Source organism: Nycticebus coucang, chromosome 8 (genome assembly GCF_027406575.1).
Source record: "Nycticebus coucang isolate mNycCou1 chromosome 8, mNycCou1.pri, whole genome shotgun sequence".
NCBI lineage: Eukaryota > Metazoa > Chordata > Mammalia > Primates > Lorisidae > Nycticebus > Nycticebus coucang.
The window spans coordinates 120,900,325-121,139,347 of record NC_069787.1 but is presented as its reverse complement, the minus strand read 5'-3'; the positions used below and the strand labels follow the sequence as shown (position 1 = coordinate 121,139,347).

Below are 239,023 nucleotides of genomic sequence, written 5' to 3'. Positions count from 1 at the left end.
TTTTCATGACTAATTTTAAATTTGGAGAAAAAATTATGAATTCAAAAATTTTTTCCTACCACTTTTTCACAATATTTTTTCTTAATATGACTGCACACTTAAATTGAGTTAGGAAAATCTACCAATTTAATAAGATTTTGAGAAAAATACGTTATAGAAGATATGGAAGACTCTCAAGAAGGTCTTTAATATGGATCCTGAAACTATGACTTTACTAAGCAACTTTTTTCCTTCCTTTTCAGGAAACAGATGGAACTACAGAAATGGTAATTGGTCATACAAATATCTGGTTCACCAGGCATGGTCCCATTATATAATTTTTTTTCCAGCATAATTAATAGAGTCCTCTTTCACTGTAAAAGGTGTCCCAGTTTGTGCAATAAATTATATTGTCACCCTACCTATAGGTATAAATTAAGCAAGTTATACTAAATCTATGTGATCTTTCCCCCCAAAACACAGGACCCTACTGTAACTGAAAAGGGGACTATGTAATATCTGCAAAGTTCCTAACAAAAGTCACTCATTTGTTTTCAATGATATATTAGAGAATAAACTAAAATTTCAATTGCAGCTTTTTGAGTGAAATAAGAAAATTGTGATTAGATAGCTTTAAGAAGGTAGTAAGAAAAAAGACCAGCCTCTCAGTCTTCAGAAACTTGGCCTAAAGGTGAGAAAACCCCCACTCCGAGTGGTTACCTAAAAAAGTAACCTGAATCACCAAGAAAGCAATGCTATCCAGAAACACTGACTGGTTGGACATTAGATTCAAACAGGAGGCTAGAAGCAGATAATATCTGATTTGATAAGGAATAAAGAAGCAGTGAAAATTTCTGATTGATCTCTTAGATCAACTCTTAGAGGCATGATATTTGCAACTCATGGCAACCAAGAGCCTCCAAGTATGTGGATATGTTAACATTTCTCCTCCAGATCCACCTACTCTTCTCCACCTCATCTTTAGCTCCAAGAGGCTGAACTGCACCAACTACATCAATACACCTCACATGCCCTCTGCTTCTCTTTGGGTTTGGAGTCCCAGCAAGAGATGAGAAAGCAGCAGAGTGAAGTCAAGGTACTTTTTTCTCTAACTCTTTGCAAGATCATGTTGGGTTTATCTGCACATTTACCAAAGGTCACTGCTCCTGCAGGCAGCCGACTCTATTCAGCTTTCTTTCAGGATGCAGGCATCTGCTCCTTCACCTCCTTCCACTGTGCCTAGAGATGGTGGCATCCCTGTTGCTACTAAATCGAGTTTGTGAAAATGTCTCATGGGCTCTTTACACTTGCACCTGAGTATGTAGTTTTCATATGCATATATGTAAACCTTTGAATTATCTTCACGTGAATTAACTACAAGCTGTATTCTTTCCTGGCAAAAAGAATGTCTATAGATCTGTCTCTGGTGTATAGTGAAAAGAGAACTGGATGTCAGAAAGACTGGGAATGAGGTGGTTTATTATTTTCATTACCTTTAAAATCCTCATGGCTATAGTTTTATATACAGAATTCTAAAATACAAAATGAAATTTATGGATCTTCAGCTTTTCCTGTGTTATACAGAAACCATACTACGATAATGACATAATGCTCTCCTTAGTCAAGAACAACACATTTTACGGAATTGGGTAGAGCAAAGATTTGGTATTTTTGGTTGAAAAGACCTCAGTGGCACCAATTTTAGGATGAATACCAGGAGAAACTCCTGATTCTTCTAAAAGATTCCCCCAGATAAGTTAAGCAAAAAAGCTAGTGGTAGTAACAGATAAAATTGGCAAAAGGCAGACAGATTAATTTAAAATAATGAAAAGGTAAAGTCTCCTAGAATTCTAGGGGAATGCAAGGATTCAGTCAGTAATTGTTTTCTTTAGCAGAATCACTGGATATACTAAAATCCATAACCAGAGATATGTAAAAAATATATTTCAAAACATGGGCTGCTTTCAGAGCTTTACACAGGAGATGTGGCAAAAGCTGAGGTGGGGAAAGGAGTCATAATCCAACTACATCCCCCTTTCCTCTGCCCCATCCTCACTACCTTCACACCATCTCCTGTAATAAGACTTTCCTGTTCTACTTCCTAAGTGCCAGGGATTTCCATTTCTTCACATCATCTTTTCCAAGGCAGACTTCACTACCCTCCTTCTTTGTAGTTATAATTGTGAAATGTCTACTTAGAAATAAGACTTATAAGGGAGAGGAAAATATGGAAAATATGTCCATTTAGGATTTTAAAAATATCTCTGATTAAAAAAAAGTTTTTGATAATTGAAAATGGTAGATTTATAAATGAAGGAGGCAAAAAGAACATTTATAGATGCTGAGGTTTCTTGTTTTTTTTAAGTTTTCTTAAGATTGCATGAACTGTACCAGCAATAGTGGTATTCTTGCCTAAGAGAAGGTTCATTCTTTTTAGTTCTACCATTTCTTGAGATTTTGGCCTAAGTCTAGTAAAATAGAGACAAAATAGTGCCCATTCACATTGTGCCTAGCACAAAATAAGCACTTAATAAATTCTACTTATGGTATTACTGTCACTTTTCCTAATTCTAATTATTGCATGGACAGCAGTTGAAGTATCTGGATATGAAAGTAAAACTGTTAAAATAGTGGTGTAATATGGTTTTGGAGCCATGGGCCTAAGTTAGCATTTATGCAGATAACACCTTCAAAGAAGAGCACAATGCTTCTTATCCCACATGCTCTTTTTATAATGTGACTTTGGGTCTATCACCATAACACGGTAAGGCTCTAACTGCCCTTAAACCTGAATGGGCATCTGTAACATTCAACTAGTAAAATACAGTAGAAGTGATGCTATGTGATATCTGAGGCTAGTTACTAAAACAGTCAAGTGTTAACCTGATTCCAAAGAGAAACGATGGATTTAACCACATGAGGGAGCTCACGGAAGAATGAGACTCAGAGAGGCAGTTAGAGTTTGAGGCTCTAATAGGTGTACCATCTTAACAGGGGAAGAGAGAGGAAGAAGAGCACTTATGGGAAAACAAACAACTTTTAGGAAAGGTAAATGTGACCTTAAAACAGATGTGAGATAGGGTAGTTTGAGGCAATTTCTGTTCAGGTGTGTTGGAGACTTAGTGTCTTCAGTGATAAGTCCGTCTTTCCTACCCCTTCCAGGGAGAGATTTAGGACCCTTGAGCAATTCTGAGTTCTTTCAGGTGGCTCTGCTTCAGGTAGGTAAGAGATTTCAGAAATTCAAATGTCTTCTGCTCAAAATAATTTTCATGTCACAGTGGTGTAAACTGGATCCTTTCACAGCACACAGTATCAGCGCACAGTGATGGCCTTTATTTTTCCCTCAACACTAAGCAAATGAAAGCTCATGCCATACTTGGTTCAACGAGTATTCCCCAGCACCTTTAAATAAGTAAATGAAGTAGATAGTTCTTGGTGAACATCCAAGACAGTGTGGCCCTATCTACTTTATTATACAAGCAATAGCCTGCATAAAACACTCAGTGGTCTCGTTAATAAACAGTATGTGGCTTCACATGAACACGTGAATCTTCACTTGCTGTTTACATGGCCTAAGTGTTCTGCACTGAATTTGGGTTAGACGTGCTTACGTCATGCTATTGGATAAAAGCGGTAAATAATGACAGCCCTTTAAAGGCAGTTGAGGTACTTTTATACTTCTATACCGTCATCATTTGAAAGGTATCAGGCTGTTTCTAAGACGTCTGAGGAACTCATTTCTTTAGAAACTTCCAGAAGACAGTGCATCGATCCCAGGTTTTTTTGTTTCAATCAACTTTTACTATCCAGGACGTAATGGGAAGCACATTCCGGATGCTTTCACTCGGTAAACCACGAGAAATACGAAAGAAAAACCCAAAAGTCGTTTCCCCGCTTGCTAGGCCCAGTTAAAGAAAACTTCCGAACCTTTCGCTCGCCCTCCCTCCAGACGTACAAAGGCAGACACTCCAACAGCGTTCCCACGGACCTTAAACCCGGCAACTCCGCAGGCCCCGCCGGCGGCGGCCTGTGACGTCAACAGAAGCGTCCGCCTGTGATGGCGACGGCCCCGCCTCTTGCGCCGGGCGCCGGAAGCAAAGCGTATGCGGACGTGCGCTCGCTTCCGGGCCCGGACGCCATTTCTAGCGGTTGTGGTTTCTCGCGGATTGTATTCCGCCAGGACAATGAGCGATGATCACCATCGGATCTGGGGCCGCGATGGGGACCCCCGCAGCTCCAGTGAGGACTATGAACGCGGCCCTGGAGGGAGCCGAGGCTCCGGAGGCGGCGGCGGCGGAGGTGGTCGAGGCGGCAGGGGCCGGCATCCCGGGCACCTGAAAGGCCGCGAAATCGGCTTGTGGTACGCGAAAAAGCAGGGACAGAAGAATAAGGAAGCGGAGAGAAAGGAGGTAATTGGAGAGTCCACAGTGGAAAGGATGAGGCGTGACAGAGTTTCTTTTCCTTCCCGCGTCTCTCAACGTTTTCCCTGCTTTTGTTTGTGGACCGAGACACGTGCTTTGTGAAGTGCGAATGAGGCGCAGCAGCGTTCTGCTGGAGCTGCCCGCGGCGCCTGGCACCGCTCGGCGTCAGCCCTGCGCGTCCCTCCCGAAACACTTACGGTTTATGCAGGCGGGACGTATAAAGGGCTGTGGACGAAACAAGTACTAAATTAAGGTTCCAACCGAAATTAACTTTATGAGGGCTGTCATTCTGGCCGTCTTTTCTGTTAGGGTAATTGTCATTTTCCATTTACGTTCTTTGCTTTAAGTTGAACATAGCTGCCTTCTGCATTAGAGATAAGTGTGCGCGGAGCAGAAGCAGGCAAACACTATTTTGAAGGTAGATAGTTCAGAAAAGTAGTCCAGCTTTTATTATTGGTGTTAAAATTACAAGCCGACAACCTAAGTGTTTTGTTTTATGTTGGGATGGGGTAATTCCTGTTGATCAGCTGGTTCTGTTTGAGAAGGAAACTTAGCTTCAGTTTGCAGTTTGATTTGCAATGGCCCAGTCTACCCTGTTTCCCCGAAAATAAGACAGTGTCTTATTTTAAGGTGTGCTCCCAAAGATGTGCTAGGTCTTATTTTCAGGGGACGTTTTATCTTTCTTGTAAGTAGGTCTTATTTTCGGAGGATGTCTTATTTTCGGGGAAACAGGGTAGTAATTCTTTAAACAGAAGCTTCTTAATACAGGCCTTAGAATACCTTTTTGGTGACTTCATTAAAAGCACTTTGATATTACAGAGTGTACTTAAATCATCATTTTGGCTGTTTTTAAACTATTAAACGTTTTGTTCTTTTTCTTTTAACCGTGTTATTTTCATTAAAGTGTTGTGGGGCTTTATCATTTCTCTTCATAACTTATCACATTCTTTTTAAAAGACAAACTCGTTTTTTTTACAGTCCAAAATTGTTCATTGAGCAAACTGGATTTTGAAAATCTAGGTAAGCATATTTAAGACATCTTGAAATTAGAAGAATAATTGAGTCATTGGTATAAAAAGATGTACACAATTAAATTTTTCAACTTTATTCTCCTTTCAAACAAGCTTTTATACATGTTATTACAGGTATCTGAAGAAATGTGATATTCAGGGACCTTAGAGTCTAGCAGGGAAAATAACATCTAAACAAATGAAAAGTTAAATAAATCAGGAAACATTGTTATCTCCACGTGAAGGGTGTATAGCCAGTTGTGAAGAGGACTATGAGTGGAATTCTTCCATCCCCACCCTAATACTTCCATTTTCATAAATACCACTACCATTTATTCATTTGTCAAGACCAAGTGGAGTTTAACTCTGATTCTTTCCTTTTATTTCAGCAAATCGGTGTGCTCTACCTTGTTAATATATCTCAACTCCAACCACTTACCTCCACAGCAGTTACCATAGAGGAAGCTATGGTTTTGTTTACTGTTCATAGCCTCTTAACTAGTCTTCTGGCTTCTGCTCCTCATGAAGTTTGTCCTTAGCAGAGCCACCTACCCATGGTGATCTTTCAGAAGGATCATTTAGTTCCTGAACTCACATCTTGAGAGTGGAAGTCATGTCGTTTCTATGGCATCTAATACATCTAATACATTTCAGTGGCATCTCAACGTGTTTTATGGGAATCTTAGCAGTCTTGCTTTAACATGTCAGGTTTTCCTATATCTACTCTCTGAGCCCACGTTTCCAGTGTGATGTGATGCTAGCCATTGTAAACATGCTTTATTTTTTGCTTTTATTATGGTATCATACCATTCTCTTCTCCATATTCTTTAAATATATAAATTTTTCATTTGGTACCTCTGACTCTTCCTTAAGCCTGATATGTTTGCATCCCAGTCAGAATTTCTATAGCTTTTACTTTTAAAGTAATCCTTGTATTTACAAATGAATGCATTCTAATGATGCATTCTTACTGTTCTTTTAAACAAATATCTATTGAGGGCAGTTTTTGAGACAGTATTTTAGGCATTTTGTTAATAAGATAGATATAGTCCCTACTTTACAAAGTGGGGTGTGTTGGAGGTTGTAGACACAGTACAATGAAAGTATCATGGTAAGGAGACTATAGCTATCACTTGACTCAGATCAAGGTACTTTTAAAAGATTTTTGAGGAGTAGTAACCTTAAGCTCAAACTTGAAAGATACGTGTGTGTGTGTGTGTGTGTGTTTGGGATTTGGGGGTTTGGAAAAGATCTTTAGGCAGAGGCAGATATGCCACAACTGGAAATTAGGCAGAACACATTCAAGAAACTGAAAAGTAAGAACACGGATGTGGTGTGTGGTGAGATGAGACCAGTGGATGAGACCACTTCACACAAAAAGGACCACATTTTAATTTACAACCTGCTGTACATATATGTATAACTAGGCAGAAGTTTTTTTAAATGATACTTAATTACATGTTGCTCTGGGTTTTGTTGTTTTGAACTTCTTTTTGCACTCTTTTTTATTAATTCTGGTCATGAACCAAATGTAATCTCATCAATGGCAGTTTGGAAAGTTCTGAGTTAGAAAAATAAGGAGGGCCTTGAGATTCATTGGCTTTTCCTTAAGAACTGTAGCAAGCCATTAAAGCATTTTAAACAAAGAATGAACTGACTGAATTTTAAATGTTTAAATTCACTTTAACAGCAGTATAGGGAATGATTGAAGAGAGACAGTTCTGGGGCAAGGAGATCAGTTAAGTAGCTGTTTTAGTAATTAAGGTGAGAAATAACAGCTTGAATTAGGACATTCAAATGGAGATGGAGTGAAGTGGAGACTTTAAAGTGATTTAGGAGGTAAACTTAATGTGATTTGTAATTTATCTGGAGGGATGGGGACAGCAAGTGTTAGTGGATAACACTTTCATGCCTATGTAAGGATCAGGTTTGTTGGAGGCTCAGCTAAGGACACTGTGTTTGCTATTGTCATCGGGCTTACAAATGAGCATTTCCAGGAGGTAGAGGGCTGTGTGGATCTGCCACCTAGAGAAATCTAGACTGAAAGTGAGCATTCATAAGCCACTGGATGGTGGTTGGAGTGTGCGAGTGAACAGTGAGAAGAAGAGTGGGCCCATGCCTGAATATAGAGACCATTGCTTTCTAAATTGAATGTGCATAGCAGTCACCTGACATGTTAAAATATAGGACTGCGGTGGGACACATGGCTTCCAGATGATGCCATTGCTGCTGGTCTGTAGAATAATCAGGGTGTAAAACGTACAACATGAAAATTTTAAGGGCCAGGCTGAGGAAGAGGAGGTTGCAAAGAATCTAGGAAGGAGCATCTAGAGAAGAGAAAAATGAAGAGGTGAGTGTTGTTTTGGAATCCAAGAATAGTGTTTAAGGGAGAAAGTGTATGTAAACAAAGGAAGTAATCGGTAGTGGCAAGCATGTACAGATGTACTGAAGTAAGGACTGAGAATGTCTGTTGGATTTATCTATGAGGTTATCAAGGTCACCTTGAGGAGAACCCTTTCTGTGGTATTGAAGTAAACACCAGGTTGTGGTAGGTGGCAAATGAAGGAGAGATGAAGAAATAGAGCATCTTCTAGCTGTTCTACTGTGAGAAAGAGGAAGAAAACTAGAGCAGTAGCTAGTAGGGATAAGCAATTTAAAGACAGGGCTTTTTGTTCTTAGTGTTTTAAAGATAAAGAGATTTGACTATATTCATGTACTAATGAGAAGGAGACAATAGAGAGAATCAGATTAGGCAAAACTATGCTGCAATAATAATCAAGCCTCACATGTTAATGGCTTATAACAAAACAAAGATTTGTTTCTCAACTCACATTACTTGACAATTGTCATTCAATTGACACTTCTTCATCTTGCTCATTATGAGACTTAAGCTCGTAGAACCTCCCCCTGATCTGGAGTTTCTGGGTTTGGTGGTAGCAGAGAGAGAATACCGTAAATTGCTTCTGACTCTCAGGGATTCCTGTTCGCATATCATTGCCCAGTAACTCACTTGCCACGTTCAAGTCAGGGTTGGGAAAACTCCAACCAGTCATTTGCCTAGTGACTATTAGAGATGTTAGAAATTTAGGAAAGGAAAATAAATCTCAATAAAGGCAGTGACCCAGAGGACATGAAAGGAATTGGACTGCAGAGCTCAGGGGAAGGGGTTAGCTTTACACAGGAAAACCTCTTTAAGTTGGAAGGAAAAGAGCTAAGGATAGAGTCTGATATAGGTAGTTTAGGTTTGGTGGTAACCAAAGGAGGACTTTCCCTTCTATGAGCTTTTTTGAAACACTGTATGAAATGCAGGGGACAGACAGGAAGGTGGTATTAGTGTGTTGCAGAGAAGGAATAAAGTTTGCAATAGTTGCAGATAATTAGATAGCTGATACAATAGATACAGATAATTTGATAGACGACATTAAGGATCTCTTTTGCTAGGAACGTAAAACTAGAATCAGAATATTTGAGGATGTCCAAACAAGGGGGAGATAGTCAAAAGTCAAAATAAAATAGTCACAAAACTTAAAATGTGTATCTGAGATTCTCCAGGCAGAAGGTAAGGTGAAGTGAAGAATGATGGAACTGGAAGAAAGTTATTGGTTGGGAGGGAGATAACCTACAGAGAAAGGTAAGATCCAGGTTCGAATTTAGGTATGTTCTGCCTTGCCTCCAACCACTGAAGCCTCATTATAGGGAATACCTCATTAAAAATACAAATTGTATTTTTATTTAAGAAGTGTAAATTGTTTTGGGAGGCTAATCATACATGCTCGTAGTAAAACATTTAACCACACGTTTTTTTCGATTGAAAGACTTCCCTGGAGCTTCTGCTATGTGCCAGAATTATATCTGGCAGAGATGCTGCAAAAAGTGTAGAATGTATATTTTTAAACTAATAGCAATAAAAACAAACATTTTATTTAAAATAATAGTAATAAAAACACTACACAACTGGCTTTTCTCATTTAATACTTGGACCATCTTTCCCATATGTACACTTGTAGAAAGTTCTACCATTCTTTACCACCTTAGTGTACTCTAGTTCAACTAATTCCTTGTTAATTAGCAGATGCTTACTTGGTCCACTGCCCCTTGTTAGGAGCCAGGCGCAGAGCTGCACCGCCCATTGTCCTGAAACTTAGGAATTTAGGCCGCACAGCAGGAGGTGAGGGAGCTGCAGGCAAGGGATCCTGTGAAGCAGCTTCATCTTTGCTTCTTCACCCATGATACCCCCCACCCCATTTGTGGAAAAATTAAAAATTATCTTCCATGAAACTGGTCTTTAGTGCCAAGAAGGTTGGGGACTGCTGTCTTAAGACTACCAGTTGATTTGTAAGATACCTTATAAAGTATCTGAAAATTAAGACTACCATTTTACCAATGGATGTTGACTTTTCAAGAAAACTGATTTGTTATGATGGTCTGAACTGAAAGTCTGAACCACACATGGTTCTCTATTTTCTGTAGAATGTTACATTATCCAGTAATTTATCTTTCCCAGGAGACCCGAAATCTTTTCTTTTTTTTTTTTTTTTTTGAGACAGAGTCTCACTGTGTCGCCTTGGGTAAAGTGTGGTGGCATCATAGCTCACAGGAACCTCAAATTCTTGGGCTTAAGTGATTCTCTTGCCTCAGCCTCCCGAGTAGCTGGGATGACAGGCACCTGCCACAACGCCTGGCTATTTGTTGTTGTTGTGGTTGTCTTTTCTGTTTAACAGGCCTGGGCCGGGTTGGAACCCGCCAGCCCTGCTGTATGTGGCTGGCGCCATAACCACTGAGCATGGGTGCTGAGCCTGAGACCCGAAATCTTATAAAATTAAAATAAACTTTTGTGCTTTTATGGGGGAGGTGTGAAATGGCAGTCTAAGAAATTGTTTACTAAACAAAATACATAGTAATGAGCTAAACATGAAAAAATGAGAACTTTAGGAATAACAGATGTAGGTTATCTTCTAATTAAACAGACTGATAGATGAAGAAGTCTTAAGAGGAAAAAAATGTTAGGAGGGAGGGTTGCAGAGCCAGCTGCAGTGGCTCCTACCTGTAATCACAGCTGCTTGAGAGACTGAGGCAGAAGGATTGCTTGAGGCAGGAGTTGAGGCCGCAGAGAGCTATGATCTCACGACTGCTGCATTCTACCCTGTTTCCCCTGTCTTTGGGGAAACTGTCTTATTTTAAGGTGTGCTCCCAAAGATGCACTAGGTCTTATTTTCAGGGGACGTCTTATCTTTCCTGTAAGTAGGTCTTATTTTCGGAGGATGTCTTATTTTCGGGGAAACGGGGTAGCCTGGAATGCAGAGGGAGACCCTCTTTAGGAAAAAAAAAACAAAAAACAACTTTAAGAGGATTGTAAAGTGAGACCATTACATCCTGACTATTGAAATCAGCCTCTTTTCTCTTCAAAGATGGAGGTAGGCCACGGATGGGTAAATAGTTAATTTGCCTTGTTTCTTCAAGTTCATTACTTTGTCTAATTTGTTGCTTTTATTAAATATTGTCTTCCATAAAATATAAACTACTTATATGAACTTCTTATTTGAGCTTTCACAAACTATGTAATACTGATTAGAATTAAATGCCTTATAAAGCCTTGTGTCTCCTCTCTGAGAGGATATAAACTTATATCCTAGGATGTAGGATGTATATTTTTAAACTAATAGTAATAAAAACAAGGTCCCCTCTCTGAGAGGATATAAGTTTATATCCTCTTATATAAACTTATTGGAGATTTCACAAAGTATGTAATACTGATCAGAATTAAAATGTCTTATAAAGCCCTGTGTCTCCTATCTGAGACATGCTCAGGTCTTGCTCTGGTGGGACATAGCCCCCTGCCAGCCTCCCTGCCCAGTTTTCAGACTTTAGGTTGAACTTTGTTATGATTACCTATTGTTTTGGTGTTTGGGATAGAGTAGATGGAGTATATGGAAGAAAATATGAGTTAAACTGTACACAGTGAGAGAAAGTATTTTGTGAAATTATAGGAATCATTATGTGTTTACTGGGTCATGGGTTTTACTTTGGGTTGCTGTAACAGAAGAAAAATTCACTTCCAAAGAAGTGTTAGTTGGATGACACTTTCATGTCTATATAAGGCATGAGTTTCCTATTGATCCTGTCAAACCGGTGGTCATTTTACCCATTGCTGTTTACTTACGTCAGTGTCCTGGCTCCAGCTCCTTCTTCCTCCGTTCCCTCCCAAAACAAAAACTCCTTGAAGGTCATTCCTAACTACCTAGTTGCTGGATACAATAGTATTTTTTCAGTTCTCAGCCTTGGTTTTGTCTCAGTGCAATTTTATACTTCTAACTCCATTTTTAAAACTTTCCTTCACGTGAAAGTGAGGTGGCTTGTCACTCTGTTCCTGGTCTCTTGCTCACACTCTTGACTATTCCTCTGACTTGTTTTCCTGCTTTGACCTCTTGAACACCAGGCTTTGTCAAAGTTCTGTTCTCATCTCTTTGCAGGTGGTATTTTTCTTGAACTTAAGACAATTCTTATATCTCTGATTTCAACTCCTGTTCTTTGAAGAACACTCCAAAATTGCCTATTATATTTCTAAAATTGTAAAATATTTCCAGAAATCTAGTTCCATATTTTCATCTGCCTAATAATTATTGCAGTTCAGGAAATTATTTAGCATCCTACTTTGACTTCACCACCACATGTTCACAGAATACGCGTACGCACACTGCCACTCAGCAGCCTTTTCCTAATGGTTGATATTATTGCTTTTCTCTCAGAACTCATTCTTGAATTTGAAACAGTTGTCTTTTTTGTTAGTTTTTTGAAACAGTTGTCTTTCATTCTTTTCTTTCCACTTGCCTGTCTCCCACCCCTGTTAAATACTCATTAAGTCCTAAGGTTTTTTAATTCTAATTTTTAACTACTTTATTTTTTCATTCCTACTTTCACCTTCCTCTTTCCTCAGTTCTTAAACCTTACTCATCATTCTTTACATGTTTCCAGTTTCGTGTGGATTCATACATACATTCCTAAGTGTGGATCTTAAAGAAACCGAGGTTTGTAGCCAGGGACTGTGAAAATGTTTGTTTTTCAACTTGTTATATCTAAAAAACAGATGTCTCCACAGAATTAGGTTTAGTTGTTTATTTTTTTTCCAACTTGGCCTGTAATTAATTCATAGATATGTATATAAAATTTTTAAAATTTTTCATATCTCACCAGGGATCTTATGTCTAATCTATTGTGTTTTTTATTCTCATTCTCTGAAGCAACTTCTTCATTTGCTACATGAGCTCACATCTCCATAAGCACTTATCAATTTTATTTATTCCTTTTGAGCCCAACCTTCTTCCCAGTTTATTCTTTTTATTATAATAACTTTTAAGTACTCATTCCAACCAAAATATTATTTCCAGTTTTCAACTTTTTTTAAACATGCCATTTGTGCTTTAATAGTTTTGAAAATCTAAAATAGGGAAAAATTCGTAACAATTAATATATGAGGGTTGGGAGTTAGGGGAACCAGAGTTAGAGGAAGAGACATAAATATGTTTTAACAATAATATTGGTTAATTTTATGGACGCATGATGGGGAAAGGTCTTCAGAGATATATATAAACATTTTAATGTTAATTAGGTCTAGGAGGTAGGATTGGGGGGCTGGAAGGCAAGTGTGAGCAGCTGTCTTTTATATGTGTCCATTGAACATTATTACTTTGCTTTTAATTCTCAGTTTTTCACATGCTTTCTTAAGTTGAAAAAGATACTTTTTCCTTTGCACAAAATAGAGAGCTGTAGTACACATGGATCAACGACGAGAAGAACAGATTGTGCAGCTGCTGAATTCTGTCCAAGCTAAGAATGATAAAGATTCAGAAGCACAGATATCTTGGTTTGCTCCCGAGGATCATGGGTAAGACAAAAAGATGTTCTTTTAAAAGACAGGCAACGAGTAACCTTTCGTAGTGTTGGCTAAAAAAGATGATAAAATACATTTTAGACTTTCCAGTAGGTGAAATTTAGTCCTGAAGTAATTTTTTTCTTATGGAGATCACATAGATTTATAGAATGTTTTAAAACAAATTAGATGGCATTTTCACAGGAAAGCAAAATGGTATGAATATTAAGGTAATGGATATGAGAGGAATCATCTTTGTATTTCGGAAATTCTCCTCTTGGGAAGGTCTGTCAAAAGTTACATTGCTCCTGTTTTAGGAAGGTTGCAAGAACTGAAGGAAAATTAGATGAAGGAAAATAATTTGACTCTAAATGATTTCTAAAGGGCATTTAGAATCATTTGAAGGAAAATTAGATGAAGCGTTTCAGTGACTACATGAGGGTAGTGTCTTATTTATAGCTCAGAAAGGGTGGCAGAAAGAAAATGAAGACATTGTGAAATAAAACAAGTCCCAGAAAAGCAGGATAAAACATTGCAGGAGGCTTGGTGCCCGTAGCTCAGCAGTCCCACATACACCAAGGCAGGCAGGTTCAAACTCAACCCAGGCCTGCTAAACAACAATAACAGCTGCAACAAAAAATAGCCAGGTGTTGTGGCACGTATAGTCCCAGGTACTTGGGAGGCTGAGGCAAAGAGAATCCCTTAAGCCCAAGAGTTAGAGGTTGCTGTGAGCTGTGACACCATGGCAATCTACCGATGGCGACATAGTAAGACTCTGTCTCAAACAACAAAAAACACTGCAGTGGATGAATGACTGTTGTGGATTTTCAAAATAATTTTATCTACCAAACGGAATAAGTTACCTGGCAAAATCCACTTAAGTAGAGGAGAGAGATTTGAATTCATCGTAAGCTATTTCATAGTGGCTCTACTGAGAGAAAAGAGTAAATATTTGGGAGGAATTTTGAAATATTTAAACAGCATATTGTTTTGTTTCGTCACTTGAATGATTCTTTATCTGACCTTTCTTCATTTTTATTTTGTCAAATAGATATGGTAGTGAAGTTTCTGCTAAAAACAAACCAAGCTCAGAGAAGAAACATGATAACCAGGATAAGAAATTGGTAGACCAAGAAAAAAGGACATTTAGAATTCGTAACAAATCATATATTGACCGAGATTCTGAGTATCTCTTGCAAGAAAATGAACCAGATGTAACCTTAGACCAACAATTACTGGAAGATTTACAAAAGAAGAAAAGTGACCCTCGGTATATTGAGATGCAGGTAAAACAAAGCAACATATGGAAAAAACTCTTACTTGTGATTCGTTTCTCACTCTTAATAAAAATGTATGTTATCATTATAGGCAGCTGCATGGTGTAGATCAGTGAGATTGATTTCTCAACAACATATCCTCTGTGGGAATTTTTTTCTTTTTGAATAGGAGAGAAAATAAAATGGGAATGGTAATACACGTAACAGTATCCTATCTCATTCACTGAAGTCTATGTAGTAAGAAGAAATGTTTCAGAAATGCAGGGCCAATCTCTTTTTTTTTTTTTTTTGAGGTATACCGTGTTCATTTATTTGTTCATTCTGAGACAGAGTCTCACTCTGTCCCCTGGACTAGGTGCAGTGGCGTCAGCGGGCTCAAGTGATCCTCCTGCCTCAGCTTCCTGAGTAGCTGGGACTACAGGAGCCTGCTGGGCTTTTCTAAATTTTTTTTTTTCCTTTTTTTTTTTTTTTTATTGTTGGGGATTCATTGAGGGTACAATAAGCGAGGTTACACTGATTGCAATTGTTAGGTAAAGTCCCTCTTGCAATCATGTCTTGCCCCCATAAAGTGTGACACACACCAAGGCCCCACCCCCCTCCCTCCTTCCCTCTTTCTGTCCCCCCCCCCATAACCATAATTGTCATTAATTGTCCTCATATCAAAATTGAGTACATAGGATTCATGCTTCTCCATTCTTGGGATGCTTTACTAAGAATAATGTCTCCACGTCCATCCAGGTTAATACGAAGGATGTAAAGTCTCCATTTTTTTTAATGGCTGAATAGTATTCCATGGTATACATATACCACAGCTTGTTAATCCATTCCTGGGTTGGTGGGCATTTAGGCTGTTTTCACATTTTGGCGATTGTAAATTGAGCTGCAATAAACAGTCTAGTACAAGTGTCCTTATGATAAAAGGATTTTTTTCCTTCTGGGTAGATGCCCAGTAATGGGATTGCAGGAACAAATGGGAGGTCTAGGTTGAGTGCTTTGAGGTTTCTCCATACTTCCTTCCAAAAAGGTTGTACTAGTTTGCAGTCCCACCAGCAGTGTAAAAGTGTTCCCTTCTCTCCACATCCACGCCAGCATCTGCAGTTTTGAGATTTTGTGATGTGGGCCATTCTCACTGGGGTTAGATGATATCTCAGGGTTGTTATGATTTGCATTTCTCTAATATATAGAGATGATGAACATTTTTTCATGTGTTTGTTAGCCATTCGTCTGTCATCTTTAGAGAAAGTTGTATTCATGTCTCTTGCCCATTGATATATGGGATTGTTGGCTTTTTTCATGTGGATTAATTTGAGTTCTCTATAGATCCTAGTTATCAAGCTTTTGTCTGATTGAAAATATGCAAATATCCTTTCCCATTGTGTAGGTTGTCTCTTTGCTTTGGTTATTGTGTCCTTAGCTGTACAGAAGCTTTTCAGTTTAATGATGTCCCATTTGTTTATTTTTGTTGTTGTTGCAATTGCCATGGCAGTCTTCTTCATGAAGTCTTTCCCCCGGCCAATATCTTCCAGTGTTTTTCCTATGCTTTCTTGGAGGATTTTTATTGTTTCATGCCTTAAATTTAAGTCCTTTATCCATCTTGAATCAATTTTTGTGAGTGGGGAAAGGTGTGGGTCCAGTTTCAGTCTTTTACATGTAGACGTCCAGTTCTCCCAACACCATTTATTGAATAGGGAGTCTTTCCCCCAAGGTATGTTCTTGTTTGGTTTATCAAAGATTAGGTGGTTGTAAAATGTTAGTTTCATTTCTTGGTTTTCAATTCGATTCCAAGTGTCTATGTCTCTGTTTTTGTGCCAGTACCATGCTGTCTTGAGCACTATGGCTTTGTAGTACAGACAAAAATCTGGTATGCTGATGCCCCCAGCTTTATTTTTGTTACAGAGAACTGCCTTAGCTATACGGGGTTTTTTCCGGTTCCATACAAAACACAGAATCATTTTTTCCAAATCTTGAAAGTACGATGTTGGTATTTTGATAGGAATGGCATTGAATAGGTAGATTGCTTTGGGAAGTATAGACATTTTAACAATGTTGATTCTTCCCATCCATGAGCATGGTATGTTCTTCCATTTGTTAATATCCTCTGCTATTTCCTTTCTGAGGATTTCATAGTTTTCTTTATAGAGGTCCTTCACCTCCTTCATTAGGTGTATTCCTAGGTATTTCATTTTCTTTGAAACTATGGTGAAGGGAGTTGTGTCCTTAATTAGCTTCTCATCTTGACTGTTATTGGTGTACACAAAAGCTACTGACTTGTGGACATTGATTTTATATCCTGAAACATTACTGTATTTTTTGATGACTTCTAGGAGTCTTGTGGTTGAGTCTTTGGGGTTCTCTAAGTATAAGATCATGTCGTCAGCAAAGAGGGAGAGTTTGACCTCCTCTGCTCCCATTTGGATTCCCTTTATTTCCTTCTCTTGCCTAATGGTATTGGCTAGAACTTCCAGCACTAAGTTGAATAGTAAAGGTGACAGAGCACAACCTTGTCTGGTTCCAGTTCTAAGAAGAAAAGCTTTGAGTTTTACTCCATTCAGTAAAATATTGGCTGTGGGTTTGTCATAGATAGCTTCAATCAGTTTTAGAAATGTGCCACCTATGCCTATATTCTTCAGTGTTCTAATTAGAAAAGGATGCTGGATTTTATCAAATGCTTTTTCTGCACCTATTGAGAGGATCATGTGATCTTTATTTTTGCCTCTGTTAATATGGTGGATAACGTTTATAGACTTGCGTATGTTAAACCAGCCTTGCATCCCTGGGATGAAGCCTACTTGATCATGATGAATGACCTTTTTGATGATAAGCTGTAATCTATTGGCTAGGATTTTGTTGAGAATTTTTGCATCTATATTCATGAGTGAGATTGGTCTGAAATTCTCCTTTTTGTTTGGGTCTTTTCTTGGTTTTGGTATCAGGGTGATGTTTGCTTCATAGAATGTGTTGGGGAAGATTCCTTCTTCCTCAATTTTTTGGAATAATTTCTGCAGTACAGGAATAAGCTCTTCCTTGAAGGTTTGATAGAATTCTGGAGTGAAGCCATCTGGACCAGGGCATTTTTTGTTTGGAAGATTTTTTATTGTTTCTTTGATCTCAGTGCTTGAAATTGGTCTGTTCAGGAGCTCTATTTCTTCCTGGCTGAGTCTAGGGAGAGGGTGTGATTCCAAATACTGATCCATTTCTTTCACATTGTCAAATTTCTGGGCATAGAGTTTCTGTTAGTACTCAGAGATGATCTCTTGTATCTCTGTGGGATCAGTTGTTATTTCCCCTTTATCATTTCTGATTGAGGTTACTAGAGATTTTACTTTTCTATTCCTCGTTAGTCTGGCCAATGGTTTATCTATTTTATTTATTTTTTCAAAAAACCAACTCCTTGTTTCATTAATTTTCTGAATGATTTTTTTGTTTTTATTTTCATTGATCTCTGATTTGATTTTGGATATTTCTTTTCTTCTACTGAGTTTAGTCTTCAATTGTTCTTCTTTTTCCAATTCCATAAGATCTCTTGTGAGATTGTTGATGTGCTCTCTTTCTGTTTTTCGAATGTAGGCATCTAAAGTGATGAATTTTCCTCTCAAAACTGCTTTTGCAGTATCCCACAGGTTTTGGTAGCTTGTGTCTTCATTGTTGTTATGCTCAAGGAAGTTAATGATTTCCTGTTTTATTTCTTCCATCACCCATCTGTTATTCAACAGAAGATTGTTTAATTTCCATGCCTTTGGGTGGGGTCGAGCATTTTTGTTAGAGTTGAGTTCCACCTTTACTGCCTTATGGTCTGAGAAGATACAAGGTAAAATTTCAATTCTTTTGATTCTGTTGATATTTGTTTTGTGTCCCAGGATATGATCGATTTTGGAGAATGTTCCATGGGGTGATGAGAAGAATATATATTCTTTATCTTTGGGATGGAGTGTTCTATATGCATCTATCAAGCACAGTTGTTCTAGGGTCTCATTTAAATCTCTTATATCCTTGTTTAATTTCTGTTTAGAGGATCTGTCCAGCTCTGTAAGAGGAGTGTTAAGGTCCCCTGTTATTATGGTATTATCAGATATCATATTGCTCAGACTGAGTAAGGTCTGTTTCAAGAATCTAGGAGCATTTAAATTGGGTGCATAAATATTTGGAATTGAAACGTCTTGTTGTTGTATTTTTCCCTTGACCAATATAAAGTGACCATCTTTGTCTTTTTTGACTTTAGTTGCTTTAAATCCACATGTATCTGAAAATAAGATTGCAACTCCTCTTTTCTTCTGAATTCCATTTGCCTGAAAAATTGTCTTCCAACCCTTGACTCGGAGCTTTAATTTATCTTTTGAAGCCAGGTGTGTTTCTTGCAGACAGCCAATGGATGGCTTGTGTTTTTTAATCCAGTCAACCAATCTATGTCTCTTCAGTGGGGAATTCAAGCCATTAACATTTATTGAGATAATCGATAAGTGTGGTAGTATTCTATTTGTCTTATTTTGTGAGAGTCCATTGCTTAGTTTTATCTTTTGCATCAGTGTGGAGGTTAGGTTCTGTCCTTTAATTTCTGAGTTCTTTCTTTGCTGCTGATCCATTGTGGTGGTCAGTGTGCAGAACAGGTTGAAGTATTTCTTGTAGAGCTGGTCTTGTTGTGGTGAATTTCCACAATGTTTGTATATCCGTAAATGATTTGATTTCTCCGTCAATTTTGAAGCTTAGCTTAGCAGGGTACAGAATTCTGGACTGGAAATTGTTTTGTTTAAGTAGATTAAAGTTAGATGACCATTGTCTTCTTGCTTGGAAAGTTTCATTAGAGAAGTCTGCGGTCACTGATGGATTTGCCCCTGTCGGTCAACTGGCGCTTACTCCTGGCAGCTTGCAGAATCTTTTCTTTTGTCTTGACTTTGGACAGGTTCATCACAATGTGTCTTGGAGAAGCTCGGTTAGAGTTGAGGCGACCTGGGGTCCGATAGCCCTCTGAAAGCAGTGTGTCAGAATCTTTGGTGATATTTGGGAAATTTTCTTTTATAATATTCTCTAGTATGGCTTCCATTCCTCTGGGGCATTCTTCTTCCCCTTCTGGAATTCCTATAACTCGTATGTTGGAACGCTTCATAAAGTCCCATAATTCTGACGGTGAACGTTCTGCTTTCTCTCTTCTTTTCTGCCTCTTTTACTTTCTTGAGTTATCTCAAAAACTTTGTCTTCTACCTCTGAAATTCTTTGTTCTGCATGGTCTAACCTGTTGCTGATACTTTCTATTGCATCTTTAAGTTCCCTAATTGACTGTTTCATTTCCTTCAGCTCTGCTATATCCTTTTTATATTGTTCATATGGTTCATCTCTTATTTGGTTCTGTTTTTGGATTTCCTTTTGGTTATTTTCCACTTTATTAGCAGTTTCCTTCATTGTTTCCATCATTTCTTTCATTGTTTTAACATGTGTGTTCTGAATTCCCTTTCTGTCATTCCTAACATTTCTTTATAGGTGGAGTCCTCTGCAGTAGCTACCTCATGGTCCCTTGGCGGAGTTGTTCTGGACTGGTTCTTCATGTTGCCTGGAGTTTTCTGCTGATTCTTCCTCATGAATGATTTCTTTTATCTGTTTCTTTGCCCTAATTTTCCTTTCACTTCCTCTTGCTCTTTAAGTTCTTGTGCCTGGGGACTAAGGTTACAGGAGGAGAAGGGTGAGAAGGTTGAAGAGCAAAAAAGGGATGAAAGAAATGAGGATCGAGTGATAAGAAAAAAAAAAAGAAAAATAGAGAAAGGAGAGGGGGTGGGTAAAAGGAATATTGACAAAAACAAGAGAGGCACAGAAAGAGGGAGACGGAGCAATATAGGTGTACAGTAGGGTACTTTGATTCAACCTTAAAAATAAAAAACCATCTTCTGGGGGTGCCCAGTTGGATGGTTCCCTTGTGGTCAGCAGCTCTTTGCTAACCTGATCAGACACAGTACCCCACCTCCACCAAGTAGAGAGGAAAGACAAAAATGGTATAAATCAAACCAAAACAAGCAAACAGAAAACTTCTTGGGGTAAAATTGGCTGGAAAACTAAATAATAGCGGTAGAAACACTAACAAAAATGAAGTTCTAATTATTGAAATAGGCAGCAATGGGAAATTATAATTAAACTAGAAAAATTGAGAAAGAAAACGGATCTGTATGGAAAAGGTTGAACTTAAAAAGCAAAACAACAATCAACATCATCAAAATAAACAAAAAAAAGAACCAAACCAAAAAAAAAAAAACACAACCAAAAACAAAGCAGTATGTATATGTTATTGAATATTGTCTGGGCAACACGTGCTCTTCTGGGGTATGAGATGTTAATCACAGTTCTGATACGACTGGAGGCTGCTAGTTTCTCAAACCCCAGCAGGTAGACACCCTAAATCTCTCTTCAGCCCACTTAAAAGGCACTTTGAACTGGTTCACTTGCTGAGCAGAAGCTTTCCCAGGGACGTGCTTGTCGCTGGAATCACTGCTGAAGTGGCTATCCACTTACCCTGTGTGCCAAAACTGGTCTCCCTCTGCCCCTGAGGGTTAGGACTGCAAGGCGGTTCAGACCCCGCTCTTTGGCTACTTGGTCGCTGCATTACCAGCTCCCACCCAATTCTAGCTCTGCGACCCAGAGGGCGGAGCTTGCCGGGGCAGATCGCTCACAATGTCTGCCTGTGACCCAGAGCCAAACACTATTAGCTCCGTCTGGCTCAGCGGCTCAGACTGGGGCCCCAGACAAAGGCCAAAGTTCTCCGCACTCCCGCTCAGGCTCTCCCCAAGGCAGTTCAGCTGAGTGCCAAGTCCGGAGACACCAAAACAGTTCACAGGTAAGGTGTTTCTGATTTGCAGTCTCGCTGCTACTGAACTTACAGTTGCGGGCAGGTTTAGACGGATTGAACACACGCGACCACTTGCCGGTTTTCCACTGTTTTAGTCTTCCTCTTGGGGTCCAGAAGTCTCTCGCTGACTCCCTGTATCCTCGCAGGGGTGATGATAGGCAGATCCCACCAGCCAGAGATGCCTGGAGTCCTATCTCCCCAGACTCATGGTGCCCAGATGCAAGGAAGCTGTTACTCGGCTGCCATCTTGCCCCGCCTCCCAGTGCCAATCTCTTAACTTTTCTAGGTCAACTTGAGGTACCATAACAGTCAAGGTGATTAGATTTGTCAAGTTTTTTCGAGACCATTTAATACATCTCCTCTACAGATGATAAAACTAAGTCTTTCAAAAGTTATATCATGTGCTTTGTTCATCAACATTTTAAATATAGGACTGTGACGAGAACTGAAATTTTCCAAAATTATTCCAGTATTTTCTTTCCATGCTAGGAAAGGTATTTTAAGGTTCCTTTCATTGAAAACATAAAATTGTGACTGGGCATAGTTGCTCACACCTACAATGCTAGCTAGCCCTTTGGGAGGCTGAGGTGGGAGAATTGCCAGGAGTTTGAGAACAGCCTGAGCAACACGGTAAGAACCTGCCTCTACAAAAAAAAAGGAAAAGAAAAATTAGTCAGGCATTACGGTGCCTGCTTGTAGTTCTAGCTTATGGGGACACTAAGGCAGGAGGATCCCTTGAACTCAGGAGTTTCAGGTTGCTGGGGGCTATGAAGACACCACTATACTCTAGTCCAGGCCACAGAATGAGATTCTGCCCCCCTCCAAAAAAACCCAAACAAAATAACATAAAATTGTATGCTTTGTGGGTGTTCTAGTGATACAATAAAATATTCACATGTATATGGATATTTTTAAGAGAAAACACTGAGAATTCCGAGGGCCGTGTGTTTAATATGCACATACATGCCGTTATTTTTGAGAAAGATGGATGTCTCATCTAGTAGGCAGGAAAGGATCCATTGACTGTTACTGATGAAAGTTGAATTTCCTGATTGGAAGAGATGAACTGAAGTTGTCCAGGGACAAGTTGTATAGGTCTTTGATGCCTGTCGAGTACAAGTAAGATGTGAGAATGGAGATTTCAAAGTGAATTAATTTGGAAAGTTGTGTTAAGAGAAGAGCTGTTTTTATAGTCTTTAAGAGACCATACATGTCTTTCGCAGATTAGGAAAGAGTCTTAATCTTGTTTAAGTGATGTGCTTGAGGATATGCAGTTCATAACAGAACCAGTTCTAAAATCAGTTATGTTTAAGAACTCAACTTTTTAATCCTCCTCAGCAATTTGCAGTTACTTTTCTTTGTTATAATTTATTTATTTAACATTAATTTTATACTTGCTAGATGCCAGTTTATTGTGCTGTATTTTCTGAAGAGTAATAATTAATTTCCTGTCCTCAGTCTATAATCATGCTCTCTTATTTTGGTTATAATCAGAGTTTAGGAAATAGGTTGGACTGCCGTAGAAGTGAATATTGAGCTGTAATTTGTTTTCTGGCAACATTTACATATATAAAAAGCAAAGCAAATACGAGGAATGCGAATTCATAATGCAGCAGGGCAGCTTGTATATACTTATATATTAAGATGGTTACATTTGATTACATGAAGTATTAATATTTTTAAATGTCATTAAGACCTCAATTTAAAAATTACTAGAAAATAGTAAAATATGATTGCTTTTATTATTTTAAAGCACTAGAATTCATTTAATTAATCACACTGACTGTCATTGTTATGGTATTAGCATGGCAGTAATAGATTATTTAGAATAGTTCTAACTTTATTTTATTTTTATATTTACTATAATTTTATTAAAATTCTTAAAAACTATTAATAATAATAAGCTATAACAAGTATGGCAGTAATAGACTATTTAGAACAGTTCTAAGTTTATTTTTATTGATTTTTTTATATTTACTATAATTTTATTTAAATTCTTTATTATGGGTATGTAACATTTGTATATCTTTATAGGGTACATGAGATGTTTTGATATAGGGGCATTAGAATATCTCACCTCAGGCATTTATCATTTCTTTGTGTTAGGAACATTTCAATTCCATTCTTTTAGTTCTTTTAAAGTATACCCTAATTTGTTGTTAATCATAGTCACTTTGTTGTGCTGTCAAATATTATTTATTCTATGTTTTTGTACCCATTAACCACCCCTATTTTATCCCCCTCTTCCCACTACCCTTTCCCACCTCTGGGGGCCATCATTCTACTTTCTGTCTCCAGGAGATCAATTGTTTTTAATATTTAGCTCCCACAGATGCATTAGAACATGCAAGATTTGTCTTTCTATGCCTAGCTTATTTCACTTAACCTAACATTCTCCAGTTCCATCCATGTTATTGTAAACAGTTGGCTTTTTTATGGTTATGTAATACTGAATTGTGAATATGTACAATTTCTTTATTCATTCATCTGTTGATAGACTCTTGGGTTGATTTGAAGTCTTCACAATAAACAAGAAAGTGCAGATAGTTTTTTGATATACTGCGTTGCTGTCCTTTGGAAACATATCCAGAACCCAGCAGACGGATTGCTGGGTTATATGATGGTTCTATTTGTAGTTTTTTGAGGAACCTCCATAGCCTTCTTTGTAGTACTTGCACTAATTTACATTCCCACCATCAGTGCATGAGGGTTCTGCTTTCTTCATATTCTTGCCAGCATTCCTTATTACTTGTCTTTTTGATAAAAACCATTTTAACTGGAGTGAAATGATACATCATTATAGTTTTGATTTGCATTTCTCTGCCTAGTGATGTTGAGCATTTTTTCATATACCTGTTGGTCATTCGTGTATCCTTGAGAAATGTCTCTATTCATATTCTTTGCCCATTTTTGAATCAGAGCATTTGATTTTTTCCTGTTGAATAATTGGAGCTCCATATAATTGTAGTTATTAATCACTTGCCAGAAGGGGAGGCTGCTGATACTGTCTCCCACTCTTGGGTTTTCTTTTGATTTTGTTGACTGTTCCTTCACCGAGCTGCTCTTTAGCTTGATGTGATCCCATTTGTCCAATTTTGCTTTGGTTGCCTGTGCTTTGGGGGTATTATTCAGGAAGTGCTTGCCCATACCAATGTCCTGAAGTGTTTGCCTACTTTTACTAGTTTCATATTTTCGTATTTTATTTTGTGTATTTATTTTTATTTTTGGGGGGGACAGTCTCACTTTATTGCCCTCAGTAGAGTGCCTTGGCATCACAGCAACCTCAAACCCGTGGGCTTAGGCCCAGAGGTCCTCAAACTTTTTAAACAGGGGGCCAGTTCACTGTCCCTCAGACCGTTGGAGGGCCAGACTATAGTTTAAAAAAAAAAAAAACAAACTATGAACAAATTCCTGTGCACACTGCACATATCTTATTTTGAAGTAAAAAAACAAAACGGGAGCAAATACAATCACACCACCTCATGTGGCCCGTGCGCCATAGTTGGAGGACTCCTGGCTTAAGCAATTCTCTTGCCTTAGCCTCCTAAGTAGCCGGGGCTACAGGTGCCTGCCAGAATGCCCAGCTATTTTTTTTTTTTTTTTTTTTTTTTAAGAGCAGATCTCTCTCTCTCTCTCGCTCAGGCTGATCTTGAACTCCTGAGCTCAGGCAGTCTACCCACCTCGTCCTCCCAGAGTGCTAGGATTATAGGCATGAGATTCCAGGCACCCGGCCCAGATTTTAGATTTAAGTCTCCAATCCATTTTGTTTTGATTTTTCTAAGGTGAGAGGTAAGGGTATCATTCTTCTTCATACGGATTTCTCAGTACCTTTTATTGAAGAACTGTTCTTTCCCCCACTGTATGTTGGTAACTTAGTCAGAGATGAGTTCACCATAGATGTGTTTGTTTATTTCTGGGTTCTTTATTCTATTCTGTTTGTTTATGTGTCTGTTTTTATGCCAATACCATGCTATTTTGGTTACTGCAGCTCTGTAGTATAATTTGAAGTCAGGTAATGTGATTTTTCTAGTTTGGGTCTTTTGGCTCAGGATGGCTTTGACCATTTTGGTTTTTTTATGGTTCCGTATAAAGTTTTGAATTTTTTTCTATTTCTGTGATGAATGCCATTGGTACATTGATGGGGATTTCATTGAATATGTAGATTGATTTGGGTAGTATAGAATTTTAATAATATTGATTCTTCCATCCAATCCAGGAATACGGAATATCTTTCCTTTTTTGTTTATACGCAGCTTTCACTTTTTTGGTTAAGTTTATTCCTATGTATTTTATTTTATTTGTAACTTATATAAATGGTATATATTTCTTGATTTCTTTTTCAGGTTGTTTATTATATGGAAATGCAACTGACTTTTATGTGTTGACTTTTGTATCCTGCAACTTTACTGAATTTGTGTTTATCAGTTCTGATAGTTTTTTTGTTGAATCTTTAGCTTTCTCTAGATATAAGATCATACTGTTTGCAGAAAGACTTTTTTCTTTCCAGTATGGATGCCCTTTTTTCTTTCTCTTGTCTGATTGCTATAGATAGAACTTCAGGTACTATGGTGAGTAACAGTGGTGAAAGTGGGCATCCTTGTCTTAGAGGAAAGTCTTTTAGTTTTTCCCATTCAGTATAATACTAGCTGTGGATCTGTCGTAGATAACTTTTATTGTATCAATGTAAGTTTCTTTTATACCCAGATTTTTAAGGTTTTTTTTTTTATAATTAAGGGATGTTGAATTTTATAAATGCTTTTCAGCATCAATTGAAATGATCATATGGTTTTTGTCCTTTGTTGATATGATATATCATGTTGATTGATTTGTATATATTGATCTATCTTTGCATCCCTGGAATGAATCCTACTTGGTCATGATAAATAATCCTTTCAATGCATTTTTTAATTAGTTTGCAAGCATTTTGTTGAGGATTTTTGCATCTGCATTCCTCAGCCATACTGCCCTATAGTTTAATTTTTTGTTATGTTTTTGTCTGGTTTTGGTATCAGGGTACTACAGGCCTCATAGAATGAATTTGGGAGTTTGGGAGTGTCTCCTCCTTGACTTTTTGGAGTAATATAAGAAGGATGGTATTAGTTTGTTGAATACTTAATAGAATTCAGCAATGGAGCCATGGGGTCCTGGGCCTTTTTTTGATGGGAGACTTTTTATTACTGCTTCTAGGTCATTACTTGTTACTAGTTTATTCAGGTTTTGGATTTCCTCCTGGCGCAATCTTGGTAGGTTGTATGTGTCCAGGGATTTATCCATTTCTTCTGGGTTTTTTAATTCTTCTGGGTTTGGTAGTTAGTAGTCCTCTAATGATCCCTTGGATTTCTTCAGTATCAGTATTTCTAATTCAATTTTTTCTGTTTTGATTTTTATTATTTCTTTTGCTAATTTGGATTTGATTTGTTTTTTCTAGTTCTTCGAGGTTCATTGTTGTTTATTTGAAGCTTTTCTACTTTTTTTGATGTAGATGCTTAATTGCTATAAACTTTCCTTTTATTACTGCTTTTGCTATATCCCTTAGGTTTTCATTTTTATTTTGAGAAATTTTTAAATTTCCTTTCAATCTCTGCATTGACCCACTAGTCATTCAGGAGTATATTGTTTAATTTCCATGTGTTTGGATAATTTTCCCTTTTTGCTTTCTAGTTTATCCCATTGTGGTCAGAGGAAGTAATTGGTATGATTTCAGGGTTTTTAAAAATCTTTTTGGACTTATTTTGTAAACTAACATATTGTCTATCCTTGAAAATAAACCATGAGCTAAAGAGAAAAACATGTATTCTAGCTGTTGGAAGAAACGTTCTATAAATACCTGTTAGGTCCACTTGGTTTGTATGGTGCGGATTAGGTCTAATGTTTCTTTGTCGACTTTCTGTCTGGATGATCTGTCCAGTGCTGAATATGGAACAATGAGGTCTCCAAAGATGGCTGTATTGGCGTCTCTCTATCTCTGATTATGTTTGCTTTGTACATCTGGGAGCTTCAGTGTTGGATGCATATGTTTTTAGAATTTGTTAGAGCCTCTTGGTGCCAATTGACCCCTTTATTATATAGTGACTTTCTTTGTCTCTTTTTACAGTTTTTGTCTTAAAATCTATTTTATCTGGTAGAAGGATAGCAAGTCTCTACTCTTGGGGTTTTCATTTGCATAAATTATCTTTTCTGTTTCTTTGTCAGTCCATGTGTGTATTTATAGGTGAAGTGTGTTTCTTACAGACAACATAGTCTTTTTTTATCCATTCAGCCACTCTTGGTCTTTGGGAGAGTTCAGTGCATTCACATTCAGTGGTGTTACTGATAGGTAAGGATTTACTACTGCCATGTTGTTTGATTTCTGGTTGTGCTCTTCACCTCCTTTTTCCTGTCTTCCTGTGTTAAAAGTGATTTTCTCTGATAGTATTTTAATTTCTTGCTTTTCTATGTTTTGTGTGTCTGTAGTAGGTTTTTTGAGACTCGGAAAAAATTTTAAACACAAAATCTGTACTTAGCAATTCAGAGAAATCTAACAAAAATTCTCTTTGACTCCGTCTCCCCCTTTTTAACTTTTTGTTATTTTCATTCATATCTTTATACATTATGTATCTCTCAAAAAGTTGCTGTAGTTATTTTTTGATGGGTTTGTCTTTTAGTCTTCCTGTTCAAGGTAGGTAGTTTATACACCACAATTGCAGTAATATTCTGTATTTGTGTCCTTACTGTTATCAGTATAATTTATACCTTCATATAATTTCTTATTTTTCATTAACATTCTGGTTCTTTCATATTGAAGAACTGGTATTATCATTTCTTATAAGACAGGTGTAATGTCCTTCAGCTTTTATTCGGGAAAGTATTTCTTCATGTTTGAAGGATATTTTTGCAGGATGTAATAATCTCGGGTTACAATACTTTTCTTTAGCACTTTGAACATGCCGTGCCACTCTGGCCTGGCCTGTAAGGTCTGTCGCCAATGAGAGGTCTGTGGCCAATTGTATTGGATGGAGCTTGTTGCCAATGAGAGGTCTGTGGCTAGTTGTTTTGGATGGAGCTCCTTTGTATGTTATTTTTTCTTTCTACCTGTTTCCCTTAGAATGTTTTCTTTGATCATTGACCATTGGTAGCTTGATTATTAAATGCCTTGAGGTTGTCTCATTTGAATTAAATTTGCTTGGTATTCTGTGACTTTTTTATACTCAAATATTGATATCTCAAATATAACAAAGTTCTTTGTTATTGTGTCTTCGAATAAATTTTCTACTGCAATCTCTCTCTTTACCTCCTCTTTTAAAGCCAGTAACTTTTAGATTTGCCCTTTTGATGCTACAAGTGATACCTTGGAATCCGAACTTAATCTATTCCAGAACCCCCTTCAAGTTCCAAATCATTCAAGTTCCAAGACAAATTTTCCTCTTTAAAATAATAGAAACTGGATTAATATGTTCCTAAGTCAACAAACTCAAATTTCAAAATGATTTTAATGGTACATACACTGTATTTTAAGGTAAAATATTAACAAATAATATTTGAATAATCATGTAAATTAATAAAATTAAAAATATAAAGGCCTGTTTCATCACAGTTGAACACTTGGTTCGAAACATCCCCCTCATTGTTCACAAACTCCTTAAACTCTTTTACAAACTTTGCTGCTGCTTCCAAATTAGAACTGGCAGCCTCTCCATGCATATCAACACTATGGATCTAAGTCCTTTTCTTGGACCACCCTATTGGCTTTAAGCCTCCTTTTGAGCCCTAGTATCAGGCATGCCTTTCATTAGATCATCGTAGAGGACCTTGGCTTTCTCACAAAGTATCATCTCAGAAATCACATCACCAGCCAGCTGTTTTTCATTAATCCAAACTAAGAAGAGTTTTTCCATCTCTTCCATACTTTTCAATCTCCTAGAGGTCGGCGTTATTATAACCCCTTCTGTCACATCAACTGCTTTTATAGCTTCTTTATTTAAACAGCTTTATTTAAACAGCTTCTTTATATAAACAGTCGATTTAGGCATCCTGAACATAGTAGTGAGATCAGCCACACAAGTACCACTATCATGCTTAGCGATAAGACCTTTCATAACTTGAATTGTAGCTCTAACTGCTTTGCTCTTACTCTTACTTTCCTCACTACACTTTGTAGGACCCATGGCGAATACAATTAGTTGTTATTATATATTTTTTTTAAAGGCACAAAAGCATAAAAGTGGCAGCGAAAATCATGAGAATCTTTCACTACAGCTTCCGACAATTAACTGAACGACAAAGCGTACCGGTGGCCTGAGTGCTCAGGAAACATACACCCCAAACACGCGGACAGCATGCTGGGCGTTCGGATTCCAGAACAGTGTTTGGATTTCAGCCAAAATTTGCTCGAATTTTTCATTAGGATTCCAAGTTACTCGAGTTCTGGGATGTTCTGATTCTGGGGGCAGTACTGTATTTCCTAGATCTTGTAGGTGTGCTTTATTTTTATTCTATTTCGTTTGTGTCTCATTGTATTTTCCAATACCCTCTCTTCATGCTCACTAATTATTTTGCTTGATCAATTCTGCTGTTGAGAGACTGGTAACATTTCTCAGCTTGTCAATTACATTCTTTTTTTTTTTTTTTTTTTTTTGGCTGGGGCTAGGTTTGAACCCACCACCTCCAGCATATGGGGCCAGCGCCCTACCCCGTTGAGCCACAGGCACTGCCGTCAATTAAATTCTTAAGCTCCAGAATTTCTGCTTGATTTTTGTTTATGATTTTAGTCTTTAAAGTTCTCTGATAGGCTATTAATTCCATCTCTGTGTTGTCTTGAAAGTCATTGAGCTTGTTTAGGACAGCTGTTTTAAATTCTTACCTGTCTCCATCACTCCAGGATTGATCACTGCTGCCTTATTTATTTCATTTGGTGAGGTCAAGTTTTTTTTATGTTCTTAATACTGTCGATGTTTGTTAATGTCTGGGCATTGAAAAATTAGGTGATTGTTTTGAAATACTGTATGCCCAACAGGAAGCCCTCCTAACACATTCTAAGGCCCTAGGATTTAGTGATCTGCAGTCTGGGCTTGTTTGAACCCATCCTTCTTGAGAAGGCTTTCCAGATACTCAAAGGGAATTAATTATGTGCTATGATCAAAGTCTTTGGTCACTGCAGCCTTATCAGCACTGGGGGGTCCAAAGCCTAGTGATGCTATGACTCTGGCAGATCCTGGGGGTACTGCCTTGGTGGACTTGGGTAAGATATGAGAGAATTCCCTGGATTCTAGGCAGAGTCTCCCATTCCCTTCCCATTCTGCGCTGGGCTGCTGGAGTTGGGAGGGGAGTGGCATGGGCACTGCCTATGGCCTGCAACTGCTAAGTCATACCCGAAGCCAGCCCAGTCTCACCTGTAGCCTATGGTGACTGTTAGTTGGCTACTTCTGTTTATTCAAACTCCAAGGGCCATTTAGTCAGCAGGCTGTGACTCCTGTCAAGGGCAGCATGTTTCCTTTCCTAGGAACTAAGGCTTGGACTCAGGGGCCTCAGGAGTCTGCTTGGTACTTTATTTTACTTTAGCTGAACTGGTACCCGGGTTACACAACAGAGTCTTCTGAACTCTTCCCTTTCTGTTCCCCAAGTAGAAAAGACTGCCTGAGCTGCACTGCCTAGTTTGGGCGAGGGGTGAAACAGGTGCTAATTTGGCCACTGCTGCTGGTGTCTCACCGGGTCACGAGTACTCATAGTCCACTGGCTCTGAGCCAGCTCTACTGCAGAAATTGCCCAATGACTGCAGCCTTTGTGGCCAAGCTGCCTTACAATTTTAGTTCAGGCCTCTGGCTGCTTTTTTGTAAGCCAGTTTGGGAACAAGGAATTCCTCTGGTGAAAGTGGTCTAAAGTCTCCTTTCGTAGACACCAGCAGAATTCTGTCCTGTGCTGTGTTCCTCTGTGCCAAGGCATCCCTGAGTTGCAATGCAAAGTTACACAATCACTTCACTTTCCTCCCCAGGGCACACAGATTTTCTTCTCCACTCAGGGTGCTGGCACTGGCTCTGCGAAGGGCCAAGGGTGGGGTTGGATGGGGGATAGGCAATTCAAGATGGTCTTTTCTGTTCTCTGTGGTGCCTCTTTCCTTGATACAATGTTAAAACTAGGTAGTATGATTGCTCACCTGATTTTTGCTTCTTCTGAAGGTGCTTTTTGCATGGAAAGTTGTTGAAATTTGGTGTTTGTGTGGAAGAACAATTGCTGGGAATTCTAATCAGCCATCTTACTCTGCCCCCTCTCCTAAATTCTGTTGTTGATCATCAATTTAGGAAATCACTCAGGCCATTCATCATTTATTATTTATCATTTATCAAAATAACACCTGTTAAACATGCTGTGATGCAGGCAATTTCTTCTTTAACCTAGAGTTACTTTCCATTTCTTAGGACTTTGTGGCCTTTGCCAAAATGTCATTATCTAATTTTATTTTTTTAATTAATTTTTCTCCTTTTCAGTAAAGGGGGTTTATTAAAACTGGCTTCATTTTTATGCCACAGAATATTTTTTCATGTTTATTCAAACTCCAAGGGCTCTTTAGTCAGCAGGCTGTGACTCCTGTTAAGATTAGGTCCTTCCTCCCTAGTTTAATGTTAACCATAGTACCACTTCTTAGTTTTTAAGTAATAATAAGGTTCCATAAAAGTTTTTAAAATTAGAAATTGTCACATAAATAAATATAGAAAAGATTCACTCCTTTTTAAGTATTTCAGTCATAATTCAATATTGAATAGCTTAAATATGTTAGAAACTGATACTTTTTATATAAAAATTTTCATTCAGTCTTCCAACAATCCTAGGAGATGAACCTTGTGAGGCATTCATGCTCCAAGTTTGACTTAACTGAGATTACAGTCATAAAATGCCAGTACTAGATTTTTTGACTCCAGGTATTACTTGTTTTGGGTTATCTCTTAACTCAAAAGAACATACCCTGAAATAATCTTTTTTTTTCCATTTTATTTTTTATTAAATCATAGCTATGTACATTGATCTGATCATGGGGCATCATACACTAGCTTTATAGACCGTTTGACACATTTTCATCACACTGGTTAACATAGCCATTACTAATTTAGGGCTTTCACATGAAAGCTATAACCCAGTTACAACCTAAGAATAGGGGGAAGGGGGAAAGGGAGGGGAGGGAGGGGGATTAGTGGGATTACACCTGTGGTGCATTTTACAAGGGTATATGTGAAACTTAGAAATAATCTTTGAATCTGCTCCAGTGTCTGATGTATTAGTAAATGGTGAACTTATATAGGTGGGGAAAAGAATGTGACATAGAAATCAAATCTAAGTTGAATATATAAAACAGAAATGTGTAGGAAAATGGTAAAAATAATGTAGGCTTGTTAGAATGCTAATAGATGATAGTTTTCTTTTTTGTTTTTTTTTTAATGCCACTGACTTTAAAGAATTACCTTCATTCTGTTGAAGGTAAAATTCCTTTTCATTAAAAATTTTGAAGTGTTGAAATTTCGTACAAGCCATAGTACAAATACTTGTGGACGTATTTACCTATTGTATATCCTGATTGCCATGATAATTTAATTATATTTCTCTTGTGAAAATTTAAATTTTTTTTAAATTTCAGCATTTCAGAGAAAAGCTGCCTTCATACAGAATGCAAAAGGTAAAATGCTTTTCGCTGTTTAACTTCATTTGTAAAGTAGTTAATATTTAAGAGCTCTGTGTCAAGAAAAATATAAATTAATGAATCTCTCCCATAGGATATTATTAGAACTTAATTCATTCTTTTGAATTATTGGAAATTCAAAAAAAAAGGGTCATAAAACAATTTTCCTGATGTTTTTCATATTTTGTACATAATTCTGTAGAGTTTAAAAAATAGAATTTTTTGTATGAGTTACTTTGGATAAATAGCTTAATTCAAGACTAAAGAGGCACTACTGAAAATATAGTACTTTAGGGCGGCTCCTGTGGCTCAGTCAGTAAGGCGACGGCCCCATATACCGAGGGTGGCGGGTTCAAACCCGGCCCCGGCTGAATTGCAACCAAAAAAATAGCTGGGCGTTGTGGCGGGCGCCTGTAGTCCCAGCTACTCGGGAAGCTGAGGCAAGAGAATCGCTCAAGCCCAGGAGTTGGAGGTTGCTGTGAGCTGTGTGATGCCACGGCACTCTACCGAGGGCCATAAAGTGAGACTCTGTCTCCACAAAAAAAAAAAAAAATACAGTACTTTATAATTATTTATTATACATTATAGCACAGTCACCTCATATAGTCCCTCATTTTTTTCTGTTCTCCCAACAGTATTTTATGTATTTATTTATTTATTTACTTATTTACCTACCTTTCATAGCGTTTGTTACCACCTGACATCTGTGTATGGTAGACATTTCCTTGATAGGCCAATGTTCTTGAAAACAGGGTTTGTTTTGTTTATTCTGTATCTCTTGATTCAGTGCTGTGCCTGGCATTTTATAGACATCCAGTAAATAATTGTTGAATAACTTAATTGTATTCCACTTCTCCGTATTCACCAGCTTTAAGTTTTCAAACTTTTAAAACTATTTTGATATGTAAAGTATGTTAGAATAGATGGCGAATTTTTAAAAGTTAGATTTTCACATTAAATTGTTTTATAGATGAAAATAACCCATAACACCCTCTTGAAATAATTTTGTTGATGCAGTGAATATTATTATTAAAAATATATGTTTAAAAATGTTAAAAGAATATCTTCCCCAAATGTGAGGTTTTCTTTATACCCATAGTTTACCAATTTGAGTTAGGTATTTAAAAACTTTATTTTAATTATTCAAAAGGAAATAATCATAAAATATAGCATATTCTTATTCCTAAAACAATATGTAAAACTTATTCTTTGGACAAAGCCATATTTGAAGTATGCTTTATATTCCTGATGGCTCTCCATAGTTATTTAGGCCAGGATTTTGGTTTGTACTTGATAGCCCCATGTGTCAACATTCTTTTAATTTAATGTTAATTCTTATACACAGAACTCATGAGCACTCATTTTTGTCATTATGTTTTTCTTTAGCAGTGTCTTGGCTCTGTTCGTTATAATTTGGTGCTACTTATCTCTTGAAAATGGGTAGATGCAGATATCTAACCTATGGCAGAGTTTAGAAAGCATTAATTTACTGTTTGTTAAATTTTGATCATCCTTTCAGACTTGGTCAATATATGACATATTTCATTTACTTTTTGAAATAGGAATTGGTAAATTTAATTGATAACCATCAGGTAACGGTAATAAGTGGTGAAACTGGTTGTGGAAAAACCACTCAAGTTACTCAGTTCATTTTGGATAGCTACATTGAAAGAGGAAAAGGATCTGCTTGCAGGATAGTTTGTACTCAGCCAAGAAGAATTAGTGCCATTTCAGTAAGTAATCTCTCACTTTTTTTTTTTCTGTAATCTTCCTAGAGCCTACTGATTTTGAAGGTTTAGAATTATTCTGATTTAGGTTTTGTATTTATTTCTATGAAAGCAAATATTTGATTGAGAAATATTTGGTAGTAATGGCAAAAAGATTGACCTCTGTCTTATAGGTAATGTTTATGAATTCAAGGTAAATTATAAATCTAGACAAATTTCCTTATAAATCCAAAACAATGAAAAACCGATAAAATGTTTATAGAATTGATTGTAAGCTTCAATTAATCTCCATCATTAGACACTTTAATTTTTACCACTTGGTTTATATAATACTATTTTCGATTTTCATTTTTTTTTTTTTTTAGTGGACAGATACATCAAATGATGATGAAAGTGGAAAACCTTGCCTTTATTTTAAGCGGCATTTCTATAGTTGGTGATTTTTGAATGTATCTACTCAAAAAGAAGAAGTTATCATGAGGAAAAAAATAAGGCTTATTTCAGGTTTATATTGTTTGCCAAAATGATCTGTCTTGGCTATCTAATCTTGCTAAGTCCAGCAGTTTGAGAAGGCAAGCTCAAATAACAGTTCTAAGTACATAATATTATAGGTTGAGTATCTAAAATCTGAAATGCTCCAAAATCTGAACTTTTTGAGCAGCACCAGCAAATGCTCATTGGAGCATTTCAAATTTTGGCTTATCAGATTTGGGATGCTTAACTGGGGTTAAGTACAATGCATATATTCCAAAGCATTTCATATAAGGGCTACTTAACTTACACGAATAATATTGTTTTTTTTTGGTAATTTTTTATCTAAAATTTAGATTTAAAAAAGTTAACTAAAAGTTAGATAATGTAGTCCAGTATTTGAGTTATGTGTTCTTTAAGCATGTTTGGAACTTCTAACAACATTCAGCATGTATAGTGAATTTATTTCTGTAGTATATAATTCTACATGTAAATTTAAATTGTGTAGTTTTATGGTTGTCTTTGGTTTTATGATAATAGTATTAGTCATGACTAAGTCTTTCAATACGAATCTGTAGTTAGGAACTACATTGCCAATGATTGCAGTATTTGGTGGTTAATACAATAAGTATAATATTTATGTTTAGCTATAGATTCTAAGAAATACTGTTAAAAAAAAGAATACCTTTTTAATGGAGACAATATTCCTGGAAATTACATAAGATCACAGAATGTTTCAGAGTAAGCCACTTTGTTATAGCATAGTTATGTCACTAGAAATAATCATGTTCTCTACTATGTCAGTTACCTTATATACTGACAATAGGAAAAAAATGCTAACTAGGTTTTTTTTTATTATTTGTTCCAAGAGCCATTGAAATGGGGCGATTACATCAGCATGATACTGGATGTACTAATTGGAAAGTTTTACATCTGAAGTATTTCTTTAAATTCATGGCATTTGCTATTTCTAACCTCATTATTACTGTTCTGTCCCAAGATAACTGTTGGTTACTTTTAGTTGCACAAATCAGTATTAAATTATAACATTTCACCTATCCAGAGGTTATCTTTGGCAGCTGTAACTTCCAAAGCACAACCAAGAACTAGAAATTGAGCAACACCAGTTCCTACCACAAACAAAAAAATAAGAAAAAAAGTATCAACATGTTCTTTAACATTTTTACTAGTTTAGACCATGGTTTCCAATTCTTTTAGAAAAGACAAAAGGAATAGTAGACATTAATGAGAGGATGTTAGAGAAATACACTTTTAAAAAATTGATGAGAGAGAATTTGACCTTGAAGGACTTTGTAAGAGGGAATGAAATGTAAACATTAAGCAAGTAGTCTAGAGCTCTTAGGAAAGGCACACATTGTGTTGGAGTTCTCAGATTTTAATAAATACCTACTTTTTAAACACATCTGAAAATCTGAGGAACAAATTTTTTAAATTTCAGTTGATGAATTGTATCAACAATTTCAGCAGTCTCAGATTTTCATGGATGTTCAGGATGTTTGTTCTAAAGGAAATTATATTTTAACTTTGTAACTGTATTTTATTTGAATTTAAGGTTGCAGAGAGAGTGGCTGCAGAAAGGGCAGAATCTTGTGGCAATGGTAATAGTACTGGATACCAAATTCGTCTCCAGAGGTAAGGAACATTGATGTCTTGTATACAGGTCAATTGTGGCGAAACTTTTTTTTTTTTTTTTTTTTTTGAGACAAAGTCTCACTTTATTGCCCTCGGTAGGGTGCTGTGGCGTCACAGCTCACAGCAACCTCCAACTCCTGAGCTTAGGCAATTCTCTTTCCTCAGCCTCCCAAGTAGCTGGGACTACAGGTGCCCGCCACAACGCCCGGCTATTTTTTGTTGCAGTTTGGCCAGGGCTGGGTTCAAACCTGCCACCCTTGGTATATGGGGCCAGTACCCTACCCATGGAGCCACAGGCGCCACCCAATTGTGGCGAAACTTTAAAGCTGGAGATTCAAAGGGCAATTCCTATTTTTATTATTATTACTATTAGATGTAACATTTAAAGCAGCTGGAACATAGGTGGCTGCTGCTACAAACTCCTCTTTAACCCCAAATGAGTTTTATATTATCTTTATTAAATGTGTTTTTTGTATTTTGTAATGATTAGAAAAATACTCTTTTTCTTGGACATATGTTAGTAGACCATCAGTGCTCCTGAAAGGATGGTGTCCTGAACCTTTTGGTACTACCTACCCACCTCTACTGACTTCATTGACCTTGGTTATCTTTAGTCCTCTATCTAACTCCATTACGTGGTACTTCGTTAGTCTTATTTTGCAGCCCAGGATTCCATTTACTGCTTTAAATGAGCAGACTTCTAATTACTGAGCCAGAAATTTAGGCCTCAAAAGTAATTAAGTCATTTTCAAATGTTCATGGTTATCTCCTTGAAATCATTATCATCAACTCAGTGACAACAAAGGTAATACATAATGAACTTGAATGTAGAATTTTCCATTTCTCTATTATACTAGGTGTTCTTATAGTTTAAAAAAAATATATGAAGTTATGAACTGAAAGCATTTCTGAAATTCAAGATTTTTTTGAAACTTTTGTGGTACTTAGGAAATTGTTAAAAAAGAAAGCCAGTAATTATGAATTTGTCTTTCATTTATAGCCGGTTGCCAAGGCAACAGGGTTCTATCTTATACTGTACAACAGGAATTATCCTTCAATGGCTCCAATCAGACCCGTGAGTATGTTTCAATAAAGGAAAGTAAATATTATCAAAACTTGTAATTATTAAATTGGCTTTACCTAGTTAAAAACAATTGTTTCTAAATTTTGTACTGAATTATGTATTTCACACTTCTGCTTTAGACATTTGTCCAGTGTCAGTCATATTGTACTTGATGAGATTCATGAAAGGAATCTACAGTCAGATGTTCTAATGACTGTTATGAAAGATCTTCTCAACTTTCGATCTGACCTCAAAGTAATATTGATGAGTGCAACGTTGAATGCTGAGAAATTTTCAGAATATTTTGGTGAGTAAAATTTGATTATTGTGTTAGAAAATGTATCAGAAAAGCACTGAACTTAATTCTTTTTAAAAAATGATACAGTATGGGGTAGTCAAAACAAATGTTTAGCAGTTCATTTTATTCAATTTTATTTTACTCCCTGTATCATAGATTGGAGAATTGGGTCTGTTTTTTAAATGGTGGCATCACCTCCATTCTCATGGTGAAGACATGTAGATTCCTACTGCCACAATTTAGGTGGTATCGCGGCAATCAGATCCACAGGTGTGAATAATTTTATGAGCTTTTTTGTGATTCTTCTGTGGCTTTTATGTACTTTTGTAGACCAGGATGGCAGTTTGTTAATATATGTAATGTGTTATACCACTGCTAGTAACCCGTTATGGAACACTTTTCATGTGCCAGGTGGTGAATTTAGCTTTTTGTTTTTATTAATCCTCATAATACCTTGTGAGGTAGGTACTATTATTATCCCCATGTTTACAGATGAGAAAGTACCATTAAGTAGCTTACCCAAGTTAGCATAATTAGCAGAAAGATGAGAGGATCTTAAACTAAGTTTGACCTGCTATAAAGTTTATTCTTTTATAATTATGCCTGTCTTTTCTGCTTGTAATTACAGAGAGGGTTGGTACAGGGGAATTGAAGTATAATATGGCTAATAAATGTTCTTGCTTTTCACTTTTTTTAAGTAATAAAAAATATACCCCAGTTGATTCTGAAAGCCTTGTAAGTTCGGGCAGTTATTATTATTAATAGTATTTTTTTTTTTTTTTAATGAAACACCCAGAACCAAGATTGAGTACCTTGCTCAAATTCATGCAAGTCAGACCAGTGATACCAGCTAAGACATTTTGACCTCTGAGATGATGTTGGCCTTTGTTTAGAGTATGTGCCGTTTGTTATGAAATACAAATAGTATTTAAATAACAGCAATGAGATAAATTTTTTATTAGTGATTCTGAAATAGTAAATAACAATTTTAAACAATTTTAGTCTTTTTGGCTACTGTTTCCCCCTAAATCTAGGTGCCACAGGAGTAATATTTCTTACTTAGATTTTAGTAAAGGATTAGCTTGGATTCTGATATGGCACTATCTTGGTTAACGATGAAATAAAATAGACTCTAATTAATAAGTTTTGAATGAACTCAAAATACTCTATTCTTTGATATTCAGTGTTCTTTTATAGAACTATGAGATGTCTGAAAAGGTTGGTAGCAGTAAAATAGTATTGAGTGAAGACTGCGCTGCTACTTTTTATTCAGTTAGATACAGGGAAAATAGAACTGTAAAAGATGCAGAACGGTTTTCTAAAGTTATGAATAGTAAAGAAGTTATAATCTTATTTACAGCATTTTTTTTAACATTTGAGTACAAATTCATGTTGATGTTTTGTCTTTCATAACAGGTAACTGTCCAATGATACACATACCTGGTTTTACTTTTCCAGTTGTAGAGTATCTTTTGGAAGATATAATTGAAAAAGTAAAGTAAGTAAATATTAGAAAATAAAAGTACTGATATGTCACCTTTCTCATTTTCACACTGTAGTCTCAGAAACTACCACTGACTACTCCTTTCTAAAACATTATTTTTCTGCAAATTGGGGATTCACAAACTTGGCTGCACATTAAAATTACCTGGAGCTTTTTAAAATCCACATATTCAATTCATACTTTGCACCTTTGTTACATTGCAGTGTCTGTGGTGGTAGGCAGGCATCCGTATTTTTTTTGAAGGTTTGTGGGCAGCAGAGTCTGGAAACCCCTGTCTTTGATATTTGAACCTCTCTGGTTCTCCAGTTTTTCATTCTCCTTTTTTGGGTTCCATTATCCACCCTTTTCAATAGGATTTCACCTAGGGATCTCAAATTTTTGTATTTTCACTGTGCTGTCCTTTTTCCATGGCCATATACTATATTGTCATGGCTCTCAGAATTAACAACTTCAGGGGTAAAGTACTTCCTAAATTCTAAACTTGTTTTCTATTTAGCATGTGTCCTTTGAGGCAATGTGTGTTTCCTACAGGCAGCATATGGATGGCTTCTGCTTTTTTATCCAGTCTGCCAGCCTGTGCCTCTTCAGTGGAGAATCAAATCATTTACATTTATTGAGAGAATTGACGAGTGTGGTGGAGCTTTATTTTGTGAAAGTCCATTGCTTAGTTTTATCCTTTCCACCACTGTGGAAACTGGATTTTGTCCTTTAGTTTCTGAGTATTTAGTTGGCTGGTGGTCCATTGTGATGGTCAGTGTGGAGAATAGGTCTAAGTATTTCCTGTAGAGCTGGTCTTGTGGCAAACTTCCTCAGTGTTTCCCTATCAGTAAAAGAAATGATTTCTCCATTGATACTGAATCTTACTCTCGCAGAATACAGAATTCTGGGCTGAAATTGTTTTGTTTAAGCAGTTAAAAATAGATGACCATTCTCTTTTGGCTTGAAAACTTATTTGAGAAATCTGTTGTCACCTTGATGGATTTGCTCCTGTAGGTCAATTGGCACTTACTCCTGGCAGCTTGCATTATGCTTTACTTTTAGCACATTTTTAGAAATTCTCATGCCAAAACTGTTACAAGGATATTAATATCTCAAATAAGAAAACTAACAGATAGTTTGGTAGAGAACCAATGGCCTTCTAGGTCATCGAGTGTGAACTTCTGACTGAATTCAAATTTCACAGAACAAAGCTTTTAATAAAGGACAATTCTGTCTCTAAGGCCTGTACTCCACCTTCTTATCCCCCCACCTCATTCCATCTGGAGGCTAGCCTCTAAGTCAGCGGTTCTCAACCTGTGGCTCGCGACCCACAGGAACAGTATTAAAGGGCCACAGCATTAGGAAGGTTGAGAGACTTTGGGATTAAGGTGTAGGTTTATTTTTCTTTGACCGCCACCTCCCATGCCTCACAGAACGCACAGTGGTAGGTATAATTTTTTGGACAGATGTGCCCTGTGTGTTTTTAGCAGTCTGTGGCATGGGGAAGTCACAGTATAGCACTAGATGATGCACAGGACACTTGAATGCTGATCCTTGATCTTCTGTTAGCTATAACTATGTGAGCAGAATTAAATAGTTCTCCAGCACGAGTCTGTGTGTCTGTAGATACACCATCTAAATCTCTTGGGGGCGTTAATTAGAATTCTTAGATTAACAGACCTGGTGGGGAGGGGACCTACTGAATCCAAGTCACACAGGGTAGGATTTAGGAATATGGGGTTTTCAGTCTCTCCGGGAGATTCTTATGTGTAGTCAAGTTCGAAGAACTTTTTAAAAATCTGAATCTTTCTTCTCGACAGTCATTAACTGTCACTTTGGACTTACATAGGATTAATGTTAACTTTTGTTTTAGAACAGACTTAAAATTGAAGGTAAAAGGTACTCTTTTTTTTTTTTTTGAGGACTAAATATCTACAGGTTTATATACTTTAATGGAGAAGAATGATTTTTATTTGAAATACCAAGTTTTATATCTTGATGAACACTAGAACTGTAAACTGATATTTTAACTATCATTAACTTGAAAATATAGTGAACATGTTCTTTAGAATCTTTTTTAAAATCATAAATGTAAAAAGTCCCAGATACTAGCTAAATTCAGTTTTTCAAAAATGAAGCTATTTAAAATGTTTTTATTTTAGGTATGTTCCAGAACAAAAAGAACAGCGATCCCAGTCTAAGAGGGGTTTCATGCAGGGGCACGTAAAGAGGCAAGATAAAGAAGAAAAAGAAGCAATCTACAAAGAACGCTGGCCAGATTACATAAGAGAACTACGGACTAAGTGAGAACACAGGGGCTAAATGACTAAAACAAAAGGCAGGTGGGAGGAGGGTTGTCTTTTTGAATTTGCAAATACTTAAAGAGTCTTGTGACTCTCATATTCCAGCTGAATAAGGTGCTGATTTGACAGTTAAGCACTATTATTCCAGTAATTCTCTCTCTGTAGATTACTTTCCTCCATTTGCAGATTGAGTTAATTTTAAGCTTTTATAACAAGGTGAGCGTTAAGAAACTTCATCAGGTATTTATCACTTCTGTTTAACTTTGTAGGTATTCTGCAAGTACAGTAGATGTTATAAAAACAATGGATGATGATAAAGTTGATCTGAATTTGATTGCTGCTCTTATCCGATACATTGTTTTGGAAGAAGAGGTTAGTTTTTTTTTTTCTTCAAGTAATATAATTTTAATTTTATTTACATATCAAGGCCATGCAAAAATATTTTTTCTAATTACTTTTAAAAATAGATCATGGGGTGGCACCTGTGGCTCAGTAGGTAGGGCGCAGGCCACATACACACAGGCTGGCGGGTTCAAATCTGGCCCAGGCCAGCTACAAAACAATGACAACTGCAACAAAAAATAACCAGGCATTGTGGTGGGCGCCTGTAATCCTAGTTACTTGGGAGACTGAGGCAAGGGAATTGCTTAAGCCCAAGAATTGAAGCTTGCTGTGAGTTGTGACGCCACGGCACTCTACCCAGGGCAACATAGTGAGACTCTGTCTCAAAAAAAAAAAAAACACCTCATGGAAGAAATTATTTGTGACTAGATTAAGAATCTCAAAGTAGTAAAATATTTAGGTGTTTGACATGTTTGAAGACTAAACAAAATATCTGGATTATAATTTTTTTTTTTTTGGGCCAGGGCTGGGTTTGAACCTGCCACCTCTGGCATACGGGGCCGGCGCCCTACTCCTTTGAGCCACAGGCGCCGCCCTATAATTTTATTTTTTAAGAAGCTTGTGTTCTTTCATTAAACTGAGCTAGTATAATTTTAATGAGCACTTAAGTGTTTAAACAGTTTCACTGTATTTTGTTGATGTGATCCTTCGTAATGGTCATTTCTTCTTTATGTAGGATGGTGCAATATTGGTCTTTCTACCAGGTTGGGACAATATCAGCACTTTACATGATCTTTTGATGTCACAAGTGATGTTTAAATCAGGTATTATATAAATAATACTTTTTTGCCATTCCACACATGTGTCAGCATTTGAATTCACTATCCCATATATGTTTGGTGAAGTTTTTCTGCAACTCTTCATCTTAAAGCTTAATTTTCTTTTTAATTTTCAGATAAGTTTCTAATTATACCTTTACATTCACTGATGCCTACTGTTAATCAGACACAGGTATGTTGTTAAATGTATTCCTTGTCTTTCACATGGAGGCAAACTACAAGGACTGTTTATTATTTATTTTCTTTAATTTTTTTAAGGAAGCATTTTCAAATAGTAATCTATATAAAAATATATTTCCTTAAGAACCTTTGCAAATAAGTCTTCAGGAGATGATTGCACAAAAACTTGAATAACAGGGTAATCCACAAATCAAATTAGTTTCTTCAAGATTAAGGGAAAAGTTTAAAGAATTGGTTTCACCAGAAACTTGTTTGGGTTTCCTAAAGAAAAGGTATGTTGAGTACCACTAAAAATAACTCAACCTAGAAATTAATTACCTGTGACAGCTAAATGTTTGAGATTTTGTTTTAACAAAATTAGTATTTTTGCAGATATGACATTTCCTGTTGAATTAATAGTGTATTATGCATGTTTTAGTTCCGTCAGAAAGAGGTATTTCCCTAATTAAAATGAACTGCATTCTCAGAGGCCAGATAATTTGAGAACCACAGTGTTTGCAGGCTGTGGCAGAATGAAATTGATGAGGACCTCTGCCTCTCTCCCCTTCTAGTTTCTCTCCTCTTTTTGTGAGAAAATATCAAGGTATTTTTTATTGGGATCCTTTTAATATCCTTTTTGTTGGCACCTGGGTAAGACTCAGCCAGCTGAATTAGGTACAGAGGATACATACCTGGGGGAAGAAGGAACTCTTGATTCCAAGGAGCATCTGATGTAGAGGTACTTCCATCTTTGACACCATACATAACCTGGTTAATTGCATGTTCCTTTGCTAATAAGTGACTGGCCTGGGAAATATTTTCTCTGTTGATTACCATTTTTATAAATGAAGAGTTAAGTTGATACATTATTTTTTGCATTGTATCCAGTAGTATTTGACTACCTGTCTTTCTCCTATCTCAATGGCATTGGTGGGGAGTGCTGGGACAACAGTATTGTTGGTAGGATTCAGCATTTGTAGAGGATTTTTTCTTTAACCGTTTGAGGAGTGCTTGAAAATAAAATGTGCCAATTGAGATGTGCAGCCATTGCAACAATAGTTATGATGCACGGAGCACTCCTGGGTGTTCTTTGGTTTCTTACTAATCAAAATAATTCACCAAAGTTGGTTTCAGTTTCAATATTTTATAATTTACATTTAGAAAAAAGTAATATGCAAACAAAAAAATTAATATGAAATGATAAAGCTTTACCATATCAATAAAAATTTAGTAAGCCTTTTTTGTATGGTACAGCTCAAAACATGGTTCGATGCATAATCCAACACTAGGTTGCATTGTGTTTCACTTCACCTTTTATGATTTGTGCAAACAACAGAGCTCCAGAGGGTGTTTTGCCATATTCCTATTGGATCGCTTTACTTTGATGAAAAAATGCCTATCTGTGAGAGGAAATGGATTGTTGTCAGAAACAATTCTTCCTCCAGAGTTAGTCAGTCATCTTGTCAACTGGATATTTTTCCAGAATTTCTCTAATTAGGTAGACACAAAATCGTATGAATTTTTTATTGGTTGCAGTTTATAAAGTACATGTTACAAATTGATAAATCAAGCCTGTGGGAAAAAATATATGTTTTCTGTGTAGTATTTATAGAATTTAAATTTGAAATAGGCTCTGCACTTTTGTTTTCCAACTCAGATTCTGAGGTACTTGACTACTTACGTTTTTTTGTGAGAAGTATTTTTAAATTACCTCTGTGTCCAGTTCTCCAACATCAAGTCTTCTGAACTTGATGACTCCTTGAATTTATCATATTCTGTATTTATATATACTCCCACAAGAATCCACTATTTGTACAAATTATTTCAGGCACAAGTATGACAAATACTGAGAAGGAAGCATGTCATGCTTACAGACTAGAGGGGGGTAACAGAACAGTAACATGTGTCCTCAAGTTTTTGTTTGCAAGATGAATGCCTATGGGCATTTGCACCACAGGAATGTCTTGTACTGAAGTAACTCCTAAAGGCCTCGTTCCTATCAAACATCGTGTTTGAACATCTATAGACATTGTTAGTAGCCAAAAAGTTAACTCCTCTGATGTCAAGCTAGTATGCAGTGGTACAAGCCAGCAGTATCTTATTGGTCAGTGTTGCTACCCATGTAGGTTTGGCCTAATTCTTATCCTTAAAGTGACCTTTTCTCCCTCCTCCTTACACCCTCCAGCTTTTATTAAAAGACATGCTATAAATCAAAATCATATTTCATTTGAAATTTTATTTGTGATAAGATTGTGACGTCTGTAGGAGATCCAGTTTGGTTTACCCAAAGGGAATTTTTGTAGTATTGAAGATGGTGTGTACTTTGTAAGTGTATGTATCAGTATTATATGTATATGTCATTGAATGAACACAGAATGCTAAAAATGAACAGTATATGAAGTAATTCCTCTAATTACAAAAATAATCTATCAAGAGATTAGTGTACTTTTGCAATTTTGATGTATTTATTCTTACAGGTGTTTAAAAAAACCCCTCCTGGCGTTCGGAAAATAGTAATTGCTACCAACATTGCTGAGACTAGGTAAAAAATAATTTTAAGTATCAATTACTGATGATTACATAAGTTTTGAGCACCATAAAATATTAACATGGTGTGATCTTTTTTCTGACAAGATACTTTGTAATTTCTTAAAAATAGGCTTTTTTAAGAAGCTAGTTATAGCAGTAAGTATGGTTTATGTTTTTTTAAAAACTTTCACAGTTTTAGCCTTCTTCAAATAATAGCCTTCTGAATGGATTTTTTTTCAGAGCTTTCCTAAAAAAGCATGGGAGCTGAGGTTCATTTTCTCCCTTTTGCCTGTTTCTGGCTAGGGGTGATATTCTTTGAAGTTAGTTGTATCTATCCTTTAATAATTCTTATATTTCCTTAGAGGTACTAATACACACTTTGTCACTAAAGCAGATTGTTTTAATGAAAGCTGATATTCAGCCGTGTGTTGGGGGATCCACAGAGCTAGGCATCAGGTGGGCTGTGAAGTTCGGCTATGGGCAAGTAAGAATTCAGCAAGTGATCCGTATCATTGGCACTGTGCTATCACTGTAGCTTCTGGTGCTGCCTATAATGTCGGTAATTGTGGAAAGGGTGGTGAAATTCCTGAACGGCTAAAATCCATTTGGTATGATAGAACGTGCTCTGAAATCACTAACTGTAGGCCTGTTATAGGTTAACAGTGCTTTTGATGTTTTTTTTTTTTTTTTTTTTACAATTTGGATATCTTGTTTTCCAAACAGCATTACCATAGATGATGTAGTTTATGTGATAGATGGAGGAAAAATAAAAGAGACACACTTTGACACTCAGAACAACATCAGTACAATGTCTGCTGAGTGGGTTAGTAAAGCTAATGCCAAACAGAGGAAAGGTCGAGCTGGAAGGTAAGTGCGAACTTTTTCCAGAGTCTTTAGAACACCCCCAAATTTCATGTTAGCAAAGTATTTTGCTTGCATTTAAAGATACTTAATAGGAGATATTATTTTGAACTTCATGCAGGATCTTTTTAAATAAGAAAGTTGTTCTAATGATAGTTTATTTAGAAAAGTGTCTGTCGAGTTTTCTATTTTATGAATTTTTTACAGCCATTTCTTTAGTCTGGTTAATTAAAATTAATACTTAAAACTTGTTTTGTTACTTGTAATTTTGTATCCCATTTCCCTTTTTAAAAGCATATATTACCTAATAATAAACAGTTAATACTATTGAGTGTGAGATCATGTCCTCAACACTAATATTAACTTGCTTAATCCTCACCATGATGCTATGGGATAGGTTATTTATCTGCATTTGAGGGGTAAGGAAATTAAGATATAAAGAAATTAAATGATTTGTCCAAAGTTAGACAGCTTTGTAAAAAGCACAGCCAGGATTTTAATCCAGGCAGAGTCCAGCTCTTTAACTGGGCTTATGCTAATTTTTTACCATTAGTTACCAAAGAAAACACAAAGTTTTTTTATTTTCCATTAATGTGATAGTAGCATAAGAAATATGCCAGTTTTAACAGTAAGAAAAATGATTTGTTTTGAATTTTTACAAATAATTCCAGTTATGGCTATCTTTTAATGCACACATAACAGTATTTTTATACTCGTATTACTCATATTTGTATGAGTGATAGAATCATGTCTGGAGTTACAGAAGATAGTTATTCTTTTGCCTTTTATACATAGAGTAAGAGGTTCCTATTAAACTTTGCGTATGGACTTATTTAAGTGAGAAAAGGAGAATTGAAAGAAAACATTACAGACCATTTTGTTAACCCTTTGAAGTTTGTACAGTATCTATAATCTCTCACTTGCTGTAGTCTTTGCAGGTTATCATAGTAACTTAATATCCAGGAATCTTATTAGATTTTGCAGGAGATGTTTTTGAATGAAAATCATGGTTTAGTAAAAAAAAGTTTGTTTTTGTTTTTTAAGAGACAGAGTCTTATTTTGTCGCCCTCGGTAGAGTGCTGTGGTGTCACACCTCACAGCAACCTCCAGCTCTTGGACTTAGGCTATTCTCTTGCCTCACTTTTTTTTTTTTTTTTTGAGACTGAGTCTCAAGCTATTGCCCTGGGTAGAGTGTCGTGGCATCATTGCTCATAGCAACCTCAAACTCTTGGGCTTAAGTGATCCTCTTGCCTCAGCCTCGCAAGTAGCTGGGACTATAGGCACTCGCCACAACACCCACCTATTTTTGGGTTATAGTTGTCATTGTTGTTTGGTGGGCCCGGGCTGGATTTGAACCCGCCGGCTCCAGTGTATGTGGCTGGCGCTTTAGCTGCTTGAGCTACAGGTGCCGAGCCAAAAAAAGTATACTCTTAATTGATTATCAGGGGTAACTTCCTAGGGGGACCCAGCAAGACTGGGATTTGCCTGTGCAGATCCATCACTACTGAGTACTGATTCAGAAATATATTCACTGTAGTGAATAGGTTTGGCATACCTTTATATATACAGATGGTAAACACACTAGGTCTTAGATTTGATCCATAAAGCAACTGGAGAAAATATGAATAGAGTTGTTACCTTTTAATGACTCTTTCATCCCCACTACTATGGTGGAATTTAACTGTAGAATTAGGCAGTTCAGCAAAGCCTAATTAGATTGACAATGGTTATTTGTGAGGCCAGAAATAGCTATACTATCTGGTTCTCAATGGATGTACTCCTGTTTTAGGTTTTGCTGAAGAGATGTTCAGTCATGTTATATAATAAATAGATGATCAGTCTTTGTAGTCTCCTGGCAGAAATAGCCAAGATGTTTAAAATTTGTATTCCTATAGCAGCAAGAGCCCATAGAAATATTTATTCTGCTTGAAAATATGTTGAATGTAGTTACCTCTTCACATCTATACTTATCATTGTCCAAAAAACATTATTCATGTCATTAGTTGCGAGCATAAAACAGAAAATTTTAATATACCTCCTAGAGCTCACACTACAACATACAATATTTAAAATGATTTTTGGTATTGTTGACAGGGTAACATAATACTAGGATGTGTTATGTAATATGATCACAGGTATATTTGAGGTTACAACTTTTAGCTTTAACCTAAGTAGGCTGTTGCTGAACATAATAATCTGACATCTGTTAGAAACAGGGAATCAAATTATTGGCAGAGGAACTGGTGTATTTCTTTCTCAAAACTGAGACACGAGATAGAAGGTTTAAGTTTTTACCAAGCAGATGGGGAGAAGGAATATATGATTTCATAAAGATATAATAATTAGTTATAATGTGGCTTTCTCTGGAGGTCTCAAAAGTCATTGATAACTCCCTTCCACCTTTTTCTTAAGAGTTCAACCTGGTCATTGCTATCATCTCTATAATGGTCTTAGAGCGAGTCTTCTAGATGACTATCAACTGCCAGAAATTTTGAGAACACCTTTGGAAGAGCTTTGTTTACAGATAAAGGTAAATTGGGTGGGAGAATTAAGAAACTAAATGGGAAAAAAAAGAAACTTAAATAGGGGTGATTTAATTTTCAGCATCTTTTATAGAAGAAAATCCTGTATCTTCAAGAAAGAATTATTACCATGCATTTGTTTTGCTTCTATGTTAGTAAATTGTGTATTTAAACTTTTTTCAAATGTGTTGTATTAAGTAGTTTTAAATTGTGTAGTGCTCTGGAGAAGCCAGGCTGGCTATATGTGAATCCTACCCTCCCTGAAAAGCTAGTTCTTTTTACTTTGTGCAAATTACTTAAATTTCATAAAATTCTTAAACAGTGCCTGGCACATGGTAAGTGCTTAGTAAATGTTAAGTACTTTTACTACATCTTAAAATGTTATTCCTCATTTTAAACTATTTAGCATCTTTATAATTTTTGGTATCTTATGTTGAAGAAATTAGTATGCAACTTGCTTGTTGATTTTAACCAGCTACTTTTCTTATGAGAAATTTAATAGTTTCTGGTAGAAAGTAGTCTATAGGCCTTTAAACATGTTTTAATAGAATACAAGTATAATTTTAATTCATTTTGGTAAAATAACTTGAAAATCAACATATAAGTTTGATGCTTTATTTGAGTGATCAGTACAAGTGGAACTAAATTTTTATGTCAATAATGACGTATGTTTAATTTGTCTCTCTATCTTGCCCCACTTTCAGATTTTAAAGCTTGGTGGAATTGCTTATTTTCTGAGTAGGTTAATGGATCCACCATCAAGTGAGGCAGTGCTGCTCTCCATAAGACACCTGGTGGAACTGGTAAATTTGATTTTTTTTAATTCTTTTTTAAATTTAGAGTTTCAGAACATGTGAGCCAGTTAATTGTAAACTTTATTCTCATTACTGCAAAGGAGTCTGATTTACAGTACCAAATTTGATTCATCATTTGGCTCTCAACATAGTATGGGAGATTTGCTGTAGGTTGTAAATTAATATCTTTGTGATGTTCTTACAAGTCTGGGCCCTTTCTGCCCAGTTTTATTTCATTGCAGGTATAATTTGAAATTACATAAAATTTTAAAATATTAAAATTACTGGTCTTTATATGTCTTCTTAAAATGAGCTTGATTGGTTTATTCTACTCTTTTCTAATTACCATGATTTCTTTTAGAGCTTTCGTCCAATTCAAGTAACTTAATAACAGTATGGTCATTAAGTAATCATTTGAAGGAATACTGACAGGTGTCCTTTCTCCAAAATAATACACTATGCTCCTTGTCATTTTAGTATTATAACTTGCTTTCTTAGGACAAGGTTTTCTGATTTGATTAGTTCCTTTTTATGAAGTCAATGTTTTTAAGAAACTAGTTCTGGTGTCTTAAGCAACCACTTACTTGTTAGCCACTTCTGCACAAGCCCATATTGAGAGAGGCAAAGGACTAGATGCTGCTTATTGCTTAAAGTGGGGATAGGTACAGGGGGTTAGAGCTGTGTTGTCTAATACACATGCCACCAGAGCTATATGTGGCATTTGAAATTTTGAATTAAATTGGAAATTCACTATCTCTTGCCCTCACAGATTTCACTAGTTGCCACTATATGGGGCAGTGCAAAAGAAGGACATTTCCATCATTGCTAGGAGTTCTGTCGGGTAGTGCTGGGTTAGAGGGTAGCAAAGACACATTTTACATATTTCACAGGTTTTTTTGGGCCATCCATGCAGATAATCTTTGAGAATTTGGTTATATTGGACTATTATAATAGCTTTTATCATAACTATTTAAATGAAAAATTGTTATACATTATCTCACCATCTCTATGGGACCTTGTATTAGATTTAATAAGGTTCCTGGTGTTTTAGGAAGTGGTGAAGTTTTACTGTTGACCTCTCTTCCCCTCTAGGCTTTTATCTCATAGAATATAATTGTGGACAGCTAGGTAGTGGTCAGAAAATCAGTGGTAGTGATGAATAACCAGAGGACTCAGCTGGATTCAGAAGCCACTCACAGTGGGATGACTTCCTCTCTTTCAACTGAATAAAAAAGCCAGTCTTAGCAATTTGTAGGCAACACAGTCATGAAAAGGTCAGCAAACTCTTGCCAACGGTGGGGTCTAAGGCCCATATTTAAAAATATATTTTTTATTGTGAAATATAGCATGCACGTCTAGAAAAAGCAAGCAAAACAAAGATGTGCAGCTTAATGATTTATCACAAAGTAGACACCATGTAGTAAATACTTATGTCAGGAAGTGAGACTATTCCCAGTTATGCTAAAAGTCCTCCTCATACCATACCTTGCTTCAAGTACTCCACTGTTCCCTTATTCCCAAAGATAACTTTGATCATGACTTTAATGCTGGTTAGTCTCTTGCTTATTTTTATTGATGATTTTACCATAAACGTGCACATCTCTACGGAATTGAGTTTAATTTTGCCTGTTCGGGGAACTTTACATGAACTCATGCAGAATGAGGGGCAGAGCTCTGGATTTTTTTTCACTTAATGTGAGATTCATCTGCATTGTTGCTTTCAGCTGTAATTCACTTCTTTGTTTTTGTTTTTTTTCTTACCATATTATGTTTTGTGACTACTGAAAGACATTTTTCTTACTTCCATTTTGGGGCTATTACATATAATGCTGGTGAGACCATTCTTCTTCAATAGTTGGTGTTTCCTGGTTCACTGAAACATAAGCTATATAAGTACAATCAAGTTTGGTAGATAATGTCCAACAGTTTTCCAAAGATGCTGAACCACTTACACAGCTATACCAGTGATAGGTAAAAGTTCCATTGCTCTGTAGTTTCACCAACCCTTGGTATTATCAGTCTTTTATTCTAGCAATGCTGTTAGGTATCTTGTAGTTTTAATTTATGGTTTTAATTTGTGTTTTCATAACTGTCATGAATTTGTAAGCACCTTTCTATATTTTTTTCCCATTTAAATAGACACGTTTATAAATTTTCAGTGCCTGTTTTTCTGTTAGGTTGTAGATCATGATACATTTTAAAGAAATATTTATTCTTAAACCTAACTTGGCAGAATTCAGTTTGCCATTATTTTGTTTTGTGTTTTTCATACTTAGTTTTTTTTCTTCTGATGTCACTGTCAAATTTAGATATTGAGATAACAATATCTCAGAAAACAAGTTGGGAATATTACAATGTTTTTCTTTTAGGAGAGTTTTTTTTAAGATTGAAGGCATTTTTCTTTATAAATATTTAGTAGAAATCTATCTGATGGGATGTTTATGGTTTCTGTTTTTTATTACTTCTTGTTTCTATCTTCTTGTATGCCTAGGTATTTTAATTGTGTATTGGAAATTCTATTTAAAAAATTCTTTGTAGATAAAAATTTGATAACTGAGATGAGGAAATCTTTCTCCAGCAAGGAATTATGTTGCTTCTACCAGGAAAAAAGGGCCTCTAGGCTCACCTCTCTGGACCTGTGTCCTTACCTTAATCCTAGACTTGTAATTCCTATAGTTCTTTTGTTAATTCCTGGTGTCTACGTGTCACTTTTCTAGCTCTCCACAGTGGGATGGTTGGACCAGATTACCTAGGGAATCAAGAGTACAACTCAGTCCTATTTCCCATAGATCTAGGTTATGCCTTTTATCTTTTGCCTTCTTGTTTCATCCCACCTAAACTACTAGAATCTGGGGACAGTACATTACATACTCTAGAAATACAACACTGTCTCTTGTTTGTTGGTTTGTTTTGTTTAGTTTTTTCCTACAACTCTTGTACTTTTGCTACATGCTTTTTTTATTTTTTATTTTTTGTAGAGCTAGAGTCTCACTTTATTGCCCTTGGTAGAGTGCCATGGCGTCACACAGCTCACAGCAACCTCTAACTCCTGATCTTAGGTGATTCTCTTGCCTCAGCCTCTTGAGTATCTGGGACTACAGGCACCTGCCACAATGCCTGGCTATCTTTTTTTTGTTGCAGTTTGACCGGGGCTGGGTTTGAACCCACTACTCTCGGCATATGGGGCTGGCGCCCCACCAACAGCCACAGGTGCCACCTTTGATTTTCTTTATTTACTAAAAGTTTGCTAGTTTGTTGTCTATTATTTCTCTCCTAATACTGACAGAAAAACCAAATTGTGAATTAATTTTGTTTTTGTTGAAAGAAGTGTTTAACCTTTTTGACCTCAAAATTTGTTTTGATGAAGAAAACTAAAACTGAATGATATTAGGGTATTTAGGCTTATTGAAAGTGAGTATTGACCAATTGTTTTTTTCTTTTTCTTCTTTTTTTGGCCAATTTTTTTTTTAAAGCAAATTAAAATAGCTTTAAATGTAATGTTTTACAATGTCTATTAAATAAACTCTTCCTTTGCAGAACGCTTTAGATAAACAGGAAGAGTTGACACCTCTTGGAGTCCACTTAGCACGATTACCAGTTGAGCCACATATTGGAAAAATGATTCTTTTTGGAGCTCTGTTCTGTTGCTTAGACCCAGTACTCACTATCGCTGCTAGCCTCAGCTTCAAAGATCCCTTCGTCATTCCATTGGTAAGAAAGATTGATTATAGGCGTTTTTAGATACACAAAGTGATTGTTTAGATATGCTTTTTCTCAACTTTTTATTAGAATGCCATTTTCTGTCATCAGAACAATGTTTTTTATCTGTTATTTTTTGAGGGAAAAGAAAAGATTGCAGATGCAAGAAGAAAAGAATTGGCAAAGGATACTAGAAGTGACCACCTGACAGTTGTGAATGCATTTGAGGTAAGAAAAAGAAAAGATCTTGTTCTGTATTGCTATACATTATTCAAGTGAAAAGCTAATAATAGGATATGAGCACATTTAACCTTTTAAAATCCGTATTATCATAATTGTCAGGAATACATTGATGAGAATGTTTAAAATTAGGTGAACATTTGAAAAAAATTGTAATTGATTTTCAATTTTGTTATAGCTCATTACATTTACTCCTTTGCTAATAATAGGACAAATGAACAATTTATTTCAAAATGATACATTTGAGGCTTAGTGCCCATAGCACAGTGGTTACAGTGCCAGCCACATACACCAAAGCTGGGAGGTTTGAACCCAGCCAGGGCCAGCTAAACAACAATGACAACTACAACCAAAAAAAATAGTCAGGAGTTGTGGCGGGCACCTAAAGTCCCAGCTACTTGGGAGGCTGAGGCAAGAGAATCGCTTAAACCCAAGAGTTTGAGGTTGCTGTGAGCTATGACGCACTCTACCGAGGGCGACATAATGAGACTCTGTCTCAAAAAAAAAAAAAAAAAATTACATTTGATGTTATTTCTTGGTATCCTTGTCTGACTGACATTTATATTAGTCTGTTTATTAGTAAACTATCCCCATATTGTATTCAGATGTAACATTTTAATACAGTATCATCATCATGTATGTAATTCAGATAAGAGAGACATTTTCTCCTCTCAGAAGCTAGGCTTGCCCTGGGATAAATATTTATCACCCATCTGTGTACAATTTAAATGTAATTTTGTCTTTAGAAGCAGTACCTTTTTTTCTGTAGCTATACATTCAGTTGTTTACTGAAAATGGGAAAATTTGTGGTCGTCTTCCTCTTTGACTTTATTCAGTTATCTTTCCTTTCTCCCCATTTCCTTCTTTCTCTAACTAAAAAAAGTCTGTGGATTAGAAAATATATTAATAGCATGGAAATTTAACATTGTGCTCTTTTTATTTATATTATGTACAATTACAATGGCATTTTGTATAAAACACGCCATTAATGTATTGTGCTTAATTATATCAGGGTCTGAAACTTCAGTGATCATGGGAAGTTTGCCTTTTTAGTTTGTAAATTATAAAATTTTTTGAATTTTTTACAAAGAAAATTAAATATCTGTAGAAGATTAGCCTATCACTAAAATGAAGGTGCAAACCAGCTTTGCTTTAGGGAACAGTATAAATTGATTTCTTTATTTCTTTGAAGGGCTGGGAAGGAGCTAGGCGTCGTGGATTCAGATACGAAAAAGACTATTGCTGGGAATATTTTTTGTCTTCAAACACACTGCAGGTAATGCTTAATGTTTTGCAGTAATTACCTGCTAGATTAAATATATAGAAATTGTGTATGTATTTGTGTTATATACAAAATTAAAGGCAGAATCTTTATTAAATGAACTGTACCAAGCAAATAAACATGCATAATAATATAAAACAGAAAACTAATGGCTAAGAAAAGAAACAAGGTTCCAGAGTATAATAACAAAGTACTGCAAGGCTCAATTTCTGTTTTTCTCTACCTTCTAGTTGATGTTTTGATGATTCAAGCTGTAAATTTTTACTGATAGTCTGAAAGTCTATTGAAAAATATCAAATAGAGTGAGTTCTTTAACTTTTCTAACTTAATATAGTAAAATTAGTGCATTGCAGGTGTTTGTAAAACAGAAGAAGGTAACCAGTAGGTAGGACTTATGTACATCAGACTTCAGACTCTACACTGAACTGAGAATCTCAAGCCAGTAGGAATAGGAATATCTTTACCTTCTCTCCTTACAAATACACAACAGCTATGTGCTGGTACTAGATACTAACAAGCTCACAGAGTGGTCAACAAAGTCATGCAGCGTATCAATTAGAAGTGCCCAATCATGAACAAAATGAAAAAATGGGTCTTCGACACCTGTGAAAGATAACTATAGCCAAAGGCAAAAAAGGAATGGAACACAGTATGTTTCAACTGAAAAATACCTTACAATTGTCTCATTTATATGGAATAGCTTAATAAGAATATAAATTCAGCAAAACAAAGATAAGAAACCAATAGAGTGAATGAAAAGACTCCTGAGCTAAGAAAACAAATCTTAGGCCAAAAGAAAATCACAAGGAACAAAATGGACACCCTTTAAAAACATTGTCATAGAAGAAAAGTTTGAAATAATCAAACGTATATGTGTACCTAAAAAAGACAAAAAGTAAATAAATCTTATGGACAGGAGTGATCTATCATGAGGACAGTAGGTGTCTCTGTATAAGCATGTGTAATTGAATGTGAGACATATATAAGCACATTTCTTTGAAATGGAAAAAATGAAGTGAACCACAGTATGAAAAAGTGACTGAATTCAAGTATTATTTGAGAATATCATGTCCAGTCAAAATATAAATGAAGTATAAAGAGCTCTTCTTGAAAAACTCATGATTTCAGGAATGGAGGGTGCATGCTAAATCAGCTCACATGCATTTAAATTATTTAAAGGTAAAACTAATGCAAAATAGTGTTAAGAATTGTGCATGCAGAATATAATGTAAAATTATTATCCTGAACAGTATGAAATAGTAATAAAAACCAAGAGGTGGCTATGAAAATTACTTGCAAGTGGGGAAGCTGAAGTCAACAGCTTTCATAAAAGGGATGTATACGTAAATGTGATCAAGTTTATGTTTTATAAGCTTTTTTTAAACTTAAAGGAATTCTTTTAAAAAAATTTCATTTGATGAAAATGAAAAATATCATCAGATATTACATTCATTTTCCTATTTAATTTTTCACTTTCATTTTCATTTTCCTATTTTCACTTTCATTTTCCTATTTAATTTTTTCACTTTCATTTTCCTATTTCACTTTCATTTCCTATTTAATTTTTTCAGTTGAACCAAAGTTAATTGCTAGTTTTATAAAAACTTCCTATACTGTGATCTCATCATTAGGATATATTTATATCTAATTCTTTTGTCAGCGTATATGCATGAGTATTTGCAATTTGGCTATGGAGTTAATGATTATTTCTAAAGAGTATTGAGGCAGGAGAAGTTTTTTCATTGGTACTATTCCATATTAACTGAATGCTTCATAATAAGTCATGCATCATTTTTATTTAAATCATAATTTTTCTTTAAAAAAAAAAGCCTTAAGCCTATGTTCCAAAATGTTACTAGTAGTTAATTCTTGGTTATAGAAATATGGACGCTGTTTTTTTCCTTATGCTTTTCTACTCTTTTTAAATGGGAGGAAAGCAGTTTTAAAAATTGAGTCTTTTGCAAAATGGAGTAATACTTAGACATTAGTGTTTATTCCTTACAAGATGCAAGCTTTTTCTGTAGACAGTCAGATAATATTTTAGGGTTATAGCCCATCTGGTCTCTGTTAAAACTTCTCACCTTTGCCATTAATTATAGAAGCAACCATAGACAGTAATGTGGATGAATGGGTATGGCCGTGTTCCAAAAAATCTTCTTGACAAAAAGACGGGTTTTGTATAAGTTTGCTGACTCTTGCTTACATGTTTTTGCAAAAATGTTTTCATAGAGCAGAGGAAGTTTACAGTTAAATTTATTTATGAATGTGCTACCCAGCCCCAACATGTGAGGGTGTTCTAATTCTCCTTGTTACTGTTGCTCCCTAGATGCTGCATAACATGAAAGGACAGTTTGCTGAGCATCTTCTGGGAGCTGGATTTGTGACCAATAGAAATCCAAAAGATCCAGAGTCTAATATAAATTCAGGTAAGGCAGAAAACTGTGTGTGTGTAACTTCCTAGTGTTGTCTGTTTATCACTATTTACTTTTTTTTCCTCTACCTTCCCATCCCCAATAGATAATGAGAAGATAATTAAAGCTGTCATCTGTGCTGGTTTATATCCCAAAGTTGCTAAAATACGACTAAATTTGGGTAAAAAAAGAAAAATGTAAGCATTGAAGATTATTATGAATTACTTGTAACTGTCTTCATAATCTTTTGAATTCTAATGTAACAGGGCTTATATTGTAAATGTGTTCTTATTCATATTTGGGCCATATTCTTGTTCTTTACTTTTGGTGCTTTAGAAAAAGACACACTGTGTAACATAAACATTGCTTCCCTTCACACTACATCCTGGAATCACCTCTCCAATCACCCATTCTCAAAGAAGGCAAAAACACGATGCTAGTGTAAATAGTAGAAAAGTCAGGCAGCTGTTAAAAACCAATACCTGGGTAGAAATTGCTTGGAGTAGATTTTGTTTCAGGAACTTTTTTTCCTCTCTTATTAAAATGGATAATTTTGTAACTTAGCTCTTAAAGTAAAATTGTGGTATTCTGACTGTTTTTAGAACTAAAGTATAATGTATGTATAAATAGCCTGAGACAATAGCAAGGCATGTTTTTGCCTAATAAATGAGCTCATCTGTAAGGATAAAGAAACTAAGACTCACAAGGGCCTCGTGTTATCATTGCCACCTTTTTGGAAGGCACTCTAGCCTAAAATCATGTATCAAGTATCATTTATAATAGTCCTTGACTCAGTGCATTGATAAGTATTTTACTTGAGGAATATATCCTAAGGAAGAAATTCTAAATGTTTTTTAACAGCTGTATTACAAACAACCTAGATGTCTAGTAACAATGGAGAAATTATGGTTTTATAATACCACATTAGTTGACATGCCAGTAGCTGGGCAGATAAACAGTCATTGGGTATTAATATGTAAAAATATTTGAACTAATGTTAAATAGAAAAGTCAGTACCCTGTGATTATAAACATGATAAAATATAGACTTTAAAAGTAGACCAAAGTGTAAACGTTCCTGGGCTGTGGTTCTCAACTAGGGTGACTTTTGCCCCTCAGGGAAGATTTGATAAGTGTCCGGAGACCCTTGTCATTGTCATAACTAGGGAGTACTACTAATGTCTACTAGGTAGGGGCCAGAAATGCTTTTAAACATCCTATAATCCACAGGATGCCCCCCCCCCCCAAATAAAGAATTACGTAGTTCAATGTGTCAGTAGTGCTGAGGTTAGAGAAACCCTGTTCTAAGGCAAGAGATTATGGGTAACAGAATTTTAATAATTGTGGTTAAATGATCCAAGTACTTTTTGACATCAGTACTTGCCAAATTCTTTTCTGTACTGATACCTAACTTTAAAGGTGGCTTAACAGAAATTCTCTGAAATATACTTCATCACCTCCCTCTGTCATTCCGGCTTTATGAAAAAATGTAGTTCTTTTTTGGATTGGTGCTTTGTCAGAAAGTTGTGGCCTGTGGGCTTGTATTTTGAACATTTTTATATGCCCATTTGTGTATGTTTTCCTGCTAGGCTAGCAGATTTAAGTGGCTATGACAGATTAAAGAGCCCCACAATGTAGAGCACGAAACATTTAATCCGTGGTTCTGTCCAGCAAATTGCCAATGCCTGCTGCTCTAGTCACACAAGGTTGCAAGGTAGCATTGGTTAGATTGACTTTGGAGTGAGAAAACATAATTTCTGGTTTTATTATAAATGTGCATCATGACTATGATTCATGATTTTGGTACCTCAACAAAATACTCTTAAAGACAAACATGAAGGATTAATGGATTAGGTTTTATATTGTCTAATACAGGTATTACCATTAACTATTTAAAAAGCAGCCATCAAATGTCTCCTTGTTGATGGTTAATTGATTAATATTAAAGACTTATAAAATGTATATGTCATATGACTGTCAAAGAAAAGACCCTAGGAATTGAGAGACTGAACTAGAACTGTGTCAATGTTTATTTAATCACAATTCGTCATTTTTTATTTCATATTCATCTGGGTACATACCCTATAAAATTTTTAAATGAATCATTTTACAAAGTCGAGGACTATTTATCAGTATCACAGTTGTGATAGTAAAATGTCTACACTATCCTCTTGATCTAACTCACTTAATTATTTTTCATCTTTATTTTGGTGTTTGTCCTTCAGTGGTATATGTTAACAAAATGAAGGAAAGAAATATTGTTACTTCTCAAATACATTGAATAATTATATGTACAATAAGAGGAATAGTTAGATGATTTAAAGTATTCTTACTTAGCTAGTATTTTTCCATGCATTATTTTTAAAATTGTTCTTTCCTCAAATATAACTTCTAAATTTACTTTTTACAAAAATAAATTCAACTGTCGAAGTTTTAAGATTCTAGGGTTTGTTGGGTTTTACTAAGCCTTTCTATGAGTTTTTGAAGTAGTTTAATTAAAAAAAAAGAGAGAGACTTCTAGGAGGAGGACTCTTTTTAACAGACTGCATTTTAAATTTTTTTAAAGGGTGAAAGTTTACACAAAAACGGATGGCGTAGTTGCTATTCATCCTAAATCTGTTAATGTGGAGCAAACAGACTTTCACTACAACTGGCTTATCTATCACCTGAAGATGAGAACAAGTAGTGTAAGTAAACATTTTAAATAATCAATGATCTGAATATCTGATATGTTTGTAATTGTATAGTTTTCACATTTTTTTGTTTGTTTGTTTGTTTGTTTTTTAAAGACAGATTCTTACTATGTCACCCTTGGCAGAGTGATGTGGAGTCATAGCTCACAGCAGCCTCAAACTCTTGGCTTAAGCAATTCTTTTGCCTCAGCCTTCCAAGTAGCTGGGACTACATGCAGTGGCCACAACACCCAGCTATTTTTGCTGTTGTTGCAATTGTCGTTGTTGTTTAGCTGGCTCAGGCTGGGTTTGAACCTAGCAGCCTGGATGTATGTGGCTGGCGCTGTAACCACTGTACTAACAGGCGCCAAGCCTAGTTTTCACAATTACAAAATTTTTTGTGCTTTTTCTTCTGACATGAATTATAATTGTTTTCCTTAAGCAAATAACCTATACTTTTAGAGCTTTATTATGATGGGTCTTTGTATTTTAATTAATCAGGGTAATTATTTGCATAATTTTCTTCTAATGCCTGCTTTTGAGAAATAACTGGCATATTTTATGGTGTATAGGAATTTACACTGTGTAAAGAATTATGTTGGCATGCCACTGTAGCTTATAAATGTTAGAATATTAAGTGGGATTCTATTTATTTTTATTTTTCTCTTTGAAAAAATAATTTTAAATGATTTTTAAAATACTGGATATATAGTTAAAAATAATTTCACCTACATTAGTGTTTTGGTTTTTTTTTTTTTTTTTTTTTTTTTTTTTGTAGAGACAGAGTCTCACTTTATGGCCCTCGGTAGAGTGCCGTGGCCTCACACAGCTCACAGCAACCTCCAGCTCCTGGGCTTAAGCGATTCTCTTGCCTCAGCCTCCCGAGTAGCTGGGACTACAGGCGCCTGCCACAACGCCCGGCTATTTTTTGGTTGCAGTTTGGCCGGGGCCGGGTTTGAACCCGCCACCCTCGGTATATGGGGCCGGCGCCTTACCGACTGAGCCACAGGCGCCACCCTAGTGTTTTGGTTTTGTTACTCAGAAAATACTTTGTTTGCAGAAGGGTGCTATAGTTTAAATTAAAACAAAAGTATAAAACACCTGTGTTCCTAGCTCATGAAGAACGGTTCATTTCTTCAAATTAATCTCTATTTACACTAGCAAGTTAATCCATATTTTGGAAGGAAGGTACTAATTGATACTGGTAATATTATTGAATTAATGTAGTAATAACCGTTTCAAACTCCTGAATGTATTGATTCACTATAATTTTAATTACAGATATACTTATATGACTGCACAGAGGTTTCGCCATACTGTCTGTTGTTCTTTGGAGGTGATATTTCCATCCAGAAGGATAATGATCAGGAAACCATTGCTGTAGATGAATGGATTGTCTTTCAGTCTCCAGAAAGAATCGCCCACCTTGTGAAGGTGACTGACTTCGCCTGATTGTCTTTACATGTCTATGTATGTCAGTGTGTGATTCTGTGGTTTTGTTCCAAAAGCTACACATATATTAGCACTTCTTGCTCTATTTCAGCAGAGCAAATAATGTTGAGAAATTGATTCAGAGTTTTTCCAAATTATCTTTGGAGGTGGTATCAGACTTATAAATGGCTTGATGTGCTTGAAGTTTGAATTCACCCTTCAGCTGCTTGCTCACTAAATATTTCAGTCTTCTGTGCAGTTGCTTGTACCTACTTGCATCAATCAGCTAAAATCACTTTTGTTTATTAGATTGTTTTACATTAACATCTGCCTTGGTTGAACATATATAATTTTTTCAACCTTAGGAATTAAGAAAGGAACTAGATACTCTTCTGCAAGAGAAGATTGAAAGTCCTCATCCTGTAAATTGGAAGGATACTAAATCCAGAGACTGTGCAGTACTGTCAGCCATTATAGACTTGATCAAAACTCAGGAAAAGGCAACTCCCAGGAACTTTCCACCATGACTCCAGGATGGAGATTGCAGCTGACAACTTGACAACTTTTCTGTGGTGGCCTAAAAAGCCGGTTTGACAGCCATCCCCATCATAGTTTTAAAATGTTTGGCAAGATGTCAAACCCTGGGACATGACTAATTTTCCTTTGTAAGGTAGAAATCTTCAGTAGGTAGTAAAGACTTAATGTGCATGACTTAATGATACCTGTAACTATTATAAATATAAAAAGCAGTATGTTCTCTGGTCATATACTCTGTTGTGGTATATTGGCAGTATATTCCCCTTATATAAATTGAGTATTGTACCACTTGAGAAATTTCTTTGTTCTATTATACAAAATTAGTCTTTCTACCCATAATGATTGAGTATGGATCCAGTAAAAATAGAATGGTTAAAAAGCAGTGTCAAGTAAGCATTTGAATATAACCATATTTTTTAAATGAAACTTCTATCAGAAGTATATTAAGTTGTTATAATAAAGTTCATTATTTAATAAAATGTACAATGTGTAAATCTCAGCTAACTTCTTGGGTTTGTTTCTACATGTACACTTAACTCTTGGCTTATCTGATACTTTTACTCTTTTTAAAATATGTATGTACCCCTCTTCATGGCCCTCTGTAGCATAATGTAGCAATTCAGAACTTGGGTCTGGATCCTGACTACTTCAGTTCCAGTCTCAGCTTTGTCACTTGATGTCTTGGACAAGTTAGTTGGCTTCTTTTTGTTTCCTTTTCATTATCTGTAAAATACAGTTGGCCCATCTTATCTGTGAGTTTCACATCCATGGATCCAACCAACCATGAATTGAAAGTATTCAGGAGAAAAAATAGATGGTTGTGTGTACTAAACATTGTACAGACTTTTCTTCTTTGTCATTATTCCCTAAATACAGTATAGTAACTATTTGTGTAGCATTTACCTTGTGTTAGGTAGTATAAGTGATCTAGAGATGATTTAAAGTATTCAGGAGGATGAGTCTAGGTTATATGCAAATACTGTGCCTTCTATATAAGGGACCTGAGCATCTGGGGATTTTAGTATCCACAGGGGTCCTGGAACCAACTATGCAGGTAACACTTTAGAGGATGAAATACGATAGTATGTGTCAAGCACATAAGCTAGTGTCTGGCACATGGGGTGTTCTCTCTGAATCTTAATTATTATCCATCCCTGAAACACTGCAGTATCTAACCACCCATTATAATACACTTTTTTCCATTGCTGCTTTACCTTCTTAGCCATGGAAGCTAGTGTGGCACATGTGCTGCGCATTTCCGGCCCTGTCAGACCGTGTGCTATTGCTGGTTCAGCCATTTTGTCCCTTCCTCTTGCTTGCTTGTTCATGTGGTTCCCCCTGCTGCTCAGCTTTGTGCCAGGTATGTTGGACCCTCTTTCCAAGAGCAAATCAGGTTGTTCTGAGCCAGTCCCATGTGGTCTTACTCCGTTGTAAGTAATTGGTGAGGTTTGTGTATGTGACCCTCTCCTGGCCAGTGGCAACCGAGAAGTAATCTTCAAGGGGGTGTTTGAGAAAGATTTTTTTCACTGGTGGATTCAGAGGAGGAAATAACTGCCGTTTCTTTAGACATTGTCTTGTCTGAATCTGATGCTGCAGCCAACCTAGATCACAAGCGAACACAACCATAACTCAAGTTGGCTCAGGGGAAAGATAGAACTCACTGAAGTTCTTGATGATGCTGGTGAGCTGCAGAATTCATCAACTCTGGAACTGCTCTACACATGAACTTAATTTTAATAAAATAAAAACCCGTCATCACTTAAACTTCTAGTAAGGTATATTTAATCACACAAAAAGTATATTAACTAAAACTTACACTGTCCATCATTGAGTATTAACTTGCTGAGACCTCTATCTCTACTATTTATTTTCTGATGTAACAGTTTTGACCCATGTCTGGCAAAAGTGCTGGACATACTGCAAAAAAACAGAAACAGCATCTTTTGTGCCCTAAATGATACAAATTGTATTGTGCCTTCTGATAAATGCAAGAAAACCAAAGGAATAAGTATCATACAATTGCTGGGATGTATCGATAATGCCACAGTGATCTGGTAACAGCACTGGTTCAGGTGCTGTTCCCGTTTCTAGGAATGTAGGCCACTTGACATTGCCTACCATGGGTGTCAGTGTGTCCTAAGTCTGTTTTCTGGGCTTTCTTTCTCCCCAGAGTGATCTCTCTCACTGTAATGTTGTATTACAGCATACTAATTTTGCCCCTAAAGTCAAGGTGACCATCTGTTCTGGTCTTGCTCTATAAGAATATGTTTATCTTTGTGCTTTTTTTTCTTTGCTTTTATTATACAGTTTGAATTCACAAAGTCACTTGGCCAAAATAGACTCTGAAGAAAGCATTTAAAGATTCTGCTGTCTTGAATTAGGGAATTAAAGGGGGACAGAAATTGTATAAAGAGTCTCTAGAAAAGATTATTAGTTGGTTCAATGTTTACAAACCAATACTTAATCTCCCTATAAATGGGGAAAATGTTGCTAAATAATTACTTATTCACAGATTAAAGTGTAATTACTTTTGCCTCCAATTTGTTTTCTCTATAGCTGATCAGGATGGAACTTCTAATTCAAGGTGCTATTTTCTGTTTGTTTTTTTTTTGTTGTTTACAAAATAGGAAAATGCATTTTTTGTTGTTTACTGAGCGGAAAATGCATTTAAGGACTATTGGTTCTGTAGTTTTAAAAAATAAGACATTAAGAAGGAAAATCTATGTTTCACCATTCTTAGCAATATAGAGGATAATTTATTTTTTTATTTTGATCTTTCAGGATTTTATTTTTTTATTTCAGATTAATATAAGGGTACAAATGATTAGGTTTTTGCATTTGTTAGGTAACAGTCGGCAATGTAGTTGTATCCCACACTCAGCATAGGATAACTCTTGAAAAAAAATATAACCCTGAAACAGAAACTTGCCTGGAAAAAACTTAAGAAATAAAACACAATAATCTCTAAAAATGTATCTTTAAAAGTGAGTACATGTGATACCTTCCTAAACTAATTTAAGCAAAAACTAAATAAACTTATACCACTTATTACAAAGTCATTCTCTGTTCTTACTGAATTTTTAAAGTCCACTCTAAAAGTTATGAATTTTAGAAAAATTTTAGGAGAAATTTATCCTCACCCAGAATAAAGAGTGGTAAATGTTCTTCTATTTTTAGCTCTGAGTTTGTATTTACTTATAAGTCATTGTGTAGCACTCTGGGAGGCCAAGGCAGGTGGATTGCCTGAGCTCACAGGTTTGAGACCACCCTGAGCCATAGTGAGACCTCATCTCTAAAAATAGTGGGGTGTTGTGGCGGTTGCCTATAGTACCAGCTACTTAGGAGGCTGAGGAAAGAGAATCACTTCAGCCCAAGAGTTTGAGATTGCTATGAGCTATGATGCTAAGGCACTCTCAGGGGTCTTCAAACTATGGCCCGCAGGCTATATGCGGTGATGTGATTATATTTGTTCCCGTTTTGTTTTTTTACTTCAAAATAAGATATGTGCAGTGCATAGGAATTTGTTCATAGTTTTTTTTTTAACTATAGTCCGGCCCGCCAATGGTCTGAGGGATAGTGAACTGGCCCCCTGTTTAAAAAGTTTGAGGACCCCTGCAAGGGTGACAAAGTGAAACTGTCTCAAAAAAAAAAAAAAAAGACCAACCTGAATATGAGTGAAACCCTTCTCTTACATAATTTTTTTAAGTCTTTATGATTACGTTGTATGTCATATGTTTGTAATATACTAATTGTTTCTAAATGGTATGTTTATTCTAATTTTAAAATAATACATCTGGGGCAGTTCCTGTGGCTCAAAGGGGTAGGGTGCCGGCCCCATGTGCTGGAGGTAGTGGGTTCAAATCTGACCCTGGCCAAAAACTGCAAAAAAAAATACATCTGTACTGAAGGATATTTGGACAAAGTAAATCATCTTACCATTTGTACATTTAGTTATATTTCCATACTTTCTGTTAAACTTTAAGGTATTATTTCATATGTAATACAATAACCAACTTAACAAAATTCGCTAAAATACCCACTTAAGTATATAAAGTTGCATAATTACTACCCCCCAGTCTTAGTAGAGAGCGCACCATCACCTAAAAATTGCCTGTTTTCCTTTGTAGTCAGTGTCTTGCTCCGGCTTCTCTCCAGCTACCGTTAATCCGTTGTAAGTCACTACTGCAGTTTTGCCTTTTCTAGAGTTCACATAAATTTTGTGTTCAGCTTCTTTCACGTCACATGATGCTTTGGAGTTACTTATGTCATTGCCTGTGTCAGTAGTTAGTCCCTTTTTATTGTTTAGCAGTATTGCATTGTATGGTTACACTGCAGTGTTATATTCATTTACCAGGTGATGGACGTGTGAGCTATTTTTGATGTTTTGCTATTATAAATAAAGCTGCTGTGAACACGTATATACAAGTCTTTGTGTGGTTATATGTTTTCATTTCTCATGAGGAAATACCTAGGATTGACATTGCCATATCATGTAAGGTAAGTGTGTTTAACTTTGTAGGAAACTGCCAAACTGTTTTCAGAATTTTCTATTCCATTTTACTTTCCCAGCAGCAATGTCTTCCCAGCCAGTACTTTGTATTTTTAGCTATTGTTTTAATTTTAGCCTTTAATGAACATGGAGTCCTACGTCATTTTGGTTTTAACTTGGGTATTTCTTTGATAAGTGATGAGCATCTTTTCATGTGCTGTTTTCCTTAGTTCTCTTCAATATGGTTTTTAATTTTCTATCTTATATGGTAAATGATAAGGGTTTAAGGATATATCTGACTAGGGAGAAGGAGGATTAAAGAGAAGCAGAAGTTTATTATTTACATGTACATTGTCTGATGTTGACAGTGGCTAGATGTGCTCCTCTTAGCTGGTGCAGTGTAAAGAGGTTAGCCGTTGCTACCAAGTGCCGGAAGAGAATAGCACCAGTTTCAGGTAGTCATGATGGCAAGAGCTTGTGTATTTACCATGAAGTGCAGAATAGAGCATGAGAAAAAGTATTTCCTGGTGTTGGGAAAGGCAAGGGAGCCAAGGAAAACAGCTAATACAGAAGCACTGCATAGCCAGTCTTCGCTGTGTAGGAAGGATCCAGCCAATTAGGAAACTTATTTTAAACTGTTAACTACCCTTTTTCTAGTTCTTAAATTCGATACATGTCTTAATGATCTAGTGTAAATTTTCAAGAAGACAATGAGTGGTATATTTTTGAGACCTTGTCTGGTAGATTATCTTTACACAATGAAGATAACTTGATCAGGAATAAAATTCATTTCAGCAAAACTTTAATGGAATAGTGATTCCTTAGTGGTTTTCTAGGCCTTGTGGCTGCAAATTTATTTTAAGTATTATAATCTTTTAAGTACCTCTCCTCATTTTCTCCTAATGGCTGTTTCTCTTGTTAAATTAGATAGTTTGGTTAATTTTAGTTGTTCCTGGAAGCCGTTTTTTTTTTTGTTGATTTTCATGCAAAAATGGAATAGACCTATCTCGAATGTTTTTATGGTGTCTAAAATAAGAATATAAATGGAAGCCAACATATTAGATCTCTAAATTTTAAATCAGTTTAATACAGTTTAACCAAATGTCCTATCTTGACAAATACATTCATATTGACAGAAAATGGTATTTATAAAACAAAATATCAGAGATGAATTTTAGCCCTAGTTTACTCTGCCTTTTTCTTTCTTGCACATGCTTATATAAACATGAGTTTTGTGGGGTTTTTTAATATGGTAGATTGCTGCCTCAATCACTTTTTGGTGCTATGTTAATATCATAAACAGTAATTTATAAAGAAAAGAAATTTATTTCTTAGCATTGTGAAGTCTAAGAGCATGCTGCTGGCACCTGGTGAGGACCTTGCTGTGTGCTGACGTGGCAGAGGGCAGGAGTGTGCATGTCAGCCCACATCTTTCTCTTCCGCTGATAAAGCTTCCAGTCCTGTCATGGGGACCCCACCCTGATTACCTTATCTAATATCTAGGTTTTATGACTTCCCAAAGGCCCCATTTTGAATCAATGTATTTTTGAGGATTAAATTACCAATGTGTGAAATTTTGGAGACACATTTAAAACAGCAATTATATATATATATTTTTTTTTTTCCAAATACTTGGCAAGCATAGCAGTCCCATAATAAATCCCACTTGGTCTCAACCTGTAATTTTTTTTATATTTTCTAAATCCTTTTATATTTTATAAATTATTTTATATTGTTGAATCAGATTTGGCAATATTTTGTATCTCTTCATAAGGGTTACCAATTTGTAGTTGTCTTTTTGTAAGGTAATGTTGGCCTCACAAAATGAGTTGGGAACTAGTGTCTTCCTCATCTGTTTTCTGGAATGTTGAGTCGATGTTATTTCTTCTTTAAATGTTTAGTAAAATCTCCAGTGAAACCCATTTTCACCTGGAGAATTCTTTTTTAGAAATTTTAAAATTAGGAATTTAGTAATTACAGAACAATTCAGTGTTTGAATACTTTGTGAGTTTTAATCAGTCTTTTTTTGTTTTAATATTTTATATTTTCATGTTATTCAAGTAAATGTATTTTTTATTTTCCTTTGTGTAGATTTGATCTTTGATTGCTTAGGAGTATGCTGATTTGTTTCAGGTATTTGGAGATGAAACTTTCAAATGTCATCCTGGTGTATTGACCCTTGTTTTTATATGGTGTTGCCGTCTGTCCCTGTTAATTTCCTTTGATCTGAAGCTTGATAATAGTATAATATAGTCACTTCAGCTTTTTTTCTTTGTGGTTGCTATATCCTTGAAATGTTTTTCCCCCGTTCATTTATTCTAAACATACCTTTGTAAGTAATTATATTTAAAATGTTTCAAGTAGACAGCCCTTAGATCATTTTAAAAATCTGTCACTATGTTGTTTAATGAATTCAAACACTTAAATTTTATATATTCATTGATATAAAATGGCAGCGTTAAGTCTTCCATTTTAATTTTTTCTTTTTATCTTTTTTTTTCCTGTCTCTTTGTTTTTCTGCCTTCCTATGGGTTACATGAATTTTTTTTTTTCTTTTGCGGTTTTTGTCCGGGGCTGGGTTTGAACCCGCCACCTCCGGCATATGGGGCCAGCACCCTACTCCTTCGAGCCACAGGCGCCGCCCGGTTACATGAATTTTTTTAGTGTTCCATTTTGCTTTTTTTTGGTATATTTCTTTGTATATTTTTTTTTTTTGGTTGCTTTATGGATTACAGTAAGTAATGAACATAATAAGATATGTAACTTATCACAGTCAACTAGTACAAACTCTTCAAGTGAAATGTAAAAACTTTACTACTCCTGAGGTACGTTTATCCTCTCTGATTTACAACCGTTTTCTTAAATATTTATTTCTCATACATTGAGAAACATGTCAGATGATATAATTTTGCTTTGGGGCATCTAACATAATTTAAAACTCAAGGATAGTCTAATAAATATATATCTCCAAATACCAACTCTGTCCTTCATTCCTGATGTTCCAAGTTTCCTTCCGTTATTTTCTTTTTGTGGAAAAACTAAAGGGAATTTTTTGTTTTTTGGAATTCAGCAATTCTTTTTTTAATCAATACTTTGTTTTTTACAGCACATTCAGGTTCACAGGAAAACTGAGCAAAATTTGACATAAGAAAAGTTGAGCAAGAGTTCCCATATACCCTTTCACCCCCCTCCTACCAGTCGTCCCCATTATAAACATCTTGCACTATGGACTATGTGTGTTACAATCCGTAAGTGAATGCTGATACTTTATTAATTAAAGCTCCTACATTAAGGTTCACTATCTGTGTTGTGCATTTTGGCAAATGTATAATGACTTGACTCCACTGTTACCATATGTGGAGAACACTTTCACTGCCCTAAAACATCCTTTGTGCTCCAGCCATTCCTCCCTCCCGCCTTCCCCTCCTCCTTGGATCTCTTGGCAACCACTGTCTACTGACTTTGCTTTTTCTATATGGTTGGAGTCATAAAGTGTAGCCTTTTCAGATTGGCTCCTTTCACTTAGCAATATGCATTTAAGGTTACTTCATGTCTTATCATAGCTGGATAGCTTATTTCTTCTATTGCTGGTTAATATTCCATTGTACAGATTGTAAGTTTATCCATTAATCTATTGAGGGACATCTTGGTTACTTCCAAGTTTTGATAGTTATGAAGAAAGCTGTTCTCAACATTATGTGCAGGTCTTTGTGTGGATATATTTTTAATTCATTTGGATAAATACCAAGAGACATGATTGTTGAATCATAACAGGCGTGTTCTTTTCGCTAAGAAACTGCCCGACTGTCCTCCCAAGTTGTTTTTGTATTCCCACCAGCAAGGAAAGAGTTCCTGTTGCTCCGTATCCTCATCAACATTTGGCATTGTCAGGACCTTAGATTTTAGTTACTCTGAGGGGTGTAATGGTATCTCATTGTTTTAATTTGTAATTCCTCCATCTTTTGCATCTTTTCATATGCTTGCTAGCTGTTTATCTTTGGTGATAAACATTTTTATCACCATTTTTAAATTGAGTTTTCTAATTATTGTTCTAAGAGTTGTTTGTATATTTTGGGTTGTTAATTCTTTATTATGTTTTGCAAAGATTTCCTACCTGTCTGTGGCTTGTCTTTTCATAAGGTGTCTTTCACAGAACTGAGCTTTTAACGTTAATCAGTTCAACTTACCAGTTTTTTTCTTTCATGGACTGATTGTATTTTTAGTTTTGTTATCTAAGAAGTCATAACCAAACCCAAGGCCACCTAGATTTTCTCCAATGTCATCTCACAGGAATTTTATAGTTTTGCATTTTACATTTAGGTTTTAACTTTCCAAATAAATGGGTATTTCTTAATTTTTGTTGACGTCTAACCTAATTATGTTGCAGTCAAAGAACTCTTTCTGTAAAATGTCAGTTCTTTAAAATTCGTATAGTCCAAGAAATAGTCAACGTTATAAATATTTTATGTGCTTCAAAAGAACACATATGCCGAAATCATTACAGTGCCCTGTGTATGCCCATTGTGTTGTCATTTTTACTTTTTTACTTTTATTGACTTGATCTCCTTTTCCTATAAAATACTGAGAGCTGTGTTGAAGTCTCAGGCTAAAACGTATGATTCATTTCTTAAGTTTCTGCCAACTTTTGCTCCATCGTTTGAGACTATATTATTTAGAGAAAATACATCTAGAATTTTTACATCTTCCTGATTAAATGAATCATTCCTCACTGTGTAGGCACTCTGTTTATACCTAGATGTACCTTTTATCTTGGAGACCATTTAATCTAATACTGACAAGAGCTCTACATAGCAAATGCTATGACGTTCTGTTCTGCCCTGATCCCCCTTTCTGAAGGAACACCCGTAGGCCCTGAGAGTGTTAGCAGATGACAACCTCCACCCTTCAGGCTCTACAGAAGGAACTCCCTTAGGCCCTGAGAGTGCTACCAGATGAACCTCCACCTTTCAGGGCTCTACAGAAGGAACTCCCGTAGGCCCTGAGAGTGCTACCAGATGAACCTCCACCCTTCAGGGCTCTACAGAAGGAACTCCCGTAGGCCCTGAGAGTGCTACCAGATGAACCTCCACCCTTCAGGCTCTACAGAATTGTACTCAGCTGAAGATCTTATTCAAGGCCACTTCCCTTTCTGTGGACAGTTGACATCCTATCGCTGGTGAGAGCAGGGTTATGACGACACAACATCCTTGCTGATGCTTTTTTTCTCCCCCCTCTTTTCTGGAATCCCAGTTAAACCTTTGCATTTTCCAGGTCTCCTCTCTCTCCGCTTCCCTGTAAGTAGGATCTCCCAGCCTCATTTCCAGTTCTTCAATATCTCTTTAAACTCTTGTAAAACCTAAGTCCATAATTTCTAGTTGTATTTTTGAAATTCACTGTTGTATCACTGTTTGTAGTTGCTAGTTCTGTACTGCATTTTAAAATTTGGCCTTATCTATAAACATAACAAAAATAATTATTTTACTGTCTAGATATCTACAGATGATTTTAGTATCTAGAGTCTCTGTTATTTTCTACATCATAATGCCATGTCTCAGAGTGATTACTGAACCTTTGATTATTTGGTTTTAGAAACAGTTGAGACATAAGATGGTATGAGTTTGCTCCAGAGAGAGGTTTTGTTTCCTGCCGCCAGGACTTTTAATATGATTGAAGCCCCACGAGCTGGGCTTTAGACCTTTCAGCTTCATCCTCCCACTCTGGAGTAAGCCCCTTGGGAACCTGAGCCACAACAAGGGTAATTACTGCTAGATACTAAACTCTGACCTCCGTTACTCAGCACTGCAAGGCCACCAAATAGCTCTGCCTCAGTGCTGCTTCTCAAAGCACAGGGGAAATGCAACAGCAATTTGAGATACGGGACGGAACCAAGAGGATGATGCATCCTGCTACTTCCAGAGACGGTAATCCTCATTTCCTTGCTCTTCCATCACCAGTATGAGTGAAAAATCCAGCAAAGATGTCTGCTGTATCCTAGAGGTATCTTGTGAGTGTTTCCTCTTAGATAGCTATGTCTTAACTGCAAGGGATGCTGAGAAACTATCCAGCATTCTAAGGTTTTAGAGAGTGTTGTAGGCAGAATTCTAAGACAGCCCCCAATCCCCACCCCTCTGAGATTACATCTGTGATTATTTTATACTGCATGGCAAAGGAATTCTGCAGATCTAAGTAAGCTCTCAAATCAGCTGATTTTGAGTAAATCATAGGGGGAGATTATGGTGTAAGTCTAACCCAATTATCTAAGTTCTTTAAAAGCAGAGTTTACTCCCGCCAATAAAGCGATTCTGAGTGGGGAAAGGAGTCAGTATGTCAGCTCCCTTGAAGGAAGAAACTCCGTGGCAAGGCGTAGGAATGGCCTCTAGAAGCTACTAGGAGCAGCTACCGGTGACAGCCAGCAAGCAGGCAGGGTCCCCAGTTCTACAACCAAAACGAAGTGAATTCTGCCAATAACAAATCGGCTTTAAAGAAGACACCATGCTCCAGATGAGAAAGCAGCCCCAGCACCTTGATTTCAGCCTTGTGAGACGCTAAGCTAAGAACCCGTCTGTGCCATCCTGGACTTCTGACTACAGCGCTGTGAGATAATAAATGGGGGTTGTTTTAAGCACTAAGTTTGTGGTAATCTGTTATGCAGCAATAGAAAACTAATATAGGTCATTCTTTTGTCTTTACCAAGATTCACAACACAAAGGTTCAGATACTAGGTAACAAAAATGAACAATAAGATGGGGGTCCAGGGGAGAAGCAGCAGTAAGGAACTGTGCACTGTTTCAGCTGTCGAGTCCTGCATCTTGGTGGCAACTATGAGAACAAGCACAGCCCGTCCCTTACAAGTGTTCTGCTTTTCCAGGGCAGCTGATGCCAGTAGATTCCCCAAAAGAAAAGATTAGTCCCCAGCAATGTTAGCTACCAGTACCCTTTAAGTGGAACTCTGATTTGGCCAAAAATCCAGGAAACTGTGTGCTTAAATGTAAACAATTTGAGTAAATTGAACCATACCAACACAAAAGGGAAAGTATATACAAAATCTTTATAAATTCACATATTTTGCCAAAAGTGTACAGGCAGTCTGAATTTACTGGGACAAAAATGAACAGTTTTGTTCTTCACAAATGAAGTTAATGTACAATTCAGAAGTGGTGTTCACAGCAACTGAACTAGGTTTGAAAACAAAAGCAATTCAAGGTTGAAACCAAACACTTTGTGAAAGACCGGCTGTATAGCCACACCTTACCAATGAGTATTGACCTGCTCACTGAATAAGGCTTTGATTTATAAGATGCGTATATTTCCAAAGCTGTTTAACAACTCTACTTATAAATTAATTCACAGGATTCATTCATATAGTTGCTTTTTTAGCTTCAACTGGGTATTAGCAAAAATAATACAAAATGATTTTTTCTTGCAAGCAACAAATTTACCTTCCTTCCTAAATAAAACATGACCTTACATTAAATTGCAACATATTAGCCTGTCCTCTAGAAAGTCTGAGACGTTATAAAAGAGGAGACAGACTTCTTGTTTTGCAAACCCCTTTCTGTGGTCTCCCGGCTATTACTTCATTAACATACTTGCCTAGACCCAGAGGAACTCAGGGCCAGGAATGTCTTTTACAACCAAAAATATGCAACAAAGACAGCAAAATCCAAGGGTCAGAGGCCCCCAAGGGCCCCCACACTGGCTCGCTGCTGAGGTGACAGTGTGCTAGGTGTGTGAGCCAGAACACTGGACTTCCGTAACCTTACCATTTGAGAAACCAGTTAGCAGACGGTAGCTGGGTACACACAGACATGAGTCCTCTGGTAATGGACACTTTGCCAGGTTTTAGCCCTTTGTCAAAGAGAGTGGAGTCAAGAAGGCACACAGCTGCCAGTAAAACATTTCTCCCCTCCTAGTCTTCCAAATCCTCTTTATCTCTATGAAACCGACTATTAAAATAACTTCTCTCTCTCCTTGCACTAGTGGAAGAAATAATGATCTGTGGAAACTCACGCAAGTACAGCAAGTATGACCTTCTGTCCAAATAGAATGGATTCCCAACTAAGGTCTCAAAAGGTTTCAGATAGGTACCATGCTGGGTTCCTGATACCCTCTAAAGTCTGATTTTCCCTTCCTCGAGATGGTTACAGTGTTTCCGCTGATTTCTTACTTGGAAACTGTGAAGCAGGAACAATTATTGAAAACAAAGCTGCCTCACGTCAGGTTTTTAAATCAGCTTATTTGGAAATAATGAAAAAAGTACATCCCCTGTGCAATGCTCAGGATTTTCTCACACCCCTGAACTTGTCTGCATTCTATGTTATTTAAAGTAGCTTAGGTTTATTAGGCTATACTTATCTAACACCAATATGGAGTGAGATGAATTAAAAAATATATTTCCTTTACATAAGACTTCTCACCATCTAATGAGGAAAAACGTGGCAAAAATTCAAGTGTCAGTGTCCCTTTCCTGGGAAGAGGTGTAGAAAAACACAACCACTCACCTTCCGAACTCTACCAGTTCCTTTTGAGCCTTTTTTTTTTTTTTTTTTTTTTTTTTTGGGCCGGGGCTGGGTTTGAACCCACCACCTCCGGCATATGGGACCGGTGCCCTACTCCTTGAGCCACAGGCACCGCCCCAGTTCCTTTTGAAATTAACATAGCATTAGAATCAGATGTTAAAAGAGGCAGGAAAAATACTTATAAAACTGAACATTCCTGAAAGACATAAAATCTTGCTACTACTGGGAGAACCACATACAGGAGATGTTTAAGGAGGAATGGTGACCTTAGTGCAGTGAGGAGAAAACCAGGAAACAGAAGCTCATGTGCATTTTCATGCCAGAACATGGTGAAGCTGGAAGGAGCTGAGACGGCCTGATCCCGGGAGTGGCCTGCTCAGTGATCCTGTGTCCCTAAAGAAATCTGCGAGTGAGTGGTTATGCTAAAAACTGAACTGTATCTGGTGACTGTTCTCCTGAGAGAACACAACAACCTTGCAAGTTTAAAGGCAAGTGTTTTCATTCTTTAAATTAAATAGGCTGTGATAAAATTAACAATAAAACCAGCCCAGAACCAACCAGCCCACCAGACGCAGTAGTGCAAATCTCACAGTAACAAAAGGCCTTCTGGGAGGCTACACGTTGGTCTCCAGTCCCAGCAAGCGTCCCATCCGCTCCACATTCTTATCGATTGTAGCTTGGCACGTTATCTCCTTGGCACATTCCATAGGAAACCAGCCCCTTTCTCCATCTCGCAGTCGTTCCCCCTCATACCATCCTGCAAAAAGGAGCAGAGTCCATGTCAAGCAACAAGTGAGGATCTTGACCATGCCATGCTGCAAGGCGGATATGAGAAAAGTTGAGAGGCAGCATCGAGGGTGCTATGGATAATAAAAGGGGACAAGAGAGAAATGGGACAGGGAAGGGTTTCAAGGGGAAGGAAAGACATGCCAGGAACAGAACAGGAGCAGAGGGCCTAACACCAGTAGGCTGAGTTATAAGAGCTTGGGCTGAGCTGGGGAAGGGGATACTTTGGGTAAACACAGCAGGAAAAAAATTTGTTTTTAAAAGTAAGGAAGAACCGTTGGAGATGAGAACAAGGTCACTAGAAGACTGAGAAGGAAATAAAACTTACGGTTCCTATGTGCATATTCAAAGACACAAGTGTAGATAAACAATACAAGTGGAATAGACAGAGGCAGAGCCCCTGAGAAGGACAGAGGAAAGGGACACAAGGAGGAGAGGCCGTGGAGAACAGTACTCAGATGTCTCCAAGTCCCCACACGCCTCTCTAAGTCATCTTTAGTCTCTGAGATGCCACTGATGTAGAAAATGAAATCTTTGGAAAGAGAAAGGAATAACAACAGGAAAGAGGCAAAATAAGCCTTAGAGATGAGAAAGAAGCACCTGTAATCACAAACATGAATGCATCAGAATTTGGTGTATGGGCACTAACGACAAACTAAGACTCTTCACGTCTACGGCATCCTAAATGCTAGGCCACGAGGCCCCCGTGAGAACATTCCCACTCACCATCGCTGACACGCTGATAAATGAGGACCACGTCTGCCACCTGCAGGGAGAGTTCATCTGGCTGCTTGGCAGTAAAAGACCTAATGATCTCCACCTGGGTCAGTGCTGCAACAGAAAAAGAACACAGTGAGTTTCCATTAGCAGAGGAAAAACAAAACACGTAGAAACCGATAATGTCCATTAACTCAGCTGCTCTGTGCCATTCAGGGCCAGCACTGAGAGCAACAAGTCGGGCTTTTAGCAAGAAACAAATCTTTCTAAGAACTCACTTACCTGGCTATTTTTTCTAAGAACTCTCTTACTGGCAACTCTCTCAGGTTCAAGAGGCCCTTTATAATAAAATGCACAGATTCCTCAATAACAGCCTTGATCAGGGGTCATTAGTCACATCACACAATGGAGCAGAAAATAGCCACTGGGGCTGTTTTGCACTGGGACAACAGAGGCAGAAAGTCAGTGATGTGCCAAGGCCACACAACTGCGACAAAACAGAACAGCCCCAGTTCTCCTGTCTCTCCTTTGGGGTGCTTCCTCCTCCAACAGCAGAGCGTGAAAGCTGCTCATGTGGTTTGGAAATAAAAGGAGATCCAACCAGAGCTCAAAAGACATATTAGAGTCCCCAGAAAAATGCTCATAATGTGTGGTTTCTCGCTTAGTTTGCTTCTTAAAATAAAACTTGGTTCCAGGGAAGTTTCGAACCAATCCCTTTGGCTTTTACTACAGGCTTAAACGCTGTGAGTTTTGAGTGCTCCAGGATAACCAGTTTTGCTGCTCTAATTCTCTAGACTTGACCTTCCAACTAGAATCCCCGAAAGGAGCATGACATCAAAGTTAGGGCACTAATAAGCAGATGCCACTACCCTTTACTGCACCTGTTCCTAGTTTTTTGGAAGAATGGCCACATTTTCTTACAAGGCCAAGAAGAATGATTAAGTAACTTTTCTTTTTTTTTTTTGTGGTTTTTGGCCGGGGCTGGGTTTGAACCCGCCACCTCCGGCATATGGGACTGGCGCCCTACTCCTTGAGCCACAGGCACTGCTAAAGTAACTTTTTTTATGTTAAAAATACTTTTCAGCTTAGATTCAGATTGACAGTATGGAGAAAGCATCAGCAATCGTCCCTAATAACAGCTAGACACTGAAGAGTTTTACAGCTTTGGACATATTTAACTCAACCTTCACAAAACCTTAATAGTTTTAGGGCTTTGGACATATTTAACTTAACCTTCACAAAAGCCCTATGTTGCACCTAACTCACAGGTGATCAAATGAGCTTGGAAAGGCTAAGAAATGATTTTAACACTTTTGAACAACAAAGAATTGCCTTGGATTTGAATCCAGGCTCCTTCTTTCAAAGCAGGGATCACACAGTTCTGGCCTAAGGCAGAAGGAAGGAACCCTTGGATAATCTAGAAACCCAGTATTAGGACGGTGCCTGTAGCTCAAAGGAGTAGGGCGCCGGCCCCATATGCCAGAGGTGGGGGGTTCAAACCCAGCCCTGGCCAATAACTACAAAAAAAAAAAAAAAAGAAAGAAACCCAGTATTGTGGCTGTGTGGCGCGTTAACACGAGTGCCCAGCAGGGGGCAGACTCCTTCCACGTTCCGAAGCTTCCCGGGACTTACAGGTTCGGTCCGTAGGCTGCTTCCCACCGCTGTGTCCCAGGGCTGTTATCCAGCGGGCTCGCTCACTCCTAAACACAGAAGGCAGATACAGCTGAGAGATTCCAGGCGTTTAACAGGCAGAATGGAGGATGTTCAGCTGGGCGCGGCAGCTCACGCCTGTAATCCTAGCACTCTGGGAGGCCAAGGCAGGTGGATTGCTTGAACTCTGCAGTTCAAGACCAGCCTAATGGAGAAACTTTGTCTCTGCTAAAAATAGAAAAACTAGCCTTTGTGGTGGAAGTCTGTGGTTCCAGCTCCTTGGCAGGCTGGGGCAGAAGGGTCACTTGAACCAAGGAGTGTGAGGTTTCTGTGAGCTGAGCTGAGGCCGCAGCACTGTCCCACAATGACACAGTGGGAATAAAAAATAAAGAAAAGAAAAGAGAACGTTCTAGACAGCCAATACAAAGCCATTCTCAGAAAACAGGATTCTCCTAAGAGGGATGGGATTGGCCTTCAAAACAAGGGTAAGAGTTACTGAAAAATGATAATCTGGAAAATCTAAAATAGGTGGAAAACTAGTCACTGATGTTAAAATATGCTGAATGAATATTCTGTTCTACGATAGTTTGAAATTTAATAGAGCTAATTATACTCGCACACTATCACCATAAAAAATATTTGCAAGTTCATATTCTGGTGTGTAACATTTAAAAGGTAAATTTCATTACAAAAACAATCCTACCAAAGCAATGTCTCACCTCAATCCCTTTCAACACATTCAAACCATTTCAGAAGGAGAAATCTGACAGATTTAAAGCTAGCTCATATCTCATACAACTAATTTTTCCAATGATGAACTTTAGTTGGAACCTTAGTTCCAATTTGAAACAGAAATTCTTTGACCATTTTCAGACTGTTCTCAAATGCTAAAAATGGTTTCATCAGTACACGGAGAAAAGGAAAAAGAAACCAAGACTTCTAAGCTACTGTTCCGTGAAGCAAACAAAATAATGAAAGGATCGAAAGTTTCAGATGAGTAAGCACTGCTCTGTAACACCGCCAGTATTTTTATCAAGAATCAAGTATTAGGACTGCAGTTAACTAAATAAACCGCACACACACACATTTAAGTCTCTTAAGGACCATTCATGAAACCCACGCTACATGTCTGACACGGTGCGTGACATCCATTGTTTCATGTAATCCTCCCAAAAGCTTGTTTGAAGGATGTGAAGACAAAAGTTCCAAGGTAAGTGATTCAAACTGAAGCCTGTTTCCACCATACCATTATACTTTCTTAAGAAAAAATACCTTCATGCCTGAAAAAAACCTCTCCTCACAGCCTGCAGCTAACATGCTTGTCACAGTCACCCACCTTCTTCCCACCTACTCCCTCTATCTAGGCAGGACAGCTGAGACTCAAAGCCTGCATCCTACCTTCCCTCTGTGCTATGCCTCATCATTTTTGCCATTATTTTTCTAAAGTAAAGAATAAGCCGGGCATAGTGGCTCATGCCTGTAAGCATAAGCACTTTGGAAGGCCAAGGCAGGTGGATTGCTTAAACTCAGGAGTTCAAGACCAGCCGGAGCAAGAGTGAGAACCTGTCTCTACTAAAATAGAAAACCTAGCCAGGCCTTATAAAGGGCACCTGTAGTCTCAGCTAGTCAGGAAGCTGAGACAAGAGGATCTCTTGAGCCCACGAATTTGAGGTTTCTTTGAGCGATGACACCACAGCACTCTATCCAGCGCAACACAGTGAGACCCTGTCTCAACAAAAAAAAATAAATAAAAAATTAAAATAAAAAATATAGAATAACATACATAAACAAAATAAGTGTACTCAATCAATCCCTGCACAGCCATGTACACGCTGCCACAACAAGACATAGACATGCCAGGCAGTTCCTTTTTTCCCTTCTAATCAATAATCTTTATCCAAAGAGGACTGCTATTCTGATTTCCATTACCATGAATGAATCTTGCCTCTTCTATACTTTAAAAAAATGAAATTCTGTAGCATATATGGCTGTCTTTGCTCAGTGTCAACTCGATGCTGAAAACCCAGGTCGCACCTCCTCCGGGTGGTCTCCTCTGATATGTCAGCCCACGTTCTATCCCCATCATGGTGTGACAGTCCTGTTCCCAGAGCCCCCCTCTGCACAGCTCTGCCACACTGATGGTCTACAGTAAGGCAGGTACCTTATCCACTTGGTTCACGGCATTATCTCCAGGACACATACAAGGTGCTCAGTATATGTATGCCAATGAATGAATCACATCACTCACTGCAAACTGAACCCTGATCATTTATTAACTTGTCTGCTTCGCTTACCAGGCAATGAACTCTAGGAGGGCAGGAATTAGATCTTTTTCTAAATAATATTAAGAAGCACTTGCCTGTCAGGTATAGTACACTAAGCAATTTGCAAGTATCATCTCATCTGTCTTTACAATCCTGGAAAGAAAATATGGCCATTATTATTTCAATTTTTTCAAAGATGAAGTGTTAAGTACCCGCTCCCAGGTGGTCTGGATGAAAGAGGTAGTGTTTCCTGGGAGGCTCTCACAAAATAATGTGAGAAGGCAGAAAGGGTGGACACCCAGGCATCCTGAAAGGCAGACATTTCAAAGAATAAAATGAGGCTGGGCCCTCGTGAAGCTGGCATGTCAAACAGTAATATGCACACGTTATGCAGAAACTGATGGTACTGTCTTGCTTTTTAAAGCTTTGTCTCTCTCTCATACAGGATAAAGGGATTTACAATGGTTATATAAGAAGTAAAACAAACTTCCTTTAAAATAATCCCCAAGCAAACACAAAACTTTATATCATTTCTCTGTTGGGATAAATCTGTTCTTTTTTCTTTTTTTTAAAAAACCCAGGTTCAACAGGAATTTCCAAAATGCTATGCTAGCTGAAAACTAAGTATCTTATGGTTGGAAGATCTGCTCACCAAGAGAAATCGAGAATGATTGACTCTCTTTAAGCCACGTGGAACACCGCGCTGTCATTACACGGCCCGCATGCTGTCTTCCCAGACCACCGCAGAGCCATGTGGAGCCAACGAAGCAGACTCTCTTGCACAGCCCCTCTCTGCATCAAGTGGGCAGTTCCAGCAGCGGCTTTCTCCTGCCACCAGTTTCCAGAAGTCCAGATGAAATCTTTCACTGTTGTGGCATGCTGCCTGGATGTGAATGGCATCCCCTAGACATGGCGGCCCCTCACAGGGACTCCAGAGGATAGAACAAGACAATCCTTTGTTGCCCTGGCTGAAAGGAGCCGCTTCTTGAAACTGCTACAATTCAGTCAGTTGTACCCCCTCTAAAATGCTGTCAAAACCACAGGACTTCCCCTGGGGCTTCCGAGAACCTTGCCTAGGAGCTCCCCGCACCATGAGGCAGAAAGCCCTGCATCTCTAAAGCAGGGACTAGACTCAGTTGTAAGATGGAAATCTGCGGCCAAGAAAAACCAGGGCTTAGACTTACCCATTATTAAATTTAGATACCAGTTCATGAACTCCGTTTGCCCAAGGTGATAGAATAACCAACTCTGTACTCATGTCCACTTGCAGCGCATCCCTTTCCAAGCCTCGCTTAGCCACTCCTTCCCTCAACCTATGCTCACTTCACACAGGCCCTGGACGAGGTGGGGGGATGCAAAGTGAATAAAACAGGTTCCCTGGCTCTTCACAGCCTTCAGGATGAAGGACCAGATAGAGCAGAAAATGCAGACGGAGCACTCCACTGAAACACATTTGACTCAGGTGGAGAAAGCAGGCGAAATTGGGGGAAAGACTCATTTGCCTTAACTATCTGTAAATGTAGCCCTTCCATCAGATGATGTCTCCACAGTTCCCTAACCAGCGAGCTGGGATAGCGAATTGTCCTGCCTCTTATAGAATTAATCAAGCACAGTAGGTTTAAACTTGCACAAAGGTCAAAGACATAACAAAGTTCAACTTCTCACTGAACTCCAGAAATCTGCTAGAAAACATAGATAATATACTGAGCGAGTAGGAAGTGGGCTTTGAAATATCACAGAGGCTGGGCTGGGAATGAGACCGCACAGAATAAAACTCCCGCTGAGAACTTCGCGTCACTGACGGGTTCTCCTGATTTCCTAGCAGAAGGGAAGAGACCTTAGCTGCTCTTTAACCTTCCCTTTATCTCTTCTAAAAATGGCATCTGACCAGTTACCTTTTGCGTTCCTTCTCAAGGCCACCAATTTACCTATAGTTCCTTCTGAAACTTCTATACCCATGGCCTTTGAAAAAAGTGCTTCAAGTCTTCATAAGGAGAATTGTGAAGTAGAAGCCTCGTAACAAGTAGAATCATGCTTCTTGTTCATTCTCTCTCACATTCGATTCAACTAGATTAGTTAAAAAAAAAAAAAAAACTGATCCATGAAAGAAAACCTACAGCCTAAAAAAAGTCACTATAATGCTCTGAGAAAAGGCCTTATAAATCTGGATACCAGCCTGACTTACCTAATCTAAAAAATCTAACCAAAGCAAAACATCCTTAATCCCCACTAAAAAAAAGTTCTAAAATTAAGAATGTTGTGACATGTTGTAGAGCTGAATCAATTAGTTCTTGTTTATCATATTAAGTAGCTCAGACCTAGAAGCCCAGAATCCTTCAGTTAACCTGAAATGGGGTCAATTTTCTTGATGCTAAAAGACTGTCACTACCCTTCTGTCCTAAGGGGGTCAGCTATGAGGATCACATAAAATCAAGCACTTTCACAAGCCCTATACCAATGTTAAGAGTTCATTTTTGGATTTAAGAGCCCCGATGTGACCAAAAAAAAAAAAAAAAATCTGTAACCTACAATAAATGCATTTTTTCCATGTAAACTTTCCTTTTTGTTCAAGGATAAAATATATGACCTTATCAGAGATACTATTTACAATTTTATTCCATCCCATTTACTTCCTGTTGTTAATTAAGTCATTAACAGAAGCAGGAAGGGCTCAAAGGCTCCCGGCAAACAATGCCCCTTTATCGGGAGCCCAGAAATTGGTTGTCTGGATGGCTGACAGCTCTGGCCACATTCATTAGGCTTCTAACTTTTCTTTGTGAGGAAGACATTTTGAGAAGGACCTTTGATTATGGTTTGTCTAGATGATCATATCCTATAACTAAATACAACGGGAAAGCAAGTTCCCATTTGCTGAACACGCCCTGATGTCTCATCACAGTACACACTAGACCCAAATGACATCCAAATTCTGTCGCAAGCCTGGGAAGCCAAGTACGCCACTTGCCAGAGCCTGCTGTCTGAGCCAGCTGCAACTGTCTGTGCTTCATTTTAATGAAGGCAGACAAAGGGGGCTCTCTAGCTCCCACATTCCTCTTGAAAGGCCCAGAGGGAAAAAAGAATGACAGTGGAAAACATTCTTCCTTTGTCCTTCTGTACTTTCAGACTGTTGTCTCATCAACAATACAATGATTTAGGGTCTGTGAGACAAACAGATTTAAAGGTGTACATGACTTAGTTGTATCTTTAAAAAACAGTTGACTACATCCTTAATAGCAAAAGTTGAAAAACAAGTGAAATTTGGGGAAAAACTTGCTCATGCAGCAACAACAACAAAAAAAACAGTGAATAGAGACTGGTAGGAAGTGGTACCCCCCTATAGGGCTACCCTGGGCTGGATACAGAATTCTGTATTTTATATCATAGCTTGTCTTGGATATAGAAAATCTAATTATATTAATTATGGGTTTTTCCCAACAATCTGTTTTGGAAACCTGTTATGTACAAAGAAAAGACACAACCAGAGATGAGTTTGGGGATTATAATAAAACAGTGCCGGACTGATGAGAGAGGAGGAAAACGTTCAGGAGTTGGTTATCAAGGTGGTTCCAAAGATGGGTGACCTGGGTGACCAGCCAAAGAGGCCGTGAAATGGGAACATGTGGAGAGATGCAACAGATTTTTGTGCAAGAAGACCTGGTAGATCATGGATCTGTTTCCACAGAGAAGCATCAAGAACAGCACTTACTCCAGACTGGGTAAGTCCAAATGTTATCAATGGGACCATTCACAGAAACCAGCGTTCTAGGGAAGGCAGCGGAATCGTGATGACTGGTTTCAGACAGGCTGCATTTCTCAAAACAAAGAGAAGAGAAGTGGGGTACAGACTGCAGGAAGCATGGGGACTGAAGACCCCATTCTTGTCAAGGGAAGCACCCCCAGAAAAAGAGGAAAATTAAAAAGTAGGCTGAGTGAGTCAGAACAAAGAAAAGTCAGCTAGTTTACATTTAAGCTAGCCATTGCTAGCATGCTTCCTGACTTTTCTGAAATTCTAGCCTGTTGGGGATACAGCTGAAAAACACCCCTGCTGGGTCTATGAGCACTCTGAGGGAGAACGGTTATAGAAAAGGCTATGGCAAAGACCCAGAAACATACATTAACCTGGTCATTTCCTGCCTAGTGAACAGGCAAAGCAGGTACCTATTGTGGAGATTTGCATTTGCCTGGGGCAGAGATCAAGGGAGTAGCTGGAGCCCTGAGATATAGGGAGAAGAGCTTATATCCCTTATTGCAGAGGAAAATCCTCTGTGGTGGTGATGGGAGAAAAATACCTCCCTCCCACCAATTCCTCAGTGATTAACACCAGTCATGTTTTAATCCTCAGGGAACTAGCAGAGTTTAATACCTCCCTAGAAATTTGTGTGTGTGATCTCAAGCGGGAAGCTCTGCCAAAACAAGGCTCAGATTTCAGATATCTTAAATAACAGCCCTTAATAACAATAGGGGCTGATATGCTCACTCAGAGAAACTGCTGGTGTCTTTGTTCCCTCCCTCATCTTACCCTCTGGGTGAATAGATTTTAATAAAAGCAGAGTGGAGCAAATATTCTGGCCACTGCCAGAATCCCACAGACGAGCCATGGACCCCTGAGTTCCCACCTTTAATTCTATTCTGTGTCTCAGGTCTCTTTCCTTGCCGTCGTTTCTAACTCTTAATTTTTTCAGTTGGTCACCACCAGTTCCACAGGTCCTAGCAAACCCTACCCCCGGGGTGGGACCCTGACACAGACATGGAGAGTGAACCCACAGAGCATAAGGAAAGTTTAAGTGTATGAGAGCAAGATGGTCAACAGAATTAAATGTTGAGAGGTTGAGATAGAGGATTGGACTGCTGGATGTGAAACTAGGAAGCCACTGTTGTTAATCTGGTGGAGAAGCCTTGGCAGCCAGCAGAAGAAGCAGTGTGAGAGACGGTTAAGAGAAACTCAACACAGCACCGGCCGCTTAAGCCAGAACTCTAAAGCATCACCCATTCCACTGTCTCACTTACGGCCACCCCAACTCAGCCAAGCCATCAGTCAGTCCTGTCATTGTTTTTGCCTCCAAAATAGAACATTTTTATCTCCTTTGCTATTCCGTGGCCCAAGCCAACATCAGGACCCTCCTCAATCACTCCCATAGGACCTAACTGTTCTCACTGAAACTTCTTCCCCACCCGCCAGCCCTCCTTACTCCAGTCATCCGTGGAGCTTCCTACCACGGCATGTATGGCTCAAATCAAAAATATGTGTGATGGAGAAACAGTCTTCACCTCACACCCACTGTGGACCAAGTGTTTTCAGAAATACAATAAAAATGAATTACTGTTAAAGTCATCACATGCCTTTGTGCCTTGAAATTGTTAAAATTGCTGTAAGTTTTAAACCACCCTTCCTCACATCTGGCTGGTAATGGTCTGAGAGCCACAGACAGCTGCTGTCAGATGATCTGGCTTTTCTGCCCTCTGACCACCCACTCTCTCTCTGGTTTGTTCTGCTCTAACCACATTTGTCATGTTCAAACCCTGTTTGAAAAGCTCGAACTTGTTTCCTTACCTTTGTTTGTTTGTTTGTTTATTCATTTGTGATTAGTTGCCTAGGCTCACAGGTACTGGTGACATCACAGCTCACAGCAACCTAAGACTCCTGGGTTGAAGTGATCCTCTTGCCTCAGCCTCCTGAGTAGCTGGGACGAGAGATGTGCACCACCACACCCAGCTCATTTTTCTATTTTTTATAGATCAGGGTCTTACTACATTATCCAGGCTGGTCTCAAACTCCTGGCCTCAAGCAATCCTCCCTCTTCTTCAGCCCCCCAAAATGCTGGGATAACCAGCATGAGCCACTGTGCCCAGCAGCCTGAGGAGTTTTGCACTGGCTGTTCCCTTTGCCTGGAACATTCTGGCTCCACATTTTCCCAAGGGTTGACTCCTTGTCACTGAGGGCTCAGGTCAAATGTCATCTCCTCAGAGAAGTCTTTCTGTCCTGTCTCAGAGTACAAATGCCCACCCCTCCTCCACACACCGCTGCCCAACACTTAACACCCAGATCACATCACCAGTTTTATGGTCTTTACTGCACTTACCACTAACTGAAATAATCTTTTTGTTTTTAATTGAATGAAGAAGAAATTCTTTTCCTCCATCCCAGATGACTGTAGGTCATTCGCCCAGGCTGACTGGAAGAAGCTCACTTCCACTCAAAGTCACTCTCCCTGAAGGAATAGGCTCCTCACTTGAACATAAATCTGATGGTGAGGATCTGGCCCTCTGCACTGCTCACTGCTACATCCCAGCACTTGACAGGACACAGGCACCCAATAAAAAGCACTGAATTAATTAATAGGGAGAAATGAGAAGTTCTGTAAAGGGAAGGAAGTTAAGAATGGATTAGGAATCAGGAGTAATACAGTGGAGGGTGGTTTGGCCAGAAAACATAACAAGAAAAATGAATTATCAGGAACGGCAGCCAGGCACAGTGGCTCATGCCTATAATTCCAGCACTTTTGGAGGCTGAGGCAGGTGGATTGCTTGAGCTCAGGAGTTCAAGACCAGCCTGAGCAAGAGCAAGACCCCATCCCTACTAAAAATAGAAAAACTAGCCAGGCATCCTGGAGGGTGCCTATAGTCCCAGCTACTCAGGAGGTTCAGGCTCAAGAATCTCTTGAGCCCAGGAGTTGGTGGTTGCTGTGAGCTAGACCAATGCCACAACACCCAAGGTGATAGAATGAGATTCTTCCCCCCCCCAAAAAATAATAAATAAATAATGAGTGGCAGACAGAGGGAGCATTCGGAATTTTCAGGTGCAAGACTGCCAGGAGCAGTACTGAGAGGTTTCCTTAGCAGCCTCAAAACTGGCCTTCAGGGGAGACGCCTGGCAATTGGAGGAGGCGTAAGGAAGGCATTCAAGGAAGTGGGAAAAACACAGGCAGGTAACAAAAAGGAAGTTTCAAGTGGAAAATAATTCCTGGGATACAATATCTATTTAGCATTTAATTATAAAATATTTTGAACCATATGATACCCTAAATTTATCATCTGGGTTTCCTTTCGAGAGTCTATGGACTTCTAACAAGTCCCTATTTTAGTAGTTTCTCACACTTAGTTGCAACTGACTTCCTGATGTTTTCCTGGAAAACTCTGGATTTCCGAATCCAGAAGAAGGCTAAATACTGAGCAGCAGGGTGCGGGTGGAGCAGACTACTATTTGGCAGCTTCTCAGTAAGAAGATGAAAATTTGTTCCTAGAGAGACGGCTAGACTGTCAGGAGAGCCAGGGCTGGTTCTAGCTTTGAGGATAACTCCCTTCCTATATGGATTGAGGCAAATCACTTTGCCTTTGTGAGTTTCCTTTTAAATAGGGAGAAAAATGAGAGATTTGGGCTACATATAGTAAAATCTCCAAAGCTGACCACTTCCCTCCACTGACCACCTTTGCAAGTTGACCTAATTTTCGGATGACATGCACCAAATATGTATCAGTACAACAGGCCTCGTTCCTTAGGTTGACCACCTCCCTATGTTGGCCAGTGACAGTCCCTTGGATGGTCAACTTACAGAGCTTTGACTGTACATAATTATATAAATATATTTATAATTATATGTGATGTTTTATAGTATTTTATTTTACAATATATATTACAAGTATATGTAATTACGGTCATTGCCAGTTTTAACTGCTAAACAAGAATCTTCTAAGAGTCAAAGAGAATGCTCGGAGAATAGACGTAAATTTGAACTATCGGGAATGGGGAAACTAGGATGTCCAGTCGCCTAACCTCTACGCTTCTGTCAGCTCTGAAATTCTGTCCTTCTCTAGAAGCACTTATGGGTCCCTTCTTTATGTTTATAGCCGACTTGGTGCCTGTCACACCTTAGACTCTACGTGTTTGCCCTGTTTCCTTTTGGTGAGCATTTCCGCATTCTTTATGCAAACCCACTCATCTGTTCTTCCACAATCTCACTATCTTACGGAGTTGAATCTTCCTTGTGCTACACAGCTGTACCGCTCCCACTGTTGATTTTACATTTTTTTATATCCTCAGGGAGCCGCTCCTGACAACGATTTTTCAAAGAAGGCAAATATTTAGGTGTGACCCTCATTCTTTTTCAAGTCAAGGAATAAGTGGCCAAAGAATACACCTGGCTGGTCTGAAGTTCTGCAGTTACTCAGGCCAGAGCGGTCATGAAAAACCTCATCTTCTCAGCTAGATTGCCAATGGACCATATTAAATCAAATAAAACATAAAAGAGAGAAAACCTGAAAAACATGTATTTATTCATACCTTTCACAGATCTTACAAGCACAGTACACTTTCTACACAGATCAAAATTGTGATTGCTCAAAACCAGGTGGCCCAGAGCTGGCCTGCATATTGCTAAACACAGCATGTGACAATTTGCTAAACTTTTAAATGGCCAATTATGTTATTTTAAGGAAAGTGATCTTCGGTTGTAATACATTTTCTTTCTATATCAGTGCTATCTTACTTCTTATAAGTGTCCATTTATTTACTTCTCAACTGTAATTGAGGGCAGGGGAGCAGGGATAATGAGAGCATCACTCCTTCTGTACCACGGAGACCTCTGCCCCTTTTGGAATGTTCTCTTGCAACTAATTAAAGAACTACAAATATGAGTCATACCCATGGGTTTGCTGGGGACATAACTAAGTATTCTGAGAACATGCCTTACTGAGGAAATGAACATCCACTCAGTCTATGGCAAGATTAAAAGGCAAGAGGGTGAAACAAATGCTACATAATGTCCCAGGAAAGGATCTATCCTCAGTGAACGAGACCTGTCCGTTCACTTGCTACTTTCTTGGGATAATTTGAGAAACAAGTGTGGAGATTACATAAATTGTGAATGAAATCGTCATGAGAAGCTCTGCTGAGAGCTTTTTACTAAGGCCCGAATAAAGAATAAACAATCCTAAACAAGGCAAAACCAACATTTTCACCATTACTAACTACATCACGAAAGCGAAGTCTCTGAGAGTTTCTAAGAATTTTCTAGAACATCCGGACAAGTACTAATTTCCAATATTTAAGCCTTTCCCATACTTAGATTCATATGAAATCCGAAGCTCAGATATGTTAAATTCTGTTTTTAAGACAAGTTTCCCTGCACAAAAGGAAGTCTAGTTTTGTCTTTAGTGGTCATGGGGTTTAAATCAATTTTGAAGTTCATGTCTTCCCTCAGCCCCAGCCTTGGGCATGCCTCTGGCTGGTCACCTCACAGAGTGACAAGCACACACTACCCCAGCTTGTCCTCCCCAGAGCGGCAAACACAGGAGGGCATATCTGCAGTGTGAGGGGAAGAAGGCGTAGGACTTCAAAGAAAGGCATTTCTTTGTTTTATAAACACACATGAAGAGGAAGCTCCTTTTCTCCTTCATTCCCTCAGTTAACTCTCAGGTTCAGTTGGAATATTCTATAGGTTCACGTCAATCTGTCCTCCTTGGTTTTTGCTAGCCCTTGAAACATCATTTCTAGTGCCAAAAGACATGAGATGATCATTTAACATTTCATGTGGGTGCCTTGTAATTTTCACATTTTTCTTATGAGATTCTTTGCTTGGCAAGTTTAGTCAGGCTTCTGAACCTTCTCCTAGGCCCTTCATCATAAAGCCCAGTTTTAGCAAAGAATCCTGAAAAGTCAGTCCAGCATAACCCACACTGCCTCTTGTCCTCGATATCTGATCAGATTCCTCATCCTCCACCATCCCCAGGTGATGTCTGAACACCCTGGCCAGTCTTCAGTAAGAATACTATTAGGTCAGTTCAGCCAGAGTCCTCTTTGCCCCTGTTTCTTTTTACTGGTTTTCTGTCCACTGACCCCCACACCACTCCCTGGCTATGAGTTTCCATTTGCCTGTGCTGTGTTTGGTGTTGAGCCCAGTTTTTCTTTCCCACTGTCAGATCCTGCTTGGTCCCTAGTGGTCCCTGGACCTGTTATGATGGTCCTGAATAAAGTATGCCCTACTCTGCTTCACAAGTGTCACTGAATAATTTTTCTCTAACATTCACTTTAATGATCTAGGAACACCGTTAAAATCACTCTTCAAAAGTAGACATACTGGCCAGACATGACAGATTATGCCTGTAATCCCAGCACTCTGGGAGGCCAAAGAGGGAGGATCACTTTGGTCAGGAGTTCAAGACTGGCCTGGGCAACATAGTGAGACCCTATCTCTATAAAATAAATAAAATGATCTGGGCATGGCGGTGCAGGCCTGTAGTCCCAGATACTTGGAAGCTGAAGCAGGAAGATCATTTGAGTCCAGGAGTCTGAGGTTGCAGTGAGCTATGATAGCACCACTACACTGTAGCCTAGGCAACAGAGTGAGATGCTATCTCAAAAAAAAAGTAGAGCTATTTCTTTGGGATCCCTCTGTCTAAATTCCTGCTATCATCTTAAGGTTGTTGATCCACTTTGACCACACCCCATGGGAACCCTGGCAGATGTGGGATGGGAGACATATGCAGAAACACGAGATGACCGAAAATCAGGAAACTTCTCCTTTCCCTCCACTGTTTCACTTTCTGACCTAACATAGTCTCTACTCACGATAATTGTTGCAACACGAGTTTCCAGTTTCCAAATAAGTAAATTGGTAGTTATCTCTAAATGGATCAAAAAAATCACTAGGGTGAACTTGACAATTAAACCCTTTGCCCTCATCCCTGTGAAGGCCGACTGATCATACACCAGCTGTAGGAGACACGGCAGGCACCGTCAGGGCGCCCACTCGGTCTCTGCACAAACTCTGGATCAGAAAGAAGATTCATGGTCACATCTCCCCCAAAACTCTCTAGCTTTTTTGTCAAAAATCATTAAGCTTTCTGCTGTCTGGCTGAAAGTAGGTGATTACGAAATGACCTTAAAAAAAAAAAAAAAAAAGAAAGAAAGAAATGACCTTAATTCCATTAGCTAAGAAAACTTATGGCCTAGACTCAAAGTTGAGTCATATTCCCCAAAGCTGATGGGTCATAGTTTTGTTAGTGAAATAAGTAAAATGATTTCTAAACTACTCTATTAAAAAAAAAAAAAAGACAAAAAACAACAACAACAACAAAAACGCATCGCCTAAAGCATAATACATCTATCAGGATTTCCAAGGACAAAAATATCAACATCCATCTCTTAAGACCTTGAGAGCAGCACAATGAAAAGAAAAACATTTGTGTAAAGCACATAAAAGATGCTCAACAACAACAAAAAAATAGTAGCTACTAGTTTTAGAGAGTCTGCTGACTACAGGCAATTAGGTGGGGGAGAAAGACGCCAGAAATTCCAAAACCCATTTCTTACATATACTTACTGTGTCTCAGCCCCGAGCAGCATTTCCACTTTCTCATTCGCGTGGTTACTAAGGACTGTCAGAGTGAAGAGGTGACTGGCAGAGCTTTGTCTCGAATAAAGCATCGTGGAACTGTTTTTCCCCGGAGAAGAATTAAGTTCTTCATTGTCACAAGATTCCACCAATAGCTGATCTCTTAAGGAATAATCGTTGACGTTGTAACTCTCTTCACTATAAGGGAGAGGGAAGAGAGCACGCCAATAATTGTGACATTGTCGGTTTCCAAGTCACGTTTTGGGGACGGGTGGCAAGGAGTAGGTAGGAAAGGAGAGAGGAAGAATGACTTATTTTTAAAAAAGCATTGGAATCTGAATTACATCTACTGAATGAATCAATCCAACTCTCCCAATTAAACCTAATTAGCATTTTTATACATGTAACATACCAAGTTGCATCTCCAGTATAGAAGCAACACTACAAAAGTACCAAAGTCTCTAGGTTTCATTTGACATTATCCTGAAACTTTTATAACTAGTGATACTTGCACCTGTCCTGGTAAGGTTTCTACATGTACACCTCCCCAGCCTGCACCTCCGTCTGCAGAAGGAAAAGGCAGGTAACACCTTGCTACCCACCCATGCTCTGGGTAGGAAGGCCCCCCATGCCAACTGCCCACCTCACACGACCACCACAGGAGAAGTGGAGAGCCCTGAAGGTCTTCTTGCTGCTGGCAAGATCCCCAACCCACCCTTCTCTCCCACCTTCAGCCTCATCGCCTGCTTTAGAAGCCCCCCAGGACTAACCCTGCTTACGCCCAGGACCCTTCATTCCCCTGGACTCTCAACCCCACCCCACTGAGGACATGCCTAACCTGGCCCCACCCCCTGCCGCTCCTCAGCTGGCTCCTGAACCCCTTCCACCGTGTCCTCTGTGAATGCGCCTCAATGAGGGAATCTGTTAAAATCTCTTCAATCCTCAGTCTCTTCTCTGAACTCTCCCTCCACTCTCTTAACAGAAGCCTGGCTCTCCTAGGCCCCCTTGCCTGCTTGTCATTCCTGCTTCTGGACAATGACCACCTCCTCCTGCTGCTTTGACGCTCACGCCTCAGTCTCTGTCTCACAATCACAGTCACCTGCAGATGCCTGGATCACGCTCCATCCCGCCCTGTAAGTTTAACAGCCGGCTCTCTCTCTTCCCAACACGACTTCCTTCTTGAACTTCTCTCTGGAGGATCCTTCCATTGCCCTGGACTCACAGCTCCCTGACCTCTCTTCTCCAGCAATCTTGTCCTCTGCTCAACTTTCAGCCATCCCTCTGCAGTCATGCCTTAGACCCTGTCATCACTGTCATCTACAACCTCTCCACAACCCCAGTATCAATCATGCCATACTCTGACCAGCATTCCCCCTAATCCTCAACCCCAAACAATTATTTAAGCCACCAGCTCCTCCAGCCCACTGACTCACCACTTTCCCCCCTGCCCTCACCACTTTCCCCCTGTCCTCAATTTAATACATGTGAGGATCCTCTTAAGGTCCTCACATGTATTAAATTGCCAGCATGGATTTCTTGGCACCTAGCTCTGATCACTCATATGCTCATCTCCTGGGTTGTACTTGCCCAGCAAACTCCAGACCTGGTTAAACACAGTGCTCTCTGTGGTCTCCACGTGCACCCTCGCAGCGGAAATTGGGAGAGCTCAGTGAAGAACTTACATAAATGGATAAATACGCAATCAATTCTCATGCATTCCAGGAACACTGAATAATCGCCTTATTTAATAATAAACACAAACGTATGAAGTCAGGGGAACTAAGCAAAAAGAAAAATCCTCATGCCCAGTAAAATGTACTAAGAATTTCAGAACAGGCCACTTTGCATTTCAAGATTTCTTAAAATTTCTCTTATTCAGTTGTGGGCATCTGTTGTACACCACTTCTTGCAACTTTCCTTGAAAAACTTCATAAACTTTCCTAACATTTAGTGTGGTATATTTTTCTATCAAAAAATATCAAACACAGTTGCCATTATAAAAGCAAAATATTTCCTTCTGGACTAAGCCTATTTGTTCCTAAGATAGTGATATGTATTGATTAAAAGTTCATGCAGCAGAGGCAGAGCAAGATGGCAGCCGAGTAACAGCTTCCTTGCATCTGGGCACCGTGAGTCTGGGGAGATAGGACTCCAGGCATCTCTGGCTGGTGGGATCTGCCTATCATCACCCCTGAGAGGATACAGGGAGTCAGCGAGAGACTTCTGAACCCCAAGAGGAGGACTAAAACAGTGGAAAACCGGCAAGTGATCGCATGTGTTCAATCCGTCTAAACCCGCCCGTAACTGTAAGTTTGGTAGCAGCGAGAATGCAAACCAGAAAGGCCTTACCTGTGAACTGTTTTGGTGTCTTTGGACTTGGCACTCAGCTGAACTGCCTTGGGGAGAGCCTGAGCGGGAGTGCGGAGAACTTTGGCCTTTGTCTGGGGCCCCAGTCTGGGCCGCTGAGCCAGACGGAGTTAATAGTGTTTGGCTCTGGGTCACAGGCAGCCATTGTGAGCGATCTGCCCCGGCAAGCTCCGCCCTCAGGTTCGCAGAGCTGGAATTGGGTGGGAGCTGGTAACCCAGCGAACAAGTAGCCTAAGGGCGGGGTCTGAACCGCCTTGCAGCCCTAACCCTCGGGGGCAGAGGGAGACCAGTTTTGGCACACAGGGTAAGTGGATAGCCACTTCAGCAGTGATTCCAGCGACAAGCACTTCCCTGGGAAAGCTTCTGCTCAGCAAGTGAACAAGTTCAAAGTGCCTTTTAAGTGGGCTGAAGAGAGATTTAGGGTGTCTACCTGCTGGGGTTTGAGAAACTAGAAGCCTCCAGTCGTATCAGAACTGTGATTAACATCTCATACCCCAGAAGAGCACGTGTTGCCCAGACAATATTCAATAACATATACATACTGCTTTGTTTTTGGTTGTGCTTTTTTTGTTGGGTTTTTTTTTGGTTTGTTTTTTTTTTTGGTTTATTTTGATGTTGCTGATTGTTGTTTTGTTTTTAAGTTCAACCTTTTCCATACAGATCCTTTTTCTTTCTCAATTTTTCTAGTTTAATTATAATTTCCCATTGCTGCCTATTTCAATATTTAGAAATTCATTTTTGTTAGTGTTTCTACCGCTATTATTTGGTTTTTCCAGCCAATTTTATCACGTAAAGTTTTCTGTTTGCTTGTTTTGGTTTGATTTATAGCATTTTTGTCTTTCCTCTCTACTTGGTGGAGGTGGGGTACTGTGTCTGATCAGGTTAGCAAAGAGCTGCTGACCTCAAGGGAACCACCCAACTGCGCACCCCCAGAAGGTGGTTTTTTTTAAGGTTATATCAAAGTACCCTACTGTACACCTATATTGCTCTGTCTCCCTCTTTCTGTGCCTCTCTTCTTTTTGTCAATATTCCTTTTACCCACCCCCTCTCCTTTCTCTATTTTTCTTTTTTTTTTTCTTATCACTCGGTCCTCCTTTCTTTCATCCCTTTTTTGCTCTTCAACCTTCTCACACTTCTGGTCCTGTAACCCTTAGTCCACAGGCACGAGAACTTAAAGAGCAAGAGGAAGTGAAAGGAAAATCAGGGCAAGGAAACAGATAAAAGAAATCACTCATGAGGAAGAATCAGCAGAAAAATCCAGGCAACATGAAGAACCAGTCCAGAACAACCCCGCCAAGGGACCGTGAGGTAGCTACTGCAGAGGATTCCACCTATACAGAAATGTTAGGAATGACAGAAAGGGAATTTAGAATACACATGTTGAAAACAATGAAAGAAATGATGGAACCAATGAAGGAAACTGCTAATAAAGTGGAAAATAACCAAAAGGAAATTCAAAAACAGAATCAAATAAGAGATGAACGATATGAAGAATATAAAAAGGATATAGCAGAGCTGAAGGAAATGAAACAGTCAATCAGGGAACTTAAAGATGCAATGGAAAGTATCAGCAACAGGTTAGACCATGCAGAAGAAAGAATTTCAGAGGTAGAAGACAAAGTTTTTGAGCTAACTCAGATAGTAAAAGAGGCAGAAAAGAAGAGAGAGAAAGCAGAACATTCACTGGCAGAATTATGGGACTTTATGAAGCGTTCCAACATACGAGTTATAGGAATCCCAGAAGGGGAAGAAGAATGCCCCAGAGGAATGGAAGCCATACTAGAGAATATTATAAAAGAAAATTTCCCAAATATCACCAAAGATTCTGACACACTGCTTTCAGAGGGCTATAGGACCCCAGGTCGCCTCAACTCTAACCGAGCTTCTCCAAGACACATTGTGATGAACCTGTCCAAAGTCAAGACAAAAGAAAAGATTCTGCAAGCTGCCAGGAGTAAGCGCCAGTTGACCTACAGGGACACATCCATCACAGTGACCGCAGACTTCTCTAATGAAACTTTCCAAGCAAGAAGACAATGGTCATCTACCTTTAATCTACTTAAACAGAACAATTTCCAGCCCAGAATTCTGTACCCTGCTAAGCTAAGCTTCAAAATTGACGGAGAAATCAAATCATTTACAGATATACAAACATTGAGGAAATTCGCCACAACAAGACCAGCTCTACAGGAAATACTTCAACCTGTTCTGCACACTGACCACCACAATGGATCAGCAGCAAAGTAAGAACTCAGAAATTAAAGGACAGAACCTAACCTCCACACTGATGCAAAAGATAAAACTAAGCAATGGACTCTCACAAAATAAGACGAATAGAATACTACCACACTTATCAATTATCTCAATAAATGTTAATGGCTTGAATTCCCCACTGAAGAGATATAGATTGGTTGACTGGATTAAAAAACACAAGCCATCCATTTTCTGTCTGCAAGAAACACACCTGGCTTCAAAAGACAAATTAAAGCTCCGAGTCAAGGGTTGGAAGACAATTTTTCAGGCAAATGGAATTCAGAAGAAAAGAGGAGTTGCAATCTTATTTTCAGATACATGTGGATTTAAAGCAACTAAAGTCAAAAAAGACAAAGATGGTCACTTTATATTGGTCAAGGGAAAAATACAACAAGAAGACATTTCATTCTAAATATTTATGCACCAATTTAAATGCTCCCAGATTCTTGAAACAGACCTTATTCAGTCTGAGCAATATGATATCTGATAATACCATCATAACAGGGGACCTTAACACTCCTCTTACAGAGCTGGACAGATCCTCTAAACAGAAATTAAACAAGGATATAAGAGATTTAAATGAGACCCTAGAACAACTGTGCTTGATAGACGCATATAGAACACTCCATCCCAAAGATAAAGAATATACATTCTTCTCATTACCCCATGGAACATTCTCCAAAATTGATCATATCCTGGGACACAAAACAAATATCAACAGAATCCAAAGAATTGAAATTTTACCTTGTATCTTCTCAGACCATAAGGCACTAAAGGTGGAACTCAACTCTAACAAAAATGCTCGACCCCACCCAAAGGCATGGAAATTAAACAATCTTCTGTTGAATAACAGATAGGTGCAGGAAGAAATAAAACAGGAAATCATTAACTTCCTTGAGCATAACAACAATGAAGACACAAGCTACCAAAACCTGTGGGATACTGCAAAAGCAGTTTTGAGAGGAAAATTCATCGCTTTAGATGCCTACATTTGAAAAACAGAAAGAGAGCACATCAACAATCTCACAAGAGATCTTATGGAATTGGAAAAAGAAGAACAATCTAAGTCTAATCTCAGTAGAAGAAAAGAAATATCCAAAATCAAATCAGAGATCAATGAAATTGAAAACAAAAGAATCATTCAGAAAATTAATGAAACAAGGAGTTGGTTTTTTGAAAAAATAAATAAAATAGATAAACCATTGACCAGACTAACGAGGAATAGAAAAGTACAATCTCTAGTAACCTCAATCAGAAATGATAAAGGGGAAATAACAACTGATCCCACAGAGATACAAGAGATCATCTCTGAATACTACCAGAAACTCTATGCCCAGAAATTTGACAATGTGAAAGAAATGGATCAATATTTGGAATCACACCCTCTCCCTAGACTCAGCCAGGAAGAAATAGAGATCCTGAACAGACCAATTTCAAGCACTGAGATTAAAGAAACAATAAAAAAGCTTCCAACCAAAAAATGCCCTGGTCCAGATGGCTTCAGTCCAGAATTCTATCAAACCTTCAAGGAAGAGCTTATTCCTGTACTGCAGAAATTATTCCAAAAAATTGAGGAAGAAGGAATCTTCCCCAACACATTCTATGAAGCAAACATCACCCTGATACCAAAACCAGGAAAAGACCCAAACAAAAAGGAGAATTTCAGACCAATCTCACTCATGAATATTGATGCAAAAATTCTCAACAAAATCCTAGCCAATAGATTACAGCTTATCATCAAAAAAGTCATTCATCATGATGAAGTAGGCTTCATCCCAGGGATGCAAGGCTGGTTTAACATACGCAAGTCTATAAACGTTATCCACCATATTAACAGAGGCAAAAATAAAGATCACATGATCCTCTCAATAGATGCAGAAAAAGCATTTGATAAAATCCAGCATCCTTTTCTAATTAGAACACTGAAGAGTATAGGCATAGGTGGCACCTTTCTAAAACTGAGTGAAGCTATCTATGACAAACCCACAGCCAATATTTTACTGAATGGAGTAAAACTCAAAGCTTTTCCTCTTAGAACTGGAACCAGACAAGGTTGTCCTCTGTCACCTTTACTATTCAACGTAGTGCTGGAAGTTCTAGCCAATACAATTAGGCAAGACAAGGAAATAAAGGGAATCCAAATGGGAGCAGAGGAGGTCAAACTCTCCCTCTTTGCTGACGACATGATCTTATACTTAGAGAACCCCAAAGACTCAACCCCAAGAGTCCTAGAAGTCATCAAAAAATACAGTAATGTTTCAGGATATAAAATCAATGTCCACAAGTCAGTAGCCTTTGTGTACACCAATAACAGTCAAGATGAGAAGCTAATTACGTACACAACTCCCTTCACCATAGTTTCAAAGAAAATGAAATACCTAGGAGTATACCTAACGAAGGAGGTGAAGGACCTCTATAAAGAAAACTATGAAATCCTCAGAAAGGAAATAGCAGAGGATATTAACAAATGGAAGAACATACCATGCTCATGGATGGGAAGAATCAACATTGTTAAAATGTCTATACTTCCCAAAGCAATCTACCTATTCAATGCCATTCCTATCAAAATACCAACATCGTACTTTCAAGATTTGGAAAAAATGATTCTGCATTTTGTACGGAACCGGAAAAAACCCCGTATAGCTAAGGCAGTTCTCTGTAACAAAAATAAAGCTGGGGCATCAGCATACCAGATTTTAGTCTGTACTACAAAGCCATAGTGCTCAAGACAGCATGGTACTGGCACAAAAACAGAGACATAGACACTTGGAATCGAATTGAAAACCAAGAAATGAAACTAACATTTTACAACCACCTAATCTTTGATAAACCAAACAAGAACATACCTTGGAGGAAAGACTCCCTATTCAATAAATGGTGTTGGGAGAACTGGACGTCTACATGTAAAAGACTGAAACTGGACCCACACCTTTCCCCACTCACACAAATTGATTCAAGATGGATAAAGGACTTAAATTTAAGGCATGAAACAATAAAAATCCTCCAAGAAAGCATAGGAAAAACACTGGAAGATATTGGCCTGGGGAAAGACTTCATGAAGAAGACTCCCATGGCAATTGCAACAACAACAAAAATAAACAAATGGGACTTCATTAAACTGAAAAGCTTCTGTACAGCTAAGGACACAATAACCAAAGCAAAGAGACAACCTACACAATGGAAAAGGATATTTGCATATTTTCAATCAGACAAAAGCTTGATAACTAGGATCTATAGAGAACTCAAATTAATCCACATGAAAAAAGCCAACAATCCCTTATATCAATGGGCAAGAGACATGAATAGAACTTTCTCTAAAGACGACAGAGGAATGGCTAACAAACACATGAAAAAATGTTCATCATGTCTATATATTAGAGCAATGCAAATCAAAACAACCCTGAGATATCATCTAACCCCAGTGAGAATGGCCCACATCACAAAATCTCAAAACTGCAGATGCTGGCGTGGATGTGGAGAGAAGGGAACACTTTTACACTGCTGGTGGGACTGCAAACTAGTACAACCTTTTTGGAAGGAAGTATGGAGAAACCTCAGAGCACTCAAGCTAGACCTCCCATTTGATCCTGCAATCCCATTACTGGGCATCTACCCAGAAGGAAAGAAATCCTTTTATCATAAGGACACTTGTACTAGACTGTTTATTGCAGCTCAATTTACAATCGCCAAAATGTGGAAACAGCCTAAATGCCCACCAACCCAGGAATGGATTAATAAGCTGTGGTATATGTATACCATGGAATACTATTCAGCCATTAAAAAAATGGAGACTTTACATCCTTCGTATTAACCTGGATGGACGTGGAAGACATTATTCTTAGTAAATCATCACAAGAATGGAGAAGCATGAATCCTATGTACTCGATTTTGATATGAGGACAATTAATGACAATTATGGTTATGGGGGGGAACCGAAAGAGGGAAGGAGGGAGGTGGGTGGGGCCTTGGTGTGTGTCACACTTTATGGGGGCAAGACATGATTGCAAGAGGGACTTTATCTAACAATTGTAATCAGTGTAACCTGGCTTATTGTACCCTCAATGAATCCCCAACAATAAAAAAAAAAAAAAAAAAAAAAGTTCATGCAGCAAGGTTATCTCCAAAGCTCTCCTGAGATGCTACAGACCAACACATCTGCACCCAGCACATATAAAATTCAAAATGAGATGTGTCAACGGGCACATGATGTTTCTAAAAGAAGGAATCAGGATAATACACTCTACAAATAAATATTGTTATATTTTTTAAAAGACAATGCTTACTAGAAACACAGCAGTCCAATTTTTAGCAAAGAGAAAAAGTTTAGAAGGCTGTATCTGTGACATGCATTCAACAGCCCGGGACTCAGGATGAAAACCAAAGGCAAAAAATAGAACAAAAAAAAAATTGCACAGAAACAAAACCAAAACCCCCAAAACAACATGAGAGAGAAGAGGAGAAGAGGATGACCCTGGACTTTTTCACTACTGTCTTCTCTCCGCACTTCCTGGTCACTCTTTTGGTGTAAAATACAAGGTAGAAAAGGTAACTTGGGAGTCAGAGGTCCCTGTTTCCAGTTAAAAATAATTCCGTTTCAGACAGAAATTAAAGCAACCTAGTTCTGGGAACGTAAGTAGTTAGGTAGGGCCTTAAACAATGACATTTACAGGGGTCTTGCAGGTATTTCCAAAGACACAAAAGTCAAAGAAATGTATACTCTGCAACTTCATTGTTCAAGAAGACTCAAGTTCAGAAGAGTCTTCAGCATAAAGTAGTTTCACTATTAAGTTGCCTCCAACAGAATTCAAGATCAAGAGTTCACAGGAAACTAATATAAACTGACATGAATAAACTAGTTGTCTTTTATCCCCCCTCTTAATTTTCAGAATTCCCATTTTCTCAGAGCTTGCCTAAATATAAACAACAGCTCGTCTATTTCAGAGAGGCTTTCCATCTCTGTCTTTTGGGGATAAAGACGGAAGAAGCAGATCGACTTTTTAAAATGTTTATTATTTGCTCTATGAACGATGACAACTGCATTGCCAGGGTGGCCATTTGGCTCAGTTTATGCCTGCTGTCCCACCAAATGTCCAGTGGGGATGAAGAATCACAGACACCCGACCCATAGCTGTGTGACTTCATCCCGAGTGTCCCTTTCCACGGATCTGCATAGTGGTGTCACTGCATATGTCTGAACAGGGACTTCTGCCCCCGCTCGGTCTTCTGATACAAAATAGGAAGCAGGAAACACCCTGGCCTGTTTTCTAAGTGATTTCCTATCAGTCATCCCAGGTCATTATTTTATCTGGGCTAGTAAATGTCCGTATTTTATAAATAATGTAGGCATTTATAACTTTTTCACTACTCTTTCAGTGAATTTAATATAAAAAACTTGATTCCATGTAACAGTAGTGAAGTAAATTGGTTATTTATCCTCGTTTACCATTAAAACCCAATAGAACAAAAACTGGAGGAAAAAAAAAAAGGGAACACAACCCAAGAAACTTCTCACTTGCTGGCTCTCGTATGCTCTCTCTGAATACTGAACGAAAAGTTACTCCCCTTCTGTCAGCCAGCACCTACTGTCTCTCGTCCTAATTCAGAAGAATAACTCTGTGTTAAAATATGCGCTGGAGCAGACGCAGGAGAGGAGACTGCACAGCCCGCTGCAGCTATTTCCAGGCCTATTTCTCCCGGCTGCTTACTCACCCGGGGCCAAGAAGGAGGCTGGGCTGGGGTGGGAAAGAAACCCCTTTCCTGAAGGAAGCCGATGCTAATCAGACTTCCCCGTGTTTGTCTCTGTCATTTAACAAACATATGGTTTACATGGTCTCTGAAACAATCTGGATCATGTAATTAGGAAGTCAAATTGCTTAGAAAAAGGCAAATGGGAAAACCACCTTTCCTTGCACGCACACGTTTACATGAAGACTTCCTCTGATTGTCTTCTATGTGGTCCAAGCTGACCGGCTGTTCATTGAGTCTGTCTGCTCTGGTGGTGGCCGCTGTGAGGCGCAACCGGCGAATCAGATCAAATCTACGTAAACAGGTTGCTCCGTGTGTAACCAAGGATGGGCCTCCCTGATGAGACCCTCTGTTCAGATTCTTTCTTCTTTCTTAACAAAATAGAGAACTACAAGCAGAGACCAGGATGAGGTGGTGAACTCCTATTTTGATTGTTCCAGCTGGAGAGTATTCTTTGTCTAACGGCTAAGGCAGGGTTGGTTCTAGTGTATGAAACATAACATCATGGGTAATATAAAAATACAAAATGACATACCTTGTTGTGAACAGTGGCTTTCTCGAAGACAAAGCACTTTCGTTTGGGGCCCCATAATTTCTTTTAAGATCAGAATGTTTCCTATTGGGCATTTATTACTTTCAAATCAAGAAAACATTCAAAACTGCACATAACATACCTATATTCTTAAAATACTCCAAGTAGACACAGTGTGGAGGAGCATGGACACAACCTCAGCAGAGCAGTTAGTTACTCCAGGAAAGACGAAGAACAGAGAAAGGGGAAAGGACTTCGTGTGGCCTGCAGCACTTTACATCTTGTTTAAAGCAAAGGGATCTGGCAAGAAGTTATCTATTAACTGCGGATGACAGGAATGTTTGAATTTGATAATTTTCTGCATGGCTGGACTATTTCACAAGTAAAAGTAAGAAGTTTTTAAATGAAGAATGCATAAATGGAGAGACTATCATCACTCCCGGCGTCTGTGGATGCTTGAGGATGGAGCCTGAGTGACGCCGCCTGGGTAACGGGACATCTTTTCTGTCCTACTAACGGGCTACTTGCAGATGACATCCTGGACTGAAAAATAGACTGCAAAGTAAGAGTTAGTGCAGTCTAGTGGTTAGATGGGGGAAATGCTTTTCCTTATATGAATAATACCCAGTTAGAAAACACAATGAAGAATTCATCTTATATATAAAAGCCGCCAGACTCATAAAACATTTAGGATTAAACTTAACAGGAGCATGAGTGGAAAAAAAGATTTATTGAAGAAGAACACTGGGTTCATGAGCTGGTACAGACCCACCTGAGGAGTTAGTATACCAATGAGGTAACATTTCCCATCTGTGGAGAATTCATAGGTTAGTTCATAAATTGGGACATTTGGGAAAATGTCTGAAAAATTTGGGATCCAAATCTTACTCCTTAAACCAGGATATGTCCTCAGACTCAGCTCCGGCATGAAGAAGAGGTTGGTGACTAGACAGGTCTTTCTCCTGGGCACTCACCTATCAGGGCCTGCTTCCATCAGCACCTGCCTCCTGATGAGGGAGGCGCTTTTAAACATGCCTGTACTTTAAAGCGAGTTCCCATCTAGCCTTTACTAGCAAACATCTTAGGTACTTACTAATGATCAGCAGGAACAAAAGATAGGCTCATCTCCAAGACGTACCCAGGAGGGCGGTGGTGAAGGGAGGATGGTGAAGGGGAAGGGCTGGACGGCCAAGGCAGCTGTCCCACAACGCCCATGTCTCAGCGCAGCTGTGAGAAGTCTCACGTGCCCTGGCATTGTTCTGGAACTCTCTTTCACGGCCCCAATCTGACAGATGGAAACCCATACAGCACTTCCAATGCTTCCTTTCACAAGAGTTAAATTTACAAAAAAAGACACTATCAAGATTTATCCAAAATAAAACATAATGATTTTCTGCATATGCTCAGCCTCAAGATAGGGACATTTATTTTTTATCTATTTAGTAGTTTCCTTTCTATAGGCTTTGTTTAAAATATTCACACAGCTTGTCTGCCCTAAAAAAAAAACCTTTCCTAGAGCCCTCTGGTGCCAACACAAGTGTCTGCTAAGCCTGTGTTGTCTGAACCCAGTGCTTACAGGCCAGCGAAATGGCTTGGCGAGGTCACCACGGCCCAGCAGCTCTGTGTCTCCCCACGATTCTTCCCAGGGTTTGTGCAGGGTCTGACGGCAGCGAGCAACTGTGACATCCTGAAATCCTCTCTTGTTCTTCTAATGTCTTCCCTGACATTTCTAAGTCATCCTTCTTTGGGGCCATGCTCCAAGATCCTCTCTCAGACTCTTCAACAGAGATGCCACAGCTCTGCCGTTCTGCCCGTAGTGCTGACACACATGAGGCTGTGGGGTTTTATGAGATCGAAAGAAATTCTTCCCATTTCCCTCCAACACATGTATGATGACTCTTCCTCTACAGATTTCAACTCGTCTCCCTTCTCTATCTAAAAACACAGTTCCTAAAACTTCACACTTGATCATGTCTTTAAGGGTAATAAAAATACTCCAGTAAACTTTGCTGGGATGGATGACACTGAACTCTGCTGAAGTTTATTTTAAGTTACCTTTTCACCTGATTTAAATACACTTCAATTTTTACAAGTTTAGTTTTAGGATTATACTAACAAGTGTTGGGGGAATAACACGTTTTAAATTAAGTAATGAAGTATAGCGAACTAGGTAAGAATACAGACTTGATCTGAAACATCTGGTGAGAAACCCAATTCCATCACTCATGTGCTTTGTGAACTTGAGTAAATTATTGATCCCTTCTGTACTTCTGTCCTCTCATCTGTAAAATGGGAACAACCAGAGCAACCTCACTGAATTACTATGAGGATTAAATGTGATAAAACATTTATTACCGTGTTGCATGTGAAGCTCTTACAATCATGCCTAGCTTACAGTAAATACTCAGGACATATTTTTTTTTCTTGTATATTTTCCTAACAAACACCATCCATTTAACATTCTGTTACAAGCCTGATAATTATACATACTTTGCAAAAGCTTAAGTGGATTATGCATAATTATAGCCAAAAATACCCATGTCAAGAAATTCATAATTTGGCAAGCAATGAGACCACAAAAAAAGGCACAATATTTACCCAGAAATTGACTTCAAAACCCTGACTTACTCAGTTCCTCAAAAGAATCCTGAAGACTAACAAACATGCCACAAACATCCCATTTCCTTGTCACTAATATAGTAAAAAGTGGAGATGAGGAACACGTTCATGGGGAAGATAAGAAAAGATGGCCAGGGAACCACAAGATCAGGAGCCCCCCTGCCATGGATGGCCAGATTCCTCTGGGGCTGCCCACGGGATGCCCCAAACCCATCGTTTTTGACAAGGAGCAGGTGGGCAGCTCCAAGAGTCTATCGGTGTCTTACTGAAGCCTTTTCTCTCTGGAATAATCAAAACTCAGCAAGCTCTGAAGGGCAGGAAGGCAGATTCTTAAGTGGATAAAGAGTTACTCGAAATTACAGAGCAACCCCATACACCCCTACATGACACAGTCTAATTCACAAGCACCACCTCTGACACACATCAGTGAAAAGGAAAATAAACAACTTGATTCACTGTTTTCAGCCACATTGCTGTTGTGTCTCCTCGTCAGTTGTGAGGGACGTTGCAAGGGGATCGATTCCCACCAATTTATAAATAATAATAATAGTAGTAGATTATTATTATTATATTATTATAAATAACAGTAGTAGAAATAATAAAAGTAGATTGATGGTTATCCTTCACTCACTTGCTGTCTGATGTGGGTTTGATGGGGAAGGAAAAGCATGGAGTTAACAACGTTTACTCCTAAAATGCTCTTATATTAGAGGCCTTAAATTAAATCTAGGTCTGGTGCCAGAGCGTGCCACAGCTTTCAGCTGTGTGGCAGCAATGGGATAAAGGTTTTCAACCAGTTTTTTAAACAATAATATGTTCTACAGGTGGACGGGTGGTAATCTGACTTACGGCCAGATCTTCAGAGAGAGAAGCACCGTATTAATGTCCGAGATGGTCACAATGCCTCAGCCACTCAGCGGGGCCTGCTCACACTGACGGTGGTAAGAGCTTCAAGTGCATTATCTCAGTTCTCACAGAAGCTCCGTGACAGAGATGCCATGATTAGACCCATTCTGCACACAGAACACCGAGGCTTTGACAGATTAAAAGTAAGTTGCTGGAGGACACGTGGCCAGGACTGGAGCCCAGTTCTGAAATCGTGCTTCTTGGAAGAGGCAGACGTACAAAGCTGGATGATAAGGCCAAAGCTCCTTAGAGACTGGGGGAAACAACACCTAAAAACATCAGGGCAATCGGGGTGCAGGGGCGGTGAGAGAAAAAGAGAGGAGGAAAAAGAAACTGGAGCGTTCATGTCTCTTCCACCCGTGTCACCATCTCGAGTTTAGAACTAGAGCCACAATAGCCAGAAACAACGAAGTTTTACTTTGCAGGAATCAAAGAGGTTGGGGTGCGTCTCACTGCCCTTCTTTATCCAAGACACTCTTAAAGTTAATTTCCTCAGGAAGGAGTTTATTCGATAAAAGAAGACAGGTGATGTCACATGACTGTAAGTTTTTATAATGGGAACGAGCATTCTCATGGAAAAACTCAAAAATGGCACCAAACTAGGCCCTGACCATTTCCAAAGAGCTTCCACAGCTTTCAGCCACTGGATACCCAATTTATGGGTATCCAGTGGGAAAAACGCAAGTTCTAAGTGAAGTCTCCAACCTTAAGACAATGACCTGGTAGTTTTCTATTATAGAAAATTATTTTTATAAAGCCTGAGGATTTGTATCAAGTCACAAAGCTCAAGTTATGTCAATATCTATAGTCTTTACGGCAGCAGGAATCAGGAAGGGAAAATCTGCTGCCTTCAATGTCTGCAGGAAGGAAATGTTATGAAAGGGAAACCCTTCCTCGGATTCAGAGCCCAGGTCAGCTAAAGGCAGAGGAAAAGCTGCAAACACAATTTGGTGCTGCTTCCAGTTTCCTCCTACATCCAGTAAAGCTATAAAAATACTCAAGGAAAACTTGCTTTGGAAAGGGTGCTGCTCAAAACCAACAAAGAAGGTGTTATGTTTCTAGGTTTTCCCAATCACATTACAGGATAAGGGAGAAGGGGAAAGAAAGCATTCTAGAAAAACGAAATAAAAACTGATGAAAACGAAGAAACTGAGCCTCTGGTGTGAGATGCTCAGCTTGAAATCCTGGCGTTGCCCAAAGACTTTAAGAAGATATTTTGTCTCTTTTTTCCTCAGTGTCTTCATCTGTAAAATGCTAATAATATCAGATGACTGTGATAATTCAATGCTATGCTGCACATGCACATTGAGTGCGGCAAATAGCACACAGTCTGCGCTTGGTGACAAAGCGCCCTGTCGTCTCATTGCCCTTACTACTACTGATCTAACGAGGAGGAAGGCCTGAAAACTTCCTGGCTCAGTCACTCCGGGGTCGAGAACTGAGAAGAAGAATGAAAAACAAATCAGGAGCTGATCTCATTTACTGTTACAGTCGACAAGACTGCACTACGTGTCGGCATTCAGACAAGGGCCACCACTCTGCGCCCTCTATGTGTACTGAAGGGCACAGCTGGGCTGCTGGAGCAAACGGGCAGGGCCACCAGACCTTTCCTGGATGACTGACACCACACCAAAGGAGGTGAGTTCTAAACCTCCACTCACGTCTGTCTCCTTTGAAACTAATGTCCCCATCCCAGTTATCTTAAAGGCAAGGTGTTAGCCAATACTTTTAAATAGCTCTTTCTGCTTCCCAAATTATGGGGGACTACTTGTATGTTAAAAGGTGTTCTGTGGAAAAGTGGGTTTCCTAGTGGTGGCCGGACTTACCTGCATCTAATTGGCTGCCATGCTCTCCTGCTTCCTTCTCCATCCAGCCCCCTGTGCCCAGCAGGGGACTCTGTGCCCAGAACAGGGGATGTACCATGACTGAACCCAAACGAGAACGGCTCTTCCATTTCTCCTGGTCAGAGGCTCACATTCCAGCTTCCCTTCTACTGAGAAGAAGTCGTGTGACCCAAGCATGAACCATGGGGTATAAGAAGTCTTCTGGGGATTGTATGGGTAGGGTTTTAAAAAACAAAAGCGAAAGCCCCCTTTGGGCAGGCTCCTCCCCCTCACCTCCCTTGCTTGTCTTTGAAAGAAGCTATGAAGCCTGGACCTGTAGGATCAGACACATCCCCAGGCTCTGTGCATGGGGCCAAAAGTGAGCAACCCGCAGCTGCCGAATGGGAAGGGGCTCAGTTCCGGATTCGAGAGGGAACGGGGCAGTCCCCAGACAAGGACTGCTCAGGTTTGGTCTTACTGTGCTGGGAGAGAACTCTTTACTGCTTAAGCTGCTACTGTTATCAGGGAATTTTGATATCTGCAAATCAAAAGCCTGCCTGATGATCAAATCTCCCAAAGGGGAACAGAGTGTTTAGGCTTTCCCAAATTCACTTGACTTCTTAGTTTTTGTTTCTTGAGTGTGTGTGTGTGTGTGTGCGTGTGTGTGTCAGAGAGGGAGGGAGAACTCAGCAGTTTTGTTAATTAAACTCTTTTGAATGAGTACATTTGTAGTCCAAGACACTAGTTGATATAAAAATACAAAACAAAAATAAGCAAAAAAAATTTCCTCTATAGGGCACAGTTTTACAAATAGCCTTCAATGATTTTTCCTATTGAGGTTGTGTGGCATTTACAGGTAAGTACATGGATCAAACTTCAGAGAATAGGAGAAGCCACATGCTCAACAAACCTCCAGATTTGTTTCTGCCAAAATTAAATAATGAAAAATGTTTATCTTCCTTTTCATGAAGACGGCACTGAAAGTGAAGAAGAAAGCCCCTGCCCTTCCCAAAGGCTCCCCCAAAGCAAAAGCTGTGGAGTCAAGAGGCAATAGCCAAATGTATCCACTGCCACAAGAAAAGATCCACACATAACCACTCACCCCCTGGTGGCCGAAGACCCCGCAGCTCTGAAAGCAGCCTGAATGTCCTCAAAAGAGTTCTCCCAGGAGAACCACTACACCACCGCCAAGCCTTCCCCGGCCACTGAGCTGGCCATGAAGACAGGAGACAACAACGCACCCGAATCCGACTGGGGATGCCAAGGCCAAAAACAAGCAGCAGAGCAAACAGGCTGCGAAGAAGCTCTGTGACACTGACATGGCCATGGTCAGCACCCTGATCAGGATCTTGACCATGATGCCTGGATGCTGCCAACAAAATTAGGATCATCTAAACATTCCAGCTAGCTAATTCTAAATACACACTTTTCTTCTGTATAAGAAAAGCTTGTATGGTAGGTGCAGTGGCTCACACCTGTAATCCTAGCAATCTAGGAGGCAAAGGTGGGTGAAGTTGGGCTCAGGAATTTGAGACCAGCCTGAGCAAGAGTGAAAACCCGTCTCTAAAAATAGTCGGGCATTGTGGCAGGTGCCTATAGTTCCAGCTACTCGGTAGACTGACGCAAGAGATCATTTGAGCCCAAGAGTTTGAAGTTGCTGTGAGTTGTGATGCCACGGCACTCTACCAAGGGTGACAAAGTGAGATTCTGTCTCAAAAAAAAAAAAAAAAAAAAAGAACTTGTATGTGTATATCTACATATATGTGTGCACATACACATATAATATACACACATATACTATATATAATGAAGGAGAATACAAAATCACATATTTTTAGAAATGAAAGGGAATTCATAATTTGAACATAGAGCTAACAGGAGAAGGGAACCTGCCCACTGAACACCGCATCCACTCCAACTGTACAACCGCATCCACTCCAACTGTACCCCGCATCCACTCCAACTGTACAACTGCACCCACTCCAACTGTACCCCGCATCCACTCCAACTGTACACTGCACCCACTCCAACTGTACAACGCATCCACTCCAACTGTACCCCGCATCCACTCCAACTGTACACTGCATCCACTCCAACTGTACCCCGCATCCACTCCAACTGTACAACCGCACCCACTCCAACTGTACCCCGCATCCACTCCAACTGTACCCCGCATCCACTCCAACTGTACAACCGCACCCACTCCAACTGTACAACCGCACCCACTCCAACTGTACAACCGCACCCACTCCAACTGTACACTGCACCCACTCCAACTGTACAACGCATCCACTCCAACTGTACCCCGCATCCACTCCAACTGTACAACCGCACCCACTCCAACTGTACAACCGCACCCACTCCAACTGTACAACGCATCCACTCCAACTGTACAACCGCACCCACTCCAACTGTACAACGCATCCACTCCAACTGTACCCCGCATCCACTCCAACTGTACCCCGCATCCACTCCAACTGTACAACCGCACCCACTCCAACTGTACAACCGCACCCACTCCAACTGTTCCCCGCATCCACTCCAACTGTACCCCGCATCCACTCCAACTGTACAACCGCACCCACTCCAACTGTACAACCGCACCCACTCCAACTGTACACTGCACCCACTCCAACTGTACAACGCATCCACTCCAACTGTACCCCGCATCCACTCCAACTGTACAACCGCACCCACTCCAACTGTACAACCGCACCCACTCCAACTGTACAACCGCACCCACTCCAACTGTACAACGCATCCACTCCAACTGTACAACCGCACCCACTCCAACTGTACAACGCATCCACTCCAACTGTACCCCGCATCCACTCCAACTGTACCCCGCATCCACTCCAACTGTACAACCGCACCCACTCCAACTGTACCCCGCATCCACTCCAACTGTACAACCGCACCCACTCCAACTGTACAACGCATCCACTCCAACTGTACAACCGCACCCACTCCAACTGTACAACGCATCCACTCCAACTGTACAACCGCACCCACTCCAACTGTACACTGCACCCACTCCAACTGTACAACGCATCCACTCCAACTGTACCCCGCATCCACTCCAACTGTACCCCACATCCACTCCAACTGTACAACCGCACCCACTCCAACTGTACCCCGCATCCACTCCAACTGTACAACCGCACCCACTCCAACTGTACAACGCATCCACTCCAACTGTACCCCGCATCCACTCCAACTGTACAACCGCACCCACTCCAACTGTACAACGCATCCACTCCAACTGTACACTGCATCCACTCCAACTGTACAACCGCATCCACTCCAACTGTACCCCGCATCCACTCCAACTGTACACCGCATCCACTCCAACTGTACAACCGCATCCACTCCAACTGTACCCCGCATCCACTCCAACTGTACCCCGCGTCCACTCCAACAGTACACCGCATCCACTCCAACTGTACAACCGCATCCACTCCAACTGTACCCTGCGTCCACTCCAACTGTACCCCGCGTCCACTCCAACTGTACAACCGCATCCACTCCAACTGTACCCCGCATCCACTCCAACTGTACACCATATGCACTCTAACTGTACCCCGCATCCACTCCAACTGTACCCCGCATCCACTCCAACTGTACACCGCATCCACTCCAACTGTACACCGTATCCAGTCCAACTGTACCCCGCATCCACTCCAACTGTATACCGTATCCAGTCCAACTGTACCCCGCATCCACTCCAACTGTACCCCGCATCCACTCCAACTGTACACCGCATGCACTCCAACTGTACCCCGCATCCACTCCAACTGTATACCGTCTTTATAAGGAGGGGGACATTTAGAGACATACAGGGGCAACAGAGAGAAGCCCACATGAGGACACAAGCCAAGGGACACCAGGAAACCAGCGGTGCCGTAGAGGTAGGGGACGGTCCTTTCACAGAGCCCATGTGAGGGAGCACGACCCTGCCAACACCTTACTGGACTTCTGGCCTCGGGATTGTGGGATAAAAAATTCTTATTGTTTTAAGCCATCTGGTTTGTGGTATTTTGATACAGAGGCTGTAAGAAACTAATACACGGAATTAAAATTTGCCTTTAGCTTTAAGCAAAATTTGGAAGAAAGGCCTAAGCTAGACATAAAGGACTAAATCAGAACAAGAAGACAGTTAACTACCTTACAAAATATATCTCCTGGGAGTTAGAATCTATCTAGGTCTTGAATTCAGTTTTTGTATTTTAAGACTAGGAACTCACATGGTTGTACCTGTAGGTGTAGTTTATAATGAGTCAATTACATTGAGTTATTAGGCACAAATGGATAATATAATAAGTGATTATTCATCAAACTATGGGTAGAACTTGATACACATTATTTTTATAATACGGTATTATTGTGTCAGGTCTGATAAGAGTTACACATCTTCACTACTCTGATGGCAATGCTGGTTTAGTTTGCCATCACTTGAGTACAATAGTTCTCAATTGAAAGCGATTTTTGTCTGCCCCTCCAAAAAACATCCAGAGACATTTTTGATTGTCACAGCTGAAGGAAGGTGCTACAGAAAACAGTGGGTAGAGGCTGGTGACGCTGCTAAAACATCTGCACTGCACTGGACAGCCCTCTCCCAACCCTAATAAAATGTCAACAGCACCAAGGTTGAGAAGCCTGCTCATTCCCCAGGTAACCTCAAGTCAAAGCTTCAGATACCAAAGCATTCATGATCTCATTCAGAGTAGTAAAACTCAGAATGACTCACAAGCAGCTCTGAGCTATTGAAAACTTGAAACTTTCTTTTAAAGAGCCAAGCAGAGTGGTGGATTGCCAGAGCCCCAGCTACTGGGAAGGTGGAGACAGTGGGGGTCATCTGGGGCCAGGAGTTCAAGGCTACAGCGTGCTGTGATTGTATCTGTGAATGGCCGCTGCACTCCGCCCTGGGCAACGTGACGAGATTCCCATTTCTAAAAAATTTAAAAAATTAAACGTTCTTTCAATATTCTAAAAGGTGAAAATTCCTGTCCTCAAAGACAACCCCAAAGCTACTAACCACGCCCAGTTCTGCAGGGACCAGCGGTAATACATGCTCCGCCGCGCACCTCAGCAATCTATGAAACATGCTCGGCATAAACCACCTGCCAGTCAGGACTGGAAGAAGAAGAGTAACTGCCCTCGGGAGCAGCCTCCCCTACTAGCTGGGAAGCCTCCCTGAAGCTGAAAACCACTGGAGACCCAGCAGCTAAGCCCCTGGAGTGAACCCGGGCATTAAAATTAGGCAGTGGTTAGTTGAATCAGTCCCAAAGATCTGGCATAGGTAATTATCCTTTATCTGTACTTCATAGCCAAGCCTAAATTATTGCCTTACTTAAAGCCATTGTATCTCCTCTGCTGCAGCCTGTGGCATGCAAAGCATTTGCAGCAGCCTCCTTAAAGCTGTAGTATAAATACGGACGTGCATTCTGAACATTGTTACCCAACCCTGTTTATCAAGCTCCCCTGGTCTGCCTGTCACCTTACCACATATTCAGGACACAAACAAGTTGGGCCTCCACTCCCAGAATTGAGAGCACCCTAGAACTATGATAAACTCATTTGTTTAGGTTAGAAATTCCCAGTTTGGGTAAAGGCAAAATAAGGTACTCAGATTGCCCACTCCATTGGAGCTGTTTATCTTTTTCTTTTTTTTTATTAACAACACCAGTTCAAATATACCTAAGCAAATAAATGCAGGCTACCTAAGAGAGGAACATTAAATATCATGGCAAAACCACCAGTGGAGGGCACAGTACACTGGTAAATAGAACAGCATGTATCTTAATCTTAACTATCAAACGTTTGTATTTATTGAGTAATTCTGTGCAAGTACAAGAATAAAAGTTTTACTGTACTGGTTTAAATCCCCTTAATGTTTTCATCAAGTCACAGAAGTCATCATGACCAAAACTATATTTATATTTAAAATTGGCTTGGTACTGTCAATGTGATCACTGAAATCAAAAGTTTAGTTAAAGTTTTTGGTCCATTGAGACAGAACAAATATTCCAACAGCTGGAAGATGTTAAAAGTTCTGTCATTTGAAAAGACATATATAATTACTCTCCCCTAAAAACAAAACATCTTGAAGAAAGCCAAGGAAACATGCTATCTCATAGGAAACCAACAAAACATAAAAATATAATAACTATAATTCTTCTCCAATCTGTATTTATAAAATCTACTTAGCTACTAGAACTATTTAGACTACCCCAGGTAAAAGAAATCATTTTTCCTTGGAGATATGAAAATGCTATTTTCTTAAAAAAAAATTATAAGCATTTTTAAGTATTTATCATTGTCATATTACGGCTGTTCAAGTCAGACCATACAAAGTTTTTGTTTCAGCTAAATATCCAAGCAGCTGAAATAATTCATAATATCGTCTGATTAAAAGGAGCAAAAAGAAAAGCTCAGTTTGTTTTAATTTAATGTGAATTCCCAAGCTCTAAGGTCAGCAATTCAACTTAAAATAGCATGTAAACAATATGCAGTCTATTTTATATTTTAATAAGGATCTGTTTCTGTGATTCTCTTCACCGTGCCTACATTATATCCCAGGAACTACACTACTCCAATTATGTGCCATCAATTCAGCCCATCATCATTTCCTCCACATGTGGAAAAAACACACAACAGATTGATGTTTTTACTCTAAATCCATATTCTAGGAAAGATGGGATATTTATGTCAGTCTAGCAGGAAAATATTTTACATCCTTACATGCATAAGGCACATTTTAATAAAGAATGTTCCTAGAGAAAGGCAGAGCAGAGGGTATGTGTGTGTGTGTGTGTGTTAAGAGTAGGAACCATTTGAGAGAAGAAATTCCATAAAGAAAGGTCTTCCACAGTATTCTTCCTGGGCTCCTGGAGCTGGACACAGATATACAAGCAGAAGTCCAAGGTAAGAGGAATAAACACTCTGCCAATCAACCTGCATTCCATGTTCCCTTCGAAAGGGAGGGGAGCACGGCTAACACCATCTCAGTGACAGGGAAACTTCCCACAAACCATCACTAGGGCAGCGCATTTTAAATTACGCTACAAGGAGCACTGGAGTAGCTCTCCAGCCTGTTCTCCACTGGACCAATGTTAATCTGTTATACTCAAAGGCTCTGCGGCAGAAGTTTGAAAAACACTGAATGAGAATAATAACACTATTGCCTTCCCAGGGACAGTATGAGAATTCAGTGATAAAAATGTGCAAACGCTTACAACAATGGATTGCACACTTGTAAAATCTCAACAGATCTGGCTAGAATTATGATGCTGATGATGATTCAAGTCTTAATTTAAGCACAGATGCAATTACGATTCCATATGTAGAAACTAGACATCCAACATCTCCAGCTTTTAAAGGCAGTCACTCCGGTAGGCATTTGAATTACAGAACTTTAAAGCTGGATGTCTAACCAGCAACACTGGATTAAAGCTGGATGTCTAACCAGCAACACCGGACAAAGACTTACCTCTTCTTCTTGGTGATGATGAGCACGTCGTTAAAGAGAAAGAAGTAAACTTGCTGTCTGGATGTCCTTTTTGAGAAAAGCACCGTGTCTTCTACGTAGGCCGTCAACTCACCTCTCTTTATCAACCACCGGGAAGAGGAGACTAAAGGAAAAGGCTACAAAAAGAGAAAAACTCAGTGCCCAAAGCCTAATTAAAATCCTTCTAAGATGATAGGAAGTAAAAGATAAAACCTATATTCAAATGAACGATACGTACTATGGTATGCATCATTATTTTATAGACACATGATCCTGAAATCTAACTAGAGAAGTGCTTTTGTCAAGGAAAAATGAAAAAGAACAATTTATCTTCCAACGTAAAAAAAATTAACTTGTCAAGATGAAACTAAAATTTCATGAGAAAATGACAGAGGGTCAATCAAAAATTACGACCTTTCTATTAATTCTTGATTGAAAAAGAAAACTGAAAGGAGTCACTTAGTATTGGGAAGCCTGGTAATAAAATTTATCAGTATCAACTGCACTTACTTTTAATGTCACAAATCAGAATCTAAACATACAGAAAAACATACAGTAACTAACAAGAGAAAACTATAAAAAGGCTTTTTCAAGAAGAAAAGGAAAAAATCCCATACACTTATGTGCTGTTGAGGGACTATCTACTCAGCCATACGCATGAGAACACCTGCTGTTAAGTTTCTTCTAATAGAGGTTCATCCTTGAAAACATCACACCACTTTCGGGCTGTGAAAATACAGTTCTTCCCAAATAATCCACCATAACCCCATTCAAAAGGCTATCTCCAAGGAATTGAATGCTTTTTTTTTCTTGATTCAGTCTTGTACAGCCAACTGGAAGGTTCTCAAAACCACAGAATCATCCCTACCCTTCATAGCTCTTCCTTTTTTTTTTTTTTTTTTCCAGTTACCAGAAATGTTTACTGCCCAAAATCTGTTTTAAAAGACTATCCTCATAAGTAAGCAAAAGTTCTCTGACACACGAAACATAATGTAGTAATGTGGTGCAATCACATGTCATCCTTTTCAAGGAATAATGATTAAAAATAGCAAAAGGATATTGAAGATATTAGAGAGGAAATGAGAAAGCTAAGAAAGGATTTCATATTTCTTGAAAGCTTTATACAGAGCTTTTATAAGAAGGTTGCTCATTAGCTATATACTATTTTCCTGAAAGTTTAAAAAGGAAGGTAACAGATTATGGCTAACCCCAAGCTTTTCAAAACTGCCTCTTAAGGGAGTTCACGAAGTTTCCAGCACCAAAAATCTCAAATCAGACAATTAACCAACAGGGACAGCTGAGACCTTAAAGGTCAACAAACAGAGAGAAAGACTGCTTAAACAATGCTGGAGAACCAGTCAGCACACAGGAGAGGTCACCACAACGCCCCCGTGTCAGGCCGGGTCCTGCTGAGGGTCCTGCAATTACGGGAAACTCAGGGCTGCCTCCCTGTTGCGTGTAAGCCTGTGAACCGACCGCTGTAGCATGGTTAAGTTCCAGCGTGCACGCCGCCTTCTGACTGCTCTTAGTTTAGGGGGTGGGAAAAGGAAGGTTTTGCAAACGTTTTATTGTTTTAAAGTATATTGGTTCTTATGAACTCCTCATGCACCACTAGACAAAACTAAATTTCTTCCTAAAGACCCGGACTTGACAGTGGCTTTCAATATGTTGGTGCTTCTTTTGAAAAACAAAAAAATCTGATATTGTAAATGGTTTGTGTTTCAAAGTTCTCGTTAGAACACTAAACCCATTTAGGCAGTTTCTCTTAAAGAGATTATTAAATCACCAAAATAAAAGATATCAAAACGTCCCAGAGAGGGCATGAGTGAATTCCTCCAGTAAGGGAGCTCTGAGATGGGAATCCAGGTATGAACCACAAACCAGGAGGAAAGGAAATTCACGAGCAAGTCCTAAACAGTCCGGAAGTGATTCTTTCCTGCGTTACTCAGCATCCTAGAAAGCTAGCCTCAGCATAAGACACGACAAATGTTATGGGGCAGCAAGACGCGGAAGAGCTTCTGAAGAAGAAAGAAAAACTCTTAAGAAAACAAGGTAAAATTTACGTGACATTAAATTCACCATCTCACTACTTACTTCAAAGAGTACATATAACTCAGTGGCTTTTAGTTGTCACAATGTTGTCCGGTGAGCACCACTATCTACTGTATTTTGCTGTGTCTAATGCATGCTTTTTTGCCCAAATTTTTGAGGGAAAAATAAGGATGCACATTGCACAAGGATAGGAGGCCTCAGAGGGGGGGAATCCCAGGAGGCCTCCCGGGGCTGCCACCCCTGCCCTCCTGAGCCTGTCAGGCTTATAGGGTTCCAGTCCAGGAGGATCTGATCTGGTGGGAGCCATGCTGGAGCAGCCACACAGGGTTCCAGTCCAGGAGGATCTGATCTGGTGGGAGCCATGCTGGAGCAGCCACACAGGGTTCCAGTCCAGGAGGATCTGATCTGGTGGGAGCCATGCTGGAGCAGCCACACAGGGTTCCAGTCCAGGAGGATCTGATCTGGTGGGAGCGATGCTGGAGCAGCCTCCGCCCAGCACTGCAAGCAGGGAAGGGGGCAGTGGTGGGGCTGGCGAGGCAGGCTGGGCCCAAGTGGAGTGAGGTCCAAGGCCCCAGGCCTGGCTGTGTGGAGGGGACAAAGAGCCTCGTGAAGGCCCCCGGGAGCTGCCCGGCTGCCCATAGGCAGGTGGCCCTCTCACGGGTCTAGCCAGCTGGGCTGTGGCCCCTAATGTGGCAAGAAGGGTAGGATGCAGAAGAGAGATAAGGGGCGGCCTTCCCAGGATGGGCAGCGGTGTGGTCTCAGGTTAGCCCTCCCCAGATGTGTCTCTCCCAGCCAAGAGCTGGCCACATTTCTCATTTTCCTAAAAGTTTGGACCAAAACCATGGGTGTGCATTACACACAAGAGTGCATTTCACATGCAAAATATGCTATTTCCAGAATATTTTCATTACCTCAAAAATAAAAAACCCTCCTATGCATTAAGTCGTCACTCCCACTCCTTCTGGGAGTTTTCCTATACTGGACATTTCACATAAATGGGATTATACAATATGTGACCTTTGAATCTGGTTTCTTTCACTTAGCATGTCTCCAAGGTTCCTCCATGTTCTAACATTATGATCATTTTATTCCTTTTTATAGCTGAATAATATTTTATTGGATGGAGAGGCCATATTTTGTTTATCAATTCATCAGTTGATTTGCATTACTTCCACTTTTTTGGCTATTACAACAAAGTTGCCATGAAGGTTCATATACAAGTTTTTGTTTGAATGCCTGTTTTCAGTTTTCCTGGGTGTGGAATTGCTGGGTTGTTTGGTAATCTTATTTAACTTTTTGAGAAACCGTGAAACTGCCTTCAACAGAAAGACTTTTTAACACATTAGAGTTCTTCATTTTGTCTGTTATTTCTTGGACTCCTATTCATTAGCAAGGCCCCCAAAAGCAACCCGCAAACGCTTCTACTAGTGAACATACCACCACCCTACTCAGTCACAACTTAGGGCTCATGGGGTAGCCTGAGAACACTCAACTTCTCCACATGCTTACTTTCAAGGGCAATTATCTATTACAAGAGGAAAAATGAATTCTTCCCAACTCACAGAGGCAACTTTTAAAGAAAGCAATGAACTAGAGGGAAAAACCACTAGGTCTGAGGCAAAAACTAACCTCTGTTCTTTGATCGTCTTGCTTTACCGACCAGCTCTCTCTCTACACCCGTCGCTTCTTTCCTCTCACTTCAGAGGATGAGATCTCCTGCCTTCAACATCTTGCCTGCAACTCTAGGACCTCATTCCCTTGATTTGTCCCTTCTTATTAATATTCTTTCCCCCCAGCTCCTTTTCTACAACTGCCAAGATATCCTGAACACTGTTCACTGAAATGGTCCTTTGATGTGGTGCCACTGCAAGTTATCCTCACTAGCCTGTCCTCTTTAGAGTTAATCTTCTTGAATGAAAGCCCAACTGTTCAACCTGCTTCACATCCCATTCACTCTGCAGCATGCTCACTGTGCCTACGAAACTATTCAGGCATAGCTTATCAATAATCTCTACTGTTTGCTTGTTAGGAATCAAGTCTGCTCCAAGTCCTTTACAGCTCTTAAGTAATTTAATCTTCATGATAACACCACAAGGGAAAATACTATTATCAACCTCATTTTACGGTTCAGAAAACTGAGACTTGAAAAAGTAAGTAATACCCAAGGTTGTACTAGTCATGTACTAACAAGTGGTACAGCTACTACCGTGACCCAGGCAGGCGGGCTCCAGAGCCCATGATCACGACTTACACTGGTTTCCTAAATGCCAACCCAGGGATGCTTTACGCCACTGTTTAGTACATGACATTTCCCAACCCCCAATCTCAGAATTTAAAAATGAAAAATGCATCTGTTCATGCACACATACAAATTTTATTTCCCTCCAAATTAGACAAAGATCCACATTATTATACTGTCATTGTTAAGCATGTAGACTCTGGAATCAGACAAAGGTTTGAATCCAGACTTCACTACAGACTTCTTGGTATTATGATCTTGGGTAAATTATTTAGTGTCTTCAGTTTCAGATTCTTCATCTATAAAGTTGGGGTAATAAAAGGTTGGTTCACAGGGTTCCTGTGAGAATGAGGCTACATGTAAATGGCACATAGTAAATAATTCAACCAGTATTTTCGTAGTAGTAGCAGCTACAGAAGCATCAGTTATAGTTGTACCATAAACCAAATGTGGCCTAGATAGAATCTACTGCCTTCCCACCAACAGTTCCTCTCCTGGATGCCCACCTGTGATGGTGTGACTCCATCCAGCAGCCAGATAGCCCGGGGGCATTAGGGCCCCTGGCCTGCTCCAGGCACCCTGCAAGACAGTCTCTCCAAATCTGCCACCCATCTCCTAACAAGCCTTCTGTCTTGGTCTCATTATGTCCCAACTCAACCTCCAACACAGCTGCTGCAATTTTTTTTTTTTTTTTTGAGACAACATCTCACTTTGTCACTCTTGGTAGAGTGCTATGGTATCATAGCTCATAGCAACCTCCAACTCTTAGGCTCAAATGATCCTCTTGCCCAGGTAGCTAGGACTATAGGCCCCTAGCGAAAGGCCAAGCTATTTTTAGAGAAGGGCCTTGCTCTGGCTCAGGCTGGTCTCAAACCTGTGAGCTCAGGCAGTCCACCCACCTTGGCCTCTCAAGTGCTGGGATTACAGGCTTGAGCCACCATGCCCGACCCTGCAAAATTTTTTAAAATAATATATTCAATATTGTTGTAGGGGCAAAAGAGGGCATTAAAAGAAAAAGGCAAGTATTATAAACAAGTGAAAAATCTCCTTCCCTCTCTGCTTCTCATCCGCCTGGATCCACCCACTGACACCTTCCCCCACAGGTAACGACCGATAACTAGTTTCTTCTGTAATCTTCCAGAGATTTCTTCTTTTTTTTTTTTGTAGAGACAGAGTCTGACTGTACTGCCCTTGGTAGAGTGCCACCTTATGCAAAAGCAAATTTTGCATTTTACAGTTTCTGTATGAGAACATTGTAACTATCTGAAGTGAGTGTGTGTGTTGCTTTAGCAAGTAGATATCATCTTCAATTTTACATTTTATATTTACACAGAAATATACATTTCTGTGTATAAACCAGCAGAGTTGTGAGGTTATGGCAGAAGAGTCTACACTGCCCTACAAGTCAGGATGCCTGGACCCTCGTCCTGATTTTACCACCGCTAGCCAAGGGAGTCTGCTGACAATTATTTTCCGGGCTTCTTTTCCTTATTTATCATGTGAAAGGACATAGCTATTCTACATCTATCTTCTTTAAGCCGTATGACATGGCAGGGAATCTGCTCTCAGCAGAACACCATGAAAGGCTGCTCACTATCAATCCATCTGCCTGAATTAGAAGCACTTTCACTGGGGAAAAATAGAACCAGTCATTTAAAACAGCTTCATTAAATTTATGTGTTATAAAACTCAACAGAATCACCATCTCAAGCCCTCACATCCATTAAGACCTCAGCTGGGAGCCAATGAAGAACCAGCCGTGACCCAGATTTGCCATTAACTGTTATCTTCTTTTTCGTTCATCTTGTCATCTGCTCCAGAGCAGTATCAGACAAGGAGTAACAAGCAGCACATATTCAAAAAGGAGTCATGGGAGAAAAACAAACAAAAAGAGCTGTCCATTAATGATCTGCTTTGCAAGCGGGATCGGGAACGTCTTTATTTGGTTTACGAGAACAACCTGGTCCGTCTCATGGGGCTACCATTGTTTTTGGGGACTTTTTGAGGACATCAAAGAACTCTCTTTCCATTCTAAAATTCTAGTACTTTAACTCCCCCCGCCCCCATGTCCGGTGTCTTTCTGGGGAAAAAACAAATGTGCTGTTTAGATAATACCTAACTTCACAGTGTGGAGAAAGGCCACTTAGTCTGGTACAAGCAACTGCAGATTTGCCAGAAGCATCTGCCTCTCCTGCCAGCCTCTCTGTAATCAATTTAGGACTCTTCTTTGAAAAGCAAATTCCTATGCACTTTGTGGCCCTCAACTGTCTCTATTTAGATAACATTTAAGCAAGAGCAACTAATAAACATAGGTAAGAGAATACCTTAATTTTAAATTCCAGCTGGGAGTTAATTGTATACATCATCTCGGTCCTTTCCATCTTCCGGGCTCCTTCATTGCACAGTCGAACCAACTGGGAACAGAACAGCAAGGAGAAGTAAAGGTCAAGGACGGTACCTCACTTTCAAAGCAGAGCTCCCTCCCAGGACATAATCAGCACTTGGGAGACCCCAGAGACTGAGAAACACTATGTACACACACTCCTCCTGCTGAAAATGATATTGTTTCCCAGAATCTATAAACACCACTGGTAACCTTCACAAATGCAAAAAAGACGATTAATTCTCAAGGTGGCTACGTTAGTGATTTCAGTTCCCATGTCACGCTAGGAGACTGAGGGGTAACACCAACGTTCATGAGTTATGCTCAAGGGAGAGGTGCCACACAGAGGAAACGAGTTCCTGGGACTCCATCTCTTCAGATGATAGACTTTTTATGTACTTTTAGTATCAAGGTAAAGCAATTCATTGCCCATTACATCCTTGCCAGCCTTTCCTGAAAGTACCAGTATAAAACCAACTAAAGATGCCTGAAGGAACTCAGGAGTCTATAGTCCCTGGGATGTGAAGTTCTTGAAAAAGTTTAAGTAATATTCCTGGCTTAATTCAACAACCAATTCCTATTATCTTCCTATTTTCTCCTCTGTGCAAATTTTTCCTTTTCAATTTCTCAGTAACAACCAGGAAAAATCTGTCAAAATCTCTCCCTTGTCCCCAAGGTTAGAACTTCCCAAGTAGCTTCTCCCAAAGGCCCTCTCCTCTCCCACTTCCCTGGGGAGGCAGCCAGGATTTGTGGTCCTGCAGGAGAGACCCTTGAACAGTAGGACCCCAGGTAACTTCTCATACATCAGCTTGATTTTTCTCATAGTGTTTTCCAAAGTGGGTCTGAAGACCATTAACCGACAAGAGAAGAATGGAAGTGGCTCACAGATGTACTGATCTTTAATATAAAGATGTGCATTAGAAAAATAAACAACTCACTTATAAAGCCCATGATTTCATCGGGGATGAGGATAAATAACATAATCAATTTAAAGTTGTTTAAAAGAAACCATACTTCATAATAAAGTGGTGCAAAGACATACCACAAGCAAACGGGCGGTATGTAGCTGGGGGACATCTGGGAAGCTTCTGATGCTGTCATGACCTGTGCTCCTCTGTATCTGGCTACGCCGTGTCCTCAGTGACTCCCTGCCTTTCACTGCTTCCTCTCAGCTAGATATTCCAATCCATACCTAACCACACCCACATTTTCCTAACCTTAAAAGAAATAAACAAAGACTTCTCTCCCTTCCCTTTCGGTTACAGCTCTTTTCTCCTTCCATTCCTACGTGAATCTTAGAACAGCTGGCTACCACTTCTGGCTTGGCTGCACACGCACCCCTCCTTCTCTTCTCGACACACTCCTCTGAGGTATTCACAGGACCTCTGACGGCAGACCCAGGGAACCCTGCAATCACTATGTCATCTTTCGATGTGTTCGACAGGGCTGACCACCAAATGACTTGCTCTCTGCCAGGCCATGATGGTTCTCCTCCTTCTTCTCTGATATGTTTTATTTTGTTTGGTTATGTTACGTATCCTCTGCTGGCTCCTGTTCCCTGAATAAGACCAGGAATGTCAGCATTCCTCACGGTTGTGCATCACATCCCCTGTTCCTCTCAGTCTGCACACCCCCGTGAGGTCATCTCATTCATTCTCCAGCTTCAAATATCATCCCCGTGTGCTGACGGTTCCCAAACCCCATTTCCGAGTCAGGTCTCCCCTCAGAGCTCCGGCTTGTTTATTTGGCCACCTTGGATGTCCCGCGAGATCTCAATCACAACATGTTCAAATGGACACGCATCAGCTTCTCCCTACATTCCTATAGTAGATAAATCAGCGCGTCCTCCTCACTGCCCAAGCCAGAGACCATCGTCCTTGACTTCATTCCCCAAATGCACTCACCCGACCATCCTCCAACCTACCTCCCCGAAATATAGGTGGACTTGTCTCCACCTCACCATCAACTAAACTAGCCTCATGTCCTATCCCACTGGCGTCTTCATAACACACACATTTACACCTTCCACGTCACCTTAGGCTAAGGCCTCCAATTATTTAACATTCATATAGACCCCCATAGGACTGGCTCCTCATTACTCGCTGTCGCTCCCTAAGACTGCGTTCTAGTCACATGGAGAACATTCTGGTTCTTCAAATTTTCCAGTGCTTTCTTGCTTTGGAGTCTCTATACACACCTGAGACACGCTCTTCCCCCCCGTCCCTAGGCTTGCAGCCCCTCTCGCGTGGATCTCGGCTCAGATACACTCCACACTGCCTACCATGCTGCCCACAACCCTTAATTGTGATTCTATTAAACACCTGCCTTCGGAGCTTTGCCCAACATGTTCCACCAGCACAGTCACCAGTCACCACATCCACCTCCTTCATCACCCAATGTACAGGGCTGGCACCATGCCTGCCATAGTGGTTGATTCTTAACTAATATATAATAATAAAAATCTGTAAAGCTGTAGGATATGAAGTCAACACACAAAAATCGGTAGCATTTTTATATGCTAACAATAAACGATCTGAAACAGAAACCAAGAAAGTAATCCCATATACAATAGCTACAGATAAAATAAAGATCTAGGAATAAACTTGACCAAAGAAGTAAAAGATATTTAAAATGAAAACTACAAAATATTCATAAAAGAAATTGAAGAGGAGGGGGGTGGTGCCTGTGGCTTATAGGAGTAGGGTGCCGGCCCCATATGCCAGAGGTGGCGAGTTCAAACCCAGCCCTGGCCAAAAACTGCAAAAAAGAAAAAGAAATTGAAAAGGACACAAAAAAGGGGAAATTCCACATTCATAGATTGAAGAAAATCAATGTTGTTAAAATGTCCAAACTACCAATCTACAATTCAATGCAATACCCACCAAAATTCCAATGACAGTCTTCACAGAAATAGAAAAAATAGTCCCCAAATTGATGTGGAACCACAAATGACCCAGAATAGCTAAAACTATCTTGAGCAAAAAGCAAAAATATGATTACTGAAGTGATTACATTTCCTGACTTCAATTATACTACTGAGCAAAGCAAGCAAAACATCATGGTACTGTCATAAAAACATAAACACAGACCACTGGAACGGAATGGAGAGCCAGCAATTAACTCCACCCGGGCACAATGAACTCATCTTCACTAAGGTGCCAAGACATAGGGGGGGAGACGACACCATAAGTGCTTCTGGGAAAAGCAGAATGCCATATGCTGGAGAATGAAACTAACCATACACAAAAATCAAATCGAAGTAGATCACAGACTTGAATCTGAGGCCTAAAACCATGAAACTGCTAAAAGAAAACATGGAGGAAATGCCTCAGGACATTGCTTTGGGGATGATTTCTTGAGTAATATCACCAAAGCACAGATAACCAAAGCCAAACTGGACAAATGCGTACCGCCAAGCTGAAGAACTCACAGCAAAGCAGACAATCAACAAAGAGGCAACTCACAGAAGGGGGGAGATATTCGCAAACTACCCACCTGACGGGATTAACTAGAATATAGAATATATTCAACTAGAATATATAAGAAGCTCCAACTTTATAGGAAACAAACGAATAATCCAAGTAAGAAACAGGCAAAATTATCTGAAAAGCCATTTCTCAGAAGATATACAACGGACTACAAGAATATGAAAAAAAAACCAAAAACGCTCAGCATCATTAATTATCAGAGAAATAAAAATCAAGACTACGAGGACATCTCATGTCACCCCAGTTAAAACAGCTTTTATCAAAGCCGGGCAATAGCGAATGCAAGCGAGGATGTGGAGAAAGCCTCGTACACTGTTGGTGGGAAAGTAAATTAATGTAACTTCCATGCAGAACAGGACGGAGCTTCCTCAAAAAACTAAAAACAGAACTACAGAGGACCCAGCAATCCCACTACAGAGCATATATCCAAAGGAGGGAAATCCGCAGAGCACAGAAAGACAAATTTCTTATGTTCTCACTCATCTGTGGGAGGGAAATATTAAAAATAATGCTGCCCTGGAGAGAGCGGAATGACTGTTATCAGAGATTCGGGAAAGGGTGGTCAGTGGGGGCAAAATAAACAAATTAATTAAATTAAATTAAAATAGATAAATACATAGTTACTGGATGAGAGAAATAAAAAATAAAACATCAAATGGAAATCGGGTATCTTTAGGCTCTTAAAGCAAAACAGTAAAAAGACCAATTTCATTTTAGTATAGCACACATCATTTTGGTTTTCAAATACATAAAGAATGCCACACGAATGGCTATGCTAATCTTCCGGTTTACACATCAAACCAACACGCGTTGTCTTATGGGGCATCTGAACGTTTGCCCTGTTGCAGCTACCCACACTTACCTTGCTCACTTCCTTTAAGGCCCTTTTGCAGACTTCATACTTTGGAGAGTCCTTAGGTGTTTTTTGGCAAATAGTCTGTAATAAATTAAAAGTGAACAAAAATCAATGGATTGTTTTTTATTAAGTAAAATAAAACCAATGGCCAACCACACCCTCTTACTCACAGAAAATTGAATGATGCTGAACACAATATTATGGATGAGTATGAGGATGATATTAAAATCCAATTAAAAATTAAGAAATAATCTTTAAACACCAAGGATCCAAGGAATACAGGAAATCCAGGGAATGGTTATGTAAGAAGACAGAACTCAGAGGCAGGTAAGCTGGTTTTAGATACCAGGTTTTCCCCTACGAGTTATATGATCTTGGACAAATCACCAACCCTATTTTTCATAAGCCTCAAGTTCCCTATCTGTAAAATTGCGGCAATGCCAACTGCATCAAGAGGTTGTTGCAAGAGTTAAATGATAATTTATATAAAGCACTGTATGAGTGTTTGGTGTACAGTAGGCCCTCAATAAGTAAGAGCTAATTATCACCATCATTATGATTAGCGGGGACTGGGTCTGCAAACGATATAATATTAATTAAAAGAACAAGGGGAAAAAAGCCTGCTAGGTTTTCTCTTGACATATTTATACTGAGAAGTTTCATTTGTGATGGTAAAATCAAGTTCAAGGAGGGTCAATTCAAAATTAATTGAATTACATATAACTTTTGAAACTAGACACATTCAAAGCTTCGGGAATCACTTAGCTGTTAAAGGCGTTCATTTCAGTGTAGGTGGGGCGGCTCACACCTGTAACCCTCTCTCCTCTGGGAGGCCTAGGTGGAAGGACTGCCTCAGCCCAGGAGATCAAAGCTTCTGTGACCTAAGACCAGGCCACTGCACTCTGGCCTAATGACAGAATGAGGACCAGGTCCCCCTCCAAAAAGTGTTCATTATATTTAACAAGTTTGACTAAATTTCCAAATGAAGTAAAATTGAAGAGACAACATTTTAAGTACATTCAGAGTCTGCCTAGGTGGTCAGATTCTTACATATGAGGAATGGATTAGGTTAGTAGGCATGAGGCAGAGGAGAACCGACAAGCCACTGGTACCACAAATGTAGATGAGAGGGCGGCGCCTGTGGCTCAAAGGGGTAGGGCGCCAGCCCCATATGCCAGAGGTGGCAGGTTCAAACCCAGCCTCAGCCAAAAACTGCAAAAAAAAAAAAAAAATGTAGATGAGAGCCAGGTCTACAGAGCCAAAAGTCTGGGGCCAGAAGTGTTCCTATGGTATGTGGAAAGCATAGAGTCCACCACCTGTAGTTTCATATGAATGGTTGTTATATTGTTTGACTATGACTCACTGTAAGAAATACACTTATTCTGTAACTAGTCCACAAGCACACATAAATGAAGCAAAATGTTTTATGAAACAGTATCTAACCACATTATTTAAGCCACATACATATGTTCTATTTTATTTCATTTTTTAAATGTATTTTTACTGTTTCAGGTTCATTGAAGGTACAAAGAATTAGGTTACACTGCTTGCATCACTTTATTTCATTTTGAAAAGCATGATTCAACATTCAGAAATCAATTTCAAGACCCATGAGTGAGGTTGAAAGCAGTACAGCAGTATGAAAAATAGTAGTTTAGATCCCCGAGAGCAGAAATCCCTAGTATTTTGTGCATAAGAATTTTCAAGAGGAACGACTACAGCTTTACCCAGAATCTCAAAGAGATCTGTGACCCAAAAAGGTTTAGACTTTAGAGCCTTACTGAGCAATCACAGCTGGAATTTTCGGCATTGTACAACATGGTGTATTAGACTTTGGAGTCCCATTCTACTCGAGCAATTTGCTCAGAATTTAACAGAGAGGCTGGGAGATCATAGCATATATAGAACCTAAGGAAACACAGCTAAAACATGTTTTCAGAAGAAGGAAAAGAACCTTGAAAATTCAAAACCCTAACATTATCAGAAATGTTATATTTGGAAAGGATCCACTTCTCATTTTAAAAAGCAGTAATATCTGAAATATACCTTTATATTAAAATATAAAACTTTATAAAAATATAAATCAAAAACTGTTCTGATAACTTAGCTTCATTCCATTCTTAGCCATGATATTAATCTTAAACAAGAGAGAGTGGGGTGGCACCTGTGGCTCAGTGGGTAGGGCGCCAGCCCCATATACTGAAGCTGGTGGGTTCGAACCTGGCCCCAGCCAAACAGCAACAAAAAAATAGCAGGGCGTTGTGGCAAGTGCCTATAGTCCCAGCTACTTGGGAGGCTGAGACAAGAGAATCGCCTAAGCCCAAGAGCTGGAGGTTGCTGTGAGCTGTGACACCACAGCACTCTATCGAGGGTGACATAGTGAGACTCTGTCTCTTCAAAAAAAAAAAAAAAAAAAGGAGAGAGTGCTAAAATTTCAGAACTGCAAGCATCCCAATATTTCTACATTACAGGTGATGTGTGGGGAAGGTATAAGACCCGTACACTGAGGTGGACATGGAGAGCAGCAAGATGCTATGAATTCTGAAATGCTTCTCCCAAACTGCAGCCACAACCACACACTTTTACCCATCTCAAAATTTCAGTGTTCTATTAGAATATCTCTCAGAATTTATAGTGGGATATGGGATACCAAATTGACTTTGTAACCCTTATGCAATCATAATTTTTGCTCTATTTTATCCCACATTTTGATTTATAAAATCAAGAATGTAAACACTGATATCATATTGGCATCATACCCAATTTTAAGGTAGGATTAGGACAAAATAATTCTAACTGGATCAAAAAAGGTTGGTGGCCCACTGGCAGGCTGGGACCTGTGTGGGGCCACCCCCGGTTCCTCTGGTTGCTGCCCCTGTGGTTCCAGCACAGCCAGCAGCAGGTGCCCCCGCCCACGGTCCCTGTCTTCCTCGCTGCACTTCATACCAGGCAGTCTCTACTCACTTCCCCAGCCACGGCTGGCCAAGATTCAAAGTCAAACCTTTGTTTTCTTCATGAATGTTGCCTAACACAATACAAGAAGGACACTGGGCTTTTCTCACCCACTTTGCACAATGCATAATACAGGCAGGGTCATGACCCTTGTCATGCTGAAAAGAGTCCCATTCCTGGGTGAAAGGGAAGTGCCAGAGCACCCAGGAATATTGCAAATGAAGGATTTTAGTGATTAACCTGAGGAAATTTAGGCCCAGACAGATTAAGTGCATTGGCCAAGGTCACATGCCCAGTGACTCAGCCAGAAATGGAATCCAGACTCCTCGACATTAAGGAGTCACTATTCTTCCTATTTCAAAAAAGCATTGAATAAATTGGTGACATAATCTGATTTCTTCAGCATGACCACAGAATTCTAAATGAAAGATAATTTCTAGCGATATCAGACACAGGTGAAACTTTCCTTCTCACATAATTGGGGAAAGGTATATGCATTAATTTAAATGGAATAAGAATAATTTTCTTGATCAGATTTATAGCAGCACAAATATGCCCAGAGCAGAAAGCATGCCTTACATCCATCAGCAAGGGCAGCCGGGTCACCCTCTGCATGGGGAGAATGAGAAAAGAGATCATGGGTAAATTCCTGCAGTCTTCATGGGACTCAATCCTTGACAATACTTCCTTAAAGGATGGGTTGGTGGCTCTGAGAGAAAAACAAAGAAAAAAGAAACTTCAAAATATTTCCTCCTCTAGGTAAGAAGCATGTAAAAAATGTATTATAAATACTGTGGAAAAAAAATCATGTATTAGTGATGCTTAAATATATGAAAAGCAAACACATAATTACATAATATGTAATCAATAAATATGAATGCCTTACTGCCCTTTATGTTCAAGGTTGAATACAGGATATAAGTCTTGCATAAACATACTAATACAATAAAAATGTGTAAGCTTAGAAATTTATAGAAGCAGAAAGTCAGCAAATGAACAGGCTATTGTATCACAATAGTGAAGATATCATTTGCAAATTAATACACAGAACTTGTATCACATCACCTAAAAACACATCCCATTAATAACATTGCAAACAATAGTTTTAAACCATTCCTCTGGCCATAGACAATGATCTTAGAAATTATCAGGTAGACTGGATTTATTACTGGGAGGTGTCTGGCCTTTTTCAAAAGTCTTCTAAGACATAAAACCTTTTGACCACATCAGCCAGAATATTTCCCTTCCTCGCCTACAGACATAGGAAAAGCATTAATACTGCCCCATAGTTTTTAATGGAACTAGCAGGATACTCCAAGATACTTTATCTCATGTGGAACTACCTACATACTCAGAATAGCAAATTAAAAGAAATTACACAGAAATGTTTTATTTTTATTTTCTCAAATTGAGAAGTTTTAACTTCCCTTTCCCTGATAGCTTTGAAAAGATTTTCAAGAAATCAAAAAGAAAAGAAAAGAAAAAAAAAGAAAGAAAAAATCAAACTCTGAACTGGTTGTATCTCTAAATCACTCAGGTCCCAGGTCCTCTCCCCTACCTCCGAACAGTTCTGATTAAATAGTCTGGGGCGCATGCTGGGTACTGTCTATCTGCTCATTTTCAAAGATTCCCAGGCGTTTCTAACACGCAGCTGAAATTGAAGGTCACTGCCTTAACCTTAAATTCACATCAGCTTCAGCAAAGCCTCTGAAAACACAATTAACTAATTTCCATGTGAAAGCTGACAGTATGGTATCATTAAGCTAATTTAGACAAAACTTTTGTTTTAAGAGTCATCTAATATATAGCAGTACCTATTCACAGCTTTAGATGCCGAAGAACAAAGTGAAAACCAAAGTTAGCTCTAATCCAATGCTCTGTTTTCAAACGGGAGACTGCATTCTTTAACAGTTATATGGCAACCTCTCTCCCTTTATCAGGGTTCCCAGCAGAGTGAGGGTGGGGGGCATCCAGGGAAGTGAAGGGTGTGATTTTGCCCCCAGGGAACCTGTCTGCAGACATTTTTGGCATCTAACAGACAGAGGCCAGGGCTGCTGTCAAACATCCTGCCAGGCGCAGGACAGCTCACCACAAAGATTCATCCAGCTCCAATGTCAATAGTGTGAACAAACCCTGCTTTGTACTAAAAACCTCATTTGAGGTTGGCAGCTGTGGGTTTTCCACTCTGTCCATATGAGAACTTCATGAGGATATGGAGGAGACGGGGGGTGGGGGGGGTATAATCATCACCAACTTGGGGGCTTTGTCTATTTCTCCAAGCAACTGTGAGGTCATCACCACCCCCCACCCCTCCATAGGGATCTCACACATTGCATAAAAGCTGACCAAAGATCCATGCTACGATCATACATGCCACACTCATGGGGGGCTGTGAGCATGATAACAGCCAGCGAGCCCCTGAAACTGGGTTGACAGCAATGCTCAACTGTGATACAAAACAGCTACTTCTGACCAACGGGGGCCCTGAAAACAAACATAGATATTACTGAAAAATCACATCTACCTAAAAAAGGACAAAAAGAAAAGGTGTGGAGAGCAATTCTTCATTGCTTGACTCTTTTTTGTTGCATAATTTAAACCTTCAAGAACTTTTTTGTCTATTGTTTTTCTTCAGACCTTCCCTCTTCTCATCCCTAACTGGGGTGGGGGTGGGGGGAATCAGCAATTTTTATGAACTTATTACAGACGCCATTTGAATGGAGGAAGATAAGAATAGCAGAGAAAACCCTGAATCCTACCTCCATCTATCCAAGAAGCCGCTCTAGGCTGCAGGCAAACCACCTAATTGCCAGTGAATGGCTTAGAAAACTGGAGGGGTGGGAGGGATGATCACTCCCTGTCTTGCAGCAATTAAAAAAAAAAAAAAAACAGGACAACAATCACAAACTATTAATTCACTAAAGGGGAAATTCTCTACACACTAGATTTTTCTACTCAGACACCCTAAAAGTAAGACTTATAGACATTTCTCCCCTAGAAATGAGCTCATCAGGAGACATTTCTAAATATGATTTAAAAGGTGAACTAATTTCGGTCACAGTGTCCTAATTAAAACTAGGCTAGACCACCAAAACTGTAGCTTTCAACTTCACTTACAACAATTTTTGCAGCGTTCGTTGCTGGTACACTTCATTTGTGCAGTATTTCACGTATGGGTCAAATGTGGATGCTGTGTGTTTTTCCACAATGTCACTTATATCATCTATAAAGATATTATTCTGATGTCTTGCTTCCAGCTCTATGAAGAATCTGAAAAAAAAAAAAACACAAAGAAAATAAAGCATTTACAGTTCTTTCATAGATCTTCATAGAAAACAGGTGATCCTCATGTAATACTTGGCAGGGGTCTGAGTTCGATCACCATGGACCAATAATTGAATCAGTCTCGTGCCTAACATAATGAAACCTCCACGAAAAGCTCTAACTGGTGGGGGGGGGGCATATACCTGAAGGTGTGGGAGCAGAGTGGCCCGGAGATGGTGTGGGAGCTCTGCAGTGTCAGCCACCCCCCTCACAACATCTCTTACATTTGGCCGTTCCTGAGTTGTACCCTTTATAATAAACCAGAAGTGGTAAGTAAAATGCCTTCCTGAATTGTGTGAGCTGTTCTAGCAAATCACAGAGTTTTGCAGGAACCCTCGACTTTGTAACCAAGTAGGAGAGAAATGCGGGTAGACGTGGGTAACCTGCAGATACGATCCTTGCAAGATCCTTGCAAATGGTATCCAAAGTGAGGGCCGTCTTCGGGACCGAGGCCTCAAACCTGTGCAGCCTGACACTAACTCTGGGTTGTTAGAGTTGGAACTGAATTCCACTACGGGACACCCCGTGGGTGTCTGGAGAGTTGGAGAATTGACTGGCATGAGAATAAAACCCCACAGAAGGGTGGTGTGTGAAAACAGTTCAGGAGGCACACCCCAACCGCAGAGGGCAGGGAGATGGTGCAGCACACAGGCGGAAACGTGAGTTGGGAGCTGGGTCATGGGCGGTGAGGATGACGCGAAGGAGCACAGGAAACAGCATGGGCACAGGCATGAGCTCGCTAGGGCCTGGGCTGGCTCCCGAGCTGAGCCGCGGGCTCCAGGAGGAACACAGGTAGGAAAGGGCGCTGCAGAGCAGGTCTGGGCCAGACCACACAGGCTTCGCTGTCCAGTGAGGAGCCCAGGTTTCATCTGCAGACAGAGCCCCGGGGCTGCTCGAGCCAGTACATCACTCAGGGAGACAGAAAATCGGGGAGGAGGAAGGAGGGATTACAACGAGGGACAGACAGACAGCGAGCAGGCCAGGCAGAGGCTAATCTGGGCGAGAGCTGGTACAACCTTGTAGTGAGAGGTGAGAAAGAGAGGACACAGGTTGAAGGAACGAGGTGGAGGTAAAATTAATAGATTCGAGACATCCATGAGATGGGGCGTCCAGGTAGATGCTGGGGTTCTGTGCAATAAGGTCTGTCATTAAGCCATGGATGTCGACAGATTAAGGAGGAAGAAAACCACTGAATTTGGTCTTAGAAATGTCTACGGAGGAAACAGACAAGGTGAAAATTTAGAAGAACTGGAATTCTAGCAAGTGTATAGTCAGGAGTATCTTTGTTAGCTGGTTTTCATATGAATGTGAGATATTTAACTCCAATTGTTGTTTTTTTTAATGGACAGAGTTTCACTTTACCACCCTCGGTAGAGTGCCCTGGTGTCACAGCTCACAGCAACCTCCAGCTCTTGGGCTTAGGCAATTCTCCTGTCTCAGCCCGCTGCAACGCCCAGCTATTTTTTTTGTTGCAGTTTGTCTGGGGCCAGGTTCAAACCCTCCACCCTCGGTATATGGAGCCGGCACCCTGCCCACTGAGCCACAGGCACTGCCCTCCGATTGTTTTTTAATGTAAAATTTTAGAAAACTTAAAAAGGAAGAAACCATGCACAAGGCCATTATCACATAATTCATATAAATAAATATCTTCAGGGAAACACACATAGCTCTTAGGTTTTCTTGTCTTTAACTCACTGTTAACAGTACGAAAGAATGTTGTTGTATAACCAAAAACAACACTCGGTTGGCTTTTCCCAATGAAAAGGAAAATTGCATTAATCAAGTGGAAGGTTTGCCAAAGTACAATATTAAAAACAAGGTACTAATAAAATATCCATTTATATCACTTTAATATAATAGAAACCAAACCACCCATCTTTTACTCTTTCGTTAGCACAACTAAGACTAATGTAAAGTTTTCTATGTTGAAGATGTTTTGGTTATTTTGGCAAATGTGCAATACTTTACTAAGTGAGCTGAGCTACAAAAAGACTCAGAAAGTATTTTTTTAAATGAGGTATAATTTCAGGAACCGAGAATGCTGGTGACTCAAAAGCAAAAGTAAAAACATTCTGGCTTCCTGGATGAAACTTGAATGAAGTAATCTGGTTGATTGAGGACAACTTTTTAATGGAAATAGGTACTACAGTTTAATGAATTTTTTGTTTCTAGAACAACGCTTTCATTATTTCCTCTTTGTAATATTACCAAGACTGGTCATGCTTTATAACCAATCACATTAGCCAGTGTTTACTTTTTTTCCTTACCAAATTTCCAACCTCATCATTAATGTCTAGAATTTGACAAACGTGTGGTCCAGAAAAAGCTGCCTGGAAACATTCCCTCCTAACCAGAAACACAAGTTACTCTTAGCCAGAAACACAAGTTAGCCCTGTTTGTTAACTCATCAGCACAATTACACCCCATCCTTGAAAAGAGTGCTTTAAATAACTGCCGTCTCCCCAGGTGAGCTCCTGAGCCAGAGAAGGGTCAGACTACCGAGGACTTAAGCCAGTGTTCAAAGAGGTTCAACTATAAGCCCATGTTTGGAGCCTGCTCGTGGTCTTCTTAACCTGCCCTCTCACGTTCCCTAGAACTGCAGATATTGTACACATATATCCTTCAGGCTTTTTGTGGATGTTTTATCAAGGAATGCTCTTGAATGGGGCACTACAGTTTTGAGGAAAAAACATAATCAGCGGTGAAGCGGTGCTGCTATGGCACTCAGTGCATGAACTTTCTTTAGGCTCATTTTTGCCCTGGGTAGCAGGCAGAAAAGATCTACAAATGTGCTGTATTAATGTCGCCCACACCACATTGACAGCCTTCTCAAGAATCAACTGGAAATGTAGTTAGCATGTCATCGAGAGCATTCCAGATAGCTCTTAGAAAGCCTGTCCAGCGAAGCTCACCAATCTAGAGAGGAGACTGGGACTTTTTGAATATAGATAGTAAAAATCTGTTTTAATCGACCAACAAAATCTCCCTGTGCCTAGCACAGGGTGACAGGTGCTGATGGATGTCAGGGAACAAAATAACACTGGCTAAGTAGGCCTACCATTCACCAGGCCAGGCCTAGGGCTATATGCACCCCTTCCACTGTCTTATTTCATTAAATCTCCAAACCATTATACTCATTTTGTAGACAAGAACACCAAGGAAGGCTAAGAGAGCAGAAGTCATAACTCCAAGCAACCGAGCCTCAGTCTGAGCCCAGAGTTGTGAATGTGCTAGAACCGCCGCCCATGCTGCCCCTGCTCTCAGGTGAGCTGACCATGCCTACCTGGTTGCCTACCTGGTTACCAGTGGTCAACCCTCAACCAAGACATCCAGCAAGAAGAGTAACAGCTGGAACTGAAAAGAAAAATGTAGCTTTCCAGGAAGATCAATGTTGAATGGTCTCAGCAAGTAAAGTATGCAAAGCAACACAGTGAAGGTCTCCGTGGGAGATTTATGCCTCAGTAAGATGCGTAGACAACAGAACAGCGCACAAAGCTCATCGGGTACAGCCTCCAGGAAAGCCCGTGAGGAGGGTCCCACCCGGCAGTGAGCGCTGGCCCCATGACGCAGCATGACCAAGGACTGGTGTACGGCCCCCTGCGGAATTCTCCGAGGTCGTCCGTTCTGGCTCTCCTGGTACTCTACCCCCTCCCCGCGCCCAGGGCAGCCCCACTCCACCTTCAAGGCTCAGGGTAAAATTCCTCTCGTCCAAAGGGAACACTTGTACACTGCTGGTGGGACTGCAAACTAATACAGCCTCTCTGGAAAGAGGTATGGAGAATCCTCAAAGGCCTAAAAGTAGACCTTCCATCTGATTCAGAAATCCTATTGCTAGGTATCTACCCAGAAGAAAAAAAATCATTTTAACATAAGAACATCTGCACTAGAATATTTATTGCAGCTCAATTCACAATAGCCAGGATGTAGAATCAACCCAAGTGCCCATCAACTCATGAATGGGTTAATAAACTGCGGTATATGTACACTATGGAATACTATTCAGCTATAAAAAGACGGAGACTTTACATCTTTCATATTTACCTGGATGGAGTTGAAGAACATTCTCCTTAGTAAAGTATCACAAGAATGGAAAAGCAAGTATCCAATGTGCTCAATACTAAGTAGAAGTCAGTACATGAAGAACAACACCCCCACACGAGAGGAAAACACAAACGCAGGCGGGGGAAGGAGGATTGGTGAGTTCTCATCTACCAGGCACAATGTTGCGGTGTATGGCCCACCTGCTGGGTGAAGGGCTCAACTACAACATGGACTTTACCTAATAAACACAATGTAACCTAATCATTTACACCCTCATATATAATCTGCAATTTAAAAAATAAATGTACTCCGGGAAGCTTTCCCCACCTCTTCTAGGATGGGTGAAGTGACTGTTTTAGTCTTACAACACCCACACTTTCTCTTCAGTACACCTACTATGATCACAATTATGTAATGAATTGGTTTTTGTTTAGCAAGATCTGGAGGTCAGGACGGTGTGTGCGTGTTCACCACCATCTACCCAGGACCTGGCCTTAGTACCTGGAACAAGGAGACAGTCAAATATTTAATAAGTGAATACATGTGTGTGCTTTTAAACGGAAAATTACAAAAGTGAAACATGTTCAAAGAATTTTGTTCTATTATTTTACCAATAATGAAATATCCACAAATTGGTGAGTCTCACTCTCCTACCCTGCTTTTCTGACTGGTCTATCAAGTCGACATATAGGAACTGACCACAGCTGAGTTCCCAGCATTGTGCCAGGACAGTGAAGGCCACCAAGGAAGGCATAAACTCGCAGCAGAACCTTTACAATCCCGTCAAGTAGGATCACTAAAATGAGACCCAGTCCAGCCTGAGTTTCTTCAGTGCCAGCTGCACTTTCTGAAAAACCTGCCAGACCAGCCCCCTCCCTGGGTCGATGTAGGAAAGATGCCAGCCAGGCTAAGCTGGGTGCTCGGCTCTCTGGAAACACAGAAAAAAAGGGGCTCTGCTTATACTCAGCACTGTCCTGTGCCCTTCTCAGAATGGCATCCTTTCAAGGTACTTTTTCTTCATTAATATCCATGTCCCTAAAGCAAACTCGTCATTCCTGAACGTCTCTCTCACTTGAATGAGCCGTCCATCAACCGAAGCGGCTGCAGGATCCTGCCAGAGAGGATCCTGTTCCCTTAGGCTGGAGGCTGGTAACATACCGGGCAGGTTTCACATGTCTAAGCTGCTGTTATATAATAAAACATCTTCACTAAACAAAGAACTATTCCAGATAAGTGGCAGCAAACTATGTGCTGCTGGAAAACGCTTTCCTAACAGAGCACCAAAGGAACATTCTGAACTCCACCAAAGGAATTTATTGTCTGCTGCGGAAGAGTGAGATTTGGGGCTTATATTAGGTTCCTTTGGGGGTCATGCTGACACTGAAGGTCTGCATCAATTTCTCTGAACACAGTGGATCTGAGATAGTAAACAGATGGCAGGGTACCTCCGCCAACCCAGGGCAGGCATCATTAACGGACTGATTGTTGCACTTTGCCCACACGCAGAATTTGCATTTCAGGAAGGCATTATCAATCCATCCAAATCAAGGATGAACAAGACCAAGCTCATCTATGACTCCCTCACCAGACTAACACAGGAAATGTACCAATTGGGTAGAACACAGGGTTGCTGCTCCTGAACCAGAAACCCTGCCTACATCCTGATCTCCTAAAGGCCTCCAGAGGTTTCTGCCTCAGCAGAGCACATGTCTTCTCTCATTCTATTTTAGCTTCTGCTTCTAAAAATTTTCTCTCTGGATTGATAATAAGGGGACCAGAGTTGAAATTATAAGAGGTTTGGAATATGAGGGATGAAAAAGAGTTCTACATAAAAAATGTTCTGGTAGCTCTTATTCCCATTCTGATAGCTACTGTTTGATCCTGAAAATCGTCAGGATGTTTTTTGTTAAGTAACTCTTATCATCCTGTTAAGACCTTTAAGATCAGCCTGGACAGATGACAGAAGACTCTAAGGTATAAGGCCTAAGCTAGTGGTATGTGCGGGACTTTGAATCAAAGGGTTTTCTTACCCTTAATACCACACAACACACAGGCCCCTTCATTTCAAGGCCCTTGGCAAATCCCAGAGAAGGAGGGTGAACTTGGGGACCCAGGAAGGGAGGCGCAAACCAGGGCCACCAACCAAGTGCCCCTCAAGATGCTTCTGCATCAGTTAAGGCTCCAAACTACTTAGTCCTTCCTCTCACCGATAATGTGTTTCCTGAAAGAAACATAAACAGGACCATTCAAACATAGGAAAATAGGATTAAAAAGACCTTGAACTTTTAATACCATTAGACTGAATCTTTGCTCAAAAATGGGAATTTAAAGTGTTTATCATCTGAACCTGCTTCACAGAAATCAAGTGGAGAAAAGGGAGCCTGTTCCCATGGTAACATTTTGCATACTCGATTTTTCTCTTCCAGTGCTACTCTCATGCATTCACCTAGATTTTAATTTCTCCCAGAAGTGAGGATAACTATTCCTTAGAAATGAGTATAGCAAATGACAGAAAACATGTGTCGGCATTACAATTAAAACATCTTTAGAAGAGATGAGCGTCTGTGTACGCTTGTCCCTGAGATGCTCTGGGTTATTATGGATGGTTTATAGCTTATAATTATGTTTTTTCATGTGGACACAATTATTAATTTCCACTAGCCCTCAATTTTATACATGACTGTAAAGATGGAGACCAAGGATGCCTGTTAACCACTGGATCTCCAGGGCCTATCAAAGTACTCAGCTGCTATAGTAAATGAATCTGTATCAGATACCTATTTCTCCTCCTTGCCCCACCATTAAATTACTTTCTTCCAAGGAAAGGAATAGCGAACAAGACAAAGCAAGTATCTACTAAACATGACTTAATAACCACATTAAATTATGAGGGTCCCGTCATGGGGGGTGGGCTGGATGTCAGCTTTCTTCAGCAGTCGGACTTGGGTTTTGGCAAAGATCCCAAGTGGAGTTTATATTCCTTACACAGCATTGTCCATGCTGGGCTTGTAGCCTCAGGAAGAGTTATGCTAATCCATTCCCTGGCAAAAATTCTTTGTAAAGTCAAACCTTAGGAAAGGTTGATGACATCTAAGGAACTGTTTCCTTTTGGAGTTTTTTTGTTCTTGTTTTTGATTTTTTTTTTTTTTTGAGACAGAGTCTCACTATGTTGCCCTTAATAGAGTGCTGTGATGTCACAGCTCACAGCAACCTCCAATTCTTGGGCTTTAGTGATTCTCTTGCCTCAGCCTCTCACGTAGCTGGGACTACAGGTGCCCACCACAATGCCCGGCTATTTTTTGATTACAGTTGTTGCTGTTCAGCTGGCCTGGGCTGGGCTCTAACCTGTCAACCTCGGTGCATGTTGTTGGCACAGTAACCACTGTGCTACGGATGCCAAGCCATCCTTTTGGTATCTAATAGCCACATAACCAACGCTGTGACCCATTCACCAGGGCTGCCCAGAGGGTGCTGCTGGGTCCAACCCTCACTCACAGCGACTCTTCTGGAGTGGTGAGGGGAGTTCGCCCTCTTTGTGATTGTTTTCTATTTCCCACGTAAACAGCCTCCCTGTGTACGCATCTTTTATTGTAAGTTTCCTTGAGCCTTTTAGGGATGCCGTTGGGGTATAAATTATAAATTATAAACAAACTGGGAAAATGTGGATTCTTAGTTTCTGCTTGGAAGCAGCACCAAGAATGAATTTACAGAATATTGGAATGAAGTCAAATAAAACAGAAAAGCCTGTGCACACCAAAGCCCCCTTTCCTACTGTGGATTGGTTGCTCTGGGATAAACATCAGTACAGGAAAGAACACATTTCTCTCCGGGCACTATTTCCAGTTCCTTTTTAGGCAGCACCCACAATATTTCAAATCAGAATCAACAGGTAAAAATAACATTTAAAAAGAAAGAAATGTTTTCTGTGGCTCTCATCAGCATCAGTAAGAAAAAAAAAAAGAAAGAAAAGGGAACCAGGACACAGAATTTTGAAAGAATCCAGCAGCCAGTTTCCTAAGCCAGAAGAGCCTAAGAAAAATGATGCAAAAGGAAAACAGAATTTTAAGTCTGCTCTGACATTTCTCCCTCCTCCTCCAGCTTAGGGAGCATCTGGCTCCAATTTGCCCCTTTTCACACAACTCTCTCCTTCAGTCAAGGACTTTCAAAAGACTTCTTTTTAAATGTCATTAGCGCTGGTTAGCAAAGCACCAGAAGAATAGGATCTACAAAGTAAACAAGTTCTTGTCCTGGTTTTAAATGGATTTGGGGATAAGGACAAATTTCTATTCATTCATTCATTAAAACAAAAACAATGAGTAGAGCAGATGGAGTCAACCTTCAGTCCCGCTGTAGACAGTAACTACCAGAAAGACCAATGGCCACTGAGAGAAGGAAATACAACAGGAAGAAGAGAAAAGATCCATCAACCAGTGGCAGGGGAGCATGAGGCTACGAAAGAGAGAAAGTGTGATTGTTACGCCTCCAAACCACCTTCCCAGCACCACGGACCTGGCTTTCCCACTTTCTCTCTTTACCAGCCTATGCTTTCCTTTTCCTTCTGCAGAGAAATGAGATCACTCGTCTCATGAGTAAACACTTCCAGATAAAGTCCATTTCACAGTTTACCGCACTGGGCATACTATCCCAAAACCAATCACGTCCCATGCACATCACATCTTTGAGAAATTTAAGCAAGACACTGGTTATAAGTGCAAGCGCTGGAGCCAGACTACGTGGATTAACTGGCCACATACCCTTAGGCAACTTAACAACCCCAGGCCTCTAAATCTTCATTTGCAAAGTGGGAATAATAGCGGTAGGACCTCATGAGGTTCTTGGGATGACTAAATGATCTAAGGTTTGGTACGTGCCCATCAACACTAATTATCATTTAAAGTTCAATAAAAATGCTTTCTTCTCCTATGAATTCACACACTTTAAAGGTTCTCATTTTCCTGTCCACTCCTTTCAAGGACAGAAGACCAGCTTTGTATTTCCATCAATTAAGTCTAGGTGGGCAGGTACCATGGAAGCCTACCATGCATCAGAGCCACACAGGGGCACAATTTCTGATCAACTTCTAAAAATTTAATAGGTATTTATCAATGACAAAATGAGCAGAGAATCTAGCTCCGACTTTTTAGGTCCCATGTACAGTTACACATAGAAGAGTAGAGAACCGGGGAAAAATAACTATATTTAGCAACTGAGGAGGGGTGGAACATTTCTTTACGTATAAACACTGTTCTTGGCCTTGGCCTCCTAATCATTGTGAGAAAGAACTCTGGTCACAATTTAGAGGCCCTAAGTCAGGTAAGGCACAGACTCACCTGGCAAAAATACAAAACAGTGCCATGATTATCTGTCCAACTACCAGGGCAGGCTGAATAATGGCCTCCAAAGACGACCACAGCCAGTGAATACGTGATATTGTAAGGTAAAAGTGACATTACCCAGGTGATTAAGGATACTGAGACGGGAAAATGATCCAGGATTATCCAGCTGGGCCCAAAGTAATCACAAAGATCTTCATAAGAGGGAGGCAGAAGGATGAGAGTCAAAGAGAGACGTAAGGACAGGAGCAGAAATCACAGAAAAGATGCCGTGCACCTGGCTTTGCCTGGCTGTGAAGACTGGAGGACGGTCATAGCCAGGAAACGCAAATGACCTCTAAAATCTGAAAAAGGCAAGGAGGGATCCAGATTCTCCCTGGAACCTCCAGAAAAGGGAGGAGACAGATCCTCCCCAGAACCTCGAGACAAGGGAGGAGACAGATCCTCCCCAGAACCTCCAGACGAGGGAGGAGGCAGATTCTTCCCTGAACCTCCAGACGAGGGAGGAGGCAGATTCTCCCCAGAATGTCCAGATGGGGGAGGAGACAGATTCTCCCCAGAACCTCGAGACAAGGGAGGAGGCAGATTCTCCCCAGAACCTCCAGACGAGGGAGGAGGCAGATTCTCCCCAGAACCTCCAGACAAGGGAGGAGGCAGATTCTCCCCTGAACCTCCAGACAAGGGAGGAGACAGATTCTCCCCAGAACCTCCAGACAGAAGCAGCTCTGGGGACACCTTGACTTTCACTAGTAAAACTGATTTCAGGCTTCTTACCTTCAGAATGGTAAGAGAATAAATCTAAGTTGCTGTAAAGCAGTAAGTCTGTGGCAATTTGTTGTAGCTGCATTAAGAAACTAATATATCCTCTTCATCTGTTTTAGAAACTCTCTCATATGTAGTCTTATTCCTTCCCCAATTCCCAACAGGCAGCATTTGCATACAGGTCCTTAATTTTATAGCTTCTTCTGTCCCAGGACTGGAGGTTGCAGACCCAGCTCTCAGTCCTGCTTATTCATTGACTTTTTACTGGGCACCTACTACCTACCTGGCTCTATCCTAGGCACGCAAAACACACACAGCCCAGGGCTATTCCAGTGAAAGTCTAGTCCCCAGGAAGGCTAGCCCTCCCTTACTGCCTTTGGCCCTGCTGCATAAACAAGTGTGAAATACTAATGACCAACAGTGGAAGAAGCTTCCCTTTCAGGTCCTCTGAACCACACTCTAATACAAGAACCACATTAGGTAACTGCGGGGAGGGAAGAAGGCTGGGAGGAAGGAGGCCTGGAGGGAGATGAGGAGCTGTGTGAGCCAAGATGGGACTTTCAGGCTGTGCCCAGGGATAGCCGTGGCAGCCTTCTGAGTGTGTTCATGGTCTCGGAGCAACCCCCAAACTCTCTGCAGTTGCACACCAGGTTTGTTGTGTCAGCACAATCATATAGGCATCTTTTTTTTTTAAGGTAGAAAAACTAGGGCTTTTAAAATATTCTCAAAGGGGTCCATGAGACAAATTTATGAACTCCTGGCTTGGTCTAAGGAAACATCCCTCACTGAAGGACACACAAATACTGGAAAATTCCTGGAAGATGAAATGATAAATGTAGCCTGGGCCTAGACTATATGGAACTTGGAATGTGTGATGTTAAAGGGTTTTAGTTCCTTTCTAAGTCACAGAGAACCACTGAGGTTTTTGTTACATTAGAGGGTAATGTAGCAGAGGGAGCAGGGGAGAGGATGAAATATGGGGAAGGACGGGATACAGGGACAGGAAAGGCGGAACAAAGTTGCAAAGACGGCAGGGGCCAGACAAATTCTACACATATTCTCCCTCCAGTAAAGAGAAGAGGCTGGCAGTTCCTCAAAAAGTTACACGTAGGGTCTCCATATGACTCCTCTATATGCACCCAAGGGTAATAAATACCTAATACGCAAACTGTACATAAATGTTCAGAGCAGCGTAATTCATACAGTACAAAGGAGAAATGACCCAATATCCATTATTTAATGAACTGATAAATAAAATGTGGTGTATCCAAATAACGGATTATTATTCAGTAATAAAAATAAAGTCCCATTACATGTTACAACATAGATGAAACCTGAAAGCATTGTGCTAGGAAAGAAGCCAGTCATAAGAGACCACATCAATATGGCTCCATTAATGTCAAATGTCAAATCCATAGAGACACAGTAGACGGGTGTAAGCAAGAGCTCAGGAAATTTGGGGGAGAGTGAGGAGGGCTAATGGGTACAGCATTTCCTTTTGAGGTGACAAAATTTGTAAAACTCATTCTGATGATGGTTGCACAACCTGTACTGAATCGTCCAATGTAAATGGTTTATTTTTATGGCCTATGAATTAGTTTCTCAATGAAGCTCTTTAAACAAAACAGGCAGCAGCCAGGAAAAGAGACAGAGGGCAAGAGCTGCTGCCATCAGCTCGTCTGGTTCATGTACAGAGCTCCTTCTTTTCCTGCTGCTCTGGCTAGCAGGTTCTGTGTGTGTTTCGTGGCTTTCAAGTGACTCTTAGGAAAAATCCTAGAACCTGAAGGATAAAGGACAGCCCTTCTGCTCGAGGCAGTGTCAGGAGGCCCAGGGCACAGTCGTCTGACTTCCCTGACACCCAAATTGGCAGACCCCAACGTGCCTTCAGGGAATTCCAGGCCCAGTGGAGCATTCTGAAATCATTCCACAGATCCAAAGGCTGAGAGATGTGGAATGTTAAGCATCTTTGTAGGGTCAGTGAGAGGGAATTTAGCCAAGATCCCCCTAGTCACATCAGGGAATTAGAGGCAGGATGTCACACCAAGCCAGTCCTGCTCCACTGCACAAACTTTGACCCATCACAACTATTATCCTTCCACTTAATCACCATGCAAGGCACCCTGGGAAGAGAGAATAAGAGTTCCATCTACAGAGAGCTAAGAACCCTTTGTTTGTATACCCGCTTATAAGGCATTCAGAGGAGTCCAACGCATGGCAGTTTAGTCCAGAAGGGTCAGAATGTTCAGAAAATCTCTTTCAGATTCCAAACTCTTCCTTAACATTTAACCATAACCAAGGTGCTGGAAGACTTTAACTTTCTTTAATGGTGAATTTAGAATCACAATATAGGGTGGTGCCTGTGGCTTAGTGGGTAGGGCGCCAGCCCCATACACCTAGGGTGGCAAGTTCGAAGCCAGCCCCGGCCAAACTGCAACATAAAACAGCTGGGCATTATGGTGGGAGCCTAGAGTCCCAGCTACTCGAGAGGCTGAGGCAAGAGAATCGCTTAAACCCAGGAGTTGGAGGTTGCTGTGAGCTGTGACGTCACTGCACTCTACCGAGGACAACATAGTAAGACTCTGTTTCAAAAAAAAAAAAATGAATCTCAATAATACGTCCTCTATTTCTTTAGCAAAATTTCTATAGTATGTACGCTCTTACATCTCTATTTCCTATAGCCAATCAGTAATTTATAAACCTAAATGGTCACATTTCACCAATATTTGTGTTCTGTTTTATACATGCATCTCCTTCCTTCTTTTATTCCTCTACCAAAACCCTGGCCCCCAAGTACGCATCTTCTGCAACAGGTTCATTGTGGTTCCTGTCGCTCCCACCTTTTTTCCTGCTGCAATTTGAGAACTTACCAAAACTCCCTTCTAAAACTTCTCTGGTGGCATCAGCCCGTTTCTCTGAAACATCCGTGGGACCCAGCTTTCCGAACTAAATTTCTATTTCACAACACCCAAACCAAGCATTCCTCATCTTGGTTTCATCTCAAGAGCCCTCTCAACCACTTCCCACCTTTCCATCGGCCAAACTGCCTGCATCCACCTACACTCTGAAGCCACAGCATCACCACCAAATCTATCATTGCTCGCTAGGGATGCTGACACTGGACCGCCAGTGTCATTCCCCAGGACACACAGTGGCTGGGTTTAGAGGAGTGACCACTTATACAGCTTCAGGGAATTGGTCACTCTAGAGCTTTCCTTTTTGTTATGATTTGAAATCTTAACTGTTGCAATGGAAACTACCAGAAAAAGTTACTTTGCACTTTGGCCAATATATGTATACACTTACATTTGGTCACTTCTTCACCAAAGAGCCACTCCCAATTGTACTTCCATCCTCACTTTTTGCCACAGAGGCACAGCTAGCTCCGAGTTACTTGCAGGAATGTAAGAAATATTAAAGAAACTGCCTATTTTTCGTTTACTCAAGGGGCAGTTGTGCTGTGATCCCTTCAAAAGACAATGATCTCCAGTTTAAAAGGAATGGAGAAAAGTGTATCTGTGGAACGGAAGGTAACCTCCCCTCCATAGCCAGGAACGGAAGGTAACCCCCACCCTGGACAGCTGGACTGCAGGGCACAGGCCCTGGCTGGGCACTTGAGTGTTCAGGTTGTCAGCAGCTACTCTGGTTTCTAATATAAAACATAGCAGCATGAAAATGTTGTTATTAGCCATGAGCTGTGCTAATAACAAAGCCAGCACAAATTTCAGCTACAGAATGAATACGTGTTACTATACCTGTAGCTTCACTATAGCATGTACAATGCTTCACAGTTTCCAAGTGGTTTTATACATGTTTCCATTAAACATTATTTCTATTTCTAAGTGCTTTCCTTAGAACTCATTATAGCTATGCAAAATAAACACCCTCTGGCTTCTTTCTAAAACAATACAGGGCATATAGTGTTAACACTTTCCTTCATGAGGGTAATAAAACACCTTTATTCGGCCATAGAGAATTGTTCCATGAGAAGTTGTCACTGAAACAAAAAATCATCACAGATCCTATATTAGTTTTTATTATTGATATATTAATAAACCAAGGGCCCTATTAAAAAGTACACATAATTTACTTTTACTAAATAATCTGTAGGAATTTTAAAAGAATGTAAGATTTTTGAAAAATATAACTTTGTAAACATTTACTTTCACTCATCTCTAAGTTTAGGTGTTTTAATTCCTTGTACTTTTTTTAAAAGGCTAGCTTGATGGTTAACAGAAAAGGAGGTAAGTATTTCATTTCTTTAGAACATTCATGAACATAAGTTCTAGGATGGTACAAAGGGTTATCACAGGCCTGTTCTCCAGTCCAATTGCAGAAACAGCCCAGGACACACAGCTTCCACAGGGTAAGCTGATGTGCAGGGCCAGTCAGGCTGAAACATTTTCATTTATGTAGGAACAGAGGTCGAAAATTCAACCATTCTATTTTATAGAACCTTTAAAACAAGATGAAAGGAATGTCATCACTTTTTTCTTAGACTTTTAAAACCTGAACTTTACCCTCTATTCTTATGATACAGAATGGTAAATTCAATTTCTTTCAAAAATAGAGGCATTATATACAGGTGACCCTTCCCTGGAAAATCTTGATTCCCATACTGAGGACACTTACACTATAGCTAGGATCTTAAAAAGCTCAACACAAAAATAGTTTCCTTCACATCTCTCTTTCCGATGCTTACAGTAAAAAAGTATATTTCTCTTATCCATATGTTTTTTCTTAACCTTTTTTAAGCAGGAAAAAAAACGAATGTGTGTGTGTGTGCATTTTTATGTATTTATTTATTTCCCTATTCTTCTAAAGAAAGCTGCTCTGTTTTTATTTCTGTATCAGGCACTGTGGTGGGTGCCTGTAGTTCCAACCACTCAGAGGCTGAGGGAGGAGGATTGCTTGAACCCAGGAGTTTGAGGTTGCTGTGAGCTAGGCTGATGCCATGATACTCTGGCCTGGGCAACATAGTTACACTCTGTCTCAAAAAGGAGAAAAAAGAAAAAAAGGAAATCTACCAGATCCTTTATTTGCTCTAATATAAAAAAAATTGACAATGGTATACTGTTTAGCAGATTGCCCATCTCATTTTAAACAGAGAGTGAAGGAAAGATAAGCATCCTTTACCATTGAAAGTTATACAATGTTATATCCTTAAAGCCTCGAGTTACATGATATTAATGTAATGCACTATGGTATTTTCCCCTTCTTCCCTCCATCCCCTGCTAAATTTGTAGAGCAGGTTTCTGAGGAACTTTAAGAGTGCCACTTTGTACACAGGCACAAGGCCTGTCTTTTTTTTTTAGTAGTTTTTGGCCGGGGCTGGGCTTGAACCCACCACCTCTGGTATATGGGGCCAGCGCCCTACTCCTTTGAGCCACAGGTGCCGCCCAGCCTTGTCTATTTTATCAGGCTCACTTGAACCAAAAGATCAAATCAATCCAGTGGCACCAGAGACCCTACACATATATCCCACTGTCTAAAAATTAAGGCTCCGCCCATACATCTACATTTCCCACTTTCCCTGAAACATCAGAAGGTGTGGCAACACTGAGCTAACATTCCACCACAGCCAGAATTACTAGGTCTGCACTCACAGCCTGGTTTACGGTGACTCCCACTACTCAGAACCATCTCACACCTGTCCCACATCCCTCAGCCACAGGACCTGGCTGCCAGGGCAGATATTTGAATGTGTCTCTTTGCAGAGAGGGCTCTGGAGTAAGATCTGGGTCGAGCAGAATTATCTGGGGACTTACTGCTTGGGTCCAATCTACTTAACCTCTGTCTCTCATCTGCTGAAAAAGATAATGCTATCTCATGCATAGATTGTGACAAGGATTAAACTAATTAAGTATAAAAAAAATTTTACTATAATACCTGGCACATGGGGCTGGACAAATGATGGTAGATATTGTTACTCACACTATCATCAAATGACAAGCCATCTAAGGTCTACTCTTAAGGATGCTAATTTCCCTCCAAGTAAAAAGGTTTCTTTTCTTTTTTTTTTTTCCTTTTTTGTTGCAGTTTTTGGCCGGGGCTGGGTTTGAACCCGCCACCTCCAGTATATGGGGCCAGCGCCCTACTCCTTTGAGCCACAGGCGCCGCCCCACAAAAAAGGTTTCTGAAGTTGCTTATTTTAACTTCCAGAATTTATGTTGTATGTAGAAGCAAAGTGAATGATTAGGGATTCATTAAACTCTTGCTTTCATCTGTCAGGAACCCACAAACCCCACTTCCACGTATGTGAATAAAACACACAAAAACAAAAGTGAACCTATCTCTGCTGTCTCTGGTTTTCCTCCACTAGGGAAGAAAGCAATATGCTATTCAGCAGAAACAGTGTTTATTCACGTATCAATCAGTGTGCTCCCTTCTCTCCCCCATTAATATAAAAAGGAGAGAATCCACACTTTCATTAACCTATAAAATGTTGTTTAAACTGAGGAAAAATGAATGAGTGTAATTAGTATCAAATTTTGACAAATTATGGTTGGAAAAATGTTTGTCTTTCATTATGAAGACTTCGGGGTTTGCAAATTGCAATAGTTGATACCTCTGTAAGAACTATAATTAATCTGTAAGAACCTGTGCAGATCAGTTCAATTACAGAAGGAGTAAAGGGAAGAAAAATTACACCCAGCCATCTCTTCATGATCTTAATGCAATCTTGGTGAATTAATATCAGCAGAAAATCCTGTCAACTTATATTCGTCGTCAGGAGCCAGGAGAAACCACATCCAAAGCTAAGTCCAATTATTTATACTATGCTGGCAAAAGTACAAGGCAATAACATAATGAACGGGGGTTGGGGGGGTGCACTAGGGTGATGCAGAGAAGAATCTAATAAATTCTCATGAAATGGCACAATTAAGATTATGAAAAGGTATTAATGGCACTTTGCTGAACACACCATATTCTGATGATAAAGTAAACTGTGCTGTAAAGCCTTAGCAGTTTCTCAAATGTTGATTTTGGCTACTGCATATGTGAAAATTGGTATAGGCGAGGGCTAGATTATGATCCTTATAGGTATTTTATTTCAAAGTCAATAGTGTTAAGGCACAGCCTATCCATTACACAGCAGCTACTTGAAGTTATAAAATGGGGACATTGTTTATGCAACTGAATGTTTTTATAAAGCTAATAGTTTTTGTAAATCAAATCACTACAAGTGACCAAAAGAAAAGAAAAAAAATCTTTGGGTGGTTCATTTCGTAATTAAAAAAAAAAACAAAACAAAACAAAAAAACAATTTGGGGGTAGAAATGCTCGCCGTAGATGTATCTTCTCTGTCTGTCTGGATCGTCCTAGGCCAGGCTGTCTCTAAACGTAACTGCGTGTCCTACATTCCAAACACAAATGAAACCTGGAAGACAGGCCCACTCTGTACTGCCACCGTGAAACTTAAACAGCGTCTGCTGCCTTTGGGAGTGAAGTTCTCCACTCAACCCCTTCTCTTCTCACTTCTTGAGAAGTGATGCCAATTACTCCGATACTCCTCTGTGAGGGCACAGGGGCCACAGCGGGACTCTGGGGTGACTCAGTGTGACTCAGTGTGACTTTGTAACACACTGCCAAGTGACCCACTGGAACTGCTTCTTGTACAGCACCTTTCCTGTCTACAACTCTCTATCTCATCAACATGGCGTGCAAAAAATAAATCCTCAGAAGGATGCCACAAGAGACTGAAGTCATTCTCAAGGCATGTTAATTTTTTTCCTTTACAAATACAGAAGAGAAAAAAAAAAAAAAAGAGCATGCTGTTCTCCTTGGTTTCCCTCTGCCCTCACTGGCTTCTTCCCAGTCTTCTTGGCCAGCCCCTCCCCCACCTTCCCGATATTTCAGTGTTGGGAAGCCCCAGGGTCTGGTGCTCACCAGACTTCTGTTCTGCTCCACCTCCATTCTTTCTCCAAGAATCTTATTCTGCACCACTGCTTGGAATTTCATCTATATGCTAATTACTCCCAAATATGTCTCCCCCTGCAAACTGCTCAAGTCCAGACCTGCTTATCTGTCCACTCAACAGTGCCTCTCAAGGCCTCTTAGCCAACTCAGAAGGTATAGGGCATTTGGGACAAATAATCACAGAGAAACAGTATGTCCTGGAAAAGGTGAAACTGTAAAAACAGTAGAACCATTAGAGGTTGCCAGGGATTCAGGGGGAGGGAAAGATGGATAGGATATTCAGAGCAGTGGAACTATTCCATACAATGCTATACTGGTGGGCACATGTCATTATCCATTTGTCCAAACCCACAGCACATACAACACCAAGGATGAATTCTAATTACAAGACTTTGAGTGAAATGATATGTTAATACAGCTTCATCCACTACAATAAATGTACCACACTGGTGTGGGATGTCGGTGACTATCTGGGGTGGGAGTGAAAGGGACACCCAGTGTGTGATGGGAACTCTTTGTACTTTCTGCTCAATTTTGCTATACCCTAACACTGTTCCAAAATATAAAGTACATTTCTCACAAGTCTCTCCTGGCTACTAAAGAGCTGACCAGTGGAAAAGACATAACCTCTCTACTCTAGCACCCAGAACCAGACTCTAGACCAACTCTCTTTCATAGAACATGAAAGAAAATGAGTAAAGTCACCCGACTATGTCACAACTGTGCACTCAACGTCTTCCCCTTCGATCTCTTTTCTCCAAGCAGCGCTCCAAACGAGAAGGAAGGAATTCTTCAACTTACTTCTTTAAGAAGAAAAAGAAATCAGTCAAGTTGTATTTACAGAAGTAGCCAGTGACTGAGCATTAACTGATAATTTTGAATCATTCTCATGGTTAGGGTCACCAAATAGTTTATCCGTTTGATAGTTAAAAAGGGCAATTAATAATTATACCCAAACAACTAAAAATTATGCTGGGCAAATGAAGATATGCAATTACCCTAGACATTTAAAGAGCACTAACTGTATACCAAGAACTAACCTAACTGCTTTCCATGTATGGACTCATTTGCCTTCACTAACAACCTGAGTAAGTAGGGACAGCTGTCATCTCCATTTTACGTGAGTGCTGAGGCACAAAGACATTAGGAAGCTTGTCCAGATGGTAGAGAAGGGACTGGAACCCAGGCAGACTGAAGACATTCTTAGTCACCTGCTACCTTCTCATAACACTATCCTTAGCATATTCTAAAAGTCTCAATCTTTACAAGCCATTAAAACATAATTATAGTATTTCATAGTTCTGAGTTATTTCACTACTGGAAAGGTACAGGTTTTTTTTTTTACAGCTAAACGAAATTGTTTCTGTTGTGCCTTAAGGTAGAATGAGAAGAAATAACGGTAACTAGAACCTGCAAGGATTGGCTACTTCTAGTTTTGCATTTGTTGTCAATTCACATTACTCTTGGAAGTTCTGTTTGAAGTTCTGTTCCCAGTTCAAAGTCGCTGGGAACACTGAATTAGTGAATGTGGAACCACTGTTCCGACTAGAAACCCAGAGGAGGTTCCTATGAGCCTTTGGTCACATTTTCATCGACTGATCGATATGTAACCTTGTTTTGCGTGTGTTTCTATTTAAAAACACCTTTTTAATATACATAGTGTTCCAGCGAACATATTCTTCTTAGTAAAGTATCTCCAAGAGTGGAAGAAAAAGTATCCAATGTACTCAGCCCTACTATGAAACTAATTTATGGCTTTCATATGAAAGCAAAAACCCAGTTATAACCTAAAAATATGGGGAAGGTGGAGACGGGGGGGAGGGAGGGCGGTGATTGGTGGGATTACACCTGTGGTGCATCTTACAAGGGTACATGTGAAACTTAGTAAATGTAGAATATAAATGTCTTAATGCAATAACTAAGAAAATGCCAAGAAGGCTATGTTAACCAATGTGATGAAAATGTGTCCAACTGTTTATAAAACCAGTGTATATGGTGCCCCATGACTGCATTGTACACGGCTATGATTTAATAATTAAAAAAAGAAAAAAATGAGAAGCCTATGTACAAAGATATGATTTAATAAAAAATAATAATAAATATATACATATTGTTGATTTACTAACAATGAACTCAGGCCAATGGTGTTGTAACTATGGTTGTACAAGGTGAATATATTGTGGGCTTGTTAACATTACACTCATGCCAACAGCACCACAGCACTGTAACTCGTCACGGTGCTATAAGCTGATCTAACACATGCATTTTCTCTGTAAGGCACTGCACAGCCTTCTTGCACTTACAAACACTAGACAGAACTTCAGCACTATGCCTTGCGGTCATTGTGAACAGCAAAATCACCAACAAAAAGCACAAAAATGCAAAAAATGTAGCGTTAAACCAACTACTGTTCATAGTATAAGAGCTGAAACTAAAAGGCAAAGAGTTGAGAAGATGTGCATCCTGCCATTCTGTGTGCACGTGTCTGTGAATGAACACAAAAGTACCACAAGCTTTGATTTCGTGTTACAGATAAATGTTAACGAGGAGATAAATGTGCCAATATGGAATCTGCACATAATGACGTCATCAGCTGTACCTGTCACTCACAAAGACATCAGGCTCCTGCAGCAGCAGGAGAGTCAGGACTCCAACAGTGACAGGCACATCTGGGCTCACATCCCTGTACGACTGCTGCTAAGGTGAATTACCTCCTCTGAGACTCCCTTTCCTCGTCTATAAATAAGGCTCTTCTTTGGCTTACAGTCACTTTTCATCTTGACTTTTATTTTCCATTGCTAATCCCTTTTCACTATAGCCTGTCTAGAGCCAGGCCATGTTTCTCCTACGCTCGAGTTAGGCTAAATACAGCAAGCTGTTCTGACCTAAGTGGAGCAAACGAAGCAGGTTCTGTAGCGAAAGGGAAACAAAGTGCGATGCAGTTTTTAAAAAACACACAGTCAGTACGCTGTGTGTTTTTTAAAAAAGTAAGACAACAAGAAACCATTTGTACTTGCCTGTATCTGCACAGGAAATGCTAGAAGGATAAACAAATCATCTAACTTATTAACAGAAGGCGAAGGTCAATGTAAGTGTTTTAAGCCGTGAAAAAACTTGGTGAAACATGTTTTCCCATAAAACAACTTCCCAGGGGGCGGCGCCTGTGGCTCAGTCGGTAAGGCGCCGGCCCCATATGCCGAGGGTGGCGGGTTCAAACCCAGCCCCGGCCAAACTGCAACAAAAAAAAATAAAAAATAGCCGGGCGTTGTGGCGGGTGCCTGTAGTCCCAGCTACTCGGGAGGCTGAGGCAAGAGAATCGCTTAAGCCCAGGAGTTGGAGGTTGCTGTGAGCTGTGTGAGGCCACGGCACTCTACCGAGGGCCATAAAGTGAGACTCTGTCTCTACAAAAAAAAAAAAAAAAAAACAACTTCCCAGAAGTCCGGGGTTCTAGTCTTACTTCTGATTCTAATTAGCTATGATATGTGGGGAACCATGTGTGAACTACAGAATAGGAATATATCTAAGCTCCCTCTCAATCTTAAAATTCCCTGGAAATCGTTTATTAATCACAAAACAAAAAGAGAAATGAGCTCAGGTACACCATGAGAAAAAAATTAACAGCATGTATACTAGATCCTAGTAAAGTTAATGATCTCACGGTCACGCAGTTGATAAATTTTACAATGTCTATGTCCTATTTCAATGAAATTACTTTCAGAGGTTTTTAAAAATATAGCTATAATCATGCGTTACAGAAATTTTAACAAAACTAAACTCTACCTAAGGACATGATATAAAAGGAGTTTCTAGAGAAACTGAGGCATAAATCTGCTGATTTTTCCTTAAGACTAGATAAACTGACAGTATCCAAATCCCTCAGATTTATAAATCATTCAGACGCAAGATAATCAAAGAATTACACATTTAAACTAGAAGTATTTTTAGTGTTTTGAACTGTGAAATAATCCAGGCTCTGCTTTTCTTTAAAAATCTTCCTAATGTATGAAGGATCAATATAATTACATTGCAGAAATGTTGCTCTATTTAGCTCTCTCCCATACATCCCTGGTGCCTATCTAAGGTCACCTACAAATATGAAATAATTAACAGCATGTGACTTGTCTGGTATTTCTGTATATATTTAGAGACCAGACTGAATTATATTTGAATTAAAACATCTTAAAGACCCTTAATCTTATGAGATTAATTTGATAAGGAGGAAAAGAATAAAGGATAGTTAAGGGGTAGGTAAAAAATCACTTCCCCGTTCCCCCATCCAGGTCAAAGGCTTACGTTGAAGGCACCTGTTCCACATGTGTCTACACCACTAGATCACAAGGACAGGAACTTTGTCATGCTTACCGCTACATTTCCAATGCCTAGTACAGTGCCTGGTATACACAGGTGCTCAATGAATTATGCTGAAGAAAAGAATAACCCTCAAATATTTTATCAAAGACTAAGATGTTATTGTCAATAAAAGATCCCATATTCAGAGCAGTGACTATTTCCCCCAAGAAAACAAATCCCATAATTCATGTGGAGCTCTTTATTTTGAAGTCTCTGCATAGAAGAAACTAGATGGAGAAAGCCCTGACTTGGGGGGAACATAGGAAAAGAAAAAATGATACCACCTTTAAGATTCTGGTTATCTGAAGGACTAAAAGAAAAGTAAAGTGGTACTGGAGCATAACAGTGTGCATGGCAGGCCATCATCATATTTTAAAATTGTATTTATATATGCAGAAAATATCTGGAAGCTATACCCCAAACCAGCTATATTGGGGGACTTACTTGTCATTGCAAACCCTTTGACAGAATTTGAATTTTTCAGCATGTACATCTGTTACTTTGGGTGGTGGCAGGTGGACACTCTGACGAGTTTCTCTGACTAAAGCAGAGGAGCCTCCTCCAGATGGATCAAGAGTTCCAGCCCCCAAGGAAGCATACACTGCTCCGAAGTAGGCACTGCAAACAGATCGGAAGCAGCTCGGGGCAATTCAAACTTTCACCCATGTTTGCCTACAACTGATTTCCAGACTTACTCAAAGAAATGTATTCACTAAAGTTAATCAAAATGTTATGCTGCGTTTTCCTCAGCAATTGGCGAAGGAGTTAAACTTACAAAGCTTAGAGACCTCTTTGCTCCTCTCACCTTTCAGAGCGTGGCTATTCCGTCTCGGAAAATCATTTTCAAAAGAAAAATATTCTGGCAACACGTATGGCTGTATTTTCTCATGCCTTCCTGCAAAGGATTTCACCCCGTCTAGACCCTAACGTAAAGGCAGGCTTCTGAGCCTAACACCATGTTTGCAAAGCCCACTCTTTGTGAGATTGACTTCCACACATCATGGGGATGAAAAAGCACAGAATAAGTAATTCTCCGGTGCGAGTTGGTGATAATGGACTCACAGTAAGTGTGGACCTTAGGGCCTTGGTTTTTGGTTCTTCAGTTATTCCAATCAATGTGAGTTCCATGCTGATGGAAAGCTGACTTAGTAGCTGACAGAGAGAGGGAGGAAGTGATCTGCCTAAGGATAAGATTAAGATTCCTTGCGCCAGTCTCCGAAAGAGAAATATGGTCAATAAAAACTCGTCTTAAAGCCAGTGCAGTGGCTCAGCCTGTAATCCTAGCACTCTGGGAGGCCAAGGTAGGAGGCACTTTTAAAGTCAGGAATTTAAGACCAGCCTGAGCAAGAGCGAGATCCGTCTCTACTTAAAATAGAAAAATTAGCTGAGCGTTGGGGTGGGCTCTCCTGTAGTCTCAGCTACTCAGGAGACTGAGGCAGGAGGATCACTTGAACCCAGAAGTCTGAGGGCTGCGGTGAGCTAGGCTGTGGCCATGGCACTCTAGCCAAGGGCAACAGAGTGAGACTCTGTGTCAAAAACAAACGAACAAGCAAGTCTTCAAAGTTGGGATTAGTTTACAATGAGAAGATCCAAAATAAAACAGACAAAGGCAAGCAAAAATTTCTCCAGTTTGAACACTTGTGTTTCTGAATACAGAGGTCTTCAAAGAGTCCAGAAGAATATGCTTTCGTCAACAGTGTGCAGGAGAAAAGTGTTTTGAGTCTAAATAATACTCCCCTACCTCTAAACTGGAAAGAACACTTCATGAGTAACAGTAAATCATCTCTGTGTACCTCTCAGAAATGATATCCTGATTTCTAAATTTATTAGAAAAGTTGAAGATAAGGTAGCTAAGTCTGTGATACTGACTTTTTAAAGCCAGTCCTCCTCAAGACCTGTAACTTAATCCTACTTAGCAAGATCCCCATGAACGGCTTCAAGGGTTCCTCACTCCTGCTCTCATCTCAATTGAATGCTCTCAAGTGGGAATGGTTAGCAGGGATGTGCTGGAAAATACCTTATTCATAGCAGATTTTTTCCAAATATATCTAAATATTTGCATAAATACATATTAAATAAGTATAAGTAAGGAGCATCTATCAAATATATACGAGATGCAAGAAAACAAAGCAAAGAGCTACGTCACAGGACAACTTCAGCTCATACACACAAGCATTCCTATTGTGCCCTGCTCTGGCCGTTCATATCACTCTTCTCTGCTAGAAAAGAAATTCCAATGAACTCCTGATACAGAGACAGTTTTTCTTGTTACAAAGAGACCTTTGTTTGAATCCCCCACAAGTGACAAGGTCAATCTTAGCCAATCTTGACATTTCTATGGAAACTTTCCACCAAATTTTTCTTCCAAGACCGAATCATTTCCCCCAAATTTTTTGAAATCCAAAGAAAACACTGTATAGATAAAATATCTGTTAAGTTCTTTAACAAATACCATTCACCATATACACAGGTTCCTCAAGATCTTTTTCTATAAATATACTTCTAAAATTTAAAAACACAAAGCTTATAAGATTTAATCCACAACCTTAAAAAAATTAGAGCATAGTGATAATGTATTGAATTAGTATTTAAAATGATATTTATCTGTCGTCTCAGTATGCAGAAAGTGATTTCAGAATTTTCTAAGAAAATCACATTTTCACACATTTTTACACAAAGTTGACATTCTAAAAAATTAAAATATTTTGCTGTGAGGTCACTCAGTATTTACAATAAGAGATAAAGAATTCTTTTATTTAAATCCTAAGAAAGACATGCAAACTAATTTTGTATAAAAGTTTATTTTGCAAACATTATATTTTTCGGACCAAAAAGCAGGAATTATAACCTCAATTAAGTCAGCACCTTCCAAACATACACTTTCTTTTCTTTCTCAAATCACTGTAAAAGTAATTTAAGGGGGTTAATATAAATTATTTGGGTGTCTTTTTATTTTATTTTATTGAGACAGAGTCTCACTATGTCACCCTCGGTAAAGTGCTGTGGCGTCACAGCTCACAGCAACCTCAGACTGTGGGCTCAAGTGATTCTCTTGCCTCAGCCTCCCAAGGAGCTGGGACTACAAGTGCCCACTACAACACCGGGCTATTTTTTTGTTGCAGTTGTCATAGTTGTTTAGCAGGCCGGGGTCAGGTTTGAAACCATCAGCCCTGGTGTACGTGGCTGACACTCTAACCACTGAACTACCACTGGTGCTGAGCCCTGGGTGTCTTTTTAATCTGAGGATAATATATATTAGACATATATGTAAAAGTTAATAAACACAAAACCAGAGATTTTGAATTATAGAACACTTTTATAATCAATTACCTTATTTCTAGAACATACTGCAAAACTGCAACCATGGAGATACGTTTAGCGAGTACTTATGATGAAGATACTGCACAATATTCCTCACTTAGGGTGCAAGGTCCGTGAGGAAAGGACTAGACGATGTCACCATGAAGCACCAGAGAGCTGTGTCACCGAAGACAAGATACTCTTTGCTTTTAAGGTCTCCACATTCTAAGAGGTTAAAGACATTCAAATACGGCATGAGTCTAATCACCACCTATGACCAGCTCCATGGGTGATATACACCGAAAGGAAGGTATCCCAATAATTTTCCAGATGTGCAATCCCTAGCAGAGGTCTGAATTAAAATTCAGTACTTCAGACAGAACCCTTAACTACATTTAAAATATAAGTGTGCTTTTGAACAAGTCTACACAAATGCATTCTGAAGAATCAAAATCTCACTAGTTTCGGGCGGTGCCTGTGGCTCAAGGAGTAGGGCGCCGGTCCCATATGCCGGAGGTGGCGGGTTCAAACCCAGCCCCAGCCAAAAAGCAAAAAAAAAAAAAAAAAAAAAAAAAACTTAGAGAAAAAAACTCACTAGTTTCAACTGTATTTAAGTGAATAACTATAAGGAAATACATCTAATTAATTTGTACCTCAACTGCGAAGGGGTAACAGTGGTGACGTCCTCACTGTATGCTGTCCATAGGTTAATTTTAACTGTGACTGTCAGTGAGACGTTACATAGTCAAACCAACTTTACCATGGGCTAATTCATATAGATGAAGAGTTAAGTTCCTACAGGATGATTCTGGTCACAAAAGCACCACTAAACTTCCAAAACACATCCACATAAAACACTGAAATAAGTGTGAGCGATACATTCATGGAACATGAAGAAAAAGAGGTAAGATAATTATTTACCCAATGTCTGGTGAAGCCGTGAGTGACGGTGGTTGTAGGGGTAGAGGGTCCAATCTGTACGTAGATACTTCCAAAGTCAAACTGAGAGGAGCCTCTCCTACCACCACACAGTTCAAAAACAATCACAAACACGGCTGGCCCCCTGAGTGCTTTCGAACCACGTTATTTCTTGTTGTACATCTATCTGTATTATTGCCATACACTAGACTAACATATATTTTGTAATCATTTGTATTCCTCCGTTCATTCATTTATTTTCCAAACAGCTTATTACCATTGAGTGTTACAGGTGCCCAGAGCCTAAGCTTAGGGCCCAGGGCAAGGGCCAACCCTGGACAGACCACTGCCAGGCACAGTCACACCCCCACACTCCCTCAGTCTAACATGCACATATTTGGGGTGTGGGAGGAAACTCACACAGACATAAGGAGAACAGGCAAACTCCACACAGACAATGGTCCTGGCTGGGAATAGACTTTTCTTTCTCATCAATGTTATAATGAAATGACCCTGAACAAAACAACATTACTGGAGGACTCGGCTGTACCTTGCAGCATGACATAAAGGGTTATATCCTATGAAATAAGAAAAGTGCTGGAAAAACACAAAACCGAGGCCCAGATGCTAATAATTAATGTGTAGCAATTAGAAGCAACCTCCCACAATAAATAAGCAATTAGAAAGCTTAGAAGAATTTGCTTTTGAAACTTAATACATCAACCATCCTCCTTGTGCTTAAATCAAGTGCTAGATTTAACTTGGCTAGATCACAAAGTTTACATTAAAATCTTTTCCATCGGCCTGAAAAACTGTGTGGTCCTGCTTGTTTTACTCATAACTGGCAGAGTCAAAAATCCATGTAATGGTTCAAACTCCACAGCTGTAAATGCAATGCAGATGAAATACTGCAACTAAAGCCCAGCCATTGTTTCTTTTTCCACCAAGTTCTACCCCACACTAAAATTGATAACAGCTAATGACTGAGCTTGGTAACACTTTAATCTGTCCCAACCAGGATCATTATCCAAGTAGAAATCTCCACCTGGCAACTCAGAATACACAGAATCCACAGACACTTGGAACTTGCAAAGGCAAAAAGGAACGTCCCAGGCCCACATGCCTTCATAAAGCAGCCAGGACAACTGCCTGCCTGGCAGCTGGAATACGCCGGCCCTGCTCTGCAGCACCGGTCCAAGGACTCTGCCACTTCCAAGGAAAAGACCGTCTCGTTGGAAACATACAGCTCAGATGTTAGTCTTAGTCTAAGTCACAACGAACAAACTTTAGGATTATGGAAGAGTCTGTTTACTTTGACTTCATTCAATATTAAAATTAAAATGATTGCTAAAGTGTTGTAACGCTGTGTCACAAGCACCTTTAAAAACAAACCATTGAACTAGACTGTATAAAACAAGATCTACTCTTTCACCTGGTCCTAGAGGAACGCTGGGAGAAGCCAGTAGATGGAGGATATGTGTCAACAAACACAAACCTCAGAGACATAGACGAGCAAAATGACAGTAAGAATAGCAGAAAATAATCGCTATTGGAGAGCGTACCGTGGTCAAGCTAAGCATTTTATATGTATTGTATCATTTAATTGTCAAAACAATCCTATGGCGTTAGGTACGTATATACTGCCATCCTTATTAAACAGAGAGAGAAACAGATGTAGAGCCACTAAGTATTTGCCTAACAGGTTACCAAAATGGTGGTTGGTTTTTTTTTTGTTTTTTTTTTGCAGTTTTGGCCAGGGCCACCACCCCCAGTATATGGGGCTGGCGCCCTACTCCTTGAGCCACAGGCGCTGCCCAATGATTGTATTTTTTAAAGTTTTACATGTTCTTGCTGCAATCCTTAACTTACCACTTTCTGCAAAACGTAACAATGAAGATTGGGCACATCCAAGCCCTGACTTAAGCATTACAAAAGGTATCCACATAACAAAAGCATTTGTGCTCCCTTAATATTTTGAAATAAAAAACTTAGTAGTAATGATAATAATGATGTATTTGAGCATAAAACCCAATGAAAAATGTTACTTAACCTGCACTATGCCCATCACCATTTGACAAAAAAGGACGGCAGATACCCGTGCACCTGGCTACCAGAGTTCCCAAGGGAGAATGGGGACAGAAAGCTTCAGGTTCCAGCCCTCACGCTATCCTTGTTTCCTGTCTGGTAGTCCACCCCTCTTCAGGTGGGCCTGAGGTTCCCAGTCCAGTGTTCACGAATCTGCCCTGCTGCTGGGGCAAGGAAAGGACCCAGGGTCCCGCTACTCCTTGAACAGACTGTCATAAAACTCCTGGCTGTACTCACACCTTGGCCAGCTCTGTCATCAATTCCCACACCTGTCAGAAGTCTTGGCTTTGCGTCTGTTTGTTTCCTGGCTCACTTCCCTATCAGGTTAGATTTAAACTTTCTTGTGTTGCCTGACAGGGTTACTGGGAGTCATCATCTCGGGCTTTGCAGGTTCCAAAATGCTGTTGCTCGCGTCTCTTCTTTTTTGCTTTTTTAATCCTTGTTTGTGTATTCACTTCCTCATTTTTACAGAGATTTTAGAAGAGACTGAATTAAGTGCATGTCTCTAATCAGTCATCCTTTTTGTTAATGGGTGTGCTTTTTAAAAAATTGTATCTCTGGAGGCGGCACCTGTGGCTCAGTGGGTAGGGCGCCGGCCCCATATACCAAGGGTGGTGGGTTCATAACACAGCCCCGGTCAAACTGGGAAAGAAAAATAGCCAGGCGTTGTCGAGGGCACCTGTAGTCCCAGCTACTCGGGAGACTGAGGGAAGAGAATCACCTAAGCCCAGGAGTTGGAGGTTGCTGTGAGCTGTGACACCACAGCACTCTACTGAGGGTGATAAAGTGAGACCGTTGCTTAAAAAAAAAAAAAAAGTATCTCTCATTTACATAGAGAAATTAATTTGTATTGTTCTACTTACAGTTTTTTTCCAATTTTCATAGCCCTGGGCCACATTCATTTCACATCATAATCAATATTGGCTCGATCTGATCACCATTATAAATCTGCCATGACAGGCTTTGACCCCTCCCTCCTCACTTTCAAAGATCAACAATAAGTTAGGGTGTACTTTCAAATAACTAGAAGAGTAGAATGGGAACATTCCTAACATGAAGAGATGATACATGTGTGAGGTGATGGAAACCCCAATTATCCTCATGTAGTTATGACACATTGCATGCTTGTATCAAAATACCGCATGTACCCCATAAACACATATAACTATTGTGTACCCATAATAATTCAAAAAAATTTAAATATGAAAAAGAGAAGGGGAAAAAAGCAAAGACTATGGCTTCATTTTAACAGAAGCATTTTGCAGTCAAAGATTCACCATCTTTTGAATAAATCCACCAAAACTGACCTAATGTCAAATTTTCAACACTTCAACTGGCAATGCCTCCTGTTCAACTTTACCAGAAATACAGATACCACCAAAACTGACCTAATGTCAAATTTTCAACACTTCAACTGGCAATGCCTCCTGTTCAACTTTACCAGAAATACAGATACCACCAAAACTGACCTAATGTCAAATTTTCAACACTTCAACTGGCAATGCCTCCTGTTCAACTTTACCAGAAATATAGATACCACCAAAACTGACCTAATGTCAAATTTTCAACACTTCAACTGGCAATGCCTCCTGTTCAACTTTACCAGAAATACAGATACCACCAAAACTGACCTAATGTCAAATTTTCAACACTTCAACTGGCAATGCCTCCTGTTCAACTTTACCAGAAATAGATGCCACGCTGCTTTTCTGCAGTCTGAAGCAAAAGGACTGCCCGTCTCACTGAGACATCTGTCAGCCTTATTTCTCTACTTTAAATGATACCCAGCTAAGCACTTCTTTTACTATCACTTTATTTATTTATTTATTTATTTATTTATTTTTATTTGGTTGTTGGTAAGAGCCAAACAAGAGGGGCCAGAATGCCCCTGTCACTGGGAGAAGGTGAGGGGAATTCCAAATGAACATCTTTGTTCTTCTTTCCCAGGACAGAGAAAAAGTCAAAAAGTGCCATAAGAGTAGCTTCCAGATGTCACTGTCAACTGTCGGTTGAAAAAGTTAGTTTTACCTATGATGAAATAAAGATTCCTTTACCTTTCCAAAAAAAAAAAGAAAAAGTTAGTTTTAGAAGGAATGAAGTTTCTCTGTCATGGTAAGGAAAATAACAGAATAGCTTTATTTACCAATGATTTTGTGATAAACTTACCCTGAGTCTATATGGAGCGAGGAAAGAATATTTGCTAACAAAAAAACCCCAACAGAAATGGCGATTACTTCAGGGCAAAAATGAAACAGGTTCTACAACTTAAAGACTTCCACATTCTCTGGCTTAGTTAAATTTAACATGTTTCTCTTTTTAAAATTTGGCTTTAAGAATTAGTCAAAAAGGATGACAGGCTAATACTAATACTATAAAAATACTTTTGAAAGCTTCTATTCTTTGGTTGAAGCATTGAAGCTTAGAATTTTAATTACCAAATGGAAACCATATTTTACAACGCAGATAGACTGTGCTATTACTTGGATAAAATGTAATTTTCGATAGTATGAACTCAGTCCGTACAATAATGTTCAAGTATATGCACTTAAAATTGTTTTTAATGTCCATGATATTTCAATTTTAATATATCTGATTAAAATTAAGAAAAAATCTTCTGGAGCCTCGAGTGCTGGGTAAGTACTATATGTTTACTATTAGTGTAATTTACCCTTTACACAAACCAGAAACTGGAGAATTTGGCATTAACGGCTCATTATATGTTGGGAACAAAGTCAATTTCTCAGGACACAAAGGCACATGGGTGGATATTTTTACTTTGCAGAAACTGAAGACAAGTATGGTTTTAGCTTTAAATGGCTTTCCAAAGAAACACCAATGTTTCTTTGCAATGGGAAGAAAGAGAAATAGGTACCTTGCAAAGTTCTTCGGCAGGATAGATTTTATAGGATACAAATAATAGCATATTCTGTGACTGAAAAAATGTAAATGAAAGGTTGTTAGCATAACCCAGAACTTTAGAATGAAAACTCAGAATTGAGGGTAACAACACATTATTTTATAAAGCGTCATAGCAAAGAATCACTGAATTTTCATTTGATGCAAGACTTTCAACAACACAAAAGCTCTTTCTCAGACTTTAGGGTTTCTAAACAAAACAGTAGGGTTAATATTCAGTTTGGTATAAAAGACAATTTCTTTTCCTGATATCGTCAGTCTTTTACCATGGATCTTAAACTTAAAAACTGGTATTAAACCATATTTCCTTGCAAACTAATGTAAATTAGTCACAGTTACACGTCTTTTTCTATTAACATGGCAATTATCTCTCAATCATTCTAAGTGAACACAGATTTGTGAAGGAAGAACCAAAATAAAAAATTTTAAATATGCAAACATGCTAAGCATATACTCTGTGTGATATGTGGTTATGAATTAAGCCAATTCATTTCCAAATGAAAGAGGCTAACTCATACTCCCCTTTCCACAGGATGATTAGGCTTTGGGGACAGGGAGATCATGAATCCGGGGACAGTCTGTAAATGAGTCAGAGAACATAGTTAAGGAGGAAGGAAATAGGTTCAGAGTTGGGAGTCAGAGGCTTCGTCCTGGCACGGACCCAAAGCCACGTAGTTATTACATAAACTTAAAGGACTCAGCACAAGTCATCCTGGGGAAAGGAAAAGCATGGCAACCTGCTTAGGAGGGGCCGATACAATGTATTGGCCCCTTTCATTGAAAGCCCACCTTTCAAGGAGGGCTGGCAAGCACAGTTGCCAGGCCCATGACACAAGACAGAAGGTAACAGAAAGGTAGAAACAAGAGAGAAAACTTCACAGCCGCAGGACTTGAGAGAGGTGCATGCACACTATGGAGTTCTCATCCAGGTACTTCATTTCTCTTCCAACCCACACCCCCCTCAGGTGTTTCTGTGCCAAAATTCCGACATTAGTCTCCTTTGCATCTTCAGGAGGACACCATTGGCACCCGGGTGAGATAGTTCATGCTTGTGTGGGACTGTTCTGACAATTACAGGATGCCTGGGCCCCTGGCTCTCACTTACTAACGCCAGTACAGCCTCCGAGTCACTGGGGCAACCAAAAGGCATTTCCAAATACCCCTGGGGGTAATTCCCATCACCACTTACAAACCACTGCTGTAAGATCTGGTAACCTCACTTAAACCCAAATTGACGAGCATCACCCCTCTGAGTCAAATCTACATTCTACTGAAGATTTTTCTGGAGTTCTAATCTGTTCTTTTCTTTCCAACTATACACCTTGCACTCTTGTTCCATAGACACTCAAATTTAACATGCCCCAAATGAGTTCCTTATTCCTCACTAAGCCCTAGCTGGCTTCTCTAATATCTTGGCTAATCCAACCTCCAATCACAGCCAGGCAGAAACCCAGGGAGCAAACTAAATTTCTCCCACTTTCCAGCAAGTCCTTGAGAGTCTATGTTCTCCATCTCTGTCAAGGCCGTCTTCTTTGAGTCCCCAGTCAGTCCCCACAGTAGCGGGCTGTGTTTCTTCAGAATTTAATTGCATCAAATTTGTCACCACTTCCACCTTCTTACTAATGGGAACACCACACTGTTCTCTCCAAAACCACCACATCAGTCCCCTGCTTCATCACTGAATGTGTCCCCACGGCCTTCAGAAAATAGCGACAACTCCTCTGCAGGGCACACAAAGGCCTTCGCTCTCTGCTCTCAGCCTCGCCTTTGGTCCTCAGCAAGGGCTTGAAGCCCATAACCTCCAGCTTGACCCAGACCTTCCTGTTGCTGGGGAAGTGCTCCCTGCTAAAAGCCTCTGCACACACTCTGGGGAGTGCCACCAGCCACCACAGCCCTTTGAGGGCCACAGTCACCGGGCAGGTGCACCAGCTGAAATGGTCTGGAACGTAGGTGCCCCATGAGTGGCGGCTGAAATGAACAACTCTTTATAAAGAATAGAATAATTTCATAGGGACACTACTGATACACACACACATATGCACAATCATAGTAATTGTCCCTGCCTGTCTGTACCTAAAATGTATGTTTCAAATTAAATCAAGTTATTATGATATAGACAGAGGATTATCACATAAAAGCTGAGCATTCTTAGTCGAAATAAATTATAACAGATCAAATGATCATGAAGGCAGAAATCCACATTCAAGCATTGCATTTCTTGCAAAACAAAGCAAAAATATTACAGACAAGTATATTTATTTCATTTTCTTTTAATGGAAACTGAGAAGCTTCTGAGTTTCCTTTTTCAAATAAAACATAGACAAAAACGTTCAAAATGGTGCCTTCCTATAAGCTGCTATAGAAACAAAACTTCTTACTAAAATCATAGGTGATTTAAATTTTTTAAATGGTTTGAAATTAAAATAACAACATTTAAATCTGTAATTTAAATCAAATGACTTATTTCAAGGTTAGCCCATTATGGATCTTGCAGCTAGAAGCAGACAGCCTGTTTTTCCTTTCCTTGGGTTTCTTTCTTTGCATAAATCCTTGTGCTTTTGATAAATTACCTTCCAAATAATTAAAATCTAACATAATACAAAACTCCACTCCTTAGAACTGTTTTACAATCTGAATATATTATGAAAACTTTTCCACATTATTAAATATTCCTTTAAGGCATTTTATGGGTTATATATTTATTGGATATAGCTCATTAAATTAAACCTACATTACAGTATATTTCCAGATCCTTTTAGAACTTTCCACTTTCAGTTTTTCTGACCTCTCAGGAGTGATAAATTTGACATGCTCACCATCATGAACTACATGAATACTTTTGTTATTTATCCTAAGACTTGGACTCAGGGTCATTAAGCAGCTATTTTGCTATATATACCATACTCTGTAGAAAAGGCTGTAGCAAAATGCTTGATATAAGAAAGTATTCCATAAAAGATAACTAAAATAATGATACAGACATAAATGTATACTTCCTCCAAGCTCCAGGGAGCAACTTCCATTCTAATATTTTAGCACTTGATGAATTAAGTTATGATCATTATTTCTGCTTTTATGATTTTATCAATTTTTTCAGGTAAGATGCCTGTAATAGTCTCTACTGTTCTGAGCAGAAGAAATACTAATATTTTTTCTCTCTCCTTCTTATTAAGCAGATAATTCCCTGTGATTAATTAAAAAGGCACACATTGCATTGCTGATCTAGTCAAAGCAAATATTCTTGGGTTTCAGCAAGTATAAGACAACTCCTTCCTTCCTCCACTTTTGTTGATGTAATATCAGTGCTCACTTTAAATTTTAATTCATTTCAACATTATAGAGGAACATGATTAGTTTAACATTTGCTGACACATACTATGTTCCAGATGGCTCTTATTCACACAGAAAAGCTTATAAGAGAAACACTCACAAGACTATGCTCAGATAATCCACTCTGCCCATCAGACTAACAAAAATCTAAAGGCTTGTTGACATACTCTGCTGGAAAGGCTCTGGGGAAGCAGGTCCTCATCTGCTCTTGGTGGTATTGCAAAATGGTATGATTGCTATGAAGGAGGATTTGGCGATGTCTGACAAAACTGCATACATACTTACCCATTGATCTAGTATCTATTCCAAAGACCCAGTGGCTAAAATGCAGCAGGGATAAGCATACCAGGACTCCTTATAACAGTGAGACTCAAAATGGACCTATCACCCACAGACAAGGGGCTGACGGGTAAACTATGACAAAGCTGGAAAAAAGGAGTGAGGAATAGCTCTATAAACCACCATGGAGGCCAGGCATGGGTGTCTCATGCCTGTAACCCCAGCACTCTGAGAGGTCGAGGCAGGTGGATTGCCTGAGGCTGAGGCAGGTAGACTGCCTCAACTCAGGAGTTCGAGACCAGTCTGAGCAACAATGAGCCCTCCTCTCTAAAAAAATAGCTGAGCATTATGGCGGGCGCCTGTAATTCCAGCTACTGGGAAGTCTGAAGCAAGGGGATCTCTTGAACCCAAGAGTTTGAGGTTGTCCCAGTGAGCTATGATGCCATGGCATGCTATCAAGGGTGACTGAGTGAAACTTTGTCTCAAAAAAAAAAAAAATACAAAAAACCCACTATGGAGCAATCTCTATTATATATTATTTCATGAACAAAGAAAATGTGTGAAAAATGGTTTCACGTGTCTAAGTGAGGACAATACAAATCTACACATGAATATGTTTGTATTAAAAAAAACAAAGATCAACAATTTTTTTAGCTTATACAAGAAGGTAACAGGGTAGAGGGACAGACATAAAAACTCGGCTTCCTTTTTAAAATTTTTTATGATTTATCGAGATAATAGATTTTGAAAAGTCTAAAGTACCTATATGTTTCTTTATATACATTCTATTGTGACCTGGTTGTTCGTACCCTTAATCTGAAATTAAAAATAAATAAATATACCTTGTTTTATACAGATGAGCCTGGATTTTTTCTTCTGTTTACCTATTGAAACAGCCTTAAACCCACTAAGTCCTGAGCAACCCCAGTTCCCACGCTGAGGTCTTAAACCACTTCATATCAAAAGATACCAGTGGTCTTTAGGGAAATGGCTGATTCCAACCCTGTAACAAGAGCTGTAAAATATGATCCTTTAAACATCTTAAAGCGTCATAGAGCAAGAAAATGATCAAAAATTATTAAGATCAAAGATGGGACAATTTGAGCACCAGTAGGTAAAATAACATGAAATTTGCCACTGGGTACATTAACAGACAAGTGTGCATTTCCCTCCATAAAAATAGTCCAGCTAATAAGTTAATAAAGAATGATGAATTTGAGTAACACCATTTTGCAATCCTTAAAGAATTAATGGATCAGGTATTGATCACCACTCCCATGTGATGTGCCTCCCAAGAAATACCACAGATCAAATGACCTGAGACCTCTCCAACAAATAATTGCAAGGGGAAAAAAAACATAAAAATGAATGAAGAAGTTTTTTATGTTTTAGCATAAAAACAAAGTCTTTTGAGGACAAGAGAGAGAGAGATTTACAGAACAAGAGCAAGATATAAGTTACAGAGCAAGATATGTTGACCACAGACAGCAAACAGGTCCCCTCTGTCATGACAAGGAAAAGGCTGGGAGGGAACTTTTAATGCGTGATCATGTAATGATCTTCAGGATAGAGGCCACAAAGGTAAGAGGAAGGGCAGTGTTTAAAGTATGCTACCATTAAATAACAAGAAAAAAATCCAAATATATTTTCTAATATAATCATGAACTATTTCTAAAGAGATCTAAAAGAAAGTAAATGTTGACTCCCGTTTTTCAGGGTCCAGGGAACAGTATATAACTAACATTTTCACTATGGACCCTTGTATAGCCTTGGAATTTTAAAACATGAATCTATTATATATATAAAAATTAAATAGGATAAAATCATAAAATAAGCAATAGTAAGTATGACCGGTCATCTAAAATGTCTGAATCCTGAAGTATTTATGAGTAAAACATTGTACGAGTATCTATGTACTTGGAAATATTTAAGCCACAAGAATTAAGCAAATAAGGAAAAATGTTAACCATTATGAAATGTAAGTCTCAAGTGTGAAAATTTATCATATGATTTTATCTACCTTTCATGACAAAAAGTAAAGCAAAAAATTCTTAAATATAATGAAAATAAAATAGTCAGTTCTAGCCAGATACTGCCTATGAAAGACCTAAGCCTGAGGCCTACTCTTTCTTATCCAAACTGCACAAATATCACAGAGCAGCACCAAGCCAAGATTCTCCCCTTCCCGAAGCAGAAGGGAAGAGTGAGCAGAGTGGGGGAGGGCAAGGAGCAGAGACCTCGGGCCACTGTCACTGGTGACGATTCATTACACACCGAGCTTCCGTCTAGACACCAAACTCGAAAGATAGCTTAAAATGTATATCAAGGAATGAAGACAAAAGCCAACTGAATGAACAAGAGGCTTCCCTAAACGCCCTTCTTCAGAGATAACAAGGGATTTATTAGTATGCCACCTCCTGGCGTGGCGGGGGCTGCAGTGCACTTACTTTTTGCTCGCCTCACAGACGTCCGTAATATTGGAGAAGAGGTGGTGCCTCTCAGTTTTAGTCATGGTATCACTCAGTTCTTTACAATTTTTAAACATTCGTATCAAGATCTCCAAGCTGAGTAAATATGAATGTTCAGAGGATATGACTTCAAAGATAGCCTGGTAAAAAGGAAAAAGAAGTTCATAACTAATTTTAAAGACAGCTCTCATAATTCTACTGTAAGAATGACAGAATATCTTGCAAAGTACAAAGTAAAGGCTGAGAAAAGTGGATCACAGAACTACTGTCCTTATATAAGTCACATATGCCCAAACCTTGAAAAATAGTCACTGCCTGTGGTGCATGTCTGAGAAAACCAAAGCATCAGGATGGCCTGACATTGCACACTGAGGTCGTGCCTTTGCTAGGGGGTAGAATCTATGGAAGGAAATAGTGCATGTCATAAAATCTCAGTGTGACACTAATTAACTTTGGGGTCATCTCCTCCAGCCATGCTTTCAAAGCATGCTGCTTCAGGGACAGTAAGAATTTATGATCATCGCTTGGGATTCAGAGAAAATTTCTCACCAATGCCTCCCTCCCACGGGTCCTCTTTCTCTCCCTATGTTTTAATCTGGCTTATTTGCAGTCAATAACAGCAAAAACTCCAGCATGACTTTACCTACCCTTACAAAGTTCTTATCAGCCACAGGAATTCTTTTATATAAACTCATAGAATTGAAAGTAATTCCATCTGCTCAACAGGCACCCCCTCTACCTCCTCAGGGTCTCAAGGAGCACAGGACCCCTCTGCAGAGACTCTCGGTGTCAGGCACACAGTGGTTTTCCTGATAAGTGTTAATGATGAAATGCCAACTTACATGTGCAGATAGACACCAACGCCCTGTGTGAGGAATTTGTCTAGCTCCTTAACAAAATCAAATTCAGATCCTCTAAAAATGGCAACACAGAGGGAGAATTCCTCCTCCGGGAACATCCTTGCAGGCCTGAGATTCACATCCTTTCTGGAGAGCTCCCTGGTGACCCTGCTTCATCACCCCAACCAGCAGGGATGCACCCTTCAAGCCCTTGCCCCAAAGAGCACTGGGTGGGCTCTGACTGATGCTGGGAGGAGCAGGGTAGGCAGGCACCAGCAGATGGATGCCCCACTGTTGGTGAGTGCTCCATTCTTTGCAAATACCGTTAGAAGTGCTAATCTCAGTGTCTACCTCCCATTTTAGCATCCATAAGGTTCAAGGACTCGGGTATTACTTAAATGTTCTGTTCTAGCCTCAGCTGTGCTTCAGAAAATTAAGTGATGAAATGAATGGAAGAGTAAGGAGTTAGAACATTAATGAATCTTATCTAACCTGTGTCTTGTGTAATTCTATTCAATCAATACAATTATCCTTAAGAAACATAAAAGGCAAACTAATGAAAATTCTCCCTTCCTGACCAAACATTCCTGATACGGTGGCTTCGAATAACTTAAAATATTTTCACAGCAAAACCTTGCATAATCAAATCCAAAATACTAAAATTGGACAAAAAGACATAAGGAGCTATTTAGAATAGATCACGTGAGAGGCAAATGAAATTCGTAGTTTAACACAAGGAGTCAATCCATAAAGTTAGATTTTCTGCTGTTGTTACTTATGTACATGACAAATCTAAACAAATATTTTCAGAGTATAAAAGAAATAGACACAGTTTAAATATATAAGGTTGGAAAGAACAGAAATGTTTAAATGGGATTAAGTATGTTGGAGAAGCTTTATAATCTGGAGAGAACTGTTTTATACCGCAGTGTCGACAATGAAGAAAAAGTACCATCTACTTTCCATCATTAGGAAAACGGATAAAAAAATATCACCTTTATAAAAAATTTAGAAAGGTGGTATTCATAGAATGTAATACTATATACTGGTTGTAATTAATAATCTAGATTAATATGCATTAACACAAAAAGTCTCAAAACGTTGAGTGCAAAAAGCAAATAACCAAAAATATGTACAAAATCATATCATGTATAGATTTTAACACCCACACAAATATGTCTGTGTGTACATTTGTATATAATACATTATTTAAAAAGAGATTGATTTAAAAGGATATGCATCAATTCATAATTCTACTTGTCTCTGGGGAGACAGGCAGGGAATGGGAGGGGGACAGAGGAATTCTCCTGCATCAAAGTTTCATTCTCTTTAAAAAATAGGAAGAAAAATTATGACATAATACATTTTTTTCATTCTCAGTGGGTATGTACACCAAAGTTCTGTACTGTTGTGTTTTTTTAAGGTTAAAAAAATGCCTCAGCCTAGCTCACAGCAACCCAAACTCCTAGGCTCAAGGGATCCTCTTGTCCCCAGCCTCCCCAGTAGCTGGAACTACAGGTGCCTGCCACCATGCCTAGCTAATTGTTCTATTTTTAGTAGAAATGCAGTCTCACTTTGCACAGGCTGGTCTTGAACTCCTGAGTTCAAGTGATCCTCCCACCTCAGCCTCCCAAAGCTCTAGGATTACAGGCATGAGCCACCTCAACTGGCCATTAAATAAACTTTTTATTTTGGTATAATTTTAGATTTATATAAAATTCGTAAAGCAAGTTAGAGTTTCTTGTAGCTTTCTCTCACCAGGGCACCTTACATAACCAGGGTACATTTGTCTACAAACTAATGCACACATGTTATTCAGATTTGGCCAATTTTTCCACTAATATTCTTTTTCAGTTCTAGGATATAATGTAGATTTCATTTTTCAACATATTTCTTCCAGTTTAAATACCCAGACTCAGTGCTTTCTGGTTTAAATTCAAATGACACTGAGATACTTAAATGTTTTTCCTATCTGGACGCTTATGTGCAGCTTTATTTAACAAAGATTCCTTACCATTTTTGTAAAAAGACACACACACACATTTTCAAAGGACAACTCTGAAGAAGGGCACACAGTAGGTGAAAACACAAGAAAGCAAACACCCACGTTCACACTTTAGAGCTCTAAAGCACCTTCTGGGTAGAAACACACCTCTTGTCTCTTTCTTTCCTCCTGGCTTACTGTCTGAGATAATCCATTTCTTTTCACCTAGGAGAAAAAGCAAAGTAGAGTTTAACTCATTAACAGTTTCTTTATTATGTCAGGCATAACTCTAATGCCAGTTGTTCTCAACCTTCCTAATGCCATGGGCTTTTCATACAGTTCCACAGGTCGAGAACTGCTGCTCTATGCCCTTCAAAAATGAATTCAGAGAAATTATGAAACAAATTAGCGCAGTTCCACACTGAAGGGAACAGTTTGTAGCATACAATCCCATCCTGCTGAGCTTCTCTGTTCTAGTTTTAAACTTCTGGATATTCCTAAAACATATGTCAAATTAATCACCCAAATCATAAATAAAGAAATCCGATAATGAAGAAAATGAATTCACCACTCTGAGATTTCATGGTGGAAGATCAAATACTAAGAAAGTAATGTTAACACTATTTTCCATGAAGATGCCTTGAAATCCAAGTGCTCTTTATAAAAACACAATCAAACAAGAAAACAGAGTCATCTCCCCTACCCAAGTGTCAGTTGTATTTTAGTATACAGTAGGTGGCAAATAAAGATGCTAACTTAAGAACCTCCCTTGTAGGTACAGTTCCTATAAGAAAACAACACAAGTACCATACTTGGAGTAATGTAGTAGCATCATTAGTTGAATCAGTATAGTCCTTTACCAAATGCTGTATTCTGTGTTTTTATTTGATTGCTGCGGCTCCCATCCTAATTCAGTTTCTAAACCAAAGAGTGAGGGCTGCCCTGTGACCTCTGCAAAGCAAGAATGTTCTGGCACATCTGGCACTGAGTCTGGCACCTACCAGACATTCATTTTTTTTTCAGTCAAAGACTAAATTAGCAAAAGATAAGCCATACATAAAATACCAACCAATTAAATCCTATACTTCCTAAAAGCCAAAATTTTAACACCATATTCTCAAGACCCATTCTTAAGTTGACATCTAATATTTCTTATCATGACTTTAAAGTATTAAAAAGATGTATTTTCCAGCTAATTGTACATCTATACACTTTTAAATGTACCCAGTGGAATGTTGAAACTATTTGGTACCCAGCAACATTCATTGAAAAGTAAGCTTTCCTTAACAGGTATTTTACATTATTTTTTTCTTTCTCCCTGAATTCACCTTTCTATTTCAATTTCCCCCCAAAATTTTCTTAATGTAATATAATTCTACATGAGAGGGTCTCATTATTACTCCACCTTATCATACTTTGATGTAAAAAATAAGTTTTTAGATTTAATTTTAAAAATGCCCTGTGATCATTGAGCTTTAAATCTAAAAGATTCTTCTAAATTGTATCATTAACGCAAATACCATAAATAACCTAAAATCAAAACAACACAATTATTTCCGATTTTAATGCATTAAGCATTAAAAGCAAAATTTTATTGAGAATGCATCTCTTACGGAGATGCAGGTTTATGGTACTTTAATTAATTAAAGGAGGCTTTGTTGAAATCCATATTTCAAACTGACTCCCCACCCCGCCAGGTGGGGCCCCATGGTTTTACCTCTGGGTACAGGACACCATGGTAAGATTTGACATGCATAAGAGAGATGCCTTTCTATAGCAAAATGGCAAAAAGTCAGCTGTGAAACGGAGGTGGGAAAGACAACCTCCCTTAACACTTTTAACTGTAAATGTAGTCTGTTTTAGAAGGGAAAACCTAGAAAATGAGGATCTGGCAAACGATGTCCCTAAAACTATTCCCGTCCTTCCTTACAAAGTCCTCCTGAATCCCCAGGGGTGCGATGCAGGCTCTCGGCTACTGTGAACACAGCGGGTGCACAAGTCTCTCTGCATCGGACTATTGTGAAAAGGAAAGCAATTACATATTACTGTCTGTAACTTGGTTTTTACAAAAAGTTTGAAAACAGTAGAGTAGAAAATCAATGAATATTTATCATATGCCAGGAATATACTAAGCGTTTCATTCCCCTTTACCCAGTGAACCCCCATAAAAATTCTAGAAAGCCAATACTGTTCTTATCCCCACTTTACTAAAGGCTTAGAACCCAAGAGCACCCAGCTAAGTGGTAGCAAGGCCAAGATTTGCATCCAAACTAACTCCAGGACTCAGACTTTTAATCATGCTTTATAGGGGTTAAGAACCCCATTTCCTATAAGAGGCACCCCATTTCTAGGGTTGGGATATCACCACTAAGACCCCTTCCAATCCCCCATCTGTACCAGTTTCCATGTGGGTTTTTTTTTTTTGGCCCACTATTTCATGGAATGTTCTTAGCCTTACCATCCACCTTGACCCTGAGTCAGCTTGTCAGTAAGAATTCATAGCTAACAAGGCTTCTTCACACACTTTAATAAGGGAGGAGAGGCCAGAAGAATGAAGCCCTTCAGAGCTGCTTCCTTTGGTTAACCCTGAGCAGGAATTTCACAGTATTTCCTGCCTGTGACAAAAGTCCTAGCAGATGGATATACAGGTACCATGGTATAAGGTCACCAGGAAGAATTTCGATACCCCTGGCCATCTCCACCCAGATGGAGTTCAGACCCCAAAATCAAAACAACCTGATTTAGAGCCCTACCCAGATGACAGCTGGTTTACTAAGGGATTGAGGGATTAGGGTACCCCATTCTATCAAAAATGGGGAGAAATCTACAGCTAAAATAGTTGCTCGTTTGAGAGTGAAGATAAGATAGTTTTGAAAAGGGTAATTAAAGGATTACTGCCTGGTATTACCATCTTTCACTAATACTAACACAACATATGGTAAACTATTCCTTTAGCCAATAAGCCAAGGGGCCAGTGGCTCATACAAAACTTCTGTGATGGAAACAATAAAGATTCCAGGAACTGCTCTTGGATTATGATTAAGAAAACTGAAGTGCAGCACATTCAGGGAGCCGGAAAGTTTACTCCAGGGAGTGACAAAGCGGCTAGCTCCTGTGGCTGGCTGCCAGGCCACTGCCCCCAGGTCTGTCCTCCGACAGCCTAGGTCCTTCCATACCCTGTAACAAGGCAGGTCCCCCCTCCAGAGCCCACAGGAATCATTTTGCCTGCCTGACGCCTCCTTCCACAGTCAACTCTAAATCAAGTAGTACCTGAGAGCAGGTGCCTGGGGGTAGAAGGCCTGAGCGGGCAAGACGATGTCAGAGGCTGATGAGTCTGGAGAGATGACGCCAAAGAGGGGGAGAGAGTGACCCCAAAGGGAGCCCCAAGAAGACTGGCAGAAGGCAGAGAAAAGACAATTGGGGAGAACAAGAATATAGCACCTAACGTCAAGTGGAAACAAACAAGGAAGGAAGGAAAGGAGAGAGGAAGGGAGGGAGCAGGGAAAAAGAAAGAAGAAGAAATACGTGTACCAGGTTTGTAACAGGAAATACCCATAGAAATTCTTCACTTAGAAAGCAGTGACTATATCATCAGTAAAATTAAGTAAAAATCATTGCACAGTCGAGGCTTCCAAGCTTTGTTTTCATACAAAGGCTATGTATAAAGCATACGTTTATACCAATGGTTTTAAAATTTTACATGCTTTTTGCAGTTTGCTTATTTGCAGATCTAAAGTGTTGTCAAATTTATCTCATTCTTTGTGGAAAAGAAAAAATAATGTACCATATTCTAAAACCTATGAGTCTTATTTACTACCTAAAGTGAACAAAATTAAAATTACACAGGCTCCTTTTTCATTCTTTAAAATATACATTATGTGTTAGTAGCTCTAGCCGGGTTCTAAGTGGGAACAGACAGCCAAGGCAATGCTCCTTAAACACCATCAGCCAAAGCAGCCCCACTTGAATTTTCTTGTTCCTCTCTGGTTTGAATGTCTTATTTTAATGTGTCATCAACAAGTTGAACTGCAACAGCGGTTTAAAGAAGCAGCAAGAACTGGATTCAGCTTGAGGCTTTTGATTCTGTATGATCTCTAACCAATGCACCAATCTGCTCAAAGCTGGCCATGATAGACTCCAGAGTTCAAAGAGAAAATACAAACACACATCCGTATCTTCAACACTTGAGTTGAATATTCAACTCAAACAACAGAATGTGCAAAACTACATACAGTTCTCATGTGTTAAAAATATATGAACATATTATCTGTGGCTTGTCAAGAGAGTAAATACATAGAACTCACTGTTACAACAGTTTTAAGTTCATAATTACAAACTATATGCTCACCGTTTTAATCAGTGCTAAAGTTCTTAACCCATGACCTCTGGAACTAATATATTTTGCATGTCCAAAGGAGACAGAAATTAACAATTGGCTAAACCTAATAAAGGATACTTCTATGGATATGTATTATCTAGCTAGACCCAAAACATAGCTTATGAAATTTATGGTAAACACAATAAAGTCAAAATTTAATTCTTAGATACTCCCCCTAAAATTCACGTTGGTTTCCTTCTTGATCCCTTTGCTACGCTCTGAATGTCTGTGTCTCCCCCAAACCCAGGTGTTGAACTCCTAACAGCCAACGTGACAGCATTGGAAGGTGGAGCTTTGGGGGATGTGATTAGACTCTGTCCTCATGAATGGGATTAATATCCTTAAAAAACAGCCCCCACAGACACCCCTTTCTCTTCTACCATGTGAAGACACAGCAAGAAGGCCCTATCTGTGAGGTCGAAAGCAGCCCCTCACCAAATACTAAACCTCCCTGATCTCAGACCCCAACCCTCAAGAACTATGAGAAATAAATTTCTGATTTCTGTCCTTCATAAGCCGCCCAGTTTATGGTATCTTATTACAGTAGCACAAACTAGGCCAACTTGCTAGTCTGGGCTGCTCAGATGAGTATATTACCAAAGAAGCGACAGGCTAGACAGTGAGCCCATTACAGCAGTCAACACAGTTGCACTAACCATCTTTAGCTTGCTGGGAGCTGTGTCAGGAAAGCCATTTTCTTTGTGCGATATTCCTTGGTCTCTGACTCCACTAACTGGAACAGGTTCTGAGGCGAGTTCTCTAAGTCCAGATAGAGCCCTAATATTGCCATCGACACAGAACCTATCTGTGGATACAGCCAGTCCCACATCTATGGAGAGAGCTGATACTAACATCATCCATTTCTTGGCCATCAGATCATCTTTTTCTGTGGAGTTAACAGAGAGGTTCTCAGGCCCTCCAAGATGTGATATTGTTTCCAGATAAGATGGGCACATATTCTTTCTGTTCTTCCCTACCAACCAAGGAAAACAGAATGGGAAGACTCTAAAAAATTGACCAACCAAAATGACCCAGAAGTGTAAGCAGTTAAAAATCAGATATTTATAATCCAAGATCACTCTGGTTCCATAAAGCACTAATTTACATGGAATATCCATTTGAGCTAACACCTTTAAACTTGGCAGAGTTCACTCACTTGCTGAAAATGAGCTGGTTATTTACACCTATGAGTGATTGATTCTCTACTCACAGTCTTCTTTTCCCAGGAGCTCAAGGGGGAAGCGATTGCAAAGTAAAACTACACCACAGGATACATCCCTCCCAGGTCTTTTCTACAGATTTAACACAGCTGAAGTCATCCCTGAATTACAAATGAGCTAGAGACATTTCACGGGAAATAACATGGGGATGGCAGCAATGTGACAGCATGTTTGAAGTCCTTAACATGAAAAATCTGGCTCTCTCCCGGTCCATGACATCCCCAGGGAAAGGCTCTGAGACACCACTTCACCCAAGCTGTGTCTGCCATAGAACGTCAGTTTCAATGGGCCAGAGAGAGCTGCACAACCAGACCAGACAAGGTCAAGGGGGGATCATTCTTTCGGGGAGTCAAAGGTAAATAGAACACTATTTAAAAAAAAAAGGAAAGGTAAAAGATGATGGCAAATTTAATAAAATCAAATGCTTAAATTTAAAAATAGGCTAGTGACCTAATTCATTTGTTAAAAAAAAAAAAAAAACAAAAACCACACAACTGATCCCCTTTCTGATCTAGTGTTGTTAAGCTTCATTCTGTAGCCCTCACCAAAGTTCTTGGATCTCAAGAAATAGCAAGCATTCAGCCTCAGTCAGGTGACATCAGGTTTGCTAAAATGATGGCATATACCCAGATAAACAGTCCAGAGCTTGAGGCTTTTGCCCCACTGTGACCTATCTCACCCTCTACAGAGCCAGGATTCTTGAACAAACCCAATTTATTTCAACACAGACAGGAGGCTGAGAATACAACCGCAAAGAGGTAATTAAATGCACAAGAATAAACTGCTGTGCTTTGTAGGGTTTCGGAGATAAGCATGCATTCCTTCGTTTGCAGCTGGCCCTCACTAGCTGACTACTCATCTCTTTGTATTTCTGATTCAGAGTTCTAGTTAGTCCATAATGTATTTCTCACATTACTGTTGCGTCAAATGCTTAACATGCACCAGGCATGTTCTTTCCAAACATCTAAACCTTACAACAACTCCTTGAAGAAGGTATTACTAGCCTTGGTTTACAAAACAAAAATCCAGAAACACAGAAAAGTTAAGTCCTTCACCCTAACAAGTGGCAAAGCTGGGATTCAACCCCAGGCCTGCCTGTCCATCCCCCAAGACTGATCTCTTATCACTGTGGTACGCGGCCTTCTAAACCTTAGGAGTTATTTAAGGGCTCCGAGCTGTAGCTACACTTCCCTTAAATTAAACTTCTTCCCCCAGGTGTCCCAGAAACCACATCTCTCATTGGCTTTGCCGCTTTTGCCACAGTGAAAGCTAAGCTGTCAGTGGGCTCCCTGGTCAATTAACTTGTTAATTAGTCCTGACATTTCTCCCATTAAACAAATTCCTCTCTTTTACTTGTAGCTCTCTCTAACCTGCATTCCCCTTTGTGGGGTACTGAGCCTGGATCAAAATATATTCATTCTTTATTCCCCAGATGAGCAAGAGATACGGTTCTCATACCTCTACCTGCAATTAAGAAGAGAGAAAATGAGGTTCACAAATACATGAAATGCTAAGGACACAGAAAGGAGGAGGATGAAAGGGAATAATTTTAGAATAAAAGGCCAATTTTATAAAATTATTTGATAGAAAATTAACAATTTTTTATAAGTTGGCTATTTAGTAAAATACTGAGAAACAGACCAGACTAACTTTGGGATGTGGTGAATTCAAAGCAGCTGTCAGTCTTAACTGCTATGTTTAATTTTTAATAAGAATTTGTATTTTTTTTTTCTTTAGAGACAGAGTCTTACTTTGTCGCCCTCAGTAGAGTGCTGTGGCATCACAGCTCACAGTAACCTCCAGCTCCTGGGCTTAGGCGATTCTCTTGTCTCAGCCTCCAGGGTAACTGGGACTACAGGCGCCCACCACGACGCCCGCCAGTTTGGCCAGGGCCAGGTTCGAACCCGCCACCCTCAGTATATGGGGCCGGCGCCCTACTCACTGAGCCACAGGCACCACCCAGAATTTGTATTTTTTAATTGTAATTTTTAATTTTATATTACTCGTGTGATTCAAAATAATCGTTTTTAAAAGCTTAAAATTTTGAATTTTTTTTTGAGACAGAGTGTCACTTAGTCATCCTTGATAAAGTGTTATGGCATCGTGGCTCACAGCAACCTCAAGTTCTCGAGCTCAAGTGATCCTCATGCATCAGCCTTGCAAGTAGCTGGGACTACAGGCACCTGCCACAATTTATTTTTAGAGATGGGAGTCTTGCTTTTGCTTAGGCTGGTCTCGAACTCCTGAGTTCAAGCAATCCACCCGCCGTGGCCTCCAAGATTGCTGAGATTATAGGCATGAGCCACCACACCCAGCCTAAAAATTTTAAACTGAAAAATGAGAACCAAATTAGGGACTAACAATAAGAAATTAATTGAAAGAAGCAAACATTCACTTATTTGATAAAATAGTACACAGGCTTCAAAGAAACTATTGTGAAAGAAAGTTCAATGACATGGAAAGTCATTCATAACACCGTTAAGAGAAAAAAAAAAAGCACAGTTTACAAAACAGCAGGTTTAATAACACGAGAAGATATTTACAATATAGTTCATGAAAAAAATAAGTGACTAAATTACTATAGTATTTTAGAATTTTTGTTTAAAAGACTAATCTCTACATGCACATTTAAAAAAGAAGAGATCTGGGGTGGCGCCTGTGGCTCAAGGAGTAGGGCACTGGTCCCATATGCTGGAGGTGGCGGATTCAAACCCAGCCCCGGCCAAAAAAAAAAAAAACACACACGAAAAAAAGAGAGAGATCTGAAAAGTTGTATCCCAAAATGTTAACAGTGACTGGGTGAAGGGAAAGAGTTCTAATTTTTCTTTTCTTTTTATCTATTGATACTTTCACACTTTTCTATAATATGTCTTGGCTTTGTAATTAAAGCCTAATTTTTAATAACTGAAACTGATTTAATATCCTCTCTCAAAAAAGAAAGAAAACGAGTAAGGCAGACAAGTGGAATGTTTTAAGGATGCCAGAAATACCTGCTGAGGCCCAAAGGAAAGCTGGAGAAATGAGAGATGACCATCAGTAGATGAAAGAAATAAAGACGCTAAGGCAAAGGAAGTCATATGGAAGAAAGATTTTATTTTATTTTATTTATTTATTTATTTTTATTAAATCATAGCTGTGTACATTAGTACGAGGATTTTATTCAAGTTCACCGAGCACTGGCTTATCAGGCAGTGCTGAAAATGGGTGATGACAGACAGTTCTGTGAGCAGGAGAGACAGGAGGAGGAGGAGGCCGGCTCAGAGTCGGCGTAACTGAGAAGGATGCTTTTGCACATACTGAAGGTGTGAGTCAAGGGTTGAGGAAGGCGGAACAGGTCTGAGGGCCCTCTCTTGCAAAAGAAAAGAACACCTGTTTTGAGAGGTGGTGCCAATATCTTAATTGCTATTTTATTTTTGTCATGATTTTCATAAGTGGTTGGTGGATAGAAATGACAAGCTCCAAAACAGTAAGTGACTTAGAACAACACCGATGGTGAAGTTAATTTCTGAGGTGTACAAAAAAGAAAAAAAAAATGTAACCTGAGCAAAAACCTGCTTTGGAAAAATAAATAATGAAATAATCTGATGTTTTACATTAGACACACAAAGCAGGTGGTGATATCCCTGGACGGGAGTCATCTTAGTATAGTGGAGAGCTGAGAAACTGACGCCCAACTGCCATCTTTCTTCTTCCCTCGCCACGTATCGAGCTTTAGACAAGTCAGCGACACGCGCGTTACTTTTATTTCCTACTCTTCTGCTCCACTAGCCGAGTTTAAGTCTGTCCTAGAAGACAGAGCTTTCCTGACCTTCACTTCACTGCTCCCCGTGATTGCTATTGTTCATTCCCCTTGGCATTCTCTCTGACTTCTTTCAAAAACACCGGTGAGACGTTTCATTTCCATTGTCTTCGAGACTAGGTCTAAGCTCCTGGGCTGAATTTTGGACTTGTTTTATTCGCCCATCCACTACGATGCAGTGGGAAACAAATGAATTCTGGAGTCAGACCTTTAGGGTTTTCCAAATTGTAAGTTATAACCTTTTAGTGAACAATGAAATAAAGTTCATCTTTGGACAGACTGATTATCTATTTCAATGTAGCAAAACAGGCAGCCCATAAGATATGATAGTATGTAAGTATGGAGGTTAACTTCTGCTTAGTAAACTGTTAAACGGAAAAAAAAGTTTGTAAAACTATTTTTGTAACACAAAAACTATTTTTGTTTGAGGCATAAATGCTCAAGCACACTTACTTCTTTATCATATAAAATGAGTATCTCGTTAAGGTAAGCCTCTGGTATAGACCATGGTTCCAACGCCCATGCTATCACATGTAAATTTACACTGGACAAGTCAGTCACGCCACTTACCACTCAAAGCTGATTGGAGCAGAGCTAGTCAGGCACTTGGCCAAAGGACAACACATGCTTAAGTGACCTATTAAGTGAGGGAAGAGTAGCGGGGCCAATGTGATCCTCTCTCTCAAGATTAGGCTCCTGCCTATGATCCCAGCACTTTGGGAAGCTGAGGTGAGAAGATGGATGGCTTGAGCCCCTAGGAGTTTGACACCAGCCTAGCAATACATCAAGAGCCGAGCTCTACAAAAAAGTTTAAAAATCAGTTGGACATGGTTGCACATGTTTGCAGTCCCAGCTACGCAGGAGGCTGAAGCAGAGGAATTTGAAGTTGCCATGAGGTATGATGAGGCCATTGCACTGTAGCTGGGGTGACAAAGACTGTCTCCCCCCTCCCAAACCCCCCCCCAAAAAATATTTTAACCGGGGTAATTCTGTGTGTCAGTCTTTTGACATGAAGGTGGAACACGGCCATGCTGGGTAACCCAAAGTCTAACTGTGAGAACTCAAAAACTCCAAGCTTGTAAGAGCTCTCAGGGAACAGGCAGACACAGCAGAAAGGGAACATTAGCCAATTCACGAGAAGGAAGGCAACGGGCGGAAGTGCCAAGCCCCATTACTGGCCGAACACCAGAGGAAAATAGGATTGCTGCTCTTCCAGAGCCCGGGGCACATGTATCCATTTTTGGAGGGAATTTCAAAGGCTGTTCCAGGTAAACTCCAGACTATAACTAAAACAGCAGGAGAGCAGCCGTGCTTCACATCCCAGAGTTACGGCTGCCTGAGATAAAGAACTTGCCGTCAGAGTACTCTCACCAAGTCTGCTGAAGCTGTAACCCTGGTACATAGTAAGCCCTCAGCAACCAGCTGGCCAATCATTTAACTGCATGCAAACAAACCAATATTGTGGTGATGCATGGCAGGTCCCGAGGTACAGCCACGCTGCATGTCAGCCGCTGCGCTGCCAGCTCATACGGGGACTTTGGACCCGTGTGCATATAAGGGCTCCCTGCTGCTCAGCTGGGAAGACAACTATCACTTCTGGGACACTCTACTGCCAGAAGCAAGGTTTCTTGCCACCCAAAGTGGAAACTGCTCTATTTTTATGTTACTGCAGTTGGATGGGTTTATTTCCTGCTTCAAAGAGGTAAATAATCTGCATGTTTCTTTTGCTGGCAATAATACCTCCCTCTACAGAAGCTGTCTATAGAATGTATAGTCCTTATTTCCTCAAATAATAGAAATACAGGTAATAATCTTTAGACATTAGAGTACAGAATAATCATCTTTTCAACATGTGTTCTGGATAAATTAAAAAAAATTAAGTTAGAAGTTTTTAAGAACTATTTCTTTCTTTCTGTCTAAGTCTCTATCTATCTATCCATCTAAGTCTCTGTCTATCTATATCTCAGTCTCTATATATCTAAGTCTCAGTCTATTGCCCAGACTGAAGTGAGTGATGCCATCATAGTTCACTGTAACCTTACACTATTGGGCTCAGCCTCTTGAACACTATAGGTAGGCACCAACATGCTTAGCTAACATTTTTGTTTTTTAGAGATGGGGTCTCAGTGTTTTCCAGACTGGTCTTGAACTCCTAGGTTCTGCCAATCCATCTGCCTCCACCTCCCAAAGTGCTAGGATTACAAGCATGACCCCCACCCCCCGCCTAGCCTAATTCTACATTTAAAGATTCAACAGATTTTGAAGGTGACAATACTCTCCAATCATCATGGAGACCAATCATTGTGTGAACTTGAGCCTGAGAAACAGTCCTATCATTGGTCCTACAGACAGCTATTATTTTTGGATATATCCCATCCACGTCTCCCAAAAAAATCTCTACTTGGATTATAATTTAATCTGTGTGATGTATTTAAAAGCACAAGATTGGTGAGATCACCACATGAGTCCAGGTAAGACAAAAGGCCAGGGACTGAACCTAGGGACCCTCCAACACTTAAAGATTGGTGGAATGAGGGAAAACGTACATAGATCAAGAAGCTCCAGCTACACCTTTTACCCACCGCTATCTCAAAAGGGTCTGCACATGTGACAGTTTCTCTGCCTGGAAGACCTCCATCCTGTCCTGCCAGCTTTGTCCAGCCACCCATCTAGACACCCTTCAGATGGCAGTCATATCACCTCCCGTGATATCCTCCTTTAGCTGCTGGCACATGGTGCTCATCCTTAGGAGATATCACAGCAACACCAACACATCCTTCATAGTTTACAACAGGTGTAACTTTGCATTTATTTATGGGATGATTTGGTATCTGATGTCTGCCCTGCCACTCAGGGTATTTGCAAGGACTTGAAAACAAGGTGGAGTGTGTTCTTGCTCTGTCTCCAGGGCCTAGAATAGGATCTGGTACAGGGCAGGCCCTTAATAAAGATGATGAATGAAGAAGCTATTCATCAATCTCTCACGTCAATTTTCTACTCAATGAATTTTCAATAAGACCCTCTCTGTCAGGGTCCAGTTGTAGACTTCTAATTGAAATATCTCCTTTTATATCATGCTCATTAAAATCAAATAACCCTGTGCTTATCCCCTCCCAATTTTGTAAAGTCCCTGTCTCTACTGACCTCTGCATCCCCTCAGTCTCCTGGTGCGGACACACCAACATCCTCCTATCTCACGCGCCCTTGTTCTCTCAGAAGAATCACTCACAGAAATATTGACATATCTACCAGTCAGTAGATAGACTACTAGTAGATAGACACGCCCTTTAACTACTCAGCTACAAACAGAATGAGTATTTTTCTCTCATTCTCTATTTTTTAGAAGAGGTTATATAAAGTTCCAACATTGCTGTAATTCAAATAAAGAAAATAAAATTTTTTCAGGCAGGGTCACTCTGTTGCCCAGGCTAGAGGGCTCTGGCTTCAGCCTCACTCACACAAACCTCCAATTCCTGGGCTCAAGCAATCCCCCAGCCTCAGCCACCCAAGTAGCTGGGACTATAGGCACCCAACCGACTATTTTTCTATTTTTAGTTGAGACAGAAATGGTCTTCAACTCCTGAGCTCAAGGGATCCTCTGACCTTGGCCTTCCAGAGTGGTAGGATTACAGATGTGAGCCATCGCTCATAGCCAAAGAAACACTTTCAAAGATTTTATTAACAAAATGGAAACTGCACTTAATACATAGACAGCTGCAGTGAGTTGTTCCTAGTATTCAGAAATAAAGTCAACCAAAAAAAAAAACCTCTGAAAGTGAAATTGAAAAAAAAAATCATAAACAAATATTTACATGTATATGCAGAGCATTTTTCCAAAGAGAAGGACCATGGCTCATGGTTTTAATTTGTTTTTTAAAGCATGTAAAATCTCTCAAAAGGAAACATAGCTAAACACACATCTATCCTATGTAATTAGCAGTTATAACACTGAAGATCACGTGTAGACATGACATAACTTATAAGATACATCATTTAGGGAAAAACGTTGTATATTTTAAATAATCTCTATATTATTTATGTAAGTAAATAATTTTTTTACTGAAATGTATATATGTGGATTTTTACATTTTTTCCTGAAATATGTGGATTCTGGGAATAGTGTTACCACATTTAAAACAGCATTATCCACAAAGAAGGGGTCAGAAACTGGGACTGCCAGGTGTGATTAAAAGGGACTTCAGTCTTATCTGAAATCAATGAATTCTTTCCTGCATGGAGAACATGTACTGCTTACATGAGTCAAAGTTAATTTTCAAAATGTTAAGAGAATATCATAAGCCAGTTACACGGAAACAGGAAAGCCACACCAGGGAGCCTGGTCCCTCACTGAGCTAAGGAGTCCCCACCTTCACCTTGCTGTGCTAGAATAGGAATTCTGATTTGGATCTGTTGGTCGGTTTTCTGTTGCTTACAACAGAATACCTGGAACTGAGTAATTTATAAGGAAAAGTAAAAAAACAAAAGGCAATTTATTTCTTATAGTAATGGAAGCTGAGAAGTCCCAGGCCAAAGATTAGCATCTATTGAGAAACATAGCGCTGGTGAGGACTCTCTGAAGAGGTGGCGGAGGCTATCACCCAGGAGGGGCTCAGCATACTAATATGCCACTTCAGGACTCTCCTCCTCTCCCTATAAAGCCACCAGTCGCCGCTCCCATGTTAACTCATTAATCCATTAGTCCATGGCCGGATTAATGCATACTGAGGGCAGAGTTCTCACAATCCAATCGTCTCTTAAAATTCCCACCTCTTAATACTGCCTCACTGTGGATTAAATTTCAACATGAATTTGGAGAAAGCAAATAGTTAAATCCTAGCGGGGTCTCAGGTCTAGGCACATGAACCTCTATTTCCATTTAAAAAGACATAAAAATTTGAGAAAATCCACTGTCCAACTTAAAAGTATAGACTAGTCTATGCCTGCAGGCCTAATTGTTTAAATGATGAAGGCTAAAAGTAAGCCAGACATGAAAATGAGAATATATTTCTATATTTTAAACACAAAAGATAAGGGCCAGGTGCAGTAGCCTATAATCCTAGCACTCCAGGATTCCAATGGGGGTGGACTGCTTGAACTCAGAAGTTTGAGACTAGCCTGAGCAAAAGAAAGACCCCTATCTCTAATGCAAATTAAAGAAAAAGAAAGCTGGGCCTTATGGCAGGAACCTATATTCCCACTTCCTCAGACGTAAGAGAATAGTTCAAACCCAGGAGTTTAACGTTGCTGTGAGCTATGATGCTACAGCACTCTATCCAGGGTAACAGAGTGAGACTCTGTCTCAAAAAATAAGTAAAATATATAAATAAACAGACAGACACAAAAGATATGGTGAAAAGCATTAATCAATATCTAAGGTAAAAATAATTTTATTATGGTATTGTTCTGTTGCAAAACTGTAAATAAAAAATTATATGTATGAGCACAGAAATTACTATTTTAAGCAACAAGTCACTCAACAATTAAAAATTCAGATAATATGAAAATTTAGGGAAAAAAATGAAAGCTTAAATTCATTAAAGTAGTGATTGCTGTGGGTCACCCCTGTAATATCAGCACTTTGGGAGGCCAAGGTAGGAGGATCACTTAAGACCTAGATGTCAAGCCCACTCTGAGCAACAGAGTCAGACCTTGTCTCTTCAAAAAAATAAAAATTATCCAGGCACAGTGGTGCACACCTGTAGTCTCAACTACACAGTCTCAGCCATGCAGGAGGATGGCTTGCATGTGGGGAGTCTGAGATTGTAGTGAGCAAAGACGATGTCACCGTACTCGACCTGGGCAACACAGAAAGATACTCTCAAAAAAATAAATAAAAATTAACACGTTATACATTTCTGCAAACAGATTTGTTATATCCGTTAAGCTCTGATTTTTACTTGAAAATAGTACATCTTCCAAAATAAACACAATGTAGATTCTAAAAGAGTAAATCTCATCAGATTGAACTGCTAAGATTCCACAGTGTCTCTTGTATTTTCAAGTGAAATTATAATAAAATTCCCACGTCTCAAATCTTCCTTTCTCATCCTGCAAGCCCCAACGGTAAACTGCATGTGCCTTAAGACCGACCCAGAACCAGAGCCTGAGGCCCAAGTTCTAGATCTCTCATTATACCATAAGCCACACCAAGCACAGCCGAATAAATACTTTGATAAAAATATAAAAAGCCATCCCTTACTAAAGAGTTTAAAATTTTTGAGCAAACTGAAGAACTATTCAAAATGTTTTAACACTACTGAGAAAGCCACGTGCAGCAACTCGGAAAGAAGAGTACAGCACAGGATGACCCTGTTAGGGACTGAATACAGAACGCTCTTTCCAAAGGGTCCTGGCATTTCAAGGTGATGGAAATCACACAACCCCACCCCATGGCAAATAAATGTGGTCAAGGCACAGCTGGCAAGTGCAGCTTTGGCACTGTCACTGAACCTAATAAAACAAACACTGGTTTCACAACAGTCATTTCTTAGAACATGCACAGTATGGAATCTTGGGATCTTGGAAGCAGGCTATGATGGAAAGAAAAAAAAAACTACTTCCATTAAAATCAGTCTAAAAGAAGAGATAGTAAATACTTGTGGGATCATTGGTGGGATCTTATTAAAGAATGAACTTTGGAAAAACCTGAAGCCCAGGTGGCTGCACACCTGGCACTAACTGTCACCAGCACACCCCATTCTACCCCTGACTAATACAATCAATATTTTTCTTGAAACCCACATGCTTTTCCCAGAGATCCAAGAATGGTCGGCATAGTCCTCACACTGCTGTTTTCAGATGAGTCACTGCCAAGATTCACCTGTGTGTGGCAGGTTCCTTGTCTCCAGGCACAGTTCCAAATAATCATCTTTAGAGGTCAAAAATGACTTTCCAAATTCATTGAGGTTTTAAAACTTCAGTAAGTCTCTTCCACATATGACCAACCAAACAGTGGGAACCATGACCACTTAAGTTATTTAGAATATGTTCAGGGTCCCCAAGGTCAGCACACAATTATATTCCCTGGAGTGAAGAAATCCTGCATTTCCGATTAAAAACAGATCCATACACTCTGACAATCAAGTGAATGGTTAGCCTGTCATTTGAATGTTCTAATATTAAAGAGCCTTTCCAGTTCTCATTCTCTTTCATTCCTAGATGGCCACAACCCTACAGTTTAAAACTGTCCCAACACTGTAAATGGGGAACCACCTGTCACCTGTTGAGTTAAACACCGCCCTCCCAGACACTGCCAATGAAACCAAAGACAACATAAGCACACTCAGACAAACTACAGTACAGACTGGAGGCATAAAGATCTTACGTAACAACTGTAAATTATTGCAAATCGCTGTACTTCAAAAGAGTCTGGGCGACATGCTGAATGCTTCTTACAGTCAGCTGATAAGGAAAGTTTCCTTACCACCCCAGAAGGTGGGCAGGTGCTTGTTTGTGACAAAGATAAGAGATTTTTAGAAAATAAAACAGTCGACAGGATTGTTGGATATGTGCACGTGTGCACGCACTGACTCCTCTCCTAAGTAAGGATAGCGATGTGCCAGACTGGGACCAAGTTCACTGCCAGAAAACCCCTGGTCCTGTTCTCTTTCTGGGATCAGGCCTTACTAAATTCGATATATTAAAAGTCAGGCATGGAAAGATCATCCAAAAATATATATGTATAATGTGGAAGTCTTTTAAGACCTGCCCTAAATGCTGCAGCTCTTCTACAAGGCAGGATCGAGGTACAAGGTCAGACAGAGAAATGGAGGTGCCAGTCACTTACGAGAAACATCCTGACACTGTTAATGCTTCAGGAAACCTCCTCTCTTTGGGGTCTGAACTGCAACCTGGACATTTACTGATTGGATGGGCTTCTAAAAAGGTAAGGGCTGCTTCCTGGCGTTAAAATCTCTACTTTCCTAAAAGCCAGAGCTGGCTGTGTCTTCTTGGTAGACAGAAGACTCACATGAGAAGGACAGAAGGTAACTTCAGGATAGTGATCACTTCTGGGGAGGCAGGAGGGAGAAAAATTCTGGAAAGGAGGGAGTGATGAGCTGAATCCATCTAAGAAAAAATAGAAGCTAAAGCAAGTATGTTAAAATATTAGCATTTGTTCAGGCTGGGTAGTGGATACACAGAAATCTATTACCTTTACTTATTTTTTTAAATTTTTCTGCAAGGTCGAAGTACTTTACACCAAAAAAAAAAGGTAAAATTTAAGCGAATTTACACTTTTTGTACCTTTTGTATTTCAAAGCAATATGTAAGGCTGGTGCCAAAGTAATGCTAAGTGGCAAAGTCCAATTGTGCTACTTTGATTAACTGTAATTGCCAAGTGACACAGTAAATACACACAGGCCTTCTGGGAATGCTCAACTCCAAGATAACATACACAAAAATTAGAACTCACTTTATGGTCTTATTTTTTATTACTAGAAAGTTTTTTGATATCAATCTTGTTAAGAAAACGCACATCAGTACATGTATTTGTTGGTAATAAAATGCACGCCCATAATTAAAGCTGAACTGAAAGATATGCACTATTATTTAACGACAGTACATCTGCTCACGTTCAGGAGGCGTAAATATGGAGCCTGGGTTTTCGTGCTAAAAGCTAAGTTGGATCAGCATGTAACTGCCACAGAAACCCACATTTCTATTTAGTATTCAGACACCAACCACAGGATTCAGGCCTGTGATAGCAAATGCAGCTGCTTCTACAGACAGAAAACTCAAAAAGTCCACAGCCCTCTTTTTCCACCCAGATCCTTTACCAAATAGTCCATACCAAGAACCCAGTGAACTGAATGACAGCCATTCAGAGCAGACATGGTTTCCATAAACCTTGACATCAGTTTTTCCCTGTTATCTATTTTGGTAAACATATACCATGAGATCATTAGATTAGGGTGCAAGCTGCCAATACACCAACTCTGTTACTACCTTACTACATGCAAAAATCATGAAAATATCATTTAAGTTGCAAACCGTTAGCACAGGGGTCAAGTCTGGCCCATAGACATTTTGTTGGACTCACACAACATTTCTTTAACCTTGAATTGGGATAACACTCATAAAAGTTTGGATTTCTGTGCAATCTTTTCTAAATATCAGAAGATGCAGCCATACTGAGTCCTTGTGCTCACCTGGTTTGAGCTAAGTATAGCTGCTCTATTTACTGAAGGCCCGTTTCCACTGCCCCCCCCCACTTCCTACTGCTCCCACACACCAGCATCACTTATTCACACCACCTGCCCTGCCGCTATAGGCATTTAAATTTGTGGCACAATACTAAGGGTGCCATACCTTGGAGGCACTGGAAATGTATACATTCTCCTTGAACGAAATTAGGGGAGGCAGAGAGACAGAAAGAGCTTGGTCTGTAGAATTTTTAACCCAAATAGAAAGGAGGGGAGGTAGAGCCTGAACCAGAAGGTCCCAAACTACACATATGCCCATGGTCCCAGCTCCACAAAACCCACAGAACTCCTTTTCTAATGCTGAAGGGTTCCCTAAATACATAGGATTTCTGAGTCTGAATAATGTTCACTGCAGCTGAAAAGGGAATTGCCTCTGCTCCACGGCCTAAGGACTCACAGAGGTGTAGCCCCCACCGAAGGCAGCCATGCGAATTCCTTTCTACTTGCTAATGCATCAGATGTCCAAAAATTTTGTACCCAAATTCTTATCAGGTAAACCAAGCATCATACTGTGACACTTTGTAAGCTAACAGGAAAAGAAATTATGGTTAAAAGACAAAAGATGTTTGATGGAGAGAGGAGAGTTACTCATCAATGCAAAAATAAGTTGATCGCAAAAATATCAGACACAAATGTAAGATGCACAGAGGAAGATGGACCAGATGGCCATTCATTAATCAGCTTCAAGAAAAAATATAAATTTGTCTGTAACAAATAAAATTTCCAAGGAATTTCATGGTGCATAGATACATCTGCAGGTACCTACAGATATATTTATACACACACACACACACGTATACAGCCATAATTTTGATGAAGTTCAGACATATTAAGTACCACTTAATTTTTTAAAAAGATACCTAGTAGGAAGTTCCCAGAGTTCATAGTGCGTAAGGCTCAAGGCATTTTATTTTATCAAAACCTAACGTTCCTAATCAGATGTCAAAGTTCATGTTCTCATTAGTGCCTGCAGAGTCTTGAGAAACATTTCACAATCTTAAAAAGAAGTGTTCTCCTTAGAGTTACAGGATCGTTGGCAGAAAAAATAAAATCTGTACCCACACATAATTTCCACAACTCATTTTTTTTCTCCCATAGGTAGAAAAGAAGAAGGTAAACACTCACTGCAGAGAGCTGGCTCCACGTGGATCTCAGCGGCTTATGGTGAATCACAATTTTTTCATCTGACTTCTGTTCTTTGGGTTCCGACTCCTCATCAGAGTCAATGTCAAGGGCCTTTTCTTTGTAGTTTTGATACAAGACAGCATTTTCTGCAAGAAAACAAGCTTTACGTGTCACTAACTCCCCCCAATCATTATCCAACTTGTTCTAAACAAAAAACTCCATATGTACACAATGTTTAGTCTCCAGTTTATTAAACAACAAAGAGACAAACAGACTTTGTCACTCAAGAGTAATTACATAAAAGCGATTTTCTCATGAACACAGCTCTATCGCAGATTTGTCTTTCGGGAAAGAGGAGGGGCCCCTACAAGATGCCATGCCTCTGTGCTAAAGGACCATCGAGCCCGTTAGTTCACTGTCATTCAGGTCATACTGAATTCACACACTCAACCCATTTTTCTAGGTCCATCAACATTCATTTATCTATTATATTTACCAAACACTTCCATCCGTCTATGATGTGCTGAGAGTAAAACAGGAAACAAGACACCACTCCTGCCCTCCTAAGCTAATAGTTTAATGAAAAATCAGTCAATTCACTCATGCATTTATTCATTCAAATGTTATGTAGAAAATGCCTACTAGGTGCCAGCAACTGCTTAGCAGTGGGAATGCGACAGACAAGAAAAATTAAAGTCCCAGGCTTCAACAGCTGACATTCGATCACGAGAGAAACAAGGAACTTATATAATACTTCAGACGCTGATAAATGTCATGAAGAAAAGTAAAACAGGGAGAGGGGCTAGAAAGTGCTGGGAGGAGGAAGAGGTTGTGTAGACTTTAAACAGGGTGGCTTAGGAGGGCCTCCCTGAGGCACCATTTAAGCAGAGATGTATGAAAGAGGTGAGAAAACAAGCCTGTACAGCTGAGGAGAGAGCGTCGCATGAGAACAACAAGTACGAAGCCCCTGTCTGCATGTACCAAGAGCAGCACGGAGGCCCATGTAGCTGGAGTACCACCAGGGAGGAGAAAAAGAAAAGAGGGTAGTAGTTGAAGGTGAGTAGAGGGTGAATTATGTAGAATCTTGTTTCAGTGACACTGAAGGAACTCTGACTTTCCTCCAAGTGTGATGACAAGTCCCTGTAGGGTTGAGGAAACAATGACTCCACACAAATGCACACCTATAAACTGCAGGAATTACACACAGGTGCTCTGAGAACAGACTGTGAGTAGAGTGTGATCTGGGGGTCAAGGAGGTGTCAGTGAGGAAAATCTAAGATCTGAAAGCTGAGAGTAGACTGCAATAAGAAAAAGCAAAAGTTATAAAGGAACACAAGAAGACCATTATAGAGCTGGGCACCGCATGACGTGTAAGTTAATGAAGTACCACATACACAACAGTGGTCTCATATGAGTGTAGCCCTCATCTAGTGATATCATACCTCACCTGGGATCACAACACAACGCATCACTGTGTGTCTGGGGTCACAGTGGTGTAAACGAGCCTCCTGTGCTGCTAGTCATATAGAATTGTGTACAGAGCATGAGACTGGATAACGATGATCAACGACTATGTTACTGGCTTAGGTCTTTCCTGCAGAGGCAGTCCTCCAGCTACAACCATCTAGCTTATGTTCAACTCACACTTACCAACAGGGGCTATTACAGGTTAATGGGTGAATGTACCTGTTCCTACTTACATACAAATTCAAATTAAGGGCAAATCTACAGAACCTATCTCCTTCATAACCTGGGGACTGCCTGCACTATACTTTTTAACATTAGCTTAGAGTGTAGTCCCTCTACTTATAAAAATACGAAGTTAACTGCCAAACAGCCTCCAACAGGCCCTGCAGGAAATATTCCAAAAGGCACTGTTATGACAGGCAGTGACAGCCCCAGGTGTGTCATGGACCCTGAAGACCTTCCTCTGAAGGAGGAAGGCGGCTATATTGGTGATCCTGGCCCGGTACAGCCTACCCTAACGTGTGCATTGGTCTCCTAGTTTTTAACAAAAAAGCTTAAAAAGTAAAAAAATAAAAAAATAAAAAATTTAAATAGAAAAAACCTTCTAGAATAAAAATATAAAGAAAAAATATTTTTGTACAATGTATTTACGTTTTAAACGGAGGGTTAAAATTATAGGAAATCAAAAAGCAAAAAATATTTCAAAAGTTTATAATGTAAAAATGTTACAGCAGGCTAAAGTTAATTTATTATTGAAAAGAAGAAAGTACTTTTTTTAAGTTTAGTGGCAGCCTGAGTGTACAATTTATAAAGTTTATGTTAGTGTATAGCAATGCCCTGGGCCTTCACATTTACTTATCACTCACTCACTGACTCACCCATAGCAACTTGCAGTCCCGCACGCTCGTTTCATGGTAAGAATGCTTTATAGATGCACCTTTTAAAATCTTTTATCCTGTATTATTACTATACTTTCTCTATGTTTATATACACAAGTATTTGCCATATTATAACTGCCTACAGTATTCAGTAAGTGGCATGCTGTAATGGTTTGTAGCCTAAGAGTGGCCGGCTATAGCCTAGGTGTAAAGAAGGGTCTACTATCTAGGTTTGTGTAAGTTAACTCTGTGATGTTCACACATGGACGAAATCACCCAAGGACACATTTCTGAGAAAGTATCCTCACTGTTCAGTGATGCATGACTTAAAAGAACTGAGAAAGGTCAATGTGGCTTAAGCCTGGGTGTGTCCAATGACCAAAAAGAGCAAGGTGAATTCAGAACGAAGAGCCACACAGTCCAAATCAAGCAGCACTTTGTAGGCAATGATAAAGAACTGGATTTTATGCAAAAGGACTTAGTTCCTTTTATACTGTAATGACTGTACTTTAACCTGAATGCAATGGGAATCCACTGAACAGACAAATTAATGAGCAAAATGCTAACTACCTCAGAGACTAATTCAGGTACTTCTTAGGATGGTCAATGAAAGATATTGGAGGCTTGGGCTATGTGACTTAGAATGGGCCAGCTAGATAGAATGGATAGGAAGGCAGAGAGAGAGGTGTTAAGGATATTTCCTACATCTTCAGGTCCCATAACTGGAAAATAGGAATGGGAACGTAGAAGAGCAGAGAAGATTATGAAGCTTGTTTGGGACATACTGAGTTTGAAACAACTTTCCTATCTACTGACTCAAGTAAACATCTGCCTCTTTTCATCAACTATAGATTATTCTTAAAGCACCATAACTATAGTAACAAGAGTCTATGTGAGATTTTACTGGTCTCTGATTGTTCTGCATATGCAAAACAGAGTATATAGATAAAGTCTGAGTTTCCCCAGTCTTCAAAATACTTAGTGATTGGCACAAAGTATATGAATAACATTGCTGATATGATTTCCCATTCATTCTCACAACATGAGTATTATTAACCTCATTTCACACATGAAGTAGCTTAGTGAGATTAAGGTCATCGCGAGTCAACTCAGGAGTCTAATCACTAGGACAGGAGCACATGTCTCCCTGGTCAGAACATCGTGGGTTCTCACCACTCCATCACACTGCCCCCCGAGTTACATTTCAGTCATTAACTATAAGAATCCTGCATTCCTCATGTACATGTAAAAAAGAATTTAAGTCATCAAATTTGAGAAGAGACGAGAGCAAATACATGGAAACAGCTCCTTATGAAAGGAATAACATAAAACTAGTGTACAAAAGCAATTAAACTATCCTAAGAACCAGACCTGTATCCTAGTACAGGCTGCATTATGAGCTCTGTTGCAGTGGGCAAATTACTAAACTCAGAGTTTCCATTTTCCTCAATTATAAAATTGGGGAGATGAATGTACCCTAACCAGCTAAAATACCATATCCCCACATAGTTTCCTGAGATTGATGCAATGAATGGATTTTTATAAATTAGTCATTTTTACAGGCTTAATGGGAAACTCAACTTCCTAAGAATTTTACAGGAAAATGTTTTGTAATCACCCAAGATTTTATACTTTATTTCTCTAGGTGACTTCCCAACTAACTTTTCTTTTCTTTTCTTTTTTTTTATTAAATCATAACTGTATACATTGATATGATCATGGGGCATCATACACTCGCTTCATAGACCATTTGACACATTTTTATCACAATGGTTAACATAGCCTTTCCGGTGTTATTTCAGTTACTGTGCCAAAAGATTTACATTCTACATTTACCAAGTTTCGCAAATACCCCTGTAAGATGCACCACAGGTGTGATCCCACCGATCCCCCTCCCTCTACCCACCCACCCCCCTTTCCCACTTCCCCCTATTGTTAGGTTGTAACTGGGTTACAGCTTTCATGTGAGAGCCCCAAATTAGTTTCATAGTAGGGCTGAGTACATTGGGTACTTTTTCTTCCATTTTTGAGATACTCTACTAAGAAGAATATGTTCCAGCTCCATCCATGTAAACATGAAAGAGGTAAAGTCTCCATCTTTCTTTAAGGCTGCATAGTATTCCACGGTGTACATATACCACAATTTATTAATCCATTCGTGGATCGATGGGCACTTGGGCTTTTTCCATGACTTAGCAATTATGAATTGGGCTGCAATAAACGCAGGGTATATCTCTGACAAAGGTTTAATAACCAGAATCCACAGAGAACTCAAACGCATCAGCAAGAAAAAAACAAGGGATCCCATTGCAGGCTGGGCAAGGGATTTGAAGAGAAACTTCTCTGAAGAAGACAGGCGCACGGCCTTCAGACATATGAAAAAATGCTCATCATCTTTAATCATCAGAGAAATGCAAATCAAAACTACTTTGAGATACCATCTAACTCCAATGAGACTAGCCTATATCACAAAATCTCAAGACCAGAGATGTTGGCGTGGATGCGGAGAAAAGGGAACACTTCTGCACTGCTGGTGGGAATGCAAATTAATCCAACTAACTTTTCTTATAGAGGGGTATTCCCTTCTTTACTGGTCTTTAAAGGTTAGAATGCGTTAGCATTCAAAGCATGACAGAAAGTAATTACCCTCACTACCAAGACCGCACACACACCGGCTGCAGCTGGGACTGCTGCCTTCCATACTCTTCCAATTGGCTGACATTTGACCCATTTGTTTACACAAAGTCCACTAATCTGATTAGGGTTTGAACACCTGGTTGGAGCCGCTTTTCTTTTTGAGATCCTTAACAAAGTACTATATGGGTTACAAACTCTTAAGAGTATGTTTTTGTCTGCCAAGAGGGTTATATTTACCCAAAGTTGAAACTTAATAAGGAAACAGGAAGTCAAAAATGATAAAATACGGAAATATAGGGAAAAGAATATTAAGTCAAGGGAAATGTGACCTAAGGAAATAAGACCTCCGATCTAGATGCCAAATTCTTAGAATTTTTAACTAAAAATCTAGAGCTCGCTGTTTCTCTTCCTCCACTTTATTGAGGAAGATGGGGATGGAGCAAAGGAGAGAAGAATTAAAAATACCAGGACACTGATTGAGTTATCACATTATATAAAAGGCCATCAATTCAATTCTCTGCTGGTATTACGAGATGAAAATTTAGCTTAGTGTAGAGCTTTAAACTGTATAATTTGGGAAGAAGTTGGACATAGTATTTCTCATCAAGCATTTTTGTTACTGAAGTTGGATTTAAACTTATAATTGATATTCCACATTGAAACAGCAATGAAAGTCTGGAAAATTAAATGCTTACCTTCCCCATCAAATGTTCCTTGTCCTTTCAGCATTTTTTTCTAGGAGACAAGAAAAGCAAAAAAAAAAAACAAAGAGAGAGAGAGAGAGAAAAGGAAATATAAAATATAGCTATTTTAAGTAAACGTACTTTTTTTGTTGTTACACTCATTAGATTTCTAAAAGCACCCAGCAGATAAGCCCTAGAGCAGTTCACTCCTATCTCATATGACCAGTACAATTCACTGAAACACTGAAATAAAATGCACAAGGTCTCCCACACCCCATCAAAACAGATTGAGAATCTTCAAATGACCAGCAGTTCGACTCATTTCACTACTCGTGATTCACCATCACTGTTAAACTGAACTTCCCTATACTTGCAGAGCTGGAAAAGAAACCCATAAAATGTTATGTAATTTCTTTTCTTTAAGACCATAGACTCTAAAATCAAACAGAATCAAGAAAAAACGTCACTGCCAAAAAGAATCTCTGCCCTGTTGCTGAGATCTGCCTCAGCAGGGAAAGCAGCACATACTTCAAAATATCTCTCTGGAGCTTTCTTTATGTCCTGCTTTTCAATATATTTAGTAAGTGCAGCTCTTAGTTCTATACCAAGGAGCAATACCACAGAATTCACTCCAACCTAAGGTTTTGAGCTACCAATTTGTTAAATGCACTCAAGGATAAATGGGAATAAAATACAACCGGAGGCCATGGTGACAAAAATGAGCAACAAAATACACAAGAAAGTACTTGTGTCTTTTTGGTTCTGGTAACTGACTTTAAAATTCACATTCTACCTGAATGACAGGAAGTGTGCAATCACCACTCAAAAAACTATTCAGTAAGTAAAAGCAAAAAAAAAAAAAAAATCAACAGGCTCAAACAGAAATCAGTATTTTCTGGTATCAGCTATGATAACAGCCAACGCTGACACCTCTAAACAAACACCAGAGAACTTGACCAGTGGAGATTGCAGAGCTAAGCGCTTTCCCCTCCCCCTCTCAGCTACCTACACTAAAAGTGCTTAAGACTCACTCAGCCAATACTTAATTGGAAGTAAAATCTTCCCTTTTGTCCTCCAGATACTGCCTAAGCTTAGAAAGTTAAGTTATCAGAGTTTGACTTCTTTACCCGAAGGAAGTTGCATTAAACTCGGCTGTGCCTGCCAACAACAAAGTGGACGAGAGATAAAAGTCCACAGGTAATCAATAACAAAAAACAGAATTAAAAGAGAGTAAGGGCTCCTGGCTTCCTCTCTGCTCCTCCTCACCCCGCGACACGTGCACTTTGAGAGAACTGCCTGCCACACGCCTGCCCACTCTTACCTTTATCCTTCCCAGGCTGGAAAACTTCTCCTTGTCTTCCATCACTGCTCTCAGAACAGGCTGGGACATTCTGTTCTTCTTCTTCGAGCTAGTAGGACTGTCAAAATCAAAGCCACTGACCACCGCCCTGCGATAGGACGTGGACCGCAAGCCCCTCCGCAGAGACCCTGGGCTGTCCAAGTCGTTGTCGACCTCGGCCTCGTCCCCTGCGTGGCCCAGGGGTGCTGCGAGGCCTTCTACCATGCTGCGCACCTTGAGGAGCCTCTTATGGGGCTCCACATTCTGGCTGTTGGATTTGCTTATTTTGATTTCCGAGGCCAGGCTCTTCGGAATGATCTGCTGTTTTCCCACTTTGAGGGCGGCAGGGCTGTTTGTACTCAAAATCACGGAAGGATTCTCAGGAAGCTCGTTCTCCTGCGAGGGTAATCTCTGGAGGGAGAGTTTTTGTTCAGAAGACCTTTTCTGGAGCGCAGGAGACAGTCTCCCGGTTACCCGTTCCGGGTCTATAGCCAACTGGCCAGACTGCGAACCGGAGCCAGGAGAGTCGTTACTAGGGGCAAAGCCATTGGCAGCAGAGGAAGGCACTGGGTGGGCAGTCAAGCCGGCGGGGTCTTTCTCGGGGGTGCAGGGGGCGGGGGCGTTAGGAGTCCGCGGGGGGCGCAGCACCGGCGGCGGTGGCAGCGGGGAAAGCGAGGTCACAGTGCCGTTCGCTGGGGATTTCGGGGAGCCGCCAGGCACCGCTTTGGGGACCTGAGGTGACTTGGGTCGTCTGGGAGAGGCAGCTTTGTATTCCAAGGAGACTATACCACCATTAGCCACTGCTCTCCAGTGGGTGCCCAGAAGCATGGGACTCCTGTGGGCCGTCCTGCTGTCCGAGCCGGTGGGCACTTGGGCGGGAGTCTGCGCGGCGGGGAGCGTCCCTCGGTCTTCCACCGGGAAATCCGTGATCAGCAACCCGCTGGGACTCTGATAAGACTTGGGCCTCGGCTTGCTCCGGCCCGGCAGCTGAGGCGGAGGGGTCGAACGCCTCCGCCACAAAGGGGTTACGCTGTTACTAGAAAAATCCACTTCGCTCTCGCCGTCCATAGCCGGGCCTCGGGGTCAGCCCCGGGAGGAACAACACGGAGCTAGTCTTGCCTAAAGAGGAAAGAAGTTGTGGAACTTTGCCTGGGGACAATCGGGCGCGCCTTGCAGGCTCGCGCCCTCGGAGCCCGGCAGTCTACCCTGCTGTTGCGCGGGACACGACTGCTGCGGCAATTACCCGCCTTTTATCGGGCGGAAATCTGGGCTGCAGCCCAGAATTGATTAATCCAATCACCTCCGCGTCCTGCTAGGGCCCAGAGACCACCCGCACGGAATGAATCCGCCACCAATTCACCGGGTGCAAGTCGATGTACAAGAAACTTGGGACGAGTTCAGCTTTCTCGGGAAGCTCGCCTCGGGACGCTTGCGTCCTCCGCCATCTGGCCTCCCAATCTCATCCTGGATACCCTCGCGCTCAAACTGTCCAGCTTCCAGGCGAATTTACCTTCGGGGGCTTCCAAGTCCGGGGCCAAGGAGCTCCCACCTCCCTGTGGGTGGCCCGGGTCCCGGACCAAACCACTGCTGAAAGGGCTCAGGAGAGTGCCGCAGCCTACCGCGGCGCCGGCTCCGCCCCCAAGCTTGGGGCACGCCCCAAGTTTGGTCCCGCCCCAGTCTTAGCCCCGCCCAGAACCGCCTTAGTCGCGGCCAGAAAGTAGCCACTGTCTCCCCGCCCACGCGTGCCGTGAATGTGTTCCTGGGTCGGTGTAAAACAAGTTGAGTGCACCTGAGTTGGGTGCCGAGCTCCGGCGTTTCCGGCTCGGAGCTGCGGCCTGGCGGCGTTGGCTGCATGGGAGCTGTGGGCGCACGAGGTTGTTGCCCAGAACCTCGTGGGAACCAGCGTGGGAGCCCTGCCCACTTGTAATTTACGAACCTCCGAACAGCAGAGGATCTCTTTTGTTGAAATCGAGAATGCGCGGCTAAGTAGGGTTTGTGAAATGCGAGAGCAGCAGCGCAGAGAGAAGGCCATGGATCTGTCAGCATTCTGGTGGTCTTAAAAATCTAATGGGCTTGTTCCACTGCTTAAATTGCCTTATAATATAGACAGATCTGCTGGTTGGTGCCTATAGCATTTCGGGAGGACCTGGCAGCTGTGCGGAGAACTGGATGGCTAGGAAACCGTCTTTCTCTCATTACTCCTTCCTTCGCTGTTCTTTGGCCACACTCAGTTTGACAGCCTCAGGACCTTTTTTGACCTTCTGTCTTGTCCCTCCCTCCGGAAATGCCTTTCCTTATCTCTCATAAATAAGACGACTGCGCACCCCCCCCCCATTTATTTGTCCAAATCTACACTTATCAAAATGTGTACATATTTGCGTGTCAGGGTTTATTGTCTGTTCTGTCTTTACACTGTGATCTGCATAAGGGTAGGAGACGTGTTTGTTTCTCCTCCTTAATCCAGGCACATACTGGCCAATTAATAAGTGTTTGTTGAATCAGTGAGTGAATGAATGAAAAGAATGAGGCGACAAGAGTGACCACCCCTTCCAAAGCGCTAGGTTGCCCAGTAGTAGAAAGTTGGTTGTGTCCTGGCATGCTCCTGTTGTGTGAGAATAATAAGGCAAACTTGAGAAGACAAATAATTTTAGACCATAAGATCTGTATAATTGATTCTGTTAGCAAGACAGATGGGCCCTTCTCCAAGTTCTCTTCAGCATTCATGCTTTCAGCAGGGATGCACTGAGCGTTCGCCGTGTGCACAGTGTGCTGTTTATTCATGCCCTAGACACGTTGAATGCAATGGGAAAAAATATTCAGAGGCAATCTTTGGGTGGTGAGATGATGTGCTTTTCTGCACTTACCAACGGCTATATGTATAAGAAATACTGCACTATCAATAATGTAGTATAGAAAATAAATTTATGAATCCCTTTTTATGCAGAGAATTAATATGTGTGTTTTTCTACACTACATTATTGATAGTGCAGTATTTCTTAATTTGGTTTGAGACATTTTCATAAAAAGAAGAGAAGAAATGGTAACAAAAAAATTTATAAGAAAATTTTCAAGAAGAAATTTACCAAATATTTCATTTGGAAGATATGTGGCTGATTACATATTCTTATGCACATAGACACTTTTTAATATAGGGCATTTTCTATACCAACATGCATTATTTTATGTGGAAAATATAAATTAATTTCAGAAGTTTATTGCCGCACCCCCGGCATCAAGCCGCGGCGGGATGGCTCTGTCCGCGTTGTAAAAACTGCGGTAAGGCGGTGGGTGCTTCTCGGAGCGTTGCCCCCAGTCCCCCTGGTTTGCGACAGCAGCGCATAAGTTGCCTAGCATGCCTTTTAGTGAACGTAAGAATTCATGAGGTGCGGCATAAAGGCCTGAATAACCTTTACCCTGAAACCTGTTTGAAACTTGTTTGTTGAGTTGAATGGTTAATTGTTGCTTGAATGTCCTCAGAAACTAAGAATAAACATAATGACTTACTAATCCATGACTTCATCTATACAATGGAGACTAAATGTCTCCAAGGGAACACGTTCCCACCATAAAGGTCAGTTAATTGAAACAATGTATCAAGAGAATGCAGGGATGATAAGTTAAGATGTTCCTACCAGATACCCGCTCCCTCCGGTCTCTTATCTCTACCTTATGTCCCTTTGAAACTGTTTCTTTGAAATAAGTTTTCTATGAAATTGCTTTCTCTATAATTTTGTCACTATACACTTAAAACATATACATAATTCACTATCAATTCACTAACAACATAAAAATCATAATCAAATATAAAAATATAAAAATACAAAATGTGAACAAAGCAGTTTTACAAAGAAAGAAGGTTTAAACATAGATAAAGAGAAGTAAAAGAGTAACTGCTGATAAGCAGCAGTCCTTTGTTCCCCCTTACGGGCAGAAACATTGTCTAAGAAAAGACAGTTGACTACTCCCATCTACAAAACTCGATAAGAACTTTGTAAGCATCAGCAAGTCATAAAAATATCTTTTGTAGTTTGTAAGACATTGTCAAAAATGTATAAATACCATGCCTAAAAATCAGTAAAGTACAACTGCTTTCTTCATCATCCTTGGTGTGTGGCAGTTTGTCATTTTCCTGCGTCGCCCTTTCAATCAACCTGAGCCGTTCTCGCCCTGAAAGCCCTCGGACTGAGACTCATTCGACTGGCGGTCCGCGGCAGCTGGCGCCTCGAACGGGGACCTGAAGGACAGGTGATCTTTCTTTTTCTTTCTTTTCTCTCTTTTTTCAGATTGAAGGCGACTCTCACCAGGGAGCTGCAGTCCCGCCGGTAAAGGCTGACCGGTTAAGTGTGAGTAATCCGCAGGACAACATGGGGCATACATTGGGTAAGGAAGAACACATGCTCAGTGTCATGATACAGCGTTTATTAGAGAAAAATGGTTTTCATGTGTCTCTCAAACGGTTGGAGGAGCTTATACATTTCATAAAGTTGGTTAGTCCTTGGTTTCTGGAGGAAGGCTCTCTCTCTCTCTCCGACTGGAAGAGAGTGGGACGCGAAATGCGGAAATACATGCAAGAACATGGAGAGAAGGTCTTGCCCCCTCAGGCTTTTCCTTTATGGTTACAAGTTAGAGAACTTTTAGCTGACAATACCTTTTTAGAAGCATTTATAAGAGAAACTGATTCGGAGGTTGGTGATCCTGAATCTAAAGGGGCACCGATTTATGATGAGGTTCCCCCCGAGGTTCTTAAAGATCCTGAACCGGTACCAAACACTGAGAGCGCTGTCCCTTCGGCTCCAACGCTCAAAGACATTCTACCACCACTCCCACCGGTTGATAATTCTTCAGACAGTGACGAGTGGGATGTGGTCGATGAATTTACTAAACCAGATGAGAGGGACAGAATGAATGATTTTATTCACCCCCGCCGAGCTTACCCGGCAGTTCGTGTCCCAAAAGTCACATCTAAGACAACCTCACAAGCTCCGCTTCCCCGTGTACCTCCTTGTCTCCCTCCGCCGCCCGCGGGCTTTCAAGCGGCGGTGCGAGAAACCCGTCAGCAGGGAGATTTTACATTTGCTTTCCCGGTACGCTTTCCCACTGAGGATAGGGCACCACCCACCTGGGAACCTCTGTCGTTAAAGACGCTTAAAGAACTGCAACAGGCTGTCCGTACATCGGGAGCTTCTGCCCCTTATACCTTACAAATTGTGGAATCAATTAGCAGTCAATGGCTTACCCCGTATGATTGGCAGCAAACGGCCAAAGCCACGCTTTCCCCAGGTGATTATATTTTATGGAGAACAGAGTATGAAGATAGATGTAGAGAAAGTATTAATCAACATGTAGGAAGAAAAGCACAGCCCACGCTGTCCATGCTTCTAGGGACAGATGAATTTGCTTCTTTTGAAAATCAAATTAAACTACCCCGACAATTTTTAGAGATAGTCAGCCATAATGCAGTCTCCGCTTGGCGAAAAATACCTCCTCCGGGAACCAAGGGCACAACTTTAGCAGGCATAAAACAGGGTATGGAAGAGTCCTATCCTGACTTTATTTCTCGCCTGGAAGAAGCTATTAATAGAATGCTTCCACCATCAGAGGGCACAGAATTATTACTCAAGCAATTGGCTTGGGAAAATGCAAATACGCTGTGTCAGGACTTAATACGTCCACTCAGGAAAACAGGTACCTTACAAGATTATATTAAAGCATGCATGGATGCCTCACCAGCAATTGTCCAGGGAATGGCGTTTGCTGCAGCTATGCGGGGTCAGAAATTTAGTTCATATGTTAAAGGTGCCTTTGATAGAGACCCCAGTAATACATGTTTTGGGTGTAATCCCCCACATGACTTGCCCACTTGTTATAACTGTGGGAAGCCAGGTCATATACAGAAGGATTGTAAGAAATCCACCGGTGCTAATAATAATAATAATAAGTCCCGTGGATTACCCCCGGGACCATGCCCTCGTTGTAAGAAGGGCAGGCACTGGAGAAATGAATGTAAATCTAAATTTCATAAAGATGGAACCCCCTTGTCAGACAAGGGTGCTAACTTTATTGATACCAACCAGACAAAAAACTAGATAAGGGGCGTTCTCCTAGCCCCGACTCCAAGGGAGAGTCTCCTGCTTCTACCGCAGTACGACCTAAGTTAGAGCCCACATCTACTATTAATTGTATACCACCTGAATGGACAATTCATGATCTCCCACGTGGGACTCCTGGCAGTGCAGGCTTAGACCTTGCCAGTTCTAAAGATGTAATCATATCCAAACATGATGGTGTTGTGTTAGTTCCCACAGGAATAAAAGGAAAGTTATTACCAGGTACTGTTGGTGTTATATTGGGACGAAGTTCCAATTACACCAAACATTTTGAAGTTGTTCCAGGAGTAATTGATTCTGACACTGAAAATACAATTAAAGTCATGGTAAAGTCTCTAGTAGAAACTACACAAATTCATAAGGGACAAAGAATTGCTCAATTACTATTGTTGCCATATATACCACTCCCCACTTATCACTTACATGATGCCAGGGGAGAGGGACAGTTTGGATTTACTGATAAAGATTGTGTGGCTCTTATACATGATTTATATGATAGACCGATGTTAAAAATGAAAATAGAAGGCAGGCCCATTAAGGGCCTGATGGACACAGGCGCTGATGTAACCTGCATTGCTGCCTCCGACTGGCCGAGATCCTGGCCGGTTCATCGAACTGGGTCTTCTTTAGTTGGTCTCGGTTCTGTTTCTGGTGTCATGCGTAGTACATCTCATTTGTTATGTGAATATAAGGACAAGAAAATTTACTTTCAACCTTATGTGTTACCCTCTCTACCCTATACTTTATGGGGACGAGATCTTTTACATGTCCTAGACATGAAACTAGTTACAGGTGATCAACTTAACGATCAGTGTTTTTCATAGGGGCCACTGCAGAAAACTATGCCTGTAAAATAAAATGGTTAACAGATGTTCCTGTGTGGGTTAGTCAGTGGCCCCTGACAACAGAAAAGTTACAGGCATTACAAATTTTAGTACAAGAACAATTAGATAAAGGTCACTTAGAAGAATCCACTAGTCCGTGGAATACTCCTGTGTTTGTTATTAAGAAAAAATCTGGTAAATGGAGACTTTTACAAGATTTAAGAGCAGTAAATGCCATTATGGAAGACATGGGCTCCCTTCAACCTGGGCTTCCGTCTCCTGTAGCAGTACCAGAACAATGGTCACTAATAATTATAGATCTGCAAGACTGCTTTTTTACTATTAATTTACATCCTGAGGATTGTCCTCGTTTTGCTTTCAGCGTTCCTTCTTTGAATTTACAGGAACCGTTTAAAAGATATCAGTGGAAAACTTTACCACAGGGCATGAAAAACAGCCCTACCTTATGTCAAAAATTCGTGGCGGCTGCATTAGCAGCACTGAGAAAACAATTTCCTAGCGCCTACATAATTCATTATATGGATGATATCTTGCTAGCTCATCCTGAGCTACCAAAAGTACAGCTAATGCTAAAAAAGGCTATAGAACAATTAACTAAATTTGGCTTAGTTATTGCCCCAGAGAAAGTTCAGAGAGATAAACCTTTAAGTTATCTGGGACAATGGATTCACTCTGACTATATTGCACCTCAAAAGGTGCAAATAAGGAGAGATAAATTACAAACTCTTAATGATTATCAAAAATTACTGGGAGAAATAAATTGGATTCGACCTTTTCTGAAGATTACTACGGGAACCCTTAGTCCTTTGTTTACTATCTTACAGGGAGACTCTAATCCCCGTTCCCCTAGACATTTAACTCCAGAAGCCTTGCAGGCTTTAGAAGTTGTTGAACAGGCTTTAACTCAAGCTAGGGTAAAACAAATTAATTATCAAAACCCATGGTCTTTACTCATCTTTTCTACTGAGTATACTCCTACAGCTTGCCTATGGCAGGAAGGTATTTTAGAATGGATTCATTTACCACATGTTCAGACAAAGATTGTTGCTGATTATCCATACCTGGTGTCTTTATTAATTGATAAAGGAAGAAAAAGATCACGGGAATTATTTGGTAAAGATCCTCATGTAATTGTAACTGCTTATAATAAAATTCAAGTAGAACAACTATTTCAAAATAATGATGATTGGGTATTGGCCTTACAAGGCTATGCAGGTCAAATTTTATATCATTATCCTAAACATCCTTTAATTGAATTTACAAAAACAGTTTCACTTATATTTCCTCTTATGTGTTCCAAACAGCCTCTGTCTGACGCAATAACCTTGTTCACAGATGGTTCCTCTACAGGTCGAGCTGTAGTTTTTAGCCCAGGCCTGTCTCCTCTTATTAAAGAGGTCACACAAGCCTCTGCCCAACAAACAGAATTATGGGCTCTAATCTCGGCCTTTAATAATTTCAAACAAAAATTTAACTTGTATACAGATTCAAAGTATATTGCTTCTCTTTTTCCGGCTCTTGAAACTGCTCTTTTAACAGGAACCTCAACTATTTTACCTTTATTAAAGAAACTACAAACTTTAATTCAGCAAAGGAATAATCAATTTTATATTGGTCACATAAGAGGACATACTAATTTACCTGGCCCTTTGGCCCAAGGAAATGCCACTGCAGATTTCTTAACACGTACTATAGTGGCATCAGTGGCCGAAGCTGAAGAAAGCCACGCCTTACATCACCAAAATGCTAACGCATTAAGAAAAATGTTTCAAATTACTAGAGAACAGGCAAGACAAATAGTCTTAAAGTGTAAATCCTGTCCTGTTACTCATCATCCTTTAAAATTTGGTGTTAATCCTCGGGGTTTACGCCCCAACGTATTATGGCAAATGGATGTAACACATGTGTCTAGTTTTGGAAAATTACAATATGTACATGTTACTGTTGATACTTTTTCTCATTTTATCTGTGCTTCTGCAAGATCTGGCGAGGCCTACAAAGATGTTGTACAACACCTGTTTTACTGCTTTCAGCAGCTAGGTGTCCCTCTTCAACTAAAAACAGACAATGCTCCAGCTTATACCTCTCGAGCATTTGAACAATTTTGTATACAGTGGAAAATTGCTCATTCTACGGGGATCCCTTATAATCCTCAGGGTCAGGCGATTGTTGAAAGAACTAATCAAATATTAAAATTACAAATTGAACGCCTACAAAAAGCTCATAAATATTTTTCTCCTCATCATATTTTAACCCATGCTTTATTCGTCCTAAATCACCTTAATGTAAACTCCAATAATTTAACCCCTGCTCTCTCCCATTGGCAGCCACAATCGGCTGCCACCCTTCCTAAAGTTCTTTGGAAAGATTTATTATCGGGCCAATGGAAAGGCCCTGATGTATTGTTAACCTCCGGACGAGGCTATGCTTGCATATTTCCACAGGATGCCGACTCTCCCGTCTGGATTCCAGACCGGCTCATCAAACCGGCTCCTCCGGAGACCCCGGCGCAGAAGACAACGCCTGCGGCGGATGAAGATCCTATCTGCACAAATGAGGACGACTGTGGAAATTTCACCGAAACCCTCCAAGACCACGTGGACACAGATCCGTGCCCTGGTGAAACAAGCTAAACAACTTCTCATATCTCAAGGAAACCCTCTAACTCCTACAATGTACTTTCTTGCGTTTCTATCACTAATCTCTACTCCTAAGGTAGAAACTGCAGCTTATTGGTCTTATGTGCCTAATCCTCCTCTGCTACACCCTGTGGGCTGGCTAGATCCAGACCCCATAAAAATTCTTTCTAATGATTCAATCCGCTTAGGAGGTTTAACTGACTCAGACTCTAGACATCATGCCGCAGCCTTAATTAACTTTACCGGCAAAGCCGATTCACTACCTATTTGTTTTACTTTAAAAGGCAAAACGCCTCCTTTTTGTTTACCCACAAGTTACAGAGTCTTTTTATCTGATGCTCCTGATCCTCATGATGCCAATAGACGTTATATGTGGGAATATGAAATACAAACTATTGGAAGTCCTGATTATAATGAAACTTGTTTGTCTGTGGACCACTTGCCTCTCCCTAATTGTAAAGAAAAATATAGAGATAAAAATCAATTCTGGGAATCCTCTTTAACAAAAACCCCTACTTAGCTTTCTTGCGGATTCCCAGACGCTGCTAACAAACATTCTCCCATTAATTCTAATACAATTATCTGGGATTATTCTCCTACTTCCTGCTATGATCATAACAAATATTTATCTAATCAATTGGATAAATATCATAAGTATCAATGGTCTGGTTCCCCTCAGCCAATACGGAGGTGGTTCACACCTGGTTTAGTTGAGCCCATATGGGTGGCTCAATACAACAATAGAACTCAAATACATTATGACTTGTTTAGACTTATTGCTGCTTCTAACTTAATCTTAGAAAAGAAACCTAATATGCCTAAACCTAATCCAATATTAATAAGAACTTGTGTTGGATATCCATATGCTCTACTTTTAGCTCCAAATAAGTATCTAACTATTACACAATCTAAAAATTCTTATCATATTTCTTGTACCGCTTGTAAAGTTACAAATTGTCTTACTTCTACTGATTTATTCAATGAACGCTTGTTTAATTCTGTTTTAATTGTTAAAAGACCCTCTTATGTACTATTACCTGTTGATTTACAAGATGATCCTTGGTATGATAATTCTGCTTTACAAGTTTTACATACTGTTAATCAGTTAATTCGACCTAAGAGGTTTGTAGCTGCTTTAATTCTCGGTATTTTAGCTTTAATTTCTATAGTCACAACATTTGCGGTAGCCACTACTGCTTTGGTTCAAGAAGTTCACACAGCTCACTTTGTTAATTCTCTCAGCAGCAACATAACTCTAGCTTTAATGACTCAAGCCAGCATAGATAATAAACTTGAAGCAAAACTTAACATCCTAGAAGAAGTAGTTTTAGCCTTAGGACAAGATATAAAGTTTATACAACATAAACTTCAAACCAGATGTCATTCTGCCTTTCCTGCTATTTGTGTAACTCCTTTACCTTATAATATGTCCACTTCCTGGGACAAAACTAAAGCTCATCTACAGGGTGTCTGGAAGGACAATGATATTACACATGATTTACATACTCTTCAAAAAGATATCACTGCCATCAGTGAAGCTCATTTACCTAGCACTTCTCTTGATTCACTGGCTCAATCCCTCTCTGACAATCTTAAATCTTTAAATCCTGTGTCCTGGATTCAGTACATTGTGTTTATTGTCATTATTGGATGCTTGATATTCTGTGTTGTTTTACTGTTACCTTGTCTCCTTCGTTGTGTCTTTTCCTCCTTAAAGGCTGTTCGCCAAGACCTCTTTGAACTACGTTTCATTAACAAAAAAGGGGGAAATGCCGCACCCCCGGCATCAAGCCGCGGCGGGATGGCTCTGTCCGCGTTGTAAAAACTGCGGTAAGGCGGTGGGTGCTTCTCGGAGCGTTGCCCCCAGTCCCCCTGGTTTGCGACAGCAGCGCATAAGTTGCCTAGCATGCCTTTTAGTGAACGTAAGAATTCATGAGGTGCGGCATAAAGGCCTGAATAACCTTTACCCTGAAACCTGTTTGAAACTTGTTTGTTGAGTTGAATGGTTAATTGTTGCTTGAATGTCCTCAGAAACTAAGAATAAACATAATGACTTACTAATCCATGACTTCATCTATACAATGGAGACTAAATGTCTCCAAGGGAACACGTTCCCACCATAAAGGTCAGTTAATTGAAACAATGTATCAAGAGAATGCAGGGATGATAAGTTAAGATGTTCCTACCAGATACCCGCTCCCTCCGGTCTCTTATCTCTACCTTATGTCCCTTTGAAACTGTTTCTTTGAAATAAGTTTTCTATGAAATTGCTTTCTCTATAATTTTGTCACTATACACTTAAAACATATACATAATTCACTATCAATTCACTAACAACATAAAAATCATAATCAAATATAAAAATATAAAAATACAAAATGTGAACAAAGCAGTTTTACAAAGAAAGAAGGTTTAAACATAGATAAAGAGAAGTAAAAGAGTAACTGCTGATAAGCAGCAGTCCTTTGTTCCCCCTTACGGGCAGAAACATTGTCTAAGAAAAGACAGTTGACTACTCCCATCTACAAAACTCGATAAGAACTTTGTAAGCATCAGCAAGTCATAAAAATATCTTTTGTAGTTTGTAAGACATTGTCAAAAATGTATAAATACCATGCCTAAAAATCAGTAAAGTACAACTGCTTTCTTCATCATCCTTGGTGTGTGGCAGTTTGTCATTTTCCTGCGTCGCCCTTTCAATCAACCTGAGCCGTTCTCACCCTGAAAGCCCTCGGACTGAGACTCATTCGACTGGCGGTCCGCGGCAGCAATGCCGCACCCCCGGCATCAAGCCGCGGCGGGATGGCTCTGTCCGCGTTGTAAAAACTGCGGTAAGGCGGTGGGTGCTTCTCGGAGCGTTGCCCCCAGTCCCCCTGGTTTGCGACAGCAGCGCATAAGTTGCCTAGCATGCCTTTTAGTGAACGTAAGAATTCATGAGGTGCGGCATAAAGGCCTGAATAACCTTTACCCTGAAACCTGTTTGAAACTTGTTTGTTGAGTTGAATGGTTAATTGTTGCTTGAATGTCCTCAGAAACTAAGAATAAACATAATGACTTACTAATCCATGACTTCATCTATACAATGGAGACTAAATGTCTCCAAGGGAACACGTTCCCACCATAAAGGTCAGTTAATTGAAACAATGTATCAAGAGAATGCAGGGATGATAAGTTAAGATGTTCCTACCAGATACCCGCTCCCTCCGGTCTCTTATCTCTACCTTATGTCCCTTTGAAACTGTTTCTTTGAAATAAGTTTTCTATGAAATTGCTTTCTCTATAATTTTGTCACTATACACTTAAAACATATACATAATTCACTATCAATTCACTAACAACATAAAAATCATAATCAAATATAAAAATATAAAAATACAAAATGTGAACAAAGCAGTTTTACAAAGAAAGAAGGTTTAAACATAGATAAAGAGAAGTAAAAGAGTAACTGCTGATAAGCAGCAGTCCTTTGTTCCCCCTTACGGGCAGAAACATTGTCTAAGAAAAGACAGTTGACTACTCCCATCTACAAAACTCGATAAGAACTTTGTAAGCATCAGCAAGTCATAAAAATATCTTTTGTAGTTTGTAAGACATTGTCAAAAATGTATAAATACCATGCCTAAAAATCAGTAAAGTACAACTGCTTTCTTCATCATCCTTGGTGTGTGGCAGTTTGTCATTTTCCTGCGTCGCCCTTTCAATCAACCTGAGCCGTTCTCGCCCTGAAAGCCCTCGGACTGAGACTCATTCGACTGGCGGTCCGCGGCAGTTTATAAGAAAATTTATAAGAAAAAATGTATAAGAAAAATTTTCAAGAAGAAATTTACTAAATATTTCATTTGGAAGATATATGGCTGATTACATACTCTTATGTACATAGACACTTTTTACTATAGGGCATTTTCTATACCAATATATATTACTTTTATATTGGAAAATATAAATTAATTTCAGAAGTGCTTAACTAATGACAAATGAGAGTGTTTACCTAATTCAGAATGCAATGTATGATGTATGTTATGAAGCTATAAATGGTGATGTGGGAATCTGGCTTCTGTTCAAATTATGCTTGTTCTACAAATAAGTGTAACTGATGTTTGTGAGGAAATCACAGGATCTGCCTACCTCATTCCTAAGCAACAACTTAATACCCATCAAAATAACAACAACAAAACCCCAAGCTCTGTTTCTTCACTAACAGAAGTTTGAAAACTCATGGACCTGGTACCTATTCAATTTATTATTAATACATGTATTCAAATCCAAGACACGTTTGATTGTATGTACCACCAAGAAAGGAAAAGTATTGCTAAATAAACTATGACAAAACATGGGATCACACAGGATTTTTACTTTCTACTTAACTGAAAGAATGCTTTAAGACTTACTTAGACATAGACTTTTTTCTTAGTATGCATATATAGAAAAGGAAAATATAAGCAAAATAAATTAATCAAAGTCCTATATATTGAGGCTTTTTATGAATCCCTTTTTTATGCAGAAAATTAATATGTGTGTTTTTCTACACTACATTATTGATAGTGCAGTATTTCTTAAAAGGATTCCAGTCTTATGCCTGGGATTTGCTTTCTAGCCAATGACAACTTTTATCCTATTTTAGTTAAATAGGATAACTATTTTATCCTATTTAACTAAACACACAGTTTTCTTATTCAACTGAATCATGTGTCACTACAAGCTATGTAGCTTCTTTATTAATGGCCAAATTTTCTGACAAATTGTATTTCCATGCCTTAGCCATAGTCCTGGATGATACATGAATTGGCTATATCAGCCTCTCGTTGCTTTGAAATTTCTTTTACCTAATCCGACCCATCTGGATATTTCTCCTGATGTCAGTTGCATTTTTGGGCATGTGGCTTTGACACATGTAGTATTAAACTACATACCCTGTTTCCCCGAAAATAAGACATCCTCCTAAAATAAGACCTACTTACAGGAAAGATAAGACATCCCCTGAAAATAAGACCTGCGCATCTTTGGGAGCACACCTTAAAATAAGACATTTTCGGGGAAACAGGGTAGAATTGAATAGAAATAATGACAATTCAAACAGATATGACCATGTTCACAAATTCAGAGGCAATGCCAACTATTATCATCACTGTCACCAGGCCACTAGCTACACATTTGATAGTAAGACACAGCTCAGTTTCAGAGGTTAAAATGTGGTACCAAATGTTGCTTAAAATTGAATAAATAAGGTATATTGAACTATTAGGAATATGTTCTATCAGTATATCACAATGGTATATAGAAGTGTTAGAATATTCAATGGTATTATGTAGGATTTATGCTACATTTACTAACCAAATTTGTATTGATCACCAATTGTGTGTCTCTGGCACAATAATTAGGCTAATTTTTAAGTGCAATTCAGTTTTTTGTTTTTTTTTTTTGAGCACAGTCTTACTTGCTCTGGGTAGAATGCTATGGTGTCATAGGTCACAGTAACCTCAAACTCTTGGACTCAAATGATCCTCGTGGCTCGGCTTCCCAAGTAGGCACCAGCCTACTATAGGCACCAGCCACAATTCCCCACCCAGCTAGTTTTTCTATTTTTGGTAGAGGTGGGTCTTTGCTTTTGCTCAGGCTGGTCTCTGAGCTCCTGAATTCAAGCAGTCCACCTGCCTTGACCTCCCAGAGTGCTGGGATTACAGGCATGAGCCACTGGGTCTGGCCTATTAAGTGCAATTTGTTAACTGTTACCTATGCTGTTATATCCCATGTAACTTTTATTCATTTATTTATGGCATTTAAGTACCAAGCATTGGGCCAGGCATTCCTGAAGCTTACAACTTGGCTCATTAAACACACCCAGAACACTGAAATAGTGTGAGACACCCAAACGGAGTAAGATGGGTGGCAGGCTCCCTGGTTGGAAGCATTTGTGAAGAATCTGGATAGAGGGAGGCGCCTGTGGCTCAGAGAAGTAGGGTGCCAGCCCCATACGCCGGAGGTGGTGGGTTCAAGTCCAGCCCCGGACAGAAACTGCAAAAAAAAAAAAAAAAAAAAAGAATCTGGATAGAATTGTGCCAGAAAATAAAATATTACAAGGTGGAGAAATGAGGGCTATCCCAGAGAGATGTCCCAGTGTGAGCAAATACATGGAGGAGTAACTGGAGAACCGTTATTTATGAAGTGTCAACTATGTGTTAAGCTTTATTATTTATTATAGTTAATTTCACATTCGTTGTGACCCCCCCAAAAAAAAATATGAAGAAGCTGAAGTTCTAAAAGCAATTCTCATACAGTCAGTAAATATTTGAGTCAGAATGCTAGCCTGGATCTCTACCATACCCCAGAGCCCATGCACCAAAATAGGCAGGAAACGAAGCTCACCAGAACAGAGAGTGGGTTTGTTAGCTGAGGAAGATTATGTGGCGAGAGGTGGTGAAAATAGAAGATGGTGTGCAACAGAAACTGAGGGTCTGGGTTTTGCCTGCATGGCAACTGACACTCCCTGAAGGGGTTTAACTTTGCCACATTTTAAAAAAGCATCTGATGACACCAGTGTCAGAAAAACAAAAGAAAAAAAATGGCAGATTTATAGTTTTGAAAGTATAACCTTTATGCATTAATAAAAATCAAATGAGCCCATAAAATCTGAGGGGAAACAGATTTTATTTAAATATATTTACACAACAGACAAAGCATTATTAGTTATGTCTGAGCCTTCTCGGCCCCCACCCCCATACCCACAATCCTCCACCCACCAACCCGCTCATCCGGGAATAGTCCAGCTATCCTACACAACATCAGCTTCCTCCAGTGTCACCCCTCTGAAGAAACTCGTTCAACAGCTCAGGCTGAATGCTGAGCTTGAAAGTTTCCCAAACTTCAAACAATTCTTTCTGCAGAATGCTCAACAGGACGCTCTGCTGACTGGAGTATCTTCAGATACAGTTCCCTTCAGTCCCCCAAAAGTCTTCATTTTTGGAGTAAAACAAATCTTTCAAAAGTTTCCCAAACTGCTCATGAATCAGTGAGTATTCAAGAGAGCTCAAGCCAGGCGCAGTGGCTCACTCCTGTAATCCTAGCACTTTGGGAGTCTGAGGTGGGTGGATTCCTTGAGCTCGGGAATTCCAGATCAGCCTCAGCAAGGATGAGACCCTCTGTCCCCTAAAAGTAGAAAAACCAGCTGGGCATTGTGGCAGGCACCTATAGTCCCAGCTAGTTGGGAAGCTGAGGCAAGAAGATCTCCTGAGTCCAGGAGTTTGAGGTTGCTGTGAGCTATGATGTTACAGCACTCTGCCCATGGTGACAGAGTGAGACTCTGTCTCAGAAAACAAACCCCCAAAAAACTCAATTTAAAGCCTGTACAAATGCTTATCCCTATAGCACATGTGCCTTAATATACAAACTTCTACTTTTGTGGGTACTTAACACCTACCTGTCTGAATTTCATAAATTTCTGTTTCACAATTCCGTAAGAATAACTGTTGTACAACATACAATATAATTCTTTTCTGACTAATACCATATTTTTACCATAAGGATACAATTCTTAGTATTAAAAACTATGTAATTCACAAATGAATAAGAAAAGGATATTAACAGAAAAATAAGCAAAGAGCAAGAAGAAGCATTTTCAAGAAAATACAAGTGCCCCAGCATGCATCAAAATGTACTCAAATTTAGTAATAAAAGCAAAAAGTTATGAGATTATAGTTTTTCATCCATTAGACTAGCAAAGTTTTTTTTTTTAAAAGGTGCTACCCACTGTTGGTAAAGTGCTGATAAAAGAGAATTCTGAATTATTCACACTAAGAATGTACATTGGTACATTTCTGAAGAGGAATTAGATGACACTTAACCAAAACCTTACAAACAAGCAAATATTCAGTAATAGACATATTGGTCAATTAAAACAGCCCCAGTTATTACAAAGAAAAGAAGGTAGAACAAGAAGTTATTTGAATCAGAAAAGGGCCAGAAAAGCCTGAAAAAGGAACCTTTTTCAAAAGGAAAGTCTGGTCAGGAGTCTATTAGTCACTTAATGTTTATTCAGCTCCTGGTTGGTGCCAGGGCTTATGCTGGCTATAGATAGAGTGGTAAAGGAAACAGACACATGGTTCTTGCTCTAGTGTATCAGGAAAGACCAGCCTTCGAGCATCTAATGCTAAAAAGCCTGCTAACTTCGTGCCCTTGTCATCAGCACCTGCCAGTCTCAGTGGGCATGGCATCTGACTTGCAGAGCTGTGGGAGAAAGTACTCAGAAATAGTACAGGCACTTAACTGCAAGTGTGGGGATTTTGACAGTAAAGGAAAGGAGAAAAATAGGGCAGTAGCTAGAAGGGAAGGGACAAATAATTTTAATTTCAAGACTGGGGACACTTGGCTGGAAGTCAGGAAACTGGGGTGAAGTTTGCGTTTGCCACGTTTGAACTATGGGAATGAAGACAAGTCATAATCTCTAAGACCACAGTTTCTTATACTGCAAGATGAAATTGTTCTCTCTGATGCAGTTTAGAAGCACTGGGATAGATCAGAATCATTTGGATATGGCTGGTCAATGTTTGGAGGAAAGGACACGGAAGTGGGGCTGGGGACAGGGCATGGAAGAGACCCAGCCAGATTATTGCACAAAAACTAATTTCCAAAGAAAGATTTCTTCTGACTCAAATGGCAAATAATAATTAGAATAAAATTCTGTTATTCTTAACTTACAATAAAGAAAGAATATAGTGAGAAAAATGTAAGGACGTGTTGAAATTGGATCAGAGGCGTCTTTGAGGCCAGACCTAAGGGAGATAGTAAGACTGCACCCAGGGGGGAAGGGCTTCTTTCTTGCTTCCAGCCCTGCACACAGCACCCAATGCATGTACACACCAACCACACTGAGAATGATTCAAATGTGAGGTATTGAACCTCCAACAACATTGTGTTTTGAGGGAGGGAAAGGTCTCTATTTAACCAGAGTGATTAAGATCTCAGATCGACCTTGAGGTCAGTGTAGGAAGTGACTCCAGAACTGCTCAGGCCTCAGGAGCTGTTCACCTTTGTTCTTTGAATTGTAGAAATAAGCAATCAAGCAGGCACTTTCTTCAGTGCGTCCTGGTCTGAGTTCACTGTGAGGCTTGAACAAACCCTTGATCTCTTTAATCTCTTGATTGCTTTGTTTTTTATTTTGTTTTGTGTCTGTTTTAAAAATTTTAATACATGCATGTAGTAAAAATAGGGAATGTACAAAAGTAAAAAATATCTTTCCCTCTTGTCTCTGGTTTTCAAGGAAACTCTCCAGAGCCACCTTATTTCTTTGACTAACCTGAGCACAACTAAGGAACAAAATGTAAGGTTCTGTCCAGCCCTCAATTTCTATGATTCTTTGCTTTCTTTCCCATTTCTCAATGCCAGGGACAGGTAAAATAGTAAATGAAAACATTTTTTTGAATATATATGCAGATTTGATTTACTCTGCTGTGTTTAATTTGGAATCTGAAATCATCCTGCACACACACTCTCTAAGCAGGGTTCTGGTGCTTTGGGGGGAAATTGAAACGGGGCGCTGTCATCACATCCCTATTCTTTGGTGTGATTAATTCCCTTCTTCTCTGTCCTTTCCTGGATCCTGCTCTCTCTCTGAGTTAACAAGACAGCGTACAGAATCACAACTCCTGTTTCATGAAGTTTTTTAAGTAATCTGAACAAACAGGTACCTGAATAGACCACAGTGTTCCTTTTATGTATGGAGTTCTGTGTTTGCAAAAGAACGCAAGATAAAAAAGAAAATTCTGTTGTGCGTACCCTTATTTTCCAGGTAAAATTGTATCAGGAATCATGTGAATACTTAAGACTGGCCAATACTTTCAAGTTTTCTCCTGCCCAGATTTGTTTGGACGAAATCTAATCTTATCTATTTCAAAAATCCAGCAGGGAAAAATAGCTGAAATAAATTAAGCCTGTGATTACTTGGTTCTGTGTTTAACTAGACATTCTGGCATTTGGCTCAAAAGAAAAAGCTTTTTAGACACGTTACTAAAACTCTGTTTTGCCATAGATTTTAAATTAGAAGCAAAAAAGGGGCGGGGGGATGGTAATAGACTAAAGCCCTCTAAACCATATACATTTGGGCTCATTACCAAGCTACCCTCACCCAGCAGTACCAATAGAATTTGAAAAATGCTTTCTAGATTGAGATCTGCCACCTAGCAACCACTTTGAAATGCCTCCTGCCCTGGCTCAAGATTACTTAAAACGCCCAGTTTTGAAATTGGTGGGACCTTTTGCTGTGTATGGGCCACAGTCATTGAAAAAGGAGGATTAGAACTTTGTTTTTAGGGCAAAGACATGCAGATCAGGATTGTTTAACGACTCAGCTGGCTTTGGAATAGGGTTGGCCAGTTAAATACAGATGAAAGATTAAATTATTCATTGTTAATCTGAAATTTAAGTTGAACTAAGCATCCTGCATTTTTATTTTTTATTTTTTTACATATGCATGTGTTTATTAGGTTTCTACTTTTTGCCTTCACAGAATTAAAAAGGCTTAAAATTTAACAACAATAACAACGTTTAAGAAAAGAAAATAGTGACTAATTCTCATATAAATTGAATTTTGACCAAAGTACATAACTTAAACATTAATTTTTATTTTAATTTTTTTTTATTAAATCATAGCTGTGTACATTAATGCGATCATGGGGCACCATACACTGGTTTTATAGACCGTTTGACACATTTTCATCACACTGGTTAACATAGCCTTCCTGGCATTTTCTTAATTATTGTGTTAAGACATTTATATTCTACATTTACTAAGTTTCACATGTACCCTTATAAGATGCACCGCAGGTGTAATCCCACCAATCACCCTCCCTCCACCCACCCTCCTCCCTTCCTCCCCTCCCTCTCCCCCTTCCCCATATTCTTAGGTTATAACTGGGTTATAACCTAAGGTATTCTTAGGTTTAGCTTTCACATTAATTTTTAAAACAACTTGTTATTATGTTGTTTAGGATAATGCATTCTCATTTATAAGTAAAATATGTTTGTAATTTCCCCTTTATAATAATATATTTTCTCTAATTTTAATATCGGGTGTATCCAAATTAAGTAGAATGATTTTGAAGTATTTCTTCTTTTTCTATTGTCTATAAGATTTGGCATGATCTATTTTTTGAAATTATTTTTTACTTTTATTTATAAATATTAGTTGTCTGTTTTTTTGAGACTTCGGGGAAAAAAAAGAAGAAGAAGAAATTAAGTGATGACTCCATACTGAACCTCAGAGTCAAAGCATTCTATAATAGACATACTCTTATCTGACAATGTGAATGTTACTTTCTTTGCATTATTATTATTATTGCTTAATATTTCGATGCAGCAATGGTCTGATTTCTTTTCTGAATGTATTTATCTTCGTTCGTTCTTTACGAGCATCCTGTATTTTTATTCATTACATCTAGCAACCCTATTTTGGAGAGGCTTTGGTAGTGCAGTGCAAAGGGCATTTGTAATGTACACATGACATATATTAACTTGATGTCCCCCAAGGCCACTGCTTTACAGACTAAAACACCTTGCTCAGAGCATGGGCTGTTTGGCCTGCAAAGGACCCTGAAGTATAGGAGATTAAAGGGCAGGAGCTAATGTAAAGGGACAAGAAATCACTCCAAGGTTGCTCGCAGGAAAGCTGAGCTGAAGGAGGTCAGGCGCAGGAAGGGGCTGAACATTCAGGGGTCTGGATACCCCAGAGGTGAAATGGGTGGCGAGGAAAGGGAACTGCTCAGAAACCTGGGAAAAAGTGGAAGTGACATGATACAGCATTTTATTTTGAGGGGGACGAGGAGAGGAAGTGAAGCCCTCCACATCAGTGTTCACTCACAAGCCTGGGCTGAGGTAGGAGGCGGGCTGAGACTGCAGAGGCTTTGTTCTGAACTTGGGAAAGGCTATCACTTTGTCATCAATCTAAATCACAGCCCCTATCCCCACAACCTGCAGCCCCTGCTCACTAAATTAACCTAGCAGTGCAAAGTAGTTAAAACAAAGAACTGTCACATAACCCCTAAGTGTCTGTGCCTGAGGGAGGATCTCCTGAAGAAGACTCTTGCTATAGTTGGCGGGGAAGGGGGGTGGGGAGGTCAGAGGGGCAGGTCCTGACTGGGAGTGAGGTGTACTCCATACCACGTGTATATATAAATGACTCAAAATGACATTTAAATATAATTACTGTAGACAAATTCAGCCCAGAATCTGACAAATATTTAAACTATAATAGAACCTCCATAGTTGACCACCAGCCTACACTGACCAGCACCATAAGTTGACCTAGTTTGCATAGAGCTGGCATGCACCACCAGCCTGTGTATCAATACAGTAAACATAGTTCCTTATGTGGACCAGTTGGTTACTGTCCCTTAGGTGGTCGATTTGCAGAGCTTCCACTATACTTGCATCTTTGATAAGGTGTTTTTAAATAAATTTCTTTTTGTAATATCTGTAACAGAGAGGCTGGGGTATGACATTTCAATGTGCTTTCTGGAAAATCTATTGCTGAAATCAGTGACAACTAATAGCAACCTTTGACAAAAAGCTTTTGCTTATCTTGTAAAATGTTTACTCTGAGTTCTGTGCCAGGTTGTTTTCATATACATATATTTATTTATTTTAATTTTTTTTTCAAGATAGTCTTTTTTTGTTGTCCTTAATAGAGTGCGAGGGCATCACAGCTCACAGCAACCTCAATCTCTTGGTCTCCAGCAATCCTCTTGTCTCAACCTCCCAAGTAGCTGAGAGTATAGGCACTCACCTCAAAAATCCTCTTGTCTCAACCTCCCAAGTAGCTGAGAGTACAGGCACTCACCTCAACGCCTGGCTATTTTTTACAGACAGGGTCTCACTCTTGCTCAAGCTGGTCTGGAACTCCTGAGTTGAAATAGTCTACCTGCCTTGGCCTATGCAAGTGCTTAGATTATAGGCATGAGTCACCATACCTGGCCTAAAAAGAAAGTTTAATAGAAACCAAGTAAGAGTTTATATATATACTAAATATATTTTTAAATAAAAACAATATTAAATCCTCCCTTGTAAATTCCATCAGGCCAGGAGTAAGTGTCTCTTTTGTTCAGATGGATTTTTAGGACCTACAGCAGTTCTTAGTATATATTAAATGCTCCATAAATATTTATTGAATGAGGGCCAGGTGTAGTGGCTCATGCCTGTAATCCTAGCACTTTGGAAAGCCCAGGTGGGTAGATTGCCTGAGCTCACGGGTTGACCAACCTAAGCAAGAGCAAGAACCCGTCTCTAAAAATAGCCGGGCGTTGTGGCGGGCACATGTAGTCCCAGTTACTTGGGAGGCTGAGGCAAGAGGATCACTTGAGGCCAAGAGTTTGAGGTTGCTGTGAGCTGTGACACCAGGGTACTCTACCGAGGGTGACAAAGTAAGATTCTGTCTCAAAAAAAAAAAAAAAAAAAAAAGACTGTCGAATGAAGTAATATGTAATCATTACAAAAATTCAAACATTACAGAAAAGTATGGTATAGAATGTTATCTTTTTAAATTCATTTCCTCCAAATAATCACTTACTCTAGTTTCTGATAATAAAATGAAAGAACAAATCCTTTCCAGAGTAGTAAAATTTCATCATAAATATATTTTTAAAAAATAATTAATCAGTGGGCGGCGCCTGTGGCTCAGTGAGTAGGGCGCTGGCCCCATATGCCGAGGGTGGTGGGTTCAAACCCTAGCCCTGGCCAAACTGCAACAGAAAAATAGCCGGGTGTTGTGGCGGGCACCTGTAGTCCCAGCTGCTCGGGAGGCTGAGGCAGGAGAATCGCGTAAGCCCAAGAGTTAGAGGTTGCTGTGAGCCGTGTGACGCCACGGCACTCTACCCAAGGGCGGTACCGTGAGACTCTGTCTCTACAAAAAAAAAAAAAAAAATAATTAATCAGGCCAGACACAATAGCTTATACTGTAAACTAGCACTCTGAGAGGCCAAGGCTGAGGTATCTCTTGAGCTCAAGGGTTCAAGAGCAACCTGAGGAAGAGCAAGACCCCATCTCTACTAACAATACAAAAAAAAAAAAAAGCCAGGTGTGTGGTGGGCATCTGTAGTCCCAGCCACTTAGGAGGCTGAGGCAGAAGGAGCACTTAAGCCCAAAAGTTTAAGGTTATAGTGAGGTAGGCTAATGCCCTGGTATTCTGGCCCAGGCAACAGAATGAGACTCTGTCTCAAAAAATAAAAATAAAAATAATAATTAACAGCACCATAAGGAATGAAAAGACAAACAGCAAAATGGGAAAAAATGTCTGTCATCCATATGAATGGCAGAGGACCAGTATCTAAAATATATAAAGAGTTCAGTTTAATCAATTAGAAAAACTGGCAAAACATTTGAACATAAACTTCATGTAAGAATAAATCCTGATGAGCAAAAAAGCATTTGAAGAGTGCTCCACCTCACTGGTCATGAAAGAAATGAAAATTAAAACCATGCAGTCAACAGATTGGCAAAAATTTTAAAGTCTCATAATACTAAACATTGATGTGGCTCCTAAGCAACAGAAACTTTTATCTTGCTTGTACGCGAGTAATTCAGTAATCCACTTTAGGTAACTTTTTGGCATTATCTTCTAAGGCCAACTATACAGCAATTTCACTTACAGCTCTCCAGTAAACATTCATAAACATAGCAGCAGTTGCTTGCAACATGCCAAAACTGGAAACTACTCAATTATCTACTAACAGAAGAATGGATTTAAAACTATGGTATAGCTCCACTGTGGAATTCAATAAAACAATGAAAATGAACAAACAGCATCTTCAGGCAACAGCATGGATGGATCTCGACAACCTGCAGTGGCCATGGGGTTCTGTAACAGTTTCCCTAAGTGATCAGCCAGTCATTTAAGTGGGCAGACACTGGGCATGTTAGAAATGGCCAGGGGCTGGGACAGCTCCCATCTGGATTGCCAGGTCCACCTGGGCACAAGGTGTCACAGGGGCCCCAGGGGGGCGGTGCAATGTAGCAGGTCCCTAAGGGGGTCTGTGGGTGAAGGGTATAGACTGTGAATTCGGGGAAACATTCAGTTACTGGCCTGGCTATGAATCAAGACAGCAAACTCTGCTGCTGGGTGTGTGTGTGTGTCAGGGGGAGGGGGGAGTTTGGATTCTCAAGCGTCTGGGAAGAACGGGGTTGAGCAAACCTGCAGTCTCTCAAACTAAGGAATTCAAGGAGGCAGAGGAGGTGCTGAGTGATATGCTGGACTCCTTATCTCTGGCCCAGGGTCATTGCCACTGTGTTTGTGTCTCTGGCCCAGGCGTTTTCAACTACACCTGAATCTGTGCTCAGCCCCCGGTAGGTGATTTAGCCCATGACTCCCTTTCTTTGTGGACTATTTCATCTTCTCAAAGTGTTTCGCTAACTCCTGGTACTGTTCCTTACTATATATGCCTTCTCAACCCTCTTGAAAAGACAATTGTGAAATCATTCACCTCTCCAGCCATCAGTCCCCACGTCTACGGCGCGTCCCACATAGAGCCATGGGTTCCCGAGGCGCTCACATCTGTCACTACTGCTGTTTCCACCTGTTCATCAGTTTGTTCTGAAGAACCACTGAGGGCTGGTGTACAAATATGAAGAACACCAGTTTTAGGGGATTTGGATATGAGTTGGATAAAGACAGAGTTAATAGTTGTGAAAAGAGAGTGAAACCCAACCTCCTCCATTTTTCTAGATGAGTCTTCAAGGAAGCTGGTACATTCTCCTGAATTTTATTTCCTTATTTTTAAAGTAAATCTAATACTCCTAACCCAGACAACCATGCAGACTGAATGTGAGCATTGAATTAGGAAGTGCTTGTGAAAAACATGTTATAAACTATACAAAAAACCAAGCAGGCATTTTATGATGGATTCACCAAGGCAGAACTCTCCAAGTCAAGTGCACATATTAATTGCCCGAGAAGCATTTTCAAAGCACTCAGTGTCAGCTGCAGCCAGACTACCCTGGTCCTCTGGTCTTGAGATTTTCATTTTGTGATCTGCAACAGGGCCCATGAAGCATCCAGGTAATTTTGATGCAGATTATCCTTAGACCTCACTTTTAGAAAATTTTGGTTTCACTTGGTTAATGGTAACTGTTTCATAGACAGATCCTATTTATTCAAAGAAACCCTTAGTATTGCCATATAAATAGAGGCAATATTAATATCAAATATTAAGTTTGACATACTAAAGGAATCTCTGGAAAATTTTCTTGAAGATATGATAAATAAGATTTGAATAAACAAGAGGAAATTTTCCTGGCCAAAGCTATGATGTGTGTATATGTATGTATATGTATACACACACACATATATATATTTATATATATATATATATATATTTTTTTTTTTTGGCAGTTTTTGGCTGGGGCTGGGTTTGAATCTGCCACCTCTGGCATATGAGGCCGGCACTCTACTCTGTTGAGCCATAAGCGCAGCCCTATAATATTTTTTCAAGTACCAGAGTTCATATTCTTTGTGTACTTTTATGTTGGGTAGTTGATATGTTTCTTATTCAATATGAGCACAGTGAATATCTAGGAAAATAGCCCTTTGTGATTAAATGTTTCACAAGTATTTTTCCAGCTTGTTCTCTTTGGACTCGGTTTATGTGCTCATTCCCATACAGATCTTCATTTTTTTTTCATGTCATGCTTAGAGAGGCCTATTCTATCCTATGATTATTTTTAAAAATTAGCTGAATTTTCTCTTGGCATGCTTATGGCCAGAGAGCACGTCTTACGGTAGGTGTTTGGCATTAGTGGTAGGAACCTCAACAAATATTGTTTCTTTCTGTCCTCTTACAGTGTATAAATCACTGACCCAGTGGCTTTATTTAACTATTTTAATCTTAACACTTCATCCATTATTACTGTCTGTACTTTACTATAAGATCTAGAGAAGTTTTTACAATGAGTAGACTTTTTTCTTCTTTCTCAAACAATTTAAATAGCTTATGACTCACCTGTTTTGTGAAAGCTGGAAAATTTCACAGTGAAACTGCCGGAACCAGGCTTTTTTTTTGAGGGTAGCATTTTAATATCACTTTCAGAGTTATTTACCTATTTGGATTTTATACTTTCTTGGATTAGTTTTTGTTTCTGTACGTTCTTGAACTGCTTTAGTCACCTTTGTTTTACATTTTCTGTCCTATTTTTCGTATTCTGCACTTGTGATCCCTTCTTGATTCAGCATTGCCTTACAACCTCATCCATTTCAATCTGGCAGCATTTCCCAAATGTTCCTCATTTGTATTTATTAATTCTGCTGACTTTTCGCATTTCTCATTTATTAATTTCCACTTTTATCATTAGTAATGTCTTCTGTTTTTCTTTCTTTTATCTTCTTTGATTTCTGGAACTGAATGTTTTGTATCCGTCTGGATCCAATCATAAAAGATAAGCCAGGTAATAATTTGAACAGGGAAGATTTAATATAAAAAATTATCAAACACAACAAGGAATTAACTAATTAGGGACTGGCTCATAAGAAGCAGAGAAAATACTGGAGAACACAGAGGTAGGAAATATAAGAAACAGCCACTAGTCTCAGAGGGAAATGGAGCACCTGACCAAGCAGTTCCCTCCCCTGCCCCACCCTTCTCCTAGGGCTGAGCTCCAGACCTTGTCGGAGAAAATACCCTCTCATGGCTCACCCAGGGTGGAGAACTTGCTGGAAATCTGCCCTCTGAAACTTGCCAACAACCTGCCCTTTAGTATGTCAGGGAAAACTGTTCACAGTTCAGTGTCTCACTCTGCTACAAAACCACCCGAAAAGGAGGGGACAGGGCAGCTTCTGGCCACCTGGTGCTGCTGCCTATTGTGCAAGGCGGGAGGTGAACACTGGTAAGAATACTGCAACAAGTCGTGACCTGCTGACCTCTGGGTGCTGCTGGCTGCCATGCACTGCAAACGTTGAGCCCTCAATAACCTGCAAGTCAACTTGGAGTGAACTGGAGAAGGTTATCCTAAGAGAAGCATCTCAGGAATGGAAAGACAAACACTTACTAATGTTCTCATTTATAAATGAGAGCCAAACAATGGGTACACGCAGTCATAAAGAGTGCAAATAAAGGACATTGCAAACTAAGAAGGCGGGAGGGTGAGGGGTAAAACCTTACCTATCGGATACAATGTACACTCCTCTGGCACACTGAAAGCCCTGACTTCAACATTATGCAATTCATTCATGTGGCAAGAACACTTGCGCCCCCTGTTATTCTGTGATAAAAATTATTAAAAGGAGCATTGAAAGTGGGATGGAAATCAAAAAAAGAAAATATCATACAGAAGAGAGAGTATGTTCACTATTCCTGAAGTGGAAGTGGGTCAACAAGAAGTTCTTCACCCCCTCCTCCTCCCTCTGAGTGGGCTGACAAGGGGAGGTGGGTCTTGCTGACTCAGAGGTGGCAGAGGCAGACGAGGTCGCCAGAACAGGAGGGACACATTCAGTGTAATTTTTATTGAAAAAAACATTTATAAGTGGAGTCACACAGCTGAAACCTGTGTTGTTCAAGGGTCAACTGTAGTGCTTAAAATAATTTCAAAACTATTAAAAAAAGTACAAAAGAAAAAGTGTTAAAATGTTTTTAGTTCATTAATCATCTGTACATATTTTCTACAAATACGAAAAAAACCCAAACCAAACAATTCAATAGAAAAAAAAATGAGCCAAGAACATGACACTCTGGACAAAATTCAAATTACCCTTAAATACATGAAGATTTGCACAACCTCCCAGGCAAGAAGTCGCATGCAAACAAAAAACCACAATAAAATAAAACACAATTTCTCATCTGTCAAATTAACAAATAGCCAAAAAGTTTGACACCATCCTCCACTGAATGGTGGGTAAGCAGACATCCTCATACATTCTCATTCTGAGAATACAATGTGATGTCCCTCTGTGCTGGGCAATCTGGCAATAGCTACCAAAATAGAAGCCTTTACCCCTGCACCCAGCAAGCCCACTTCTGGGAATCTTTGCAGAGTCCTGACACAGGTTGTTTATGATAGCAGTGCAATAGCAGAAGGTTGGAAACAATACACATACTCCTTGACGTAGGCTGTTTAAAAAAATCATGGTATAACGTACAATGAAATACTATGTAGCAGTAAAAGAAAACTCAAGACGTTTTTTGAATGGCAATACAGGAAGAATTCCAGGATGTTTTCTAAACTCTGTGTTTGATAAAAAAAAGAAATGTAATGTTAAAAGCAAACAGTGTGAGGGTTAAAAAAGAAAAAAGAGGCTGCCAGTGCTGCTGGAGGCTGGTACTGGAGAAAGCCCCCCACTTACACTGCAGGAGCCCACAGAGTGAGCACACGGAGAGGAACCAAACCCCTTCTCTACCGCAGTGTCCCTCCAGCACTCTGTCTCGATAAAGCTTTGATGCCAGATAGCAAACGAAAAACAGTTAAAGGACTCAGATCCATTTTACAGAACAATCAAAAGGGGTGAATTTGGAACTGAGAAGCAGTCAGTAGATAACTAGCACACGTATTTTCCTTAATTCTTTTTTTAAATTTTATTTTTAATTATATGGGTACATAATAGTTGTATGTCTTGATACAGTCATACAATGTGCACTAATTAAATCAGGGTAATTGGGGTATCCATCTCCTCCGGTATTTAACATCTTCCTGTGTTAGGAACTTCCTACTTCTCCTGTTTTAATTATTTTACAGTATACCCTAAGTTATTATTGATTACAGCCACTTTGTTTTGCTATTAAAATATTGTTCATTCTTTCTAACAATTTAACTGTATTTTTGCGCCCATTAACCATCCCCACCTTATTTTTTCCTCCCCGATAACTTTCCCACCCTCTGGTAATCCACATTCTATTCTCTATCTTTATGAAATCAATTGTTTTTAATATTTAGCTTTCACATATGAGTGAAAACATGTGAGATTTGCCTTTCTGTGCCTGGCTTATTTCACCTAACATAGTGTTCCCCAGTTCCATCCATGTTGTTGCGAACGGGAGGATTTCATTTTTTTATTTTTATTTTTTTTATTAAATCATAGCTGTGTACATTAATACGATCATGGGGCACCATACACTGGTTTTATAGACCGTTTGACACATTTTCATCACACTGGTTAACATAGCCTTCCTGGCATTTTCTTAGTTATTGTGTTAAGGCATTTATACTCTACATCAGGGGTCCTCAAACTGCCGCCCGCGGGCCACATGAGGTGGTATGATTGTATTTGTTTCTGTTTTGTTTTTTTACTTCAAAATAAGATATGTGCAGTGTGCATAGGAATTTGTTCATAGTTTTTTTCTTTTTAATTATAGTCCGGCCCTCCAACAGTCTGAGGGACAGTGAATTGGCCCACTGTTTTAAAAAGTTTGAGGATGCCTGCTCTACATTTACTAAGTTTCACATGTACCCTTGTAAGATGCACCACAGGTGTAATCCCACCAATCACCCTCCCTCCGCCCATCCTCCAGATTTTATTTTTTGTGGCTCTATAATATTCTATTACATATATATCTGACAATTTCTTTACCTATTTGTCCATTGATGGATGCTTAGGTTGTTTCCATGTCTAGCTATTGTAAATAGTGCTGCAGTAAACATGGGAGTGCAGATATCTTTTTGAAATACTGAATTCCCCGTCCTTTAGATACATACCCAGCAGTGAAATTGCTGGGTCATATGGTTGTTCTATTTTTAGTTTTTTGAGGAGCCTCCTTACTGTTCTCCATAGAACCTTACTATTTTCCTTACTAATTTACATCCCCAGCAACAGGGTACAAGAGTTCCCCTTTCTCCACATCCTCACCAGCATTTGTTATTGCCTCTTTTTGAAAAATGCCATTTTAAATGGGATGAGATGACATCTTGTAGCTTTGATTTCCATTTCTTTCATGACTAATGATGTTGAGCATTTGGGGGGAGGGGCATTTTTTTCCTATATCTGTTGGCCATTTGTATGGCTTCTTTTGAGAAATGTTTATTCAGATCCTTTTAACCCTAAAATTTATATGGAACCACAAAAGACCCAATAGCCACAGCCATCCTGAGCAAAATGAACAAAACTGGAAGAATCCCATTGCCTGACTTCAAATTATATTAAGAAGCTATAGTAACCAAAACAACATGGCATTAGCATACAAATAGACACATAGACCAATGAAACAGAATGGAGAACCCAGAAACAAATCCATACATCTGTGGTGTAATTATGCTCAACAAATGTGCCAAACACTCAAAGTAAGTGGTGTTGGGAAAACTGGATAATCATACGCTGGATAATGAAAGTAGCTTATCTCTTGCCATATACAAAAATCAAATAAAAATGAATTAAAGACTTAAATCTAAGATCTGAAACTATAAAACTAAAAGAAAACATTGAGGCAATGCTTTAGGACATTAATCTGGGCAAAGACTTCTCAAGGAAGAACTCTAAAGCACCGGTAACTAAAACAAAATTAGACAAATGGAGTCAGATAAGCTAAAAATCTTCCACATGGCAAAGGAAAAAGGCAGCAGAGTGAAGAGACAGCCCACAGAATGGGAGAAAACATTTGCAAGCTACCATCTGTCCTACAACTAGAACATATAAGGCGCTCCAACAACTCAATAGGAAAAAAATCAATTAATCCCATTAATTCCTATTAGATAATAAAATATTTAAAGTTATGCATTTTGTTCTAAGTCCAATTATGTGCATCTCTTATAGATTTAAATGTTGTGTTATCATGCTTATATGTACCATTACCTTGAGTTTCCATGACTCAATAATTATATACATTTTGTTTTTGTTAACAAGTAAACTTATTTTCTGTTTATTTGCATTTTGTTGCTGTAAAAATATGTACATTTATTATATTACAGTCAATGAGTGTGCTTTTACAAGTTGTACCATCTGGAATCTATTAAGAATTCCTTTACTAGATTTCATAAAATGCTGAATGGATTTTTGAAAAGAATGCATTGTCTATACAGCAAAAAGCTCAATACATATGCTGATTAGATTTAAAATTATATAATGTACATTGTATTTGTTAATTCCTTCTGTAAATGCCTCTATTCATTACTATAATTTCTCACAAATTGTATTATTTATATTTTCATACTATGTTATTTAGCATATAAAAACTCTTTAATATAACTTGGAAGATAGTATCCAATTTTTGTCATAGTATGTTTGCCCAGATACCTGGCACATAGTGATATTTAATAATGACCTTCAATTTTAAAAAGTAATTTTAATGCTATTTTCTTATTAGCATCAATATCATATCATTTATATTGTTTAAAATATGCTTTAGGGGCGGCACCTGTGGCTCAGTCGGTAAGGCACCGGCCCCATATACCGAGGGTGGCGGGTTCAAACACGGCCCCAGCCGAACTGCAACAAAAAAAAGTAGCTGGGCGTTGTGGCGGGCGCCTGTAGTCCCAGCTACTCGGGAGGCTGAGGCAAGAGAATCGCTTAAGCCCAGGAGTTGGAGGTTGCTGTGAGCTGTGTGATGCCATGGCACTCTACCCAGGGCCATAAAGTGAAACTCTGTCTCTACAAAAAAAAAAAAAAAAAAAGTGCTTTAAATTTTGTTAACCAGAAGATAGCATATGGATGAGATTATGCAAAATTGGCAAACTATGTTGATAATTACTAATGTTGGATGGTGAAGCATAAGGGTTAATAATTTTTTTGTTTATGCTGAAATTTTTCATAAGAAAAGTTTTAAAATTATGTATATATAATTACTTATTAATTTCCTCTAGTTGATAAACTTTTTTTCTAATAGTTTAGGTTATTATTTATGATTAGAAAAGAATTATTTTTATTTTATATATTTTTCAAACTACCTTTATTATGTTCACAATATTTCCAGCATGTGAGCAGCTATTTATTTAGGTATTACGAGGTGTCTGGCGTCTAGTCTGAGTTGGCAGTGCCAGGGGTGATGTGCACCGTTCAGCTGCTACTGCAGTGCTTTACCCCCTGCAAGTCCACATGATAATGAAGTATGTGGAGCCTGCTGGTTAACCGCTAATGAGGAATGGAGGCCATGGATCCAATGGTTCACAATGAACTGAGTCCTGCCAATGACCATCTGAGTGAGCTTGGAAATGGATGACTGCAGCCCCAGCTGACACCTAGAAGGACACTCAGAATCAGAGGACCCACCCACCTGTGCCTCCACATAAACAGTGAGAAAATAAATGTTTCTTTTTTTTTAAACACCAAGTTTGGGATAATTTGTTATGCAGCAATAGATAACTGTTAATAATATGAGCATATAGTACCCCGTATACTTCCAAGATACTCTTTTTCTGTTAAAATTTGAGTTAACTTTAATTTCTGCTATTGCCAACTAGACCCTTGGCTGATGTACATGCTTGCGTGTTTTTTTAGTAATATTTTAGTCCCATACTTTTTATATTACTGAGTCAACCATAATATTTACTTATGGTATATGGGTGATAAATTCTATAGCTTTTCTTGAGTATTTTCAAATGCAATCCAGTGTAAGGCAGGTATTCTATTTATTACTTGCACACACCCCAAATTTATTTACTTTTAATACATGATAAATACTTTTATATTGCTATTCTATTTTACTATATTCTACTCAAAAATAAATGCTGGTTGTAATCTACTAAATTGATTTCATGACTCACTAATGGACCAACATTTGAAAAACATAACTATAAAAAATGCTCCTTTTTTTCTTCCAATTTGAGTTAGGGAAGACACATCTGAAACCAATCTGTTTCCTTTTTTTCTCTTTTTCCTTAGTGAAGTAACCTTATTTTCCTCTTTTCACCTGGATCTTCTTATAATTTTTTTCTTTATCCTTAAAATTAATTTAATTTTGCAGGTACTTTGTATGTCCTTTCAGTTGGAAGAGTGACATGTTTTCTGAGCTCAGAAATATTTTGTTCTGTTTATTCAATTTTAAATCCAATTTCTTTCCTTTAAATTTTTTTTTTTGTAAAGTCTTCTCTGTCACCCAGTCTGGACTATAGTGGTACGGTCATACCTCACTGTAATCTCAAATTCCTGTATTCAAGTGATCCTCCCTCTTTAGCCTCCCAAGTATCTGGAACTGTACTGATGAGTGCCACTGTGCCCCAATTTTTCAAAAAAAAATTTTTTAGAGACGGATTCTCACTATGTTGTCCAGGCTGGTTTCGAATCCAGCCCTCAAGTGACCTTCTATCTTCCACTTCCCAAAGTGCTGGGATTATGCCTGTAAGACTGCACACTCAGCTAAATTTCTTAGCATTCTTCCTAGCTTCAGGCCTTCATCCTTCTGTTCTAAAGTCTGAGAGAGTTTCTTAGACAACTTTCTAAATTGTTGATCCTGTTTTCTATGAGATACTGATAGATTATTTATTACTGCCACTGTGTTTTAAAATTTGTTGTTTGCTTTTGAGTCCATACAAAAGTATTTCTGCCATTAGATTTTAGCCATACATATAGTATTTATAATGCATATATGATAAAACACCTTTATAAAGAATATATAAATTACTCAATATACAAAGATACGAAATTAAAAATATAGGCAAGTGATCTCAATAGACACTTAACAAAAAAAGTTGCACAGATGGCAAATAAGCACATAAAAACTGGTCTTACACCATTAGACATAGGAATTACAAATGAAAATGAGATACAAGTACACACCTACTGAAATTGTAGAATTAAAAAGACTGACAATACCAAGTGTCGGCAATGCTGTGAGGTACTGAAACTCTTATGCATTGTTGGTGGAAAACTGGCAGTTTCTTTCTTTTTTTTTATTTTTTTGTTTAGAGACAGAGTCTCATTTTGTCACCCTTGGTAGAGTGCTGTGGCATCACACAACTCACAGCAACCTCCAATTCCTGGGTTTAGGTGATTCTCTTGCCTCATCCTCCCTAGTAGCTGGGACTCCGAGGCCAGCCACAACGCCCAGCTATTTTCTTGTTGCAGTTTGGCCAGGGCTGGGTTTGAACCCGGCACCCTCGATATATGGGGCTGGTGCCCTACCCACTGAGGTACAGGTGCTGCCCAAACTGGTAGTTTCTTATAAATTTTAATGCACATTTACCATATGGCCCTGCAATATTCCTGCAAAGTATTTAATTTAAAAAAGTAAAAAATACATTTCTGAAAAGATCCACAAATGAATGTTTATGATAGCTTTATTCACAATAATTCCAAACTATAAACAATCCAAATTTTCATCAACTGGTGAATAAACAAATTACAGTCATTCATATAACAAAATGGAACTAATTACTTACACATGCAACGACATGGGAGACTCTCAAAAACATTATATTCAGTGGCCCAATCTAAACATACAAGGATATACACTACATGAAAAATGAAAAACTATAGTGATAGAAAAAAGATCATTCCCTACATGTAAAGAAAAGAAGAGAAAAGAAAAATTATAAAATATATATGGTGGGCATATGGGTGATCAATGTATAATTCTCTCAACTGTACTGTAGTTTTGAAAAATTACCTAATAAAGTATTGGAAAATTATTTTTTAAAAAAGAAAATTGGGTGCAATTCATGGCAAAAGCAGCAAATATACAATATGTATGTGCAGCCACCCTCTCTGCCTGAGACCATGACAGACATCGCTCATCAGCAATAAAAAAAAAAAAGAAAGAAAAAAGATCAATGGTTTCTAGGGGTCTGTAGGTGGAAAGTGGATTGACTACAAAAGGAATAGAGGAAAGTATTGAGGGTGATGGAACATTCTGGGATGTAGTGGTGGTTCCATAACTATATACATCTGTTAAAATTCATGGAAAACATATACTCAAAAAGGGTGAATTTTACACTATGGAATTGTTCTTCCATAAACCTGACTTTACAACAGGTAAAGATAACTTGGTATTTCCTTTTGTGTCTGTTGAAATTTTTTCTGGCCTCGGAACATACCCATTTAATACAAACAATGTTTTCTTCACCCTTGCATAGACTGTAAACTAGGATAATTCTTGTTTGTTTCTTAAATTTGCTTCCTGAAATCTTTGTTATAATCCTTCAGAACAAACCCTTTTCTTCTTATCCTTGACTAGTGACTTTTCTTCTACTTTTCAAGTTCAGCATTAGAATTTGCCAAATTAAAAAAATTGTCTTATTCAATCCTCAAGCCCCCAATAAAAGGGAAGAAGAAAATTTTCCATTTTCTGTAGTTCCGTGTGCAGACTGAGTATTCAGTTGACCCAGCAAATGGAGTTTCTGGGAAGTAGCTCTTGACTAAGCACTTACCCGGGGTCAGGGTAAACTCAATTGTTCCCATATTGAGGGCATGAGCACAGTGGGTGGGCATGTCCATAACCAGATCCTAAGATAACGATCACAGATTAGCAAATCTACAGAGGCCAACAGGTAACCTCTGTGTGTAGTATGGTCCAGCAAGGTCTGTGGAAACCTGGACAGTGCCTACCTTGTCTGAGGGCGCAGCTGCTGCTCAGCTCCAGTCTATTGCTGCCACATGGGAATGTGTGTCCAGCACTGCCAGGGAGAGCTTTTGATTCAAGAGAAGCCAGAAATCCAGATTTTTTTAATGCAAAATTTCCCAATTTTTAAAATGTTGGCAACTAATTCAAAAATTTAAAAGTACTATGTGGACCAATAATATGTGATCCTAATAAAACCCATCTGCCAGTCTGTGAAGGGGTCAGATGTTTAGAGGGGATGATGGTAAGTGAAGGTTTAGTACAGTACAAGGGCAGGGAAGTATTTCATGTTGGAAGGCCACATTAGTTTAGCTGTAGTTAGATAAGGCCATATTTACAAACCTATAATTAGACATGCTTAAAAATGTACATTATTTTGTAAAAATCTAACTATTATGTACTTATTAATTAATGAAAACTATTTGTTAATTTTAAAGTTAACTAACCTTTTAATGACTTTGTTCATCTGCTTCTTGCTGGAAAGCATATGAATGTTTGGTTGCATGGAGGTCTGCAGTCTCAGCTGATCCTTCGTATAGCTGATGCTAATTTGAGTGTGGTGTCATGAGTCTTAAAGGTGGTGAACCTTCCATTGTATTCTCCAATTAACAGGTCTATAATAGGTCTGTATACTTTCAAATGAATAGCATATGTCAGCCTGCTCATCAGTCATTTTTGCAAGCTAGGGAAAATGTTCATCTGAAACTTCTTTTTCAAGGAGAAGCATTTTGAAAAAAGATTTAAAAAAATACTTGGATTTTTTTTTGTTACATATCATGTGTAGACTTAGTTTTACCTTGCCAAGAATATTCAAGTCATTTTGACTTGACATGGTATCACACAGAAATGCTGCATTCCGATAGAAATCATCTTTCAGTAATTCACATTGCTGATTCTATTCTTCATAAAGTTTATGTATCTGTTCTCACAGAGTTAAATTTTGGCTAACACCACAATAGCCAATGTAGTTTAGAAGGATGGTGCAAATCTGAATACCTACCTCATTGTTCAACTTTAACATTCACAAAACTGAAGATGCCACATTACATTTGCTTGATTATTGTTAACAACACTTACAACTTCTTGCAAAGTTAAAATAGCTCTAGCATTTTAAATAGCTTCAGCATAGAGGTTTTGCTGATGCAAGATATGATGACAAGAAATGAGCACATCTGGATTTGTTAAAATCTGTGCAACAGACCCTTCATGTTTTCCTGTCATGGAAGGTGCACTATCTATACATACACTCACTAAATTTACCAAATTCAGTCCAACATTACAATATTTATCTTGGAAGTTGTTAAAATATTTATTCATAGTGTTCTATTCATAAAAGTGCCCCAAACCAGTAACTCTGTTATGAAATCTATTACGACCTGAATGAAGTATAAAACCTGTTCTGAATAAGTAGTTCTGGTTAATTCATACTAAGCTATTGAATAATATATATTTTTCTTTTGAAATGGTGCATGAAGTTGTTCTGTTATGTTGATGGCTACTTCATAGTGCTGATCAGTGTGGTTCTTCTAGAAAGAGGCAGTTGTTTGTACTTTGAAATGTCATTGAGGTCTAACTAAGCATCCCAACTTCAACAATGCATTCTTTCAAAATCTCTCCATCACTGAATAGCATCCCTTCCCCCCCACCCTGCATATATAAACTACTTTATAAGTTGCTTCAGTGGCATAATTTCCAGGTTTCATTGCTGCTTGAAAGAATTGCCTTTGCTTTCACTTCTCATCTTTTAATTTCTGCAACACAATCTGTGATACCTTTCCCTCTGATTTAAAATAATTGTGGTCCTTATGAGTGTTATAACACCGATGAACACTGAATTTCTTCAATGTTGATATCGTAGTATCATGAAGCAAGCAAATCATCTTTAGCAGAAACAAGATAATATTGTAATGCCCAAGACTCACTAAAACCCTGCTTTTTTCCTTCAGTATTCTCTCAGTCTTCTTTAACATGATGGGCTGTTAAGCAGAAAGGATTAAAAAATACTGACAAGCTGTGCCACGACTCACAAATTCCCCTTCAGCAGAAACAGTGCATCATTGTTAAAAGCTGATAACAGGCTGGATACTCAGCTGCCACGAACTCTAGCCAACCAGCCTTGTGCAGTAGTGGTGCCAGTCAGGCGGGGCAAATCAGAACTAAACCAGGAGCAGAGCAGCCGTCAATGCAGCCCTTAAGGCTTACTAATGTTCTAATTGTCCCAGCCAATCTGGGAGTATTATTTTGTTGAAACTTATCTTATTCTCTTGTATTTTAAAAACAAAATAAAAACATAGAATTAGGCAGCCATTCCTTGAAGAAAGAAGTGGGAAAGGGGAATATGCTGGTGGAAGAAGAATGGGGATGGGAAAGAGTATTAGGTATTTACAAACAATACCTATCAGAGTCTGCTAAAGCAACAAACATGTTTTGTACCCAGTGTGACTACTTTTGGAAATAGAATAGCATCCTGCTCAGTCCCTGTGTACTCAGGAGACAGACTTCATCATGGTTCAGGAGAGGGCATCCCATGATGGTTAAGAATGGTTATTTTGATGAGGAAACTGGAAGTGCTCTACAGAGAGACATAAAGCTGAGTC

General features: G+C 39.6%; 2 protein-coding genes across 3 annotated transcripts; one reads left to right on the top strand and one right to left on the bottom strand.

The window, feature by feature from the left end:
• The first annotated feature begins 4,101 nt into the window (after window positions 1-4,101).
• Window positions 4,102-66,753, top strand: DHX36 (DEAH-box helicase 36). 2 transcript variants are annotated; one of them, XM_053599315.1, is made up of 26 exons: window positions 4,289-4,388; window positions 5,379-5,420; window positions 13,168-13,292; window positions 14,329-14,563; window positions 32,983-33,021; window positions 34,587-34,757; window positions 36,796-36,875; window positions 37,876-37,950; window positions 38,079-38,245; window positions 39,653-39,734; window positions 41,882-42,022; window positions 42,292-42,394; window positions 43,101-43,188; window positions 43,320-43,375; window positions 45,840-45,904; window positions 46,615-46,758; window positions 49,165-49,282; window positions 49,979-50,077; window positions 53,606-53,779; window positions 53,909-53,995; window positions 55,200-55,283; window positions 57,616-57,715; window positions 57,807-57,897; window positions 60,266-60,386; window positions 61,653-61,805; window positions 62,168-66,753. In XM_053599315.1, the coding sequence occupies exons 3-26, from the start codon at window positions 13,183-13,185 to the stop codon at window positions 62,327-62,329; spliced, it is 2,745 nt and encodes a 914-aa protein (XP_053455290.1). In that variant the 5' UTR covers window positions 4,289-4,388; window positions 5,379-5,420; window positions 13,168-13,182; the 3' UTR covers window positions 62,330-66,753. The 2 variants fall into 2 exon arrangements, with proteins under 2 accessions (XP_053455289.1, XP_053455290.1); XM_053599314.1 differs by lacking the exon at window positions 5,379-5,420 and having other exon boundaries at window positions 4,102-4,388.
• A 7,113-nt stretch (window positions 66,754-73,866) lies between these two features.
• On the bottom strand, window positions 73,867-202,049 carry ARHGEF26 (Rho guanine nucleotide exchange factor 26). The gene is made up of 15 exons (XM_053599313.1): window positions 201,902-202,049; window positions 200,374-201,510; window positions 199,065-199,104; window positions 193,388-193,533; window positions 173,831-173,887; window positions 170,819-170,979; window positions 132,934-133,086; window positions 130,396-130,525; window positions 126,871-126,945; window positions 122,462-122,551; window positions 115,829-115,983; window positions 92,083-92,292; window positions 78,483-78,550; window positions 76,860-76,964; window positions 73,867-76,104 (listed from the first exon to the last, which is right to left on the bottom strand). Exons 2-15 carry the CDS (start codon window positions 201,457-201,459, stop codon window positions 75,962-75,964), a joined length of 2,619 nt encoding a protein of 872 aa, XP_053455288.1. The 5' UTR covers window positions 201,460-201,510; window positions 201,902-202,049; the 3' UTR covers window positions 73,867-75,961.
• Between the last annotated feature and the right edge of the window lie 36,974 nt (window positions 202,050-239,023).

Bases quoted from the DNA above. Each gene is read 5' to 3' on its own strand.
- DHX36 (XM_053599314.1), top strand. From the start codon at position 4,164: ATGAGCGATGATCACCATCGGATCTGGGGCCGCGATGGGGACCCCCGC. The intron at 43,189-43,319 runs GTATTATATAAA...TTTAATTTTCAG, and splicing joins ACAAGTGATGTTTAAATCAG to ATAAGTTTCTAATTATACCT. The intron at 50,078-53,605 runs GTAAATTTGATT...CTTCCTTTGCAG, and splicing joins TAAGACACCTGGTGGAACTG to AACGCTTTAGATAAACAGGA.
- ARHGEF26 (XM_053599313.1), bottom strand. From the start codon at position 201,459: ATGGACGGCGAGAGCGAAGTGGATTTTTCTAGTAACAGCGTAACCCCT. The intron at 199,105-200,373 runs GTAAGAGTGGGC...CTTGTCTCCTAG, and splicing joins CCAGCCTGGGAAGGATAAAG to AAAAAAATGCTGAAAGGACA. The intron at 173,888-193,387 runs GTGAGTGTTTAC...TTTTTCTCCTAG, and splicing joins CGTGGAGCCAGCTCTCTGCA to GTGAAAAGAAATGGATTATC.